Source organism: Dendrobates tinctorius, unplaced genomic scaffold, assembly GCF_039654945.1.
Source record: "Dendrobates tinctorius isolate UK_male_01 unplaced genomic scaffold, ASM3965494v1 ptg000019l, whole genome shotgun sequence".
In the NCBI taxonomy this organism is placed as follows: domain Eukaryota; kingdom Metazoa; phylum Chordata; class Amphibia; order Anura; family Dendrobatidae; genus Dendrobates; species Dendrobates tinctorius.
Genome location: NW_027361687.1, coordinates 84424300 through 84712657, shown reverse-complemented (window position 1 = coordinate 84712657; position 288358 = coordinate 84424300). Strand labels below are relative to the sequence as shown.

Sequence of the window (288358 nt, the reverse complement as noted above, 5' to 3'; positions counted from 1 at the left end):
AAAATAACTGAAGCGAGGGAGGTGGAGGATAAAAAAACAAGTAGCGAGGTAAATAAAGCGATTTTACAAACAAGTTAAATAATTGCATGCTGAGCTTTAAACCTTTGAGACTCGAATAGTTCATGTCTTCAATGTATAGAGAAGGGGTGAATATATTGACTCTGGACATAGGATCAGCGGAACTAGATAATGGAGTAGTCCTCACACTGGGCGCTGGGTAGGCTCGTGACCCTTTAATCTAGGTTCAAATTTTCAAACCAGGGTTATCAATTTTTCAGAAAATGAGGATGTGTATGCAAAGTTGAAAGCTTATTGAGAGTGATCCATTGATTCCTATCCTCACTGAAAGTTGAGAGTAAAGCGTTAAAATTGGACCGATTAAGCAAATTTAGTTAGTTAATTTCTATAAAAAGCCAGCTAATTATATCAAACGCCTTTTTTTGCATAGGTCGATAGAATGGTTAAGGGGGACTTTATTTTATGGCATGTTGTATAAAGGGAAGAATTCTTGTAGCATTATCTTTCCCTTCTCTGCCTTTAACAAAGCTCGTTTGGTCTAAGGGCCCCGTCATACATAGCGATCTCGCTAGCGAGATCACTGCTGAGTCACAAGTTTTGTGACGTAACAGCGATCTCACCAGCGAGATCGCTGTGTGTGACAGAGATCAGCGACCGGCCCCCCTGCTTGTATCGCTGATTGCGATTGGAAAGCCCTGGACATTTTATTGGTCGCTGGTCTCCCGCTGGCCAGCACGCATCACTGCATGTGACAGGCGGGAGACCAGCGATCAGCTGGTAACTAAGGTAAACGCAGGGTTTCTAAGCATGGCGCTGTGCTTTTAAACCCTCTGTGTACCTTAGTTCCCAGCGCGCTGATGCAGGGAGCTGGTAACTAAGGTACACATCGGGTTTCTAAGAGACGCACGTCCCTTACAAACCCGATGTGTACCCTAGTTACCAGCTCCCTGCATCAGCGCGCTGGGAACTAAAGTGCACAGTGGCGCCGCGCACGGCGGCGGCGCTGGTCCTGATCGCTGATGAAGCTGTCTGTCTGCCAGCTCACCAGTGATCATGTAGCGACTCACCAGCTATCCCGACAACGATATCGTGTCAGGATCGCTGATGAGTCGCTATGTGTGACGGGGCCCTAAGTGTATTAGTTTTGGCAGCATTTTGCTCATCCTTCTAGCCAGAATTTTCACCCAAAGCTTTGTGTCTGCATTCAGTAATAAAATAGGATGGTAGCTGCATATTAGTCTTTGCCTTCTTTTGGAATAACTGAAATGAATGCTTCCAAGAATTGTTTAGGAGGAGGATGAGATTTCTTGAGAGGAAACTGTTAGGCTGAGTTCACACGTGGCGTTTTTTTCGCGTTTCCGTGGCAGCTTTAACCGCGCGAAAATGCAAAAAATAAGCATCCCATGCATTCCTATGGGCTTCCGCAATACTGTGCTAATGCTGCGGAATCGCTTCATGGTAAAAAACGCCACATGCTCATTAATTTTGCGGAATCGCGGCGATCCCGCACCCATAGAAATGTATTGTTCCGCTTACTTCCCGCATGTGGCTGTGCACAACATGCGGAAAGTAAGCAGAACAATTGCGGATGGTACCCACGGTCCGGAGGAGAGGAGACTGTCCTCCGGGTTTTGGGTACCATATCCCTGTAAAAAATAGAATTTAAAATAAAAAATATTGTTATTCTCACCTTCCGACGTCCCGCGCAGCCTTCCCGCCTCTCTCCACCCTCTCGTTCCCAGTAATCCTTTGCGAAAATGCCCGCGATGGCGTCCGTTCTCGCGGGATTGCGAAGTCTCGCGGTCATTCGCGCGACGTCATCGCGAATTACCGCGAGACGTCGCGATCCCGCGAGAACGGACGCCATCGTGGGCATTTTCGCAAAGGATTACTGGGAACGGCTGCGCGGGACGTCGGAAGGTAAGAATGATTTTTTTTTTTTTTTTTACATTCTATCTTTTACTACTGATGCTGCATAGGCGGCCTCAGTAGTAAAAAGTTGGTCACACTTGTCAAACACTATGTTTGACGAGTGTGACCAACCTGTCAATCAGTTCTCCAAGCGATGCTCCAGATCGCTTGGAAAACGCTAGCATTCTGCAAGCTAAAAACACTTGGAAAATGCTAGTTTTTCCGCGGGAAAATCGTGGGAATTTAAAATGCGATTTTCCCACGGAATGGAATTCCGGAACTCTCGCGGTAATTTCCGCGAGAGTTCCATTACGTGTGCACATAGCCTTAAAGAGATTTACTAAGTGATGGAATAACTGTTGAATTTGTAATAATGTAATATCGGGAAGTCATCTGGACCAGATATTTTCCCATTGGGAATGGTATTCAGATTGTCTATTATTCCTTGAGGGGTGATTTCAGCTAATAATTTATCACGATCGCTTGGCATAAGTGTAGGCAATGGAAATGAGTTTAGGAAGTCATTTATTTTATTAGCTGCTTCCTGAGGATCTTTCATTAAATTTGGTGTTTCTAGATTGTAGAGGTTTTCTTAAAACCGTTGAAAAGAATTTGGAATTTAATCTGTTTTATTAATTAGTGTATTACTTTTAGGCTTTGTGCACATGTTGCGGATTCTGCTGCGTTTCCACAGCGTTTTTGGCCCTGCGGAAACGCAGCAGTTCCGCAGACATGGTACAGTACCATGTTAGCCTATGGCAAATCAAATCCGCTGTGCTCACGCTGCGTTTTTTTCCGCGCGGTTTTGCTGAGGTTTACAAACTGCAGCATGTCAATTCTTTGTGCGGATTCCACTGCGGTTTCACACCTTTAACATTGTAGAGGTGTGAAACCGCAGGGCATAACCGCAGGCTAATCCGCAGGAAAACCGCAGGTCACTTTACCTGCGGTTTTACCTGCGGATCCGCGCGGTAAAAAACCCGCAGGTGAATCCGCAGCATGTGTACATAGCCTTAGATCGAATCTGTTTAATAAAGGAACATTCTTAAGTTTTCACTTAAAACTGTTTTATGGGCTTCCCAAATTATAGATGAAGGGGGGCCTGGCTTTATGTACTCTGTAAAAATAAATTCTATGGTTTGGTTGATTTTAATAAATTTTTCTCATTATATATTGAGGCTTTGTTTAGTCTCCAAGTTTGGATAGAACAAGGTAGTGCAGCAATAATTAGTTCTAAGATTATCGGTGATTGATCTGAGAGCACTATCGAATATATTGATGTAGTTTTGACCAAGGGGAGACCTTTATTTTGGATGAATAGATAATCATACCCATGACATGAGTTGTGAGGTTGGGAGTAAAAGGTAAATTCTTTAACTGTAGGGTTGTGGATTCTCCAGGGATCTACTAAATGTAGTGAATTCAGAGAATAATGCCCATAGATGTGTTCAGGAAAGAGTTTAATGGCATATTAAGGTCTCCTACTACAATGAGAAGACCTTCTCTGAAGAAGGCTAAAGTTTCTAGTGTTTTAAGGATCCAGTTCAGTTAGCCTTGCTTAGTAGCATAAATCTTGCATAGTGTTACAAGAGTATTTGCAATATTGCTATCATAGAAAATATTAAAATCTCTGAGCATTGTCCCCCCTCCCTCCTTCCCTTGCATACAGATTTCCAGTAAGGAAACAAATAGCTGACAGTCTGAGTCTCTTAGGCATGGACTGGTACAATGTATGTAAATAAATAGGAAATTGGATATAGTTGTGAATTGAGAATCCTAATTAAAATGCAGGCAGTACTTTTGTGAAGAGATCCATTCAGAACAAACCAGGATGTCGATTGTGCCTAGACAAAGGTATATAGATTATATAGGTAGTTAAGATGGAAAAGGTCTTTTCAGAGGTTTGGAAACAAAGGTAAATGTGTTTACACATAGATAACAAAGTGGAAGAGGCTTTCAAGTGACACTGTTGTTTCCTGCAAGGGAAATGCTATACATTAACCCCAGACTTAGGCCTCTGAAAGAACGCTAGAAATATTGCGAGGTCATCAAGGGGGAAGTGGGGGTTTGTGGGTGGGTGTAACTCAGATACTAATAAAATATCAAGACAAATTATTATCTGTGTTCATGTAAAGAGATACCTATCAGTGAATTCATGATTCCTGCTAAAAAATTTTCAGTCAAAGCACTCTCCTTTGCTGGGATGAATCATATATCTGTGATCAGAGTAGTAAGTTTCTTGTGTTTTATCCCCTTTATTAATGTAACTGTAACAAAGTAACATAGTAACATAGTTATTAAGGTTGAAGGAAGACTTTAAGTCCATCTAGTTCAACCCATATCCTATCCTAACTTGCCCTAACATGTTTATCCAGAGGAAGGCAAAAAAACCCCATGTGGCAAACAGTAAGCTTCACATTGGGGAAAAAAATTCCTTCCCGACTCCACATACGGCAATCAGACTAGCTCCCTGGATCAACGCAATATTAAGGAATATGTGCTGCATTTTGTTCCGTTTGTAAAAAAAATATACAAAATATTTTATAAACACTGCCTATAGTTTGGATTAAATATAAAATGCAATAGTTCTGTTCCTTTTGTTCTGTAACCCTCAGCCCGAAGCCATACGCTATCAGAACCAGGCCTCCAGTCAGCCTGTATAAAACACGACTGGTGGTGGCAGCGAGTAGTCTGGGGTTTTCGTGGAGTTCGCAGTTACTGTATTGGTGGTATGCGCATTTGTTCCATGCATTGGAATCAGAAGTGTATATAACATATGTTCACTGTTACCTTCCCGATAACTGTCCTATTAGTGGAAACGGCCTGCGGCCTCCTCCATTGCCCATTGGTCAATCGGGTAATTATCCAGTTGATATGGTACAGTAGAGAGCTGTTTGTCAAAGAATCGCACCGGGGGTCGTGCAGACCCACCTGCTGTTTTCTTTGGAGCAAAGTGGTGCCACCGGAGGGATTCTGAGTATCCCCTCTTTGACAACCACCTTTCACAAAAAGATATCTACCTTCTGAGTCCAAAAGGTACTCTCTCTGACTCTCTATGTGAAGGGCAAACCCTTATGTAGCGTGATACTAACTCCTATAGAGGAGAAGGAGCAGGTACTATTAAATCAAAAATATAATAGATATCATCCAAGTGAAAGACATTATATGATAGTATATTAATTTATCACGGCTAATTATCTGTAAGTAGCAAAAAAAGGAATAATAGTGGACACTCCTCTTAGATATATAACCTATAAGAGACTAGGAGTCCATGTCCAAAGATGTTTTTAAAATATAACAATAAGTATATTACAAAAATTACTAAACACTAGCAAGAAATATATAAATAAAAAAATAGTGATGGTACAAGGTATTAGCATGCTACAGATCCACATGTAAATGTAAATTCAACATGACATATGGTATCTTCAATGAAGAGCCATGAAAGTCAGGATGAAAATGGTCAATGACTGGCAAAGGTCTTAGTCTCTGTACTGTTTTCCTTATAGCGTTTAGTCATGATTATATCCCACAGATATTATATATGCACAAATGGAACAGGTTAGCAATGCCTATAGGTAGAGGGTACCATGTAGCAGGAAGCCAAAGGGGAAAAGCGATATGTAATTTAGGTTATTTGCTCTCAGGACATCTAGGATCTTCCTTCTTTTGGCCATGGAGGATGGTTCAATGTCCTGAAAGATCTGGATGGGAGTATTTTCATAAGAAACAGAAGATAGTTCTCTTTCTTTAGAAAGGATGTCTGAGGTGTTCATGAAGCTGAGTAAACTACAAATTAAGCCTCTTGGAGGGTCTGCAGGTTTTGGTTTAGGCTTTAAGACCCTATGGACAATTTCTATTAGTATTTGCTCCCCTCTTTCAAGCTCAACAATAGAAGAAAACATTTCTATGGTGGATTTTTCAAGGGATTCTGGAGCAAATGATTCATGGACTCCTTTGATTGCTATATTTTTACATCTGCTTCTAATTTTCTTAGTCTTCTATGGCCATAACGGTCATATTCAGTTATTGCTGGTGGTATGTAACTTGTTCCGTTAAGGTATTCGAATATTTTTATGAGATCTGATTGTGAAGACCCCAGTCAACAATGTGGCCTACATGTTATAGGTCTGTTCTGAGGCCTGAGAGATCTTGTAATAAAGGTTTCATAGCTTGTGCCATGGAATTTTTGAGAAATGACCTGGAGATCTGAGCAGAATCTGCCAATAGCGATTTACTTTCAGAGTCATCACCACTGAAATCTGAGTCCTCAATTGGTCTGGTCTGGAGTCAATGGACTGTGGGGATGTTTTTTAAAAGCAGTTTGAGGGGCGTCAATTTTTTTCTTTAGGAATTTATTCAGTTCTCTTTGTTTACAGGAAGTATTTAAGACACATTTTTCACATGCTCTTTACTAGATTTGACCAATTTTAATTATGAGCACAAGTCAAAAATAATCACCACTTGATCATCCAAGGTGTTTAGTCTGTTTCTGTATCATTTACACATAGTGGTAAATAATATGAGAAATCTGACACAATGGTTAAGTAAATGTTGCTAGAAATAAAACAAATTCTCTTGCGAGTTGTATTATTCCAGGTGGCCAGTAGGTGTCAGCAGAGTTCTTGCGCAGTTTGTGCTGTACAGGGTATTATGTGATGCTGGATAGAAAAACAATAGAGGAAGTTAACTGTAACAAGGGATAGTGAAGAATAAAAATAAAACTTTACTATTAAGAGAAAAATGTTCTTGTCAGTTAAGAGAAAGGGTTCTTTGCCACTGTTCAAAGGTACCAAGGGAATAAGGGAGGAAAATGCTCCTGTAGGAAACTTTTTCTTTGGAGTCTAAGTGGTCACAGAATGGACATTTTGGTGGCAAAAGTAGTGCAATGGTGACTAAGAAGAATGATCTCTAGAGAGACAGAAGGGGACGAAATCACTAGTGGCACCAGGTATATACTTTGTATTAATGCCCCTTAACACTGGGAGCACTCAACTGGCACAATATGTATATACTGTAGTGTGCTAAGTTTAAGAATTCAATCTCTACTCCACTTTGCTCTCTTAGCGTTGCTCTGCTGAGATGCTGGGAGGAATCGCCTTCTCACCTCTTCAGCTGTCCTGTGTTTGACGAGCCATCTGCAGTCTGTCTCAGACTCTCAGTCTGGAGTCCATGTGGGGATGAGGTAAGTGCTCAGGTGCTTCTCACCAGAGAGGACCTCTCGGCGGGGGAGGGGGTCTCATTATCTGGACCCAAAATGGTGTCTCAAAGTCTGATGTCAGGACCCTTCCTCATCTTTTTTCCGAGCAGCTGAGCTGGGGAGATCTGAGCTGCATGGGGACATCTGCTGCTGATGGAGCTTGACGATTATGAGTAGAGATGAGCAAACTTGTTCAGAAAACATTTGCCAATCTGAAATTCGGCACAAATGTAGCACATTCGGATTCACATTAGGTTACCTGAGCAATGTTACTCAAAGTATGCAAAATTCTTTCTCAGATCAGTAAATGATCACGTTTCCACTAATGCTTTTGTTTTGACTTTGTCTAGGATAGTGGTGCTGTATGATGAGCGGCGAGGACGTGTTTTATGAGGGGAGTGAGTGTCTCCAGGTCAGAGGAGCAGCGGAGTGTAATTTTTGGGACTGTAGTAACTTAATGTGTTTACATTCCAGCAGCCAATCAGGGCACAGAGACCATCCACAATGTCATGACACAAGGTCTTCTGTGATTGGCTGCCAAAGTCACATGTCTCTGTCCAAATTAAATGCAGACATCTTGTTTTGCTGGCGCCATTTTATCAGTAAAACAGCGCAGAGAGGTCACTTCTGCTTGTGAAAATGTACTTGTCATTTAGCTAGATAGGCTTCTGTCCTGTGTAAAATCGATCTTCCAGCATCTAACTACATTGTGCTGAAACTGTGTTGCAGTCTCAGGAGGCCCCATTTGCCCATCCAAATAATTTGGGCAAAAACTGTGCTACAGTGAATAATCAGGAGGCCACAATTACTCTTAAAAATCATTAGGCCTAATATTGGGGTTCAGCAAGGAGGCCTTATTTTCTAATCCAAATCGTTTGAGATAAAACTGCTGCATTGAGGAATTAGGAGACCACAATTCCTCTTGAAAATCATTAGGCCTAGTATTGGGGTTCAGCCAGAAGGTCTTATTTGCTAATCCAAATCATTTGAGATGAAATGTGGCCACCTGTTTCCTATCTGCAACACAGTTTTCTCTTTAAAATTGTTAGGGCTAATATTGAGGTTCAGCCAGAAGGCCATATTTGCTAATCCAAATCATTTGAGATAAAACTGTTGCAGTGAGAAATCAGGAGGCCACATTTTCTCTTAAAAATCATTAGGCCTAGTATTGGGGTTCAGCCAGGAAGCCCCATTTACCAATCAAAATTCTTTGAGATAAAAATGTGTTGCATAGAGGAATCAGGAGTAGTGTTGAGCGATACCATCCGATACCCAAAAATATCGGATCGGATGGTATCAGCCCGATACGAAAAAAGTATCAGGTATCGCCGATTCCGATACCGGAAGTCCCATTCAAGTCTATGGGACTTCCGGTATCGGAATAAGAAAAACCCTTTTCTCTCCTTGTAAAGCCTCTCGGGGGGTGTACGGACCTTCCAGTGGTCTGTACCGACTGCCCGGGTGTCTGTGCAGGCTGCGGGGGGCTTTGCCGGCCTGCCGGTGGTCTGTACCGACTACCCGGGGGTCTGTGCGGACTGCCGGTGGTCTGTGCCGGCCTGCCGGTGGTCTGTACCGACTGCCCAGGTGTCTGAGCAGGCTGCGGGGGGCTGTGCCGGCCTGCCGGTGGTCTGTACCGACTGCCCGGGGGTCTGTGCGGACTGCCGGGGGGCTGTGCCGGCCTGCCGGTGGTCTGTACCGACTGCCCGGGTGTCTGTGCAGGCTACGGGGGGCTGTGCCGGCCTGCCGGGGGTCTGAGCAGACTGCGGGGGTCTGTGCAGGATCGTCCGATGGGACTACAAGTCCCATCGGGCGATGCCTGCTACCATGACGGTGATTGACACATTAGCCAATGATGGGACAGTAGTAGTCCCATCATCCGGCTAATGTGTTGAATGTACAAAAAAAAAAAAAAAACTACATACATGCTACATACATGCTACATACATGCAACATATATACTACATGCATGCAACATACATACATACTGCATATATACCGCATGCATGCAACATACATATATACCACATATACCGGGGGTCTGTGCCGACTGTCCGGGGGTCTGTGCCGACTGCCCGGGGGTCTGTGCCGACTGCCCAGGGGTCTGTACCGGCCTGCCGGGGGGCTGTGCCGGCCTGCCGGTGGTCTGTACCGACTGTCCGGGGGTCTGAGCGGACTGCCGGGGGTCTGTACCAGCCTGCCGGGGGGCTGTGCCGGCCTGCCGGTGGTCTGTACCGACTGTCCGGGGGTCTGAGCGGACTGCCAGGGGGCTGTGCCGGCCTGCCGGTGGTCTGAGCGGACTGCCGGGGGTCTGTACTGGCCTGCCGGGGGGCTGTGCCGGCCTCCCGGTGGTCTGTACCGACTGTCCGGGGGGTCTGAGCGGACTGCCGGGGGTCTGTGCCGACTGTCCGGGGGGCTGTGCCGACTGTCCGGGGGGCTGTGCCGACTGCCCGGGGGTCTGTGCGGACAGCCGGGGGGCTGTGCCGACTGTCCGGGGGTCTGTGCAGGCTGCGGGGGTCTGTGCAGGCATCGTCCGATGGGACTACAAGTCCCATCGGGCGATGCCTGCTACCATGACGGTGATTGACACATTAGCCAATGATGGGACAGTAGTAGTCCCATCATCCGGCTAATGTGTTGAATGTACAAAAAAAAAAAAACATACTACATACATACTACATACTACATACATACTACATGCTACATACATACTACATACATGCTACATACATGCAACATATATACTACATGCATGCAACATGCATATATACTACTGTAAAATAATGCTTATCCTGTAAAATACTCAGGACTAGTTACCAGATAAAAATATAGTGGTTTATTTGGATTCTTCCATCAAAGAAAGGATTATTACAGAAAAACATAAAAATAGGTGAAAGAGAAATTGTTCATTAGTTATTGCAAAAGCTTGTCATCTTCTTTCTCTGAGATCCCACATGGCAAATGGCCTCTGTCTCTCTTAGGCTTCTTTGTAGTAAAGTAACATACCAGTTGTTCAGTTATGTCATCTTGCGTCTGTGTCTCATGATGGTGAGGAAAGGATCCAGCGACCTCTAGAGTTAGCCATGAATTATATACGTCTCTTGAAGCACGTGATCCTGGTATATATGGAGTTTGACATTTACCATGAGCCAAGCTTAAAAATAGCCTATGTCGTGTAAGCTAAAGCAATGTAGAGAACTGAGTCTTATAAGAAATTAACGGATTATTAATATTTAACAACTACATATATACCACATATACCGGGGGTCTGTGCCGACTGCCCGGGGGTCTGTGCCGACTGCCCGGGGGTCTGTACCGGCCTGCCGGGGGCCTGTGCCGGCCTGCCGGTGGTCTGTACCGACTGTCTGGGGGTCTCAGCGGATTGCCAGGGGTCTGTACCAGCCTGCCGGGGGGCTGTGCCGGCCTGCCGGTGGTCTGTACCGACTGTCCGGGGGTCTGAGCGGACTGCTGGGGGTCTGTACCGGCCTGCCGGGGGGCTGTGCCGGCCTGCTGGTGGTCTGTACCGACTGTCCGGGGGTCTGTACCGGCCTGCCGGGGGGTTGTGCCGGCCTGCCGGGGGGCTGTGTCGGCCTGCCGGTGGTCTGTACTGACTTTGCGGGGGTCTGTGCAGGCTGCAGGGGTCTATACGGGCCTGCCGGGGGTCTGTGCCGACTGTCTGGGGGTCTGTGCCGACTGCCCGGGGGTCTGTGCAGACTGCCGGGGGTCTGTACCGGCCTGCCGGGGGGCTGTGCTGGCCTGCCGGGGGGCTGTGCCGACTGTCCGGGGGTCTGTGCAGGCTACAGGGGTCTGTGCAGGCATCGTCCGATGGGACTACTAGTCCCATCGGGCGATGCCTGCTACCATGACGGTGATTGGCACATTAGCCAATGATGGGACAGTAGTAGTCCCATCATCCGGCTAATGTGTTGAATGTACAAAAAAAAAAATACATACTACATACATACTATATACATGCTACATACATGCAACATATATACTACATGCATGCAACATACATACATACTGCATATATACCACATGCATGCAACATGCATACTACATATATACCACATATATACTACATGCATGCAACATACATATATACCACATATACCGGGGGGCTGTGCCGACTGTCCGGGGGTCTGTGCCGACTGTCCGGGGGTCTGTGCCGACTGCCCAGGGGTCTGTACCGGCCTGCCGGGGGCCTTTGCCGGTCTGCCAATGGTCTGTACCGACTGTCCGGGGGTCTGATCGGATAGCCGGGGGTTTGTGTCAGCCTGCCAGGGGGCTGTGACGGCCTGCCGGGGGTCTGTGCGTACTGCCGGGGGTCTTTACCGGCCTGCCGGGGGGCTGTGCCGGCCTGCCGGTGGTCTGTACCGACTGTCCGGGGGTCTGTGCGGACTGCCGGGGGTCTGTACCGGCCTGCCGGGGGTTGTGCCGGCCTGCCAGGGGGCTGTGCTGGCCTGCCGGGGAGCTGTACCGACTGTCCGGGGGTCTGTGCAGGCTGCGGGGGGCTGTACGCTCCGAAACGCGCGTCGGGGTCCGGCCGCTGTATGGTTTTTCCCCCCCACTCTGTCCAGGTAATATTGCAGACCCCTTGTAGGTCTAGTTATTACGAACATTTGTTCCAGATTAGATACTTATCACTACCAGTAAGTTCTTTGAGTCTCGGTTTACTATGTAGATGTACATCATATTCACTTAATTATGTATGACTCTTATATGAACTCTTTTGCGGTATGACCACATGGGGTTATTTGCCTGGGAGATGTGGGTGACATACTAGGCCCTCGTTTTAGCCATTTGTGAGTCCCCTCCCCCCCTCTTCCATGTACCTATGTCTCATTATAGATTATTAATAAAATTCTACATTTTATGTGACATTTTGACTGCTGGCCTTTCTTTCCTTTGCATTTTTGATGCATGCAACATACATACTACATATATACCACATGCATGCAACATGCATACTACATATATACCACATATATACTACATGCATGCAACATACAAATATACTACATGCAACATAAATACTACATATATACGACATGCATGCAACATACATATATACTACATGCAAAATGCATACTACATGCATGCAACATACATATATACTACATATATACCACATATACTACATGCATGCAACATATATATATAATACATATATACTACATGCAACATACATACTACATACATACTACATATATACCACATGCATGCAACATGCATACTACATATATACCACATATATACTACATGCATGCAACATACATATATACTACATATATACCACATATATACTACATGCATGCAACATATATATAATACATATATACTACATGCAACATACATACTACATACATACTACATATATACCACATGCATGCAACATGCATACTACATATATACTACATATATACTACATACATGCAACATACATATATACTACATACAATACATTCATACAATACATACATATAGACATACAGTACATATAACATAGAGTACATACTCACCATCACTTGTCACTTTGATCCCCATAGCCATTGTCATTTTTGGAATAAATATTAAAAAAACAAACAATATACTCCCTGATCCGCAGAAATCCACGAGAGTCCCACGACGATCTTGCGTGGAGAACTGCAGCATCAGCTGATGCTACCGTTCTCTACGGGGCCCAGGAAACCAGTGTCGGGAGGTAGGTATCCTTCTGCCCTGTATTCCTCCGCCAGTGTAAAAAAAAAAAAAAAGTCCCTAGTCTCACTTTATGGCAAAAGCTGCATGGGAAATTTCTCACACAGCAATGCCATAAAATGAGACTAGGGACTTTTTTTTTTTCTTTACAGTGGCGGAGGAAAACAGGGCGGAAGGATACCTACCTTCCGACACTGGTTTCCTGGAGCCTGTAGAGAACGGTAGCATCAGCTGATGCTGCTGTTCTCCACGCAAGATCATTGTGGGACACCCGTGGACTTCTGCGGATCAGGGGTGAGTATATTCGTGCTTTGTTATTTTAATATTTGTTCCATAGATGACAATGGCTTCGGGGATCAAAGCGACAAGTGATGGTGAGTATGTACTCTGTTATATGTACTGTATGTCTATATGTATGTATTGTATGAATGTATTGTATGTAGTATATATGTATGTTGCATGCATGTAGTATATATGTAGTATATATGTAGTATGCATGTTGCATGCATGTGGTATATATGTAGTATGTATGTATGTTGCATGCATGTGGTATATATGTAGTATGTATGTATGTTGCATGCATGTAGTATATATGTAGTATGTATGTAGTATGTATGTTGCATGTAGTATATATGTATTATATATATGTTACATGCATGGAGTATATATGGAGTATATATGTATGTTGCATGCATGTAGTATATATGTGGTATATATGTAGTATGCATGTTGCATGCATGTGGTATATATGTAGTATGTATGTTGCATGCATGTAGTATGCATGTTGCATGTATTATATATGTATGTTGCATGCATGTAGTATATATGTAGTATGCATGTTGCATGCATGTAGTATGCATGTTGCATGTAGTATATATGTATGTTGCATGCATGTAGTATATATGAAGTATTTATGTTGCATGTAGTATATATGTAGTATATTTGTATGTTGCATGCATGTAGTATATATGTAGTATGCATGTTACATGTAGTATATATGTAGTATATATGCATGTTGCATGCATGTGGTATATATGTAGTATGTATGTTGCATGTAGTATATATGTATTATATATATGTTGCATGCATGGAGTATATATGGAGTATATATGTATGTTGCATGCATGTAGTATATATGTGGTATATATGTAGTATGCATGTTGCATGCATGTGGTATATATGTAGTATGTATGTTGCATGCATGTAGTATGCATGTTGCATGTATTATATATGTATGTTGCATGCATGTAGTATATATGTAGTATGCATGTGGTATATATGTAGTATGTATGTTGCATGCATGTAGTATGCATGTTGCATGTAGTATATATGTATGTTGCATGCATGTAGTATATATGAAGTATTATGTTGCATGTAGTATATATGTAGTATATTTGTATGTTGCATGCATGTAGTATATATGTAGTATATATGTAGTATGCATGTTGCATGCATGTGGTATATATGTAGTATGTATGTTGCATGTATTATATATGTATTATATATGTTGCATGCATGTAGTATATATGTATTATATATGTATGTTGCATGCATGTAGTATATATTTGGTATATATGTAGTATGCATGTTGCATGCATGTGGTATATATGTAGTATGTATGTATGTTGCATGCATGTTGCAAGTATTATATATGTATGTTGCATGCATGTAGTATATATGTAGTATGCAAGTGGTATATATGTAGTATGTATGTTGCATGCATGTAGTATGCATGTTGCATGTAGTATATATGTATGTTGCATGCATGTAGTATATATGTAGTATTTATGTTGCATGTAGTATATATGTAGTATATTTGTATGTTGCATGCATGTGGTATATATGTAGTATGCATGTTGCATGCATGTGGTATATATGTAGTATGTATGTAGTATGTATGTTGCATGTAGTATATATGTATTATATATATGTTGCATGCATGTAGTATATATGTGGTATATATGTAGTATATATGTATGTTGCATGCATGTAGTATATATGTGGTATAGATATAGTATGCATGTTGCATGCATGCATGACAGTCGGTACAGACCACCGGCAGGCCGGTACTGCCCCCCGGCAGGCCGGTACAGACCCACGACAGTCCGCACAGACCCCCGGGCAGTCGGCACAAACCCCCGGGCAGTCGGCACAGACCCCCGGCAGGCTGCTCAGACCCCCAGACAGTCGGTACAGACCACCGGCAGGCCAGTACAGACCCCCGGGCAGTCGGCACAGACCCCCGGACAGTCGGCACAGACCCCCGGACAGTCGGCACATCCCCCCGGTATATGTGGTATATATGTAGTATGCATGTTGCATGCATGTAGTATATATGTGGTATATATGTAGTATGCATGTTGCATGCATGTGGTATATATGTAGTATGTATGTATGTTGCATGCATGTAGTATATATGTTGCATGTATGTAGCATGTATGTAGTATGTATGTAGCATGTAGTATGTTGTTTTTTTTTTCTTACATTCAACACATAGGCCGGATGATGGGACTACTACTGTCCCATCATTGGCTAATGTGTCAATTACCATAATGGTAGCAGGCATCGCCCGATGGGACTTGTAGTCCTATCGGACGATGCCTGCACAGACCCCCGCAGTCCGCTCAGACCCCCGGACAGTCGGTACAGACCACCGGCAGGCCGGCACAGCCCCCCGGCAGGCCGGTACAGACCCCCGGCAGTCCGCTCAGACCCCCGGACAGTCGGTACAGACCACCGGCAGGCCGGCACAGCCCCCTGGCAGGCTGGTACAGACCCCCGGCAGTCCGCTCAGACCCCCGGACAGCCGGTACAGACCACCGGCAGGCCGGTACAGACCCCCGGGCAGTCGGCACAGCCCCCCGGTATATGTGGTATATATGTAGTATGCATGTTGCATGCATGTAGTATGCATGTTGCATGCATGTAGTATATATGTGGTATATATGCAGTATGTATGTTGCATATATGCAGTATGTATGTTGCATGCATGTAGTATATATGTAGCATGTATGTAGTATGTATGTAGCATGTAGTATGTATTTTTTTTTTTCTTACATTCAACACATAGGCCGGATGATGGGACTACTACTGTCCCATCATTGGCTAATGTGTCAATCACCGTCATGGTAGCAGGCATCGCCCGATGGGACTTGTAGTCCCATCGGACGATGCCTGCACAGACCCCCGCAGCCTGCACAGCCCCCGGGCAGTCGGCACAGACCACCGGCAGGCCGGCACAGCCCCCCGGCAGGCCGGTACAGACCGCGCATCATGATGACGTCATTTCGGCAGCCAATCAGAGCCACAGCAGTGGCTCTTTGCATTATGGGAACTTCCGATTCCGATATCCGATATTGAAAAAATATCGGTACTCGGTATCGGAATTCCGATACAGCGAATATCGGCCGATACCCGATATTTGCAGTATCGGAATGCTCAACACTAATCAGGAGGCCTCTTTTCCTCCTAAAAATCATTAGGCATAATATTTTGGTTCTGCCAGGAGGCCAAATTTGCTAATCCAAATAATTTGTGATAAAACTGTGTTGCAGCGAGAAATCAGAAGTTCACATTTCAACTTAAAAATCGTTCGGCCTAATATTGAGGTTTAGCTAGGAGGCCCAATTAGCTAATCCAAACATTTATGATATAGCTATGTTGCAGTGAGAAATCAGATGGTCACATTTCCACTTAAAAATCATTAGGCCTATGTGGAGGAAAGAGACCCATTCCTCCCACGTCACCAATGTGACGTAACTACACAGGCACAGCTCTTCCGTGCCCCTTTTGTCTCTCAGGTCAGTAAGGGAACTGCACCTAGAGCAAATGGCCACCGGGGAGGATGTCCTGTTACCCACTGGGTATTCTAAGATTCATAATCAGAGTAAAAAGCATCAGTCCAAGATTAATTTTATGGTTTAATTGCATTAAGGGCACACTAGATAATTACAGAAATATACAGTAAGCTATACAATGGAATTACAGTGGATTTGCAGTCAGAGTAAATATAACAATAAGGGTACAAGACATAGAGATATTAAGCTGGAGGTCAATTTACCAGATTGTAGCTTGCACGTGGGTGCCTGGAGCTCTGCAGTCCACAGGTACAAGAATGTTAGCTGCTGGACAGACCCCAAAGCATGGGCCGCTGCTCCCCTTGGCAGATCTGTCCCCAGTTCCTTCTTAGATCATCATCGTCTGGTTCTTCTGTGAGAGTGACTCTCTGCCATGGGCTGCTAGTTCTTAAGCATGCTAGGTCCCTCCCCCTGTGTCAGAGGGTGGGCTAATAATCTCCACCCTTTAGCTCCCTGCCGAACTTATTCCCAATATCTAAGAAAGGGGGTAACTTTAAACACCATGATCGGATCAGGACATGAGGTACCAGTGAATGCGGTTTGTTTTGCCTGTCATGTGGAGAGCAAACATGGCCCCATTGGGTCACTGTGGAGGGCCAATCTATGTATCTCAGGTCCCAGAAGCCTCACCAACTCAGGAGTCACACTGCCAGATGCGCAATTTCCTCAGGGTCACTCGGATATTTTTCATGAGTCCATAACTCGAAAGATGTGCTCATAATCCATGATCCTAGGACGGAGCCAAAGCGTCAGGGAGAGACAATGGATGTGTATTCCTGTGTCTAGATGACAGGTATATTCTAATTCAGGCCCACAGGCGCCTTCCTGCCCCATGCTGACGTGGCTCCTATTCAAGCTTTGAAGTTCTGTTTTGGGTCTTATTTCATTATCATACTAAAAGGCCTTGCTATTCAACATTGGAGCACTAAATCCTGTTTTGTTCATCACACCTCCCTGCTTTAGAGGGTGCTAGGGGGTATCACATTCCTGTGTTCCCCCATGCGCCCTTCCGCACCCTCTCCTTGCCGGGACAACCCATCAGTGTTACCATGATCCCTGCCTCTTTTGTGGTGAATGGTGAAGTGATACTGCTGGAGAGCGAGGATCCAGTGTAGCAACCTCCCATTCGTCCCAGAGACCGTGTGTAACCAGCTGAGGGGGTGGTGGTCTGTTTCCATGGTGAATTGGTGTCCATACAAGTATGGCTGCTGATGCTGCAGGGCTCACACAATTGCCAGACATTCCTTCTCCATCGTGGAATAGGCCACGTCCCTCAGCAGGAGCTTCCGACTCAGGTACAGAACGGGGTGTTCATGGCCCGTAGTGTCGACCTGGCTGAGCACAGCACCGAGGCCGAAGTCGCTGGCGTCAGTCTGCACTACGAACCGCCGCGTGAAGGCGGCTGCCTGTAGTACAGGAAAGCTAGAAAGGGCGGTCTTGAGCGCCTGGAAAGCTGTCTCGCAGGCGACTGTCCAGTCGACTGCGATGGGCAGCTTCTTCTTGGTGAGGTCAGTCAGGGGCTTGGCCAGGGCACTATAGTGTGGAACAAACCTCCTATAATACCCGGCAGTCCCCAAGAAGGACATCACCTGCTTCTTGGTCCTGGGGGTGGGCCAGGATGTGATGGCATCCACCTTCCCATGCTCTGGCTTCAGAGCTCCCCCACCTACCCGGTGTCCCAGGTAGTGGACCTCACTCATACCCAGCTGGCATTTTTCCGGCTTAATGGTCAAGCCTGCTCGCTGGATCCGCCCGAGCACTTGCGCCAGGTGCTCTAGGCTATGCTCCCAGGTGGGACTGAAGATGGTGATGTCATCTAGGTACGCGGTCGCATACCCTTCCAGTCCCTCGAGCAGCGTGTTGCCCATCCTCTGAAAAGTGTCAGGGGCATTCTACATGCCGGATGGCATCACAGTGGACTCATACAGTCCGAATGGGGTGATAAAGGCAGAGCATTCCCGTGCCCCAGAGGTCAGGGGAATCTGCCAATACCCCCTGCTCAGATCCATGATGGTCAGGTACTTGGCCCCGGACAGCTGATCGAGCAGGTCATCGATGCGCGGCATTGGGTACGCATCGGTGACCGTCACAGCATTGAGCCCCCGGTAGTCCATGCAGAACTGTGTAGTTCGGTCCTTTTTAGGGACGAGGACTATAGGCGAAGCCCACGCTCTGTTGGACACTTTGATCACCCCCAGCTTCAGCATCTCGTCTATCTCTTGGCGCATGTGCTGCTGCACCTCAAGAGAGACCAGATGTGCTGAACGCCGGATCGGGGGGTGATTGCCGGTGTCCACGTCATGGACGGCTGTCTCAGTCCTTCCGGGTAGGCTGCTGAACAGCTCCCGAAAGGTGTGTAGGGTTACCCCCAGCTGGGAACGTTGGTCCTCCGAGAGCTGGTGGCCAATCCCCACATCCTCGATGGATCCACCCGCCTTGGCTTAGGTGAGCAGATCCAGGAGGGTTTCTACCTCTCCTTCCTCGGGAAGGTTGCACACTGGGTGGGCACAAGCCTCCCGTTCATGATGGGCCTTGATCATGTTCACGTGGAAGGCCTTCCTCCTTCCACGGGCGTGGTCCAGAGTGACCAGATAGGTGACAGCATTGAGCCGCTGGTGCATGAGGTACGGACACTTCCAAGCCGCCTGAAGCTTGTTTTGAGGTACGGGGACCAGTACCGACACCTTTTGACCCACCTGGTAGGTCTGCTCACAAGCATTCTGGTCATACCACCGCTTCTGGTCAGCCTGGGCTTGGGCCATATTGTCATGCACCAGCCATGTCAAGGCCATCATTCTGTCCCGGAAGCGCATGACATACTCAATGACTGACACTCCAGGGGTGGCCAAATCCCCTTCCCATGCTTCCTTCACTAGAGCAAGGGGCCCCCGTACACGTCGCCCATGCAAGAGCTCAAAGGGGGAGAACCCCATTGAGGCCTGTGGGACCTCCCGGTAGGCAAACATCAGATGTGGGAGATACCGCTCCCAGTCTCTCCCGTGGAAGTCGACCAACATCTTCAGCATCTGCTTTAAGGTGCCATTGAACCGTTCACACAGGCCATTGGTCTGTGGGTGGTACGGGCTGGCTACCAGATGTTGCACCTGTATCTGCTTACAGAGAGACTCCATCAGCTGCGACATGAACTGGGTCCCTCATTCGGTGAGCATTTCCTGGGGAAACCCCACTCTGGAGAAAATCTCCAGTAAGGCAGTGGCCACTTTGTCAGCCTGAATGGACGACAAAGCTACCGCCTCCGGGTACCGGGTGGCATAGTCCACTACCGTTAGTATGAAGCATTTCCCGGAGCGGCTGGGAGTGGACAGAGGTCCAATGAGATCCACAGCCACCCTCGAGAAAGGCTCTTCGATGATAGGCAGAGTTACCAGTGGGGCTTTGGGGCACCGCCCCACCTTCCCCACTCTCTGACAGGTGTCACACGAACGGCAGTAGGCAATCACCTTGGTCCTCATTCCCGGCCAGTAGAAATGCTGAGCTAGTATGGCCTTGGTTTTAGTGATCCCTAGGTGTCCGGCCATGGGAATATTGTGTGCGATCCGCAACAATTCCGCTCTAAACGGATAGGGTACCACTAACTGTCGGTCCCTGGTCCACGCCTCCGGTGAACCCTGCTGGACCGTTACCCGGTACAGCCGTACCTGGTCCCAGACCACTCGCTCGTGGTCGGACTCCAGGGGAGGCTGTGCCGCCTGCTCCTTGAGAGCTTTCAGGCTAGCATCAGCTTCCACCGCTGCCTGAAATCCCTGACTCAATGTGGCAAGAATTGACGAAACTGCCACATCCTCTGTCAGCTCCCCGGGATCTGTCTCCTGGCCGCTGTCTGACTCGGCAGCCACTTGGTCGGAGAGGGGGAAACCGTCGGACCTCCGCGAGGCTCCTTGGGCTCCGGCGCTCCTACTCGTGGTAACAGCGGCCACGACCGCTGAGACCACAGGTAGCGCCTGCTTCCCCTCGGCCCCCGACCAAGTCGCCAGGTCAGGCAGACTTCCCTGGCCTCCTGACATCCCGGATGCGGGGAACTCCTGCCCTGGGGTCTTACCTGGTGGCTCCTCTCCTGGGACGCCCCCTCCCCCCATGGCCTGTTCCTCTTTCTGCAGAGGCCCTAGACTCAGGAGGCTGGATTCACTTAGGGGCCCTACACTGCCCATAGCAGCCCCTCCCTCCACCTCTGAGCTCTCCCCTGCAGTCTTCTCACCTCTCCTCACTGAGAGCCCTGTGTGTGTAGTGGAGCGCCTTCACACGCCAGGGCAGTGGGGCACTCGGTACCGGGCCGGTTGATCTTCTCAATGGGAGTTGTCACGGCAGCTGTGACCCGGTCCGTGGCCCTGGGGATCCATTGTAAAAGGGGAATAAAGTTTATTAGGTAAATGATTCGTGACGCCACCTGTGGTGTTTGGCAATGAAAATGTTAAGCCGACGCTGCAGACAGATCCTCTGGGACTGATTGTGTGGTGCAGCAAGGATGTTATAGCCCTCCACAGGCAGGGCTGTAGTCCCAGTGTAGGTGAAGTGACACGTAGATGGTGTAGTGTCAGGCGCAGGGGATGTAGCAGTGCTGAGTAGGTTGACACAGGAATAAGTGGAGGGACACCGGGGCATGTAGTTCCAAAGCTTTACTCACAGTCTGTTGTGGTACAGGTGCCCGCATCCGTGCCGTGTCCTCCGAGTCAGGGACTCGGTCAACCTCCAGGCAAGATGAAGTACTCCCTTCCAACACTCCGCCAACATGTGCCTTTTCTGAACGTCTCCCTATTGTGCCTTTAGTGAACTAATCCAGTATTGAGTTACACTGGAGTTCCTCCTGTCAGATGTTCTTATGAATAGAGTTGAGCGACTTTTGGTTTTTTAGGGTCGCGTTTCGTTTCGTGAAACCTGACTTTTCCAAAAGTCGGGTCGAGCAAGATCGTCCGATTATAGGGAAAAGTCGGGGTCGTCCCGAAACACGAAACCCAATGTAAGTCAATGGGGAATAAAAGTCGGCAGTGAGAGGAGGACAGGAAACACACCAACAGTGCCCATTTGAATGCCAAAAGCATCAATTCTTCTTACTTAAGCTTGTCAACCTTAATTAACTTCATAATACAAGTAACGCACTGAAAAATGGGGGTTATTTAGCTACAGTTGTGGGGGGGAGGGCTGGCTCCAGGTTTTCATGTGCCCTGGGCGAAAGAGCGCCCCTTTAACACATACCACAACTCATCATGCTCCGATACGGCAGAGAAATAGCGGTATAGTACAATGAAAAATACTTCACTTTTTACAGCTCATGACAAGGCCCATCTATTTCTCCATACAGAATCATTGGTCCCATATAATGTTTGAAACAGTATATGATGAGCTCCACATAATGCTACAGTATATGTTGGTCCCCATGGATGAAGCTCCACTGTCTTATGGGCCCAAATAATGCTCCAAACATAATGGGCCCCATTTCTAATGCTCTAGTGTATAATGGGCCCTGTAAATGCTGCTCCAGTGTCTGATGTTCACCTTTGGAATGTTCCAGTGTATGGTGGGCCCCATCTATCATTCTCCAGAGTATAGTGCTCCCCAAAAATTGCTGTCCCAACATTGAAAACAATCAAATAAGTCTCCTCGCTAGGGAATCCCTGTACTAGTCTGGACTCCTCGTCATTCCCATCTTCCATCTCACTGCACAGTATTTCAACCTTGCAAGTGCTGTGATCCTGAGCAAGCAGGGGGGGCCCACTCGTTGGCGACGGCACTGGCACAGGGCCCCTGATAGTACGGTGGTGTGTCTGATGGCGGGTGGGCCGAACCTGCACTTTCATCTGCAGCTTCCTCTTTGTCACCGTGTAAGATGGAACTGTATATGGGAAGGGTAACCTGAGTTTCATCAGGGTCAGATTCAGGCCGTGTAGCGTGCGAGGGGAATGTAGTGGTCTGGGTCAATGTACCAGCAGATTCATCGAGCAGTGGCTGGGCATCAGTGCACTTGTGTCGCCCCCAGGAGTACGGTCGCCACAGTGGCATTACCTTCCTCCTAGGGAGTGTGATGTAATGCTTGGGAGCAACGAAGGATCTCTCTAGCAGGTTAACTGATTGGGCGGCATTATTCCCATGAGTCATGACTAGTGTTGAGCATTCCGATACCGCAAGTATCGGGTATCGGCCGATACTTGCTGTATCGGAATTCCGATACCGACTTCCGATATTTTTTCAATATCGGAAGTCGGCATCGGAATCGGAAGTTCAAAATGATTGACAGCCTGACGTCATCATGATGCGCGGTGTGTGCGCATCATGATGCGCCGTCATTTCGGGCCTTCCGGGGGTCTCTGCCGGCCTGCTGGGGGGCTGTGTGAACTGCCCGGGGTCTGTACCGGCCTGCCGGGGGGCTGTGCCGGCCTGCCGGTGGTCTGTGCACACTGTGGGGGTCTGTACTGGCCTGCCGGGGGGCTGTGCCGGCCTGCCGGGGGGCTGTGCTGATGTCCGGGGGTCTGTGCAAGCATCGTCCGATGGGACTACAAGTCCCATCTGGCGATGCCTGCTACCATGACAGTGATTGACACATTAGCCAATGATGGGACAGTAGTAGTCCCATCATCCGGCTAATGTGTTAAATGTTAAAAAAAAAAAAAAAATACTACATACATACTACATACATACTACATGCATGCTACATACATACTACATACATACCACATATATACTATATACATACTACATACATACTACATACTACATACATACTACATGCATGCTACATACATACTACATGCTACATACATACTACATATATACTACATGCATGCTACATACATACTACATGCTACATACATACTACATATATACTACATACATACTACATACATACTACATGCATGCTACATACATACTACATGCATGCTACATACATACTACATATATACTACATACATACTACATACATACTACATGCATGCTACATACATACTACATGCATGCTACATACATACTACATGCTACATACATACTACATGCTACATACATACTACATATATACTACATGCATGCTACATACATACTACATGCTACATACATACTACATATATACTACATACATACTACATACATACTACATGCATGCTACATACATACTACATGCTACATACATACTACATATATACTACATGCATGCTACATACATACTACATGCTACATACATACTACATATATACTACATACATACCACATACATACTACATGCATGCTACATACATACTACATGCATGCTACATACATACTACATGCTACATACATACTACATATATACTACATACATACTACATACATACTACATGCATGCTACATACATACTACATGCATGCTACATACATACTACATGCTACATACATACTACATATATACTACATGCATGCTACATACATACTACATGCTACATATATACTACATACTACATACATACTACATACATACTACATACATACTACATGCATGCTACATACATACTACATACATACCACATATATACTACATACATACTACATACATACTACATACATAACACATACATAACACATACATACTACATACATACTACATACATACTACATACATACTACATGCATGCTACATACATACTACATGCTACATACATACTACATATATACTACATGCATGCTACATACATACTACATGCTACATACATACTACATATATACTACATACATACTACATACATACTACATGCATGCTACATACATACTACATGCATGCTACATACATACTACATGCTACATACATACTACATATATACTACATGCATGCTACATACATACTACATGCTACATACATACTACATATATACTACATACATACTACATGCATGCTACATACATACTACATGCATGCTACATACATACTACAGGCTACATACATACTACATGCTACATACATACTACATTTATACTACATGCATGCTACATACATACGACATGCTACATACATACTACATATATACTACATACATACTACATACATACTACATGCATGCTACATACATACTACATGCATGCTACATACATACTACATGCTACATGCATACTACATATATACTACATACATACATACTACATGCATGCTACATACATACTACATGCATGCTACATACATACTACATGCATGCTACATACATACTACATATATACTACATGCATGCTACATACATACTACATGCTACATATATACTACATACTACATACATACTACATACATACTACATGCATGCTACATACATACTACATGCTACATACATACCACATACATACTACATACATACTACATGCTACATACATACTACATATATACTACATGCATGCTACATACATACTGCATGCTACATGCATGCTACATACATACTACATACATACTACATGCTACATACATACCACATATATACTACATACATACTACATACAATACATTCATACAATACATACATAGACATACAGTACATATAACATAGAGTAACATACTTACCAATACTTGTCACATTGTTCCCCGAAGCCATTGTCTTTTACGGAATAAATATTAACATAACAAACCACAAAAATACTCACCCACGATCCGAAGCAGTCCACGAGTGTGTCCCACACAGCAATGGCATAAAGTGAGACTAGGGACTTTTTTTTTTTTAAGTGGCGGAGGAATACAGTGCGGAAGGATACCTACCTTCCGTCATTGGATTCCTGCAGCCCATAGAGAACGGCAGCAACAGCTGATGCTGCAGTTCTCTACCCAAGATCATCGTGGGACACACTCGTGGACTGCTTCGGATCGTGGGTGAGTATTTTTGTGGTTTGTTATGTTAATATTTATTCCGTAAAAGACAATGGCTTCGGGGAACAATGTGACAAGTATTGGTAAGTATGTTACTCTATGTTATATGTACTGTATGTCTATGTATGTATTGTATGAATGTATTGTATGTAGTATGTATGTAGTATATATGTGGTATGTATGTAGCATGTAGTATGTATGTAGTATGTATGTAGCATGCATGTAGCATGCAGTATGTATGTAGCATGCATGTAGTATATATGTAGTATGTATGTAGCATGTAGTATGTATGTAGTATATGTGTGGTATGTATGTAGCATGTAGTATGTATGTAGCATGCATGTAGTATGTATGTAGCATGCATGTAGTATATATGTAGTATGTATTTAGTATATATGTGGTATGTATGTAGCATGTAGTATGTATGTAGCATGCAGTATGTATGTAGCATGCATGTAGTATATATGTAGTATGTATGTATCATATATGTAGTATGTATGTAGCATATATGTAGTATGTATGTAGCATATATGTAGTATGTATGTAGCATATATGTAGTATGTATGTAGCATGTAGTATGTATGTAGCATGCAGTATGTATGTAGCATGCAGTATGTATGTAGCATGCAGTATGTATGTAGTATGTATGTAGCATATATGTAGTATGTATGTAGCATGTAGTATGTATGTAGCATGCATGTAGTATGTATGTAGCATGCATATAGTATATATGTAGTATGTATGTAGCATATATGTAGTATGTATGTAGCATGTAGTATATATGTAGTATGCATGTTGCATGCATGTAGTATATATGTAGTATGTATGTTGCATGTAGTATATATGTAGTATGAATGTAGCATGTATGTAGTATGCATGTTGTATGTATGTAGCATGTATGTAGCATGTAATTTTTTTTTTTTTTTTTACATTCAACACATTAGCCGGATGATGGGACTACTACTGTCCCATCATTGGCTAATGTGTCAATCACTGTCATGGTAGCAGGCATCGCCCGATGGGACTTGTAGTCCCATCGGACGATGCCTGCACAGACCCCCGAAGCCTGCACAGCCCCCGGCAGGCCGGCACAGCCCCCCGGAGCCGGCACAGCCCCCCGGCAGGCCGGCACAGCCCCCCGGAGCCTGCACAGCCCCCCGGCAGGCCGGCACAGCCCCCCGGCAGGCCGGCACAGACCACCGGAGCCTGCACAGACCCCCTGGCAGGCCGGCACAGCCCCCCGAAAGGCCCGTACAGACCCCAGAGAGGCTGTACAAGGGAAAAACAGGATTTTTCTTATTCTGATACCGGAAGTCCCATAGACTTGAATGGGACTTCCGGTATCGGAATCGGCGATACCGATACTTTTTTTTTAAGATCGGCCGATCCATTCCGATCCGATACTTTGAAGTATCGGACGGTATCGCTCAACTCTAGTCATGACCCTCCAAACAGCGTTCATGAAGGCAAAGTGTTTGTTTTACGTGGGCAGTATGGTTGCAAAGCTGAACCTTAAAGGAATGTCCAGAAGGGCACCACCAGGAGTGGAGCCTACGGTTTAATTCGACTCCACCTGGGAAACCTCAACCATGCAAGCTACAGAACAGATGCACACATTGCAAGCTTAATTCCGTTAACGAACGAGACTCCGTCATGCCCCGCGGTCCGAGTCTGGCTTACTAGAGGGACACGTGAGGCTCTGGCACATGAGATTGGCCAATAACTGGTGTGTCATGCCCTTACATGTCCGTGGCTGCATGTGCGCTACACTGAAAAGTCCAGCGTTTGTCACTTACAGGTGCAGATAACCCGCTGAACAACGTTAGTGATGGGGATCTGTGATTACAATTATTACCCGCGAATGATGATTTCCCAGTAAGTGCAGGTCAACCGCAGTTCCGGAATTAGGCCTAACCGTCATTCCTGAAAAAATGAAAAACTTACGTGTGCAAACCACAGGTGCTGTAGCTTGCTTAACAGCTCACCAGCCGTTCTCAGGCCCAGTATGGATTACACGTGATTGCACAAAGGTAAGAAAGGGTACCGTATCCCCAGATAACATGTATGGATAGCGTACACATTCAAAATATATGTCTATACATCAGGAGGCAGGCTCAGACGGTGTCAGGCCCAGTATGGATTGCACGTGATTGCACAAAGGTGAGAAAGGGTACCGTATCCCCAGATAACATGTATGGATAGCGTACACATTCAAAATATATGTCTATACATCAGGAGGCAGGCTCAGACGGTGTCAGGCCCAGTATGGATTGCACGTGATTGCACAAAGGTGAGAAAGGGTACCGTATCCCCAGATAACATGTATGGATAGCGTACACATTCAAAATATATGTCTATACATCAGGAGGCAGGCTCAGACGGTGTCAGGCCCAGTATGGATTGCACGTGATTGCACAAAGGTGAGAAAGGGTTCCGTATCCCCAGATAACATGTATGGATAGCGTACACATTCAAAATATATGTCTATACATCAGGAGGCAGGCTCAGATGGTGTTAGGCCCAGTATGGATTTGACGGCCCAGACTACACAGCGGAGGAGCAGGGAGAGGTAAAGATTGCAAATGCTGGGGCCCTGCCCAAGCAAGGGGGGCCCACTTGTGGGCGTCGGTACTGGCACTGGGCCCCTCATAGTACGGCGGTGTGTCTGACGGCGGGTGTGCACCACCACCGTCAGAGACACTTGATTGCACTATGAGGGACCCTGTGCCAGTGCCCGCGCCCAAGAGTCGGCCTACCCACCTGTCCAGGGCAACGGCACTCGCACGGTGTCGTGCGCTAGGTGGTGACCCCGGCCATGGGGGGGGGGAGGCAGCACAGTTAGGGAGTTTTAGAAAGTGGCATATGTTGATGTTGGACATTCAGCTGATGCAAAAGGTGAAATAGGTCAAGTCCCAGGAAGAGGTGGACCAAAGCAAGCCATTTTTCTGTCACCCTATGTGTCATCAGGGGAAGGTGGGACAAAATCCTTGGAAACCCATGCGTGGTTCTTTTTAATGAAGGTTAGATCATCCACATTTTGGGTTGACAGACCGGTCCTTTTTTCTGTCAGGATTGATCCAGCTGCACTGAAGACTCTTTCCGATAGCACACTTGCAGCTGGGCAAGCGAGCTCCTGTAAGGCATATTGTGCCAATTCAGGCCAGGTGTCCAGTTTAGCGGCCCAATAGTCAAAGGGGAATGACCTGTGTGGGAGAACATCGATATGGGAGGAAAAGTAGTTTGTAACCATAGTTGACAACTGCTGTCTCCTGTCACTTTCCATCGATGCAGTATTACCAGTTGTGTGAGCGGTACTTGAAAAATCAGTCCACAACATTGTCATGAAACCCCTGTCTCCAACGCCACTTCTGCTGTGTGCACCACGAACACCTCTGCCAAGCTGCCCCCGGCCCGTACGGCTCGTGTGAGAACCATCACCGCTGCTGTGTGCTGGGAATGCCTCAAGCAACCGATTTACCAGAGTTGCTTGTTTATTAGCCAATATTAGGTCAAGGTTCTCCTGTGGCATGATGTTTTGTAATTTGCCTTTATAGCGTGGATCCAGGATGCTGGCCAACCAGTAGTCGTCATCGTTCATCATTTTGGCAATGCGGGGGTCCCTTTTTAGGATCTGCAAGGCATAATCTGACATGTGGGCCAATGTTCCCGGTGTCAATGATGCACTGCGAGTGCTGGTTGGAGGAGTACTTTCTGGCAAATCCACATCCCTCCAGTCACGCACAAACCCTGTACCAGACCTTGCCACGCCAACATTTTCACTTGCCCCACGAGATGCATCCTCCTCCCCTAAGTAATCATCCCCATCATCCTCCTCCTCTTCTTCCTCCACCTCGTCCAGGAGAGGTCCCTGAGCAGACAATGGCTGAATGTCATCAAGGATTCCCTCCTCCTCTTCCTCCTCATCAACATTGGCTGCAGAAGCTTGCTCCTTAAGGTGCGTCAAAGTTTGCATGAGCAGACGCATAAGTGGGATGCTCATGCTTAGGATGGCGTCGTCTGCACTTACCAGCCGTGTGCATTCCTAAAAACACTGAAGGACTTTACAGAGGTCTTTCAGCTTCGACCACTGCACACCGGTCAACTCCATGTCTGCTCTCAAAGTGCCTGGCCGTGTATCCTCCCACAAATGCATTATGGCCTGCCTCTGCTCGCACAGCCGCTCCACCATGTGCAGGGTGGAGTTCCACCTTGTTGCAATGTCGATAATGAGGCGGTGGTTGGGAAGGTGGAGCAATCGCTGCAGCTTCTGCATACGAACGGAGTGCACAGGCGACCGGCGGATGTGCGCGCACAGTCTTCGCACCTTCTGGAGCAGGGCTGTTAACTCCGGATAATTTTTGAGGAAGCACTGCACCACCAGGTTCAAGGTGTGAGCCAAGCAAGGTATGTGGCTGAGTTTTGAAAGGGCTATGGCTGTCACAAAATTACGCCCGTTATCACTAACTACCTTGCCTGCCTCAAGATGTACACTGCCCAGCCATGACTCAGTTTGTCGCTGAAAGTACTCGGCCAGCACCTCGGTGGTGTGTCTGTCGCCCAAACACATCATCTGCAACACAGCCTGCTGACGCTTTCCACTAGCTGCTCGATAGGGGGACACCTCGTGTGCAACAGTGGCAGCTGCAGATGGAGTGCTCGTACGACTGCGCTCTGTGGACGAGCTTTCGCTTCTGGAGGAGGAGGAGGAGGAGGGTCGAACGCCTACAGCCAACTGTTTCCTATACCGTGGGCTAGGCAGCACTGTCCCACCACCGCTGTCCCCTGTGGACCCTGCATCCACCACATTAACCCAGTGCACAGTGATGGACACGTAACGGCCCTGGCCATGCCGACTGGACCATGCATCAGTTGTGAGGTGCACCTTTCCGCTCACTGACTGCTTGAGTGCATGGACAATGCGGTCTTTCACATGATGGTGGAGGGCTGGGATGGCTTTGCGAGAGAAGAAGTGGCGACTGGGTAGGTCATAGCGTGGTACTGCATAGGCCATGAGTTCGCGGAAAGCTGCGCTTTCCACCAACCGAAAGGGCATCATCTCAAACGAGATTAGTTTGGCAATGTGGGCGTTCAAACCCAGTGTACGCGGATGAGAGACTGAGTACTTTCTTGACCTACTCATAGTGTCTGGGAGGGTGAGCTGGACTTGAGAGCTGCATATGGTGGAAGTAGCGGTGGACAGGGCGGACAGAGAGGGTTGATGATGGTGATGGAGTTGGTGTTCTTTCTGATGGCCTAGAATCAGTCTTTCGTTGATATAACAGTGGGATTCCCTGATTGCTGTGGCCTTGCAACGACACCTCAACATTTGCTGCTGTGCTAACCGGTGGGCTTACAGTGGGGGAAACAATGTAGCGTTGCTGACTACCTTCGTTGTGATCAGTTGCACATGAGGTTTGGTGTTGTGTCCACGCTTGCAAGTGCATGGTGGTTAAATGTCTAAGCATGCAACTGGTATTCAAATTTTTCAGATTTTTCCCTCGGCTAAAGGTCTTTGCGCACTTCTTACAGATAACCTTTGCCTGATCATTAGGATTTTGTTCAAAAAAGTGCCACACTGCACTCTTTCTACTATGGAAGACATTTTGCGTCCTTGCACGCTGTGCTACTTTGACCGTCTGGCCAAGCAGTCCAGCAACTTTTCGGCTTTTTGTAACCCGTTTTTGGACTGCTCCGTGCCTGCCAGATAACAGCTGTTGCGATGTCGATGCCTGCGGCGGATGCTCCTCCTCCTCTTCTGAGCTATTGGCAGCGGCACCCTCCTCCCCCAATGGATGCCAATCTGGGTCAACACCTGGGTCATCCATCACCTCCTCTTCTATGTCATGTGCACCTTCCTCTGTGTCACCGTGTATGGTGGTATAGTGTGCGGGAAGGGGCACCTGAGTCTCATCAGGGTCAGAACCTGGCTCTGTACACTGCGAGGACAATGTAGTGCTCTGAGTGAATGTACCAGCAGAATCATCCATCAGCGGCTGTGCATCAGTGCACTCCATGTCAGATTCATCTTGGCCTAGGTAATTCACCATTTCATTTGATAATCCAGGCATGGTATGTGAAAACAGCTCCATGGAGTAATCAGTAGTATGGCCTGCGTCATCCTTCAATCTTGGTTGGGGTGAAGGACACAAGGAAAGGTGTGGTTCATGAACATGAGCCTCCAATGACGACTCAGTGCTTTTTCTTTTTACAACTGAAGAAGAGGAGGCGATAGAGCTGGAGGAGCAATGTAAGACAAAACTTTTTCCTGATGCTCTGGCTTTAAAAGCGGTTTGCCAACTCCTAGAAAACTAAGCCTTCGAAGCCAGACGATGACGCAGGCTCAACACCTCCTGCATTCGGTCCTATTTTGCTCTTGCCACTACCATCAGATCCACCACCAACACCATCATTACCAGCTGCCAACCCCCGCCCAATTCCACGGCCTCTTCAACCAGCCTTCCTCATTTTTGGTAGAAATGTAGACAAAATCCAACAAACTATATAGTAATGTAAAACAAGGTACAAGGTGTCTATAGGACAGGGGAGATTTAGAATTTCTGCACACACTTGTGGACAGTGGACACTTTTGGATTGTGTGAGTCCCAATGAATATCTGAGCGCTATGTGACAGGCTCGATGGCACAGCTGTGACCAAAGTGACTAGAGGATAAGTGAGATTTTGAATTTCAGCAGACACTTGTGGACACTGGACACTTTTGGATTGTGTGAGGCCCAATGAATATCTGAGCGCTATATGACAGGCTCGATGGCACAGCTGTGACCAAAGTGACTAGAGGATAAGTGAGATTTTGAATTTCAGCAGACACTTGCGGACACTGGACACTTTTGGATTGTGTGAGGCCCAATGAATATCTGAGCGCTATGTGACAGGCTCGATGGCACAGCTGTGACCAAAGTGACTAGAGGATAAGTGAGATTTTGAATTTCAGCAGACACTTGTGGACACTGGACACTTTTGGATTGTGTGAGGCCCACTGATATCTGAGCGCTATGTCACAGGCTCGATGGCACAGCTGTGACAAAAGTGACGAGAGGATAAGGGAGATTTTGAATTTCTGCAGAGACTTGTGGACACTGGACACTTTTGGATTGTGTGAGGCCCACTGATATCTGAGCGCTATGTCACAGGCTCGATGGCACAGCTGTGACAAAAGTGACTAGAGGATAAGGGAGATTTTGAATTTCTGCAGACACTTGTGGACACTGGACACTTTTGGATTGTGTGAGGCCCACTGATATCTGAGCGCTATGTCACAGGCTCGATGGCACAGCTGTGACAAAAGTGACGAGAGGATAAGGGAGATTTTGAATTTCTGCAGAGACTTGTGGACACTGGACACTTTTTGATTGTGTGAGGCCCACTGATATCTGAGCGCTATGTCACAGGCTCGATGGCAAAGCTGTGACAAAAGTGACTAGAGGATAAGGGAGATTTTGAATTTCAGCAGACACTTGTGGACACTGGACACTTGTGGATTGTGTGAGGCCCACTGATATCTGAGCGCTATGTCACAGGCTCGATGGCACAGCTGTGACAAAAGTGACGAGAGGATAAGGGAGATTTTGAATTTCTGCAGACACTTGTGGACACTGGACACTTTTGGATTGTGTGAGGCCCAATGAATATCTGAGCGCTATGTGACAGGCTCGATGGCACAGCTGTGACCAAAGTGACTAGAGGATAAGTGAGATTTTGAATTTCAGCAGACACTTGTGGACACTGGACACTTTTGGATTGTGTGAGGCCCAATGAATATCTGAGCGCTATATGACAGGCTCGATGGCATAGCTGTGACAAAAGTGACTAGAGGATAAGTGAGATTTTGAATTTCAGCAGACACTTGTGGACACTGGACACTTTTGGATTGTGTGAGGCCCAATGAATATCTGAGCGCTATGTGACAGGCTCGATGGCACAGCTGTGACCAAAGTGACTAGAGGATAAGTGAGATTTTGAATTTCAGCAGACACTTGTGGACACTGGACACTTTTGGATTGTGTGAGGCCCACTGATATCTGAGCGCTATGTCACAGGCTCGATGGCACAGCTGTGACAAAAGTGACGAGAGGATAAGGGAGATTTTGAATTTCTGCAGAGACTTGTGGACACTGGACACTTTTGGATTGTGTGAGGCCCACTGATATCTGAGCGCTATGTCACAGGCTCGATGGCACAGCTGTGACAAAAGTGACTAGAGGATAAGGGAGATTTTGAATTTCTGCAGACACTTGTGGACACTGGACACTTTTGGATTGTGTGAGGCCCACTGATATCTGAGCGCTATGTGACAGGCTCGATGGCACAGCTGTGACAAAAGTGACGAGAGGATAAGGGAGATTTTGAATTTCTGCAGACACTTGTGGACACTGGACACTTTTGGATTGTGTGAGGCCCACTGATATCTGAGTGCTATGTCACAGGCTCGATGGCACAGCTGTGACAAAAGTGACGAGAGGATAAGGGAGATTTTGAATTTCTGCAGACACTTGTGGACACTGGACACTTTTGGATTGTGTGAGGCCCAATGAATATCTGAGCGCTATGTGACAGGCTCGATGGCACAGCTGTGACCAAAGTGACTAGAGGATAAGTGAGATTTTGAATTTCAGCAGACACTTGTGGACACTGGACACTTTTGGATTGTGTGAGGCCCAATGAATATCTGAGCGCTATGTGACAGGCTCGATGGCACAGCTGTGACCAAAGTGACTAGAGGATAAGTGAGATTTTGAATTTCAGCAGACACTTGTGGACACTGGACACTTTTGGATTGTGTGAGGCCCAATGAATATCTGAGCGCTATATGACAGGATCGATGGCACAGCTGTGACCAAAGTGACTAGAGGATAAGTGAGATTTTGAATTTCAGCAGACACTTGTGGACACTGGACACTTTTGGATTGTGTGAGGCCCAATGAATATCTGAGCGCTATGTGACAGGCTCGATGGCACAGCTGTGACCAAAGTGACTAGAGGATAAGTGAGATTTTGAATTTCAGCAGACACTTGTGGACACTGGACACTTTTGGATTGTGTGAGGCCCACTGATATCTGAGCGCTATGTCACAGGCTCGATGGCACAGCTGTGACAAAAGTGACGAGAGGATAAGGGAGATTTTGAATTTCTGCAGAGACTTGTGGACACTGGACACTTTTGGATTGTGTGAGGCCCACTGATATCTGAGCGCTATGTCACAGGCTCGATGGCACAGCTGTGACAAAAGTGACTAGAGGATAAGGGAGATTTTGAATTTCTGCAGACACTTGTGGACACTGGACACTTTTGGATTGTGTGAGGCCCACTGATATCTGAGCGCTATGTGACAGGCTCGATGGCACAGCTGTGACAAAAGTGACGAGAGGATAAGGGAGATTTTGAATTTCTGCAGACACTTGTGGACACTGGACACTTTTGGATTGTGTGAGGCCCAATGAATATCTGAGCACTATGTGACAGGCTCGATGGCACAGCTGTGACCAAAGTGACTAGAGGATAAGTGAGATTTTGAATTTCAGCAGACCCTTGTGGACACTGGACATTTTTGGATTGTGTGAGGCCCAATGAATATCTGAGCGCTATGTGACAGGCTCGATGGCACAGCTGTGACCAAAGTGACTAGAGGATAAGTGAGATTTTGAATTTCAGCAGACACTTGTGGACACTGGACACTTTTGGATTGTGTGAGGCCCAATGAATATCTGAGCGCTATGTGACAGGCTCGATGGCACAGCTGTGACCAAAGTGACTAGAGGATAAGTGAGATTTTGAATTTCAGCAGACACTTGTGGACACTGGACACTTTTGGATTGTGTGAGGCCCAATGAATATCTGAGCGCTATGTGACAGGCTCGATGGCACAGCTGTGACCAAAGTGACTAGAGGATAAGTGAGATTTTGAATTTCAGCAGACACTTGTGGACACTGGACACTTTTGGATTGTGTGAGGCCCAATGAATATCTGAGCGCTATGTGACAGGCTCGATGGCACAGCTGTGACCAAAGTGACTAGAGGATAAGTGAGATTTTGAATTTCAGCAGACACTTGTGGACACTGGACACTTTTGGATTGTGTGAGGCCCAATGAATATCTGAGCGCTATGTGACAGGCTCGATGGCACAGCTGTGACCAAAGTGACTAGAGGATAAGTGAGATTTTGAATTTCAGCAGACACTTGTGGACACTGGACACTTTTGGATTGTGTGAGGCCCACTGATATCTGAGCGCTATGTCACAGGCTCGATGGCACAGCTGTGACAAAAGTGACGAGAGGATAAGGGAGATTTTGAATTTCTGCAGACACTTGTGGACACTGGACACTTTTGGATTGTGTGAGGCCCAGTGATATCTGAGCGCTATGTCACAGGCTCGATGGCACAGCTGTGACAAAAGTGACTAGAGGATAAGGGAGATTTTGAATTTCTGCAGACACTTGTGGACACTGGACACTTTTGGATTGTGTGAGGCCCACTGATATCTGAGCGCTATGTCACAGGCTCGATGGCACAGCTGTGACAAAAGTGACGAGAGGATAAGGGAGATTTTGAATTTCTGCAGACACTTGTGGACACTGGACACTTTTGGATTGTGTGAGGCCCACTGAATATCTGAGCGCTATGTCACAGGCTCGATGGCACAGCTGTGACAAAAGTGACTAGAGGATAAGGGAGATTTTGAATTTCTGCAGACACTTGTGGACACTGGACACTTTTGGATTGTGTGAGGCTCACTGATATCTGAGCGCTATGTCACAGGCTCGATGGCACAGCTGTGACAAAAGTGACTAGAGGATAAGGGAGATTTTGAATTTCAGCAGACACTTGTGGACACTGGACACTTTTGGATTGTGTGAGGCCCACTGATATCTGAGCGCTATGTCACAGGCTCGATGGCACAGCTGTGACAAAAGTGACTAGTGGATAAGGGAGATTGGATTGCTTTTAAAAAAGCAGTTTGCAGAGCAGTGGGTAAACAGCAATGCCAGCCTGTCAGGAAGCCTTAAAAGGCAGCCCAACAACCAACACCACTGATACACCACAATATAGCCTCCCCTTGCACTGCACACACAGTGACTGGTGTGTTGTGCAGGTCAAATCGCTAGCAGCAGAAGCAGTTTTTTTGTCTTCTTCCCTGCCTAACGCTCTCCCTACAGAATCAGCAGCAACCTCTCCCTATACTGAGATCGGCAGAAGTAAGATGGCGGTCGGCGTGCACGCCCTTTTATACCCCCTGTGACGCCCACCAAAGCAAGCCAATCACTTGCATGCCCTTCTGAAAGATGGTGGTGACCCGTGCCTATGTCATCACGTTGCCCACAGTGTCCGTGGATCCTGATTGGCTGAAAAAGAGCGCAAAACAAACTTTTGAAACGCGACTTTGGCGCGTAAGTCGCCGACCTCGTGGCCGACCTCATCCTAGGGTCGGGTTTCATTTCATGAAACCCGACTTTGCCAAAAGTCGGCGACTTTTGAAATTTTTTGACCCGTTTCGCTCATCCCTACTTATGAACGCTACTTGTTCGGCAGACAACTGTAGCCTGCTTCGGGGACTCCTTGCTACTAAGTCCCGGCTCACTATCGTTGCTGTTGTGCCCCCAAGTCTTGTGTGGGAATAAAGTGGTGACAACTTCTATTCCTCCAGTGTCTGCTGCAGGACCATTAGTATCCATACAACCTCGGGGACCGGACCCCGGCCTTGCGCTGTGAACTTGTGAAGGGTTCTCCTCTAACCCTAATCCTTAGTCCTCCCTTTTCTCCTCACATTCCGTACAATCCTTTCTTTCATATGGAGAATCAGGCTTTCGTTCTAATGTCTTTCCTGTGCCAGCAGACCCAGATCACTGAGGTTGGCTGCAGCACTTCCTTCATCCATCCCTCTCAGGGGATCTTTTCTCTTCCTCTCTCTGTCAGACTGCCTACTGACTAAATCCTAAACTCTTCCCGCTCTTTTGATGCAAAACTAAACTCCACCCGCCTCCCAGCACGCTTCGTGTTCCAAGCAGGGAGCCACCAAAGGGTGCTTTTCTACACTACTGTGTTGTGTGGGATGCAGGTGTTGGAGCGTGGTCAGGCGTCTCCACCTTACTTGGATGGTGGGGCACCACACCTCAGGAGGAGGTGCAGTACCTCTGTGATGACTGAACCCTCAGGGACGCCACATGTAGTGTCAGTGCATGGCTTACCATCAGGTTTCACTCCCTCCTCCACTGTTGGAGGCACATTCAACACATTAACATTAGCATTCACAGTAGAGTCATGACATTCTAGGGAAGCCGGACTTGGGGGTTCAGTGGCCACATACTGAGACACTAGCCGCCCCAAATCGGTCCCAAGCAACACATTGGCAGGAATATTAGGCGTTACTCCCACCTCCACTGTTGGAGGCACATTTAAGACATTAACATTAGCAGCCACAGTAGAGTCATGACCTTCTTGGGGAGCCGGACTTGGGGGTTCAGTGGCCACATACTGAGACACTAGCCGCCCCAAATTGGTCCCAAGCAACACATTGGCAGGAATATTTGGCGTTACTCCCACCTCCCACATTCCCCTCCCGGCGCCCCAGTCCAGAAACACCTTGGTGACAGGCAGCGCCAGTTCAACACCTCCAATTCCGGAGAAGGAAAGGGTTTTCCCAGGCACCAAGTCTTGAGGGGACACCACCTAGGACGTACCAGGGTTCGTTCAGTGCCTGTGTCCCGCAGTCCCATGACCGCTGAGCGGCCGATGGTGACGGGTTGGTAATTGTCCAGGGACCTCCCACCACCCCCTCCCACACACAAAACAGTGTACGGTTTCTGGGACAGAGATGGGGCCTTATGGCACTGGGGACACGCAGCCTTAAAGTGTCCCGGCTGGTTGCAATGATGACAACGTCTGGGTTCTGCTCCTGGCCTGGAGAGGGCAGCAGGGGGGTACACCCCTTGCACTCTGGGGGCTGGGGGGACAGGGGCAGTATTGGGCTTACCGCCTCTCCAGGTGCTGCTGGCAGGCTTCTTTGGCTCGGACGCCCTGTTGGCATACTCGTCTGCCAGGGTGGCTGTAGCAGAAGCCCCCTTTGGTTTCCGGTCATGGAGGAACTGCTGGAGGTCCTCTGGGCAGTTCCACAAGAACTACTCCATGACGAACAGTTCCTGGACCTCCGGGTCGGTGGTGAGCTCTAGACCCATGGTCCAGTGCTCCGCAGCTCTCAGCAGTGCCCGCATGTGGTCGGTCCAGGTGTCCTTTGAACCCCACTGCAGACTCCGGAATTTCCTGCGGTACGACTCCGGGGTGAGGTTGTAGTGCTGGATCAGGGCCAGCTTGATGTTGTTGTAGTCCTGCTCCTCCCCAGCAGTTAAGTCCCCCAAAACTTCCAGTGACTTACCCCTCAAACGGGGGGTCAGGTACCTTGCCCACTGATCCGGGGCCAGATGGTTTTGGAGGCAGGTTCTCTCAAAGGCCAGCAGAAAGGAATCCAGGACTCCATCCTTTTCAAGCAGGGGGAAGTCCTCCGCCCGGACCCTGGAAGCCTTGGTCCCCGGTGGGGCTGGAGCATCCAGCAGGAGCCCGTGCTGAGCCATCTCCAGTCGGTGCCAGCGCTCTGCAGCTTCACGGCGTTCTGCAGCCTGCAGCACACGTTCGGCATGTTCACGCTCTGCTGCTTTCTCTGTCGCCACTTGCTCACGCTCCGCTGCTTTCTCTGCTGCCACCATGAGTCTGTCATGGGCGGTGGCATTACCAGCCTCGAGCTGTGCCATAGCTGCTTGGAAAAGGGCCTCCAATCTGGACAGGCTAGGGCAGGCAGGTGGTGGACAGTCCACTGCAGGACTGAGCACGGGGATCTGGCTCCTTGGGGAGCCCTGGCCGAGCTCCCCCTCGCCTTCATTGGTATTGTCATCCACCACCTCCTCATAGACCATAGCATTGGCCTCCCCCTTTGCCTTACTCCTGGTGCCTTTCGCCATCTAGGGAACCTCTGGTTACTGACACAGCTGCAACACTGACCTCGCACACATCTTATTATATTTGCACTCTGACCATCTAGTGCTGGGCTGACCTTAAGACCCCAGCAGTGGAAGTTACCATTGGTAGTCTTTAGTAGTAGTCTAGAAACAATCGCAAACTGCCACCAAGTAGGCCTCGGCCTACTACCTTATTTTCCCTGGGCTCCGACACCGCCAGTTGGTGCTCAGAAGTGCTGTCCGCACAGACAAAACACTCGCTCATGTGTAAGTGGGGTTCGGTAACATCAGCTCATCCCCTGCTGTGTGTATGGCAAAGTGTCCTGCTCCCTCCACAGTCAAACAACCTCAGATTTACACCTGGCTCCAAGTAAGCCTACTACCTTATTTTCCCTGGGCTCCGACACTGCCAGTTGGTGCTCAGAAGTGCTGTCCGCACAGACAAAACACTCGCTCATGTGTAAGTGGGGTTCGGTAACATCAGCTGATCCCCTGCTGTGTGTATGGCAAAGTGTCCTGCTCCCTCCACAGTCAAACAACCTCAGATTTAAACCTGGCTCCAAGTAGGCCTCGGCCTGCACCCTGACTGTCCCTGGCTTCCAACAATGCTAGTTGGTGCTCGGAAGTGCTGTCCACACAGAAAAACACACTTGTTCATGTGAAAGAGGGGGTCAGTAACGTCAGCTGATCCCCTGCTGTGTGGAGGGCAAAGTGTCCTGCTGCCTCCAAAGTCAAAATACCTCAGCCTTACACCTGGCTCCTAGTAGGCCCCGGCCTGCACCATGATTGTCCCTGGGCTCCAAAAACGCCAGTTGGTGCTCGGAAGTGCTGTCCACACTGAAAAACACACTTGTTCATGTGAAAGTGGGGTTCGGTAATGTCGGCTGATCCCCTGCTGTGTGTACGGCAAACTCTCCTGCTGCCTCCAAAGTCAAAATAACTCCGATTTACACCTGGCTCCTAGTAGGCCTCAGCCTACACCATGATTGTCCCTGGGCTCCAACAATGCCAGTTGGTGCTTGGAAGTGCTGTCCACACAGAAAAACACACTTGTTCATGTGAAAGTGGGGTTCAGTAACGTCAGCTGATCCCCTGCTGTGTGGAGGGCAAAGTGTCCTGCTCCCTCCAAAGTCAAAATACCTCAGCTTTACACCTGGCTCCTAGTAGGCCCCGGCCTGCACCATGATTGTCCCTGGGCTCCAATAACGCCAGTTGGTGCTCGGAAGTGCTGTCCACACAGAAAAACACACTTGTTCATGTGAAAGTGGGGTTCGGTAACGTCGGCTGATCCCCTGCTGTGTGTACGGCAAACTCTCCTGCTGCCTCCAAAGTCAAAATAACTCCGATTTACACCTGGCTCCTAGTAGGCCTCAGCCTACACCATGATTGTACCTGGGCTCCAACAACGCCAGTTGGTGATCGGAAGTGCTGTCCACACAGAAAAACACACTTGTTCATGTGAAAGTGGGGTTCAGTAACGTCAGCTGATCCCCTGCTGTGTGGAGGGCAAACTGCTGCTGCCTCCAAATTGTAACTACTTCAGATTTAAACATTCTCTGATTTGGCCTCTGTCTCCACTCTGTCTCTAGTATTTCCCCTGACCTCCAACACCGCCTGGCGTTGTTGGAGCCCAGGGACAACCATGGTGCAGGCCGAGGCCTACTTGGTGGCAGTTTTTGATTGTTTGTAGGCTACAACAGACTGTCAACGTGCTCCAATTAGGCATCTGTCTCCACTCTGTTTACAGGATTTCACGTGACCACCAACACCGCCAGTTTATGCGTACAGCAGCCGTCTACTCAATCCACACGTGTTCCTGGGTTACTGGGGTTCTGTAACGTCAGCAGATCCCCCAATATGTATCCGCCATTGTCTCCTGCGCTGTCCACCTTCCCACTGCAAGCGGTGGGAATGTGGACAGAGCAGGAGACAGTGGCAGACACTCATCAGGGGATCTGCTGACATTACAGAACCCCAGTAACCCAGGAACACGTGTGGATTGAGTAGACGGCTGCTGTACGCATAAACTGGCGGTGTTGGTGGTCACGTGAAATCCTGTAAACAGAGTGGAGACAGATGCCTAATTGGAGCACGTTGACAGTCTGTTGTAGCCTACAAACAATCAAAAACTGCCACCAAGTAGGCCTCGGCCTGCACCATGGTTGTCCCTGGGCTCCAACAACGCCAGTTGGTGCTCGGAAGTGCTGTCCACACAGAAAAAAACACTCGTTCATGTGAAAGTGGGGTTCGGTAACGTCAGCTGATCCCCTGCTGTGTGGAGGGCAAACTGCTGCTGTCTCCAAATTCAAACAACGTCTTATCTTAAACTGCCTCCAAGTAGGCCTCAGCCTACAAAATGACTATCCCTGGGCTCCAACATCGTCAGTTGTTGCTCGGAAGTGCTGTCCACACAGAAATAAACACTCGTTCATGTGAAAGTGGGGGTCAGTAACGTCAGCTGATCCCCTGCTGTGTGGAGGGCAAACTGCTGCTGCCTCCAAATTCAAACGTCTTCTCTTAAACTGCCTCCAAGTAGGCCTCAGCCTACAAAATGACTATCCCTGGGTTCCAACATCGTCAGTTGTTGCTCGGAAGTGCTGTCCACACAGAAATAAACACTCGTTCATGTGAAAGTGGGGGTCAGTAACGTCAGCTGATCCCCTGCTGTGTCGAGGGCAAACAGCGGTTCCCTCAAATTGTAACTACTTCAGATTTAAACATTCTCTGATTTGGCCTCTGTCTCCACTCTGTCTCTAGTATTTCCCCTGACCTCCAACACCGCCAGTTCCTGCTCACAGTTGCCGTCCACGCATTCCACACTTGTTCCTGTGTTCCTGGTGTTCTGTTACGTGAGCAGATCCCCCAATGTGTGTCCGGCACTGTCTCCTGCGCTGTCCACCTTTACACTACAAGTGGTGGGAATGTGGACAGAGCAGGAGACAGTGGCAGACACACATCAGGGGATCTGCTGACATTACAGAACCCCAGTAACACAGGAACACGTGTGGATTGGGCAGACGGCTACTGTACGCATAAACTGGCGGTGTTGGTGGTCACGTGAAATCCTGGAAACAGAGTGGAGACAGATGCCTAATTGGAGCACATTGACAGTCTGTTGTAGCCTACAAACAATCTAAAACTACCACCAAGTAGGCCTCGGCCTACACCATGATTGTCCCTGGGCTCCAACAACGCCAGTTGGTGCTCGGAAGTGCTGTCCACACAGAAAAAAACACTCGTTCATGTGAAAGTGGGGTTCGGTAACGTCAGCTGATCCCCTGCTGTGTGGAGGGCAAACTGCTGCTGCCTCCAAATTCAAACAACGTCTTATCTTAAACTGCCTCCAAGTAGGCCTCAGCCTACAAAATGACTATCCCTGGGCTCCAACATCGTCAGATGTTGCTCGGAAGTGCTGTCCACACAGAAATAAACACTCGTTCATGTGAAAGTGGGGGTCAGTAACGTCAGCTGATCCCCTGCTGTGTGGAGGGCAAACTACTGCTGCCTCCAAATTGTAACTACTTCAGATTTAAACATTCTCTGATTTGGCCTGTGTCTCCACTCTGTCTCTAGTATTTCCCCTGACCTCCAACACCGCCAGTTCCTGCTCACAGTTGCCGTCCACGCATTCCACACTTGTTCCTGTGTTCCTGGTGTTCTGTTACGTGAGCAGATCCCCCAATGTGTGTCCGGCACTGTCTCCTGCGCTGTCCACCTTTACACTACAAGTGGTGAGAATGTGGACAGAGCAGGAGACAGTGGCAGACACACATCAGGGGATCTGCTGACATTACAGAACCCCAGTAACACAGGAACACGTGTGGATTGGGTAGACGGCTGCTGTACGCATAAACTGGCGGTGTTGGTTGTCACGTGAAATCCTGGAAACAGAGTGGAGACAGATGCCTAATTAGCGCACGTTGACTGTCTGTTGTAGCCTACAAACAATCTATAACTACCACCAAGTAGGCCTCGGCCTACACCATGATTGTCCCTGGGCTCCAACAACGCCAGTTGGTTCTCGGCAGTGTCTTTGGCACGGGTACTCTCTGTTGCCCAGCCTGTTTTCAGCACGCCTGCTGTTTCCTTGTAGTGTCAAGGTCACTATGCCACCAATTCGTTGTCCTGTCGTCTTGCGGCCGGGTTAGCCGACTCTACGGTGCCTGCAGTTTAGGTGACTTCTATGTGGGCTGCGGGAACTGGCACTGAAGGTTGGATCCATAGTGCCAATGGGACATGGACCCCCTGTAGGACTGTGGGTTTCGGTAACTGCAGCCGGCTTGCGGCCTGGCTACTTTGCTTTGAATGGGTACCTTCTGCTACCCACCCGGGTTCCAGCACTGTCTGCTGGTTCTCGCCAGAGCCTTTGGCCTAGGTGCCTCCATCTCGGTATCCGAAGTCCAGCACCGTCAGCTGGTCCTTGGTAGTGCTTTTTAGCACAGGTACCTTCTGCTTAGTAACCGTGGTCCAGCACCGTCAGTTGGTCCTCGGTAGTGCCATTGGCTCTTGTTCGTTCTGCTACCCATCTGGGTGCCAGCACTGTCTGCTGGTTCTCGCCACAGCCTTTGGCCTAGGTGCCTCCATCTCGGTATCCGAGGTCCAGCACCGTCAGCTGGTCCTTGGTAGTGCTTTTTAGCACAGGTACCTTCTACTTAGTAACCGTGGTCCAGCACCGTCAGTTGGTCCTCGGTAGTGCCATTGGCTCTTGTTCCTTCTGCTACCCATCCGGGTGCCAGCACTGTCTGCTGGTTCTCGCCACAGCCTTTGGCCTAGGTGCCTCCATCTCGGTATCCGAGGTCCAGCACCGTCAGCTGGTCCTTGGTAGTGCTTTTTAGCACAGGTACCTTCTACTTAGTAACCGTGGTCCAGCACCGTCAGTTGGTCCTCGGTAGTGCCATTGGCTCTTGTTCCTTCTGCTGCCACTACGGGTTCCAGTACTGTCAGCTGGTTCTCGCCAGTTTCTCAGCCTTCTTGTACCTTCTGCTACATTTCCAAGATCAAGCTTTTTGAAATTGTCTTTGGTAATCCTTATTGATCTCCATGACGACGACCCTGATGACGACGACCCTGAAGACCACACCAAAGAAGACCAGAAATATGACCCTAAATAATATGACCAAGAGGACTAAGAACATGAAGACAACCACCAAGATACAGAACAAAAGACAGAAGAACAAGAAGCAGAAGAAGCAAAAGCAGAAGAACATTAAGCATAAGACTAAAAATCAGCATAGAAGATATCAAAATTATAAGCAGATGAAGACTTAGCAGTAAATGGGGGTGAGTCCGTTCCTCCTCGTGGTGCCCCTGGAAAATGCCTGCTGCTGCAGGCCAAACTGAACGCGGACAAATCCTGTTGTAAATCTTTTGTGACGGGCAGAACGTAAGGTGTAATCTTATAACTTTTATAGATAAGTACTACAGGAATGCCTGTCACCATAAGAAAATGAAGAAAAAGAAGAATAGGAAGAAGATGAAGAAATAGCATATGAAAATTAATAATAGCTGAATAAGAAGAATATGAAGAATGGAAAAAAAAAATAATGGGAAGAAGGTGAAGAAGAAGATGAATAAGGTGAAGAAAAAGTTGATAAAAAAAAATGCTACTGCTGCGGATCATGAAGGAGAAAGTGTGGGAGAAGTACAAAAGAAGGTGAAGAGCATGGAAGTTGTGAAACATACATATCTGACAAAATATAAAAAAGTTAACATAGTCAATATCTTTTTAACTCCGAACGTCTTGAAAAAAAAAATTGGAATTAATGCTATGTCATGTGATTTGAATAAAACACTATGCCTTTAATGTCTCCTCCACCTCCCACAGTACATTCTACATGATTCTTATTTGTTTTCAATTATGTAGAATTAGCCAACAAGGAAATAAAGGACTTTTTTTTAATTCCGATACCGGAAGTCCCATTGACTTGAATGGGACTTCCGGTATCGGAATCGGCGATACCCGATATTTTTTTCGTATCGGGCGATACCATCCGATACAATATTTTTGGGTATCGAACGGTATCGCTTAACACTAGCCGTGACAAAAGCCAGGTAAAGAGAACCTGCTCAGTTGTATTGAATCGCAGACCCTCTGCCATGCTGCACAAAGAACACTAACACACCTTGTGAAAGAAAGGTGACAAATGTACAGAATGTAGGCATCCACCTGTTTCTGAGTGTCTAAAGAGGGTGCAGGCTAATGATTTAAATTGTTTGCAGGCCTCAAAACCGTTAAATGTCCATTTTGCAAGGCTGCGAGAAAATCTCGCCATACGGATTGCATACGGATGCCACACGGATTACATACGGATTTACACATGCGCAAAATACGCGACCTCACCTTGCTTACGGATGACCAACGGAGCACTATTTAGTGGTCATTCATCCGTATTACGCAAGTAAACTACGGACCGTATTTTGCGCAGGTTAGTATGACTCCAGCCTTAGACTGAAGATCTAAAGGTCCCTGGTTTGATCCCGGGTTTCGGCAACATAAGAAACTGCCTGCAGCGTCACCCCAGACAGCATTGTGCATAGAGACTCTCTGTATATTATACAACATCGCTGCAGATTGTCGGACTGCAAAACCCCACAATTCTCCAAAAACACCTTGGGAATCTTATCAGGACGTCTTAACTAAGCTGCACTGCGACTTCCAGCCTCCAATTCAAAAGTTCAGTTTCTTAAAGAGACAGTGCACCTTAAATCAAAATGGCTGAAAAAGAACCTGCACAGTCTCCCACTGCTGAAACAGAGCAAATACAACCTGATACCATCCAGAAACAGAGCCAGCTTCAGAAACAGACCAAGATTCACGACCAGTACGCTCCCTTAAGCCAACTTTAAAGGTCCTCGAGAACTACTGTTCCACAAAGGACGAGTTCAATGACAACATGGATGACCTATGGGAACGAGTCACCTCCCTCATGTCAAGCATCCAATGCCACAAAAATGATGCAGCGAGTCTACAGGAAACTATAAAACGGCTAGACATGGCCCACGGAAGATACAAGAGACTGACAGCAAGGTACGTGGCCTTCCTAAAAGACTCTAATATTGACGAAGCCTCATCAGAGTTCAGCAAAGCAGATTCCACAAACAGAGAAGGGACGCCGCTGTGCAAGACACCAAAGATAAAGCGGGCTCCATATCACTTATCTGCAAGAAGCTAGATCTCACAGGTCAGGTTCATCCAAGCACTCTTCTTGGTCATACAAAACATCCTGCTCAAGAGCTTCAATCCTCAGCGACAGAATCCTAGAAGCCCATTTAAACGCAGAGCAATCCAAGCTAAGACATTCCTACACAGAAAAGAAAGCAGAGGCAGAAGCCAAGAAAGTAGAAGCAGAGGCAAAAACTAGGAAAGCAGAAGCCAAGAAAGCAGAGGCAGAAGCCAGGAAGGCAGAAGCAGAGGCCCAAGTGAAGATTCTCAAACAGAAATGGAGGAAAAGATCGCATTAGCTGAAGTAAAAATACTTGAACAAGCATTGAATCAAAACCTTGACCCGATTTGCCTACCACCACTGGAAGAAGATGACCCAGCTGTCCATACCAGTGACTACGTGCAGAAACAGATATCTGCAGCACACACCATCTCCAGCGATGTTCAACCCAACAACGCCCAAGTCAGCCCAACTTACGGTGCCAGTGTTACCCACAGCATCTGCAGAAACCCAAGACCAACGCCATAATGTGTCCCCTCAGGAGCAGCAATCATCACAAGACGACCACAAGGCACACTCCAGTCCATCTCCACAGTTCAAGCCGCAGTCATCGAAATCTCCAGAGGTTAAACCACAGTTCAACCCTGCAGCAACATCATTCTACCTGGGAACAATTCACCTCTCTACGCCACACAGCTTATATGCCCGAGGGGCACCACAAGCTAACACGGTAACAAGGAGTGAAGGATCAGACATGTCCGAGTTTGCCAGGTTTATGGTGAGCAAAGAGCACCAGCCTCTCAAAGTTTGACGACTGTGCAGAGAACTACAGAGCCTGGAAAGCAACCTTCAAGGCCGCCAATGCTGACCTCAATCTATCCTCGGAACAGGAGCTCAACCTCATGATTATATGGTTGGGTCCTGACTTCACAAACCGTATCAAGAGTCTTCGGACCGTCTACATGGGGCAAGCTGAAGCAGGTCTCGCTGCTACCTGGCTGAGACTCGAAAGAACCTATGGCAGCGCTGAAGCCATAGAAAAGTCCCTATTCAAGAGACTGCAGAACGTTCCAAGGATCAATCTTAAGGAAGCCCACAAGGTTCTGGACTTAAGTGATCTGCTATGGAGCTGGAACTTGCAAAAAGAGACCCTCGTCTGTCTGGATTGTGCTACCTGGACACCGCCCATGGGGTGAACCCAATCGTCTCAAAGCTGCCACATAGTCAGCAAGAGAAGTGGGCGTATGTTTTTCCAGGTACAAAAGGTCACATGATGCCACCTTTCCTCTGTTCAATCAGTTGTGCAAGTTTGTCGACGAACAGGCCCAAATGAGGAATGACCCTAGCCTAGACTTCCTGGAGTCTAACACTGCAGCTCCAGCAACACCGTCATCAAGGTATGAAAGCGTCACACATAGACGCAAGGACTTGAGAAATAGTGTAAGCATCAGAAAGACTAACCTGCCAACACCTGCAGTAACTGCCGATAAACAGTACACTACTCCGTCGAGGGATAAGTCTTTCAATCATGAGTGTCCCATTCACAAAAAAACAGGCTCGTTGAACAAATGTAGAGGCTTCAGGTCCAAAACCATTTAGGAGCGCAAGAAAATCCTCAGTGAACTTGGGGTGTGTTTCAAGTGCTGCGCCTCATTAGAACACATGGCCAAGGATTGCAAATCTGCCATTAAGTGTGAAGAGTATCATAGTGACAAAGACCCATCAGCTTTGCATCCAACCTCAGCCACCAGCGATCCAGCAGTCGCAGTTACCTCTAGTCCGGCTCCAAGCCATGGCGGGGAGCCACAGAATAACGCCAATTCTACCACAGCTGTCTCCTGCTCATGCTCGAAGGTATGTGGGGAGAGCCAAAGTGATAAATGCTGTGCCAGGATATGCCTAATCAGAGATTATCCAAAAAGGCAACCAGAGAAGACAGTAAAAATGTATGCCATCATTGACAATCAGGGCAATCGATCCCTAGCTGGACCTAAGTTCTTTGAAGCCTTTGGAATCAAGGGACCAGCAACGCCCTATACTCTGAATACTTGCTCAGGCCTCATAGAGACTAGCGGCAGGAGGGCACAAGGTTTCATTGCTTCTCCTGTCAACGGAGAAGTAGAAATACCCCTACCTACGCTAATCGAATGCGATCAAATACCCAGCCAAAGGGATGAGATTCCTACCCCAGAAGCTGCATTTCACCAGCCACACCTAAGGCACCTAGTCAGCGTTATCCCACCTATGGACACAGATGCTGAAATCCTACTTCTGCTCGGCAGAGACAATTTAAGGATACATAAGGTCCGCCAACAGTGCAATGGCCCCGACTACGCCCCCTATGCACAGAGACCCGACTTGGGGTGGGTAATCATAGGAAATGTGTGCTTGGACCGAACAAGAGTCGATTCCTTTAAGACCTACGTATGCCGGGATGGACAAACTATTTTCTGCAAACCATGCCCTCATCACTATGAGGTGAAAGAGAAGCCTCCAGATCCCGTACAGCTGCCTGATGCCATTCCTTCTCCCTATGCACATGACTTGGGAAGATTGGTGTTTCATACAACTAAGGATGACAACAAAGTAGCTCCGTCAATGGAAGACAAGGAATTTGTCAGGATAATGGATGATGAGTTCCTTAAGGATGAGACTAATCACTGGGTTTTTCCCCTACCTTTCCGAGCTACCAGGGTAAGACTCCTGAACAATCGTGAACAAGCCTTATCCAGATTCAACTCTCTCCAGCGCACACTTATAATATAATAATAATAAATTTTATTTCTATAGCGCCGACATATTCCGAAGCACTTTACATTTCAGAGGGGATTTGCACTTAGCATTGTCACCTTTATGAGCAAGATATTCCATAATAACCATGTGGAGCCAGCGCCTCCCTTAAAGGAAAACGAGGAGTGCTGGTACCTTTCCTCATTCGGAGTATATCACCCACGGAAACCTAAGCAAACTAGAGTTGTTTTCAATTCAAGCGCCAAGCATCAAGGCGTATCTCTCAACGATGTCCTTCTCACGGGTCTTAACATTACAAACAACCTAATAAGAGTGTTCATGAGGTTCCAGAAAGAGCCCATCGCCATCACCGCCGACATTGAACAGATGTTCCACTGTTTCATAGTCAGAGAGGACCATAGGAATTTCCTCAGGTTCTTGTGGTACAAGGACATTGACCCCAGCAAAGAGATGGTGGAGTATCGCATGAGGGTGCACGTATTCGGGAACAGCCCTTCCCCCACAGTGGCAACCTATGGCCTGCGGAGAACCTCAGAAGAAGGAGAGTCTGAATATGGAACAGACACCAGAGACTTTGTAGGGAAAAACTTCTACGTAGATGATGACTAAAATCTCTACCCACAGAAGAAGCGGCGATCGACCTACTCAAGAGGACCCAAGGTATGCTGTACCACGCTAAGCTTAGATTGCACAAAATTGCTTCAAACAGCCTGGCTGTCATGAGAGCATTTGATTCAAGTGACCATGCACCAGGATTCAAGGACATAGACCTGGGACCAGACTGTCCGCCTATGTAGAGAAGCTTAGGCTTGAGGTGGAACCTGTCAGTCAACACCTTCAGTTTCCAAATCAACTGTGCAGACAAACCATTCACTAAACGTGGTGTCCTGTCAGTGGTGAATAGCTTATACGACCCACTGGGATTCGTAGCACCAATAACCATACAAGGTAAATCCCTTCTGAGACAGCTTTCCGAAACCGTCAAGGACTGGAATGCCCTATTCCCTCCTGTTAAGGAACCAAAATGGGAAACATGGAAGGAGTCTTTGTGTGCTTTGGATGAAATTCACATACCAAGATGCTACGCCAGAAACTCACTTGCTGCTAGCACTAGGAAGAAACTCCATGTGTTTTCGGATGCATCCATGGAGGCCATTGCAGCCGTTGTCTATCTGAAGGTGATGGAACCCGACAATCAAGATCACGTTGGGTTCATTTTTGGCAAGGCTAAGTTGGCTCCCAAGCCTGATCACACTATTCCCAGGCTCGAACTCTATGGGACCATGTGTTAGGGCTGGCGGAACGCACCAAATTATAAAATAACTGTAGGTGTGTTTGCAGCCCTGGGTCCACCGTGCAGAGGTGGTACACTGCTGCTAAGTAATGGCGGAAGAATTAAGCGGTGTGAAACCAGTCACACGTGGGTTACATCACCCAATGTGAACAGGGCGAACTCTGTTACTGCACAGAGCCGCACCACCGCTGAAAGTAGATGCCGGAGCCTGTTAACTCACAGAACTCAGCCAAAAGGGCGCATAGTGTATGGCCACAGAACTCTACCCCAAGGACACAGGGTTAGAGTCCTTCTAGGCCCACTGAAAGTGCCGCGTCGCTGCCGCGAGTGCCGCTATAGACGCTGGCTATGGAGCACGTGCACTGAGGCGTGCCGAGTCCCTGGTGAGGCCAGCTGCCTGACTCAACCTCAGACCTCAGACCTCAACCTACACCTAAGCCTGGGCGCTAGCAGGCTAGGCTGCACAACACATGCGTACCAAGGTTGGGGTTTCTTAATGAGTCATTCACCAGAGACATTCATACGTGCATACATCACTCACTCCACATAGTCTGTAAATACAGTCTATACTAGCACATGGGCGAGCGGCCATGCGGACCTTTTATAGCCACAGGCATCCGGGACCTTCCTGGCTTCTCGGATGGGCCAATTAGAACACGAGCAGGACCTGAGCATGTGACCCTCGATCTCTAATGGGAGATCACTCCACGGGCATGCTCAGTGGCCCGACATGAGGACTTAGTCCCTGAATAATCTCGCTGCTGAGCAGCATGCATTGTCATAGCTGTGCCAGAGGTGGCAGCAGCAGCAAGCAAACCCATGGAGTTGGCCTGGGCAGAGCGCCAGGACTAACAAATCTGCTGAGCAGGCTCCACTGCGGCCGAAGAAGAATGGGAGACCGCTGGGTGCAAGGCTCTGGATTCCTGCTGTGCAGTGGCTGGAACCCGACACCTAACATTGCCCCTTCTCCTCTGAGCCTCACTATGCTCAAATGCCGCAATGAGGAGCAGAGCGTGGATGTTCTCCACTGGCTCCCAGGTCCGAGCCTCTGGACCATGACCCTTCCAATCCACCAAATAAAACTTTTTGCCCCACATCACCTTGCATCCCACGATGGCATTGACCTCAAACTCATCCGAAGAGAAGTTTGATGTCCCAGCATATGACTCGGAGAACCGGGACAAGTGAACAGGCTTAAGGAGGGACACGTGGAATGTATCAGAGATAGCCAAGTGTGGTGGAAGGGCCAGACGGTAGACCACAGAGCTGGTCTGCTTGAGGACCTTGAAGGGGCCAATGTAGCGCAGTGCGAACTTAGCGGACTCTACCGGCAGCCTGATATTTCGGGCGGAGAGCCACGCCAAGTCACCAGGGGCAAAAGTAAGAGCAGGGTGCCGGTGTGTATCAGCGGAGGTCCTCATTCTCTCCTTGGAAGCCCGATTAGCATCCTGGGTGTGATCCCAAATGTCACGTGCCTCCACCGCCCAGTCTGCCACCCTGGAGTCGGTGGATGACACGGGCATGGGCACAGGGACACGCGGATGCTGGCCGTAATTTAGGAGGAATAGGGTCTGACCGGTGGAGTCGGCCACAGCATTGTTCAAAGCGAACTCTGCCCACGGCAGCAAGGATGCCCAGTCGTCCTGCCTGGCCGAGACAAAATGTCGAAGATAAGTGATCAGGGTCTGGTTGACTCTCTCTACCAACCCATTCGTCTCGGGATGATAGGCCGAGGAGAGATTCAGCTCAATGCTGAGCAGGGAACAAAGCTCTCTCCAAAACCGGGACGCAAACTGAGGACCCCGGTCACTGACGATCTTGTCCGGCATGACATGCAGGCGGAAAACATCCTTAATGAACAACACTGCCAGGCCCCGCGCAGAAGGTAACCGGGAGAGAGGTACCAGGTGCACCATCTCAGAGAAATGGTCGGTGATAACCCAAATGACCGTGCTGCAACTGGACTTGGGTAGCCCCACCACAAAATCCACACCGACCATCTCTCAGGGCCTGTCCGCTACTGGCAGAGGAAAAAGAAGCCCAGCGGGCCGCTGCCGAGAGGACCTATTCTGGGCGCAAGAGACGCACGCCTGAATATAGACCCTGATGTCTCGGGCCATATGCGGCCACCAGTACGTCCTTGCCAGAAGCTCAGAGGTCCGTTTTATCCCGAAATGTCCACCCACCCTGGACGAATGAGCCCAAGAGAGGGCCTCCGGTCGCAGACGGGCAGGGACAAATGTCTTGCCCGGAGGTACTGACTCAAAGGCAACTGGAGCCACAGTCCTCAGGCTCTCGGATGGGACGATCAGCCGAGGCTCCTCCTCCTCTTCCTCCGATAACACCACGGAGCGGGAGAGAGCATCGGCCCGGACGTTCTACTCCCCGGAGAGAAAATGGAGGGTGAAGTGGAAGCGGGAAAAGAGCAAAAACCATCTGGCCTGGCGAGAACTTAGCTGCTGGGCTGTTTGTAAATACATCAAGTTTTTGTGGTCGGTGAACACCTGGAAAGGGTGGCGAGCCCCCTCCAGGAGGTGTCTCCACTCTGAGAAGGCCAACTTCATCGCTAGCAACTCCCTGTCCCCGATGGCATAATTCCTCTCCGCCGGTGTGAAGGTCTTGGAGAAAAAGAAGCATGGGTGCTTCCAACCTTGCATGTCCTTCTGAAACAGGACCACTCCAGCACTGACGGAAGAGGCATCCACTTCCAGAATGAAGGGCTTATCTACATCGGGGCGATGTAGAATGGGAGAGCTAGCGAAATGGGACATAATGGAGGAGATGGCCTTGGAGACGGTTCCGACCACAACTTGGGGTTTGCACCCTTCTTGGTGAGGGCTACCAAGGGTGCTACCTAAGTCGAGAAGTGGGGGATGAATTGGCGATAGTAATTAATGAACCCCATAAAACCCTGCACCTCTTTGAGAGAATGAGGTTCCTGCCAATCCATCACCGCCTGTAGCTTGGCAGGATCCATGGTCAACTCCTAGGCGGAGATAATATAGCCCAGGAAAGGCAAGGACTCCTGCTCAAACACACACTTCTCCAACTTGGCATGGAGGGAGTTTGCCCGCAGGCGATCGAAAACTTTGCAAACATCTCTCCGGTGGGAGTCAATATCTGTTGAGTAGATGAGAATATCATCCAGATAGACTACAACCGAGGTGGTAAGCATATCCCGGAAGATATCGTTCACAAAGTCTTGAAAGACGGCCGGGGCATTGCAGAGGCCGAAGGGCATCACCAGGTATTCATAGTGCCCATCCCTGGTGTTAAATGCCGTCTTCCATTCGTCCCCATCACGGATGCGAATCAGGTTGTAAGCCCCCCGCAGATCAAGTTTGGTAAACACTCTCGCTCCCCGTAGCCTATCAAACAGCTCTGATATCAGGGGCAGAGGATACTCATTCTTAATGGTGATGGCGTTAAGACCCCTGTAATCAATGCAAGGACGTAGTTCCCCACTCTTCTGGACAAAGAAGAATCCCGCCGCCACTGGTGACACTGACTTCCTAATGAATCCTCTTGCCAGATTCTCCCTGATGTATTGAGACATGGCCTCTGTCTCCGGGAGAGATAGGGGATAGACTCGACCCCGGGGAGGCTCAGCACCAGGCAAGAGGTCAATAGGACAGTCATAGGGGCGATGCGGTGGAAGGGTCTCTGCCGCCTTTTTGGAGAACACGTCTGCATACTGTCAATAGTGTTTGGGGAGTGAGGAGAGATCTGCGGGAACCTCGGTGGAGGCAACCTGAACGCACTCCCTCAGACATCTACCCTCACATGATTTACTCCACCCAATAATCCTCCCTGAGGACCACTCTATATGGGGGGAGTGGTACTGCAATTAGGGGACCCCTAGAAGTACCTGGTCAATACCCTCGGGCATGACGAGGAGGGATATTGTCTCCTGATGAGATGGAGCCACTGAGAGTAACAAGCGGGCGGTCTGGTGGGTTATCTGTGAGGGTAGAGTGGCGCCGTTCACCACTCTGACAGTGACTGGTGTAGACATCATAACCAGAGGTATAGCGTGCCGTTGAACGAAGGCTGATGACATAAAATTGCCCTCTGCCCCGGAATCCACGCAAACCTCCGTAGCCAGAGTGGAAGAATCAACCTGAAGTGTCCCCTTAATGGACAGCTTGGAGGAAAACGCCGCTGATTCTAGTGCGCCGCCTCCTACGGCCACTAGGCATGAGCGTTCTCCCAGCTGCTGTGGGCACCGGTTGGCAACGTGACCGGACTGCCGGCAAACATGACAGCTCACAGGAGCTCAAGTGGACCGGGGCCTGGATCCCTCACGGGAAGCCCCCTGACGCTCGGACGCCCGATCGGAAGATTCCAGAGGTTTAGCAAAGCTAGGTGCCAACCTAAACCTCTGCCTACACTGGGCCTGCTCCAACCTTCGCTCGGCGAAGCGAAGATCAATACAGGTAGAGACAGTGATAAGCTCCTCCAGTGTAGCGGGAATCTCCCTGGTGGCCAGAGCGTTCTTCACATGTCCAGCCAAACCTCTCCAGAATGCCGGAATGAGGACCTTATCTGGCCACTTTAACTCTGAGGCCAGCATCCGGAACTGGATGGCAAAGTGGCTGACCATGTACGAGGCCTGTGATAATCCCAGCAGCCGGAGCGCGGTGTCAGGGGTGACTCGCTGTCCCAGGAAGACATGCTTCAGAGTGTCCAAGAACCGAGAGGCACTCTACACCACATGATCACCATGCTCCCACAGCGGTGTGGCCCACTCCAAAGCCCTGCCTGACAAGAGGGAAATAATCCCACTTTGGCCCGCTCGGAGGGGAATCGTGCTGCCAGCAGCTCCAGCTGTATCGAGCACTGGCTCACGAAACCCCTACAAGAGGCAAAATCACCCGAGAACTTCTCAGGCAGTGGGAGGCGGGACAAAGTCGGGGCAGGGATGGCAGTGGTCACACGGGAGACAGCCTCTGTGGCTGCCTGAACAGTGACCACAGTAATATCCGCAGCTGAGGCTGGATGCTCGAGAGCCGCCAACCTGCCCTGCAGCTGCCGGATGTGCTGCAGCAGTCGCTGTTCGTCCGCCATTACTAGCCAGACCCTGGTGCTAGTATAATGTTAGGGCTGGCGGAACGCACCAAATTATAAAATAATTGTAGGTGTGTTTGCAGCCCTGGGTCCACCGTGCAGAGGTGGTACACTGCTGCTAAGTAATGGCGGAAGAATTAAGCGGTGTGAAACCAGTCACACGTGGGTTACGTCACCCAATGTGAACAGGGCAAACTCTGTTACTGCACAGAGCCGCACCACCGCTGAAAGTAGATGCCGGAGCCTGTTAAATCACAGAGCTCGGCCAAAAGGGCGCACAGTGTACGGCCACAGAACTCTACCCCAAGGACACAGGTTTAGAGTCCTTCTAGGCCCACTGAACGCGCGGTGTCTCTGCCGCTATAGACGCTGACTATGGAGCACGTGCACTGAGGCGTGCCGAGTCCCTGGTGAGGCCAGATGCCTGACTCAACCTCAGACCTACCTATGCCTAAGCCTGGGCGCTAGCAGGCTAGGCTGCACAACACATGCGTACCAAGGTTGGGGTTTCTTAATGAGTCATTCACCAGAGACATTCATACGTGCAAACATCACTCACTCCACATAGTCTGTAAATACAGTCTATACTAGCGCATGGGCGAGTGGCCATGCGGAGCTTTTATAGCCAAGGGAGTTCTGGACCTTCCTGGCTTCTCGGATGGGCCAATCCGAACATGAGCAGGACCTGAGCACGTGACCCTCAATCTCCAATGGGAGATCACTCCACAGGCATGCTCAGTAGCCCCACATGAGGACTTAGTCCCTGAAAAATCTTGCTGCTGAGCAGCATGCATTGTCATAGCTGTGCCAGAGGTGGCAGCAGAAAGCAAACCCATGGAGTTGGCCTGGGCAGAGCGCCGGGACCGACGTATCTGCTGAGCAGGCTCCACTGCGGCCGAAGAAGAATGGGAGACCGCTGGGTGCAAGGCTCTGGATTCCCGCTGTGCAGTGGCAGGAACCTGACACCGTGCTTGCAGTAGAAGTCGCAGACTTTATACAGCATGAGCTGGACACCAACATAGATGACATACAAAACTATAGTGACAGGTCATCTTGGGTTACATCTACAACCAAACAAGGCGCTTCTACATGTATGTCAGTAACCGCATCGAGAGAATAAGGAAGTCCTCGAAGCCTGAACAGTGGCACTATATCCCATCTGAGCTCAATCCAACTGACCATGCCACTAGACCTATGTCTATAAGTTCTTTTGCTAACTCTTCTTGGCTTTCAGGTCCTAAACTTCTGTTGGAACAGAAGGGAAGTGAACGTGTCCAGGAAATCTTCAGCATCCAGGATTCGGATGGCGATCCAGTAGTCCGCTCCGAGGTCAGTGCTCTGGCGGCAAACACTAAACCAACCTCCATCCTCGGTTGCCAGCAGTTTGAACGCTTCTCCAATTGGATGAAACTTGTCAAGACTATAACAAGGTTAGTCCACATTGTGAGATCTTATCACAACTCGCGTGGAGACAAAGACTGTCACGGTTGGCACGTCTGCAATAAATCACTCTCTGCTGAGGACATTCCAGTAGGATAAACGATTAACATAACACCACACTAGCACTTCGTCCATTGGATTACCGTTGGGTCGAAGATAGTTTGGCCTAGTGCGGCTCCTCCGATCCGAAGATGGGTTTCCTTTGAATTATCTCAGGAACTGACTTAAAGACAGTCGTCTATCTTGTTTGATGTTGTTATTGTATTCCATGCATATTTGTGTTTATTTTCTAGGTTATTGAACTTTATTTAAAAAAGAAAAAGACATTAATATATTGAAATCCCTTACGGAATTTCAGACGGGGAGTGTGCTGTTCCATGTAAGTTATGCTTCTATGGTTTCTATATAATGTATTATTTTCCATGCTGTGTATATAATTGTCTTGCATTTTCTCTGCTGCCACCTGCTGGTCTTTTTTCTGTATGGCAGCCTGCAGCTAATTAATCCTCATGCATGTCTTCCACTTCCGGCTCAAAGTTCGGCTCTTCTCTTCCTCCTTCCAGCCATTGCTAGTTTCACTTTCTCCTGGGAGAGACATGTTTGTAACGAGCTGTGAAAGGTATCAGTTTTTCGACTACTTTGTTAACACTCTGCATGTCTGGAGAACTTATTGTATTACCAATCATACGCTGTATGTGCAGATTTCCAATTAAACAAGTCTGAACTGTACATCCCTGGTGTGCATCATCTCTCCGGATGCTGAGCAACATGGTCCTGTCTGCCCTGCATTAAGGAAACGAAGGTAGGACCTCTCTCAGCCCCTATTCACCAGCCACATCTTTATTCGCCTCATGCGGGGACAGAACACACGTGTGTTTATGATTTACCGCCATATATTGTCCGTCATTACTCAGCAACAGGTTCCATCTTTGCACGGTAGACCCCAGGCTGCAAACGCACCTCATACCTCACTTTCTATTATTTGGTGTGTTCTGCCAGCCCTAACACCGTGTGATTACAATTTGTGGATTTTAGGCCGGTATTTCAGTGTTTTCTTGTCTGTAACTCCAGTTATATACAGCACAATGTTGCATTTTTTAAAAAAAAACAGGCCACATTTTACAGTGGGGTATATCTCTAACATGCCTCATACATCCGTGTGCCAAAAATTGTGGCATTTTAGGGCTAAATTACCTTTCTTTTCCAGTCTGTCACTCGCACTCTTTTGCATAAAAAAAAAACCAAACAAACATATTTTACAGTGAGGTATGTCGGTAAAAAAAATTCTGTTTCAAGTTGATATGGTAGCTTCATTACTGTGTTAAATGCCCCAACTACTACCACCATCATCATCTTCAGCCTAGAGGCAGTCACTGTGCAGATAGAAAGTCTGAGTAGCAGAGGGTGAATGCTTAGGCAGTGTTGTACTCTGTCTTGTACTCTGTCTCTGTATTATGAAGGCTAAATCTTCTTGATGAAATCATCCCTGGAAGAGCCAGAGCAAGATAACGTGGAAGATCACGGGGACAGGACTCGCAACTACTGAAGCCTGGTGTTCCTGGGCAGGATTCTGACAAGCCCTCACCTACTAATACTGAACTGGTTGGCCACTGACATTTAAAAAGAGCCCATGCATTGTCTAAAACTGAAGATATAGATTTTGATGTTTTGGCTGCATTTCTAGAGATGTCAATTGGAGAGCATGGTGGTCGGAGATGTGACTTCTACACCACCACATGAGTTGCCGCCTCTTCACCACCCGAATAACAGCGCCCCCCACCTTCTGTCTCTTTCCCATTCTCCCGCAGAATGAAAGTCCGCAAGGACAAGGTCCTCTCCCCTCTGTAACAGTCTGTCATTGTAATTGTTTTTTTGTAAACGATATCTATTACTTTGTATGTAACCCCTTGTCATGTACAGCACCATGGAATTAATGGGGCTATATAAATAAATAATAATTAAAATACTATATGGGTGTTTCCACGAGACAATCCATCAAACATGTTATTGAAGGAATTTTTTTTTCTGACAACTCTGTTCAGCTGTGCACAAGCTATGTCAACTTAGTAGCTATACCCCAGTGGGTGTTGGCATGGTGTCATGTTGACTACAGTCCCCAGATGTTATGTAGGTCCCTAATTTCACCTCTACTTCAGCAGCATGATGAATTAATAGGAAAGGCACGTGATATTGGTGGAGCTGTTGTTTTCTTGCCAAAGAAACTCAATAACATCAATGAGGTGGTTAGCCGCACACGGACCAGAGAAATAGTAAAGATGACAATTGACAAGCAGTTTCACATTTGAGGTAAAAACACACTTCAACAAGTTGCTTTAACTATTACAACATTATATTCAAAAGCCTTGAAGAAAAAGATATATATATATATACACTCACTGGCCACTTTATTAGGTACACCATGCTAGTAACGGGTTGGACCCCCTTTTGCCTTCAGAACTGCCTCAATTCTTCGTGGCAGAGATTCAACAAGGTGCTGGAAGCATTCCTCAGAGATTTTGGACCATATTGACATGATGGCATCACACAGTTGGCGCAGATTTGTCGGCTGCACATCCCTGATGCGAATCTCCCGTTCCACCACATCCCAAAGATGCTCTATTGGATTGAGATCTGGTGACTGAGGAGGCCATTTGAGTACACTGAACTCATTGTCATGTTCAAGAAACCAATCTGAGATGATTCGAGCTTTATGACATGGCGCATTATCCTGCTGAAAGTAGCCATCAGATGTTGGGTACATTGTGGTCATAAAGGGATGGACATGGTCAGCAACAATACTCAGGTAGGCTGTGGCGTTGCAACGATGCTCAATTGGTACCAAGGGGCCCAAAGAGTGCCAAGAAAAAATTCCCCACACCATGACACCACCACCACCAGCCTGAACCGTTGATACAAGGCAGGATGGATCCATGCTTTCATGTTGTTTACGCCAAATTCTGACCCTACCATCCGAATGTCGCAGCAGAAATCGAGACTCATCAGACCAGGCAACGTTTTTCCAATCTTCTACTGTCCAATTTCGATGAGCTTGTGCAAATTGTAGCCTCAGTTTCCTGTTCTTAGCTGAGAGGAGTGGTACCCGGTGTGGTCTTCTGCTGCTGTAGCCCATCTGCCTCAAAGTTCGACGCACTGTGCGTTCAGAGATGCTCTTCTGCCTACCTTGGTTGTAACGGGTGGCAATTTGAGTCACTGTTGCCTTTCTATCAGCTCGAACCAGTCTGCCCATTCTCCTCTGACCTCTGGCATCAACAAGGCATTTCCGGCCACAGAACTGCCGCTCACTGGATTTTTTTTCTTTTTCGGACCATTCTCTGTAAACCCTAGAGATGGTTGTGCGTGAAAATCCCAGTAGATCAGCAGTTTCTGAAATACTCAGACCAGCCCTTCTGGCACCAACAATCATGCCACGTTCAAAGGCACTCAAATCACCTTTCTTCCCCATACTGATGCTCGGTTTGAACTGCAGGAGATTGTCTTGACCATGTCTACATGCCTAAATGCACTGAGTTGCCGCCATGTGATTGGCAGATTAGAAATTAAGTCTTAACACACAGTTGGACAGGTGTACCTAATAAAGTGGCCAGTGAGTGTATATATATTTATAAATCAAAAAAAAATATATTGTGAAGCAAATAGGTATGAATAATTAATCATACAAGTGATGTTATATAATTCAGAATATACACAACCTATCAGTGGTGAAATTATTTTCCACTGAAGATTTTAAGTATGAGACTAGTGTCATCTTGTGGACCGATACGAGCCACAAAGTCCTTCATATTGAAACTGTTCTGGATGTACTGTCCAATTTTCTCTAGAAAATTGGAAGTACATGCCTTCTATGCTGCTTGCATTAAAGAACTGATTTTCCAAATATGTACAGAGTTAGGATGAGCGGGCTGCGGGTACCTGTGCTGCAACGTGTCTGGAACAGTCAAGGCTGCGTCCCCTGTTTCCTGGCGGAATGAATAGGGGAACAGACAGGCCCCATTACACAGAAAGAGTGGTCATGTTTAGACAGTGAACCTGACCGGAAGCTGAGGGAGATAAAAAGCAAAGCAGGAGTGAGTCCACAGCTGTGACCATGTGAGCAGCAAGGGGAGCAGTGCGCTATGCACCTAAAGCACCAACGCTGCCTTGAAATGCAGCAGACAGACCCGGTGACTTAGAGGCAGGGGTCCTGCTTAAGAGAAAGCTGGCAAGACAGCAAAGATTTTTGGTGTGGGCAAGCAGCGCATAGGGGGCTGAGTAGCCTGCTCCATCCTTAGAGAAGTGGCACTGCAAAGGACTGTTCCCATTGTCTCATGCCACTAAAAGCGGTACTGCCATTCAGGAAGGCGCCATTTGCCCAGTAACGGCCAGAGAGAGAGGCGCCGTGTGCTCCTTGCCCGTGAGTGCAGTGCATGTGCGCAGTAGAGAGAGCCACTTCATGCCACGTGTTCAGCGTGAATAGCCAATGATTTTAAGGCACAGAGGAATGACAGAGGAAATTGGTACGGTCAGCAAGGTACTCCCTCAGCATTTGCCCAAGCTTTGCACTCCTTGTGAGAGTCTCTCTCGCCTCAGGGACAGGGCGATGGGAGGGTCTGAGAAAACGCTCCCCAAACTTTGCCAGGGTTCCACTGCCTTTGCTGGCTTGGAGTTGTGTCTCTCTCACTTGTACTCCTGGCTTAGCCAACAAACTGTGATCTCTGCTGCCAGCATTTTCAGATGTGAAGATTTTTAATAATTATGCTAGAAGGGTCCTCTGTTCCTCCAACATTTTAGTACACCTGTCTGCCTCTGTAATAAGAGATCTAAAGTTCTCCTTGCAGCATGGGTCTAGAAGTGTCACCAATCAGTATTGCCCGTCACCCAAAATTTTGAGAACATGAGGGTGACGGGAAAGGCAGTGTAACATAAACTCAGCCATGCGTGCAAGACTGCTAACAGTCAATTCTTCCGTGTCCTCACCAAGAAGATGACTGACCATGCTCTCCTCCTCATTGTCCTCAGGCCTCCAACACTTAGAACTAACCTAAGTATTATCATTGTACAAGCATCATTGTAAATGCCTTCTTGTAAATACACCCCTGTATTTTTTTTCTCCCACACCTCTTTGAACATTGTAAGTTGTCACGAGCAGGATTGATTTGCTTGGGTTTAAGTATTACACACCAGTCGGTGAGCCAGAAGCTGCAAGTGCTGCTGAATCATGGCAAGAACGGATGAAGCTGTAGCTGATTTTATAAAATGGGTATTCCGAGCATTGTACTTTTCCGAGCAGATCTACCAGCTGCGTGTCGCTTTTCACAAAACGCTGACCAATTCGGTTTAGCGCATGAGCCAGGCATGGCACGTGTGTGAGCTCGCCTCGCCACAGAGCAGCCAACAGGTTCCAGCCATTGTCACACACAACCATGCCTGTCTGTGGGTTCAGCAGGCTCAGCCACCGATCTGCCTGCTCTTTCAGAGCTGTCCACAACTGTACAGCATTGCGAGGTTTGTCACAGAAGCATATTAGCATCAGCACAGCCTGTTCCCACCTTGATTAGGCAGTGCTGCAGTGCTTCCAGCTTGTAACTGATGTGCCACCTTTTGTAGATGGAAGCTGAAGAGGAGGTGAAGGAGGAGGAGGTGCAGGAGCTGTACACTGTGGGGGAAACCCAGATTGATGTAGGGTACGCAATACTCGTTTGGGAGGATGGGCACCATAGCAAGGTCAGAGTGGGTCCCGGCTTTCGCTATGCTAACCCAGTGTACCCTCAGTGAGAAGTACCGTCCCTGACACAAGCACTTGCCCACGTGTTTGTGGTTAGGTCTTAGGTGGACTTTACAACTACCAGCATTGTGGAGGGCACGGGTAATGTTGTGGGACACGTGCCTGTGTTGATCCTCTACTCTGCCCTCTCTTTCAAGCTACATATCTAAGCCCTTGCCTCCTCATGTCCATTACAACTCAAAAACATTTCCTGGATCCGTACATTACAAGAAACGTAACAAATGTTTTTGCGCGCCCTCATGATCTCCTGCCTTGAGTATTGCAACCTTATTCTCTGTAGCCTCCCCTCTAGCACTGTTGCACCACTCAAATCTATTAAAAACTCTGCTGCTAGAGTAATCCAACTATCCCCCCATTATTCCCCAGCCTCTCCTCTCTGTCATGCCCTTCACTGCCTTCCTATTGCCCATAGGCTACAGTTCAAATCCCTAAATATGACATACAAAGCCTTCCCCAACCTGTCTCCTCCAGACATCTATGACATGTTCTCACAATGTCTGACTGGGTCATGACTTTTTCACCGCAAACGCAGTGTGCCATCAGCAAGATGTACCTTCCGTGCCCACAAGCACTTGTCCACGTGTCCATGGTTAGGTGCACTTTCCCTGTGCCAGCATTGTTGATGGCCCGGGTAATGTTGTGGGACACGTGCTTGGTTGTCAAAGGTCGTGACGGCAGACAGGGATAAATAGTGCCGGGTGGGGACTGAGTACCTTGTTACCGTCAACACCATCAGGTTGCGGAACGCGTCCATTTCCCACAAAACGAAAATGCAAAATTTCGAGCGCAAGTAGATGAGCAATTTGTGAATTTAGTACTGTGGCCTGTGGGGCGCTGACTGCGTCTTTCTGCTTTACGGTTCAATGACTAGGGTATGGACAACTGAAGGCTGCACTAGGCCAAGAATGTGGATGTGCTTGATGGTGGTGCAATTTGACTGTAGTCATCGTCAGGTGCAGGGCAGTAGGCATCTTCGCATGCACCGTGGACAGGGGATTAGCTTGCATGCACAACAGCGGAAGAAACAGTGGTATCACCCACAGACACTGTTCATGGAGCCTGGTGTCCAACCAACAAAGTCTGTTGGTTTGCCGCCATGTGCCTGATCATGCTGGTGGTGGTAAGGCTGGTAGTTTTACTACCCCTGGAGAGGCGGCCATGGCCGGTGGTGCAACTGGCCTTTTGGGGTTATCGGTAGAGTCTTTAAAAAACAAGAAGATTGGTAGAGGGACATTCATTGTCTCCCTCTACCACACCATCTCCTCACCTCAACACCTGTCTTTTGTTGTTCCCCAAGGCTCTGTTCTCAGACCCCTACTCTTCTCCATCTACACGTTCGGCCTTGGACAGCTGATGTAATGGCATGGTTTGCAATATCATCACTACGCCGATGACACGCAGATCTACCTATCTGTACCTGACATCACCTCCTTCCTGACCAAAATCACACGTCTTCCCACATAATCATCCTTTGTTTCTGCTTGCTTTCAAAAACTGGACATGGACAAATCAGAATACATCATCTTTCAAGCATCTCATGCTGAGTACACCAGAGAGCTGTGTATGCCTAATTCGGTACCACTTTAATAAGAGGTAAACTTTGACTTTGAGAAAATGATTTTCCAGACATTCACTGCCTTTTTGGAACATTTTTTTGCTGTGATCTTCATCTTCTTGTTGTGGATGTGAAAAATATCAGTCGTCATCAATACCATCATCGCCCACACGTTGTAAAGAGGAAATCAGGTTTTTCAAAGGGTCATGGTTATTTACGTTTTCTGGCATTACTTTAACAGTGTTGGTTACACTCGGACAATAAATTTTAGACTGTGACCTTTGTATATTATTGGTAATATGTATGGGTGAAGATGAAGAAGCTTGTTGCATGGGTGTGTTTATAGTTACAGACTGTGCACTCCTCTTTAAACTTAACTTTTCACGAGCATCCATCAGTTTGTTTGGTTTTCTTCCTACACTAGTCTGCTTTCTATAATTCTGCTTCTCACAAACATGTTGCACTTTGCCCTATATACAGACACGTGCATGTTTGGCAACATATTTTGGATGAGCATTTCTTTGGGTGAGTCTCACACGCGCATCTGGTACACCGATCTTATGACGGGCATGAGACCGATTCTGGCAATTGATGGTGGATAAATGTCGAATCATTGTTGGCTGTATCCAGGATCTCATATCTCCCACATCCACTGCTGTTATTAATCATGTACATTCCCATTCCTGTCATCACCATGGCCCTTTTCCAGATCACTTCATTCAATGATTCGTCCGCCATATTTTGACTAAAAACCTGCACCTTCCCAGCAGCAACTTTGTATCAAACCACGCTACAGATTTGCAAGGTGTTTATGATACCCCACTCAAGAAAAGGCCACACTATGTTGATATCTACCCCCAGGGCCAAATGTTTGCCAGCCCATACACTTAGTGTATGGGCATTCCAAGTCTAGGAGACCCACTCCTTTAAATTGGGCATAGTTTTTAATCAGATAAAACAGGGATCCAAACAGAGAGCCATATTGCACATTTGCCCATGAATAGCATACTGATTATATAGTTCAAAATAGCACAAACCTGTATACACTTGTAAAGATTAATCAGTATGCCACTAATAAGTACAAACACCACCCTTATAAGCTATATCTATGTTTGCTAGGTGAGCACATTTAAATTAACCCCTTAGCGACAGAGCCGGTTTGCAGCTTAATGACCAGGCCAATTTTTACAATTCTGACCACTGTCCCTTTATGAGGTTATAACTCTGGAACTCTTTAATGGATCCCGCTGATTCTAACATTGTTTTTTCGTGACATATTGTACTTCATGTTAGTGGTAAAATTTCTTCGATAAGTCTTGTGTTTATTTATGAAAAAAACGGAAATATGGCGAAAATTTTGAAAATTTTGCAATTTTAAAACTTTAAATTTTTATGCCCTCAAATCAGAGAGATGTGTCACACAAATTTCTTAATAAATAACATTTCCCACATGTCTACTTTACATCAGCACAATTTTGGAAGCAAAATTTTTTTTTATTAGGAAGTTATAAGGGTTAAAAGTTGACCAGCGATTTCTCATTTTTACAACCATTTTTTTTTAGGGACCACATCATATTTAAAGTCATTTTGAGGGGTGTACATGACAGAAAATACCCAAAAGTGGCACCATTCTAAACACTAGACCCCTCAAGGTGCTCAAAACCACATTCAAGAAGTTTATTAACCCTTTAAGTGCTTCACAGGAACTAAAGCAATGTGGAAGGAAAAAATTAACATTTAACATTAAAATTTAACTTTTTTTTGCAAAAAATTTACTTCAGAACCAATTTTTTTTATTTTCACAAGTGTTAAAAGAGAAAATCAACCACAAAACTTATTGTACAATTTCTCCTGAATACGCTGATACCCTATATGTGGGGGTAAACCACTTTTTCAGCACACAGCAGAGCTCGCAAGGGATGGAGCGCCGTTTGACTTTTTCAAGGCAGAATTGGCTGGAATTGAGATCGGATGCCATGTTGCGTTCGGAGAGCCCTTAATGTGCCTAAACAGTTGAAACCTCCAACAAGTGACCCCATTTTGGAAACTAGACCCATTAAGGAACTTATCTAGATGTGTGGTGAGCACTTTGAACCCCCAAGGGCTTCACAGAAGTTTATAACGTAGAGCCGTGAAAATAAGAAATCTATTTTTTTCCACAAAAATGATCTTTTCACCCCCAAATTTTTATTTTTTACAAGGGTAACAGGAGAAATCATACCCGCACAGTTGTTATGCGATTTGTCCTGAGTACGCCGATACCCCATATGTGGGGGGGAACCACTGTTTGGACGCATGGGAGAGCTCGGAAGGGAAGGAGTGCCATTTTGGAATGCAGACTTTGATGGAATGGTCTGCGGGCATCATGTTGCGCTTGCAGAGCCCCTGATGGGCCTAAACAGTGGAAACCACCCACAAGTGACCCCATTTTGGAAACTAGACCCATTAAGGAACTTATCTAGATGTGTGGTGAGCACTTTGAACCTTCAAGTGCTTCACAGAAGTTTATAACGTAGAGCCGTGAAAATAAAAAATCCATTTTTTTTCCACAAAAATGATCTTTTCGCCCCCAAATTTTTATTTTTTCAAGGGTAACAGGAGAAATCATACCCACACAGTTGTTATGCGATTTGTCCTGAGTACGCCGATACCTCATATGTGGGGGGAAACCACTGTTTGGGCGCATGGGAGAGCTCGGTAGGGAAGGAGTGCCATTTTGGAATGCAGACTTTGATGGAATGGTCTGCGGGCATCATGTTGCGCTTGCAGAGCCCCTGATGGGCCTAAACAGTGGAAACCCCCCACAAGTGACCCCATTTTGGAAATTAGACCCCCTAAGGAACTTATCTAGATGTGTGGTGAGCACTTTGAACCCCCAAGCGCTTCACAAAAGTTTATAAACGCAGAGCCGTGAAAATAAAAAGTCTTTTTTTATTTCCACAAAAGTGATTTTTTAGACCCCAATTTTTAGACCCCCAAAGTTGGCAAATAGTGGAAACCCCTCAATTCTTGCTCCAACCCTAACCCCAACACACCCCTAACCCTAATCCCAACCCTAACTCTAATCCTAATTCTAACCCTAATTCTAGTTCGCCCTAACCCTAATTCTAACCCTAGTCGTGACCCGAGCCCTAACCCTAGCCCAGCCCTAGCCCTAGCACAACCCTAACCCTAACCCTAGCCCAACCCTAACCCTAGCCCAACCCTAGCCCAACCCTAACCCTAGCCCAACCCTAACACCAAGCCCAACCCTAACCCTAGCCCAACCCTAACCCTAACCCTAACCCTAGCCCTAACCCTACCCTAACCCAACCCTAACCCTAACCCTAATGGAAAACTGAAAAAAAAAATATTTTCTTTATTTCATTATATTGGCCTATATAAGGGAGTGATAAACGGGGGGTTATGTACTATTTTTTTTATTTTGATCACTATGATCGTTTATCATAGTGATCAAAATAATGAATGGAATCTGCCAGCCGGAGCCGGCAGATTCCCGGCGGGCGCACTGCGCATGCGCCCGCCATTTTCAAAATGGCAGCGCCCATCGGAGGATGCCGGCGGGACGTGGGACCACCGGGAGGGGACGGAGGGCCACGGAGAGGTACCGGGGACCCTATTTATCTCTCCTCTGATGTGCGATCACATCAGAGGAGAGAGAAATTAAATGTAAAATCGTGGCTTTTTTTTGCGGTCGCCGTTATAGGGTTAATAACGGCGATCGCAAAAGCGGAGGTCGGTAAAAACCAACCGATTCATGTTCTCTGGGGTCTCGGCTACCCCTGGCAGCCGAGACCCTGGAGAAAATCCGACACTGGGGGGAGCTATTCACTTAAATCACAGCGCCGTGAATTAACGGCGCTGTGGTTTTAGTACCCTTAATTACCGCCGTTAAAAGGCGTATCGGCGGTCGTTAAGGGGTTAAAGGAAAATTTCCATAGTTAAAGCAGGCATAGCCTAATTTGAAAGGACTCTATTCTCAAATTTGTGCCACCTACCTATTTGTGTCTACCTAAGTGGTGATATACTAGAGCGCAATCAATTTACATGTGTAAAATAACGGGAAACTCCCAGAGAGGGCATTTACATGGTTTAAAGTATATGGCGCTGGCTTCCCCGTCGCCCCAATGCGCGTTTCGCTTCTTCATCAGGAGGCGTGTCTAAGGGCAGGGTAAGCAAGTATTTTATATGATGGATGGCCAATCGGAATCAAGGAACCACGCACATCATGTAATTATCATGGAGCGCATCTGTGATACGTGCCGCCACTTCCTGTCATTACGGCGCATGTCTCACTAACGTCATTCTCCCAGAAGCTGACCACGGGCTCGCGGCCGTGGAGTGAAAGCCACGTCGCACCGTCATGGAGACCGCACATGCGCACTCCCCTCCTGATGTCCGCTTACCCGATGGTCAGAGCTGACGAAGCTAGATTTGCGCACCCAGCATAAGCGGTCCTGCTAGAATGTGTCTCCTAATAAATGAAACTAAGATAAAGCTACCCAATGGAATTTACTTAAATTTATGATTTTATAAAGTGTATATAAGTGTAACACAATGTTATATAATAAATGTCATAGTGCATTATAGTGCATATGCATACCAACTAAAAAATGGCATGAAATGCTAAAACTATATTCTACAAGAAAGTGCAAAAATGTGTTATGACTACTATATGGCACTACATTATACATACAAAATTATTATACAAAGACATAAAGTGCTAGTGTATACATATACATTAAACAGTGCTATGATCATTATGCAGCACCAAATTATACATATATAATTATTATACAAGGACATAAAGTGCTAGTATCCAAATATACAATACACCGTGCTATAATCATTATATGGCATCAATTGGTCTATTATTATAATGTGCAGATAGTGCATAAAGTATAACAACCATACATTACTAAGTAAACAACCATGTAGGTAATTCTTCACACATTTCTTCATATATTTCATGAAATCCCTTATAGCAAAGTCCATGCTATATGTATCTTGTTCCCGTCAATGATAATTCAATAAAAAACTACCAGAAAATACATCTGAACATCCATCCATCAAGAACCGAACCTGAATTATAAAGAATATATCTTAGCAAATTAAATTAAAATAAACATAAAATCACTCCCACCCACAGAAGAACCCTAAAATATTATAAAAATGAACTGAACCCAAAATTCTCATTTAACCCAAAGGGGGTGATGGAATGTAGCCTATAGATCCACCGACTTTCAACCTGAGATAGACTTTTAAAAAGATCCCCACCCCTTGAACCAAGGGACACCTGGTCAATAGCTCGAACAACCAGCTTACTTGAATCAGACTTATGATGGTCTTTAAAATGCTTCGCAAGTGTCTTCAACGGATCCATGGAGTCAGAATTCTTTGCCTTTTCAATAGCTCGTACGTGCTCTCGTACACAAATTTTTAATTCTCTAGTGGTCATTCGCACATAAATCAATCCACAAGGACACTGAGTGTGATAGATGACTCCTGTGGATGAACAGGTGAGGCGATGCAAGATTTTAAAAATGCGAGACCCATCAAAATTAGAGAAATCTTTACATTTAACTAGATTTTTGCAAGCTTTACAAAGCCCACATGGGAAAAAACTTTTAATCGACTGGCTAACCGAATTAGTTTTGGAGCTCTCATAGTGGCTCCTCACGAGAAGGTCCCATAGATTTTTAGATCTTTTGGCAGTAACTAAAGGGGATGGTGGAATATTCTTTTTAATGATGGAATCCATCTTTAGAACATCCCAATGTTTCTGAAGAATCCCTTTCAGTGCCTCCCATTAATTATTGAATGGGGTGATCAATCTTATCGGTTGAATACTACTATTATCCTGGTTAGAAGATTTATATAATAGTTCATTCCTTGTTGCTCCGCATGCTCTATGATAGCCCCGCCGAACAGTTCTATGGCTATATCACCGTTCACGAAATCTAGAATATAGATCCCTCGTCTGATTATCAAAAGCCTGTTTAGTAGAACAGATTCTTTTAATCCTAAGATGCTGGCCGATTGGGATACAGTTGATGGTCGACCGCGGATGTGTAGAGTCCGCATGCAAAAGAGTATTTGTAGATGTGGGCTTTCGATATACATCGGTGGACAGATGACCATCTCCCTTGCATTGAATATCCACATCAAGAAAATTTACTCTACGACCATGAGAATACGTCAACTTAATATTTAATTCATTGTTATTAAGCTCAGTCATCAAAGCATCCAACTGTTCCACCGAGCCCTCCCAGATGAACGAGATGTCGTCAATATAACAAATCCATTTATGGATTTTGTCCATCTGGCTCACCGGGTAAATCTAAAAAATTCCCCAGTTTTAACACGTGTCCACTGTCCAGCAGTTGACATTTTTGTAAAATTAGTATCTACGGATATCGAGAAATTAAGAACTATTCCATTTAAAAATAGGAACAGGCAGTTAATGGAGGCAGCTATTAAAGAGATGAAATCCTGGTCAGATGTTACATTCAAGCCCGCCGATAAAGGCAGGAATTTGGTCATTTGCCCAAATACGCTTTATGTAAAACAGGCCATAATAATAATAATAATACATTTTATTTCTATAGCGCTGACATAATCTGCAGCACTTTACATTTCAGAGGGGACTTGTACAGACAATATACATTACAGCATAACAATAATCACATAGATCATAACAGATACCAAGAGGAATGAGGGTCCTGCTCGCAAGCTTACAATCTATGAGGAAAAAAGGGGAGACACGAAAGATGGGTGGTAACAGTTGCCCTGATTGTATGGACCAGCCATAATGTTAAGTGTGTAACAGTACGGATGCAGAGGGCTAATGGATGCATAAAGCATGTGGGAACATGATGCGGAGAACCTGGTTATGGTAAAAAAACTTTTGGCTGTGCCACATAGGGATAGATTAGGTTAATGTGTTGAGGCGGTAGGCCAGTCTGAATAAATGCGTTTTCAGGGCACTCTTAAAATTGTGGGGATTGGGGACTAATCGTATTGACCTGGGAAGTGCATTCCAAAGAATTGGCGCAGCACGTGTATAGTCTTGAAGACGGGAGTGGGAGGTTCTGATTATTGAGGATGCTAACCTCAGGTCATCAGCAGAACGGAGGGCGCGAGTAGGATGGTATGCTGAAACAAAGGAGATGTAGGGTGGTGCTGAGCAATGATGAGCTTTGTGGGTGAGGGTAATAAGTTTGTACTGGATTCTGAAGTGGATGGGTAGCCAGTGTAATGACTGGCACAAGGTAGAGGCATCGGTGTAACGATTGGTGAGGAATATGATCCTGGCAGCTGCATTCAAGACAGATTGGAGGGGGGAAAGTTTGGTAAGAGGGAGACCGATTAGAAGGGAGTTACAATAGTCGAGACAAGAATGAATAAGAGAAACAGTCAGAGTTTTTGCAGAATCAAAAGTAAGAAAAGGTCGAATTCTAGAAATGTTTTTGAGGTGCAGATAACAAGAGCGAGCCAGTGATCGGATGTGGGGGACAAAGGAAAGCTCAGAGTCAAGTATGACCCCAAGACAGCGGGCATGTTGCTGGGGGGTAATAGTAGAACCACACATGGAAATGGCAATGTCGGTTATAGGTACATTAGTAGCGGGAGGAAACACAAGGAGTTCAGTCTTTGACAGGTTCAGTTTCAGATATAGTGAGGACATGATGTTGGACACAGCGTTTAGACAATTGCCGGTGTTTTCTAGAAAGGCTGGTGTGATGTCAGGAGAAGAAGCGTATAATTGGGTGTCGTCAGCATAAAGATAGTACTGGAAACCAAATCTACTGATTGTTTGACCAATAGGGGCAGTATACAAAGAGAAGAGGAGGGGGCCTAGGACTGATCCTTGAGGAACCCCAACAGTAAGGGGAAGATGAGAGGAGGAGGAGCCAGCAAAAGATACAGTAAAGCAGTGGTCAGAGAGATAGGAGGAGAACCAGGAGAGAAGGGTGTCCTTGAGGCCAATGGAACGGAGCATAGTGAGGAGGAGCTGATGATCCACAGTGTCGAATGCTGCAGAGAGATCCAAGAGAATTAGCATGGAGTAATGACCATTTGATTTAGCTGTTAGTAGATCATTAGAGACTTTAGTGAGGGCAGTTTCAGTAGAATGTAAAGAGCGGAAACCGGATTGGAGAGGGTCGAGAAGAGAGTTTTCTGAGAGATAGCGGATAAGACGGGAGTGGACCAGGCATTCCAGGAGTTTAGAGATGAAGGGAAGATTAGAAACAGGTCTATAGTTAGCGGCACAGTTTTGGTTGAGGGATGGTTTTTTAAGTAGTGGATGTATGATGGCTAGTGTTGAGCGATACCGTTCGATACCCAAAAATATCGTATCGGATGGTATCGCCCGATACGAAAAAAATATCGGGTATCGTCGATTCTGATACCGGAAGTCCCATTCAAGTCAATGGGACTTCCGGTATCGGAATTTGAAAAAGCCCTTTATTTCCTTGTTGGCTAATTCTACATAATTGAAAACAAATAAGAATCATGTAGAATGTATTGTGGGAGGTGGAGGAGACATTAAAGGCATAGTGGTTTATTCAAATCATATGGCATAGCATTAATTCCAATTTTTTTTTTTAGACATTCGGAGTTAAAAAGATATTGACTATGTTAACCTTTTTTATATTTTGTCAGATATGTATGTTTCACAACTTCCATGCTCTTCACCTTCTTTTGTACTTCTCCCACACTTTCTCCTTCATGATCCGCAGCAGTAGCATTTTTTTCATCAACTTTTTCTTCACCTTATTCATCTTCTTCTTCTTCATCTTCTTCCCATTAATTTTTTTTTCCATTCTTCATATTCTTCTTATTCAGCTATTATTAATTTTAATATGCTATTTCTTCATCTTCTTCCTATTCTTCTTTGTCTTCATTTTCTTATGGTGACAGGCATTCCTGTAGTACTTATCTATAAAAGTTATAAGATTACACCTTACGTCCTGCCTGTCACTAAAGATTTACAACAGGATTTGTCCGCGTTCAGTTTGGCCTGCAGCAGCAGGCGTTTTCCAGGGGCACCACGAGGAGGAACGGACTCACCCCCATTTACTGCTTAGTCTTCTTCTGCTTATAATTTTGATTTCTTCTATGCTGATTTTTAGTCTTATGCTTAATGTTTTTCTGCTTTCTGTTCTTCTGCTTTTGCTTCTTCTGATTCTTGTTTTTCTGTCTTTTGTTCTGTATCTTGGTGGTTGTCTTCATGTTCTTTGTCCTCTTGGTCTTATTATTTAGGGTCATATTTCTGGTCTTCTTTGGTGTGGTCTTCAGGGTCGTCGTCATCAGGGTCGTCGTCATGGAGATCAATAAGGATTACCAAAGACAATTTCAAAAAACTTGATCTTGGAAATGTAGCAGAAGGTACAAGAAGGCTGAGAAACTGGCGAGAACTAGCAGACAGTGCTGTCACCCGGATGGGTAGCAGAAGGAACAAGAGCCAATGGCATTACCGAGGACCAACTGACGGTGCTGGACCACGGTTACTAAGCAGAAGGTACCTGTGCTAAAAAGCACTACCAAGGACCAGCTGACGGTGCTGGACCTCAGATACCGAGATGGAGGCACCTAGGCCAAAGGCTGTGGCGAGAACCAGCAGACAGTGCTGGCACCCAGATGGGTAGCAGAAGGAACAAGAGCCAATGGTACTACCGAGGACCAACTGACGGTGCTGGACCACGGTTATTAAGCAGAAGGTACCTGTGCTAAAAAGCACTAACAAGGACTAGCTGACGGTGCTGGACCTCAGATACTGAGATGGAGGTACCTAGGCCAAAGGCTGTGGCGAGAAACATCAGACAGTGCTGGCACCCGGATGGGTAGCAGAAGCAACAAGAGCCAATGGCACTACCGAGGACCAACTGACTGTGCTGGACCACGGTTACTAAGCAGAAGGTACCTGTGCTAAAAAGCACTACCAAGGACCAGCTGACGGTGCTGGACCTCAGATACCGAGATGGAGGCACGTAGGCCAAAGGCTCTGGCGAGAACCAGCAGACAGTGCTGGAACCCGGGTGGGTAGCAGATGGTACCCATTCAAAGCAAAGTAGCCAGGCCGCAAGCCGGCCGCAGTTACTGAAACCCACAGTCCTACAGGGGGTCCATGTCCCATTGGCACTACGGATCCAGCCTTCAGTGCCAGTTCCCGCAGCCCAAATAGGAGTCACCTAAACTGCAGGCACCGTAGAGTCGGCTAACCCGGCCGCAAGACGACAGGACAACGGATTGGTGGCATAGTGACCTTGACACTACCCGGAAACAGCAGGCGTGCTGAAAACAGGCTGGGCAACAGGGAGTACCCGTGCCAAAGACACTGCCGAGAACCAGCTGACGGTGCTGGAACCCAGATGAGTAGCAAAAGCTACAAGAGCCAATGGCACTACCGAGGAACAGCTGACGGTGCTGGAGCACGGTTACTAGGCAGGAGGTACCTGTGCTAGAAAGCACTACCAAGGACCAGCTGACGGTGCTGGACTTCGGATACCGAGATGGAGGCACCTAGGCCAAAGGCTCTGACGAGAACCAGCAGTCAGTGCTGGAACCCGGGTGGGTAGCAGAAGGTACCTATTCAAAGCAAAGTAGCCAGGCCGCAAGCCGGCCGCAGTTACCGAAACCCATAGTCCTACAGGGGGTCCATGGCCCATTGGCACTACGGATCCAGCCTTCGGTGCCAGTTCCCGCAGCCCACATAGGAGTCACCTAAACTGCAGGCACCGTAGAGTCGGCTTACCCGGCCGCAAGACGACAGGACAACGGATTGGTGGCATATTGACCTTGACACTACCCGGAAACAGCTGGCGTGCTGGAACCAGGCTGGGCAAAAGGGAGTACCCATGCCAAAGACACTGCTGAGCACCAACTGGCATTGTTGGAGCCCAGGGACAATCATGGTGCAGGCCGAGGCCTACTTGGTGGCAGTTTTAGATTGTTTGTAGGCTACAACAGACTGTCAACGTGCTCCTATTAGGCATCTGTCTCCACTCTGTTTCCAGGATTTCACGTGACCACCAACACCGCCAGTTTAGGTGTACAGCAGCCGTCTGCCCAATCCACACATGTTCCTGTGTTACTGGGGTTCTGTAATGTCAGCAGATCCCGTGATGTGTGTCTGCCACTGTCTCCTGCTCTGTCCACCTTCCCACCGCTTGCAGTGGGAAGGTGGACAGCGCAGGAGACAGTGGCGGACACACATTGGGGGAGCTGCTGACGTTACAGAACCCCAGTAACACAGGAACACGTGTGGAATGCGCGGACGGCAACTGTGAGCAGGAACTGGCGATGTTGGAGGTCAGGGGAAATACTAGAGACAGAGTGGAGACAGAGGCCAAATCAGAGAATGTTTAAATCTGAAATAGTTACAATTTGTAGGCAGCAGTTTGCCCTCCACACATCAGGGGATCAGCTGACGTTACTGACCCCCACTTTCACATGAACGAGTGTGTTTTTCTGTGTGGACAGCACTTCTGAGCACCAACTGGCGTTGTTGGAGCCCAGGGACAATCATGGTGTAGGCTGAGGTCTACTAGGAGCCAGGTGTAAATCGGAGGTATTTTGACTTTGGAGGGAGTAGGATGCTTTGCCATACACACAGCAGGGGATCAGCTGACGTTACTGAACCCCACTTACACATGAGCGAGTGTTTTGTCTGTGCGGACAACACTTCTGAGCAACAACTGGCGGTGTCGGAGCCCAGGGAAAATCAGGAAGTAGGCCGAGGCCTACATGGTGGCAGTTTGCAATTGTTTCTAGACTACTACTAACTGTCAATGTACTCCAATTAGGCCTCTGTCTTCACTCTGTTTCGAGTATTTCCTCTGGCTTCCAACCACGCCAGTTGCTGCTCTGAAATGCCGTCTGCACAACCCACACTTGTTCCTATGTTACTGGGGTTCTGTAACAGCAGCTTCTCCCTAGAGGTGAGTCAGGCAATGTCTCCTGCTCTGTCCACATTTCCACTACAAGTAGTGGGAATGTAGACAAAGCAGGAGACATTGCAGTACTCACCTCTGGAGATAAGCAAATGTTACAGGACCCAGGTAACACAGGAACAAGTGTGGATTGTGCAGACGGCACTTGAGAGCAGAAACAGGCGATGTTGTAGGCCGGAGGAAATACTCAAAACAGAGTGGAGACAGAGGGCAAATCAGAGAACATGTTAAATCAGAGGTAGTCAGAAGTTGTAGGCAGCAGGAGAGTTTGCCGTACACACAGCAGGGGATCAGCTGATGTTACTGAACCCCACTTACACATGAGCGAGTGTTTTGTATGTGTGGACAGCACTTCTGAGCAACAACGGGCGTTGCTGTAGCCCAGGAAATAAAGTTCAGGTCATAGAACCATGAACACAACAGGAGACCTGGATCCTGTTGCCAGCCAATTATTTATTCTGGAAGAGGACTGGCAAATTCAGGTGAGATCCAGGCCTTGTTCATTTTCAGAAAAGTAAGCCGGTCAACATTATCGGCGGATAGTCGCGTGCGACGGTCTGTTACCACACCACCTGCAGCAATAAAGACACGTTCCGATAATACACTGGCAGCAGGGCAAGCCAGCACCTCCAATGCATACTGGCTAAGCTCTGGCCATGTATCCAGCTTAGAGACCCAATACTTGAATGGGGAAGAGCCATCTGGGAGTACACTAACAGGGCAAGACAAGTAGTCTGTCACCATCTGACGGAAACGTTGCCTCCTGCTGACTGGAGCCGTCTGTGATGGTGTAGCCGTTTGTGGCGGTCCCACAAAACTTTCCACATTTTGGCCATGCTGGCCTTGCCCTGTCGTGCGGCACTGCCTCTGCTACCTCTTTGTGCAGAACTTCCTCCACTGCCTCTACCCACATGGCTGCTTTGAAAAGCACTACCAGCAACACTTGCGGGGGGAATGGAGAACATGATGGCCTGCACAAATGTTTCTTGGTACTCCCGCATTTTTCGCTCCCGGTTCAACTGTGGTATGAGGCTTTGTAAGTTGTCCCGGTAGCGAGGATCTAGGAGGGTGTACACCCAATAATCAGCCGTGTGGAGAATATTGGCGATGCGGCGGTCATTTAACAAGCACTGCAGCATGAAATCAACAATGTGCTGCAGACTGCCAACTGGACCGGAAACGCTGTCCCCAGCTTGAGACAGCATCTCTGCCTGCTCAGCATCACCCCACCCTCGCTGTACACACTGACTACTAGAGCTTTGTGTACCTCCCTCCTCTGGAGAGATGTGTTCCTCCTCCATTGACTCCTCATCATCCTCCTCACTAAGTGTCCCCTGCCTGGGCCTTTGTGTGGAAGCACGTTGTGCAGACTTGCCAGAAGCAGATGGCATTTCTGACTCCTCATCCTCGACCTCTTCAAAAACCTCCTCACTTAGTGCTTGTAAGGTTTTTTGAAGCAGACAGATGAGGGGGACAGTCATGCTGATTAGTGCATCAACTGCACTGGCCATCCGCGTGGAGTCATCGAAGGCACGCAAAAATTGGCAGATGTCCCTCATAGTGGCCCACTCAGTGGTGGTGAAGTGTGTCCGGCGCACAGTGCGACTTGTTTGCGCCTGATGCAGCTGGTACTCCATTACTGCTGCCTGCTGCTCACACAACCGCTCCAACATATGTAACACTGAATTCCACCGGGTGGGGAGGTCACATATGATGCGATGTTCGGGCAGGCGGAATCGGCGTTGCAGAGATGCAATGCGTGATCTTGCCATGCTGGAACGCCGCAAGTGAGCACACTCTAGGCGAACCTTGTGCAGCAGTGCATCAAGATCCGGATAGTCCCTCAGAAAGCTCTGCACGACCAAATTGAGCACGTGTGCCAGACATGGTATGTGAGTGAGGTTGCCTAGGCCCAGAGCTGCCACTAGATTTAGGCCATTGTCACTCACTACCAAACCTGGCTGGAGATTCGCTGGCACAAACCACACATCGCTCTCCTGCTTGATGGCATTCCAGAGCTCCTGTGCTGTGTGGCTCCGATTCCCCAAAGAAATTAATTTAAGGACGGCCTGTTGACGTTTGGCCACACCTGTGCTCATATCTGGCCTAACAGGCTCACACAGTGCTGATTCCGAGGAACTAGAATAGGAGGAGGACTCAATATGTACAGACTGCATTCCTGCAATCCTTGGAGTTGGCAGAATACGTACAGAGCCACTCTCCAGATCTGTACCCGGCTCCACAACATTGACCCAATGGGCAGTGAGGGAAAGGTATCGTCCCTGTCCATGGCTACTGGTCCACGCATCGGTGGTCAGGTGGACCTTGCTACTGACGGCGTTTAGTAGCGCATTTTTAATTTTTCCCTCCACATGCTTTTGCAGGGCAGGGACGGCTTGCCTGCTGAAATAAAAGCGGCTGGGCACATTGTATTGTGGAACTGCCAATGACATAAAGTTCCGGAAGGTGTCAGTCTCCACCAGCCTGAATGACAGCATCTCAAGGGCCAGTAGTTTGGCAATGCCGGCATTCAGAGCCAGTGCTCGGGGATGGTTTGCCGAGTATGGCCGCTTTTTCTCCCATGCCTGTGCTACCGATTGCTGGTGAGTGGCCTGGGAGTGTGCTGATGACTGCGAACGTGGTTCAGTGGGTGGAATTTCACTGGGTCTCTGGACAACAGTGGCAGTGGTTCTTCCATGGCGTTCCAGTGAGGAAGCCGAACCAGCTGTGTGTGAGCTGGAGGAAGAGGCCCCAACACGAGCTGAAGAGGTAGTAGGTGCTGCTGAAGGTTGGCCTACATCTTCAGTGTGTCTGTGTAACTCCACCTCGTGCTTGGTACGCACATGTTTCCATATATTTGTGGTATTGAGGTTGCTCACATATTTCCCTCGTTTCACTTTCTGATGACACAGCTTGCATTTGACAAAGCAAATGTCATCTGCAACTGTGTTAAAAAAAGACCATGCACTGCAAGTCCTGGGAGCGCCCGTTTTGTGTTTTGGAAGAGGATTGCTCCTAACGGGTGCCAAAGTGGAGGCTACAGGCAACCGAGTCTGCCCCCGCCCTCTCCCTCCTCTTTTGGCCGTTCGGGGAATCTCTTCCTCAGAGCTGCTCCCACCACCTTCCTGTGGTTGACGCCATGATGGGTCAAGGACCTCATCATCTCTACTCCCCTCTTCAAGCACCGGCTGGTCCTGGGTTGTCTCGCCAGCACCGTACGCACCAGAAATTGGCAACTGAGTCTCATCATCATCAGATGAGCACTGAGGTGTGCTGACAATAGGCACTGGCCCACCCGCCTCTTCAGATTCAGAGGGACAAAGCAGTTGCGCATCACTGCATACTCCCTCTTCTTCACGCTCTAGAATGCTGCTTGGCTGGCCACCTCTTTCCAAGCCAACAGATTCTGAGAACAGAAGTAAAGATTGAGATGGCTCCTGTCCAGGGCTCTCAGACTGCCTGGCCAATTTGGCAGGTGGTGAAGAGACAGATGGTTGCTCTTCAGTGCTCTGGCCTTGGGAGGATGCGGAAGTTATTGAAGTGGATGCGTTTAGCTGCCATCCATCCGACAACGGGTTCAATTTGTTCGTCACGCAGCAATGGGGTACGGCGAGGTCCTACAAAGCTGCGCATGAAGGACTGTTGCCTGGTAAAAGTGGGGGATGCCGGGTCACTGGTGGCCGCAGCAGACACCAAATCCCCACGTCCTCTCCCTGCTGAATCCCCCCATCATCTCCCTGATGAAACTCCACGGCCACGACCACGTGCCTTACTCCCTGCCTTCTTCATCTTGGTAGACTGATAAAGATAGGCAGAAAAGTAAAAAAGGGGTGGCTTAGTGTTGTTATTCCTGAACACCTGCTAACCAGTATAAGAAACACTAATTTGGCTAAGAGTGTGTGTACTACACTTTAATATGATCTAATGTGGCCTACACAACTGTAAAGTGGAGTGTTTGGTGAACTTTATTTCCTTTTTTTTGGGGGGGGGGAAAGAAAAGGATGTGACCAAAGTTTGAAAGCTATAGTATCACAAACTTTTTGGAGCGATTACAATGCAGGAAGCTAACCTACAATGCAATTGATGAGGCTCCAAAAAATAGGGTGATACTAGTCTGGCTGGCCCTGAAGGGCACAAGCCAGCAAAAAGGCTCCTCTATCTAATCCTATATAGTGTTTGCAACCAACCAATGACAATGGATGCGGATGGAAGCACAGCGCTGCTGGGCTACAAAAATGCTACAGTGGTGGATTATGTAGCCTGGGTAGAGCAATAGATATTTTAGATGATCGCTATTTCTAACTGTCCCTCACAGTCTTCAACAGCAGCCTGTCCCTAACTAAATTCACAGCAGAGTGAACCAGAAATGGCGGCTGCAGCGGTTTTTATAGTGCATCATGACATCATTTCAGCAGCCAATCACAGCCATGCCAGTAGTTAACATGCCTACATGCCTAACAGGATGTGCCCACACTTCTGAGGATCCCCATTGGCTGAATCAAATCGAGCGGGCTCCTAGCATTATGGGAACTTCCGATTCCGGTATTTGATATGAAAAAAGTATCGGAACTAAGTATCGGAATTACGATCCAGCGAATATCGGCCGATACCCGATACTTGCGGTATCGGAATGCTCAACACTAATCATTAGTCATTTAGGACAACATTGGATCATTCAGTGATCCACAATGAACTTCTGGACTGAGTTTGCTGCACTGAAAGTAAAGGGGCCGAATAATATTGCACGCCCCACTTTTCAGTTTTTGAATTTCCACAAAAATTTAAAATAACCAATAAATTCCGTTCAACTTCACAACTGTGTCCCACTTGTTGTTGATTCTTCACCATAAATTTATATTTGGTATCTTTATGTTTGAAGCATGATATATGGGAAAAGGTTTAAAATTCTGAGGGGGCCCAAATACTTTCGCAAGGTACTGTATGTAGTCTGCACAAAGCCAGAATATGAGTCCATGTCAGCATGTGTGACCATTGGGGTCATCAGCTTTATTAAGGGTGATGGCCTAGGAGTGGTACTTAGCGGTTACCTGCAGCTCAAGTATAACTCCACCATCAGGAGCTCTAGCGAACACCAGGTAGCCGCTTAGTTAGGTCCATCCTAGGTATGTCCGGCCCTGTAGCACAGTGGTGCCACGTGCATGCATAACAAGTTGGAAGCAAAATAAACACTCCTTCAGGCTAATATAACCCCACAGAGAGATTTTGGAATGTATATCGGACACTTTTTTGGAATTACCTTCACTCCCCATTTTTATTATTATTATTATTATTATACATTTATATAGCACCTTTTATTCCATGGTGCTTTACATGTGAAAAGGGGAAATATAGACAAGTACAATAAACATGTGCAAGACAAGGGACACACAAGTACAGAAGGAGAGAGGACCCTGCCTGCGAGGGCTCACAGTCTACAGGGATGGGTGAGGATACACTAGGAGAGGGTAGAGCTGGTTGAGCGGTGGTTCAGTAGACTGAGGATCATTGCAGGCTGTAGGCTTGTCAGAACAGGTGGGTCTTTAGGTTCTTCTTGAAGGTTTCTGTTGTTGGTGAGAGTCTGATGTGTTGCAGCAGAGAGTTCCAGATTATGGGGGAGGCACGGGAGAAGTCTTGTATGCGGTTGTGGGAAGAAGAGATGTGGGGGAACTTGAGACGGAGATATTGAGAGGATCGAAAGTTGCGTGCGGGTAGGTACCGGGAGACCATGTCACAGATGTATGGAGGAGACAGGTTGTGGATGGCTTTGTATGTCATGGTTAGAGTTTTGAACTGGAGCGGCTGGGCAATAGGAAGAAAGTGAAGGGCCTGGCATAGGGAGGAGGCTGGGGAGTAGCGGGGAGACAGGTGGATTAGTCGGGCAGCAGAGTGTAGGCTGGACTTGAGTGGTGCCAGAGTGCTGGAGGGGAGGCCAGAGAGTAGGAGGTTGCAGTAGTCGAGGCGGGAGATGATCAGGGCGTGCACTAGTGTTTTTGTGGTTTCATGGTTGAGGAATGCATGGATCCGGGAAATATTTTTGAGTTTGAGGCGGCAGGAGGAGGCAAGGACTTTGAGAAATGGTTGAAACCACATATGGTTTCAAACCACATATCCAACTGAGAGTCTTTTTTTTTCATATCAGTTCATCAGTCTTCTGGTATGTTTAAAGTGTCTAAAAATATTTAATTCGAGCTAAAGAAAACACCAGCTAGAAAAGAAAAATTTACAGGACCCAACTACTGAAATGGTTTGTAGTCTGTGACTATGGAGAAACAGTAGGACATAGGACATGAAGTAAACCGAATACGCAAAGAGTAGGATATCTCAGCAATCAATTTTTTATTGAATTTATAGTGATAAAACAAAACTTAGTTTAACAAAAAACTACACATGCCCTTTACATTTTAAACATTTTGACTATAATCTTTGATTTTTTATTGTTTTCTGGCTGTAGCAATATAATGTAGCATTTTGGGAAAAAAATAAAGCAAAGTAATGCCCCACTAGAAGCTAAAATAGCAAATATCTCCACAGCCACCATATATTTTCCATTAGTGCTTAGATATGTTGGAATAAAAGATATCCAGACACTACAAAAAACCAGCATGCTGAAGGTGATATATTGGGCTTCATTGAAAGTGTCTGGAAGCTTCCTAGATATAAATGCAATAACAAAGCTAAAAACTGCTAAGACACCAATGTATGAGACTGCAGCATAAAAAGCAATAATGGAGCCTTCATTACATTGTACTAAGGTAATACCAGGAATAGATTTAGTATCAAGGTGAACAAATGGAGGAGAGTAGATCAGCCATGTCATACTTATTAGAAATTCCCCTAAAGAGCAAAGAATGACCAGTCCGGTGGATATCCTGGATCCTACACGTTTTTTAAATTTGCTTCCAGGTTTAGTAGCATTGAATGCAATGAGAACTGTGGTCGTTTTGCCCAAAACAGAAGAAATGGCCACAGCGAAAATTATTCCAAAAGTGGTTTGTCTCATGAGGCAGGTAGCTTCTTTGGGTTGTCCAATAAATAAGAATGAAAGAAGAAAACAAATTATCAGAGACACCAGGAGAACGTAGCTCAGGTTGCAGTTATTGGCTCTAACCAGTGGCGTGTTCCTGAATTTAATAAAAACCCAGAGTACGGATGAAGCCATTCCAAATAAGATGGTGGCAGTGATCGCTAAGGACAGTCCTAAATCCTCTTCATAGGATAGGAATTGTAGAGGACGCTTAATACATTTATCTCTAGTAGGATTGGACCACTGATCATCTGGACAGCCCATGCAGGATTCCAAAGCTAAAAAGATGGAATAAACATATATTTATATTTATGTTTTTAATCACAAAGGCCTTGATTTATCCAAGCAATTTCTCCAGAATTCTGGTGTAAATGGCTGTCAAAAGTGGCAAGAATATTGTGCAAATATTTTGCCACTTTTGTCACTTTCAAGCTAGTTTTGCACCACCCACCAATATGGAATGAGCTGAGACTAGATAGGGACTTGACACCACAGCTCATTTAATTCATGGTGAACTATTTTGTTCCCTGTTAGGGCTCACGGAACGTACCAAATTATAAAATAATAGTAGGTGCGTTCGCCGCCCGGGGTCCACCGTGTTACGCTGCTGCTAATTAATGGCGGACGCTCAATATGGCAGTATAGCACATGAGGGTTGAACGTCACCCGGTGTGCGCTGGGCGAGCTCTGCTACATCGCAGAGTCGCCGAAGCACTAAACACAAATGCTGAGCCTGTTCAAGCTCACAGAGCTCAGCGAGATGCATGCCCGGTATACGGTCACAGGACTCTGGCCCAGGACACTGGGTCAGCGTCCCTCTAGACCTACCGTGCATGTGGCGTCGCAACCGCGAACGCCAATAACTGCTCCAGACTACAGCGAGGCGACAGACACTGCCGCGGTACGATAATGCCCTGTAATGGGCCACACTATCGGACGCTAGTACAATGGAATGATGTGCACCGCGGCCTGTAGCTAGCCACTAACTGGCGCTGACTCTATCTCTAGTTCCCTATCCACACACGTAATATCCAAGGGAGGGGAATCTTAATGAGTCATTTACCAGTTCCATGCATCCGTCATCATTCACACATATAGCAACTAGAACACAAACAGAGAGCACAGAATGACAATTGTGCAGAAATATCCTGCAGTAAAACAAATAACAGTAGTCAGCAAGTGCTGATGAAAAGATGATAACAAATACAGGGCATTTAGTCGATATGTTTTTTTTGCAAAAAAATGTATATCAAGCTGCTTCACCGCGTCAAGGTAACCCTATTGAAGCAGTCCCTATGTAATGTATTTAAAACCTGAACATGTGAACAGTGTCTAAATGAACAGGATGAAGATAGGCCGCTTCCTAGTATGGGCACGTGGTGTAAGCCAGCTCTTTATGTGCATGTCACACAAGAGAGGGGTGGGGTCTCTCAAATCATGCATAGGCACAGAAAAAACTGGATTAAAAACACATGTGACATGCACACATATGAACAAGTCGGTAGGACACTGTTCATACCACCCACTGACTCAAACACAAACAGAGAGCACAGAATGACAATTGTGCAGAAATATCCTGCAGTAAAACATATAACAGTAGTCAGCAAGTGCTGATGAAAAGATGATAACAAATACAGGGTATTTAGTCGATATGTTTTTTTTGCAAAAAAATGTATATCAAGTTGCTTCACCACGTCAAGGTAATCCTATTGAAGCAGTCTATACTAGCACATGACCGAGTGGTCATGCAAACCTTTTATAGCCGAGACCTTCCGGAAGCTTCCAGATCCCTGTGATGGACCAATCAGATCTGGAGAAGGATCTGTGCATGTGACTCCCGATCTCCAATGGGTGATTGTCCCGTGAGCATGCTCAGTGGAGCGACGGAAGGACTTAGCCTCAGGAGTGGCTTGCTGCTGAGCAGCCTGCGTTGCTATTGCTGGCCCAGAGGTGGCAGCAACAGCAAGACCCACAGAGCTAGTCTGAGCAGAGCATTGGGCACGACAAGACTGCTGAGCAGGCTCCTCTGTGGTCAAAGAAGAATGGGAGACCGCTGAATGCAAGGCTCTGGATTCCTGCTGTGTAGTGGCAGGAACCCAACTCCTAACAGTTTGGATCACACGCTGCTAGTCACAGTGCAACTCTGATTACCATATCGCCTATCAGACATAGGATTTCCACCGCACCAGAGCTACAGGTACTGTTCCTTACCATTAAACCTCTGCTATGGTGTTTTGAGACTCTGCTGCATGACTATTGGATTACAACGCTGTGAAATAGAGTCCTTTGGATTTATTTATATATATTTTTTATATCCTTACTATCATCAGTTAACGTTAACCCCTTCACTCCAAAGCCTGTTTTCACCTTCATGACTAGGCCAATTTTTTCAATTCTAATCAGTGACATTTCATGACATAATAATTCTGGAATGCGTCAACAGATCCCACCAATTCTGAGACTGTTTTCTTAAGAAGCATTGTACTTCATGATAGAAGTAAATTTGCATTTATTCGAAAAATATTGGAAATTTGGTGAAAATTTAGCAATTTTCAAAATTTTTATTTAAATGCTCTGAAATAGAATTATGTCACATAAAATAGTTCATAAATAACATTTTCCACAAGTCTACTTTATATCAGCACTATTTTTGAAACACTTATAAGTAACTTCTTAACAAAAAAGTGTCAAAAGTTGACCTGGGATTTCTCATTTTTACAACAAAAATTTGCAAACCATGTCACATTGATAGAGTATCTGAGGTGCCAGAACAGCAGAACCCCCCATAAGAGACCACATTACAATTACACCTCTCAACAAATTCATCTAGGGGTGCAGTGATCATATTGACATCACTGGTGTGTCACAGAATTTAACACCATTGGGTAGTGAATAGTGTTGAGCATTCCGATACCGCAAGTATCGGGTATCGGCCGATATTCGCTGTATCGGAATTCCGATACTTAGTTCCGATACATTTTTCATATCGAATACCGGAATCGGAAGTTCCTATAATGCTAGGAGCCCGCTCGATTTGATTCAGCCAATGGGGATCCTCAGAAGTGTGGGCACATCCTGTTAGGCATGTAGGCATGTTAACTACTGGCATGGCTGTGATTGTCTGCTGAAATGATGTCATGATGCACTATAAAAACCGCTGCAGCTGCCATTTCTGGTCACTCTGCTGTAAATTCAGTTAGGGACAGGCTGCTGTTGAAGACTGTGAGGGACAGTTAGAAATAGCGATCATCAAACATATCTATTGCTCTACCCAGGCTACATAATCCACCACTGTAGCATTTTGTAGCCCAGCAGCGCTGTTTTAATAGCTGTCTGCAAGGGCTGTGTGAGTGCAGACCCACGCTGTGTAGTGTGTCCTGCAGGCATGTCTGCTTGTAGGCCGCCCAGTGTGTGTCTCTGCCTCATACGCATTTTTCTTTTATTGCTGCTTTTTTTTCTCCTCTATAGTGTGCTTCCATACGTATCCATATACGTTGGTTGCAAACACTAAAGGAGTGGACAGCAGAGCCTTTCAGCAGCCTTTCAGTGCTATAGCCCATTTCTCTGCACTGTTTTTGGCTGTCTGATAGGGCTTTCTGTGTGTGAGTGCAGCTCACGTTGCAGTGTGTTCTACAGCCACCGCTAGCTGTAGTCCGCTCAGCGTGCGTCACTGCCTCATACATAGTCCTTTTTTTGCAGCTAATTTAGCCAGATTTTTTGCTCCTATATTAGTGTGCTTCCATCTGCATCCATTGTCATTGGTTGGTTGCAAACACTATATAGGATTAGATAGAGGAGCCTTTTTGCTGGCTTGTGCCCTTCAGGGCCAGCCAGACTAGTATCACCCCATTTTTTGGAGCCTCATCAATTGCATTGTAGGTTAGCTTCCTGCATTGTAATCGCTCCAAAAAGTTTGTGATACTATAGCTTTCAAACTTTGGTCACATCCTTTTCTTTCCCCCCCCCAAAAAAAAGGGAAATAAAGTTCACCAAACACTCCACTTTACAGTTGTGTAGGCCACATTAGATCATATTAAAGTGTAGTACACACACTCTTAGCCAAATTAGTGTTTCTTATACTGGTTAGCAGGTGTTCAGGAATAAGAACACTAAGCCACCCCTTTTTTACTTTTCTGCCTATCTTTATCAGTCTACCAAGATGAAGAAGGCAGGGAGTAAGGCACGTGGTCGTGGCCATGGAGTTTCAGCAGGGAGAGGACGGGGGGATTCAGCAGGGAGAGGACGTGGGGATTCGGTGTCTGCTGCGGCCACCAGTGACCCGGCATCCCCCACTTTTACCAGGCAACAGTCCTTCATGCGCAGCTTTGTAGGACCTCGCCGTACCCCACTGCTGCGTGACGAACAAATTGAACCCGTTGTCGGATGGATGGCAGCTAACGCATCCACTTCAATGACTTCCGCATCCTCCCAAGGCCAGAGCACTGAAGAGCAACCATCTGTCTCTTCACCACCTGCCAAATTGGCCAGGCAGTCTGAGAGCCCTGGACAGGAGCCATCTCAATCTTTACTTCTGTTCTCAGAATCTGTTGGCTTGGAAAGAGGTGGCCAGCCAAGCAGCATTCTAGAGCGTGAAGAAGAGGGAGTATGCAGTGATGCGCAACTGCTTTGTCCCTCTGAATCTGAAGAGGCGGGTGGGCCAGTGCCTATTGTCAGCACACCTCAGTGCTCATCTGATGATGATGAGACTCAGTTGCCAATTTCTGGTGCGTACGGTGATGGCGAAACAACCCAGGACCAGCCGGTGCTTGAAGAGGGGAGTGGAGATGATGAGGTCCTTGACCCATCATGGCGTCAGCCACAGGAAAGTGGTGGGAGCAGCTCTGAGGAAGAGATTCCCCGAACGGCCAAAAGAGGAGGGAGAGGGCGGGGGCAGACTTGGTTGCCTGTAGCCTCCACTTTGGCACCCGTGAGGCGCAATCCTCTTCCAAAACACAAAACGGGCGCTCCCAGGACTTGCAGTGCGTGGTCTTTTTTTGACACAGTTGCAGATGACATTTGCTTTGTCAAATGCAAGCTGTGTCATCAGAAAGTGAAACGAGGGAAAAATGTGAGCAACCTCAATACCACAAATACGTGGAAACATGTGCGTACCAAGCACGAGGTGGAGTTACACAGACACACTGAAGATGTAGGCCAACCTTCAGCAGCACCTACCACCTCTTCAGCTCGTGTTGGGGCCTCTTCCTCCAGCTCACACACAGCTGGTTCGGCTTCCTCACTGGAACACCATGGAAGAACCACTGCCACTGTTGAACCACGTTCGCAGTCATCAGCACACTCCCAGGCCACTCACCAGCAATCGGTAGCACAGGCATGGGAGAAAAAGCGGCCATACTCGGCAAACCATCCCCGAGCACTGGCTCTGAATGCCGGCATTGCCAAACTACTGGCCCTTGAGATGCTGTCATTCAGGCTGGTGGAGACTGACACCTTCCGGAACTTTATGTCATTGGCAGTTCCACAATACAATGTGCCCAGCCGCTTTTATTTCAGCAGGCAAGCCGTCCCTGCCCTGCAAAAGCATGTGGAGGGAAAAATTAAAAATGCGCTACTAAACGCCGTCAGTAGCAAGGTCCACCTGACCACCGATGCGTGGACCAGTAGCCATGGACAGGGACGATACCTTTCCCTCACTGCCCATTGGGTCAATGTTGTGGAGCCGGGTACAGATCTGGAGAGTGGCTCTGTACGTATTCTGCCAACTCCAAGGATTGCAGGAATGCAGTCTGTACATATTGAGTCCTCCTCCTACTCTAGTTCCTCGGAATCAGCACTGCGTGAGCCTGTTAGGCCAGATATGAGCACAGGTGTGGCCAAACGTCAACAGGCCGTCCTTAAATTAATTTCTTTGGGGAATCGGAGCCACACAGCACAGGAGCTCTGGAATGCCATCAAGCAGGAGAGCGATGTGTGGTTTGTGCCAGCGAATCTCCAGCCAGGTTTGGTAGTGAGTGACAATGGCCGAAATCTAGTGGCAGCTCTGGGCCTAGGCAACTTCACTCACATACCATGTCTGGCACACGTGCTCAATTTGGTCGTGCAGAGCTTTCTGAGGAACTAACCGGATCTTGATGCACTGCTGCACAAGGTTCGCCTACAGTGTGCTCACTTGCGGCGTTCCAGCATGGCAAGATCGCGCATTGCATCTCTGCAACGCCGTTTCCGCCTGCCAGAACATCGCATCATATGTGACCTCCCCACCAGGTGGAATTCAACGTTACATATGTTGGAGCGGTTGTGTGAGCAGCAGGCAGCAGTAATGGAGTACCAGCTGCATCAGGCGCAAACAAGTCGCACTGTGCGCCGGACACACTTCACCACCACTGAGTGGGCCACTATGAGGGACATCTGCCAAGTTTTGCGTGCCTTCGATGACTCCACGCGGATGGCCAGTGCAGATGATGCACTAATCAGCATGACTGTCCCCCTCATCTGTCTGCTTCAAAAAACCTTACAAGCACTAAGTGAGGAGGTTTTTGAAGAGGTCGAGGATGAGGAGTCAGAAATGCCATCTGCTTCTGGCAAGTCTGTGCAACGTGCTTCCACACAAAGGCCCAGGCAGGGGACACTTAGTGAGGAGGATGACGAGGAGTTAATGGAGGAGGAGGAATACAACTCTCCAGAGGAGGGAGGTACACAAGGCTCTAGTAGTCAGTGTGTACAACGAGGGTGGGGTGATGCTGAGCAGGCAGAGATGCTGCCTCAAGCTGGGGACAGCGTTTCCGGTCCAGTTGGCAGTCTGCAGCACATGGTTGATTTCATGCTGCAGTGCTTGTTAAATGACCGCCGCATCGCCAACATTCTCCACATGGCTGATTATTGGGTGTACACCCTCCTAGATCCTCGCTACCGGGACAACTTACAAAGCCTCATACCACAGTAGAACCGGTAGCGAAAAATGCAGGAGTACCAAGAAACACTTGTGCAGGCCATAATGTTCTCCATTCCCCCGCAAGTGTTGCTGGTAGTGCTTTTCAAAGCAGCCATGTGGGTAGAGGCAGTGGAGGAAGCTCTGCACAAAGAGGTAGCAGAGGCAGTGCCGCAGGACAAGGCAAGGCCAGTATGGCCAAAATGTGGAAAAGTTTTGTGGGACCGCCACAAACGGCTACACCATCACAGACGGCTCCAGTCAGCAGGAGGCAACGTTTCCGTCAGATGGTGACAGACTACTTGTCTTGCCCTGTTAGTGTACTTCCAGAAGGCTCTTCCCCGTTCAAGTATTGGGTCTCTAAGCTGGATACATGGCCAGAGCTTAGCCAGTATGCATTGGAGGTGCTGGCTTGCCCTGCTGCCAGTGTATTATCGGAACGTGTCTTTAGTGCTGCAGGTGGTGTTGTAACGGACCGTCGCACGCGACTATCCGCCGATAATGTTGACCGGCTTACTTTTCTGAAAATGAACAAGGCCTGGATCTCACCTGAATTTGCCAGTCCTCTTCCAGAATAAATAATTGGCTGGCAACAGGATCCAGGTCTCCTGTTGTGTTCATGTTTCTATGACCTGAACTTTATTTCCTGGGCTACAGCAACGCCCGTTGTTGCTCAAAAGTGCTGTCCGCACAGACAAAACACTCGCTCATGTTTAAGTGGGGTTCGGTAACGTCAGCTAATCCCCTGCTGTGTGTACGGCAAACTCTCCTGCTGCCTACAACTTCTGACTACCTCTGATTTAATATGTTCTCTGATTTGCCCTCTGTCTCCACTCTGTTTTGAGTATTTCCTCCAGCCTACAACACCGCCTGTTTCTGCTCTCAAGTGCCGTCTGCACAATCCACACTTGTTCCTGTGTTACCTGGGTCCTGTAATATCTGCTCATCTCCAGAGGTGAGCACGGCAATGTCTCCTGCTTTGTCTACATTCCCACTACTTGTAGTGGAAATGTGGACAGAGCAGGAGACATTGCCGTGCTCACCTCTAGGGAGAAGCTTCTGTTACAGAACCCCAGTAACACAGGAACAAGTGTGGGTTGTGCAGACGGCATTTCAGAGCAGCAACTGGCATGGTTGGAAGCCAGAGGAAATACTCGAAACAGAGTGAAGACAGAGGCCTAATTGGAGTATGTTGACAGTTAGTAGTAGTCTATAAACAATTGCAAACTGCCACCAAGTAGGCCTCGGCCTACTACCTGATTTTCCCTGGGCACCGACACCGCCAGTTGTTGCTCAGAAGTGCTGTCCGCACAGACAAAACACTCGCTCATGTGTAAGTGGGGTTCGGTAACGTCAGCTGATCCCCTGCTGTGTGTATGGCAAAGTGTCCTGCTCCCTCCACAGTCAAACAACCTCAGATTTACACCTGGCTTCAAGTAGGCTTCGGCCTACTACCTGATTTTCCCTGGGCTCCGACACCGCCAGTTGTTGCTCAGAAGTGCTGTCCGCACAGACAAAACACTCGCTCATGTGTAAGTGGGGTTCGGTAACGTCAGCTGATCCCCTGCTGTGTGTACGGCAAACTCTCCTGCTGCCTACAACTTCTGACTACCTCTGATTTAATATGTTCTCTGATTTGCCCTCTGTCTCCACTCTGTTTTGAGTATTTCCTCCGGCCTACAACACCGCCTGTTTCTGCTCTCAAGTGCCGTCTGCACAATCCACACTTGTTCCTGTGTTACCTGGGTCCTGTAATATCTGCTCATCTCCAGAGGTGAGCACGGCAATGTCTCCTGCTTTGTCTACATTCCCACTACTTGTAGTTGAAATGTGGACAGAGCAGGAGACATTGCCGTGCTCACCTCTAGGGAGAAGCTGCTGTTACAGAACCCCAGTAACACAGGAACAAGTGTGGGTTGTGCAGACGGCATTTCAGAGCAGCAGCTGGCATGGTTGGAAGCCAGAGGAAATACTCGAAACAGAGTGAAGACAGAGGCCTAATTGGCATACGGTGACAGTTAGTAGTAGTCTAGAAACAATTGCAAACTGCCACCAAGTAGGCCTCGGCCTACTACCTGATTTTCCCTGGGCTCCGACACCGCCAGTTGTTGCTCAGAAGTGCTGTCCGCACAGACAAAACACTCGCTCATGTGTAAGTGGGGTTCGGTAACGTCAGCTGATCCCCTGCTGTGTGTATGGCAAAGTGTCCTGATCCCTCCACAGTCAAACAACCTCAGATTTACACCTGGCTTCAAGTAGGCCTCAGCCTACTACCTGATTTTCCCTGGGCTCCGACACCGCCAGTTGTTGCTCAGAAGTGCTGTCCGCACAGACAAAACACTCGCTCATGTGTAAGTGGGGTTCGGTAACGTCAGCTGATCCCCTGCTGTGTGTACGGCAAACTCTCCTGCTGCCTACAACTTCTGACTACCTCTGATTTAATATGTTCTCTGATTTGCCCTCTGTCTCCACTCTGTTTTGAGTATTTCCTCCGGCCTACAACACCGCCTGTTTCTGCTCTCAAGTGCCGTCTGCACAATCCACACTTTTTCCTGTGTTACCTGGGTCCTGTAATATCTGCTCATCTCCAGAGGTGAGCACGGCAATGTCTCCTGCTTTGTCTACATTCCCACTACTTGTAGTGGAAATGTGGACAGAGCAGGAGACATTGCCGTGCTCACCTCTAGGGAGAAGCTGCTGTTACAGAACCCCAGTAACACAGGAACAAGTGTGGATGGTGCAGACGGTATTTGAGAGCAGCAACTGGCGTGGTTGGAAGCCAGAGGAAATACTCGAAACAGAGTGAAGACAGAGGCCTAATTGGAGTACGCTGACAGTTAGTAGTAGTCTAGAAACAATTGCAAACTGCCACCACGTAGGCCTTGGCCTACTACCTGATTTTCCCTGGGCTCCGACACCGCCAGTTGTTGCTCAGAAGTGCTGTCCGCACAGACAAAACACTCGCTCACGTGTAAGTGGGGTTCGGTAACGTCAGCTGATCCCCTGCTGTGTGTATGGCAAAGTGTCCTGCTCCCTCCACAGTCATACAACCTCAGATTTACACCTGGCTTCAAGTAGGGCTCGGCCTACTACCTGATTTTCCCTGGGCTCCGACACCGCCAGTTGTTGCTCAGAAGTGCTGTCCGCACAGACAAAACACTCACTCATGTGTAAGTGGGGTTCGGTAACGTCAGCTGATCCCCTGCTGTGTGTACGGCAAACTCTCCTGCTGCCTACAACTTCTGACTACCTCTGATTTAATATGTTCTCTGATTTGCCCTCTGTCTCCACTCTGTTTTGAGTATTTCCTCCGGCCTACAACATCGCCTGTTTCTGCTCTCAAGTGCCGTCTGCACAATCCACACTTGTTCCTGTGTTACCTGGGTCCTGTAATATCTGCTCATCTCCAGAGGTGAGCACGGCAATGTCTCCTGCTTTGTCTACATTCCCACTACTTGTAGTGGAAATGTGGACAGAGCAGGAGACATTGCCGTGCTCACCTCTAGGGAGAAGCTGCTGTTACAGAACCCCAGTAACACAGGAACAAGTGTGGGTTGTGCAGACGGCATTTCAGAGCAGCAACTGGCGTGGTTGGAAGCCAGAGGAAATACTCGAAACAGAGTGAAGACAGAGGCCTAATTGGCGTACGGTGACAGTTAGTAGTAGTCTAGAAACAATTGCAAACTGCCACCAAGTAGGCCTCGGCCTACTACCTGATTTTCCCTGGGCTCCGACACCGCCAGTTGTTGCTCAGAAGTGCTGTCCGCACAGACAAAACACTTGCTCATGTGTAAGTGGGGTTCGGTAACGTCAGCTGATCCCCTACTGTGTGTATGGCAAAGTGTCCTGCTCCCTCCACAGTCAAACAACCTCAGATTTACACCTGGCTTCAAGTAGGCCTCGGCCTACTACCTGATTTTCCCTGGGCTCCGACACCGCCAGTTGTTGCTCAGAAGTGCTGTCCGCACAGACAAAACACTCGCTCATGTGTAAGTGGGGTTCGGTAACGTCAGCTGATCCCCTGCTGTGTGTACGGCAAACTCTCCTGCTGCCTACAACTTCTGACTACCTCTGATTTAATATGTTCTCTGATTTGCCCTCTGTCTCCACTCTGTTTTGAGTATTTCCTCCGGCCTACAACACCGCCTGTTTCTGCTCTCAAGTGCCGTCTGCACAATCCACACTTGTTCCTGTGTTACCTGTGTCCTGTAATATCTGCTCATCTCCAGAGGTGAGCACGGCAATGTCTCCTGCTTTGTCTACATTCCCACTACTTGTAGTGGAAATGTGGACAGAGCAGGAGACATTGCCGTGCTCACCTCTAGGGAGAAGCTGCTGTTACAGAACCCCAGTAACACAGGAACAAGTGTGGATTGTGCAGATGGTATTTCAGAGCAGCAACTGGCGTGGTTGGAAGCCAGAGGAAATACTCGAAACAGAGTGAAGACAGAGGCCTAATTGGAGTACGCTGACAGTTAGTAGTAGTCTATAAACAATTGCAAACTGCCACCAAGTAGGCCTCGGCCTACTACCTGATTTTCCCTGGGCTCCGACACCACCAGTTGGTGCTTAGAAGTGCTGTCTGCACAGACAAAACACTCGCTCATGTGTAAGTGGGGTTTGGTAACGTCAGCTGATCCCCAGCTGTGTGAAGGGCAAAGTGCTGCTGCCTCCAAATTGTAACTACTTCAGATTTAAACATTCTCTGATTTGGCCTCTGTCTCCACTCTGTCTCTAGTATTTCCCCTGACCTCCAACACCGCCAGTTCCTGCTCACAGTTGCCATCCACGCATTCCACACGTGTTCCTGTGTTACTGGGGTTCTGTAACGTCAGCAGATCCCCCGATATGTGTCCGCCATTGTCTCCTGCGCTGTCCACCTTCCCACTGCAAGCGGTGGGAATGTGGACAGAGCAGGAGACAGTGGCAGACACTCATCAGGGGATCTGCTGACATTACAGAACCCCAGTAACCCAGGAACACGTGTGGATTGGGTAGACGGCTGCTGTACGCATAAACTGGCGGTGTTGGTGGTCACGTGAAATCCTGGAAACAGAGTGGAGACAGATGCCTAATTGGAGCACGTTGACAGTCTGTTGTAGCCTACAAACAATCTAAAACTGCCACCAAGTAGGCCTCGGCCTGCACCCTGATTGTCCCTGGGCTCCAACAATGCTAGTTGGTGCTCGGAAGTGCTGTCCACACAGAAAAACACACTTGTTCATGTGAAAGTGGGGGTCAGTAACGTCAGCTGATCCCCTGCTGTGTGGAGGGCAAACTGCTGCTTCCTCCAAATTCAAACAACGTCTTATCTTAAACTGCCTCCAAGTAGGCCTCAGCCTACAAAATGACTATCCCTGGGCTCCAACCTCGTCAGTTGTTGCTCGGAAGTGCTGTCCACACAGAAAAATACACTTGTTCATGTGAAAGTGGGGGTCAGTAACGTCAGCTATTCCCCTGCTGTGTGGAGGGCAAACTGCTGCTGCCTCCAAATTCAAAATACATCAGCTTTACACCTGGCTCCTAGTAGGCCTCGGCCTGCACCCTGATTGTCCCTGGGCTCCAACAACTCTAGTTGGTGCTCGGAAGTGCTGTCCACACAGAAAAACACACTCGTTCATGTGAAAGTGGGGTTCGGTAACGTCAGCTGATCCCCTGCTGTGTGGAGGGCAAACTGCTGCTGCCTCCAAATTCAAAATACCTCAGCTTTACACCTGGCTCCTAGTAGTCCTCGGCCTGCACCCTGATTGTCCCTGGGCTCCAACAACGCTAGTTGGTGCTCGGAAGTGCTGTTCACACAGAAAAACACACTTGTTCATGTGAAAGTGGGGGTCAGTATCGTCAGCTGATCCCCTGCTGTGTGGAGGGCAAACTGCTGCTTCCTCCAAATTCAAACAACGTCTTATCTTAAACTGCCTCCAAGTAGGCCTCAGCCTACAAAATGACTATCCCTGGGCTCCAACATCGTCAGTTGTTGCTCGGAAGTGTTGTCCACACAGAAAAAAAACACTCGTTCATGTGAAAGTGGGGGTCAGTAACGTCAGCTGATCCCCTGCTGTGTGGAGGGCAAACTGCTGCTGCCTCCAAATTGTAACTAGTTCAGATTTAAACATTCTCTGATTTGGCCTCTGTCTCCACTCTGTCTCTAGTATTTCCCCTGACCTCCAACACCGCCAGTTCCTGCTCACAGTTGCCGTCCACGCATTCCACATGTGTTCCTGTGTTACTGGGGTTCTGTAACGTCAGCAGATCCCCCAATGTGTGTCCGCCACTGTCTCCTGCGCTGTCCACCTTCCCACTGCAAGCGGTGGGAAGGTGGACAGAGCAGGAGACAGTGGCAGACACACATCAGGGGATCTGCTGACATTACAGAACCCCAGTAACACAGGAACACGTGTGGATTGGGCAGACGGCTGCTGTACGCCTAAACTGGCGGTGTTGGTGGTCACATGAAATCCTGGAAACAGAGTGGAGACAGATGCCTAATAGGAGCACGTTGACAGTCTGTTGTAGCCTACAAACAATCTAAAACTGCCACCAAGTAGGCCTTGGCCTGCACCCTGATTGTCCCTGGGCTCCAACAATGCCAGTTGGTGCTCAGCAGTGTCTTTGGCATGGGTACTCCCTGTTGCCCAGCCTGGTTCCAGCACGCCAGCTGTTTGCGGGTAGTGTCAAGGTCACTATGCCACCAATCCGTTGTCCTGTCGTCTTGCGGCCGGGTTAGCCGACTCTACGGTGCCTGCAGTTTAGGTGACTCCTATGTGGGCTGCGGGAACTGGCACTGAAGGCTGGATCCGTAGTGCCAATGGGACATGGACCCCCTGTAGGACTGTGGGTTTCGGTAACTGTGGCCGGCTTGCGGCCTGGCTACTTTGCTTTGAATGGGTACCTTCTGCTACCCACCCGGGTTCCAGCACTGTCTGCTGGTTCTCGCCAGAGCTTTTGGCCTAGGTGCCTCCATCTCGGTATCCGAAGTCCAGCACCGTCAGCTGGTCCTTGGTAGTTCTTTCTAGCACAGGTACCTCCTGCCTAGTAACCGTGGTCCAGCACCGTCAGCTGTTCCTCGGTAGTGCCATTGGCTCTTGTAGCTTTTGCTACCCATCTGGGTTCCAGCACCGTCAGCTGGTTCTCGGCAGTGTCTTTGGCACGGGTACTCCCTGTTGCCCAGCCTGTTTTCAGCACGCCTACTGTTTCCGGGTAGTGTCAAGGTCACTATGCCACCAATCCATTGTCCTGTCGTCTTGCGGCCGGGTTAGCCGACTCTACGGTGCCTGCAGTTTAAGTGACTCCTATGTGGGCTGCGGGAACTGGCACTGAAGGCTGGATCCGTAGTGCCAATGGGACATGGACCCCCTGTAGAACTGTGGGTTTCGGTAACTGCGGCCGGCTTGCGGCCTGGCTACTTTGCTTTGAATGGGTACCTTCTGCTACCCACCCGGGTTCCAGCACTGTCTGCTGGTTCTCGCCAGAGCCTTTGGCCTAGGTGCCTACATCTCGGTATCCGAGGTCCAGCACCGTCAGCTGGTCCTTGGTAGTGCTTTTTAGCACAGGTACCTTCTGCTTAGTAACCGTGGTCTAGCACCGTCAGTTGGTCCTCGGTAGTGCCATTGGCTCTTGTTCCTTCTGCTACCCATCCGGGTGCCAGCACTGTCTGCTGGTTCTCGCCACAGCCTTTGGCCTAGGTGCCTCCATCTCGGTATCTGAGGTCCAGCACCGTCAGCTGGTCCTTGGTAGTGCTTTTTAGCACAGGTACCTTCTGCTTAGTAACCGTGGTCCAGCACCGTCAGTTGGTCCTCGGTAGTGCCATTGGCTCTTGTACCTTCTGCTACCCATCCGGGTGCCAGCACTGTCTGCTGGTTCTCGCCACAGCCTTTGGCCTAGGTGCCTCCATCTCGGTATCTGAGGTCCAGCACCGTCAGCTGGTCCTTGGTAGTGCTTTTTAGCACAGGTACCTTCTGCTTAGTAACCGTGGTCCAGCACCGTCAGTTTGTCCTCGGTAGTGCCATTGGCTCTTGTTCCTTCTGCTACCCATCCGGGTGCCAGCACTGTCTGCTGGTTCTCGCCAGTTTCTCAGCCTTTTTGTACCTTCTGCTACATTTCCAAGATCAAGCTTTTTGAAATTGTCTTTGGTAATCCTTATTGATCTCCATGATGACGACCCTGATGACGACGACCCTGAAGACCACACCAAAGAAGACCAGAAATATGACCCTAAATATTAAGACCAAGAGGACAAAGAACATGAAGACAACCACCAAGATACAGAACAAAAGACAGAAGAACAAGAAGCAGAAGAAGCAAAAGCAGAAGAACAGAAAGCAGAAGAACATTAAGCATAATACTAAAAATCAGCATAGAAGAAATCAAAATTATAAGCAGAAGAAGACTTAGCAGTAAATGGGGGTGAGTCCGTTCCTCCTCGTGGTGCCCCTGGAAAATGCCTGCTGCTGCAGGCCAAACTGAACGCGGACAAATCCTGTTGTAAATCTTTTTTGACAGGCAGGACGTAAGGTGTAATCTTATAACTTTTATAGATAAGTACTACAGGAATGCCTGTAACCATAAGAAAATGAAGACAAAGAAGAATAGGAAGAAGATGAAGAAATAGCATATTAAAATTAATAATAGCTGAATAAGAAGAATATGAAGAATGGAAAAAAAAATTAATGGGAAGAAGATGAAGAAGAAGATGAATAAGGTGAAGAAAAAGTTGATGAAAAAAATGCTACTGCTGCGGATCATGAAGGAGAAAGTGGGAGAAGTACAAAAGAAGGTGAAGAGCATGGAAGTTGTGAAACATACATATCTGACAAAATATAAAAAAGGTTAACATAGTCAATATCTTTTTAACTCCGAACGTCTTGAAAAAAAAAATTTGAATTAATGCTATGCCATGTGATTTGAATAAACCACTATGCCTTTAATGTCTCCTCCACCTCCCACAATACATTCTGCATGATTCTTATTTGTTTTCAATTATGTAGAATTAGCCAACAAGGAAATAAAGGGCTTTTTTAAATTCCGATACCGGAAGTCCCATTGACTTGAATGGGACTTCCGGTATCGGAATCGGCGATACCCGATATTTTTTTCGTATCGGGCGATACCATCCGATACGATATTTTTGGGTACCGAACGGTATCGCTCAACACTAGTAGTGAAGAAAAATAATTACATTTTTATCACAAATTTTACATTTTCACACTAAGAAATGGGTAAAAATGGCACCAAAATTTATTCCACAATTTATGCTGAATGTGGAAGTACTCCACATGTGGCTGTACAGTACTGCTTAGCCATTCGGCGAGACTCTGGGGGGACAAAGAGTTATTTTCCTCCTTTAGTGCAGATTTTGGTAAAATAGCTTGCCTCCTGGACTCCACATACTGAGCCACTAAATGCTAGAAGAGCAGAATCCCTCTTCAAGTGACCACATTTTGGAAATTATGCCCCTTTGGGAATTTATTAATAAGTGTAGTGACAATGTTGAATCCATGGGTGTTTTCCAGCAGCAGTGGATGTTGCTGAGTGAAAATTGCAAATTGCCACTGTATTGCTCAGTAAGTTGTAGTCACCAGTACATTGTAGTCACCAGTACGTTGTAGTGCCCAGTATGTTGTGGTGCCCACTCATGCTTCAGTACACACACCTGTAAATTAGGCGGGCTGTCATTGCTACAGAAATGCCAAACCTGTAGATGCTTAATGTGCTTTAGGTACACTGTGGGGCTCAGAAGGGTGATGTCATGGTTAGGACATGGTTAATGTCCTGTTCTCACAGGGTTAACTTTTGCCGACCTCTCTGGATCTGGGAGGGGTATTTTTACTCACTCCAGACTAGCATTCTCTGTCAGCTATACTGTTATTCTGGCTGTGTGTCTGACCGACCCCCCCTGTTGTGCGTGTACTGCATTGCTTGTTTGATTCCCATGTATGACCCGGCCTGTCCCCTCACTCTGAACTCCATCTCACGTTTTGGTACTATTGTCTTCTCTGGTTCTGACCTACTGACTTGGCTATTGTTACTCTGCTACCGTTTGCCCCTATTGTACCGTCTATTGCCCATTCTGGTTTTCTGATCTATTTCTACGTCTTGACTATCTGCTCTGTCTAACCCTTTGGTACTGTCCTGCTATCTCGTGCATTGACCCCGGCTTGTTCTGGTTTCCGCCCCTGTCTATGCCACTTGTCCCGTAGTTACCTTTCTAGGTGTTTCCCTGCAGCTCCTAGTTCTGTGAGCTTAGGCCACGCCCCCAGCAGTCACGTGCTTAAGGTCCTGATAGTTTGAAGCATGCATTGTCACCGCTGCTGCCCTGCTCCACAGGTATCATTGAGCACGGTTTTTTGTACTCAGGACATGCGCACTGGCTCAATGAGCGAGTGTAGTGCGGTGTTCCTGACAGGTGAGGAGCATTTGGAATTGGGAGAGTAGAATTTCTTTTGGGGCGAGGGGAGCTATAGCTCTTTTGCAGAGCTTTTGTACTACCAGTAACATGGAAGACCCCTAACAGATGATGGACTTGAGTGGAGGCCATTTTGTGGATTGAGTTGAAGTTTTTGTTGCACACATTTTACAATACATTTGGGATCACATTTATCTGGTGCTCTACGCTTACATCGAGGTTTATATCTAAATCTCCGAGTGACGTGATTCAGATGAAATCCCAAGGGATCCATTCACTATAATGAGGCAGCAAAATTACTTTTGACTCCATCTGGCTTCTGTTCAGCTTTGTCCTTCGTTTCAGAGGTGCACAAAACTGTGGTGTACCACACTTTTATGCAAGTCTAAAAAGACAGGCACCGCTGGCGGTCAGACAGTATCCACAGTGCCTCCATCTGCCTCATTAGGCCGGGGTCACACTAGAGAGAAATACGGACGAGTGAGAGGCATAAAAACCACGCATTGCACACGGACCAATGATTTTCTATGGGGTAGCTCCCATCAGCCATATATTTCTCGTGCGTATTTTACGGTCTGTGCCAATCGCAGCATGCTGCGATTGTCAGCGTATTCCGCCTGCAAAACACCAATGCAAGTCTATGGGTGCACAAATAAAACGCATTACATATGGACCACACGTGTGACTTGCGAGAAATACGCACGACTTTGGCAGGTGACAGGAAATGGTCCAAGTAATTATCAGGAAGCTTAGACATGCTAATTAGCTAAAAAATCACTTCAGACATCCATGAAGTACACCTCCACGGAGTACAGCATCATGACACCCTACCTGAACCTTAATGTGGAGATGCTAATTGCGCTTGTGCAGGATCGTCCGGAATTATGGGACCAACGGGATGCACATTATGCAGACTGGGCCAGAAAGGAGGCTGCATGGAGGCACATATGTCGGCAAATGTTCCCTGATTTTGGTGATCGGCCACGTGAGGAGCAGCAGCACATGAGTAAGTGCCCATAAATTATGTATGTCAAATTACCTGCCATCAAAAAATGATTTTACTAGTAGGCCCCCCCATCCTGTGCTTGGGATATTGGCATCTTGTGGCCTGTAGATTATTTTTGGACCCACTGTTTGACCCTGAGATAATTTTACCCTGTCCCAAAGCTCCTCATAATTCCTAGACAAACCAGTTTAAGAGTTGCTACTTGCCCCCTGAGCTACTGTGACCCTGTGCATCTGGCCTGGTTGCACCAATGCAATATGCCACCCTGGGTAGAACTCACACCCTAGTAGGCCACATGACTTTGATACTACTTCCAAAACTTGTTTTTACATAAATTGAATTTTTCATTATTTTATGTCACATTGTAGTCGAAGATGTGATGAGACGCTGGTGCAGCATTTGCGACCAGTATCGCCGTGAGCGCCAGCAGCGGGCAAGAAGTGGTTTTGCAGTCCCCACAAAGCGGAAATATGTTTATTTCAACCGCCTCTCTTTCCTCGCTCCAATTATGGATCTCAGACCGTAAGTATACAAAAAACAACACATGACACATATGCTTTAGAGGGCCCGATCCAAATTGTCCTTTTTTTCCTTTTTATATTTTATAACAGAACTCAGTCTAACCTCACTGAATGGGAGACAGGGTCTGATTCAGAGGTCATCCTTGATCCTGTGGGTGGAGAGGTTGAGGTGTCTGGCCCATCTTGTGACCCTCCAAGGAGCCTGGCTCAATGAGTTCTCCTGCTCGACCTGACCCTGCCCTAAAACTTGGTCCAACACCAGAAACACCACCACCAGGAACAGCCAATCCAAGGACCGTCAGCTGCACCACCACCCGACATCCAGGATGAACAGAGCAACAGCAGCAGCCCAACTGTTTGCCTAGAGGGCTCCTCCCAGCCTGCTGTGCCATTCCGGCGAAGTAGACGAAGGCTCCATATCCCTGCCACTGATACCAGGACCAATGTGGACACATGTCCTAAATTATCTTTCCAGAGTTGCAATGATGATAGGGAGGAGGCGTACTCACGAAGCCTTGCCCATTATCTTCGTTCCCTTCCCCGTGAGGTGCGGCTACGTGTGCGACGTTCCATTCAGATCCTAATTGACACAAGCACACCACCCAATACTCCTTATGAGGTTTTTGAGTTTCTGGATAGGTGGCAGCTGTCACCCAGGAATCTCATGCGTCTTAACCCCCACCCCCAAGTGCTTACTCAATCAGGGTCTGAGGATCCTCCTACACGTGGGACTACACCTCACCCCCTTCCCCCCTACTCAATGTTGGCAACATAATCCCCAACTGTCAGGGTATAACCCAGCACACCAATAATAAGGGGTTGTAATATATATATATTTTCACAAAGGCAAAAAAGGAAAAAATTACAACATAGAAACAGCAAGCTCTTACCATTTAGTTTCCCCTGAGGTGACATAAAATAATTTGTGTAAATATCATGCACTTTGAGACCAGAGAGTGGACATTGGTTAGGGTTGACATGTGGCCTCACCCTGCGCACATTGTCCGTCACAAGCACCACACCATCAGAGGCAGAGCAATCATGAATCCTGGTGAAATTATGTAGGACCACACATGCTTTGACTACCTCATTGACATTTTATTCACTCAGCTGAATGGCTGACTGGAGAACACGTCATTTGACTCAAAGAATGCCAAAGGCACACTCCACCAGTTGCTGGGCACGTGATAGATGCAAGTTAAATATCCTGCGCCGGTGGTCCAGGTTGCGCAGGGATATGGCCTCATTACATGGTGCGTTAATTGAAAGGCTTCATCGGCCACAAGGACATAAGAGACAGATTGTTGATTTGAGCCTGGTAGCTACCATGGTGGAGGTAGATCCAACTGGTTGGTACGTAGCCGCCGACCCATAATGGAAGTAATGAATACTCTAGGGTCTCCTGTCCTTCTATAGGCCCTAATGTCTACAATAATAAACTTGTATTCAGTGTCGGTCAGAGCCAACAAAACAACAGAAAAGTATTGCTTATAAATGAAGAATTGTGAGCCTGAGTTGGGCGGCTTACGCACCCGGATATGTTTCCCATCCAGGACCCCAATACAATTTGGAAACTGGCATTGCTCCTCAAAGGCCCTTGAGATCCTCATCCAGTCTGCCATCCTGGGCTCGGGCATGACGACTTGATGGAGTCTTGACCATATTTCAATACATGTAGACCTCACTATGCCCAAAATGGTTGACCTTCCAATGAGAAACTCATGATGGAGTGTGGCATACAACAGGCCAGTGGACAGGAAGCTGAATAAACACAAAAGGTGAAGAAAATGTATGAAAAAAATTGATAAATAAGAGCTATATCACTCGAGCACAGTATCGCTTTAAATCTGTTAAAACACACACCTTTTTCTAATAATAATGCCTATATGCTATACAATACTACACATAATAATCGGGTATGAAATGTCCAAGATATCTGGCCAAAGATGAGGGCACCAAATGTAAAACAAAGAAGACAAGAAACATACTTTGAGCGAAACATCATGAACATAGAGAATGTGGTTGAGTAATACATACCGTAATGTAAGTAGAAGTCACTCCTCAGCAGATAAAGCTTTGCATATCCTGGTGTCCTGAAAGGTGATCCCAGGGCGCACTGTCTCCAGCAGTAGATCAAAGGTGTCCAGGCTCATGTGACAATATTGGAAGAATTTTTCCGGATGAGTACGCAGAGAAGAATAGAGCCAGTGGAAATTACCTTTTGTGAGGCGTTGCCTCAAAAGCTGATGGACTCACAATTGTCTCCTCCTCCTCGGATTGACAATCACAGGGTATGGATGCCCAAAGCAGCATCACAAAAGCCAGTTGAAGAGAACCTGCTCAGTAGGGTTGAAACTAAGTGTGTCTGTCATGCTGGCTAAACAACCACAACACACCAAGACAAGGCAAGGTAAAAAATGGACAGATTGGAGACAGGCACTGTTAATGAGCGAATAAATATGGTGTAGGCTGATGATTTAAATAATTTGCAGGCCTTAAAACCTTTAAATGTCCATTTTGCAAGGTGGCGAGAAAATCTCACCAAATGGATTACATACGGATTACATTCGGATTACATACAGATGCTTACAAGCGCAAAATACGCGACCACACCTTGATTACGGATGACATGCCCATCACTATTTAGGGGACATTTCTCAATATTACGCATGTAAAATACGGACCGCATTTCTCGTCGGTTAGTGTGACACCAGCCTTATTCGCAATCGTCCACCGGGAGTTCTGTCTGAATCACGTGTTTCAGAGATTTACATGGAAATCCCAAGGTAAGCGCTCAGTGCAGAGTGCAGGACAAATGTGAGCTGAGCCGTACTTCGATCTTTGCCAGGCGGCATGAACAAATCAACAGAAGGTTAATAATTGGTTTTATTTAATATTTGTGCCGTTCCTTGTGCTTTGCAAGTGATTAGATGACTTTATTCTTCGGGTCGGTGTGATTACAGCGATACTAGATTTATACAGTTGTTTATGTTTAGCTGCTGTCACACACTAAAAAACGCTTTTTTTTTCAAAAACAAATTTTGGCATCACCATGTTTTGAGAGCTATAATATTTCCAAGTTTCGTCTGAATCAGTTATGTGACAGCTTGTTTTTTGCAGGACGAGTTGATGTTTTTATTGGCACCATTTTCTGGCAAATGACATTTTTTGATTGCTTTCTATTCAGATACAGTATTTGCAAGGCAGAATGAACAAAACCAGCAATTCAAAAATTTTTTTTTTTTGAGGGAGGCTTATGCCGTTTCACTTGTGGTAAAATTGATAAGACAGCTTTATTCTTTGGGTCAGTATGATTAGAGTTATACTACATTTATATATTTTTTTATACTTTGGCTCTTTCACACAATAAAAACAATTTTATAGAAAAAAATATTATTTTTGCATCGCTTTATACTCAGAGCTATAATTTTTTATTTTTCTGCTGACGGAGCTGTATGGCAGCTTGTTTTTTGCAGGGCAAGATGTTATTTTCATAGATTTTAGTATTATTTACATTCGTCTTTTTGATCGCATTTTATTCCACTTTTTTAGCGGTATGATGATAAAGCATCATTTTTGCCTTTTTATTTATTTATTTATTTTTTACCTGTGCTCACTAAAGGTGTTAACTAGTGGGAAACTTTTACAGGTTAGGACATTCCAGATGTGACAATACCAAATAAATATACGGTACTTTTTTAAATTTATTTGTTTTTTACATAAATAAATGGCGGATTAATATTTTTTCTTTTTTTATTATACTTATTAACTTTCTTACATTGCTCCAGGATGGGATATCATTGTAAAATGACAGATTGCAGATCTGATACTCTGCTATGCTTCTGCACTGTGGAGCATTAGAGCAGCGTCTGACATGCAGGGAGGAGCTATAGGGGTTCCCATGTTACTGGTAGTACAAAAATTCTGGAAAAGAGACATGGCTCCTGCCCCCTATACTAAAATTCAGTGAATTTTGCACTCCCAAATCCAAATGCCCCCCTCCTGAGCTCCACTGTTCCTTAACCATAATAAGAAGCAACATGTTTGGCTTTATTGTAATGGAGAAAAGGCACTTAATTTACTGGTGCATATCGCCAGAAGCACAAGCTGGGCACAATGTGGCGCTACTCTGTTTGTGGGCACAATGTATGGGTACTAGATGGCAAATTTGCAATTCTCCAGAATAGAGCATGGTGTGAATGTTACAAAATGGTCATTGCAGCCATAGATTTATTCATTGAGAGATGCAGTTTCTACAGTGGGGTAACTTTTGGGGGTTTTCTGCTGTTTTGGCACCTTCGTGGCTCTGCAAATGTCACCTGCAAACTATTCTAGCAAAATCTTTGCTCCTAAAGCCAAATAGCACTCCTTCCTTCTCAGCCATGACTTGTGGCCTAACAGTAATTTCTGGCAACATATGGGCAGCAATGCGTGAGGGAGAAATGGCACAAGAAATTGTGGGGTCTATTTTCACCTATTAACCCTTGTGTACAAATTTTACAGAAAATACAAAATTTACATGTTTACCACTAAAATCTAATATTTCCATGTCTCAACATCATAAAATTTTGTTAGGCACTTATAGGTAAAACATTCTCACTAAATGCCTATATGAATTCCTTGAGGGGTATAGTTTCTAAAATTTCACTTGTGGGTTTTTTTTTTTTTTTGCAGTTTCCATGTGTCAGGGGCTCTTCAAATGAGACACAACATTCACAATCTATCCCAGGCAAATAGCACTCTTTCCTTTCCTATCCCAGCCATGTGTCTAAGCAGAAGTTTTTGACCATATATGGGGTATAGTCACGTTCAGGACAAATTTTGCAACAAATTTATTGGATCTGTTTTCTTCAATTATACACTGTGAAAATAACAATTTTGGGGCTAAAACAACATTTTCATTAAAAAAATGAAAATGTTCAATATGACTACTTAATGTCCTCAAATTCTGTGTAGTACTTGTGGGTTCCAAATGCTCACTGTTCCACTGGATAAAATCCTTGAGAGGTGTAGTTTTCAAAATGGGGTCACTTGTGGATTTTTTGATGTTTAGGCTCATCAGGCGCTCTCCATATGCAACATGACACCCACAGACCATTCCATCAAAGTCTTAGTTCCAAAACATCACTCATTCCTACAGAGCCCTGTCAAGCATCCAAACAGTGGTTTTCTGCTCTTCCTGGGTATTGTCGTACTCAGGAGAAACAAATTTATTAGTCCATTTTCTCCTGTTACCTTTGTGAAAATGTAAAAAAATTATGTCAAACGGTGCTACTTACATTACGAGCCCTGCAATGAGCCCAAATAGTAGTATTCCCCACATGTGGGGTAGTAGCCTACTCAGCAGAAAATATTCAACAAATTTTGGGGTCCATTTTCTCCTGTTACCCTTGTGAAAATAAAAAAATGTGGTTTATAAGTTCATATTTGTTGGTAAAATGTGATTTTTTTTTTAAATTTCACTGCTCTTTGTTATAATCCTCTGTGAAGCAACTGGAGTTTCCAGGTGCTCAAGACACATCTAGATAAGTTCCGAAAGGGGTCACTTGTAGGGGGTTTCCACTGTTTAGGCACATCAGGGGCTCTCCCAATGAGACATGGCATCTGCTCTCGAATAGAAATAAGCGAATATTTCAATGTTCGGTTCGGCTCACGATTGCCAAATTTGCAATATTCACCAATTTAATTGTCAATTAATTCGCCGAATCTAGCCGAACATGCACAGTACAAAAGCTGGTGTTTCTCAAGCTGTGTAACAGCGTGGCAAACACTGACATAGCGCTTCTGATCAGCGATGAAATCATCCCCGCCAGTCAAAGAGTCGCGGTTCCCATGCTGTCAGAAGACATCATGAGCGCTCAGCTGTGATCGGAGATTTAACGTTTACCTCAGGTCACTGGTATCAGCTGATGGACTACTGCTCCCATCATCTGACATCTGCAGCCGCTAATAACAGTGAGAGCAGGAGCGGCGGATGTAAGTATGTGCTGTAAATAAATAATAAAAAAAGGTATTGGTCCCCCTGTAAAGTATATTATATAAGCAGCCAGGCAAAACTCACAGCTGGGGGCTGCAACCCTCAGCTGTCAGCTTCAGCAAGGTTAGCTATCAAGAATTGAGAGGTCCCCAACCAGCCTTGCTAAAGCAAACAGCTGGGGGCTGGTATTCACAGGCTGGTAAGGGGCCATGGATATTGCCCTCCCAGCCTAAAAACAGCAGCCCACAGTTGCCCAGGAAGGCAAATTGATTAGATGCACCAATTCTGGCAATATCCCCGGCTCTTCCCACTTGCTCTGTAGCGGTGTCAAGTGGGGTTCATATTTATGGGGTTGATGTCACCTTTGCATTATCAGGGGACATCAAACTCACAAATTACTAATGGAGAGGTATCCATAAGACCTATCTATTACTAATCCTATAGTTGTATGGTAAATAAAGACACAGCCAGAATAAAGTCTTTTATTAGAAATAAGACTAAATAAAGTTTTCTATTTTATTTAAAAATAACAAACACAGTTATACTCGCCTAACACTTAATTCCACCAAAGCCCTCATTCTGCTGTAATAAAACTAAAATAAAAAGACAACAATATACCATACCTGTCACTCTGTCCCAGACGATAATCCATGTCTGGGGGATTAATAGTTTGCAACCTGGATGGTGCCTAGATGCGACCCCCAGCTGTAAGTTTTGCCTGGCTGGTTATCAAAAATACAGAGAACCCATGCACGTTTTTTTTTAATTATTTATTTACAGCGCAGGAGTGGATGATGAAGGCCCGCTTCACACGACCATAAAATACGGGCAAGCGCTATGCGAGAAAACATCGTATTGCACTCAGCCCAGTGTTAGAGTAAGTTTACACTGGGCATTTTTGCTGCATTTTTTGCTGCATTTCTTATGCTAATTTTCAGCTGCTTTTTACAGTATCAGCAAAGCCTATAAGTAATATAATCTTATGCTCACACATTAGTTTTTTTGTCATCAGGATTTTGTGCAATGCAGCGTTTTTTGACATAGAGCATGTCACTTCTTTCAACTTTTTTTAGAGCTTTAGCAGCATTTTTCACCCATTGACTTAAACGGATGGTGAAAAAACATTTCAAATATGCAGGTTGACTTTTCTTGCAGCTTATGTGCTGCAGAAAAGTCAAGGACAGCAGGATGTGACCTCACAGTAAGCTTCGCTACATCTAGATGGCAGGCTGCATGATGCGTCCATAAGCCTGTCATCCAGCAGAGTGGACCCAATCTCCATTCATTTGAATGGAGAGCCCGACAATACAGTATGTGACACACTGTCATATGTATGATAAAGCGGCAAACATCACTTCTGATCAGTGGTGAAACCATCCCCCTGGTCAGAGAGCTGCGCCGCAGCTCCTACGCTGTCAAAAGATAACGTGAGTGTTCAGCTGTGATCGGAGGTATAAAGTTCACATCAGGTCACTGATGTCAGCTGGTGGAACAATCGCTTCCATCATCCAACACCTTCTGCCGCTAATAACAGTGAGAGCAGGAGCAGATGATGAGAGTATTCATTAGCCTCTCCTGCCCTGTAAATAAATAATTTAAAAAATAACCTGTCTGGGTTCCCCCTTTTTTTGAAACCACCCAGGCAAAACTCACATCTGGGGGCTGCAAACCCCAGCTGTCAGCATAAGCAAGGTTGGCTATCAAGAATAGAGGGGTCTCCAAGCTGGTTTTTTAATTATTTAAATAAATAATTTAAAAAAACCACCATGGGCTCCCCCCATTTTTAACAACCAGCCTTGCTGACAGTCCACAGCTGTCTGCATAGCCTTGGCTGGTTGCTAATTATAGGGGGACTCTACATTATTTTTTTAGAGACCCCATTTTAATAGCCAGTAAAGACTAAGTATATAGCTGTGAGCTGATATTAATAGCCTGGGAAGCTTCATGGGTATTACCCCCTTCCCAGGCAATAAACATCGGCCCCCAGCCATCGGCTTTCCCTCTGGTTACGAAAATTACACGGGAGCCCACGCCATTTTTTTCAGAAAAATAGTCTTTTATTAATTGAATGCATGAACAGTAATCTGTACCTGCTGCACTAATTATATTTGGCACTGACATCTATTTATCTACCTATTCTATTTGTATTTACTGTATGTAATCCATCTCTTCTATCCTGTCGGCTCCTGCTGTGATTTTACACTACCACGGCTGCAGAATTGCCGGCTTTTCTTCTATCTATGTAATATCTATGTAATATATATATACATATATATGTGTGTGTGTGTGTCACTGACATCTACAGCTCTGACAAAAATTACCACTGCACAGTTTTATAAAAATCAGCTTCTCTACATGTCTGACAGCCATTCCAGCGTCACTTGAATTCCAACCAGAGGACACCTCATTCTACTTAATGTGCTTCTGATTAGGTGATCACCTGAACCAAATCTTATTTAACGAACGAAAGTATAAAAAGCCCTGCTGTAATGTTCACAATCCTTTTGCAATAGGACAAGCTGGATGGCAAAACAAATGCTAGTAATATCCCAAATATAATATGAATGAAAAAATAACTATTAACCACGCCAAAGGAGTTGAAAACAAAAATCTTGAGTGAGGAAAAGGGCTCATTTCTGGCTTTACTAGCAGAGGGATACAGTGAGCATCATGTTGACTCCATCCTTAAAATTTCTAAGAAGTCCATTACAATGAGGTCAAGCAGCAGACATTGGGCTACAGACTGGCAGAGGATGAAAATGACTCTTCACTGACCGGTATGACCTTGATATTATTTGAATGTCAATCAACACCTGCAGGATGACATCAAGTGACCTACAAAAGGAATGGCAAATAGCAGCTGGGGTGAAAAGCATGGCAAGAACAGTTCATAACAGGCTCCTAGAGACAGGGCTCAAGTCATGTAAAGCTAGAAAAAAGTCTTTCATCTGTCAAGCTGCTGCAAAGAAGGTGTAGGCAAGCTCCACTAGATGGCGATAGAGTGGAAAGGGATCATACACACAGACAAAACAGACCGGCCATGCAGCAGCAAGGCTACGACAAGGTGGCAGTAGAGAAGTCAAAAGAGGTGGGTCAAATCCTAGACTGTAGCACAGTACCAAAGGAATAAGCAAACTCACAGTCAGAGACAAGTCAGGGGCTCAGTAATGGTCAGGAGCGGGTATGCCAAAGACAAGAGACAAAAACAGGTCAGGTTTCAAGCCAAATTCAAGTACCAAGAAGTCCAAAACACAAGGGGACACACGGAGTCGGGACAGGGAGAGGGGAATAACACAGACAAGGGTCAAGTCAGGAATAACAGCAGGACAAATCAGGATGTAACAGAGTCAGCTACTCACACCGTAGGTAGAACTATAACTGACATCACCTGCAGGAAGCAGCAGCGATAAATAGCTAACCTGAACCCAGACTGAGGCTGAGAAAGGTTAATCCCTGATATTACCAGACCGGAAACATGGAAAGACAGGATTCAAAACCCGGTCTGGATCATGACAGTACTCTCCTCTCAAGGTGTGCCACCGGACCCCAGGTTTCTCAGGATAACGTGTATGAAATGCCCGAACCGATCGATACGCATGAACAGATCGCGCTGGGACTCAAGATTGATCCTCAGGACCATAACTCCTCCAGTCAACCAAATACTGAAGTGAACTGCGGACCACGTGAGAATCCACAATCCATTCCACTTCATACTCAATCTGACCATCCACAGAGACAGGAGGTGGAGGGATTTAGACCCAGCAGAGGAAGGTACAAATAAATTCAGGAGGGACAAATGGAACGCAGTGGGGATCTGAAGCGACGGAGGAAGGTATAAACGAAAGGCAAGTGGATTGACAACCTCAATGATCTCATAAGGACCAATAAACCTGGGACCTACCTTAGTAGAAGGAACTTTCAGTCGTATGTTTCTGGTAGACAACCACACTTTATCTCCTACCAGCAATATAGGTCCAGCAGACGGTCGCTTATCAGCAAAATGTTTATGTTTGCCCTGAGAATCCCCAATGTTCCTCTGGACCTCCCTCCATACCTCCCCGAACCGCTGAATGGCCGAATCAGCCCCTGGACACCCTGAATTCATCCTGGAAAATTCACTGAAATGGGGGTGAAAGATGTACCTACTAAGGAACTGAGAGGTACCAGTGGACTGATTAATCCCATTATTAAAAGCAAATTCAGCCACTGGCAATGAAGAGCACCAATCATCCTGCTGGGACGTGGCAAGACACCGCAAAATTTGTTCAAGAGACTGATTGGTCCTCTCTGACCATTGGTTTTGGTATGGTAGGCCAAGGAGAAGGCCAAACTAATACCCAATCTTTTACAAAAATCCTTCCAGAATTGTATCCCTCTATCAGAAACCAGACTCAAAGGCACACCATGCAATCGCACCACGAGTTCAACAAATAATCTTGATAGTGTCTCAGCATTAGACAGTTCTGCCAAAAGTACGAAATGTGCCTGTTTACTGAATCTGTCCGCCACCACCCAGACCACAATTTTGCCATTGGAAGGAGGGAGATCAGTGATAAAGTCCATGGACAAATGCGTCCAAGGTCTATTCGGAATTGACAATGGCACCAATTCCCCGGCCAGCCGGTTATGGAAAGCTTTAGCATGGGCACACGTATCACAAGACGGCACAAACACGGCGACATCAGAGGCCATAGAGAACCACCAAAACAGCGTAGCAATAGCTCTTTGAGTGGCCAAGATCCAAGGATGCCCACTAAGAGCAGAATCATGGAACTCCTGGACACCCTCAATTGGTACTGAACAGGGATGAAGAATTTATCAGGCAATGATGGAGGAGCAAGAGTCTGAGCCTCACTAATCTCCCACTCCAATTCTGAGGACACTGCTGCCACAACCACCCCATGCTGAAGAATGGAGGAAGAAGGTTTGGGAGGTGATATCGGATCCAAGCTGCGAGATAAGGCATCAGCCTTAACATTCTTGGAACCAGGTCGAAAGGTGATGGAAAAATTAAAGTGTGAAAACAAAAGCGACCACCTCACCTATCTAGGAGTCAAACGTTTGGCAGACTTAATATAGGACAAGTTATTGTAGTCCGTAATCACTGTGATCCGATGAACAGCCCCTCCAAAGAGTGCCTCCATTCTTCAAAAGCCAACTTAATGGCTAAATGCTCTCGATTCCCGACATCATAATTTCTCTCAGCAGGAGAGAAATTCTTCAAGAAGGCGGCACAGGGCCTCAAATTAGTAAATGTGGCAGGTCCTTGGGACAACACCGCCCCCTCCCCCATTTCCGATGCATCCACCTCAACGATGTACGGTTCCAACGTATCAGGCTGGACCAAAACAGGGGCAGACATAAAGCATTCCTTTAATGAAGAAAATGCCACCACTGCCGGAGCTGATCAGTTTTTGAGATTAGCCCCCTTACAGGTTAGATCAGTAAGGGGATTGGCGACCTGTGAAAACCCCTTAATGAGTTTCCTATAATAATTGTCAAAAAACAAAAAATGCTGAAGAACCTTCAAGTCTTTTGGTTGCACCTAATCCACAATGGTCCATACCATCCTAGGGTCCATACAAAACCTCCTTAGCAGACAGGATGAACCCCAGAAAGGACAGCTCTTGAACGAAAAATTAGCATTTTTCAGGTTTCGCAAAAAGCAAGCTCTCCCGTGACCTCTGGATAACTGCCCGTAGATGACCCATGTGAGCTTGTTTGTCAGAAGAAAACACAACGATATCATCTAAATACACCACCATAAAGTGCCCAATGAAATAAAAAAATGCATGGCTAATAAACTTCTGAAAAATGTCTGGCGTATTAGTGAGACCAAGGGGCATAACCAAATTCCCAAATAACCCTTCAGCTGTGAGAAATGCGGTTTTCCACTCATCCCCCTCCCAAATACAGATTAGATTATATGCTCTCCTGAGGTCCAATTTAGAAAACCACTTGGCCCCAGATAATTGGTTGTACAGATCAGGGTTGAGCGGGAGGGGATAATTATTTCTCACTGTGATCTCATGTAATTCCCAAAAATCGAGGCACGGGCGCAAACCTCCATATTTTTTTTTTTACAAAAAAGAATCCAGCCGCCACTGGAGAGACAGATGGACGGATGTGGCCTTTACATAGTCTTTCAGAGATATACTCCTTCATAACGGTTTGCTCTGGGCCGGAGAGGTTGTACAGACAGGCCATGGGCAATTTAGCACCCGGAACCAGATCGTTAGTACAGTCAAAAGGGCGGTGGGGAGGTAAAACCTCGGCCTCCATTTTGGAAAACATCCTCAAAATTCTTCAGGCACTCTGGAATACCTTCCAGATTAACAGATGACACAAGTAGAGTAGCAAGACAACCTTTAAAACAATTAGGACCCCATTTAACAATGTCCCGAGATTCCCAGGTTATCACAGGATTGCGTAATTGTAGCCAAGGAAATCCCAACACCAGTCCCGCAGGAAGATTGTCCAGAATAAAACATGAAATATGTTCCTGATGCAAGGAACCCACCTTAAGGAGAAACTCCTCCGAGACAAATTTAATGACATTCTTAGCTAGCGGTGTATTGTCAATGGCGACAATATGAATTGGAGTCTCCAACCTAACTGTCCCTAACTTACAATTGGTCAACAAGTTAGAGTCAATAAAGTTCATGGATGACCTGCAATCCGCAAAAGCAGATGTGGGTGTGAAGCAACTCCCACAACAAAGTTCCACTTCCAACAATATTTTAGAAAATGAGGAAAAAGGTACCTGAGAGTCTGGGTGACCTCCTTGACAATCACCCAGACTCAGCCACTTGTTAGTCAGTGGGCAGAAGGGGCAGTCCTTTTTCCAATGCTTGGGATTTCCAAAGTAGAAACACAATTTTCCCTCACGTCGCAGTCTCCTTTCCTTCTTATTGATGTTGGTGACCCACTCCTCCATAGATTCGGATGATGGCATAACAACAGGATTAGCAGGAAGCAAAGGAACCTCTGTGTAACACCTCTCTCTCGCAGCCTCCAATCCATATGGATAGCCTGAGTCATAGCCTCCTTCAAGGAGCTGGATGAAGGATGGAGAGCTAGAGCATCTTTAAGGTGATCCGATAGTCCTCTCCTGAACTGACACCTAAACGCAGAGTCGCTCCTGGACAATTCAATGAACCATCATTGGAACTCAGAGCAATACCATTTTGCCGAGAGCATACCCTGAAAGAGACCCATGATTGTGTCCTCTGCCACTATGACCTGGTCAGGTTCGTCACAAATAAGTCCTAAGGCCTCAAAGAACCTATTCACAGACACACATTCAGGGGCAGTAGCAGGAAAAGAGAAAGCCCATGATTGAGGTCCCTCCCGAAGAAAGGAAATTATTATTCCCACCGCTGACTCTCACCTCCAGAGGATTGGGGTCTAAGAGACAACAACAACTTGCAACTCTACCTGAACGTACGGAACTTCTCCTTTTCTCCGGAGAAGGTATCTGGGAGCCTGACCGTCGGTTCAGGAGAGTGCAGTGAAACATCAGCAGTGTCAGAGTATTTACAGACAGATTTGGAAGTAGAACCCTGAAAAGAGTTTACCATTTCAGAAAACTTCCTTTGCAGTTGAGTATGAGACGTGGCCAGAGTCTTATGTTCCACAGACAAATCCTGCATCATTTGTGTCAGACTAGACATCTGATCCACCAAGGTATGGAGTGGATCCGTGGAAAGAGGAGCAGAGAAAAGAAAACTGTCTGTTTTGGGTCAGTTGTAAAGTTGCGCTGCTGAAAGGCAGATGTAGGCAAGCTCCACTAGATGGCAATAGAGTGGAAAGGAATCATGCACACAGACAAAACAAACCTGCAGTGCAGCAGCAAGGCTACCACAAGGTGGCAGTAGAGAAGTCAAACAAGCTGGATCAAATCCTAGACTGTAGCGCAGTACCAAAGGAATAAGCAAACTCACAGTCAGAGACAAGTCAGGGGCTCAGTAATGGTCAGGAGTGGATATGCCAAAGACAAGAGACAAAAGCAGGTCAGGTTCCAAGCTGAGTTCAAGTACCAAGAAGTCCAAAACACAAGGGGAAACACGGAGTTGGGACAGGGAGAGGGGAATAACACAAACACAGGTCGAGTCAGGAATAACAGCAGGACAAATCAGGATGTAACAGAATCAGTTACTCATGCTGTAGGTAGAACTATAACTGACATCACCTGCAGGAAGCAGCAGCGATAAATAGCAAACCTGAACCCAGACTGAGGCTGAGAAAGGTTAACCCCTGACATGACCAGACCTGAAACATGGAAAGACAGGACTCAAAACCCAGTTTGGATCATGACATCATCAATGAGATGCAAAGGAGAGCCAGGATGAAGTTTGCCAAAGGCCATAAGGATTGGACCATAGAGGACTGGAGTAAGGTAATCTTCTTTGATGAGTCTAATTTTCAGCTTTGCCCAACACCTGGTCATCTAATGGTTAGACGGAAACCTGGAGACGTACAAGCCACAGTGTCTGGCACCCACTGTGAAATTTGATGGAGGATCGGTGACGATCTGGGGATGCTTTAGTAAGGCTGGAATTGTGCAGCTTAATCTTTGCAAAGGATGTATCAATCAAGCCGCATACAAAGTTATCCTGGAAAAACAGTTGATTCTTTCTGCTCAGGCAATGTTCCCCAACTCTGAGGACTGGTTTTTCCAGCAGGACAATGCACTATGCCACACAGCTAGGTCAATCACTGAGTGGATGAAGGACCTCCACATCAAATCCATGTCATGGCCAGCCCAATCTCCAGACCTGAAGCCCAATGAAAACCTCTGGCATGTAATAAAGAGGAAGATGGATAGTCACAAGCCATCAAACAAAGAATAACTGCTTAAATTTTTGTACCAGGAGTGTCATAAAGTCACCCAAAAGCAGTGTGAAAGACTGGTGGAAAGCATGCCAAGACGCATGAAAGCTGTGATTAAAAATCACTGTTATTCCACATAATATTGATTTCTGAACTCTTCCTGAGTTAAAACATAAATATTGTTGTTCCTAAATGAATCTTAACTTGTTTTCTTAGCATTATTTGAGGTCTGCAAGGACTGCATTTTTTTGTTATTTTGACCATTTCTCATTTTCTGAAAATAAATACAAAACTTAGTGCTTGGAAATTCGAAGACATGTTTTCAGTAGTTTATAGAATAAAAGAGCAATTTACATTTTACTCAAAAACATAACTAAAAAGAGAAAAATCAGACAAACTGAAAATTAAGGAGGATGTAATTAAACCCACAGACAAAGAGGGGAACGTAGTCATTTGTCTAGTCAAAATGTATGAAAAGGAAGCCTTTAGACATTTGAGAATTCCAATCTGTTACAAAAAATTAACTTACAATCCCACTTCTAAATTTCAGGGGGAGTTGTAAAACATTCTAGATGAAGCCTTTAATAATGGCATATTTACAAAGGATTCAAAAGATCACCTAATACCCAAAAATGGCTTGTATCTATTTAATTCCTAAATACACAAGGACCCTAAACCCCGCTCCCTCTGGCCGCCCCATTGTCTCGGGTTATGGCAATCATTGCGAAACTATTGGCAAATTTTGGGATTTTCACCTCAAGCCCTTGTTCTGCAACCTCCCTTCTTATGGAAAAGATACTGGAGATGTATTGAGGAAAATTGATGGAATACCCATTGATGATGGCATGTGGCTTGTCACCATGGACGTTGAATCTCTGTATACATCCATACACCACCATGATGGTGTCGCGCCACTGAGGGTCCAGTCGCCACAGAAGTACTGCACCTCACCCAGAGGTGTGGTATCCCACAACCAGGTAAGGTGGATGCACCCGACCAGAATCCAACACCCACACCCCACACACACCAGTAGTGTAGCAGAGCACCCTTTATGGCTCCCTGCTTGGAACAAGAAGAGTGCTGGGAGGTGGGCGGAGCGTAGTTTAGGAGGGAGAATCTGGGCTGAAGTGAGGTTGAGTCCCCTGAGAGGGAGGGAAGCAGAAGGACGTGTTCTGAGCTGCTCCTGACTTGCACCAGGAGTTGCCAGACGGCTTGGGACTAAAGAGAAGATTCTTCATAGGAAAGATTGGTTCTTCCAGAGACACGGTTGGAAAGTGTATATCATGGGTTTCGTTCCCCACTGACCACCGTCGGGTGGCGGAAGGAACCGGACTGGTTGCAAAGGGAACGGCCCCTAGCCTAGATTGCATTCCTTGGGGTGCCACTAGCAAGCTGATAGCTTCTGTACTTTATGAACCATCGCCCCTACCACAGTTAGTCCAACTGGAAAGGCGGCTATATAGAGTCACAGAAACGGTGAGGAGTTGTGTGAACAGAATTCGCAGCTGCTGGCCCAGAACAATAACTGTGAAGTGCTGGAGAGGAAGGAAGGCGGGAAAAGCAGCATATTGTTTGGAGACGGCCAGGAAAGACACACGCTGACAGGAAAAACTGGAAAGGTGCATTTCATCTTATCTGGAAGATGGCTGGACCCCTCACCTGGAGGACACAGCATTGAAGCAGGCCTCTGTGTGCACCAGACTGTGAGTAAAGCCTTTGGAACTGCATTCAACTGAGTCAATTGTTTGTTTTCCTGTGCCTCTCACCTGGCTCTGCTACATCTTCCTCTCTACACTACCTCACCATCTAACAAATCATCGCTACTGCCCTGGGACTACAGCTCTACCTGTGGAGAGCTTAAACATCTTTGCTGCACTGCAACATCTGTCCCAGAGAAGCAACACTGCAGCGCTGGTCATTCTGGCCAGAAACCACAGGTGGCGTCACAAATCACTACATAAACTTTATTCCCATTCAATTCTACCCCTTTTACATGACCGCCTGAGGCCACGGTCCGGGTCACAGCCACTGTGACATTTCCCATTGAAGTTAACGGGCCCGGTGCTGAGTATCCCACGGCCTCTGGGGCGCGTCAATGGTATACAAGCAGTCAAAACCTTCTTACAAATGTCTAATCAAAATGTGGATTCATCCAGTTTCTCCTCAACCTCCTAAAATTTGCATTAGAACATAATTTTTTGTATTTAAGGAAGGTATTTACTTACAGCAGCAAGGTACTGCGATGGGGGCGGCGTTTACATCATCATATGCAAATTTATTTTTTAGCATGTGGGAGAGAGCCTTATTTTTCACCAAACTAGTAGCATTTACCGAGAGAGTCCTGTTCTGGGTCCACTATATAGATGATATACTACTTCTTTGGCAAGGCCCAGAACAGGATCTTCTCCAATTTGTGGATATCCTGAATGAGAACAATATGAACATAAAATTGACTTGTAAACGTAGCCAAACTGAAATTGATTTCTTGGACATTTTGATCGCCAGAAGTGATGATGGTTTTCTAGAAACCAATATCTTTCAAAAGGAAACTGCAGTTAACTCACTTCTTCACGCCAAATCCTCACACCCACAGCCACTCATTAACAGCATACCAACTGGGCAGTTTCTGAGGGCCAGAAGGGTCTGCTCAAATGATAAAACTTTCTTGAATAAGCCCCAGATTTAGGGAACGTGGCTACTCTAGAAGTATCAAAAGAGGTTTTAAAAGAGCATTGAGAACCAACAGAATGGACCTATTACAGCCGCGTGAAAAATTTAACAATCAATCTATGGGAAGATTCATCTCCACATGCAGCCATAAATGGCAAGAAGTGAGAAATGCTGTAGAGAAATATTGTTCGATACTACAAATGGATCAAACTATTTGTAAGTACATATCTACAGTAAACAATCATCGATTACCTACAGGCGATCTTCAAACCTAAAAGACCAAATGGTTCGTAACTATTATCCTGGATCACAATTGGCAAAGGCTTTTGGATCTAAGGGACAAAAATGAGTATTGTACCCATGTGGAACCTGTATGGCCTGCCTTAACATACTTTATGCCACTAACTTTGAGTCCAGTAATGGTAAGAAAATTTTTGAAATCACTCAACACATAACGTGATACTTTAGGGGTAATGTACTATGCCACATGCCCCTGCCCTAAGATTTATATAGGGTTAACGTCCAGACCACTAAAAGTGAAAGTCAGAGTGCTTTTCCAGGATATCCTCAATGCTCGTAACTTAAATAACTTGACAATATTAAAGCCGATTTCGAAGCACTTTTAAATTTTTCACAGTTGTGATGCTGGATCTTTGAGGAAGGTATTGATAGGGTACATATTGACTAAAGAGGAGGAAATTGGAGGAAAAAATCTCGATCAATTAGAGGCCCGATGGATCTCCAGAATTGGATCCATCCAACCTTTGTTTTTCAATGAGGTTTTAAGTTTTGTTCCTTTTCTGTAGTTGTGCTATCTTTTAATTGTTATTTTATTATGATTTTAATTTTTTCTCTTTACTTTTAGAAATCATGCATGTACTTACCTTCGCGAATCTGAAATGTGGCGGCTTTCCACTGATTGATTTCTTTTGTTTTTGGATGGTGTTCATAATACTCTAAAAGACTAGAGAATTTGAAGATTAAGAGGGACCTTAACATTTAAAGGACATTTATTATCTCTTATTTTTTCTTTTTTTATTTATTTTCCCTTTCTAATTTTTTTATGTATATATACTTTTACATGTTTTCCACTTTTATTTTTGCCTTTTTTGCACTAATGTACTTTATCATCCTATTTATTTTTGGAGCAATTTTTGTGTAATTTTAATCTAATTTTTGTATAATATAATTCCTTTGCAATAATACAATTTATTATGTAATGTTAATACAACTTTCTTCCAACTGCACCTTCAACCCAATCCCACCTCTTCCCTCCCTAATACTCCCCTCTTTTGAAATTCACTCTGTCTGCATCTACTCCAACCTCCAAGTAGCCGTCATATACTGACCTCCAGGCCCGACCACTGCCTTCATTGACCAATTCTCTACCTGGCTTCTTCATTTTCTTTCAACTGACACCCCCACTATCATCATGGGTGACTTCAACATCCCCACTGATACCCTTCAGTCAGCAGCCTCCAAACTCCTGTCCCTTACTTCATCCTTTGGACTTACTCAGTGCTCCTCCTCAGCCACCCACACAGATGGACACACATTAGACCTGGTCTTCACCCATCTCTGCTCTCTTTCTAACTTCACCAACTCCCCTCTCCCTCTATCTGACCATCATCTACTCACTTTCTCATCCCTGTCCTCCTCACCTGGCACCCTTGTCCAGCACCACTTTTAGCGGTCTGGACGTTAACCCTATATAAATCTTAGGGCAGGGACATGTGGCATAGTAAATTACCACTAGTCCAGCAACACGCACACCCCCCGCAGAAACTTTGCACACCTAGACACCCACGCGCTCTCTGACTCTATTCTGCCACTGGCATCCATATCCTCACTCCATGACACAGACGGTGCCACTGCTTTCTACAATGCCACTCTCGCATCAGCTATTGACACGGTTGCCCCTCTCGTTCATGGCAGAATGCGACGTATCAGACAACCCTGGCACAGTAATACCACTAAAAAGCTCCGGCAAGTGTCCAGGATTGCAGAGTGGCGCTGGAAGAAAACAAATTCACAAGATGACTTCACCACATTCAAACAGGCAACACTCGATTTCAAATCTGCCCTCACCTCTGCTATACAGGCCTACTTCACAACCCTCGTATCTTCCCTATCTTACTACCAAAAACAGTTATTCAAAACTAACTCCCTCCTCCACCCACCACTGCCTCCTCAAACCTCCCTCATCTCTGCCGAGGACTTTGCCACACACTTCAAAAACAAGATTGACCAAACAAGGCAAGTCTTCATCACTCAACCACCACAACCCCTTTGTATACCAGACCAATGCCCAGACCCCATAACCTCAATCTCCAGCATCACTGAAGGGGAGCTTAGTCATCTCTTCTCCAAATCGCACCTCACAACCTGTGCACTTGACCCCATCCCATCCCACCTCCTCCCCAACCTCACCACCACACTTATCCCATCCCTAACCCACCTCTTCAACCTATCACTAACGTCCGGTACCTTCCCTTCTCCTTTCAAGCATGCCACAATCACGCCTATCCTTAAAAAGCCAACCCTCGACCCAACCGCTATGTCCAGCTATTGTCCAATATCATTGCTTCCATTCGCTTCCAAACTCCTGGAACAGCACGTCCACGCTGAACTTTCCTCCCACCTATCATCTAACTTGCTCTTTGACAATCTACAGTCTGGTTTCCGCCCCCATCACTCCACTGAGACAGCCCTGACCAAAATTACTAACGACCTACTTACAGCCAAATCAAATGGACAATACTCTATACTCCTGCTTCTAGACCTATCCTCTGCATTTGACACAGGATCGTTATTTCTATGTTACTATTTGACAGTATATTTTGTTTCTCCCATTGCTATGGTTCCGCCCACAATTGGTGACATATTTTCGGGGCGGATACCAGTGCAGCAACGAGCTGGCATACAATTGCGCAAGCACTGACCATGTTAAGATCTGCGCTTAGGGGATGATTATACTGCGCAGGCGCCTACTCTGTGGAGGTCGGCGAGCCAGGCACTTTGAAAGCACGCACTCTATTACTTCCGGGTTTTCCAGGTATCATTTCCTGTCCACGTGTGCGCTGTGTACGTACTATCCTGGGTTTTCCAATGGATTTGCTGCCGCCTCCAGGACATGTGACTGATGAGGTAATAGTGCAGCTGCACAATATTTGTTGCCCCTGACGAAGCCACCTAGTTATGGCGAACACGCGTCGAGCATCTCCACAAGCTCCCCCAGCCACTGATATCCCCATGTGACGGCATTAGCTTTCTTTTTTTGGGGGATGGGTACTTTTTCAGCCTAATCGGCTTCTTGCATCTACAACTCTGGTGATACTTTATTGACCTTTTGGTAGTGTCTCTCTGTCCCCTTCTGATGGTGTACTCTGCTTTATTTATGGCGATCTGAGGTATTGGGACCATTTATCAATGCTATATTATAATGATCCATATTTACATATAGGGGACAGATGAATTATTGTTATAATAATCTTGAGGTTGAATTATGCCAAGTGCCCATTGCATGTGTGTACATCTGTTATACTCAAGGCTTTATTGATTTATAAGATATTGAATACTATATACAGCTTTTGTGCAATATTGAGTCTTGGGGGAGCTATTTAGCTTTATTGTGTGCTAAATAGGGTATGGTTATTGTCATTTTTTGTGACTCTTAAATGTTTTTAATTTTGGTTTTGTCTTTTTGTATCTAATAAACTTATATTTAATCTATTTGGGTGATCCTGGTTTAAGTCTGTAGCTTTTTCTCCTAAATTTACATTTGACACAGTTGACCACTGCCTCCTACTACAGATCCTCTCCTCCTTCGGCATCATAGGCCTTGCCCTATCCTGGATCTATTCATACCTTTCCAACCACACATTCAGCGTCTCCCACTCCCACACCACCTCCTCATCCCACCCTCTCTCTGTTGGAGTCCCCCAAGGCTCTGTTTTAGGACCCCTACTCTTCTCAATCTATACACTTGTTCTGGGGCAACTCAAAGTCCCACAGATTCCACTACCACCTTTATGCTGTCGACACTCAGATCTACCTCTCTGGCCCAGACGTCACCTCTCTGCTGTCCAGAATCCCAGAGTGTCTATCAGCCATATCCTCCTTCTTCTCCTCTCGCTTCCTCAAACTCAATGTAGACAAATCTGAACTCATCTCACAGATCTTCCTTACCCGACCTAGCTATAACAATTAATGACATCACACTTTCCCCAGTACCAGAAGTCTGCTGCCTTGGAGTAACCTTTGACTCTGCCCTGTCCTTCAAACCGCACATCCAAGCTCTTTCTACCTCCTGTCGCCTCCAGCTCAAAAATATTTCCAGAATCCGTCCTTTCCTCAACCCTCAATCTTCTAAAATGCTTGTGCATGCCCTCATCATCTCCCACCTCGACTACTGCAACATCCTTTTCTGTCCATCCTTAACTCTGCCGCCTGACTAATTCATCTCTCTCCTCGCTACTCCTCTCTGCAAATCTCTTCACTGGCTCCCATTCCCTCAGCATATCCAGTTCAAATTACTAATACTGACCTACAAGGCCATCTATTACCTGTCTCCCCCATATGTCTCTGAACTAATCTCCCGATACCTTCCCTCACGTAATCTCCGGTCCTCCCAAGACCTCCTTCTCTCCTCCACACTTATTCGCTCCTCACCCAACCGCCTCCAAGACTTTGCCCGTATAGCCCCTATTCTCTGGAATTCTTTGCCCCAACAAGTCCGACTATGAACCACATTTGGATCCTTCAGATGGAACCTGAAAACCCACCTCTTCAAGAAAGCCTACAGCCTGCAATGACCCCGCTACCTCCTTCTCTCTCACCACTACCGGTGATATCACCTCAACCAACACCGGAACTGCTGCAACCCATCAACCTACTGTCTCCTTCCCCACCATCCTGTAGCATGTAAGCCCAAAAGGGCAGGGTCCTCTCTCCCCTCTGTATCAGTCTGTCATTGTTAGTTTGTTTACTGTAAGTGATATCTGTAATTTGTATGTAACCCCTTCTCATGTACTGCACGATGGAATCAATAGTGCTATATAAATAAATAATAATAATAATAATTTCACTTTTCAGCAAAAATGCCCTAATTTTCACTATACAACACCACCTTTCCAATTAGTGCTATGCAATTCCATTGCATTTATGTAATCTGGCCGTTTAATATAACCCTTAACTTATTTTCATACCTTGTAGTTTTTCTATTAAGCATTCAATGTAATGTCAAACTCACACAATGCACATTTCACTTTAATTTTTATTCCCCTCTTCCTTCCAACAAACCACTCCTTTTTTTCCTTATATCTCCCTCACTCCCCCGACACTCCATCCATCAGCATGCTGCCAAACTCTAAAAGGTTGGTGGTGTGCGCTTCGGTTCACTTACTGCTACATCGTCACCCAAGCAAAGCATCTATAGTTAGTTGCTACCTGCTCCTCCTCTTGCTCTGACACAGTGATGTCAGTGAGGCTACACGGAGTCCCCTGGCTGACCTAAGGTGAGCTAATGAGCATGGGAAAAAATGCAGAAACTTTCCCACGCTCATTAGTTCATCTCCGGGCAGCCAGGGAGGCTGTGCAGAGATTAAATAATTTATTCTGTCAGTGGTTTACAGAGGGGTTGGCCGCATTAGCATCGGTCCCCTTTGTAAACCAGTTAACCCCTTCTGATGGATTGCAGCGGGGGATGTGACTGAGCAGCGGAGAGGTAAGGATATTTTTGCTTTATTGTTTTATTTTTGTTACAGGTCGATGGTTTAGTTTTGGATTAGCAGAGGAATAAATCTTGTCAAAAACTAAGTGTCTTTATTTCATTAAAATAATTTTTCATTAATGTCTGTGTGTGCTTTTTAACCATTTAATAGTCTAGGGTTAGTAATGGATAAGTGTCTAATTGACACCTCACCATTATTAATTGGCTTAACGTCACCTTCTAATAGCAAGGTGACATTAACCCCTTCTTATTAACCCATTAGCCTCCGCTACTGGGCAATAGGAATAGAGAGGATAAGTGCCAGAAGAGGCGCATCTTATAGATGCGCCTTTTCTGGGGCGTCTGGGGCCAGATTTTTGTAGCCGGGGGGGCAAAAACAATGGTCCCTCTCAAGGCTATTAAAATCTGCCCTCACTCACCTGCTTTACCTCTCTGGTTGCGATTTACCGCGGGAGCCCATGCATTTTTTTACAATGAATTAACCCCTTAATTTAACATCTAGATATACCAAATTTTACACAGAAACCCTAATCTAATTATTAGTCAGGGACGTATATAAAAACTAAATGAAATGAAAGGGTTTACTGTATGTAAACCATGTGTCATTTCATGTCGGGTTTTGTATTGATTTTACAGAAGCCGGCAATTGGTTTAGCGGCTATTCTGCTATGCAGAACTCTATGAAATATAAATTTATATATATATATATATGTCTCAATGACATGTATATATATATATATATATATACACATGTATTCTATTCTATGTATATCTATTCTTTTGTTTCTTTATTAAACATGTCAGTGTGGTTTTACTGTCTCGCAAAATGAATTGCCGCTTTTGTTAAAGGACACCAGGTGCGTATTTCTCGCAAGTCACACGTCTGGTCCGTGTGTAAACCGTATTTTTTGTGCCCCCATTAGACTTACATTGACGTATTTCGGCCGGAATACGCTGACAATCACAGCATGCTGCGATTGTCTCGGCCCGTAAAATACTGCCGAGAAATATACGGCTGTTGGGAGCTGCCCCATAGAGAATCATTGGTCCGTGTTTAGTGCAATGTTTTTATGCCTCTCACTCATCTGTATTTCTCTCTAGTGTGACGCTGGCCTCACCTGAATCTTCGGATTATAGTTAGCCCACTGTGATGGTTAAAAGTGTGCAAATCGGGGGAGTCACATGGACGGCCCGGGTCGTAGCACACAGTATAACTTTTACTTAAGAACAGAAACTGTCGCCCAATGTTTTTCACTATACCCAAATGAAAAATGCAAAGCATTAGGGATTCATTTGAGTTTTAATTATGCAGAGTTATGTAAAATATTTCCATAATATAAAAAATTGTGTGTAATCAGCCCATTGCACTTACCTGTTCCATTTGTAAATTCTCCATCATTACACTGTACACATTCAAAGCAGCAGGATAGTTTTCCAGCCCCCGGTGACTGTCTGTAGCCCGGAGAACACGGATCTGTGCATAAAGATCGAGGAGTCTGCAAATTCATATATAAAAAAGATTTATAAAACTTATAAAACATAAACAGAGAAAATGTCCTGTATTATGTTGTGAATGTATGAAGAAAATATTCAAACATTTATTTTATCGCTTTGTAATTTTGTTACTTGACTTTTCCTTTTCTGTCACTCTCACACACCTTAGTGCACCGCCATAAAGTTATTTTGTTTTTATATTGATTTACCTATAATGTTTATAGAAAAAAAGACATTGGCCCGGATTCACCTAAGCTTTTACATAAAAAAGAAGCGCAAAAGCTGTGGAAAACTCACAAAATGTTGTCCAATTCGGAGTTGCACCAAAATTTTGCATCTTTTGGCGTTTTCATTCCAGTTTCTCTCAGCTCTGCCCAATTGGGAATAAATCTTGTTTAATTACCTCATTTTGACAGCTTTTTTTAATTTGACAATGGAAAAAAACTCAGACCCTGATACATCAAAGCAATTTTCCCAGAATTCTGTTTTCAATTGCTTTAAAAAGTCACAAATAGTGATGAGCAAGGAATAAAATGCTCGGGTGCTCATTGCTCGGATTGATCAAATTGGAATAGTCGGGTACTCGACACGAGCAATGAGCCAAATGTAAGTCTATGGAAAATTGAGTATTTTTACCAGGGTCCTATTAAAGTCTAAAAAACATCTAAAAATTATGGAAACAGTGCTCAAATTACATGGAGACATCATGGGGAAGACCCCTGGAAGCAGTTCTGACTCCCAGGTCACAGCTGTGAACAGTGTTGTCAGTCTTGCGCCATTTTTACAGGCGCACAAGAAAACATAGAAAAATGAAACTAAAACGGATCGCCGTGAATAATGATTTCCCAGTAAGTGCAGGTCAACAGCAATTCCTGATTTCAGCCTAACCGCCATTCCAGAAAAAATGCAAAACATTATGTGTCCAAACCACAGGTGCTGTAGCTTGCTTAACAGCTCTGCAGCCATTCTCAGACCCAGTATGGATTCAACAAGATTCGAGTTGATAAAGGGTACAGTTTCACCGGATAACACGTATATATGTTGCATAGTTTACACATTAAAAACCTATGTGTATCGATCAGGAGGCAGGCTCAGACGGTCTCAGGCGCAGTATGGATTAGACCAGATTGTACAAAGTTGAGATAGGGTACATTATCACTGGATAGCAGGTATATAGAGCATAGTTTAAACATTTAAAACTGCATGTTCTCTGCATGGATTACACAACAATCTAAAAACTAGAAAAAAGGAAATGTATTTCAAGCATACACCATGATACACTTTTGGTGGTATTTTTAAATCTTCATTTATATTTCTGTCTCAGTAAGACAGCCCAGACTCTCTGCAATAGGAAATTAGATGCATACAATTATTTACCTAAAGTCTAGTGATTGCAGAAATCTACGAATTACTATTCACGGGAACAACTTCAGTCACAATTCTCAGAGGCGATGCTGACCCTCAATTAATTAGTGTGTGGACACAGCAAAAACCTTTCTTTGTGAAGAAAGTGTTGCTGTGTCGCAGTACCGTTGATCCCATTGCCTTTACTCATATCCATCCAATTTTGATCACAGGGAGAGATGTAAACATGGTGCTCACTGCCTATCAAGATCTGTCACGTAACTTTGGAGTGCAAAACACAGAAGCCACAGGCCATAGGCGATTCAATTGGATTGGCATTAGAGGGAGGGCACATTTAAAAATGTGCGCTGGAATGTCACACGTCTGTGGGTAGGAAAACTGTTAAAGCTGATGAGAAACCACCACTGCATCTCATTGTGAGTCGATGTCCATAAGAAATGGAAACCATTGATCATCTGAAGCTGGATCCCGGCCAGCGGGACAGGGCATAGCTACGTCTTAACCATCATCTTCTATCAGTTCACCAAATTTGAAGTGCCAGTCCCAGTGATGGATTTGACAGTCCAGACTACACAGCAAAGGAGAAGGGAGAGGTAAACATTGCAAATGCTGGGGCCCTGCCCAAGCAAGGGGGGCCCACTCATGGGCGTCGGCACTGGCACTGGGCCACTCATAGTATGGCGGTGTGTCTGACGGCGGGTGTGCACCACCACCGTCAGAGACATTTGATTGCACTATGAGGGACCCTGTGCCAGTGCCCGCGCCCACGAGTCGGCCCACCCACCTGTCCAGGGCAATGGCACTCGCACGGTTGCGTGCACTCAGTAGTGACCCCGGCCATTGGGGGGAGGAGGCTGCCCAGTTAGGGAGGTTTACAAAATGGCATATGTTGATGTGGTACATTCACCTGCTGCTAAAGGCGAAATTGGTCAAGTCCCAGGAACAGGCGGACCAAAGAAAACAATTTTTCTGGCAACCTATGTGTCATCAGGGTAAGGTGGGACAAAATCCTTGGAACTCCATGCATGGTTCATTTTAATGAAGGTTAGATCATCCACATTTTGGATTGACAGATGGGTCCTTTTTTCTGTCAGTATTGATCCAGCAGCACTGAAGACTCTTTCCAATAGCACACTTGCAGCTGGGCATGCGAGCTCCTGTAAGGCATATTGTGCCAATTCAGGCCAGGTGTCCAGTTTAGCTGCCCAATAGTTAAATGGGAATGACCTGTGAGGGAGAACATCGATATGGGAGGAAAAGTAGTTTGTAACCTTACTTGACAAGTGCTGTCTCCTGTCACTTTCAATCGATGCAGTATTACCAGTCGTGTGAGCGGGACTTGAAAAATCAGTACACAACATGGTCATGAAACCCCTGTCTCCAACGCCACTTCTGATGTGTCCACCACCAACACCGCTTCCAAGTTGCCCCCGGCCCCTACGGCTCGTGTGAGAACCATCACCGCTGCTGTGTGCTGGGAATGCCTCAACCAACCGGTTTACCAGAGCAGCTTGTTTGTTAGCCAATATTAGGTCAAGGTTCTCCTGTGGCATGATGTTTTGGAATTTGCCTTTATAGCGTGGATCCAGGATGCTGGCCAACCAGTAGTCATCATTGTTCATCATTTTGGCAATGCGGGGGTCCCTTTTTAGGATCTGCAAGGCATAATCTGACATGTGGGCCAATGTTCTCGGTGTCAATGATGCACTGCGAGTGCTGGGTGGAGGAGCACTTTCTGGCAAATCCACATCCCCCTGTCACGCACAAACTCTGTACCAGACCTTGCAAAGCCAACATTTTCTCTTGCCCCACGAGAAGCATTCCCCTCCCCTAAATAATCATCCCCATCATCATCCTCCTCCTCTTCCTCTTCTTCCTCCACCTTGTCCACGACAGTTCCCTGACCAGACAATGGCTGACTGTCATCAAGGCTTCCCTCCTCCTTTTTCTCCTCATCAACCTCGGCTGCAGACACCTGCTCCTTAATGTGCGTCAAAGTTTGCATGAGCAGACGCATAAGTGGGATGCTCATGCTTATGATGGCGTCGTCTGTGCTTACCAGCCGTGTGCATTCCTCAAAACACTGAAGGACTTTACAAAGGTCTTTCAGCTTCGACCACTGCTCAAATGTCAACTCCATGTCTGCCCTCAAAGTGCATGCCCGTGTATCCTCCCACAAATGCATTACGGCCTGCCTTTGTTCGCACAGCCGCTCAAGCATGTGCAGGGTGGAGTTCCACCTTGTTGCAACATCGATAATTAGGCAGTGCTTGGGAAGGTGGAGCAATCGCTGCAGCTTCTGCATACGACTGGAGTGTACCGGCGACCGGCGGATGTACGAGCACAGTCTTCGAACCTTAAGGAGCAGGCCTGTTAAATCCGGATAATTATTGAGGAAGCACTGCACCACCAGGTTCAAGGTGTGAGCCAAGCAAGGTATGTGTCTGAGTTTTGAAAGGGCTATGGCTGCCACAAAATTACGGCCGTTATCACTAACTACCTTGCCTGCCTCCAGATGTAGACTGCCCAGCCATGACTTAGATTGTCGCTGAAAGTAGTCGGCCAGTACCTCTGCGGTGTGTCTGTCGCCCAAACACATCATCTGCAACACAGACTGCTGATGCTTTCCACTAGCTGATCGATAGGGGGACACCTCGCTTGCAACACTGTCAACTGCGGATGCAGTGCTCGTGCGACTGCGGTCTGTGGAACAGCTTTCGCTTCTGGAGGAGGAAGAGGAGGGTCGAACACCTACAGCCAACTGTTTCCTATACCGTGGGCTAGGCAGCACTGCGCCACCACCGCTTTCCCCTGTGGACCCTGCATCCTCCACATTAACCCAGTGCGCAGTGATGGACACGTAACGGCCCTGGCCATGCCTACTGGACCATGCATCAGTTGTGAGGTGCACCTTTCCAATCACTGACAGCTTGAGTGCATGGACAATGTGGTCTTTCACATGAAGGTGGAGGGCTGGGATGGCTTTGCGAGAAAAGAAGTGGCAACTGGGTAGTGGGTAGTTCATAGCGTGGAACTGCGTAGGCCATTAGTTCGCGGAAAGCTGCGCTTTCAACCATCCGATAGGGCATCATCTCTAACGAGATTAGTTTGGCAATGTGGCTGTTCAAAGCCAGTGTACGTGGATGAGAGGATGAGTACTTTTTTGTCCTACTCATAGTCTCTGGTAGGGTGAGCTGGACTTGAGAGCTGGATATGGTGGAAGTAGCGGGACACATGGCGGACTGAGAGAGGGTTGATGATGGTGATGGAGTTGGTGTTCTTTCTGATTGCCTAGATTCAGTCTTTCGTTGCAATAACAGAGTGATTCCCTGACTGATTTGCCCTTGTGACAATAACTCAACATTTGCTGCTGGTGGTGTGCTAACCGGTGGACTTACAGTGGGGGAAACAATGTTGCGTTGCTGACTACCTTCTTTGGGAGCAGTAGCACATGTGGTATGTGAGTTTTGGTAGTCCATCCACGCTTGCAAGTGCATGGTGGTTAAATTTCTTAGCATGCAACTGGTATTCAAATTCCTCAGATTTTTCCCTCGGCTAAAGGTCTTTGCACACTTCTTACAGATTACCTTTGCCTGATCATTAGGATTTTGTTCAAAAAAGTGCCACACTGCACTCTTCCTACTAGGGAAGACAGTTTGAGGCCTTGCACGCTGTGCTTTTTTGACCGTCTGGCCAAGCTGTCCTGCAATTTTTGGGGTTTTTGTAACCCCTTTTTGGACTGCTCCGGGACTGCCAGATAACAACTGTTGCGATGTCGATGCCCGCTGCGGATGCTCCTCCTCCTCTTCTGAGCTATTGGCAGCGGCACACTCTACCCCCAATGGATGCCAATCTGGGTCAACAACTGGGTCATCCATCACCTCCTCTTAAATGTCATGTGCACCTTCCTCTGTGTCACCGTGTATGGTGATATAGTATGCGGGAGGGGGCAACTCAGTTTCATCAGGGTCAGATTCTGGCTCAGTATTCTGCGAGGACAATGTAGTGCTCTGAGTGAATGTACCAGCAGATAAATCTAGCAGTGGCTGTGCATCAGTGCACTCCATGTCAGATTCATCTTGGCCTGGGTAATTCACGATTTGACCCAGGCATGGTATGTGAAAACAGCTCCATGGAGTAATCTGTAGTGTGGCCTACCGCATCCTTCAATTTTGGTAGGGGTGAAGGACACAAGGAAAGGTGTGGTTCATGACCATGAGCCTCCAATGATGACTCAGTGCTTTTATTTTTTAAAACTTCAGAAGAGGAGGCGATAGAGCTGGAGGCTGAGTCAGCAATGTAAGACAAAGCTTGTTCTTGAAGCTCCGGCTTTAGAAGCGGTTTACCTACTCCCAGAAAAGGGAGCCTTCGAGGCCTTGTGGAGCCAGACGATGACGCAGCCTCAACACCTCCAGTATTAGGTGCTATTTTGCTTTTGCCACTACCAGCAGATCCACCACCAACACCATCATTACCAGCTGCCAACCCCCGCCCACTTCCACGGACTATTCCACCACACTTCCTCATTTTTTGGGAAAATGTATCCAAATTTACACCAACTCTCTGGTATTGTAAAACAAGGTACAAGGTGTATATAGTACTGTGTAGAATTGGAATGTCTCTACACTTCAGGACACTGTGGGATTCAGTCAGGCCCTGTTTATTTAACACCGCAATATGACAGGCAGATTCTCTATGCTGTTAGAAGGGTGTATAGAGGACTGTGGAGAATTGGAATGTCTCTACACTTCAGGACACTGTAGGATTCAGTCAGGCCCTGTTTATTTAACACCGCAATATGACAGGCAGATTCTCTATGCTGTTAGAAGGGTGTATAGAGGACTGTGTAGAATTGGAATGTCTCTACACTTCAGGACACTGTGGGATTCAGTCAGGCCCTGTTTATTTAACACCGCAATGTGACCGGCGGAAATTGCCTAGTGTATGACAAACTACAAGGTGTATATAGAACTGGGCAGAACTGGAATCTCCCTACAGTGTAGGTCTGTAAGAAGAGAACAACTCCTTGACTTATCCTTACAGAGTCACACACAGATAGCTTCACTGTGGCCGAGATAACAGCCGTTACACGGTACTGAGAGAGGAGCGTGCACGTACACCGCTGTCCAGTGTATGTAAAATTGTCAAGCTCTGTGTTTTAGTATACGGACTGAAACACACTGTCTCTCTGTAGTTTTGAATGTAATCAAACAGCAAATATACTAAACTGTTTGAAAACCAGACAAACCTATAAGGTGGACGTCTGTAAGAACGGAACAACTCCTCGACTTATACTTACAGAGTCACACAAAGATAGCTTCACTGTGGCAGTGATAACAGCCATTACATGGTACTGAGAGAGGAGCGTGCACTGTTATGAATGAGTCACCGAAGGAGGAAAAAACAAAAATACAAGCTAAGTCCAGAAAACCGGAGAGGTTGGTAGCTATCGGATTGCAGACCCCTGATCCTATCCACAACAACTAACAGTAGCCGTGGGGGGTTCCTACGATGCCCTAGACCCCTCGATCACAGCGGAGAACTAAATAGGCCTAAAGACAGAAAGGGAAATCTAAACTGCCCCAGAGCAGACCCCAAAGCAATAGGCAGCCCCCCACATATAATGACGGTGAAGCAAGATGAAAACACTAGCACAGAGAGAAAGATAGGTTGAACAAACGATGGGGCCCAAGCTAACTAAAAAGGACAGGATAGAAAAGCTGCTGTCTGCAATCCGTTGGCACGAACCAATCTTTCGGCATGAATATCGGATGCAGGGACCCAAGAATTATCCTCCTGGCCATAACCCTTCCATATTACCAAATACTGGAGTCTCCGTCTAGCCAGGCGAGAATCCAGTATCTTCTCAACCTCATATTCCACATTACCTTCTACCAATACCGGGTCAGGAGGTGCCACCACAGGAACTACTGGCTCAACAAACCTCTTTAACAGAGACTTATGAAACACGATATGGATCTTAAATGTAACAGGAAGAGCCAATCGAAAAGAGACTGGATTAAGAATCTCCAAAATCTTGTAAGGTCCAATAAATCTAGGTTTAAACTTTGGAGAAGCCACCTTCATAGCGATATTCTTTAATGACAACCAAACCATATCACCCACCTTAAACTGGGGACCAATGGTCCTATGCCGGTTTTAAAACCGCTGGGCCTTTTCCTGGGAGAGAGATAACTTATCCACCACTTGGTCCCAGATCTGGTGCATTCTCTCCACCACAGTGTCAACACCTGGGCAGGCAGAAGGCTCCACCTGCCCTGAAGAGAATCGAGGCTGAAACCCAAAGTTACAAAAAAAAGGTGACATCAAAGTGGCAGAACTAGCTCTATTATTTAAAGCAAATTCGGCCAAGGGCAAAAATGAAACCCAATCATCCTGATCAGCAGAAATAAAACATCTCAAATATGACTCCAAAGTCTGGTTTGTTCTCTCCGTCTGCCCATTGGTCTGAGGGTGAAACGTAGAGGAGAAGGACAACTGAATTCCCAGCTTGGAACAGAAAGTCCTCCAAAATCTAGACACAAACTGAACTCCTCTGTCAGATACAATGTTCTCAGAATTCCCGTGCAAGCGAACCACCTGTTGCAAAAACAAGGGCACCAACTCTGAGGAAGATGGAAACTTAGGGAGTGGTACAAGATGTACCATCTTAGAGAATCTATCACAAATCACCCAAATAACAGTCATTCTCTGAGAGACAGGCATATCAGAGATAAAATCCATTGAAATATGGGTCCATGGCCTCCTGGGCACCGGCAAAGGCATCAACAACCCACTAGAGCGAGAACAAGGTTTAGACCGGGAGCAAGTCCCACAGGACTGCACAAAATTCCTGACATCATGAGACAAGGCGGGCCACCAAAAAGACCGACTCACCAAATCTCTAGTGCCAAAAATACCTGGATGACCAGCCAATGCAGAGCAATGAACTTCAGACATCACTCTCTTCCTCCACTGGTCAGGAACATACAATTTTCCAATGGGACAACACTCAGGTTTGTCCTCCTGAAACTCTTCCAGAGCACGTCTCAAATCAGGCGAGATGGCAGAAAGAACTACCCCCTCACCTAAGATGGTAGCAGGCTTGGTCACAACAGGAGAATCCGCAAAGAAACTCCTAGAGAGGGCATCTGCCTTGACCTTCTTAGTGCCCGGAAGAAAAGAGAACACAAAATCAAAACGTGTGAAAAACAAGGCCCACCTAGGCTGTCTATGATTTAAGCGTTTGGCCGACTCCAGGTAAATCAAATTCTTGTGGTCAGTAAGGACCACGACTTGATGTTTAGCTCCCTCCAACCAATGTCTCCACTCCTCAAATGCCCATTTCATGGCTAACAGTTCCAGATTCCCCACATCATAGTTACGTTTGGATGAGGAGAACTTTCGGGAAAAGAAAGCACAGGGATTCATTTTAGATGTTACAGGATCTTTTTGGAACAAAACAGGTCCTGCACCAATCTCAGAAGCGTCCACCTCTACCTGAAACGGGAGTGAGACATCAGGTTGCCGCAAAACCGGAGCAGAAGTGAACCTTCGCTTCAGCTCCTGAAAAGAAGAAACAGCCTCCGGAGACCAATTCAGCACATCAGCACCCTTCTTAGTCAAATCATAGAATCATAGAATCATAGAATCATAGAATCGTAGAGTTGGAAGGGACCTCCTGGGCCATCTGGTCCAACCCCCTGCTCAAAGCAGGATTCGCTAAATCATCCCAGTCAGATGTCTGTCCAGCCTCTGTTTGAAGACTTCCATTGAAGGAGAACTCACCACTTCTCGTGGCAGCCTGTTCCACTCATTGATCACTCTAACTGTCAAAAAGTTTTTTCTAATATCTAATCTGTGTCTCCTCCCATTCAGTTTCATCCCATTGCTTCTAGTCTTTCCTTGTGCAAATGAGAATAAAGTTGATCCTTCTACAATGTGACAGCCCTTTAGATATTTGTAGACAGCTATTAAGTCTCCTCTCAGTCTTCTCTTTTGCAAACTAAACATTCCCAAATCCTGCAACCTTTCCTCATAAGACAGGGTTTGCAGACCGGTCACCATTCTGGTCGCTCTTTTCTGAACTTGCTCCAGTTTGTTGATGTCTTTTTTAAAATGTGGTGCCCAAAACTGGACACAATATTCCAGATGAGGTCTGGCCAAATCAGTCAATGGTTTGGCAATACCAGAAAAATTAGCTTTAAATTTACGATAAAAATTAGCAAAACCCAAAAATTTCTGGAGGGCCTTCAAAGAAGTGGGCTGAACTCAATCATAAATGGCCTGTACCTTGGCCGGGTCCATTTCAGTAGTTGACGGAGACAAAATAAATCCCAAAAATTAAATCCTCTGTACACCAAAAAGGCATTTTGATCCCTTGACATACAGGGAATTCTCCCTCAAAATCCGGAACACAGTCCGAACATGTTTCACATGAGAGTCCCAATCCTTGGAAAAGATCAAAATATCATCCAGATAGATGATCAAAAATTTATCCACAAAGTCTCGGAAAATATCATTCATGAAGCACTGGAAGACAGAAGGGGCATTAGTGAGCCCAAAAGGCATCACCAGGTACTCCAAATGTCCCTCCGGAGTATTAAACGCCATCTTCCATTCATCCTCATGCTTAATGCGAATAAGATTATACGCCCCCCTGAGGTCAAGCTTTGTAAACCAGCAAGCACCTTTAACTCTGGAGAATAGATCAGAAATCAGGGGTAACGGATACTGATAATTAACAGTAATTTTGTTGAGGGAACGATAGTCAATACAAGGCCTTAATGACCCATCTTTCTTAGCCACGAAAAAAACCCAGCACCTAAGGGTGAAGAGGATGGTCTAATATGACCCTTCTCCAACGACTCCTTAATATAGGATCACATAGCCTCGTGTTCGGGTACAGATAAATTGAAAAGTCGACCCTTGGGAAATTTACAACCATGGCTCAGCTCAATTGCACAGTCATAACTCCTATGAGAAGGCAAAGACGCAGACTCATTCTCACTAAATACATCATAATAATCAGCCAAATAGTCAGGAACATTATGCGACTGGGGAGAGGTGGAGAAAACAGGAGCATCACTAAGGGCACACCGACAACCCCAACTCACCACAGACACAGATTTCCAATCCAAAACTGGATTATGGATATGCAACCAGGGAAACCCCAGAATGATGGTATCATGCAAATTATGCAACACCAAAAATCTGCAATTTTCTTGATGGTCTGTGGCGACCTGCATTACCACCTGGGTCCAAAACTGAGGATTATTCTTCGCCAAAGGAGTAGCATCAATACCCCTCAAAGGGATAGACGTCCGCAGAGGTGTCATAGGAAACCCACAACGTTTAGCAAAATCCAAGTCCATCAGGTTCAGAGCTGCTCCCGAATCCACAAAAGCCTTAGCGGAAAATGTGGACAGGGAGCAGATCAGAGTAATTGCCAGAAGAAACTTAGGTTGAACACCACCCACAGCAAATGTGTGTGCAAAACGTTTCTCTTGATTAGGGCAGACAGAAATAATATGCGAGGCATCACCACAGAAGAAACACAGCTTATTATGCCTTCTGAACTCCTGACGTTGCACCCTAGACAAAACTCTATCACATTGCATAGGTTCAGACATTTGTTCAACAGGTGGCAACACCTCTCGTACGGTTTTGCGTTCGCGCAAACACCGATCAACCTGAATGGCTAATGACATAGAATCGTCCAGACCAGAGGGAACAGGAAATCCCACCATAGTATCTTTTACGGTTTCTGACAAACCCTTCCGAAAGAGAGCTGCCAAGGCACCATCATTCCAGGTAGTAAGGACCGCCCACTTTTGGAATTTTTGACAGTACAACTCTGCAGAATCCCGACCCTGGCTCAATGCCAACAGGGCCTTTTCAGCCTGATCAATAGCATTAGGTTCATCATGCAACAACCCCAAGGCCTGAAAAAATGCATTCACATCAGTCAGAATAGGATCATCAGGTTTCAAAGAAAACGCCCAATCCTGGGGATCGCCACGCAGCAAAGAGATGACAATTTTAACCTGCTGCGCGGAGCTCCCCGATGATTTAGGCTTCAAGGCAAAAAATAATTTACAATTATTCTTAAAATTCAGAAATTTAGACCGATCCCCAAAAAACACATCAGGAGTAGGGATCTTTGGTTCAGCAGCATGTGAATGAGCAAGATAGGCGGAAATTCCCCGCACTTCAGCAGTGAGCTGCTCCACATGATCAGACAATTGCTTAATCTCCATTGAGAAAAAATTCCTCCTACGGCCCCAGAGAAATAGAGGAAAAAATATACACACAGAAAAAAAAAAATTCTGACACTTTTCTTTTTTTTTCTTTTTACAATTCTTTCCTGCTATTGAGTACCCTAGAATCTGCTGTATGGCTGGTGATTCTGTTATGAATGAGAAAACAGCTGCACTCTTGGAAATTTTGATTTTCAATGCAAAAAATTTTTTATTATTGAAGGCACCACAGGGGGAATAGTGCGTTGAGGTAACGTTTTGACCCTATGTCGGGTCTTTTTCAAACCTCACTAGAAGAGACACATACAAAGATAGACATTAGGATATATACAGTGATAATCACAAAAATGTACAAACTCTGTAGAGGTTTAAACAGATATACATATTTACACAATTACATATTTACAATATGTACAAAATCATCATATACAGGATCATTGTGTGCAAAATCATTGTAGAACAAAATTGTACAAATCAATCAGTTAGCCCATTGGATGTTGGAGTTAGATCCAGTAATTATTGATTGAAGCAGCTGTGGAGCTGGGTTACGGCGAGGCCGGCATAATGGAGCAAATCACATAAATGCAACATAATCAGGCAGTGCAAGCATGGAGACTGACCTTAAAGCACAAGGGAAAAAGAAGCAATCACGGCAGTATGAATGTGCAGGAGGGGCTGAAAAAAGATGAAAAAAAAACAAAAAAACAAGAGATTTGGACCAGTATAGGACACTGCAGTAGGGAAAAGAAAGGGGGTAGGAGGACAGAGGAGAGGCATACCTAAAGTGCCATATGTAGAAGCCCGGTGTGGCAGGGACCAGGCAGAGGTCCTAAGATGAGCTGAGTGGACAGGTAATGCAAGAGTTAACAGCTTGAAAGCATTCTAAAGTAGCTCACAGTGCAGCAATGCTGCAGGGCATACCTGGAAGCGTGGGGCAGCAAGCACCATCTGTGGTGTAGTGTGCAGGCATTGGTGGTCAGTGGGTTAAAGTAGTCTGGAGACCTGAAGTCAGTGGGAGTGTCTGAGGGGTGCTACCGTGTGGGAAACATCAGTGGTGTGTACTGAAGCGAGGCTTGTAGAGCTGTTGGTGGGGGCGCCTGCGCTGTGTGCTGAAGGTAGAAACTACAAGGAGAAGACAAGACATAAACAAAAGTGTGCCTGGTGTCTGCATAGTGGCACTGGGGGAAGGGAGGGGGGAGAGAAAGAGGAAGGAGTGTCAGGCTGAGCCATGGAGAAAGAGGGAGGAGGAGAGAGTAAAGAAGGAGGGCACAACACAAGGAGGGAGAAGAGGTAGGGAGATGGAACAGAAGTAATAGAGGAGTGGGAGGAGAACATAAAAAGAAGGAATTAATGAATGAGGTGAAAAAAATGGATCAAAGGGATTGACAAGGAAATAAAATAGAATGTAATAAATCGAAAAAATGATAAATGAAAAACGGGAAATAAAAATGAAAAATTGCTGAAGAAATTGAAAGAAACAAAGAAAAAAATGAAGAAAAAAATAAAAAATAATAAAGAAATAGAAAAAATTATAAAATAAATAAATAATAATAACCATAAATTGAAATGGTAATAGGACAAATGGGAAAAAAAAAGGGATTAGAAAAATATCAGTACTTACCCCGATGGGTGTAAAATGTAAGGGTCAAGGCACCTGAAAAATTAGGGAGAGTCAGTGTACAGAGGAAGCGAAGGTCAGCATGCTATACACAGACCTGCGAATATAAAGTTCACATTTTACATATGCAAAAGAAGCAGACAACAAGCAGGCAAGCAAGAAACCAGTGCTATTACTTATTTAAGAACCATATCTAGTTCCCTGTTAAGGCCCATGGGAGATAAGGTCTGTAAGGTATAAATCCAAAAGGATTCCCTTTCTCTTAGGCGTTTAATGTGGTCACCACCCCGTCGTGATTTTTCGACCTGTTCCAATATTTGGAAGCGTAATTGAGGAACCGAGTGGTTAGTGGCTGTGAAGTGATGGGGAAGAGGAAGCCATGTCTTTTTGCATCTAATGGTCGATTTGTGGCTTGCTATACGGTCACCGATGTGTTGTGTCGTTTCACCGACATAAAGTAAACCACATGGGCATTTTACCACATATACAACGTTGTTGGACTCACAGGTGAAGAAACCTTTTATGGTATACTGTTTGCCAGAATGTGGGTGGGTGATAGTGCTAGATTTAATAACATTCGAGCAGCATGCACATCCCAAACAGGGAAATGTGCCATTTCTCTCAGTGTTGAGGAAAGTTTGTCTGGGGACCCGGGTAAAACTGCCCAAGTCGACTTTAACGATCCTGTCTCGAATATTGTGAGCTCTTCTTTTGCACATTAATGGTGGAGTCTTAAATGCCTCGACCTGCGGATATGACCGTGCAAGCATTGGGCAGTGTTTTTGATGATGTTATAGACTTTAGGCATGATGGGGTGGTGGGTGTGGACGAAGGGAATACGTTCAGGTTTGGATTGAACAGATTGTTCAGGTACCGGGTTGAGAGCCAAAGTTTTTTCTTTATTGAGGAGATTTTGAGGGTAATGGCGAGCCGAAAATGTTTTTGACATTTCATCGAGACGTTCCGGCAGAAGCTGTGGGTTTGATACTATGTGTGTCACACGTTTAAACTGTGAGCGGGGCAAGCTATGTTTGATGGAAGTAGAATGGCAACTGTCGTAGTGTAGTAAACTGTTGGAGTCAGTGGGCTTTGAAAAGATGTCAGTGGAGAGGTGACCACTGGCTTCTCTTATGACAAAGGTGTCAAGAAATGAAATTTGTGATGAGCTACAGTGAACTGGAGTTCAGGGTGAATAGAGTTGAGGTATTCAGTGAAGGCGACCAGGGTGTCATGAGGACCTGTCCATAGACAAAAAAATATCGTCTATGAAGCAAAGTCAACAGATGTTATGCTGTCTAAATAGGGCGTCTTCGTAGATGAAAGCACGTTCGAAGGCGTCCATATATATGTTAGCGTACGCAGGCGCTACATTTGCGCCCATTGCGTTGCCTTGAATCTGTAGGAAGAATTGGTCACCGAAAAGGAAAAAATTCTCGTGCAAAATCAGAGCTAGAAAATCAAGACACATTTGTTGAGAATTTCTAGTGAGGTCAGACTGCTCAAGGAGGTCACCAACTGCTTTTATACCTAGATCATGCTGGATAGAGGTATAGAGGCTTTTATCGTCAAAGGTGACGAGGAGACACTCAGAAGGGATAGGAGGTAGCTGTTTCAGAGTTTGAAGAAAGTGACCCGTGTCGAGAACAAATGACCTCATGGTTTTAGTGAATGGCGTAAGTACATTTTCAAGAAAAATAGAGACGGGGGCCAAGATAGAATCGGTGGAAGCGACAATTGGTCTGCCAGGGGGATTGGTGAGGGATTTGTGTATTTTGGGAAGAGTATAGATGACAGGGGGTCACAGGATGCTGATTAGAAAAAAATGTGACTGTCTTAGAGTCAATGGTGTTAAGTAATAAGTATTTCCTCAAGAGTATGTCAATTTTATTCCTAATACCTATGGTAAGGTCAGAGGGAATTTTCTTGTAGGTGGATGTATCAGATAGTTGCCTGAGAATTTCGGCGATATAATCTGTGGTGTTCTGTATAACAATAGCCCCACCCTTGTCCGCTGGTTTTATAACGATTTTCTTGTTATTTTTAAGGGACAGAAGGGCCTGCTTCTCAAGGGGGGAGAAATTGCTATAGGTCGGTAAATGCCCAGAATGATGTTGGTCGAGGAGCATCTTGATCTCCTTATGAACAAGATCAACATAGGCCTCAGTGGCATGGTAGTTTTGAGGGGGGTTGAAGTTACTCTTATTCCGTAGACCAAAGTTAATGATACTTAATTCAGGAATGGGGTTCTCCACTGGTGCAAAAACCCTATTCCTGGTTGAGTCTTGAGGAGATCCAAAGTGGGTCTTGAGCCGCAGGTTGCGGTAAAAGAATTGTAGGTCTTGGGACAACCTGAATTTGTCCCATGGGGGTGTTGGACAGAAGGACAAGCCTCGCTGGAGGACAGCCAATTCAGCGGGGTCGAGCATGTAGGAAGAAATGTTCACCACCGAGTTGGGGGCCTTACCTGAGACCTCGTAGTCATGCGGTCTGCGTTGTTTCCGGGCGGCCCTCCGAATCGGTCTCCTCTGGGTCGGGTATTGGTTCCCGTATTTTGGCGCTTTGCTAAAAAACGATTTTGTGAGTAGCTGTTGGTGGAACTGTCGCTGTCGGTGCTGAGTGATCCCTGGCGATGATATCCAGGTGTTCGTCTGTTGCTGGAGGTAGCAGAGTCGTTCCATCGATATACCCGACCTAGAGAGTAATCCTTGGAGTCTCTATGAAACTTAGAACGTTTCTTGTCTTGTAGGTATTTACGATGCTCTTCTATTGCCTTGTCGGTTTTGGCCTTCAGGGCACTCCAATCTGCTGCGGAAAGAGATGTGGACAATTGTTCCTCAAAAGCTGTCAGCTTCTGTTCAGACTCCTCGATAGCTGTTTGAAGGAATTCAACGGTGAGCAAAATAATGTCCAAGGAACATTTATTTAAGATTTTTTTTAACTTTTCGCAGTATTCAGGTTTCTTGGAAAAAAGCGTGGGTCTCAAGTGGCACCTCAGGCCACGTGGAATCCTGCTTAGCCTATGGTACTCAGCTAGTGTAACTGCATGTAGACCAAATGATGTCATTCTCCTCCCTTCCCGCTCGTAATCCTTTGAGCGGAGTTCATGAGCTGGAGTCTTGAGGAAGTCTCCTGGTTTAGTCACTTTCGAGAGGATTCTCGAGGCTGCTCCTTCATCAAAAGCGAATGTTTCGGAAGACATCTAAGGCACAGGTGTGTTATGCCCTCCTTCACTCCTCTCTCCTCATCCACCTTTCTCCATGGCTCAGCCTGACACTCCTTCCTCTTTCACTCCCCCCTCCCTTCCTCCAGTGCTACTATGCAGACGCCAGGCACACTTTTGTTTATGTCTTGTCTTCTCCTTGTAGTTTCTACCTTCAGCACACAGCGCAGGCGCCCCCACCAACAGCTCTACAAGCCTCACTTCAGTGCACACCACTGATGTTTCCCACACAGTAGCACACCTCAGACACTCCCACTGACTTCCGGTCTCCAGACTACTTTAACCCACTGACCACCAATGCCTGCACACTACACCACAGACGGCGCTTGGTGCCCCACGCCTCCAGGTATGTCCTGCAGCAGTGATGCACTGTGAGCTACTTTAGAATGCTTTCATGCTGTTAACTCTTGCATTACCTGTCCCCTCAGCTCATCTTAGGACCTCTGCCTGGTCCCTGCCAAACCGGACTTCTACATATGGCACTTTAGGTATGCCTCTCCTCTGTCCTCCTACCCCCTTTCTTTTCCCTACTGCAGTGTCCTATACTGGTCCAAACCTCTTGTTTGTTTCCTCCTTTTTCAGCCCCTCCTGCACATTCATACTGCCGTGATTGCTTCTTTTTCTCTTGTGCTTTAAGGTCAGTCTCCATGCTTGCACTGCCTGATTATGTTGCATTTATGTGATTTGCTCCATTATGCCGGCCTGGCCATAACCCAGCTCCACAACTGCTTCAATGAATATTTACTGGATCTAACTCAAACATCCTATGGGCTAACTGATTGATTTGTACAATTTTGTTCTATAATGATTTTGCACACAACAATCCTGTTTATGATGATTTTGTATATAGTGTAAATATATAATTGTGTAAATATGTATATCTGTTTAAACCTCTACAGAGTTTGTACATTTTTGTGATTATCACTGTATATATCCTAATGTCTATCTTTGTATGTGTCTCTTCTAGTGAGGTTTGAAAAAGACCCGACATAGGGTCAAAACGTTACCTCAACGCACTATTCCCCTGTGGTGTCTTCAATAATAAAAATTTTTTTGCATTGAAAATCAAAATTTCCCAGAGTGCAGCTGTTTTCTCTTCACTGGATTACTGTCTGGACTAAGTTCCAGGTTCAGCTTGCACCTACCTCATATCCACAGAGTGCACGCCTTGTCTGTATCATTACTCTGTTATGAATGAGTCACTGAAGGAGGAAAAAACAAAAATACAAGCTAAGTCCATAAAACCGGAGAGGTTGGTTTCTATCGGATTGCAGATCCCTGGTCCTATACACAACAACTAACAGTAGCCGTGGAGGGTTCCTACGATGCCCTAAACCCCTCAATCACAGCCGGAGAACTAAATAGGCCTAAAGAAAGAAAGGGGAAATCTAAACTGCCCCAGAGCAGACCCCAAAGCAATAGGCAGCCCCCCACATATAGTGACGGTGAAGCAAGATGAAAACACTAACACAGAGAGAAAGATAGGTTGAGCAAACGATGGGGCCCAAGCTAACTAAAAAGGACAGGATAGAAAAGCTGCTGTCTGCAATCCGTATAAAACCCTACCAAAAAATGTCCCAACCGTCTGATAGGAAAAAAAGGCCCTGAAGTCGCTAGGACTTCAAAAAGACTATATCAGCACTCAGGTAAATTCTGAAGACAGAGCAAAGAGACAAACTGATCAGAGACAAAAATGGAACTCAGCACCCCCCCGACCGGGGATGGCTGAACTCCAAAAAACAAGGTAAACAAAACAAAACTAATAAGTTCAAATAGCAGAGCAAAAACTTATCTTTGGGAGGCAGAAATCAGACTGGTCTCCAATAGAGTTGAGCGAAAAGGGTCGAAAAATTTCAAAAGTCGCTGACTTTTGGCAAAGTCGGGTTTCATGAAACGAAAGCCGACCCTAGGATGAGGTCAGCAACGAGGTCAGCGACTTAAGCGCCAAAGTCGCGTTTCAAAAGTTTGTTTTGCGCTCTTTTTCAGCCAATCAGGATCCACGGACACTGTGGGCAACGTGATGACATAGGCAGGGGTCACCACCATCTTTCAGAAGGGCATGCAAGTGATTGACTTGCTTTGGTGGGCGTCACAGGGGGTATAAAAGGGTGTGCACGCCGACCGCCATGTTACTCATGCTGATCTCAGAATAGGGAGAGCTGCTGCTGCTGATTTTGTAGGGAGAGCGTTAGGCAGGGAAGAAGACACCAAAAACTGCTTCTGCTGCTAGCAATTTTGCCTGTACAACACACCAGTCACTGTGTGTGCAGTGCAAGTGGAGGCTATATTTTGCTGGATCAGCGGTGTTGGTTGTTAGGCTGCCTTCTAAGGCTTCCTGACGGCTGCATTGCTGTTTACCCACTGCTCTGCAAACTGCTTTTTTAAAAGCAATCCCAATTTTTTTTGTCCTGGTGAGGTACTGAGCGTGCATTTTTTCACACCATACAGCGGTGCACACTCCTCACACAGTACCGTGTAACGGCTGTTATCACAGCCACAGTGAAGCTATCTGTGTGTCACTCTGTAAGGATAAGTCGAGGACATGTTCCGTTCTTACAGACCTGCACCTTCTAGTTTTGTCTAGCTTTCAAACAGTTAAATATATTTGCTGTTTGATCACATTCAAAACTATAGAGAGACAGCGTGTGTCAGTCCGTATACTTAAAAAACACAGGCTTGACAATTTTACATACACCGGACAGCCGTGTACGTGCACGCTCCTCTCTCGGTACCGTGTAACGGCTGTTATCACGGCCACAGTGAAGCTATCTGTGTGTTGCTCTGTAAGGATAAGTCGAGGACATGTTCCGTTCTTACAGACCTGCACCTTCTAGTTTTGTCTAGTTTTCAAACAGTTAAATATATTTGCTGTTTGATCACATTCAAAACTATAGAGAGACAGCGTGTGTCAGTCCGTATACTTAAAAAACATGGAGCTTGACAATTTTACGTACACCGGACAGCCGTGTACGTGCACGCTCCTCTCTCAGTACCGTGTAACGGCTGTTATCACGGCCACAGTGAAGCTATCTGTGTGTTGCTCTGTAAGGATAAGTCGAGGACATGTTCTGTTCTTACAGACCTGCACCTTCTAGTTTTGTCTAGTTTTCAAACAGTTAAATATATTTGCTGTTTGATCACATTCAAAACTATAGAGAGACAGCTTTGTCAGTCCGTATACTTAAAAAACACGGAGCTTGACAATTTTACGTACACCGGACAGCCGAGTACGTGCACGCTCCTCTCTCAGTACCGTGTAATGGCTGTTATCACGGCCACAGTGAAGCTATCTGTGTGTCGCTCTGTAAGGATAAGTCGAGGACTTGTTCCGTTCTTACAGACCTACACTCTAGGGAGATTTCTATTCTGCCCAATTCTTTATACACCTTGTAGTTTGTCATACACTAGCCAATTTCTGCCTGTGACATAGCGCTGTGATATTCACTGGGCCTCACACAATCCAAAAGTGTCCAGTGTCCACAAGTGTGTGCAGAAATTCAAAATCTCCGTTATCCTCTAGTGACATTTTTCACACCTGCGACATCGAGCCTGTGACATAGCGCTGTGATATTCAGTGGGCCTCACACAACCCAAAAGTGTCCAGTGTCCATAAGTCTGTGCAGAAATTCAAAATCTCCATTATCCTAGTAGTGATATTTTTCACACCTGCGACATCGAGCCTGTGACATAGCGCTGTGATATTCAGTGGGCCTCACACAATCCAAAAGTGTCCAGTGTCCACAAGTGTGTGCAGAAATTCAAAATCTCCGTTATCCTAGTAGTGATATTTTTCACACCTGCGACATCGAGCCTGTGACATAGCGCTGTGATATTCAGTGGGCCTCACACAATCCAAAAGTGTCCAGTGTCCACAAGTGTGTGCAGAAATTCAAAATCTCCGTTATCCTCTAGTGACATTTTTCACACCTGCGACATCGAGCCTGTGACATAGTGCTGTGATATTCAGTGGGCCTCACACAATCCAAAAGTGTCCAGTGTCCACAAGTGTCTGCAGAAATTCAAAATCTCGGTTATCCTCTAGTGACATTTTTCACACCTGCGACATCGAACCTGTGACATAGTGCTGTGATATTCACTGGGCCTCACACAATCCAAAAGAGTCCAGTGTCCACAAGTGTGTGCAGAAATTCAAAATCTCCGTTATCCTCTAGTGACATTTTTCACACCTGCGACATCGAGCCTGTGACATAGTGCTGTGATATTCAGTGGGCCTCACACAATCCAAAAGTGTCCAGTGTCCACAAGTGTGTGCAGAAATTCAAAATCTCCCCTGTCCTATAGACACCTTGTACCTTGTTTTACACTACTATATAGTTTGTTGGATTTTTTCTACATTTCTACCAAAAATGAGGAAGGCTGGTGGAAGAGGCCATGGAATTGGGCGGGGGTTGGCAGCTGGTAATGATGGTGTTGGTGGTGGATCTGATGTTAGTGGCAAAAGCAAAATAGGACCGAATGCAGGTGTTGAGCCTGCGTCATCGTCTGGCTCCACAAGGCCTCGAAGGCTTAGTTTTCTAGGAGCTGGCAAACCGCTTTTAAAGCCAGAGCTTCAGGAAAAAGTTTTGTCTTACATTGCTGACTCAGCCTCCAGCTCTATCGCCTCCTCTTCTGAAGTTGTAAAAAATAAAAGCACTGAGTCATCATTGGAGGCTCATGTTCATGAACCACACCTTTCCTTGTGTCCTTCACCCCAACCAAGATTGAAGGATGACGCAGGCCATACTACTGATTACTCCATGGAGCTGTTTTCACATACCATGCCTGGATTATCAAGTGAAATGGTGAATTACCCAGGCCAAGATGAATCTGACATGGAGTGCACTGATGCACAGCCACTGATAGATGATTCTGCTGGTACATTCACTCAGAGCACTACATTGTCCTCACAGTGTACAGAGCCAGATTCTGACCCTGATGAGACTCAGGTGCCCTTCCCGAACACTATACCACCATACACAGTGACACAGAGGAAGGTGCACATGACATTTAAGAGGAGGTGATGGATGACCCAGTTGTTGACCCAGATTGGCATCCATTGGGGTTAGAGGGTGCTGCTTCCAATAGCTCAGATGAGGAGGAGGAGCATCCACAGCAGCCATCGACATCGACATCGCAACAGCTGTTATCTGGCAGGCCCGGAGCACTCCAAAGACAGGTTCCAAAAATCAAAAGAGTTGCTGGACAGCTTGTCCAGAGGGTCAAAAGATCACAGCGTGCTAGGCAGCAACATGTCTGCCAAAGTAGGAAGAGTGCAGTGTGGCACTTTTTTGAACAAAATCCTCATGATCAGGCCAAGGTTATCTGTAAGAAGTGCGCAAAGACCTTTAGCCGAGGGAAAAATCTGAAAAATTTGAATACCAGTTGCATGCTTAGACATTTAATCAGCATGCACTTGCAAGCGTGGACACAACACCAAACCTCAAGTACCACATGTGCAACTGATCACAAAGAAGGTAGTCAGCAACGCTACGTTGTTTCCCCCACTGTAAGACCACCGGTTAGCACAGCAGCAAATGTTGAGGTGTCATTGCAAGGCCACAGCAGTCAGGGAATCCCACTGTTATATCAATGAAAGACTGAATCTAGGCCATCAGAAAGAACACCAACTCATTCACCATCATCAACCCTCTCTCAGTCCGCCCTGTCCACTGCTACTTCCACCATATGTAGCTCTCAAGTCCAGCTCACCCTCCCAGACACTATGAGTAGGTCAAGAAAGTACTCAGTCTCTCATCCGCGTACACTGGGTTTGAACGCCCACATTGCCAAACTAATCTCGTTAGAGATGATGCCCTATCGGTTGGTGGAAAGCGCAGCTTTCCGCGAACTCATGGCCTATGCAGTACCACGCTATGACCTACCCAGTCGCCACTTCTTCTCTCGCAAAGCCATCCCAGCCCTCCACCATCATGTGAAAGACTGCATTGTCCATGCACTCAAGCAGTCAGTAACTGGAAAGATGCACCTCACAACTGATGCATGGTCCAGTCGGCATGGCCAGGGCCGTTACGTGTCCATCACTGCGCACTGGGTTAGTGTGGTGGATGCAGGCTCCACAGGGGAAAGCGGTGGTGGGACAGTGCTGCCTAGCCCACGGCATAGGAAACAGTTGGCTGTAGGCATTCGACCCTCCTCCTCCTCCTCCAGAAGCGAAAGCTCATCCACAGAGCGCAGTCGTACGAGCACTCCATCTGCAGCTGCCACTGTTGCACACGAGGTGTCCTCCTATCGAGCAGCTAGTGGAAAGTGTCAGTAGGCTGTGTTGAAGATGATGTGTTTGGGCGACAGACACACCGCCGAGATGCTGGCCGAGTACTTTCAGTGACAAACTGAGTCATGGCTGGGCAGTGTACATCTTGATGCAGGCAAGGTAGTTAGTGATAACGGCCGTAATTTTGTGGCAGCCATAGCCCTTTCAAAATTCAGCCACATACGTTGCTTGGATCACACCTTGAACCTGGTGGTGCAGTGCTTCCTCAATTATTATCCGAAGTTAACAGCCCTGCTCCAGAAGGTGCGAAGACTGTGCGCGCACATCCGCCGGTCGCCTGTACACTCCATTCGTATGCAGAAGCTGCAGCGATTGCTCCACCTTCCCAACCACCTCCTCATTATCGACATTGCAACAAGGTGGGACTCCACCCTGCACATGGTTGAGCGGCTGTGCGAGCAGAGGCAGGCCATAATGCACTTGTGGGAGGATACACGGCCAGGCACTTTGAGAGCAGACATGGAGTTGACAGGTGTGCAGTGGTCGAAGCTGAAAGACCTCTGTAAAGTCCTTCAGTGTTTTGAGGAATGCACATGGCTGGTAAGCGCAGACGATGCCATCCTAAGCATGAGCATCCCACTTATGCGTCTGCTCATGCAAACTTTGCCGCACAGGCGTCCGCAGCCAATGTTGACGAGGAGGAAGAGGTGGAGGGAATCCTTGATGACATTCAGCCATTGTCTGCTCAGGGACCTCTCCTGGATGAGGTGGAGGAAGAAGAGGAGGAGGAGGATGATGATGGGGATGATTACTTAGGGGAGGAGGATGCATCTCGTGGAGCAAGTGAAAATGTTGGCGTGGCAAGGTCTGGTACAGGGTTTGTGCGTGACTGGAGGGATGTGGATTTGCCAGAAAGTGCTCCTCCACCCAGCACTCGCAGTGCATCATTGACAGCGGGAACATTGGCCCACATGTCAGATTATGCCTTGCAGATCCTAAAAAGGGACCCACGCAATGCCAAAATGATGAATGATGACGACTACTGGTTGGCCAGCATCCTGGATCCACGCTATAAAGGCAAATTACAAAACATCATGCCACAGGAGAACCTTGACCTAATATTGGCTACTAAACTAGCAACTCTGGTTAACCGGTTGGTTGAGGCATTCCCAGCACACAGCAGCGGTGATGGTTCTCACACGAGCCGTACGGGCACAATGGCAGAGGTGTTCGTGGTGCACACAGCAGAAGTGGCGTTGGAGACAGGGGTTTCATGACAATGTTGTGGACTGATTTTTCACGGACCGCTCACACAACTGGTAATACTGCATTGATGGAAAGTGACAGGAGACAGCAGTTGTCAACTATGGTTAACAACTACTTTTCCTCCCATATCGATGTTCTCCTGCACAGGTCATTCCCCTTTGACTATTGGGCAGCTAAACTGGACACCTGGCCTGAATTGGCACAATATGCCTTACAGGAGCTCGATTGCCCAGCTGCAAGTGTGCTATCGAAAAGAGTCTTCAGTGCAACTGGATCAATCCTGACAGAAAAAAGGACCCGTCTGTCAACCCAAAATGTGGATGATCTAACCTCCATTAAAATGAACCATGCATGGGTTTCCAAGGATTTTGTCCCACCTTCCCTTGATGACACATAGGTTGCCAGAAAAATGGCTTGCTTTGGTCCTCCTCCTATTCCGCGAACTTGACCTATTTCACCTTTTGCAGCAGCTGAATGACCCACATCTACACATGCCACTTTGTAACCTCCCTAAGTGGGCGCCCCCCCATGGCTGGGGTCACCACCTAGCGCACAAAACCGTGCGAGTGCCGTTGCCCTGGACAGGTGGGTAGGCCGACTCTTGGGCGCGGGCACTGGTCCCTCATAGTGCAATCAAGTGTCTCTGACAGTGGTGGTGCACACCCGCCGTCAGACACACCGCCATACTATGAGGGGCCCAGTGCCAGTACCGACGCCCACGAGTGTGCCCCCCTTGCTTGGGCAGGGCCCCAGCATTTGCAATGTTTACCTCTCCCTGCTCCTCCACTGTGTAGTCTGGGCTGTCAAATCCTTCACTGGGACTGCCACTACAAATTGATTGAACTGAAAGATGATGGTTAAGATGTAGCTATGCCCTGTCCTGCTGGCTGGGCTCTAGCTCCAGAAGATCAGTGGCTTCCATTTCTTATGGACGTCGACTCACAATTACATGCAGTGGTGGTTTATCATCAGCTTTCACAGTTTTCCTACTCACAAACGTGTGACATTCCGGCGCACATTTCAAAATGTGCCCTCTCATGCCAATCAAGTAGAATCGTGTTATGATTGAGTCACCGTAGGAGGCAAAAATAGAAATGCTAGCTAAGTCCAGAAAACCAGAGAAGTTGGCAGCTATCGGATTGCAGACCCCTGAACCTATCAACACAACTAGCAGTAGCCGTGGGGGGCTCCTACGATGCCCTAGGCCCCTCGATCACAGCCGGAGGACTACATAGCCTAAAGACAGAAAGGGAAATCTAAACTGCCCCAGAGCAGACCCCAAAGTAAAAGGCAGCCCCCCACATATAATGACGGTGAAGCAAGAAGAAAGAACAAAACACAGACAGAAAGATAGACTGAACAAAGATGGGGCCCACGCTAGCTTAGATAGGAACAGACAGGAAGGCTGCTGTCTGCAATCCGTGAAAAACCCTATGAAAATAAGAGCCAACAAACTGACAGTAAAAAAGGCCCTGAAGACGCTAGGCTTCAAAAAAGCTATGTCAGTACTCAGGAATATTCTGAAGACAGAGCAACAGGCAAAAGGAGATTCAGCTAACCCCAGCAGGGAATGGCAGAATCCAGAAAAGCAAGGAAAACAAAACACTAATGCAAAAAGGCAAAGCAGAAATCTTAGCTTTAGATGAGCAGGAATCAGACTGGTTTCCTAGAAGTCCACAGAGAAATCACCTGCAGGCCAGAAGGGCGTCGGCAGCCTTATATCCAGTCATCAACTCCACTCAGCCAGTCATCATCATCAGCCCCAGGTGTTTGACAATCAGGCTCACTACCTTTCTTCACCAGAAGAGGGAGTTCCTTGGGCCTCAGCAGTGAAGGGGAAAATTAACTCACAACAGTACCTCCCCCTTGAGGAGGGGTCACCGAACCCTCAACCACGCCACCAGGGCGATCAGAGTGAGACCGATGAAAGGCACGCATCAATCTTTTGGCATGAATATCAGAGGCAGAGACCCAGGAATTATCCTCCTGACCATAACCCTTCCACTTAACCAAATACTGGAGTCTCCGTCTAGCCAGACGGGAATCCAGTACTTTCTCTACCTCATATTCCATGTTACCTTCAACCAATACAGGGTCTGGAGGTGCAACCCCCGGAACAACAGGTTCAACAAACCTCTTCAACAAAGATTTATGGAACACATTATGGATTTTAAATATGACAGGAAGAGCCAAACGAAAAGAGACCGGATTAATAATCTCCAAAATCTTGTAAGGTCCAATAAATCTAGGCTTAAACTTAGGAGAAGCCACCTTCATAGCAATATTTTTTGATGATAACCACACCATATCACCAACCTTAAATTGGGGACCAATGGTCCTATGTCGGTTGGAAAACCGCTGGGCCTTTTCCTGGGAGAGAGACAACTTATCCACCACTTGGTCCCAGATCTGGTGCATTCTCTCCACCACAGTGTCAACCCCTGGGCAGGCAGAGGGCTCCACCTGCCCTAAAGAAAATCGAGGATGAAACCCAAAGTTACAAAAAAAAGGAGACATCAAAGTGGCAGAACTAGCTCTATTATTTAAAGCAAATTCGGCCAAGGGCAAAAATGAAACCCAATCATCCTGATCAGCAGAAATAAAACATCTCAAATATGACTCCAAGGTCTGGTTTGTTCTCTCTGTCTGCCCATTGGTCTGAGGGTGAAAAGCAGAGGAGAAGGACAACTGAATTCCCAGCTTGGAACAGAAAGTTCTCCAAAATCTAGACACAAACTGGACTCCTCTGTCAGATACAATGTTCTCAGGAATCCCGTGCAAGCGAACCACCTGTTGTAAAAACAGGGGCACCAATTCAGAGGATGACGGCAACTTAGGGAGTGGTACAAGATGAACCATCTTAGAGAACCTATCACAAATCACCCAAATAACAGTCATCCTTTGAGAGACAGGCATATCAGAGATGAAATCCATTGAAATATGGGTCCATGGCCTCTTGGGGACAGGCAAAGGCATCAACAACCCACTAGAGCGAGAACACGATTTAGACCTGGAGCACGTCCCACAGGACTGCACAAAATTCCTGACATCACGAGACAAGGAGGGCCACCAAAAAGACTGACTCACCAGATCTCTAGTACCAAAAATACCTGGATGACCAGCCAAAGCAGAGCAATGAACTTCAGACATCACTCTCTTCTTCCACTGGTCAGGAACATACAACTTTCCACTGGGACAACGCTCAGGTTTGTCCTCCTGGAACTCTTCCAGAGCATGTCTCAAATCGGGCGAGATGGCAGAAAGAACTACCCCTTCGCCTAAGATGGTAGCAGGCTTGGTCACCACAGGAGAATCAGCAAAGAAGCTCCTAGAGAGGGCGTCAGCCTTGACATTCTTAGTTCCAGGAAGAAAAGAAACCATAAAATCAAAACGTGTAAAAAACAAGGCCCACCTAGCCTGTCTAGGGTTCAAGCGCTTAGCCGACTCTAGGTAAATCAAATTCTTGTGGTCAGTGAGGACCACGACTTGATGCTTAGCTCCCTCCAACCAATGTCTCCACTCCTCAAATGCCCATTTCATGGCTAACAGTTCCCGATTCCCCACATCATAGTTACGTTCAGATGGAGAGAACTTTCAGGAAAAGAAAGCACAGGGATTCATTTTAGATGTTACAGGATCCTTTTGGGACAAAACAGCTCCTGCACCAATCTCAGAAGCATCCACCTCTACCTGGAACGGAAGTGAGACATCAGGTTGCTGCAAAACCGGGGCGGAGGTGAATCTTCGTTTCAGCTCCTGAAAGGAAGAAACAGCCTCCGGAGACCAATTTAACACATCATCACCCTTCTTAGTCAAATCAGTCAATGGCTTGGCAATACTAGAAAATTTTGCTATAAATTTCCGATAAAAATTAGCAAAACCCAAAAACTTCTGGAGGGCCTTCAAAGAAGTGGGCTGAACCCAATCGTAAATGGCCTGTACCTTGGCCGGGTCCATTTCAATAGTTGACGGGGACAAAATAAATCCCAAAAAAGAAATCCTCTGTACTCCAAAAAGGCATTTAGATTCCTTGACATACAGGGAATTCTCCCTCAAGATCCGGAACACAGTCCGAATATGTTCCACATGAGAATCCCAATCCTTGGAGAAGATCAAAATATCATCCAGATAGATAATCAAAAATTTATCCACAAAATCTCGGAAAATATCGTTCATGAAGCACTGGAAGACAGAAGGGGCATTAGTGAGCCCAAAAGGCATCACCAGGTACTCAAAAAGTGCCTCCGGAGTATTAAACGCCGTCTTCCATTCATCCCCATGCTTAATGCGAATAAGATTATACGCCCCCCTGAGGTCAAGCTTGGTAAACCAGCAAGCACCTTTAACTCTGGAGAATATATCAGAAATCAGGGGTAACGGATACTGATATTTAACAGTAATTTTGTTGAGAGCATGATAATCAATACAAGGTCTTAATGATCCATCCTTTTTGGCTACAAAAAAAAAACCGGCACCTAAGGGTGACGAGGATGGTCTAATATGATCCTTCTCCAACGCCTCCTTAATATAGGATCGCATAGCCTCGTGCTCGGGTACAGATAAATTGAAGAGCCGACCCTTGGGAAATTTACACCCCGGGCTCAGTTCAATAGCACAGTCATAACTCCTATGAGGCAGAGACGCAGACTCATTCTCACTAAATACATCATAAAAGTCCGCCAAATAATCAGGAACATCATGCGACTGAGGAGAGGTGGAAAACCCCGGAGCCTCACTAAAGGCACACCGACAACCCCAACTCACCACAGACACAGATTTCCAATCCAAAACTGGATTATGAATTTGTAACCAGGGAAACCCCAGAACAATAGTATCATGCAGATTATGTAACACCAAAAACTTGCAATTTTCTTGATGGTCTGGGGCGACCCGCATTACCACCTGGGTCCAAAACTGAGGTTTATTTTTAGCCAAAGGAGTAGCATCAATCCCCCTCAAAGGGATAGGCGTCTGCAGAGGTGTCATCGGAAATCCACAACGTTTAGCAAAATCCAAGTCCATTAGATTTAGAGCTGCTCCCGAATCCACAAAAGCCTTGGCGGAAAATGTGGACAGGGAGCAGATCAGAGTAATAGCCAGAAGAAACTTAGGTTGAACACCACCAACAGAAAACGTGTGTGCAAAGCGTTTCTCGTGTTTAGGACAGACAGAAATAATATGCGAGGCATCTCCACAGAAAAAACACAACTTATTACGCCTTCTGAACTCCTGACGCTGCTCTCTGGAAAAAACTCTATCACATTGCATAGGTTCAGACATCTGTTCAACAGGTGGCAACACTTCTCGTGCAGCTCTGCGTTCGCGTAAACGCCGATCAACCTGAATGGCTAAAGACATAGAATCGTCAAGACCAGAGGGAACAGGAAATCCCACCATAGTATCTTTTACGGCTTCTGACAACCCCTTCCGAAAGAGAGCAGCCAAGGCATTATCATTCCAGGTAGTAAGTACTGCCCACTTTCGGAATTTTTGACAGTACAATTCTGCAGAATCACGACCCTGGTTCAATGCCAGCAGGGTCTTTTCAGCCTGATCAATGGCATTAGGTTCGTCATACAACAACCCCAAGGCCTGAAAAAAATGCGTTCACATTAGTCAGAATAGGATCATCTGGTTTCAAAGAAAACGCCCAATCCTGGGGATCGCCACGCAGCAAAGAGATGACAATTTTAACCTGCTGCGCGGAGCTCCCTGACGAGTTAGGCTTCAAGGCAAAAAATAATTTACAATTATTTTTGAAATTCAAAAATTTAGACCGATCCCCAAAAAATACATCAGGTGTAGGAATCTTTGGTTCAGCAGCATGTGAATGAGCAAGGTAGGCGGAAATTCCCTGCACTTCCGCAGCGAGCTGCTCCACACGATCAGACAATTGCTTTATCTCCATTGAGAGAAAAAAAACTTCCCCCTACGGCCTCAGAGATATAGAGGAAAAAATATACACACTTTTTTTTTTTTTTTTCTTTTACAATTCTTTCCTGCTATTGAGTACCCTAGAATCTGCGGTATGGCGGGTGATTCTGTTATGATTGAGTCACCGTAGGAGGCAAAAATAGAAATGCTAGCTAAGTCCAGAAAACCAGAGAAGTTGGCAGCTATCGGATTGCAGACCCCTGAACCTATCAACACAACTAGCAGTAGACGTGGGGGGCTCCTACGATGCCCTAGGCCCCTCGATCACAGCCGGAGGACTACATAGCCTAAAGACAGAAAGGGAAATCTAAACTGCCCCAGAGCAGACCCCAAAGTAAAAGGCAGCCCCCCACATATAATGACGGTGAAGCAAGAAGAAAGAACAAAACACAGACAGAAAGATAGACTGAACAAAGATGGGGCCCACGCTAGCTTAGATAAGAAAGGACAGGAAGGCTGCTGTCTGCAATCCGTGAAAAACCCTATGAAAATAAGAGCCAACAAACTGACAGTAAAAAAGGCCCTGAAGACGCTAGGCTTCAAAAAAGCTATGTCAGTACTCAGGAATATTCTGAAGACAAAGCAACAGGCAAAAGGAGATTCAGCTAACCCCAGCAGGGAATGGCAGAATCCAGAAAAGCAAGGAAAACAAAACACTAATGCAAAAAGGCAAAGCAGAAATCTTAGCTTTAGATGAGCAGGAATCAGACTGGTTTCCTAGAAGTCCACAGAGAAATCACCCGCAGGCCAGAAGGGCGTCGGCAGCCTTATATCCAGTCATCAACTCCACTCAGCCAGTCATCATCATCAGCCCCAGGTGTTTGACAATCAGGCTCACTACCTTTCTTCACCAGAAGAGGGAGTTCCTCGGGCCTCAGCAGTGAAGGGGAAAATGAACACACAACAGAATCGCCTACGGCCTGTGGCTTCTGTCTTTTGCGCTCCAAAGTTACGTGACAGATCATGATAGCCAGTGAGCACCATGTTTACATCGCTCCATGTGATAAAAATTGGATTGAGATGAGTAACAGTGATGGAATCAACGGAAGTGCGATACAGCAAGACTTTATTCACAAAAAAATGTTTTCACTGTCTCAACACACAAATTAAATGAGAGTGAGCATCGCCTATGAGAATTGTGACGGAAGTTTTTCCCGTAAATAATAATTCCTAGATTTCTGCAATCAATAGCCTTTATGTCACTAATTGTATGCATCTCATTTCCTATTGCGGAGAGGCTGGACTGTATTACTGAGACAGAAATATATATGAAGATTTAAAAATAACACCAAAAGTATATAGTTGTGTACTCCTCAAATGCATTTCCTTTTTTCCACTTTTTAGATTGCTGTGTAATCCATACTGAGAACATGGAGATTTTACATGTTTAAACTATGCTATATATACCTGCTTTCCAGTGATAAAGTACCCTTTCTCAACTTTGTACAATCTGGTCAAATCCATACTGGGCCTGAGAACATCTGAGTCTGCCTCCTGATCTATAGACATATATTTTTAATGTGTAAACTAGGCTACATATATACGTGTTACCCGGTGAAACTGTACCCTTTATCAACTTTCTACAATGTTGTTGAATCCATACTGGGCCTGAGAACGGCTGCCGAGCTGTTAAGCAAGCTACAGCACCTGTGGTTTGGACACGTAATTTTTTCAGGAATGACGGTTAGGCCTAACTCCGGAATTGCGGTTGACCTTAACTTACTGGGAAATCATCGTTCGCGGGGAATAATCTGAATCCCAGATCCCCATCACTAACGGAGTTCAGCAGGTTATCTGCATCTGTAAGCGACAAAAGCTGGTCCTTTCAGTGTAGCGTGCATGCAGCCCTGGACATGTACGGGAATGCTAGACCTGTTATTGCTCGATCTCACATGCCAGAGCCTCGCTTATCCCTCTAGTAAGCTTGACGCGTACCACGGGGCCATGCCGGAGTCTCGGTGGTTAACGGAATAAGCTGAGAAATCGCTAGCACAACTACAAACGGACATACCACACCACACACAGAATCGACAAAGCTTGCAATCTGTCCATCTTTTCTGTAGCTTGTATGGTAGTGGTTTCCCGGGTGCAGTCCAGTTAAGCCACAGGCTCCACTCCTGGTGGTGCCCTTTTGGACATTCCTTTAAGGTTCAGCTTTGCAATCATACTGCCCCAGGAAACCAAAAACTTTGCCTTCAGAGACGCTGTTTGGAGGTTCGTGGGAATAACGCCGCCCGATCATCAGTCGGCATATGGGTCGCCCTCCCAGGGATGTGTCACAGCAGCGGTGACCCGGACGGTGGCCCTGGGCGCCCATGTAAGTGGCGTGGTATAATGGTAAAGAGTTTATATAGATAGTTTGACGCCACATGTGGTGTTCGGCAACATAGATGTTAGGCCGACGCTGCATGCAGATCCTCTGAGACTGATGGTGTTGTGCAGCAAAGATGGTGAAGCTCCCCACAGGTGGAGCTGGAGTCCCAGGGAAGTGTAGATGTAGTGATGGGGGAAAGTCACAGGCAGTGTAGGTGCTGGTACCCAGATGTAGCGGTGCTGGAATAACTGTAGGACACCAGAGTGTGCAGTTCCAAAGCTTTACTCACAGTCTGCAGGTTACACAGATGCCTGCCTCCGTGCTGTGTCCTCCGGGTCAGGACCTCTGCCAACCTCCGGGACCAGAATGGAAAGCTCCCTTCCAACACTCCGCCAACATGTACCTTCCTGAACGTCTCCTTTCTAGCGCTTGTGGGGGAAGCACTCACAGGACCGTGGTTCACTGAAACGCCTCCTGTCTAACAGATGTTCCTCAGACTTTACTTGTATGGCAGACAGCTGTAGCCTTTTCCTTCTGCCTCGCACACGTCGATGCTGGGGCCTCCTAGCCTTAGTTGGGTACAGAGCATTTATAGCTGCTACTTCCCCCAGTTTCTGCTGCAGGAACGTCAGTGTCCCTACAAACTCGGACACCGGAATCCGGACCATGCGCTCCAGCTAGGAGTGAGCCTTAACTCTGCTCATCCTCCAGCTCCCCTTATCACGTCCACACACTTCCCCTTCCCTGCACAGAGTGCCCTAACTTACCTCCTCCCGACCACAGAGAGCAGCTCCTCAGCAGTCAGGTTCAGAGGTCTCCCTGCTGGCCTGGAGTGGGAAATGTGTTGTGTGTTGGTTCACTGCTAGAGAGATCCTTCGTTGCTGCTCCCAAGCTTGACAACACACTCCCTAGGAGGAAGGCAATGCCACAGTGGCGACCGTACTCTTGGGGACGCCACAAGTGCACTGAGGCCCAGCCACTGCTGGATGCTGCTGCTGGTACATTGACCCAGACCACTACATTCCCCTCGCACTCTACACAGCCAGAATATGACCCAGAGGAAACTCAGGTTCCCCTTCCCGCATACTATACCACCTTACACGATGACAAAGAGGAAAGTGCAGATGAAAGTGCAGGTTCCTTGAGCAGGTGGGGGGGCATACTCATGGGCGATGGCACTGGCACAGGGCACCGCATAGTACGCAAAAGTGTCTCTGCCGGTAGGAGGGCCTAAACAGCCAAGTGCAGTGAGATGGAAGATGGGGATGACAAGGAGTTCAGAGTAGTGCAGGGATTCCCTAGCAAGGAGACTTGTGTAATTGTTTTCAATGTTGGGACAGCAATTTTTGGGGAGCACTATACTCTGGTGAATGATATATGGGGCCCACCATACACTGGAGCATTCCAAAGGTGGACATCAGACACTGGAGCAGCATTTACAGGGCCCATTATACACTAGAGTAGTAGAAATGGGGCCCATTATATATGGAGCATTATTTGGGCCCATAAGACAGTGGAGCTTCATCCATTGGGACCAACACATACTGTAGCATTATGTGGAGCTCATCATATACGGTTTGAAACGTTATATGGGAATAATGATTCCGTATGGAGAAACATATGGGCCTCATTACTCTGTATAGCGCACTAAGCGCTGGCCATAATACTGTATGGAGTTATATACTGTCCGTTTTTGGAGGTATTGGAGAATTTAAAATGGATATCAGTCATGAGATGTAAGAAGTGAAATATTTTTCATTGTACTATACTGCTATTTCTCTGCCGTATCGGTGCATCATGAGTTGTGGTATGTGTTAAAGGGGCGCTCTTTGGCCCTGGGCCCACGAAAACCTAGAGCCAGCCCTCCCCCCCACAACTGTAGCCAAATAATCCCCATTTTGTCAGTGCGTAACTAGTATTATGAAGTTAATTAAGTTTGACAAGCTTCAGTAACAAGAATTTATGCTTTTGGCATTCAAATGGGCACTGTTGGTGTGTTTCCTGTCCTCCTCTCACTGCCAACTTTAATTCTCCATTGACTTACATTGGGTTTCGTGTTTCGGGACAACCCCGACTTTTCCCTATAGTCGGCCGATTTTGCTCGACCCGACTTTTGGAAAAGTCGGGTTTCATGAAACGAAACTCGACCCTAAAAAAACAAAAGTCGCTCAACACTAGTCTCCAAGAATCCAGCAGAGAAATCACCAGCGACTCAGAAGGGCGTCGGCTGCCTTATATGCAGTCAGAATTTCCTGTTACCCAGTCATCATCTACCAGATCAGGTGTTTGGTAATCAGCCTCACTACCTTCCTTCACCAGAAGAGGGAGTTCATAAGACATCGACGGTGAAGGGGAAAATGAACTCACTACAGTGCACGTACACCGCTGTCAAGTGTATGTAAAATTGTCAAGCTCCGTGTTTTAGTATACGGACTGACACACGCTGTCTCTCTATAGTTTTGAATGTAATCAAACAGCAAATATACTAAACTGTTTGAAAACCAGACAAAACTATAAGGTGGAGGTCTGTAAGAACGGAACAACTCCTCGACTTATCCTTACAGAGTCACACACAGATAGCTTCACTGTGGCCGTGATAACAGCCGTTACATGGTACTGAGAGAGGAGCGTGCACGTACACCGCTGTCCAGTGTATATAAAATTGTCAAGCTCCGTGTTTTAGTATGCGGACTGACACACGCTGTCTCTCTATAGTTTTGAATGTAATCAAACAGCAAATATACTAAACTGTTTGAAAACCAGACAAAACTATAAGGTGGAGGTCTGTAAGAACAGAACAACTCCTCGACTTATCCTTACAGAGTCACACACAGACAGCTTCACTGTGGCAGTGATAACAGCCGTTACACGGTACTGAGAGAGGAGCGTGCACATACACCGCTGTCCAGTGTAAGTAAAATTGTCAAGCTCCTTTTTTTAGTATACGGACTGACACACGCTGTCTCTCTATAGTTTTGAATGTAATCAAACAGCAAATATACTAAACTGTTTGAAAACCAGACAAAACTATAAGGTGGAGGTCTGTAAAAATGGAACAACTCCTCGACTTATCCTTACAGAGTCACACACAAATAGCTTCTCTGTGGCCGTGATAACAGCCGTTACACGGTACTGAGAGAGGAGCGTGCACGTACACCGCTGTCCAGTGTATGTAAAATTGTCAAGCTCCGTGTTTTAGTATGCGGACTGACACACGCTGTCTCTCTATAGTTTTGAATGTAATCAAACAGCAAATATACTAAACTGTTTGAAAACCAGACAAAACTATAAGGTGGAGGTCTGTAAGAACAGAACAACTCCTCGACTTATCCTTACAGAGTCACACACAGATAGCTTCACTGTGGCAGTGATAACAGCCGTTACACGGTACTGAGAGAGGAGCGTGCACATACACCGCTGTCCAGTGTAAGTAAAATTGTCAAGCTCCTTTTTTTAGTATATGGACTGACACACGCTGTCTCTCTATAGTTTTGAATGTAATCAAACAGCAAATATACTAAACTGTTTGAAAACCAGACAAAACTATAAGGTGGAGGTCTGTAAAAATGGAACAACTCCTCGACTTATCCTTACAGAGTCACACACAAATAGCTTCTCTGTGGCCGTGATAACAGCCGTTACATGGTACTGAGAGAGGAGCGTGCACGCACACCACTGTCCAGTGTATGTAAAATTGTCAAGCTCCATGTTTTAGTATACGGACTGACACTCACTGTCTCTCTATAGTTTTGAATGTAATCAAACAGCAAATATACTAAATTGTTTGAAAACCAGACAAAACTATAAGGTGGAGGTCTGTAAGAATGGAACAACTCCTCGACTTATCCTTACAAAGTCACACACAGATAGCTTCACTGTGGCCGTGATAACAGCCGTTACACGGTACTGAGAGAGGAGCGTGCACATACACTGCTGTCCGGTGTCCGCAAAATTGTCAAGCTCCGTGTTTTTTAAGTATACAGACTGACACATGCTGTCTCTCTATAGTTTTGAATGTGATCAAACAGCAAATCTACTTAACTGTTTGAAAACCAGACAAACCTATAAGGTGGAGTTCTGTAAGAACGGAACCACTCCTCGACTTATCCTTACAGAGTCACACACAGATAGCTTCACTGTGGCCGTGATAACAGCCGTTACACGGTACTGAGAAAGGAGCGTACACCGCTGTACGGTGTGTGAAAAATGTACGCTCAGTAGCTCACAAGGACAAAACAATAAAATCTGGTTTGCTTTGAAAAAAGCAGTTTGCTCAGCAGTGGGTACACAGCAATGCAGCTACCAGGTAGCCTTAAAAGGCAGCCTAATAACCAACAGAGCTGATGCACCAAAATATAGCCTCCCCTTGCACTGCACAGTGACTGGTGTGTTGTACAGGCAAAATCGCTAGCAGCAGAATCAGTTTTTGTTATCTTCTTCCCTGCCTAACACTCTCCCTACAGAATCAGCAGCAGCTCTCCCTATTCTGAGATCAGCATGAGTAACATGGCGGTCGGAGTCCCCGCCCTTTTCTACCCCCTGTGACGCCCCACAAAGCAAGCCAATCACTTGCATGCCCTTTTCCAAGATGGTGGTGACCGCTGCCTATGTCACGTTGCCCACAGTGTCCGTTCTTCCTGATTGGCTGCAAAAAGGGCGCTCAAGCATCTTTTGAAACGCGACTTTGGCGCTAAAGTCGCCGACCTCATGGTCGTCCTCACGCTAAGGTCGGGTTTCGTTTCATGAAACCCGACTTTGGCGAAAGTTGGCGACTTTTCAATTTTTTCGACCCATTTCGCTCAACTCTAGTCCAAACTATACAGAGACAGCATGTGTCACTACATATAAACATAGCCTGAGAGTGACAATTTTCCATACAGACGCCGTCTAGCGGTGTACGCTCGTCACACACTATCGTGTACCGGCTGGTATCACGGACTAATACAAGCTGTGTGTTACACTGGAAAAAAAAGTTGAGGAGTTTTTCTGTTTTTCCAGACCGACTCCTTAGAGTGCTGTCCACTTTTCAAACAGTTTAGTATATCTGCTGTTTCATTACGGTCCAAACTATACAGAGACAGCGTGTGTCACTTCGTATAAACATAACCTGAGAGTGACAATTTTCCATAGAGACACTGTCTAGCAGTGTACGCTCGTCACACACTACTGTATCCTGGCTGGTATCACGGACAAATACAAGCTATCTGTGTGTTACTCTGGAAAAAAAAGCCAAGGAGTTTTTCCGTTTTTCCAGACCAACACATTAGAGTGCTGTCAGCTTTTCTAACAGTTTAGTATATCTGCTGTTTCATCACGGTCCAAACTATACAGAGACAACGTGTGTCACTACATATAAACATAGCCTGAGAGTGACAATTTTCCATATAGACACCATCTAACGGTGTACGCTCATCACACACTAGCGTGTACCGGCTGGTATCATGGATAAATACAAGCTATCTGTGTGCTTTTCTGGAAAAACAAACCGAGGAGATTTTCCATTTTTCCAGAACTACAATGTACAGTGGGGAAAAAAAGTATTTAGTCAGTCAGCAATAGTGCAAGTTCCACCACTTAAAAAGATGAGAGGCGTCTGTAATTTACATCATAGGTAGACCTCAACTATGGGAGACAAACTGAGAAAAAAAAATCCAGAAAATCACATTGTCTGTTTTTTTTTCATTTTATTTGCATATTATGGTGGAAAATAAGTATTTGGTCAGAAACAAGCAATCAAGATTTCTGGCTCTCACAGACCTGTAACTTCTTCTTTAAGAGTCTCCTCTTTCCTCCACTCATTACCTGTAGTAATGGCACCTGTTTAAACTTGTTATCAGTATAAAAAGACACCTGTGCACACCCTCAAACAGTCTGACTCCAAACTCCACTATGGTGAAGACCAAAGAGCTGTCAAAGGACACCAGAAACAAAATTGTAGCCCTGCACCAGGCTGGGAAGACTGAATCTGCAATAGCCAACCAGCTTGGAGTGAAGAAATCAACTGTGGGAGCAATAATTAGAAAATGGAAGACATACAAGACCATTGATAATCTCCCTCGATCTGGTGCTCCACGCAAAATCCCACCCCGTGGGGTCAGAATGATCACAAGAACGGTGAGCAAAAATCCCAGAATCACACGGGGGGACCTAGTGAATGAACTGCAGAGAGCTGGGACCAATGTAACAAGGCCTACCATAAGTAACACACTACGCCACCATGGACTCAGATCCTGCAGTGCCAGACGTGTCCCACTGCTTAAGCCTGTACATGTCCGGGCCCGTCTGAAGTTTGCTAGAGAGCATTTGGATGATCCAGAGGAGTTTTGGGAGAATGTCTTATGGTCTGATGAAACCAATCTGGAACCGTTTGGTAGAAACACAACTTGTCGTGTTTGGAGGAAAAAGAATACTGAGTTGCATCCATCAAACACCATACCTACTGTAAAGCATGGTGGTGGAAACATCATGCTTTGGGGCTGTTTCTCTGCAAAGGGGCCAGGACGACTGATCCGGGTACATGAAAGAATGAATGGGGCCATGTATCGTGAGATTTTGAGTGCAAACCTCCTTCCATCAGCAAGGGCATTGAAGATGAAACGTGGCTGGGTCTTTCAACATGACAATGATCCAAAGCACACCGCCAGGGCAACGAAGGAGTGGCTTCGTAAGAAGCATTTCAAGGTCCTGGAGTGGCCTAGCCAGTCTCCAGATCTCAACCCTATAGAAAACCTTTGGAGGGAGTTGAAAGTCCGTGTTGCCAAGCGAAAAGCCAAAAACATCACTGCTCTAGAGGAGATCTGCATGGAGGAATGGGCCAACATACCAACAACAGTGTGTGGCAACCTTGTGAAGACTTACAGAAAACGTTTGACCTCTGTCATTGCCAACAAAGGATATATCACAAAGTATTGAGATGAAATTTTGTTTCTGACCAAATACTTATTTTCCACCATAATATGCAAATAAAATGAAACAAAAACAGACAATGTGATTTTCTGTATTTTTTTATTCTCAGTTTGTCTCCCATAGTTGAGGTCTACCTATGATGTAAATTACAGACGCCTCTCATCTTTTTAAGTGGTGGAACTTGCACTATTGCTGACTGACTAAATACTTTTTTTCCCCACTGTATAGAGCTGTCAGCTTTTCAAACAGTTTAGTATATCCGCTGTTTCATTACAGTCCAAACTATACAGAGACAGCGTGTGTCACTCAGTATAAACATAGCCTGAGATTGACAATTTTCCATACAGACACCGTCTAGCGGTGTACGCTCCTCACACACTACCGTGTACTGTCTGGTATCACGGACAAATACAAGCTATCTGTGTGTGACTCGGGGGAAAACAAACAGAGGAGATTTTCCATTTTTCCGGACCTACACCGTATTGAGCTGTCCGATTCTCAAACAGTATTGTATATCTGCTGTTCGCATTAAAGTCACAAAAGCACAATAGCAGCTAAGGCAGGAGGTGTTGAGCCTGCGTCATCGTCCGGCCCAAGAAGGCCTGTAAGGTTCCCTTTTCTTGGAGTAGGAAAATCGCTTTTAAAGCCGGAGCTTCAGGAACAGATTTTGGTGTACATTGCCGAAACAGCGACCAGCTCTATTGCCTCCTCTTCTGAACATTCCAAACCTGCAAGCACGGAGTCGTCAGTGCAGGGATCTGGTCAGGAAAAACACCTTTCCTTGTGTCCTTCACCCCCACCAAAAGTGAAGGATGCGGCAGCCGACACTTCAGATTACTCTATGGAGCTCTTTTCACATACCATGCCTGGGTTAGCCAGTCAAATCATGAATTCCCCAGTCCAAGATGAATCTGACATGGAGTGCACTGATGCACAGCCACTGCTAGATGATTCTGCTGGTACATTGACCCAGACCACTACATTGCCCTCACAGTCTACTGCGCCAGAATCTGACACTGATGAAACTCAGGTGCCCCTTACCGCATACTATACCACCTTAGACGCTGACACAGAGGAAGGTAAAGAGGAAGGTGCAGATGACTTTGAAGAGGAGGTGATGGATGACCCAGTTCTTGACCCGGATTGGCATCCATTGAAGGAGGAGGGTGGCGCTGGCAATAGTTCAGATAAGGAGAAGGATCCGCAGCAGGCATTGACATCGCAGCAGCGGTTATCTGGCAGGCCCGTAGTTGAGCAAAAACGTGGAGCAAAAAAAAAAAAGAGTTGCAGGACAGCTTGGCCAGACGGTCAACTTAGCACAGAGTGCAAGGCCAGAAAATGTATTCCATAGTAGGAAGAGTGCAGTGTGGCATTTCTTTGTCCAAAATCCTACTGATGAGGCAAAGGTAACCTGTAAGAAGTGCGGAAGGACCTTTAGCCGAGGTAAACAACTCAGAAATTTGAATACCAGTTGCATGCTTAGACATTTAAACAACATGCATTTGCAAGCGTGGACGGACTACAAAACCTCAGGTAGCACATGTGCACCTGCTCCGACTGAACGTAGCCAGCAATGCTCCATCGCTTGCCCCACTGTAAGACCACCGCCACCGTTAAGCACACCACCAGCACTAAATGTTGAGGTGTCATCGCAAGGCCAAAGCACTCAGGGAATCAATGGTTTTGCAACACAACAGTGAATCTAGGCCATCACCACCAATACCATCACCAACCCCCTCTCACTCCGTCTGGTCCACCGCTAGTTCCCTCATATGCAGCTCTCCAGTCCAGCTCACCCTACCAGACACTCTGAGTAGGACAAGAAAGTTCTCATACTCTCATCCGCGTACACTGTATTTGAACACCCACATTGCCAAACTAATCTCGTTAGAGATGATGACCTACCGGTTGGTTGAAGGCGAAGCTTTCCGCGAGCTCATGGCCTACCCAGTCATCACTTCTTTTCTCGAAAAGCCATCCCAGCCCTCCACCTGCATGTGAAAGACCGCATTGTCCATGCACTCAAGCAATCAGTGAGTGGAAAGGTGCACCTCACAACAGATGCATGGTCCAGTAGGCATGGCCAGGGCCGTTACGTGTCCATCACTGCGCACTGGGTTAATGTGGTGGATGCAGGGTCCACAGGGGACAGCGGCAGTGGAACAGTGCTGCCTAGCCCACGGTATAGGAAACAGTTGGCTGTAGGCTGTTGACCCTCCTCCTCCATAAGCGAAAGCTCATCCACAGAGTGCAGTCACACGAGGACTCCATCCGCAGCTGGCAGTGTTGCACACGAGGTGTCCCACTATCGAACAGCTAGTGGTAAGCGTCAGCAGGTGGTGTTAAAGATGATGTCTTTGGGTGACAACAGACACACCGCGGAGGTACTGGCCGACTACTTGCAGCGACAAACTGAGTCATGGCTGAGCAGTCTACATCTTGAGCCAGGCAAGGTAGTCAGTGATAACGGCCGTAATTTTGTGGCAGCCATAGGCCTTGCAAAACTCACACACATACCTTGCCTGGCTCACACTTTGAACCTGGTGGTGCAGTGCTCCTTTAATAATTATCCGGAGTTAACATCCCTGCTCCATAAGATGCAAAGACTGTGCTCGAACATCCGTCACTCGGCCGTACACTCCAGTCATATGCAGAAGCTGCAGCGATTGCTCCACCTCCCCAAGCACCTCCTAATTATAGACATTGCAACAAGGTGGAACTCCACCCTGCACATGGTTGAGAGGCTATGCGAACAAAGGCAGGCTGTAATGCATTTGTGGGATGATACACGGCCAGGCAGTTTGAGGGAACACATGGAATTGTCGGGTGTGCAGTGGTCAAAGCTAAAAGACCTCTGTAAAGTCCTTCAGTGTTTTGAGGAATGCACATGGCTGGTAAGCGCAGATGACGCCATCATTAGCATGAGCATCCCACTTATGCGTCTGCTCATGCAAAGTTTGACGCACATTAAGGAACAGGCGTCTGCAGCGGAGGAGGAACAGGAGGAGGAGGAGGAGGGAAGCCTTGCTGACAGTCAGCCATTGTCTGGTCAGGGAACTGTCCTGGACGAGGTGGAGGAAGAGAGGAAGAGGAGGAGGATGAGGGGGATCATTATTTTGGGCAAGTGGATGCTTCTCAGGGGGCAAGAGAAAACGTTGGCATTCCAAGGTCAGGAACAGGGTTTGTGGTGACTATAGGGATGTGGATTTTCCAGAAAGTGCTCCTCCACCCAGCAGTGGCAGTGCATTATTGACACCTGGAACATTGGCCCACTTGTGCGATTATGCCTTGCGGATCATAAAAAGAGACCCCCGCATTGCCAAAATGATGAAGGATGACAACTACTGGCTGGCCAGCATCCTCGATCCACGCTACAAAGGCAAATTACACATAATGCACAGGAGAACCTCAAGATAATATTGGCTAACAAACAAGCAACTCTGGTAAACTGTTTGTTTGATGCTTTCCCAGCATACAGCAGCGGTGCTGTTTCTCCCACAAGCCGTAGTGGGCACAATGGAAGAGGTGTTTGTGGTGCACACAGCCGAAGTGGTGTTGGAGACAGGGGTTTCATGACCGTGTTGTGGCCTGATTTCTCAAGTACCGCTCACACGACTCCTAATCCTGCATCGACTAAAAGTGACAGGAGACAGCAGTTGTCAACTATGGTGACAAACTACTTATCCTCCCATATCGATGCTCTCCCTCACAGATCATTCCCCTTTGACTATTGGGCCTCTAAACTGGACACCTGGCCTGAATTGGCACAATATGCCTTACAGGAGCTCGGGTGCCCTGCTGCTAGTGTGTTATCTGAAAGAGTCTTCGGTGCTGCTGGATCAATACTGACAGAAAAAAGGACCCGTCTGTCGACCCAAAATGTTGATGATCTATCCTTCATTAAAATGAACCATGCATGGGTTTCAAAGGATTTTGTACCACCTTCCCCTGATGACACATAGGTTGCTAGAAAACTGCCTCGCTTTTGTTCTCTTCTTCCTCTGACTTGCCCAATTCTGCTATTTACAGCTGCTGAATGTCCAGCCTACACATCAACATATGCCATTTTTTAAACCTCCCTAACTGGGCTGCCCAACACCCCCCCAAGGGCTGGGGTCAACACCTGGCGCACCCGGGCAAGTGCTGTTGCTCTGAACAGGTGGATGGGCCCACTGATGGCCGACTGCACTGGCACAGGGCCCCTCATAGTGCAACACAGTGTCTCTGACGGTGCACACTCGCTGTCAGACACAACAGCGCACTATGAGTGGCCCTGTGCCAGTACCGTCGCCCAAGTGTGTGCTCCCCCTGCTTGGTCATGGCCACAGCACTTGCAAGTTGCAGTACTTACCTCTCCCTGCTCCACCGCTGTGTAGTCTGGGCAGTAGTTTTGAGCATTCGGATACCGCAAGTATCGGGTATCGGCCGATATTCGCTGTATCGGAATTCTGATACTTAGTTCCGATACTTTTTTCATATCGAATACCGGAATCGGAAGTTCCCATAATGCTAGGAGCCCGCTCGATTTGATTCAGCCAATGGGGATCCTCAGAAGTGTGGGCACATCCTGTTAGGCATGTAGGCATGTTAACTACTGGCATGGCTGTGATTGGCTGCTGAAATGATGTCATGATGCACTATAAAAAGCGCTGCAGCCGCCATTTCGGGTTCACTCTACTGTGAATTCAGTTAGGGACAGGCTGCTGTGGAAGACTGTGAGGGACAGTTAGAAATAGCGATCATCAAACATAACTATTGCTCTACGCAGGCTACATAATCCACCACTGTAGCATTTTTGTAGTCCAGCAGCGCTGTTTTAATAGCTGTCTGCAAGGGCTGTGTGAGTGCAGACCCACGCTGTGTAGTGTGTCCTGCAGGCACGTCTGCTTGTAGGCCGCCCAGCGTGTGTCTCTGCCTCATACACATTTTTCTTTTATTGCTGCTTTTTTTTTCTCCTGTATAGCGTGCTTCCATACGTATCCATATACGTTGGTTGCAAACACTAAAGGAGTGGACAGCGGAGCCTTTCAGCAGCCTTTCAGTGCTATAGCCCATTTCTCTGCACTGTTTTTGGCTGTCTGATAGGTCTCTCTGTGTGTGAGTGCAGCTCACGTTGCAGTGTGTTCTACAGCCACCGCTGGTTGTAGTCCGCTCAGCGTGCGTCACTGCCTCATACATAGTCCTTTTTTTGCAGCTAATTTATCCAGATTTTTGCTCCTATATTAGCGTGCTTCCATCCGCATCCATTGTCATAGGTTGGTTGCAAACACTATATAGGATTAGATAGAGGAGCCTTTTTGCTGGCTTGTGCCCTTCTGGGCCAGCCAGACTAGTATCACCCTATTTTTTGGAGCCACATCAATTGCATTGTAGGTTAGCTTCCTGCATTGTAATCGCTCCAAAAAGTTTGTGATACTATAGCTTTCAAACTTTGGTCACATCCTTTTATTTCCCCCCCCCCCCAAAAAAAAAGGAAATAAAGTTCACCAAACACTCCACTTTAGAGTTGTGTAGGCCACATTAGATCATATTAAAGTGTAGTACACACACTCTTAGCCAAATTAGTGTTTCTTATACTGGTTAGCAGGTGTTCAGGAATAAGAACACTAAGCCACCCTAAGCCACCCCTTTTTTACTTTACTGCCTATTTTTATCAGTCTACCAAGATGAAGAAGGCAGGGAGTAAGGTACGTGGTCGTGGCCGTGGAGTTTCAGCAGGGAGAGGACGGGGGGATTCAGCAGGGAGAGGACGTGGGGATTCGGTGTCTGCTGCGGTCACCAGTGACCAGGCATCCCCCACTTTTACCAGGCAACAGTCCTTCATGCGCAGCTTTGTAGGACCTCGTTGTACCCCACTGCTGCGTGACGAACAAATTGAAGCCGTTGTCGGATGGATGGCAGCTAACGCATCCACTTCAATGACTTCCGCATCCTCCCAGGGCCAGAGCACTGAAGAGCAACCATCTGTCTCTTCACCACCTGCCAAATTGCCCAAGCAGTCTGAGAGCCCTGGACAGGAGCCATCTCAATCTTTACTTCTGTTCTCAGAATCTGTTGGCTTGGAAAGAGGTGGCCAGCCAAGCAGCATTCTAGAGCGTGAAGAAGAGGGAGTATGCAGTGATACGCAACTGCTTTGTCCCTCTGAATCTGAAGAGGCGGGTGGGCCAGTGCCTATTGTCAGCACACCTCAGTGCTCATCTGATGATGATGAGACTCAGTTGCCAATTTCTGGTGCGCACGGTGCTGGCGAGACAACCCAGGACCAGCCGGTGCTTGAAGAGCGGAGTGGAGATGATGAGGTCCTTGACCCATCATGGCGTCAGCCACAGGAAGGTGGTGAGAGCAGCTCTGAGGAAGAGATTCCCTGAATGGCCAAAAGAGGAGGGAGAGGGCGGGGGCAGACTTAGTTGCCTGTAGCCTCCACTTTGGCACCCGTGAGGAGCAATCCTCTTCCAAAACAGAAAACGGGTGCTCCCAGGACTTGCAGTGCGTGGTCTTTTTTTGACACAGTTGCAGATGACATTTGCTTTGTCAAATGCAAGCTGTGTCATCAGAAAGTTAAACGAGGGAAAAATGTGAGCAACCTCAATACCAAAAATATTGGAAACATGTGCGTACCAAGCACGAGGTGGAGTTACACAGACACACTGATGATGTAGGCCAACCTTCAGCAGCACCTACCACCTCTTCAGCTCGTGTTGGGGCCTCTTCCTCCAACTCACACACAGCTGGTTCGGCTTCCTCACTGGAACGCCATGGAAGAACCTCTGCCACTGTTGTCCAGAGACCCAGTGAAATTCCACCCACTGAACCACGTTCGCAGTCATCAGCACACTCCCAGGCCACTCACCAGCAATCGGTAGCACAGGCATGGGAGAAAAGCGGCCATACTCGGCAAACCATCCCCGAGCACTGGCTCTGAATGCCGGCATTGCCAAACTACTGGCCCTTGAGATGTTGTCATTCAGGCAGGTGGAGACTGACACCTTCCGGAACTTGATGTCATTGGCAGTTCCACAATACAATGTGCCCAGCTGCTTTTATTTCAGCAGGCAAGCCGTCCCTGCCCTGCAAAAGCATGTGGAGGGAAAAATTAAAAATGCGCTACTAAACGCCGTCAGTAGCAAGGTCCACCTGACCACCGATGCGTGGACCAGTAGCCATGGACAGGGACGATACCTTTCCCTCACTGCCCATTGGGTCAATGTTGTGGAGCCGGGTGCAGATCTGGAGAGTGGCTCTGTACGTATTCTGCCAACTCCAAGGATTGCAGGAATGCAGTCTGTACATATTGAGTCCTCCTCCTACTCTAGTTCCTCGGAATCAGCACTGCATGAGCCTGTTTGGCCAGATATGAGCACAGGTGTGGCCAAACATCAACAGGCCGTCCTTAAATGAATTTCTTTGGGGAATCGGAGCCACACAGCACAGGAGCTCTGGAATGCCATCAAGCAGGAGAGCGATGTGTGGTTTGTGCCAGCGAATCTCCAGCCAGGTTTGGTAGTGAGTGACAATGGCCGAAATCTAGTGGCAGCTCTGGGCCTAGTCAACCTCACTCACATACCATGTCTGGCACACGTGCTCAATTTGGTCATGCAGAGCTTTCTGAGGGACTATCCGGATCTTGATGCACTGCTGCACAAGGTTCGCCTAGAGTGTGCTCACTTGCGGCGTTCCAGCATGGCAAGATCGCGCATTGCATCTCTGCAACGCCGATTCCGCCTGCCAGAACATCGCATCATATGTGACCTCCCCACCATGTGGAATTCAACGTTACATATGTTGGAGCGGTTGTGTGAGCAGCAGGCAGCAGTAATGGAGTACCAGCTGCATCATGCGCTAACAAGTCGCACTGTGCGCCGGACACACTTCACCACCACTGAGTGGGCCACTATGAGGGACATCTGCCAAGTTTTGCGTGCCTTCGATGACTCCACGCGGATGGCCAGTGCAGATGATGCACTAGTCAGCATGACTGTCCCCCTTATCTGTCTGCTTCAAAAAACCTTACAAGCACTAAGTGAGGAGGTTTTTGAAGAGGTCGAGGATGAGGAGTCAGAAATACCATCTGCTTCTGGCAAGTCTGCGCAACGTGCTTCCACACAAAGGCCCAGGCAGGGGACACTTAGTGAGGAGGATGACGAGGAGTCAATGGAGGAGGAGGAACACATCTCTCCAGAGGAGGGAGGTACACAAGGCTCTAGTAGTCAGTGTGTACAGCGAGTGTGGGGTGATGCTGAGCAGGCTGAGATGCTGCCTCAAGCTGGGGACAGCGTTTCCGGTCCAGTTGGCAGTCTGCAGTACATGGTTGATTTCATGTTGCAGTGCTTGTTAAATGACCGCTGCATCGCCATCATTCTCCACACGGCTGATTATTGGGTGTACACCCTCTTAGATCCTCGCTACTGGGACAACTTACAAAGCCTCATACCACAGTTGAACAGGGAGCGTAAAATGCGGGAGTACCAAGAAACACTTGTGCAGGCCATCGTGTTCTCCATTCCCCCTGCAAGTGTTGCTGGTAGTGCTTTTCAAAGCAGCCATGTGGGTAGAGGCAGTGGAGGAAGCTCTGCACAAAGAGGTAGCAGAGGCAGTGCCGCAGGACAAGGCAAGGCCAGTATGGCCCAAATGTGGAAACGTTTTGTGGGACCGCCACAAACGGCTACACCATCACAGACGGCTCCAATCAGCAGGAGCCAACGTTTCCGTCAGATGGTGACAGACTACTTGTCTTGCCCTGTTAGTGTACTCCCAGACGGCTCTTCCTCATTCAAGTATTGGGTCTCTAAGCTGGATACATGGCCAGAGCTTAGCCAGTATGCATTGGAGGTGCTGACTTGCCCTGCTGCCAGTGTATTATCGGAACGTGTCTTTAGTGCTGCAGGTGGTGTGGTACCAGACCGTCGCACGCGACTATCCGCCGATAATGTTGACCGGCTTACTTTTGTGAAAATGAACAAGGCCTGGATCTCACCTGAATTTGCCAGTCCTCTTCCAGAATAAATAATTGGCTGGCAACAGGATCCAGGTCTCCTGTTGTGTTCATGTTTCTATGACTGGAACTTTATTTCCTGGGCTACAGCAACGCCCATTGTTGCTCAGAAGTGCTGTCCACACAGACAAAACACTCGCTCATGTGTAAGTGGGGTTCGGTAACGTCAGCTGATCCCCTGCTGTGTGGAGGGCAAAGTGTCCTGCTCCCTCCAAACTCAAAGTACCTCAGATTTACACCTGGCTTCAAGTAGGCCTCGGCCTACTATCTGATTTTCCCTGGGCTCCGACACCGCCAGTTGGTGCTCAGAAGTGCTGTACGCACAGACAAAACACTCGCTCATGTGTAAGTGGGGTTCGGTAACGTCAGCTGATCCCCTGCTGTGTGTATGGCAAACTCTCCTGTTGCCTACAACTTCTGACTACCTCTGATTTAATATGTTCTCTGATTTGCCCTCTGTCTCCACTCTGTTTTGAGTATTTCCTCCGGCCTACAACACCGCCTGTTTCTGCTCTCAAGTGCCGTCTGCACAATCAACACTTGTTCCTGTGTTACCTGGGTCCTGTAACATCTACTCATCTCTAGAGGTGAGTCCAGCAATGTCTCCTGCTTTGTCTACATTCCCACTACTTGTAGTGGAAAAGTGGACAGAGCAGGAGACATTGCCTGACTCAACTCTAGGGAGAAGCTGGTGTTACAGAACCCCAGTAACACAGGAACAAGTGTTGGTTGTGCAGACGGCATTTCAGAGCAGCAACTGGCGTGGTTGGAAGCCAGAGGAAATACTCGAAACAGAGTGAAGCCAGAGGCCTAATTGGAGTACGTTGACAGTTAGTAGTAGTGTAGAAACAATCGAAAACTGCCACCAAGTAGGCCTCAGCCTACTACCTGATTTTCCCTGGGCTCCGACACCGCCAGTTGGTGCTCAGAAGTGCTGTCCACACAGACAAAACACTCGCTCATGTGTAAGTGGGATTCGGTAACGTCAGATGATCCCCTGCTGTGTGTATGGCAAAGTGTCCTGCTCCCTCCAAACTCAAAGTACCTCAGATTTACACCTGGCTCCAAGTAGGCCTCGGCCTACTACCTGATTTTCCCTGGGCTCCGACACCGCTAGTTGGTGCTCAGAAGTGCTGTCCGCACAGAAAAAAACACTCGTTCATGTGAAAGTGGGGGTCAGTAACGTCAGCTGATCCCCTGCTGTGTGGAGGGCAAACTGCTGCTGCCTCCAAATTGCAACTACTTCTGATTTAAACATTCTCTGATTTGGCCTCTGTCTCCACTCTGTCTCTAGTATTTCCCCTGACCTCCAACACCGCCAGTTCCTGCTCACAGTTGCCATCCACGCATTCCACACTTGTTCCTGTGTTCCTGGTGTTCTGTTACGTGAGCAGATCCCCCAATGTGTGTCCGGCACTGTCTCCTGCGCAGTCCACCTTCCCACTGCAAGTGGTGGGAACGTGGACAGAGCAGGAGACAGTGGCAGACACACATCAGGGGATCTGCTGACATTACAGAACCCCAGTAACACAGGAACACGTGTGGATTGGGCAGACGGCTACTGTACGCATAAACTGGCGGTGTTGGTGGTCACGTGAAATCCTGGAAACAGAGTGGAGACAGATGCCTAATTGGAGCACGTTGACAGTCTTTTGTAGCCTACAAACAATCTAAAACTACCACCAAGTAGGCCTCGGTCTACACCATGATTGTTCCTGGGCTCCAGCAAAGCCAGTTGGTGCTCGGAAGTGCTGTCCACACAGAAAAAAACACTTGTTCATGTGAAAGTGGGGTTCGGTAACGTCAGCTGATCCCCTGCTGTGTGGAGGGCAAAGTGTCCTGCTCCCTCCAAAGTCAAAATACCTCCGATTTACACCTGGCTCCTAGTAGGCCTTGGCCTACACCATGATTGTCCCTGGGCTCCAACAACGCCAGTGGGTGCTCGGAAGTGCTGTCCACACAGAAAAAACACTTGTTCATGTGAAAGTGGGGTTCGGTAACATCAGCTGATCCCCTGCTGTGTGGAGGGCAAAGTGTCCTGCTCCCTCCAAAGTCAAAATACCTCCGATTTACACCTGGCTCCTAGTAGGCCTCGGCCTGCACAATGATTGTCCCTGGGCTCCAACAACGCCAGTTGGTGCTCGGAAGTGCTGTCCACACAGAACAAAACACTCATTCATGTGAAAGTGGGGTTCGGTAACGTCAGCTGATCCCCTGCTGTGTGGAGGGCAAAGTGTCCTGCTCCCTCCAAAGTCAAAATAACTCCGATTTACACCTGGCTCCTAGTATGCCTCGGCCTACACCATGATTGTCCCTGGGCTCCAACAACGCCAGTGGGTGCTCGGAAGTGCTGTCCACACAGAAAAAACACTTGTTCATGTGAAAGTGGGGTTCGGTAACATCAGCTGATCCCCTGCTGTGTGGAGGGCAAAGTGTCCTGCTCCCTCCAAAGTCAAAATACCTCCGATTTACACCTGGCTCCTAGTAGGCCTCGGCCTGCACCATGATTGTCCCTGGGCTCCAACAACGCCAGTTGGTGCTCGGAAGTGCTGTCCACACAGAACAAAACACTCATTCATGTGAAAGTGGGGTTCGGTAACGTCAGCTGATCCCCTGCTGTGAGGAGGGCAAAGTGTCCTGCTCCCTCCAAAGTCAAAATACCTCAGATTTACACCTGGCTCCTAGTAGGCCTCAGCCTACACCATGATTGTCCCTGGGCTCCAACAACGCCAGCTGGTGCTCGGAAGTGCTGTCCACACAGAAAAAAACACTCGTTCATGTGAAAGTGGGGTTCAGTAACGTCAGCTGATCCCCTGCTGTGTGCAGGGCAAACTGCTGCTGCCTCCAAATTGTAACTACTTCAGATTTAAACATTCTCTGATTTGGCCTCTGTCTCCACTCTGTCTCTAGTATTTCCCCTGACCTCCAACACCGCCAGTTCCTGCTCACAGTTGCCGTCCACGCATTCCACACTTGTTCCTGTGTTCCTGGTGTTCTGTTATGTGAGCAGATCCCCCAATGTGTGTCCGGCACTGTCTCCTGCGCAGTCCACCTTCCCACTGCAAGTGGTGGGAACGTGGACAGAGCAGGAGACATTGGCAGACACACATCAGGGGATCTGCTGACATTACAGAACCCCAGTGACATAGGAACACGTGTGGATTGGGCAGATGGCTACTGTACACATAAAGTGGCGGTGTTGGTGGTCACGTGAAATCCTGGAAACAGAGTGGAGACAGTTGCCTAATTGGAGCACATTGACAGTCTGTTGTAGCCTACAAATAATCTAAAACTACCACCAAGTAGGCCTCGGCCTTCACCATGATTGTCCCTGGGTTCCAACAACGCCGGGTAGTGTCAAGGTCACTATGCCAACAATCCGTTGTCCTGTCGTCTTGCGACCGGGTTAGCCGACTCTACGGTGCCTGCAGTTTAGGTGACTCCTATGTGGGCTGCGGGAACTGGCACTGAAGGCTGGATCCGTAGTGCCAATGGGACATGGACCCCCTGTAGGACTGTGGGTTTTGGTAACTGCGGCCGGCTTGCGGCCTGGCTACTTTGCTTTGGATGGGTACCTTCTGATACCCACCCGGGTTCCAGCACTGTCAGCTGGTTCTCGCCAGAGCCTTTGGCCTAGGTGCCTCCATCTCGGTATCTGAGGTCCAGCACCGTCAGCTGGTCCTTGGTAGTGCTTTTTAGCACAGGTACCTTCTGCTTAGTAACCGTGGTCCAGCACCGTCAGTTGGTCCTCGGTAGTGCCATTGGCTCTTGTTCCTTCTGCTACCCATCTGGGTGCCAGCACTGTCAGCTGGTTCTCGCCAGAGCCTTTGGCCTAGGTGCCTCCATCTCGGTATCCGAAGTCCAGCACCGTCAGCTGGTCCTTGGTAGTGCTTTTTAGCACAGGTACCTTCTGCTTAGTAACCGTAGTCCAGCACCGTCAGTTGGTCCTCGGTAGTGCCATTGGCTCTTGTTCCTTCTGCTACCCATCCGGGTTCCAGCACTGTCAGCTGGTTCTCGCCAGAGCCTTTGGCCTAGGTGCCTCCATCTCGGTATCCGAGGTCCAGCAAGGTCAGCTGGTCCTTGGTAGTGGTTTCTAGCACAGGTACCTCCAGCATAGTAACCGGGGTCCAGCACCGTCAGCTGTTCCTCAGTAGTGCCATTGGCTATTGTTCCTTCTGCTGCCACTAGGGGTTCCAGTACTGTCAGCTGGTTCTTGCCAGTTTCTCAGCCTTCTTGTACCTTCTGCTACATTTCCAAGCTCAAGCTTTTTGAAATTGTCTTTGGTAATCCTTATTGATCTCCATGACGACAACCCTGATGACGACGACCCTGAAGACCACACCAAACAAGACCAGAAATATGACCCTAAATAATATGACCAAGAGGACAAAGAACATGAAGACAACCACCAAGATACAGAACAAAAAACAGAAGAACAAGAAGCAGAAGAATCAAAAGCAGAAGAACAGAAAGCAGAAGAACATTAAGCATAAGACTAAAAATCATCATAGAAGAAATCAAAATTATAAGCAGAAGAAGACTAAGCAGTAAATGGGGGTGAGTCCATTCCTCCTCGTGGTGCCCCTGGAAAATGCCTGCTGCTGCAGGCCAAACTGAACGCGGACAAATCCTGTTGTAAATCTTTAGTGACAGGCAGAACGTAAGGTGTAGTCTTATAACTTTTATAGATAAGTACTATAGGAATGCCTGTCACCATAAGAAAATGAAGAAAAAGAAGAATAGGAAGAAGATGAAGAAATAGCATATGAAAATTAATAATAGCTGAATAAGAAGAATATGAAGAATGGAAAAAAAAATTAATGGGAAGAAGATGAAGAAGAAGAAGATGAATAAGGTGAAGAAAAAGTTGAAGAAAAAAATGCTACTGCTGCGGATCATGAAGGAGAAAGTGTGGGAGAAGTACAAAAGAAGGTGAAGAGCATGGAAGTTGTGAAACATACATATCTGACAAAATATAAAAAAGGTTAACATAGTCAATATCTTTTTAACTCCGAACGTCTTGAAAAAAAAATTGGAATTAATGCTATGCCATGTGATTTGAATAAACCACTATGCCTTTAATGTCTCCTCCACCACCCACAATACATTCTACATGATTCTTATTTGTTTTCAATTATGTAGAATTAGCCAACAAGGAAATAAAGGGCTTTTTTAAATTCCGATACCGGAAGTCCCAATGACTTGAATGGGACTTCCGGTATCGAAATCGGCGATACCCGATATTTTTTTCGTACCGGCGATACCATTCGATACAATATTTTTGGGTATCGAACGGTATCGCTCAACACTACTGGGCAGTTAATTCCTTCACAGGGACAGCCACTAGAAATTTGGTGTATTGATCGAAGATGGTTAAGATGTAGCTATGGCCTGTCCTGCTGGCCTCTACCTTCAGATGATCAATGGCTACTATTTGAAATGGACGTCAACTTACAAGCGGATGCAGTGGTGCTTTATGATTACCTTTCACAGTTGTGATAGTCACAGACGTGTGACATTCCTGCCACCATTTTTCAATGTCTCCTCTCATGTCAATCCAATAGAATCGCCTACGGCCTGTGGCTTCTATCTTTTTCCCTCCAAAATGCCCAGACACATCATGATAGGCACTGAGGACCATGTGTACATCTCTCGTTGTGATCACAATTTGATGGAGATGAGTAACGGTGATGTGATCCACGCTACTGCGATAATGCAATCCTTTCTTCACAAAGAACCGTTTTCGTTGTCTCGACAGAAACAGTAAGTGAGGGTCTGCATCTCCTCTGCAACATCTACCGTCATGTTTTTGCCGCGATGAGTAATTCCCACATTTCTGCAAACACTCGACTTTCCGTCTGTACTTTTAGCCATGTAGTTTGCAGTAGTGGAGAGTCTGGAGTGGCTTACTCAGATTGAAATATATAAAAAGATTTAAAAGTACCACAACACTGTATACTGGTGTACGCCTCGAATACCTTTCCTTTTTTCTACTTTTTAAATTCTGGTGTAATACATACTGAGTCGGTGAGTGTCTGTGTCTGACTCCGGAAGTGTGGACGGAAATTTACAATTACCCCTAGACTGTATACACCAGGTATGTGCTGATACAGTACCTTTGTTCAAAATTTTTTGTTAAGGTATCATCCATAATGAGTGAGCGTGGTTTCCGCCTTCTAAAGTATATAGACGTTGAATCGGAGATACCAATTTTTACCCTATACTCGATCCAGCTTGTATCTTGTTATACAGTACCTTTGGTACACATTTAGTGTTACGGTCACATCCATACTGGTTAAGCGTCTGAGAGTGACTACGGGACTATGTAAATGGAGATTTTAATTGTACACTATAATAGACATACTTGCTATCTTGTTATCCAGTACCTTTTTAACAACATTTTTTATTATGGTCAAAACCAGACTGAGTCTGTGGGTGACTCCGGAAATATATACCGAGATTTCATATTTGACCAACACTGTTTAGAGCAGTACGCTTCTGATACAGTAACCTTTTTTGCTATTTAGATTCAGGTGTAATCGATATAGAGCCTGTGAACATCTGTCTGTTAATCCGGAAATATATTTGGAGATTTAAGATTACCCCAACACTGTATACAGCTGTATGCTTATGTTACATTAACCATTTACAGCTTTTCATATTCTTGTGTAATCCATACTGGTGCCTGAGAGCATTTGTGTCTGCCTCCTGAAATATAAACGGAGATTCAGAATGTTTACACTATACTATATATACCTTGTATCTGGTGATACTGTACCCTTTTTCAACTTTTTATTTTATTATGTAATCCATACTGAGCCTGTGAGTGTCTGTGTATGACTCATGAAATATATACGGAGATGTACTATTATTCCTAGACTGTCTAGAGCTGTACACTTCTGATACAGTACCATATATCTGCTGGTATTTTTGGTCCATTTTCCAAAACATGAGGAAGTATGGTGGAAGAGGCTGCGGGGTGGGGGGCCACCTGGTACTGATGGTGGAGGTGGTGCATCTGCTAGTAGTGCCAAAAGCACAAGAGCAGCTAAGGCAGGAGGTGTTGAGCCTGCGTCATGGTCTAGCTCCGGTAGGCCTGTAAGGCTCCCTTTTCTGGGAGTAGGTAGACTGCTTTTAAAGCCGGAGTATCAGTAACTTTTTTTGGCTTACATTGCTGAAAGAGCCTCCAGCTCTATCGCCTACTCTTCTGAAGTTTAAAAAATCCAAGCACTGAGTTGTCAGTGCAGACTTCTGGTCAGGAGCATCCCCTTTCCTTGTGTCCTTCACCCACATCAAAAGTGAAGGATGCGGCAGCACACACTTCAAATAACTCCATGGAGCTCTTTCACATACCATACCTGGTTCATTGAAAATGGGGTCCATCATATACTGGAGCCTTCCAAATGGGAGACATCAGACACTGGAGGAGCATTTATGGTGCCCATTATACTCTGGAGCATTAGAAATGGTGCACATTATATATGGAGCATTATTTGGGCCCATAAGACACTGGAGCATCATCCATGGGGCTCATCATATACTGGAGCATTCTAAATGGGGCAGATCAGACACTGGAGCATCATCCATGAGGCCATCATATACTGGAGCATTCCAAATGGGGGACATCTGACACTGGAGCATCATCCATGAGGCCCATCATATACTAGAGCATTCCAAATGGGGCAGATCAGACACTGGAGCAGCATCTATGGGGTCCATCATAAACTGGAGCATTCCAAATGGGGGACATCTGACACTAGAGCATCATCCATGAGGCCCATCATATACTGGAGCATTCCAAATGGGGGACATCTGACACTGGAGCATTATCCATGAGGCCCATCATATATTGGACCATTCCAAATGGGGCAGATCAAACACTGGAGCAGCATCTATGGGGCACGTGATACACTGGAGCATTAGAAATGGGGCCCATTATATATGGAGCATTATTAGGGCCCATAAGACATTGGAGCATCATCCATGAGGCCCATCATATACTGGAGCATTCCAAAAGGGAGACATCAGACACTGGAGCAGCATTTACGGGGCCCATTATACACTGGAGCATTAGAAATGGTGCACATTACATATGGAGCATTATTTGGGCCCATAAGACACTGGAGCATCATACATGAGGTCCATCATATACTGGAGAATTCAAGATTGGGGACATCAGACACTGGAGCAGCATTTACAGGGCACATTATACACTGGAGCATTAGAAATGGAGCCCATTATGTGGAGCATTATTTGGGCCCGTAACACACTGGAGCATCGTCCATGGGGACCATCATATACTGTAGCATTATGAGGAGCTCATCATATACTGTATGGAACATTATATGTGGCCAGTTATTCTGTACGGAGAAATATATGGGGCTCATTATTCTGTATGGCGCACAATGTGGTGGCCATAATACTGTATGGAGTAATATACTGTCCTTTTTTTGAGCTATTGTAGAATTTAAAATAGATATCAGTCATGTCACGTAAGCAGTGAAGTATTTTTCATTGTACTATACCTATATTTCTGTGCCGTATCGGAGCATCATGAGTTGTGGTATGTGTTAAAGGGGCACTATTTGGCCCAGGGCACATGAAAACCTGGAGCCAGCCCTACCCCCCACAACTTTAGCCAAATAACCCCCAGTTTTCAGTGCGTAACTATTATTATAAAGTTAATTAAGGTTGACAAGCTTCAGTAATAAGAATTGATGTTTTTGGCATTGAAATGGGCACTGTAGGTGTGTTTACTGTCCTCCACTCCCTGCTGACTTTGCTTCCCCATTGACTTATATTGGGTTTCGTGTTTCAGTCGGCCTCCGACTTTTCCCTATAGTCGGCCGATTTCGTTCGACCCGACTTTTGTGAAAGTCGGGTTTCATGAAACTCGACTTGACCCTAAAAAGGAAAAGTCGCTCATCTCTATATAAAAGCAAATAGTATCTGACAGCACTTAGAGCAAGGTAGGTTTTGAAAAAGCGGTACACATCATCTCAGAAAAAAGGGGGGGGTCAAAATGAACCCTCTTGGATACCAATTAAAACCAATCATCCTGCTGAGTGTCATGTCGGACGCTGTTCACACCACAGCATCCGGCAGGCAGAGGTAGTTCCACCTCCAGCCACTATAGCCTCAGTGGCGCCGGTTTGATCTTCAGGCTCTCGGGGGGTTAATCCTGCTGGAGACCAGGTTGGAAGGTTAGTCACGCCCACGGTCTTTAAATAGTCATACTGGCATATGGGCGTCGCCGATTATAGCTTGTGTTTCATACCAAGTGGTTCCGGTCTGGAGTGGAGGTGTTCAAGAGAGAGAGATTCATATCTGGTGTCGTATGATCCGTCGTTATCCTTTCTCCTTCCCATATTTGTGTTTAGTTGTGCCCTGTTCACATTACTGTTTATTCCTGTGTGTGTGCGGCGCAGTGCAGTTTAAGTTCTCCCTGTCTGTCATTATTTGTGTGGGAGCTTTGGTGGTGTGACTCCTCACTGGGTGGAGGGTGGAGGGTTAAGTGCAGGGCTGAGCAGGAGATAAGGAAAGGTCGGAGGCTCAGGCATTTGCACCTTCAGCAAAAACCCTGGGTTGAGGGTCAGACAGGGTTTCCCCTAGTAAAAGGGACACCACAGGGGCCCCGGGTATTTCAGCCTTAGTTGAACTAAGCCCCCGTGACATTATAATCGGCCCACATTTTTTCAGGAGTCAATGGATCCATTAGATTCCATAACCCGCCAGTTGGCGGCGCTGTCCTTACAGGTCTCCGAGTTGAAAAGCGCAGTTCAGCAGCAGGGCCTGGTAGTAGCAAAGGTGCAAACGGCATCTGCAGGTATCGGTGCAGAGCCGAAGTTTCCGCTGCCAGAACGATTTTCAGGCGATCGCAGCAAATTTGTCGTATTTCGGGAGGCCTGCAAATTATACTTCCGCATGCGGCCAATATCCTCAGGTAATGAGGCCCAGCGAGTAGGGCTGGTGTTGTCATTACTGAGTGGTGACCCCCAAGCATGGGCATTTTCCTTACCAGCTGACTCTGCTACATTTCATTCGGTCGATAATGTTTTTTCTGCCCTCGGGCTCATTTACGATGACCCTGACCGACTGGCTCTAGCGGAATCTAAAATCCGCGCCCTCCGCCAGGGGGAGCGCTTGGCAGAAGACTATTGTTCGGAATTTCGCCGCTGGGCTGTAGACACACAGTGGAATGACCCAGCACTGCGGAGCCAGTTTATTCATGGGGTATCAGGGAGGGTGAAACAAGCCCTCCTGATGTATGAGACTCCGGCATCATTGGAGTCTGCCATGAGTTTGGTGATATGTATTGATCGCCGTTTTCGTCAGGGGGCACAGGAGACGCTACCTCTGGGGGAAAACAGAGGTGCAGGTGTGGTTGAAGTAGATGAGTCCCCTGAACCTATGCAGATTGCTGGCGTGGCACAGGTTCAGCCTCGCGCTCCGGGATTCTGGAAGCCCGGAGCATGTTTCTACTGTGGTAAAGGAGGTCATTATGTTAACGTTTGCCCGGTACTACCTAAGAGGGTCACACCGGCGGAAAACTGTTAAGCTCAGAGGGTATGGAGGAGACCCAACTGAGCGTATGCATATCCTCCATGATGGTATCTCAATGTATGCTCCCTGCCAAGGTTATTATCGCCGGCAGAGAGCTACCTATATCAGTGTTTGTGGATAGCGGTTCCGCCACCAATCTCATAGATGAGGAGTTTGCACACACTGCCGGGTTTAAGATCGAAAAACTTCCTCACCCCATACAGGTGGTGACCATTAATGCTGTTCCCCTCCCTCAAGGGGAGATTACTGAGTTTGTGGCAGAGGTGAAACTCCACATTGGGGTCCTACATTCTGAGTCGGTTACATGTAGGGTCCTCCGTAATCTCCCAGCTCAAATGGTCCTGGGTTTTCCATGGCTGTCCAGGCACAACCCGGTAATTGATTGGAAAACTCAGGACATAGTACAATGGAGTGGTTTCTGCCAAGACAATTGCTTGGCCACATGTGTGTCCGCCGTGACGCCCAGCCTGCCGGAGGCTTTGCAGGATTTCGCGGATGTTTTCTCTGAGAAGGGTTGCTCAGAACTGCCTCCACATAGAGCCTATGACTGTGCTATTAGGTTAAAACCCGGGGCCAAATTACCTAAGGCCAGGATGTTTAATATTTCTGGTCCTGAGAGACAAGCTCTGAAAGACTACATCGCGGAGAGTCTGAGCAAAGGTCACATCCGGCCTTCGTCCTCGCCTGTAGCCGCGGGGTTTTTCTTCATTAAGAAGAAAGATGGGGGGTTACGCCCGTGTCTGGATTTCCGAGAGTTAAACCAGATTACTATCCGTGATCCCTACCCAATGCCGTTGATCCCGGATTTGTTCAACCAGGTAGCTGGGGCGAAATGGTTTTCCAAGCTGGACCTCAGGGGGGCGTATAACCTCATAAGGGTCCGTCAGGGGGATGAGTGGAAGACGGCGTTTAACACTCCTGAGGGTCATTTTGAGAGTCTGGTTATGCCGTTTGGGTTGACCACCGCGCCTGCCGTATTCCAACATTTTATTAATGATGTATTTGCTCATGTCCTGGGGAGATTTGTGATTGTATACCTGGATAATATCCTCATTTATTCTAGCGATCGGGACACTCATTTGGAGCATGTTAGGCAGGTGTGACAGTTGCTCCGGGAGAACCAGCTCTATGCTAAGCTGGAAAAATGTTTATTTTTTGTCCAGGAGTTGCCCTTTTTGGGATATATTGTGTCCGCAGCCGGTTTTAAAATGGACACCGCTAAGGTGCAAGCGGTGTTGCAATGGGAGAGGCCGGAGAGTCTGAAAGCACTCCAGCGGTTCCTTGGTTTTGCGAATTATTATAGGAAATTTATAAAACACTTTTCGACTGTCGCCAAACCGCTCACGGACATGACAAAGAAGGGTGCCGATCTGGCGAACTGGCCTGAGGTGGCTATACGTGCATTTGAGCGTCTGAAGAATAGTTTTGCTTCAGCCCCCATTCTGGTGCAACCAGACGTGTCTAAACCTTTTGTGGTAGAGGTTGATGCGTCGGAGGTGGGAGTGGGGGCAGTACTGTCTCAAGGCTCGTCCTTGAGCGAGATGCATCCATGTGCCTACTTCTCCAAGAAGCTGTCGCCGGCCGAACGGAATTATGATATCGGCAACAGGGAGTTGTTGGCCATCAAACTGGCTTTTGAGGAATGGCGACACTTCTTGGAGGGGGCGGCTCACCAGGTCACAGTTATCACCGACCATAAGAATCTGCTCTACCTGGAGTCGGCCAAGCGTCTGTCTCCTAGGCAGGCTCGCTGGGCATTGTTTTTTACTCGTTTCAATTTTCTTGTGACGTACCGTCCCGGGGCTAAAAACACCAAGGCGGATGCTTTGTCTAGGTGTTTTCCGGGGGGAGAACCTCGGGAAGAGCCGGTACCCATCGTCCAGAAAGGGGTAGTGGTCTCGGCTCTCACGACTGAGGTAGAGGCGGAGATTGCCGAGGCCCAAGAGGAGGTACCACCAGGACTTCCCGCCAACAAATCATTTGTACCCCTGCATCTTCGGCCTAAGGTGTTGAAGGAACACCACGATTCGGTACTGGCTGGTCACCCAGGGGTGAAGGGCACCTTAGAGCTGGTATCGCGTCATTTCTGGTGGCCCAAAATCCGGCAGGATGTGGTCTCGTACGTGGCAGCTTGCATCACGTGCGCTAGGGCTAAGTCACCCCGAACCCGTCCTGCTGGCACGCTACAGCCTCTGGGGGTACCCAATAGGCCATGGACAGAAATCTCCATGGATTTTATCACTGACTTGCCAGCCTCGGCAGGGAACACGGTCATCCTGGTGGTGGTTGACCGTTTTTCAAAGATGGCGCATTTTGTGGCGTTGTCCTCTTTGCCCAATGCTAAGACGTTGGCTCAGGTATTTGTGAAGGAGGTGGTCAGACTCCACGGAGTACCGTCTGACATAGTATCTGATAGGGGTACGCAATTTGTGGCGAGGTTTTGGAAAGCTTTTTGCTCTAGGTTGGGGATCAAGTTGTCACATTCATCGGCGTTTCATCCACAGTCTAATGGACAAACTGAGCGCATGAACCAAAATCTAGAACAGTATTTACGATGCTTTGTGTCCGACAACCAGGAGGAGTGGTCTACTTTCCTTCCTCTGGCCGAATTCGCATTAAATAATCACCGCCAAGAGTCATCAGGAGAGTCTCCATTCTTTTGTGTGTACGGTCAACATCCTCAGTTTTGTACCTTACGTCAGGGTGACTCCGGGGGTGTCCCGGAGGAGGATCAGCTAGGAGCCCAATTGTCATCAGTCTGGAGGCGGGTGAAACAGCATTTGTTGAGCATGAGTGCCAGGTACAAATGGGTGGCTGACAGTAGAAGCGTGCCAGGTCCGGACCTGTGTGTGGGTGAATGGGTGTGGTTAGCTACGAAGAACATAAAACTCAAAATCCCATCTTTAAAACTGGGTCCAAGGTTTATTGGGCCTTTTAGGATTTCTGCCATCATTAACCCAGTGGCTTATCGGTTGGAACTTCCTGCGGTGTACAGAATACATAACGTTTTTCACAGGGCTTTATTGAAAAAGGTGGTAGGCTTGGTGGACACGACGCCGATGCCACCTCCAGTCATGGTGGATGGCGAGTTAGAGTTCGAGGTCGCCAAGGTGGTGGACTCTCGAGTAGTACGCCGTACTCTTCAGTATTTGGTGCACTGGCGGGGGTATGGTCCAGAGGAGAGGTCTTGGGTTCCAGCCTCAGACATACATGCGGATCGGCTGGTCAGTTCTTTTCACCGTCGTCATCCGGACAAGCCGGGTCCTATGAGTCTTGAGGGCCCTGGGGTCCCTCGTAGAAGACGGGGTACTGTCATGTCGGACGCTGTTCACACCACAGCATCCGGCAGGCAGAGGTAGTTCCACCTCCAGCCACTATAGCCTCAGTGGCGCCGGTTTGATCTTCAGGCTCTCGGGGGTTAATCCTGCTGGAGACCAGGTTGGAAGGTTAGTCACGCCCACGGTCTTTAAATAGTCATACTGGCATATGGGCGTCGCCGATTATAGCTTGTGTTTCATACCAAGTGGTTCCGGTCTGGAGTGGAGGTGTTCAAGAGAGAGAGATTCATATCTGGTGTCGTATGATCCGTCGTTATCCTTTCTCCTTCCCATATTTGTGTTTAGTTGTGCCCTGTTCACATTACTGTTTATTCCTGTGTGTGTGCGGCGCAGTGCAGTTTAAGTTCTCCCTGTCTGTCATTATTTGTGTGGGAGCTTTGGTGGTGTGACTCCTCACTGGGTGGAGGGTGGAGGGTTAAGTGCAGGGCTGAGCAGGAGATAAGGAAAGGTCGGAGGCTCAGGCATTTGCACCTTCAGCAAAAACCCTGGGTTGAGGGTCAGACAGGGTTTCCCCTAGTAAAAGGGACACCACAGGGGCCCCGGGTATTTCAGCCTTAGTTGAACTAAGCCCCCGTGACACTGAGATGTAGCAAGACACCACAAAAACTATTCAAGTGACTGATTGGTCCTCTCCGTCTGACCGTTGGTCTTGGGATGGTAGGCAGAGAAGGTCAAGCAAATACCGAATCTTTTGCAAAATGCCCTACAGAATTTGGACACAAATTGTACCCTCTATCAGAAACCACACTCAAAGGCACACCATTCAGCCATACAACGTGCTCAACAAACAATTTAGATAGTGTTTCTGCATTAGGCAACCCTGTCAAAGGTACAAAATGTGCCTGTTTACTGAATCTGTCAACCACTACCCAAACCACAGTTTTGCCATTGGAAGGAGGGAGATCAGTGACAAAGTCCATGGACACATGAGTTCAAGGTCTAACTGGAATTGGCAATGGCACCAATTTCACGGCTGGCCGGTTATGGGAGCTCTTAGCACGGGCACACGTATCACAAGCACACACAAGCCTAGCGACATCAGAGGTCATGGAGGTCCAACAAAACAGCCTAGCAATGGCTTTCTGGGTGGCCAAGATCCCTGGGTGCCCACTGAGAGCAGAATCGTGGGGCTACCGGGGAACCCTCAACAGGTACTGAACCGGGACATAGAGCTTATTATCAGGCAAAGATGGAGGAGCAAGAGACTGAGCCTCTGAATTTCACACTCTAATTCAGAGGATACCCCAGTAACAACCATACCGTGCTGAAGAATGGAGGAAGGAAGTTTGGGGGGTGATATCAAATCAAAACTGCGAGATAAGGCCATGACAATCTTGGAACCAGGCCTAAAATGTGATGTTTCAGGCTAAATACGTTCAAGAGTGGACCCTCTCGGCCGTGGATCTGGAGCCCCTGGGCCGAGCACACCAGGTGGAGACCGACCCCTATACAGGGATCGTTAGGGGCAGGACCGCAGGGGGCAGAACCGCGACAGCCGGTACCAAGAGGGACGGCTCGAAGGACAAGGCAGGACGGGAACCAGAGTACCAGGAGGGAATAACGGAGGGCACTAGGCAGAAGACCACAGGAGGGAGAATCGGAGCAGAAGGGACAAGGCAGAGACAGGCAGAAGGGAGCGGAGCAGGGCACAAGGCTGGCCGAGGGAAACAGGGCAGGACAGAAGGCAGGCAGAGGAAGGTAGCACTAGACAAAAGGGCAGGCTGGGTTACTATAGAGAAGATATGCGGCCGGAGTGTGCAGGGTAGCCACACAATCACCAGGCGCCCTCCATATAGGGAGGACGCCCTCAGCGACGCCCCCCACTAGCGGAAGAGAGCGGGGGAACGCGCGCCCGCGACCTAAGGCCGGCGCGGGTACCCGCAGCAGGGCGGATGGCAGAGCGGGAGTGCGCGAGGACCGGAGCGCGCAGGTGAGGAAACGCTGCGGCGGGCACCGCCGCTGAAGGGGCATCGGCGGGCACGGCCGCCGATGTCACAGAAAAGTAATAGAAAAATGAAACAAGAAAAAAAAGTGACCACCTATCCCGTCTAGGAGTTAACCGCTTGGCAGATTCAATGTAAGACAAGTTCTGGTGGTCCGTAATCACTGTGATCTGATGAACTGCCCCCTCCAAAAAATGCCTCCATTCTTCAAAAGCCAATTTTATGGACAATAACTCCTGGTTACCAACATCATTTTTCCTCTCTGCAGAAGAAAACTTCCTGGAGAAAAGGCACATGGTCTTAAATTGGTCAAAGTAATGGGTCCCTGGGACAACACCGCCACCACTCCCACCTCCGATGAGTCCACCTCTACAATGAGTTGTTCTGATGGATCAAGCTGAACCAATACAGGAGCAGATATAAAACACTTCTTTAAAGTAGTAAATGCTTCAACCGCCAAGGGTGATCAGCCCCCTGTGAGTGAGGCTTGACCACCTGAGAAAACCCCTTGATCAATTTTCGAGAATAATTGGCAAAACCCAGAAAACACTGCAGACCCTTAAGGTCTCTGGGTTGCACCGAATCAACAATGGACTGTACCTTTCCGGGATCTATCCGAAACTCATTGGCAGAAAGGATGATCCCCAGAAAAGAAAGCTCCTGGACACAAAACAAACATTTCTCGGGTTTAGCTTACAGAGAATATCCTCATAACCTGTGAAGAACAGCACGTATCTGACCAATGTGGGATTCCTTGTCAGATGAGAAAACAAGGATATCATCCAGGTATACTACCAAAAAAGCACCAGATAAAATCAGAAAAAACATCACTTGTGAAGTTCTGAAATTTTCCAACTGACCCTCGGAAGTAAGAAATGCTGTTTTCCACATATCCCCTTCCCAAATGAAGATAGGGTTATATGCTAAGCTGAGATCAAGTTTGGAAAACCACTTAGCCCCAGACAATTGGTTATAGAGATCAGGAATGAGTGGGAGTGGGTAGGCATTTCTAACGGTAATTTTATTTAGTTCCTGGAAATTGAGGCATGGGCTTAAACCAGCATCTTTTTTCTTGACAAAAAAGAATGCCAGAAAGATTGTACAAACGGGCTTTAGGCAATTTAAAACCCGGCAAAAGATTGGTGGTACAATCATAAGAACGATGTGTTGGCAAGACCTCAGCCACTTTTTCGAAGAACACGTCCCCAAATTCCTTCAGGTACTCCTAAATACCCTCCAGACTGATGGCAGACACAAAAACAGCAGAAAGACAACCATTGGAACAATTAGGACCCATTTAACAATATCACGAGATCCCCAGTCTATAACAGGATTATGCCTCTGTAACCAGGAGAACCCTAACACCAGTCCAACAGGAAGATTATTCATAACATAACATGAAATTTGTTACTGGTGCAAGGAACCCACCTTGAGGAGGAATTCCTCAGAGACAAACTTAATAACATTTTGAGCCAATGGTGTCTTATCAATGGCAATGATATGGATGGGAGCCTTTAACCTAACTGTCCCTAACTTTAACTTGGACACCAGACTAGAGTCAATGAAGTTCATGGAAGATCCACTGCCCACAAAAGCCGAACTGGATGCGAAGCCACCTCCATAACACAGTTCCACCTCTAACAAAACTTTTTGAAATTATGAAAATGATACCTGAGAATCTGGGTGACCTCCTCGACAATCACCCAGACTCGGCAGCATGTTACTCGGCGGACAAGAGGGGCATTCCTTCTTCCAATGTCCTGGATCTCCATGATAAAAACATAATTTCCCATCACATCGACGCCTCCTCTCATTCTCCTTGAAGTTGGTGGCACCAACCTCGATAGTCTCCGTGAATGGCATCACCTCAGACTTGGTAGGCAATGCAAGAATCTCACGCTGGATAATTCCTCTCTCTCATAACCTCTGGTACACATGAATGGCCTGGGTCATGGCCTCCTCCAGGGAACTGTGTGTCGGATGGAGGACCAGCGTGACCTTGAGATGATCATAAAGTCTTCTCCTGAACTGGCATCTCAAAGCAGAGTCATCCCAAGACAATTCAGTAGACCACAGTCTAAACTCAGAACAATACCATTCAGCAGTGAGTTTACTCTGGGAAGAATCCAGGATATCTATAAACAGAAAGATAGTGAGGAAACACTTAGCTAACCTAAATGAATTCAAGTCTCCAGGTCCAGATGAATTACACCCCAGAGTACTGAAGGAGATAGCAGAAGAAATTTTTGAACCCCTCTCCATAATCTTTGAAAATTCTTGGAGAACAGGAGAAGTGCCAGAAGACTGGAGAAGAGCAAATGTTGTTCCTATCTTCAAAAAGGGGAAGAAGGTGGACCCAGGCAACTATAGGCCGGTGAGTCTGACTTCTATACCAGGAAAGATCTTTGAACAAATTATTAAACAACATGTATGTCAATACCTGGATAAGAATGAATTGATTAAGCAGAGTCAGCATGGGTTTGTAACTAATAAGTCATGTCAGACTAATTTAATTTCCTTCTATGATGGTATTACTGATTGGGTGGATCAAGGAAATGCTGTAGATATAGTATATCTTGACTTCAGCAAAGCATTTGACAAAGTCTCTCATACAATCCTTATTGAAAAAATGGCTAAGTATGGAATGGACAAGGCAGCTGTTAGGTGGATTCATAACTGGCTTAGTGATCGGACCCAAAGAGTGGTCGTAAATGGCTGCACATCCAGTTGGAAGAATGTCTCAAGTGGGGTACCACAGGGCTCTGTCCTGGGCCCTGTATTGTTCAACATCTTTATCAACGATTTAGATGAAGGAATTGAGGGTAAACTGATTAAATTTGCTGATGACACAAAGCTAGGAGGAATAGCTAATACTAGAGAAGAGAGAGAGAGGATTCAAAAAGATTTAAATAAACTGGAGAAGTGGGCAGCAACTAACAGAATGGTTTTTAACAGGGAGAAATGCAAAGTACTACATCTGGGCAATAAAAATGAAAAAAGCATATATAGAATGGGAGGAATAGGGCTAAGTGACAGCACATGTGAAAAAGACTTGGGTATACTAATAGATCACAGACTGAATATGAGTCAACAGTGTGATGCAGCAGCAAAAAAGGCAAATGCAATTCTAGGATGTATTAACAGAAGCATACAGTCTAGATCACGTGAAGTCATTATTTCCCTCTACTCCTCTTTGGTCAGACCTCATCTGGAATATTGTGTCCAGTTTTGGGCACCACATTTTAAAAAAGACATCAACAAACTAGAGCAAGTTCAGAAAAGAGCGACCAGAATGGTGACCGGTCTGCAAACCCTGTCTTATGAGGAAAGGTTGCAGGATTTGGGAATGTTTAGTTTGCAAGAGAGAAGACTGAGAGGAGACTTAATGGCTGTCTACAAATATCTAAAGGGCTGTCACATTGTAGAAGGATCAACTTTGTTCTCATTTGCACAAGGAAAGACTAGAAGCAATGGGGTGAAACTGAATGGGAGGAGCCACAGATTAGATATTAGAAAAAACTTTTTGACAGTTAGAGTGATCAATGAGTGGAACAGGCTGCCACGAGAAGTGGTGAGTTCTCCTTCAATGGAAGTCTTCAAACAGAGGCTGGACAGACATCTGACTGGGATGATTTAGCGAATCCTGCTTTGAGCAGGGGGTTGGACCAGATGGCCCAGGAGGTCCCTTCCAACTCTACGATTCTATGATTCTATGACCCATGATCATGTCCTCTGCTACCTTGACCCGGTCTGGTTCACTATAAAACAGTCCTATAGCCTCAAAGAACCTTTCCACAGACGTACATTCAGGGGCAGAAGCAGGTAAAGAAAAAACCCAGGTTAGAGCCCCCCCCCCCCCCCCCGGAGTACTGAAATAATTATCCTCACCCGTTGACTCTCATCTCCAGAGGATCTGGGTCTAAGGGGAGAAAAAAGCTTACAACTTCCTCTGAATGAAAGAATCCTATCCTTCTCTCCAGAGAAAGTATCAGGGTACCTGACCATAGGTTCAGGAGAGTGTAAGATCACATCAGTAGGGTTAGATTGCCTAACAGCTGAATTAGTCATGGAACCCTGATAAGATTTAACAGTCTGAGTAAGCTCCCGCTGGAGTTGGTGGTAAGAGGAGGCAAGAGTCCTATGTTCCACTGAGAAATCTTGCATCATTTGAGACAGATTGGACATCTGATCGGCCAGGTTACAAAGCTGATCCATGATCAGAGAAAAAAAATGCAAAATCCCCTTTAAATGTATAGGTCAGCTATAATGTCATGCTACTGCAGTGCAGTATAGAAGAATCTCCAGCAGGGCGCGCTGATGAGGGAAGAGAGGTTGATCACACAGTGTAGCAACACTGAGCAGCAGCACAAGTGCCACCAGGTGGCAAAAGAGTGGTCAGACAACCCAAGTCAGAAACAGCCAGGAGCAGAAGTACCAGAGGTCACAGCGATACAAGTGGTCTGAAACATGCCAGGGGATCAGTAAATGTCAGAAGCCGAAAGACAGAAGCCTGTCCAAATGCAAGCCAAGTCAAAACCAGGGTCCGGACAGACAGCGGGATTAAACAGATACGGGGCAAGTCAGGGATCACAGCAGGACAAATCAGGATATACCAGAGTCAGATACACATGCCGAAGTCAGAACTATAGCTGACACCGCCTGCTGGATGCAGCGGAGCTAAATAGCAAAACTGAGACCAGACTGAGGCTGAGAAAAGCTAACTCCTAAAATGACAAGACCAGGAACATGGAAAGACAGGACTCAAAACCTAGATCATGACAACAGAAAAAAAAGGTGAATGAAGGCCTGATATGCAACAATTTGTACCCCACAGATAGACCAAGCACCTGATGGAGATACCACTCTGTTCAATATGTGGCCTGTAGTTTTGCTTTTTCTAAAGAAAAATAGTGTATAGAATTAGGGTAAGACACAGCAAAAACAGTTGAACTGAGTCCTCAAATGCCAATTTTCAATATGTGGCCTATATATATATATTTTTTTTTTTACAGGAACATAGTTTCAAGAACTAGGGTAACAGACAGCCAAAACAGTTGAATGGAGGTCTTAAATGCCACTATTTTTATCCCACATATAGAGGAGGAGTCAGACGGAGATATCACACTGTTCAATATGTGGCCTGTATTTTTTTATATTTTACCCCAAAATAGTCTATAGAACTAGGGCAACAGACAACAAATACAGTGGAATGGAGGCCTGAAATGCCACAATTTGTAGCGCACAGATAGATGAGGCATCTGACTTTGGGTTTCCATGGCAATGATCAGGCACCTGCAATAATGTTGTGGGGGGGCACCAATCTGAAGACAGAGAGAGCTCCCGTCCCACTGCCTGCCTCCTGTATGTTGAGATTACACTCAATCATAACATTTAGGAGATTAACTGCCACGGGCAGGACTGACACCGCAGATAGCTGTTTAGTGCAGGAGTTTAGCCATTGACAGCGCTGAGCTCCTGCACTGATTGGGCAGGTGGTGCTGATATTTCAGCATCTCTTGCACGATTATGCGGCGATCGGTCAGATTTGGGTGTGGCAACCGACAATATGGGACTCTGCACCTGTTCCTGCTCCTCTCAGCTGTCAGTGACAGCTGTCAGCACTGAAATCTGTGTGCTTACATGCAGTTACAGTTCAATGTCACGATGGGCATGGTGCGGGAACTGACACCCACTTATGACCAGCTATGTCCATCATTGGTTGTAAAAGGGGTTAAACAGAGTGCTTGCAGAGTTGTCATAGCAGCTTGGGGGGCTGGTTTTGGCCAATAAACAATGGTGGGATTGCATTATTTTCATTATTTTATCTCACTTGGATTTTTCCTGGCTTTTGGCAGATTGTATTGTAAAAAGTATGGTGTCAACTGATCCCTCAAAAATCAATTCCTGATACCGCTATGTCAGCGCACAAATAAAGTTATGGCTCTTGGAAGAAGGAAAGGGAAAAATGCAAATGCAAATATAAAGGCAAACATTGTCTGCAGAGGCTAGGTGTGGAGAATAAAGATCTACACTAGAACATATCTGGATGTGATACAATTTGATACTCCCTACCTCTTTGAAATGTGGATTCCACACAATTGCACTTTCATTTATCTGAAGCTGTTTATGAGCAGATGAGAACCAAGAACCAACCAAAACATTTTTTATTCTCTTATTTGAACTTGCAATGAAGTTTAAAATGTCAAAGTTTCCTTTAACATATCCTCGGTCGAAAATATCTGTGCCAGATGGACCTTTTACACTTAAAGTTCTTAAATAATAGTTTAGCTAAAAATGAAAGATAGAATATGAGTGAGTAGAGGCAATGAATAATACTATTAATCTCATTACTCTAAATTGGGTGTGGTTAGGTGTATTTTATGACAAAAAAGCAGCAGTGTGCCAAATCAGGCATTGATTTTATCCATTTATTAAAAGTCAGGAGGTATGGCATCCCGTATGTGTCCTACTGTATGTGTGAGTGGCGTGAGTACCATGTTTGGAATATATTCTAGGTACAGTATGCATGGCAATATTTGTTCTGTATGAAAGTGATTTAACATGATTTTCAACAGTAGGTGTTACCGCCGGCTCTCCGCAAGTCTCACTCAGGTCCTCACCTGTCATCATTTCATGTCAGTACTCAGTGAAGGTAATGTGAGCCGATCTTCACTGCACGTTTTGATTAAATGAAAGTTGTGCATTCATGAGACTGTTAGGGAGCTGTCGGTGATGCCAGCCCTTGCAAATCAAGTTATCATGCCCGCAGGGGTGAGTCAGCACTTCAGTAACAAATATAGACAGGACAGATTAATCAGAAAAACCAATGTGTTTTGACCAGAAGATCTCAACCATGATTAAGACCTTTTGGTTGCAAAGTGTTGGCTTTTCTGACTGACCTCAGCTATCTATGCTTATGTTCCTGAAATAAATATGAAGATTTTAGTTCCAGATATCTTTTCACTGTTACCATCTGAGAAGCTCATGTGCCTGTGCACCTATATTAGGATTCTACTGCAAGACTGATGAGCTGGAATCCCAATCAAAAAATGACTGAAATGACTAGACTGAGGAAACCAATGCCCCCTTGACTAGTCTGAAAGTAATTAGGAGATTGTAAAAAGATTTTTAACATTCTTTTTTGCCATTTACTGAAACCAGATCTACAGTACAAAAAGCAAAAAGTATGTTAGGCAGGTTGTTACCTTAAGAACAAGCACATGCTGGTGGTCTGGGGGCAATGGGGACCTCTTTAAACCCATAATTGAAAATCAATTAAAGGTTTGCCTCCATTTCACCTGTATAGGATCCCTTAAATGGCATGTAAGTTCCTATTTTTTTCTTTTCATATAAATGTCACAAATTTGTGACCTCCCTACCCCCCTCTACCCAAAAAAAAATATTAAAAAAATGGTATTAAGGTTTATTTTATATATAAATAAATAAATATATTTATTTAGATATGTCAAGAAGTATTACTAACTCTGTATTTTACTTTATCCTTTAAATGTAAGGATGACTGCTCGAAAAGTAGTTTAGCTTGGTGCATGTGATGTAACGCCTCTGAAAGTAAATAAATAGCGTTGTAAATCGTGTATGACTGTCGATAAAATTGTGTATCATTTGAAATGAGCTCTTTCCACATTGTATTATTTACACAAATTTGCTCAGGTCTCAATTTTCCAGAAAAATCATAACATCCAAGGCTGAACTGCCAAAATTGATTTATAAAAATATTATCTGGCATATTATAAATTGTAGCCTGAAACAAAAATTTCCAAAATCCTGGAATTTTCCCTTTGTGTATTGTAATTGCTAAGGAACCATTAAGATTCTGATTATATTTCAGAAATACATTTTCAATAGTGCCTTCCATTTCTGTTGCTGTTATCCACACTTTTCCTGTAATATTTATGGCACAACTTTCCAGAAAGCCAATAAATGGGATTTCTGTTCCGTAAAAAAGGATGACGTTAACTGAAGATTTTGCAATTTTTTTAACTGCTTTTAAAGACTTGTCTCTATTACATTTACTATCCATGGAAATAATGGCTATGAAGTCAACACAAATTCCATGATTCTCCATTTGCTTTCTAAGTTCCATGATGGCTTGTTGGCTGCTCTCATCCTCGGTCATAATAATTCCAACCCAAGTCCAACCAAAGTAGAGCAGAAGTTGAATAACCGCATGGACCTGAGATAATTCACTTGGAACAGTCTGGTACAGTAATGGAAAGGTCTTACTAAGTATAGAATTAAGGGCACCATAAGTTATCTGCAAGAGACCATTTTCATCAGGTTTTGTGCCAGCTTAGTGGCCACCAGGAAATAATGTATTATAGTAGAACATAGGCAGGAGGATTCATTATGTCTATTCTAGTTTCTGGCATACAAAAGTTGCATATTTTGCACAATAGTTGGTTGCACAAAGTTTTCTGACTTTTGAAGTTTTTACTCCATCTTTGCCACTTGCTGTATCTAAGGCTGTGTGCACACGCTGCGGATTAGGTGCGGATTCATCCGCGCGGATTTTGTAAAATCCGCAGGTGAAACCGCAGGTCAAAATACCTGCGGTTTTACCTGCGGATTGCTCTGCGGTTTTGCCCTGCGGTTTTTCATCTCCTCAATGGAGGAGATGGCAAACCGCAGGAGAATCCGCAGAAAGAATTGACATGTCAATTCTTTCTGCGGATTGAAAACCGCAGATAATCCGCGCGGAAAATTCCGCACCGTCTGCACTGCGGTTTTTGATTCCCATAGGGAATCATGGTACTGTACACCGCAGCAAAAACTGCTGCGGGTCCGCAGCGGCCAAAACCGCTGCGGAACCGCAGCAAAATCCGCAGCGTGTGCACACAGCCTAAGAAACGGTGGTGTTTGGTAAGATGAAACATACCGAGCACTTCCAGACATATTCAGTTTGGTTAATTGCCACAGAATTACTTAAATTATAGCAGAAGTCTACTCTACCTCATAGCTGGAGTAGATTTCTGATTCTAGCAGACAGCAGCCCAAATTTATTTAGAGCAATGCATCTTTTAAAGCAGGGTTCCCCAACTCCAGTCCTCAAGGCCCACCAACAGATCATGTTTTCAGGATTTCCTTTGTATTGCACAGGTGAAGCAATTATCACCTGAGCAATAGTAAGGAAATCCTGAAAACATGATCTGTTGGTGGGCCTTGAGGACTGGAGTTGGGGAACCCTGTTTTAAAGGATTTGGTGCATCATAATCTAGAGGATTTTTCTTAAAAAATGGCATATAAAACACAAGTCTTGGTTAGTCAGCCTCATTGTTTTACTATTTTTTTTTGTCTATCTCTTATCATCCTGTCAGGTTTTAGGCTACATGCACTGTAGTTAACCTGTATATAATCGTGAAGTTGTTGGAAGTAGAGATGAGTGATTATTTAAAAGTTCAGTTCGGATTATGAATGCCGAATTTGCAACGTTCACCGATTAATTCATTGAATATTCGCATATTCGCTGAACATAACCATTCATGTCAATGGGAGACAAAAACAAATGCATGCACAACACCTTATAACAGCCCCAAATGCTGCCAAAATACATCAAATGAGGGACAGACACCAGGATAGTGGCCTAAATTCACCCACAGTACAAATTGCAGCATGGGACTGCAGCAATCAGCCAGGCATGAGGTATCGGGGTCTGGGCCAGCATTTACAGCTTTCAATTGAACATCACAGTAAGTCAAGGTGGGTGAGGGATTGGTGTAGACCTACTGTCCTGGGTGTCCTGATACCACATGCAACAGCGCAACCTGCTTTCATGCTCAGCCACACTCAGGAGGCACAAATATCATATAAATTTCGTAGACTACTATTGTCAGAAAAATCTAAGGATAGTAACACGGGTAGTAACACGGGTAGTTGACTCCAAGGAAATGGAGGCCTGTCATCTCGGAGGCCTATTGCTACAGGCAACAAGCATGGAGGAAACCCAACCAGGAGTCTACACATTTACAAAAATTAGTGGCAGACACCAACAGAGTGCCATCAATTGCAATAGAGGAGAACTAGTATAGCGGTTACTGACCCTCTTCCACTACAGCCAACCCTGCAGATGGAGACTGTAATAGGGAAGGTAGTGAAACCACTGTGCCCTATCTCTCTGAAAACCTGGAGGGACATAACTAGATGGCCTACCAAATCCCAACTGGGACAAGTGGCAGCAGGTGAAAACTGTGACCCAAGGAGTGACAAAGAGGTAGTACCAGGTGCTACTCCATAGTTGGTCTACAGAAGGAAGCAGCTGACCCCTACAGCGGATAAGCTGCTACGGCCTGAAGGAGGGATGAAGAATGCAGGCAGGCACTGTAGGGACTCTGGAACCACAGGTGCAGATGGGACAGCTGAGGAACAGAAAAGCATTGGCAAGTGCGGGCTGGAATGGGTGTTAGACAGACAGGCACTGGCAGGTGCGATCTGGACCAGCTGATGGACAGAAGAGGTAAGAGGTAAGAGCAGATGGGTACAGGGTAGACAAGCAGACGGCAGAACTGGAGAACCTGACAACTAGCAACCATGCAATGCAAGCTAACAATGTAGATCAGGCATCTCCATATATGCTGATGCTGGCAGTCACTTAAAGAGGGAGCATGTGTGCTTCTCCCAAGCAGAGTGCACGGTCCTACAATTGAAGCTTGGTGTGCATGGACACATAGGGGACGAGATGAGAAGGTTGTGTTTAAGTGGGAGACACTCAATGTCCTGTCTGTTATGTATGAGGAAATCGACCAAAGGGCCAAGTCTGTAATGTCAACAGATCAGAAAGTCTGAAGTAAGAGGGAATGGTCCACTGTGTCAAAGGCAGACGCCAGGTCCAGGAGAAGGAGGAGAACAAACTCGTGTTGCTTTCTTTTGGCAGTCAGTAGGTTGTTGGTGACTTTATGAGAAACTAGGTCTGAGCTGAAAAAGTTAATTAATGTGTATGCAAAATGTAAATGCATATAAACACATGACCTTTACACACAGAAAACAAAAAACAGAAAACAAATTTCCTAAAATTAAAAAATAAATTGCAAAAATTGCATTAAGATAGTAATAATAATAAGGGTATTTAGTAAACATAATTCTGATCAAAAGAATGTACAAGCCATCCCGCAATGTATAGGCAACCCTTGTGGGACAGTCCTAATTCTTTTATTTGAAACCTTTCCAGTTGTCAAGTGACGTAAATGTGAACAATGATCGAGGGACTGAACCACCAGTAAAAGTATAGGCCAGGGTTGCCTTGACGTGGTGGGATGGTTTGTACATTCTTTTGATCAAAATTATGTTTACTAAATACTAGAGATGAGCGAATTTGCCTTTTTTCAGGTCGAGTCGGGTTTCACGAAACCCGACTTTCGCAAAAGTCGGGTCGAACAAAAACGGCCGATTATAGTGAAAAGTCGAAGGCCGACTGAAACACGAAACCCAATGCAAGTCAATGGGAAAGCAAAGTCGGCAGGGAGTGGAGGACAGTAAACACACCTACATATATATTTCTGTCTCAGTAAGCCAGTCCAGCCTCTCCGCAATAGGAAATGAGATGCATACAATTACTGACATAAAGTATAGTGATTGCAGAAATCTAGGAATTAATAATCACGGGAAAAACTTCCATCACAATTATCAGAGGCGATGCTGACCCTCAATTAATTTGTGTGTGGAGACAGTGAATACATTTCTTTGTGAAGAAAGTGTTGCTGTATCGCAGTACCGTTGATCCCATCAGCGTTACTCATCTCCATCAAATTTTTATCACAGGGAAAGATGTAAACATGGTGTTCAGTGCCTATGATGATCTGTCAGGTAACTTTGGAGAGTAAAAGACTGAAGCCACAGGCCATAGGCGATTCTATGGGATTGGCATGAGAGGGCACATTTAAAAATGTGCGCCAGAATGTCACACGTCTGTGAGTAGGAAAACTGTGAAAGCTGATGTTAAACCACCACTGCATGTCACTGTGAGTCGACGTCCATAAGAAATGGAAGCCATTGATCATCTGAAGCTAGAGCCCTGCCAGCGGGACAGGGTATAGCTACGTCTTAACCATCATCTATCAGTTCAACAAATTTGTAGTGGCAGTCCCAGTGAAGGATTTGACAGCCCAGACTACTGTCATGATCACGTGTGTCAGGACGCAGATGTTACCGCAAGGCGGACCCATAACACACGTGACCCTGGATACTCCGCCTCCAGTGGGGCGCATTTAAATAATAAAGCATGCAGGTGGATACGCCGCCTCCACCTGGCGAATTTTGGTATTACGCGTTATACAATAAATCTGGAAACCCCGCCTCCAGTAAGGCGCATTTAAATAATAAAGGGGGAACCTGGGAAACTTTAACAATGGTGGGCCCTGCAATAGGGAAAAGGGAATTGGAGACCTCCTGAGCTCCCCTGAGCCAGTGTCCCTGCACTCCTAACGTTCCCTATGCCGGATTCGCACCGGGCGCCGCACGCGTACCTCAACGACCTTGCTCACCCTGACCCTAAACCCTCACTAGGGAATGGGTCGGTGCGGAGACTAATCCCACCACTGCACTAATAACACACATGAGGAAAGAGACAATACAGGGGAAACACCACTTAGCTTTGCTCTGTTGCGTGCGCTCCTAGCAACAGAGCCCTCCACCTGAGTGCATCTTCTCCTCCACCTGGATCCATCACCATAACAGGATCCTTCACCTTAGTGCAGCCTTGGAGCAGAGTCCAAAACCAGTTGCAGCTGCTTAGAACCAGAGTCCCAAGGATGAGTTCAGCTGCTGACACGAAGTCGAGCATGCTTGAGTCCAGCTCAGCGGCCAAGTCCCACATGGTGAGTGCCACTCTCCATAGTCGCCACTCCACCAGCCCATGCAGACACTTCCCGCTGACACCATCACTGCGACTCCACCACGCCATGCCAGCCCTTCGTCCAGACACCATAGCTGAAACACATCCCCCCTGGCTAAGCTGCGCAGGACTCCTCACCAGCTCCATCCTTCATCCAGGCTCTCCAAAAACAAAGTGAACACAAACTCACAATATCACAGGCAGTGATTGCACACCTCTAGCACACCTTTATAGGGTGTAACACCTGATACATGATTAAGTGCACAAAACCTAAAGTGCAATATCAAAACCACCACCGGGGACAGTCAAGACACCTTGGAACTTTCCAAAGTAAAAAAAGTTCACCCAGTGATTTAAAACTGTCAGATCACTTCAGATCATGACAACTACACAGCGGAGGAGCAGGGAGAAGTAAACATTGCAAATGCTGTGGCCCTGCCCAAGCAAGGGGGCACACTCGTGGGCGTCGGTACTGGCACTGTGCCCCTCATAGTACAGCGGTGTGTCTGACGGCGGGTGTGCACCCCCACCATCAGAGACACTTGATTGCACTATGAGGGACCCTGTGCCAGTGCCTGCGCCCAAGAGTCAGCCTACCCACCTGTCCAGGGCAACGGCACTCGCACGGTTGCGTGCGCTAGGTAGTGACCCCGGCTATGGGGGGGAAGAAGCCCAGTTAGGGAGGTTTACAAAATGGCATATGTTGATGTGGGACATTCAGCTGCTGCAAAATGTGAAATAGGTCAAGTCAGAGGAAGAGGAGGATCAAAGCAAGCCATTTTTCTGGCAACCTATGTGTCATCAGGGTAAGGTGGGACAAAATCCTTGGAAACCCATGCATGGTTCATTTTAATGAAGGTTAGATCATCCACATTTTCGGTCGACAGACGGGTCCTTTTTTCTGTCAGGATTGATCCAGCTGCACTGAAGACTCTTTCCGATAGCACACTTGCAGCTGGACAAGCGAGCTCCTGTAAGGCATATTGTGCCAATTCAGGCCAGGTGTCCAGTTTAGCGGCCCAATAGTCAAATGCGAATGACCTGTGAGGGAGAACATCGATATGGGATGAGAAGTAGTTTGTAACCATAGTTGACAAGTGCTGTCTCCTGTCACTTTCAATCGATGCAGTATTACCAGTCGTGTGAGCGGGACTTGAAAAATCAGTCCACAACATGGTCATGAAACCCCTGTCTCCAACGCCACTTCTGGTGTGTGCACCACTAACACCTCTTTCAAGCTGCCCCCGGCCCCTACGGCTCATATGAGAACCATCACAGCTGCTGTGTGCTGGGAATGCCTCAACCAACCGGTTTACCAGAGTTGCTTGTTTGTTAGCCAATATTAGGTCAAGGTTCTCCTGTGGCATTATGTTTTGGAATTTGCCTTTATAGCGTGGATCCAGGATGCTGGCCAACCAGTAGTCATCATCGTTCATCATTTTGTCAATGCGGGGGTCCCTTTTTAGGATCTGCAAGGCATAATCTGACATGTGGGCCAATATTCCCGGTGTCAATGATGCACTGCGAGTGCTGGGTGGAGGAGCACTTTCTGGCAAATCCACATCCCTCCAGTCACGCACAAACCCTGTACCAGACCTTGCCACGCCAACATTTTCTCTTGCCCCACGAGAAGCATCCTCCCCCCTAAATAATCAACCCATCACCATCCTCCTCCTCCTCTTCCTCTTCTTCCTCCACCTTGTCCACGAAACTTCCCTGACCAGACAATGGCTGACTGTCATCAAGGCTTCCCTCCTCCTCCTCCTCCTCTGCTGCAGACGTCTGCTCCTTAATGTGCATCAAACTTTGCATGAGCAGACGCATAAGTGGGATGCTCATGCTTATGATGGCATCTTCTGCGCTTACCAGCCGTGTGCATTCCTCAAAACACTGAAGGACTTTACAGAGGTCTTTCAGCTTCGACCACTGCACACCTGTCAACTCCATGTCTGCTCTCAAAGTGCCTGCCCATTTATCCTCCCATAAATGCATAACGGCCTGCCTCTGTTCGCACAGCCGCTCAACGATGTGCAGGGTGGAGTTCCACCTTGATGCAATGTCGATAATTAGGCGGTGCTTGGGAAGGTGGAGCAATCGCTGCAGCTTCTGCATACGACTGATGTGTACCGGCGACTGGCGGATGTGCGAGCAAAGTCTTTGAACCTTATGGAGCAGGCCTGTTAACTCCGGATAATTATTGAGGAAGCACTGCACCACCAGGTTCAAGGTGTGAGCCAACCAAGGTATGTGTCTGAGTTTTGAAAGGGCTATGGCTGCCACAAAATTCCGGCCGTTATAACTAACTACCTTGCCTGCCTCAAGATGTACACTGCCCAGCAATGACTCAGTTTGTCGCAGAAAGTAGTCGGCCAGTACCTCCGCGGTGTGTCTGTCGCCCAAGCACATCATCTTCAACACAGCCTGCTGATGCTTTCCACTAGCTGATCGATAGGGGGACACCTCGTGTGCAACACTGGCAGCTGCGGATGGAGCGCTCGTGCGACTGCGCTCTGTGGACGAGCTTTCTCTTCTGGAGGAGGAGGAGGGTCGAAAGCCTACAGCCAACTGTTTCCTATACCGTGGGCTAGGCAGCACTGTCCCACCACCGCTGTCCCCTGTGGACCCTGCATCCACCACATTAACCCAGTGCGCAGTGATGGACACGTAACAGCACTGTCCATGCCTACTGGACCATGCATCAGTTGTGAGGTGCACCTTTCCACTCACTGATTGCTTGAGTGCATGGACAATGCGGTCTTTCACATGAAGGTGGAGGGCTGGGATGGCTTGGCGAGGAAAGAAATGGCGACTGGGTAGGTCATAACGTGGTACTGCGTAGGCTATGAGTTCGTGGAAAGCTGCGCTTTCAACCAAGCGATAGGGCATCATCTCTAACGAAATTAGTTTTGCAATGTGGGCGTTCAAACCCAGTGTACGCGGATGAGAGGATGAGTACTTTCTTGTCCTGCTCATAGTCTCTGGTAGGGTGAGCTGGACTTGAGAGCTACATATGGTGGAACTAGCGGTGGACATGGTGGACTGAGAGAGGGTTGATGATGGTGATGGAGTTGGTGTTCTTTCTGATGGCCTAGATTCAGTCTTTCGTTGATATAACATTGTGATTCCCTGACTGCTTTGGCCTTGCGACGACACCTCAACATTTGCTGCTGGTGGTGTGCTAACCGGTGGGCTTACAGTGGGGGAAACAATGTAGCGTTGCTGACTACCTTCTTTGGTAGCAGTTGCACATGTGGTGCGTGAGGTTTGGTAGTCCATCCATGCTTGCAAGTGCATGGTGGTTAAATGTCTAAGCATGCAACTGGTATCCAAATTTCTCAGATTTTTCCCTCGGCTAAAGGTCTTTGCGCACTTCTTACAGATAACGTTTGCCTGATCATTAGGATTTTGTTCACAAAAGTGCCACACTGCACTCTTCCTACTATGGAAGACATTTTGAGGCCTTGCACGCTGTGCTATTTTGACCATCTGGCCAAGCTGTCCTGCAACTCTTTTGGTTTTTGTAACCCGTTTTTGGATTGCTCCGTGCCTGCCAGATAACAGCTGTTGCGATGTCGATGCCTGCTGCGGATGCTCCTCCTCCTCTTCTGAGCTATTGTCAGCGGCACCCTCTTCCCCCAATGGATGCCAATCTGGGTCAACAACTAGGTCATCCAACACCTCCTCTTCAATGTCATGTGCACCTTCCTCTGTGTCACCGTGTATGGTGGTATAGTATGCGGGAGGGGGCACCTGAGTTTCATCAGGGTCAGATTCTGGCTCAGTATACTGCGAGGACAATGTAGTGCTCTGAGTGAATGTACCAACAGATAAATCTAGCAGTGGCTGCACATCAGTGCACTCCATGTCAGATTCATCTTGGCCTGGGTAATTCACGATTTGACTTGATAACCCAGGCATGGTATGAGAAAAGAGCTCCATGGAGTAATCTGTAGTGTGGCCTGCCACATCCTTCACTTTTGGTAGGGGTGAAGGACACAAGGAAAGGTGTTGTTCCTGACCAGGAGCCTCCACTGATGATGCAGTGCTTTTATTTTTTGAAAGTTCAGAAGAGGAGGCGATAGAGTCTGGAGGCTGTGTCAGCAATGTAAGACAAAACTTGTTCCTGAAGGTCCGGCTTTAAAAGTGGTTTACCTACCCCCAGAAAAGGGAGCCTATGAGGCCTTGTGGAGCCAGACAATGACGCAGGCTCACCACCTTCTGCCTTAGGTGCTATTGTGCTTTTGCCACTACCAGCAGAAGCACCACCACCAACACCACCAAGACCAGCTGGCAACCCCCGCCCACTTCCACAGCCTCTTCCACCATACTTCTTCATTTTTTTGTAAAAGGTACCCAAAATAACAACAGCTATATGGTACTGCAAAACAAGGTAGAGGGTGTATATAGTATTGGTGAGAATTTGAAGCTCACTGTAGATTGGAGGACGCTGAACTATTGTCTCAAACCCAGTAGAGATTACACCGCAATGTGACAGGCAGAAATTGGCTGGTGTATGAGAAGGCAGAAGCTGTATATAGTATTGGTGAGAATTTTAAGCTCACTGTAGATTGGAGGACACTGAACTATTATCTCAGGCCCAGGACAGATTACACCGCAATGTGACAGGCAGAAATTGGCTGATGTATGAGAAGGCAGAAGCTGTATATAGTATTGGTGAGAATTTGAAGCTCACTGTAGATTGGAGGACGCTCAACTATTGTCTCAGGCCCAGGACAGATTACAGCGCAATGTGACAGTAAGAAATTGACTGCTTTATGAGAAGGCAGAAGCTGTATATAGCATTGGTGAGAATTTGAAGCTCACTGTAGATTGGAGGATGCTGAACTATTGTCTCAGGCCCAGTAAAGATTACACTGCAATGTGACAGTCAGAAATTGGCTGGTGTATGAGAAGGCAGAAGCTGTAAATAGTATTGGTGAGAATTTGAAGCTCACTGTAGATTGGAGGAAGCTGAACTATTGTCTCAGGCCCAGGACAGATTACACCACAATGTGACAGGCAGAAATTGGCTAGTGTATGACAAACTACAAGGTGTATATAGAATTGGGCAGAATTGGAATCTCCCTAGAGTGTAGGGCTGTAAGAACGGACAAACTCCTCGGCTTTTCCTTACAGAGTCACACACAGATAGCTTCAATTTGGCCACTGAACTATTGTCTCTGGCCCAGGACAGATTACACCGCAATGTGACAGGCAGAAATTGGCTAGTGTATGACAAACTACAAGGTGTATATAGAATTGGGCAGAATTGGAATCTCCCTAGAGTGTAGGGCTGTAAGAACGGACAAACTCCTCGGCTTTTCCTTACAGAGTCACATACAGATTGTCAAGCTCCGTGTTTTTGTATACGGACTGACACACGCTGTCTCTCTCTAGTTTTGAATGTAATCAAACAGCAGATATACGAAACTGTTTGAAAAACGGACAAAACTCTAAGGTGTAGGTCTGTAAGAACGGACAAACTCCTTGGCTTTTCCTTACAGAGTCACACACAGATAGCTTCAATTTGGCCGTGATACTGGCTGGTACAAGGTACTGTGTGAGGAGCGTACACGTACACCGCTGTACGGAGTGTGTATGTAAAATTGTCAAGCTTCGTGTTTTTGTATACGGACTGACACACGCTCTCTCTAGTTTGAATGTAATCAAACAGCAAATATACGAAACTGTTTGAACAACAGACAAAACTCTAAGGTGTAGGTCTGTAAGAACGGACAAACTCCTCGGCTTTTACTTACAGAGTCACACACAGATAGCTTCAATTTGGCCGTGATAACAGCCGGTACATGGTACTGTGTTATGACTGAGTCACCGTAGGAGGCAAAAACAGAAATACTAGCTAAGTCCTGAAAACCAGAGAAGTTGGCAGCTATCGGATTACAGACCCCTGAACCTATCAACAACAACTAGCAGTAGCCGTGGGGGGTTCCTACGGAGCCCTAGACCCCTCGATCACAGCCGGAGAACTACATAGCCTAAAGACAGAAAGGGAAATCTAAACTGCCCCAGAGCAGACCCCAAAGCAATAGGCAGCCCCCAATATATAATGACGGTGAAGCAAGATGAAAAAACACTCACACAGATAGAAAGATAGGCTGAGCAAAAAATGGGGCCCAAGCTAACTACAAAGGACAGGATAGAAAAGCTGCTGTCTGTAATCCGCCAAAACTCTATCAAATCAAGAGCCAACAGGACAGTTCAAAATGTTGATCTAGTAGTTTGGAGGCATAGGAGAGAAATCATATCGGGTGATAGCTAGACGCAGAGGATGGGTCAAAGGTGGTCTTCTTGAGGATGGGTGTGATCGAGCCATGTTTCAATCAGGAGGGAAGACACCAGTTGTTAGTGAAGGGTTGAATAGGTGGGATAGACTTGTGATGAAGACTGTGGTAAAGTTTGGAATGAGGTGGGACATTATAGTGTCAAGTTCAAAGGTGGTGAGACAAAGTCTTCAGCTGAGGTGAGAGGAGAGGGAGGGGCAGGGTGGAAGCAGGACAGAATTGAAAGTACTGAATTTAGGGTTTAGGGTTGTGGGACAGGTATGATATGAGGGATGAGAAGTTGGGTTGTTTTGCTGCAGTGAGCAATTGCACAGCATTATTACAACTTCTGTTACTGGATGAGCTCCTCCACTCCCTTTCTTTGTGAGCCGTACAGTGGTACACTTTGTAGATGAGGGCCAGAAAGAACATGTGCTCTAGTAGATGGCAAGCTCTGCATCAAGTGGCCTCTTCTCCTTTTCCTTCACCTTAACTTCACACACAATACAGTAATCAGTGGTAGCACCCCAATTACCCTTGTTTTCCCCCACATCACAACTCTCCAACTACCCAACTGACTGTTGGGAACCACAGATGGCTGAATCTGCAGATCGCTTCACACTTTGTATGCCATGAGCATATCAAGTGTACTCTAAAGATTCACAGAGTTAAGAGTAAGAAATCATCTGCATTGATGACCAAATATTTTCTTAGTTTGATCTATGGTTGGATGAAGTTGTGTCCGAGCATAAGCCAACCCCTTGCTAACAGACGTTAACCCATTGGGTGAAGGTGAAATATTCTTGATGAGACTCAGATACTTGAGGCGCCCGGGAACTGTACTGTGCTGTCAAGGCAGGAAAAGTAGAAAAACAAGTCTCAGGGCCAGGAGTGGGAGAACAGAGAGGATGACGATGAAGTAGTAGATCACACTATGTGTAAATTCAGAGGCATGCAGCTGAGAAGCTCAGCAGAGGAGGAGGAAGACAAGGAGGTTGTGTAGACACAGAGTTATGAAACCATGACAACCAATGCATCCTGAGCCCCAACTCTGGCAGTGAACCGCATCATTTGCAGTTCTGCAGTTGCGTACCTTTGGTCTTTTTTTAAGACCGGGAAAAATCAAAAAAATTACGTTAGCTGTCAACTTTTTAAAAAAAGACCTAGTAGAGTAAAAAAATGAAATAATTTCAGTACTACATGCATAAACTGGCGCATGCGTGATCAACATGTGTTAATCTGGGAATGTCGCTGTGCGAAAACGCAGACTAGTGGGCCTCCCCAACCACAGTCCACCTGATCAACCACATCTTCTGATTCTTCTTCCTTCCTCACCATGGCAAGTCTTGTCACACAGGTCTCCAGCCGAAGAACCTCCACTTGTCTGCCCCCTACAGTTGGGGTGACTGAGAGTCTATCAGCTGATACAGAATTGGATATGCCTACTGTTTTTGACTGATCTTACATACCAAGCACAGCCCATCTTTCTCAATCCACCGTAACATCTCTGCCTGCACCTCTCTCACAGTATAGCAGCTTGTCGTGCTCACTAGTGATGGGCGAGCACTAATATGCTCAGGTGCTCGTTTCTCAGGTCTAGTAAATTGGAATGCTCGGGTGCTCGACCCGAGCAAAGAGCACAATGTAATTCTATGGGAAACCCGAGCATTTTTGCTGTGACCCCTCGGGGGTCTTTTTAGGGTCTGAAAAGGTCTGAAATTGATGGGAACAGTGCTGAAATGACATGGAAACATCATGGGGAAGACCACTAGAAGCATTTCTGACTCCCAAGTCACTGCTGTGAACAATGTTGTCAGAGTCTTACACCACTTTTTCGAGGGCACAATAAAACATACAAAAATGAAACCAAGATTGATTTTCCTCGGAAACATGTTAAGGAACATCCATTTCAGGGTAATAATTTGTATATAAGGCCAAATAAATAACCCAAAACAAAAATGTTCCTCCGCCACTTGGGTTATGTTCACACATAGCGTATTTGATGCGTTTTTCAACTTTAGCATTGCTTTCAACCAAGACAAATGGATTCACTGGGAAATGTCATTTTTCACATTTTACAACCTTAGCTGGTCATGTGGTGTGTGACACATCATGAGACACATTCTGTTTCATTTATGAAGGAGGGACTGTTAAAGGAGGAGGGTTATCAGGCAGAATTTAATCTACTAAAAGGGACAGCAGTTTGTCCTCACTATTCTTAGAGAGCCATCAGCCGGCTATGCCTTGTTCTTCCCATTATAAAACATTGGGTCTCTTATACTGTTATTGCCTATGCACTGAATGCAAGGCCTGTTCCAAATTTGGATACACCCCAGTAACCCATTGAACAGACGTCCTGGGTTGCCACATGAAACCAAAGTTCCCATTCTTATTTATTTAGCACTGCCATACTTAGAGCCTATGCTTTGAATGCAAGGCTTGCCCTGCCCCAAAGTTACACGCACCCCAATAACCCTTTGAACTAACGTACTGGATGGCCACATGAAACCAAAGTTCTCATTTTTCTAAATTTGCTACTCCCATACTGTTAGCCTATGCACTGAATGCAAGGCCTGACCTGCCCAAAAGTTACATGCACCCCAATAACCCTTTGAAACATTGTTTAATTACTCCAATTACTCCAGTTGTGAATCTTTCAAGCTATATATTAAGTGAGAGCCAGAGAAAGTTGCTTTCCAAAGGTTTATCATTTAGTCCAACTAACAAATTCAATGTTTATAAAACCTTGTTGGATGTGAATAGATTTGCAAGAAACCTTACACTGTGATGTCATTTTTATAAAGATGAGGATATGTTGTAGGATTTATTCCAAGATGATACATCTAGTAGTGCCGCTATCTCCAATATTAATGATTTTCTGGAACAATGCTCTATCTTGACATTGCAACATTTAGCTGCTGATTCCTTGGAGAACAATGTTAACATTAACTCTTTTTAAAGGGTGAAAAATCCATATTTTTAACCTATACAACTATGCCCTTCAGTCCTTGATGATTTCCAAAAGATTGTAGATAAAGAACTTCATGTATTAAATGAAAAAACAAAGAAAAAATTGTTATTTCTAATTTGACACAGGAGGAGAAAAAAGCTTTGGAAAAACTGTTGTCTAATAAAGACCTTATGATCAGAAAAGCGGATAAGGGTGGTATTACTTGATGCAAATTTATATGAAAAATTAAATTTGGAGATGTTGGCGGACAATACTATGCAACTTGAATTGGACATGTACCCTACAAAAAAATACTCTGACATTTTGAAAAAATTACTTCAGGAAGGGGTTAATATGGGTGCTATTACAGAGAATCTTGCTGAGGATCTGCTAGTTTCTATACCCATTCTCCATTCTCTTCGAAAGATTCCTAAACCCAAGTTTCCTCCTCCCTTGTGCCCCATTGTGGCAGGAATAGGAAACTTGGGTGAGAATCTAAGTTCTTGGCTGGATTTGTACTTGCAGCCATTGGTTTGGATTGCTCCAGGCTTTTTGAGAGATACTCAGCATGTGATTTCATCACTGGATGGTTCTAAATGGCCTAAACAATGTTGGTGGCTTTCCTGTGATGCGGTTGGTCTACATCCAAGTATCCCTCATTCATTGGCGATTGTGGCGATATCATCTTTTTAAAAAATTCATAGTAATTATACATTAGCCATTAATGAATTTATTTTGATGGCAACGGAATTTTTGTTAACTCATAATAATTTTTCTTTTAATCAGATGTGTTTTTTGCAAAAACAGGGAGCCCCCATGGGTGCTGGATTTTCACCTGCCATTGCTAAAGGGGGTTTTACACTAAGCGATATCGCTAGCAATATCGCTAAAACGTCACTGGTTTTGTGACGTTATAGCGATATTGCTAGCGATATCGCTATGTGTGATACTTACCGACCGCTCCCCCGCTGTCCATCGCTGATCGCGCGAGAACGTCCGGCTCCATTTCTCGTCGTGGGCTTCCTGCTGAGACTTCCTGCTGTGACGACGAGCGACGCTGGACGCAGGCGGGAGGACGCCAGGATCGCTGTGTGTGAAAGGTGAGTATCGTGCGCTGCGTCGCTGCTGCATCGCTGTGAGATCTGCCTGTGTGGCAGCTCACTAGCGATCATTTAGCGATGCACCAGCGATCCTGACCGGGTCGTATCGCTGGTCGGATCGCTGGTGCATCGCTAAATGTAAAAGGGCCTTAATATACTCATGGCCATTTAGGAAGAACACTTTATTTTTAACGCTGCCTCCTATTTCTCATCCCATGTCAGGTGGTATGGTCGTTATTTTGACGACCTCCTCCTAATATGGGATGGGACTGAGGAGGCTGCTAATGTTTTTTTTTATTTTCATAATAATAATAATAATAATAATAATAATAATAATATGAATCTCAAATTTACATGGAGTATTCATAAGAAATTGATTGATTTATTTGATATTTCTCTGGGTTTTTCTGATGAAGGTATTGTGATCAGCCCGTTTAGAAAAAAATCTGAAACTAATTTTACTCTGTTTGAAACCTCTTGCCAACCTAATAAAATAATTTTAAATATTCCATTAGGGGAACGTATCCAAATAAAAAGGAATTCTTCTAATGATTTAATTTACCAAAAGGAAGCTAAAAAAAAAACAATGATCGTTTAAAAGCAAGAGGATATCCACAATGGATTATTACCCCCTTTCTGACATCTGACGTACTATCCCGTCCACAGTACCCGGGCCCCTATGACCGGGGATGGGATAGTACGTCATCATGATCAGCGGCGCTGCCGGGGGGGTGCCACTGATCGCGGTCAGGTGTCAGCTGATTATCACAGCTGACACCCGGCACTATGTGTCAGGGGCAGTCACGGACCACCCCCGACATGTTAACCCCTAGCACACTGCGATCAAACATGCTTCCCTGAGACCCCTGGAGCAGCGCGATGTGCTGCGCTGCTCTGGTGGCCTCCTTCCCTGCAGGTCCTCAGATCCAATATGGCCGCGGGGGACTTCGGGGGCTTGCAGGGAGGCGGCTTCCTCAGTGCCTGCAGAGAGCAGGCACTAGGAAGCCTGCTGCATCGCCTCTCAGATCGCTGATCTGACACAGCGCTGTGTGACGTGTCAGATCAGCGATCTGACACATGACAGTGATGTCCTCCCCTGGGACAATGTAATAAAGTAAAACAAAAAAAAGTGTAAAAGTAATTTATAAAAAAATCGCTAAATAAATAAAAACTATATATATATTCCCTAATAAATAAACTTTTTGGAAATAAAAAAAAACAAAACAATAAAAGTACACATATTTAATATCGCTGCGTCCGTAACAACCCGCCCTATAAAACTGTCCCACTAGTTAAACCATTGTTTTTGCTTTGTTTTTTATTTTTATTTTTTAAGGGTCTTGCTAAAGGGGTTATTATCATACTGCCGAAAAAACGAGCCACAATACAGCGTCATCAGTGAAAAAATAAAAAAGTTATCGCTCACAAAATAAAACGATGCAAAAATAATTATTTTTTATATAAAATTGTTTTCATTGCATAAAACCGACAAAACATAAAAAAAACCTAAATGAGGTATCGCTGTAACCGTACTGACCCGAAGAATAAAAGCGCTTTATCAATTTTACCACACGCGGAACGGTGTAAACGCACCCCCCCAAAAGAAATTCATGAAACGCTGGTTTTTGTTCATTTTGCATCCCAAAAATCAGAATAAAAAGTGATCAAAAAATGTCACGTGCCCGAAAATGGTACCGATAAAAATGACCTAACATGACTCGGTGGGTCAAAATATGGAAAAATTATAGCTCTCAAAATGTGGTGATGCAAAAACTATATTTACAATAAAAAGCGTCTTTTAGGGTGTGTGTGCACGCTGCGGATTCTGCTGCGGATCCACAGCGTTTTTGGCCCTGCTGATCCGCAGCAGTTTCTGCTGCATTGTAAAGCACCTTTATTTTCTATGGAAAATGAAATCCGCAGTGCACATGCTGCGGATTTTTCCATGCGGTTTTGCTGCGGTTTCAAATCCGCAGCATGTCGATTCTTTGTGTGGAATCCGCAGCGGTTTTACACCTGCTCCTTTGTTCAGGTGTCAAACGGCAGGGGAAAACCGCAGGTCTTTGTACCTGCGGATTTTGCCAAATCAGCGGGAAAAATCCGCAGCACAATCCGCATCGTGTGCACTTACCCTTAGAGTGTGACAGCTGTCAAACATAAAAACCCGCCATAAATAGTAAATCAAACCCCCCTTTATCACCCCCTTAGTTAGGGAAAAATCATAAAGTTTAAAAAAAATTATTTATTTCCATTTTCCCATTAGGGTTAGGGATGTGTTGGGTTTAGGGGTGGAGTTAGAATTGGGGGGTTCCCACTGTTTAGACACATAAGGTTCTCTCCAAAAGCAACATGGCGTCTGATCTCAATTCCAGCCAATTCTGAATTGAAAAAGTCAAACGGTGCTCCTTCCCTTCCAAGCTCTGCCATGCGCCCAAACAGTGTTTTACCCCCACATATGGGGTATCAGCCTACTCAGGACAAATTGCAAAACAACTTTTGGGGTCCAATTTCTCCTGTTACCCTTAGGAAAATAAAAAGTTGGGGGCAAAAATATCATTTTTGTGGAAAAAAAATACGATTTTTTTATTTTCACGCCTGGGCGTTATAAACTTCTATGAAGCATATGGGGGTTCAAAGTGCTCACCACACATCTAGATAAGTTCCTTGGGGGGTTTGGTTTCCAAAATGGGGTCACTTGTGGGGAGTTTCAACAGTTTAGGCACATCAGAGGCTCTCCAAACGCAACATGACACCCGCAGACTATTCCATCAAAGTCTGCATTCCAAAACGTCACTACTTCCCTTCCAAGCCCTGACATGTGCCCATACAGTAGTTTTCTCCCACATATGGGGTATCAGCGTACTCAAGACAAATTGGACAACAACTTTTGGGGTCCAATTTCTTCTGTTACCCTTAGGAAAATAAATCAAAATTACACACACAGGGGCACCACTGACATAAATGGGGATCCAACCAGACCTATACAAAATTGATGCTGATTAAAGAATGAGAGGAAAGGAATAGGCCACACATTGGGGATCACCCAACATAGGATTTAGCAAAAATTATAACAATCTTTATTTAGACACAAAAACCAAACACCCAATCGTTAAAAACATTAAAATTAGTCACACATGTGACATAAAAATCTAGGCTCAAAATGGAACCAAACCCTCATAGCTCCACACTCCACATGAAATGCCTCAATGAAAAACCAAATGTGTATATAGATAGCATACCACAATATAAAGGCTTTGCATACAAACTGACTCATAAGCATAAATAAGTGCACATACCATGAATACAAATGTTGGCAAATGGTAGCAAATGAGTTAAACAGCACTAAAACAGCATGTATTATACACACAGGTAGAGATGGTTTAGACCATATATCAAAAAATATAATATAATTTACCTGTGAAGAAACATGCAAAAAAGCCCACAAACAATATCTGGCTTATATAGCACACTAATACAATGATATTAGTAAAATCCCAAAGAGGTATACATACTTCCCTAAAAATAACTCAGGTTGTCACGATTGACCAGGCATGTTGAGATAGAATGGTACTGGCTAAAAATAGCCGCATAAAGGGAAGACAGAGCTCAACCTCAAATTAGTTGTGCACTAGTTGCAAATCAGAGGTGGAGTGGAGCCCGAGCGTCCTGAAACCCGACGCGTGTCGCCACCAATTGTGGCTTCATCAGGGGTACTGAATGCTAGTTAATTGTGTCTTTTATATATTAGTTAATTCAGTAATGAAGCGCAGCTGCGCTAACACTTACCACAAAAAAAAACTTTTGTCGATATATCTATGTTAAAATAGTTAAACGGCAATATATAAAGCCGAGGTCTCATAGAAAGAGTAAACACTGTATGGCCCATGTCTATGAAATTATTCCGATATTTCCTGTGGTCACGTGATTTGTAGCTGGGTTTTAGGCGCAGGCGCTGGAGATAGACCTCTCCAAGTTTCTGGAAAGAGCTATGAATAGTGGGTATCCTGCGCAAGCGCAATGAGTCTGATGACCTTAGATCTTATACCGGGCCGGTCACTTCCGGGTTGTATACGCCGGCATCTGCGCTCTGGGTGGAATTCAGCCCTGGCAGGGGCCATACAATGCAGTCATTGGCCGCACGTCGCCCATGTCCTGCCGCCTCTTTGGTAAGTGTTAGCGTTTGTGTTTGTGGGCTTTTTTGCATGTTTCTTCACAGGTAAATTATATTATATTTTTTGATATATGGTCTAAACTATCTCTACCTGTGCGTATAATACATGCTGTTTGAGTGCTGTTTAACTCATTTGCTTCCATTTGCCAACATTTGTATTCATCGTATGTGCACTTATTTATGCTTATGAGTCAGTTTGTATGCAAAACCTTTATATTGTGGTATGCTATCTATATACACATTTGGTTTTTCATTGAGGCATTTCATGTGGAGTGTGGAGCTATGAGGGTTTGGTTCCATTTTGAGCCTAGATTTTTATGTCACATGTGTGACTAATTTTAATGTTTTTAATGATTGGGTGTTTGTTTTTTGTGTCTAAATAAAGATTGTTATAATTTTTGCTAAATCCTATGTTAGGTGATCCCCAATGTGTGGCCTATTCCTTTCCTCTCTTTCTTTAATCCTTAGGAAAATAAAAAAATTGGGGACCAAAGTTCATATTTGTGGAAAAAATATGATTTTTTTTATTTTCACGCCCGGCGTTAATAACTTCTGTGAAGTTCTGGGGGGTTCAAAGTGCTCACCACACATCTATATAAGTTCCTTGTGGGGTCTAGTTTCCAAAATGGTTAGTGGGGGGGGTTTTCACTGTTTTGGCACATCAGGGTCTTTCCAAACGTGACATGGCATCCAATCTCAATTCCAGCCAAAAAAAGTCAAATGGCGCTGCTTCCCTTCTGAGCTCTGCCTTGCGCCCAAATAGTCTTTTACACCCACATATGGGGTATCAGCGTACTCAGAACAAATTGCACAATAACTTTTGAGTCCTGCTACCCTTGGGAAAATAAAAATTTGGGGTGAAAGGATCATTTTTGTGGAAAAAATATGATTTTTTAATTGTACGGCTGTACATTATAAACTTCTGTGAAGCCCTTGGGGGGTTCAAAGTTCTCTCCACATATCTAGATAAGATCCTTGGGGGGTCTAGTTTCCAAAATTGGGTCACTTGTGGGGGGTTTCCACTGTTTAGGCACATCAGGTGCTCTCCAAACATGGCATCCGATCTGAATTCCAGCCAATTTTGCATTGAAAAAGTCAAATGGCGCTCCTTCCCTTCTGAGCTCTGCCATGCGCCAAAACAGTGGTTCCCCCCACTTATCAGGTATTATCATACTCAGGACAAATTACACAATAACTTTTGCAGTCCAATTTCTCCTATTAGTAACATAGTAACATAGTTATTAAGGTTGAAGGGAGACTTTAAGTCCATCTAGTTCAACCCATATCCTTTCCTAACCTGCCCTAACATGTTGATCCAGAGGAAGGCAAAAAACCCCATGCGGCAAACAGTAAACTTCACATTGGGGAAAAAATTCCTTCCCGACTCCACATACGGCAATCAGACTAGCTTCCTGGATCAACGCAATATTAAGGAAACTAGCGTATATACCCTGTAATATTACACTTTTCAAGAATGGCATCCAGTCCCTTCTTAAATTTTAGTAGGGAATCACTCATTACAACATCATATGGCAGAGAGTTCCATAGTCTCACTGCTCTTACAGTAAAGAATCCGCGTCTGTGAGTATGCTTAAACCTTCTTTCCTCCAGACGTAGAGGATGCCCCCTTGCCCCCGTCACAGGTCTAAGAGTAAAAAGATCATTAGAAAGGTCTTTGCACTGTCCCCGCATATATTTATACATTGTAATAAGATCACCCCAAAGCCTTCGATTCTCCAAACTAAATAACCCGAAGTGTAATAACCTGTCTTGGTATTGCAGACCCCCTAATTCCCTAATAACCTTGGTCGCTCTTCTCTGCACCCGCTCCAGTTCAGCTATGTCTTTCTTATACACCGGAGACCAGAACTGTACACAGTATTCTAAGAGTGGTCGCACTAGTCACTTTTATAGAGGTAAAATTATGTTCTCCTCATGAGCATCTATGCCTCATTTAATGCATCCCATTATTTTATTTGCCTTTGCAGCAGCTGCCTGACTCTGGCCACTAAATGTGAGTTTGTCATCCACCCATACACCCAGGTCTTTTTCAGTGACAGTTTTGCCCAGTATTTTACAATTAAGCACATAACTATACATCTTATTCGTTCTACCCAAGTGCATGACCTTACATTTATCCCCATTAAAGCTCATTTGCCATTTATCAGCCCAAGCTTCTAGTTTACATAAATCCTCCTCTAATATAAAACTGTCCTCCTCTGTATTGATTACCCTGCAGAGTTTAGTGTCATCTGCAAATATAGAAATTCTCCTCTCTATGCCCCCTACAAGGTCATTAATAAATATGTTAAAAAGAAGAGGGCCCAAAACTGACCCCTGTGGTACCCCACTGCTAACCGTGACCCAGTCCGAGTGTGCTCCATTAATAACCACCCTTTGTTTCCTATCCTTGAGCCAGCTCTTAACCCACCTACACATATTTTCCACTATCCCCATTGTTCTCATTTTATGTATCAACCTTTTGTGTGGTACCGTATCAAAAGCTTTTGAAAAGTCCATGTACACCACGTCCACTGCATTCCCTTGGTCCAGTCCGGAACTTACCTCTTTATAAAAGCTTATAAGATTTGTCTGACAGGGATGGTCCCTTGTAAACCCATGCTGATATTGGGTCATGAGGTTATTCTTCCCCAGACATTCCAGTATAGTATCTCTTAGAAAACCCTCCAGGATTTTACCCACAGTTGATTTTAAACTTACTGACCTATAATTTCCGAGTTCAGTTTTTGTCCCCTTTTTGAATATTGGCACCACATTTGCTATATGCCAGTCCTGTAGTACAGACCCTGTTATTATGTTATCTTTAAAGATTAAAAATAATGGTCTATCTATGACTGTGCTTAATTCCTGCAGTACTCGGGTGGTGTATCCCATCCGAGCCCGGGGATTTGTCAATTTTAGTGATTTTTAGACGCCGCCGTACTTCCTTTTGGGTTAAGCAGGTGACATTTAATGGAGAATTTTCATCCCTGATCATGTTATCCGTCTTGGGATTTTCTTGTGTAAATACTGTTGAAAAAAAGTCATTTAGCATATTGGCTTTTTCCTCATCTTCATCCACCATTTCACCCAGACTATTTTTAAGGGAACCAACACTATCATTTTTTAGTTTCTTACTATTTATGTAGTTAAAGAATATTTTGGGATTATTTTTACTTTCTCTGGCAATGAGTCTCTCTGTCTCAATCTTTGCTGTCTTGATTTGCTTTTTACAGAATTTATTTAATCTTCTGTATTTAGTTAATGCCTCATCACTACCTACTTGCTTTAATTCTCTAAATGCTTTATTTTTATCTCTTATTGCGCCCCTTCCAGCTCTATTTAGCCATAGTGGTTTCCTCCTATTTCTCGCATGTTTATTCCCATACGGCATATATTGTGCACAGGTCCAATTCAGGATGCTAATAAACGTCTCCCATTTTCTTTGTGTATTTTTATGTCTCAGGATATCGTCCCAGTTAATTGCACCAAGATCTTCTCTCATCCGTTGGAAATTTGCTTTCCTGAAGTTTAGTGTCCCTGTAACCCCTCTACTACACATCTTATTAAAGGATACATGAAAACGTATTAATTTGTGATCACTATTACCCAAGTGACCCTCAACTCTTACATTTGATATGCGGTCTGGCCTGTTGGTTAATATTAGGTCTAGCAGTGCCCCCCCCTCTTGTTGGGTCCTGAACCAGTTGTGAAAGGTAATTGTCTCTCATAGTTGTCATAACCTATTACCTTTGCTGGAACTGCAGGTTTCGGTTCCCCAATGTATTTCAGGGTAGTTGAAATCCCCCATAATAATGACTTCTCCTTGAGTCGCTGCTTCATCTATTTGCTTTATGAGGATATTCTCTGTTGCTTCCATTATTTTTGGAGACTTATAACAAACCCCTATCAGTAATTTATTATTTTTCCCCCCTCCCCTTATCTCTACCCACAGGGACTCTACATTTTCATTAGATTCATATATATTATCATGAAGGATGGGTTTTAAGGATGATTTTACATATAAACACACACCTCCCCCTCGCTTATTTGTACGGTCATTTCTGAACAGACTATAGCCCTGTAAATTAACCGCCCAGTCATGGCTCTCATCCAGCCATGTCTCAGATATCCCCACCATGTCATAATTATGTTCCAACAACATTAACTCCAATTCCTCCATTTTGTTGGCGAGGCTTCTGGCATTAGTATACATGCACTTTATGTATCTCTCTGTACCTCTATTCTTTCTTAAATTATTAACTGTTCTAACCCCACCCCCAATTTCATTATTTGCGCCCAGATCTCTATCTGCACTGTCTTCCCCTCCTATAAAAGGAATACCCTCCCCCCGTCCCTAGTTTAAACACTCCTCCAACCTTCTAGCCATTTTCTCCCCCAGCATAGCTGCACCCTCCCCATTGAGGTGCAGCCCGTCCCTAGCGTAGAACCTGTAGCCAACTGAGAAGTTGGCCTAGTCCTGCAGGAACCCCTCCTTCCTACACCAATTCCTGAGCCACTTATTAACCTCCCTAATCTCCCGTTGCCTCTCTGGTGTGGCACGTGGTACAGGAAGTTTTTCCGAAAATACCACCTTGTAGGTCCTTGCTTTAAGCTTACACCCTAATTCCCTGAAATCATCTTTAAGGACCTTCCACCTACCTCTAACTTTGTCATTTGTGCCAATGTGCACCATGACCGCTGGATCCTCACCAGCCCCTCCCAGTAATCTGTCAACCCGATCAGCGATGTGTCGGACTCGAGCGCCAGGTAGGCAGCACACCGTTCGACGATCCTTGTCTTTGTGACAGATTGCCCTATCTATTCCTCTAATAATTGAGTCCCCCACTACCAGAACCTGTCTGGCCTGCCCTGCTCTCCTATTTCCCCCCTTACTGGAGCAGACACTCCTCCGGCTTTCAGAGGACATGCCTTGCTGCAGCAGTGCTACCCCTGCACTAACACTCCCCTCATCTGCCAACTTAGGGGTGTGCCAGATCAGGACTAGCCTCCCTGGGGCTCTTCCCTCTACCCCGTCTTCTAACTGTCACCCATCTAGCTGCTTCATTGTCCTGCAGCTCCAACCTAGCATCCCCCCCTCATCTATCCTATTGAGCGTCTGCTCAGTGAGCAGAAGACTCCTTTCCATATTGTCTATGGATCTCAGTGTTGCCAGCTGCACATTTAGATCCAGTATCTGGGCTTCCAAATGCACAACATGCTCACATCTCGCACAGCAGTATGCACCCTCGACCGGCTGTTCAAGGATTTCATACATGCGACAAGACGTGCACTGGATGGCATTGGCAATAGTGGAGCACATCCAGGGCCGCCATCAGGGCATGACAGGCCTTACATGTGTATGGGGCCCGGTGATTAGGGGGGCCCGACCATGCTGGCAGTCCGATCCGCGCTGGGGCCCCCCTACATTTTATACAGGCTTCTGCAGCTTTATTTTAAATTCAGACTCAGCGCCTGCCGGGCCCCCCTGGCCCCTCGGGCAGGCCCCCCCCCCGCACCATGGTCCAGCCAGCACCGAAATCCCCCCCTGCACAATGGTCCAGCCACAGCTCCGCCCTCACCTGACGTCACACACTGCTCTGCTCCTCCACTTCCTCATTCAGTCAGTGTGCCACGTGGGACTGGGAGAGGGAGGGAGCCTCGCCGCTGGAGCACAGCCAGATAACAAGGTAAGAATAATTTTTTTTTTTCTGAGAGCGGCTATCCAGGGGGCCCGGGGCAGAATGCTGGACGCTGGGGCAGAATGCTGGGGGCAGAATGCTGGACGCTGGGGGCAGAATGCTGGATGCTGGGGCAGAATGCTGGGGCAGAATGCTGGACGCTGGGGGCAGAATGCTGGATGCTGGGGGCAGAATGCTGGAGGCAGAATGCTGGACGCTGGGGGCAGAATGCTGGACGCTGGGGGCAGAATGCTAGGGGCAGAATGCTGGACATGGGGCAGGAATGCTGGGGGCAGAATGGACATGGGGCAGAATGCTGGACGCTGGGGCAGAATGCTGGGGGCAGAATGCTGGACGCTGGGGGCAGAATGCTGGATGCTGGGGGCAGAATGCTGGATGCTGGGGGCAGAATGCTGGGGGCAGAATGCTGGACGCTGGGGGCAGAATGCTGGACGCTGGGGGCAGAATGCTGGAGGCAGAATGCTGGATGCTGGGGGCAGAATGCTGGGGGCAGAATGCTGGACATGGGGCAGGAATGCTGGGGGCAGAATGGACATGGGGCAGAATGCTGGACGCTGGGGCAGAATGCTGGGGGCAGAATGCTGGACGCTGGGGGCAGAATGCTGGGGGCAGAATGCTGGATGCTGGGGGCAGAATGCTGGACGCTGGGGGCAGAATGCTGGGGGCAGAATGCTGGACGCTGGGGGCAGAATGCTGGGGGCAGAATGCTGGACGCTGGGGGCAGAATGCTGGACGCTGGGGGCAGAATGCTGGGGGCAGAATGCTGGACACTGGGGGCAGAATGCTGGACGCTGGGGGCAGAATGCTGGACACTGGGGGCAAGAATGCTGGACGCTGGGGGCAGAATGCTGGATGCTGGGGGCAGAATGCTGGGGGCAGAATGCTGGACGCTGGGGGCAGAATGCTGGGGGCAGAATGTTGGACGCTGGGGGCAGAATGCTGGGGGCAGAATTCTGGACGCTGGGGGCAGAATGCTGGGGGCAGAATGCTGGACGCTGGGGGCAGAATGCTGGACGCTGGGGGCAGAATGCTGGGAGCAGAATGCTGGATGCTGGGGGCAGAATGCTGGACATGGGGCAGAATGCTGGGGGCAGAATGGACATGGGGCAGAATGCTGGACGCTGGGGCAGAATGCTGGACATGGGGCATAATGCTGGACACTGGGGGCAGAATGGACATGGGGCAGAATGCTGGATGCTGGGGGCAGAATGCTGGACATGGGGCATAATGCTGGACACTGGGGGCAGAATGGACATGGGGCAGAATGCTGGACGCTGGGGACAGAATGCTGGACGCTGGTGGCAGAATGCTGGATATGAGGGCAGACTGTGAGACGGGGCAGAATGCTGGACATGGGGCAGAAGAATGCTGGACACTGGGGCAGAATTCTGGACATGGGGCAGAATGCTCGAAGCTGGGGCAGAATGCTGGAGACTGAGGCAGAATGCTGGACGCTGGGGGCAGAATGCTGGACATGGGGGCAGGCTGTGAGCTGGGGCAGAATGTTGGACGCTGCGGGCAGAATGGTGGACGCTGGGGGTAGAATGCAAGACACTGGGGCAGAATGTGACAGTGAGACACAGGAGGGGGCAGAATGTGACAGTGAGACACAGAAGGGGGCAGAATGTGACAGTGAGACACAGGAGGGGGCAGAATGTGACAGTGAGACACAGGAGGGGGCAGAATGTGACAGTGAGACACAGGAGGGGGCAGAATGTGACAGTGAGACACAGGAGGGGGCAGAATGTGACAGTGAGACACAGGAGGGGCAGAATGTGACAGTGAGACACAGGAGGGGGCAAAATGTGAGACACCGGGCATGATTGGAGATAGATGGAGCAGGGTCATGGGGCAGGATGGATACGATTTAGACAGATTGGTCAGGAGGGGAGATCATATGGGGCAGAATGGATACTGATGAGGGTGGGATGGGAGAACATATGGCTGAAGCCAGGAATGAGACACACGGGGGTCAGGATGGGGGATATTATTACCATAGGGGCTAATTAAGGGATATTATTACTGCAGTGATGTATTTATTTTATTTTCTTGAAAATACTGTTGTAAATGGGGGGGCGGTCCTGTTACTGTGAAGCGTGATACTATGTCGCCTTTTTTTCTTCATGTGGTGTAATGTAGAAGTTGGGAAAAAATAAGTAATGTGTTCTGCAAGCGGAGCTCTAGATAACTGTGTTATTTCCTGCAGAGACAAGTCCTGGCTGGAAGACGTGATGGCGATCTGTGCTGGATGAAAGATGAAAACCAAAGATGAAGGACTTCACCTAGAGACATCACTGGTGAGTTAGTGTGTTACCTGTACACTGACACTATGTACAGAGGTCCTGTGTATAATGTCACCGGTGATCACTGTGTTACCTGTACATTATATACAGAGCTCCTGTGTATAATGTCATTGATCACTATATTACCTGTACACAGACACTGCATACTAAGTACAGATCTTGTGTGTATAATGTCTCTTATGGTCATAGTATTATGTTTTTTTAATTAATGTCAGTATTGTAGTATTCAGTCTCCATGTAGTGGTAATATGTGGTCTGGGCGTGGTGCAGTGGTATTTGTCCCTTGTATATTCTATTATTTGGTCACTTTGTGGTGGTAATTTGCGGTCTGTTCATGGTGCGGTGGTATTTGTTCGTTGTATGTGATATTATTCGGTCACTATGGTAGTAATATGTGGTCTGGTCATGGTATGGCGGTATTTGTTCCTTGTATGTCTTATTATAGGTCACTATGTGGTGGTAATATGTGGTCTGGACATGGTGTAGCGGTATTTGTTCCTTGTATGTGGTGGTAAGTTGTGGTCTGGACATGGTGCGGTGGTATTTGTTCCTTGTATGTGATATTATTGGTCATTTTAAAAAATTGAAAAATAAATAAAAATATACCTAAATTGTATTGCATATTTTAACAAATATTTAATAGGTTACAGTAGAGTAGGGCCTGGCCAAAAGTGTCTACCCTGTTATGGTGGCAACTTAAAACAATCTTTTGGCCAAAGCAAAAGCTGCTGGCTATATGTGTGACCTGGTGATGGGAACTGTTAATGTGTGATAGGTGAGAAGTGGAGTTTATCCAAGAGAGAGCGGTGGGACTGTGGACAGTTCGAGTGGTGGAGGCGGGGCTGGATGGAGCCTGGGCGGAGTCTAAAAGGGGGCCCCGAAAATGTTGCCAGTATGGGGCCCCGAAATTCCTAGTGGCAGCCCTGAGCACATCCTAATGGGGATTGCACCAGACAATAAGATAAGCAAATATAAATAAAAAGTATTAATAAAATATAACAGCAATTCAGTAATACCTCCCTTGGAAACTCCCTGAATCCAAAGTCATTGACTCTCAAGTCACACACTTACCACAGTTCGCACTTACGCTCAGGTCACACTCAGCTCGTTCACACTTGCTTAGTAAAATGAAAAATTTGTACCTGAAGTAATTTTTTTGTGAAAAAAAGTTAAGTGTTCATTTTTTTTTTAAGCATTCCAAAAATTCCTGTGAAGCACCTGAAGGGTTAATAAACTTCTTGAATGTGGTTTTGAGCAGCTTGAGGGGTGCAGTTTTTATAATGGTGTCACTTTTTGGTATTTTCTATCATATAGACCCCTCAAAGTGACTTCAAATGTGATGTGGTCAGTAAAAATAAAATGGTGTTGCAAAAATGAGAAATCGCTGGTCAACTTTTAACCCTTATAACTTCCTAACAAAAAAAATTTTGGTTCCAAAATTGTGCTGTTTTAAAGTTAACATGTGGGAAATTATATTTATTAATTTTTTTGTGCCATATCTATGTGATTTAAGGGTATAAAAATTCAAAGTTGGAAAATTGTGAAATTTTCAAAATTTTCGCCAAATTTCCATTTTTTTCACAAATAAACGCAAGTTATATCAATGAAATTTTACCACTAACATGAAGTACAATATGTCACGAGAAAACATTGTCAGAATCATTGGGATCCATGGAAGCTTTCCAGAGTTATTACCTCATAAAGGGACAGTGGTCAGAATTGTAAAAATTGGCCCGGTCATGAACGTGCAAACCACCCTTGGGAGTAAAGGGGTTAATAGAGCAACAACATCAGTTGCAAAAAAGGACAGGAAAGTAATGTTGAAAGAAAAAACGGTAGCGACTAAGTTGGTTTCTAACCCTATTACATTTGTAATGCAATTTAGCCCTCAATTTGGTGATATAAAAATCTTATACTAAAATATATTCCCATATTGTATCAGGATGAGACAATAAAAAGAATATTTTGCAAGGTTCTTTGAGATTTGCTGCTAGAAAAGCCCCAGCTTTGGGCGACACCTTGTCACCAAGACTTTTTATTAATAAAAATGATACGATTAAATCTGGACATAATACATGTTTATGTTGCAACCATATGTCTAATACTTAAGACTTTTGTTCTAGTGTTACTAGAAAAAACTATAAGATGAATTATTTTATTAATTGCAACACTTCATTTGTAGTATATTTATTACTTTGTATGGTATGCGATATACAATACTTTGGATGCACCACTAATTCTTTGAAGATTAGAGTGAGACATTATCTTTCTGATGCAGTTAATAAAAAAATGTCTAAATGTTCAGCTGCCTCAAGGCATTTTTCAGCTAACCATAATCGTAATGTCTCTATGTGCAATGTTATAGAATCATAGAATCATAGAATCGTAGAGTTGGAAGGGACCTCCTGGGCCATCTGGTCCAACCCCCTGCTCAAAGCAGGATTCGCTAAATCATCCCAGTCAGATGTCTGTCCAGCCTCTGTTTGAAGACTTCCATTGAAGGAGAACTCACCACTTCTCGTGGCAGCCTGTTCCACTCATTGATCACTCTAACTGTCAAAAAGTTTTTTCTAATATCTAATCTGTGTCTCTTCCCATTCAGTTTCATCCCATTGCTTCTAGTCTTTCCTTGTGCAAATGAGAATAAAGTTGATCCTTCTACAATGTGACAGCCCTTTAGATATTTGTAGACAGCTATTAAGTCTCCTCTCAGTCTTCTCTTTTGCAAACTAAACATTCCCAAATCCTGCAACCTTTCCTCATAAGACAGGGTTTGCAGACCGGTCACCATTCTGGTCGCTCTTTTCTGAACTTGCTCCAGTTTGTTGATGTCTTTTTTAAAATGTGGTGCCCAAAACTGGACACAATATTCCAGATGAGGTCTGACCAAAGAGGAGTAGAGGGAAATAATGACTTCACGTGATCTAGACTGTATGCTTCTGTTAATACATCCTAGAATTGCATTTGCCTTTTTTGCTGCTGCATCACACTGTTGACTCATATTCAGTCTGTGATCTATTAGTATACCCAAGTCTTTTTCACATGTGCTGTCACTTAGCCCTATTCCTCCCATTCTATATATGCTTTTTTCATTTTTATTGCCCAGATGTAGTACTTTGCATTTCTCCCTGTTAAAAACCATTCTGTTAGTTGCTGCCCACTTCTCCAGTTTATTTAAATCTTTTTGAATCCTCTCTCTCTCTTCTCTAGTATTAGCTATCCCTCCTAGCTTTGTGTCATCAGCAAATTTAATCAGTTTACCCTCAATTCCTTCATCTAAATCGTTGATAAAGATGTTGAACAATACAGGGCCCAGGACAGAGCCCTGTGGTACCCCACTTGAGACATTCTTCCAACTGGATGTGCAGCCATTTACGACCACTCTTTGGGTCCGATCACTAAGCCAGTTATGAATCCACCTAACAGTTGCCTTGTCCATTCCATACTTAGTCATTTTTTCAATAAGGATTGTATGAGAGACTTTGTCAAATGCTTTGCTGAAGTCAAGATATACTATATCTACAGCATTTCCTTGATCCACCCAATCAGTGATACCGTCATAGAAGGAAATTAAGTTAGTCTGACATGACTTATTAGTTAGAAACCCATGCTGACTCTGTTTAATCACTTCATTCTTATCCAGGTATTGACATACATGTTGTTTAATAATTTGTTCAAAGATCTTTCCTGGTATAGAAGTCAGACTCACCGGCCTATAGTTGCCTGGGTCCACCTTCTTCCCCTTTTTGAAGATAGGAACAACATTTGCTCTTCTCCAGTCTTCTGGCACTTCTCCTGTTCTCCAAGAATTTTCAAAGATTATGGAGAGGGGTTCAAAAATTTCTTCTGCTATCTCCTTCAGTACTCTGGGGTGTAATTCATCTGGACCTGGAGACTTGAATTCATTTAGGTTAGCTAAGTGTTTCCTCACTATCTTTCTGTTTATAGATATCCTGGATTCTTCTATTCCCTTAATAGGACAGTGAATAACAGTTGATGTTGCATTTCCTTTCTGAGAGAAAACAGATGCAAAATAGGAATTTAAAAGTTCAGCCTTCTCAACATCCTGTCTTACCATTTCATCATTTTCATCCTGTAAAAATCCTATAGCATCTTTGACTTTTCTTTTACTTTTGACATATCCCCAAAATCCTTTATTATTGCTTTTGACATCTCTTGCAAGCCTCAGTTCATTTTCAGCTTTAGATAATCTGATTTGTGCCCTGCAGGTTCTGCAGACAGCATTATATTCTTCTTTAGATATGCCTCCCTCTTTCCATTTTATAAACATTTTTTTCTTCCTTTTTAGCATGTGCTTAAGTTCTGTGTTCACCCATCCTGGTTTCCTTAAATGCTTCCTATTCTTCCCTCTTTTCGGAATTGTTAACAACTGTGCTTTGAGAATTTCATTTTTCAAGATTTCCCATCCTTCCTGGACATTTTTGTCTTTAAGGATATCCAGCCATTGGATCCCTCCAATTCTCTTTCTGAATCCCTTAAAATCTGCCTTTCTGAAATCTAACCTTGACGTCTGAGTCTTCACAGGTCTTCCGCCTCTAGTTATCCAAAATTCTAAAATAGCATGGTCGCTACCTCCTAGGGTCCCAGCCACTTTTACCTCCTCAACCATTTCCTCCCTGTTTATAAGGATTAGATCCAAGGTAGCAGTTCCCCTTGTTTTCTCCCTTACCTTTTGGAAGATAAAGTTGTCAGCAAGAGAGGATAAGAATTTCCTTGACCTGTTAGTTTTGCCTGAGAGAGATTCCCAACAAATGTCTGGATAGTTGAAATCTCCCATGACAACTATGTCATATTTTTTGGAGAACTTGGCCATTTGATGCATAAAGAGTTCATCCATAGCTTCAGCTTGCACAGGCGGCCTGTAGTAAATGCCTACAATGGTGTCCTTTCCATTGTTCTGTCCTTGTATTCTTACCCAAACAGTTTCCACAGAACTCCCAGTCTCTGAAGCTTCAATCTCTGTGCAGATATACGCGTTTCTAACATACAATGCGACACCCCCTCCTCGTTTATCAAGTCTGTTTCTTGCAAATAAGTTGTATCCTTCTAGTCTTGTATTCCAATCATGTGTATTGTCCCACCAAGTTTCAGTGATTCCAATGACATCATATTTCTTTTCCTGTGTTAGTAGTTCCAATTCTCCTTGTTTGTTGCCCATGCTTTGTGCATTAGTATAGAAACATTTTAGTTTGTGATTGGTTTCTCTTTCTCCAATATTTTTATTAATTAGATTCTTTCGTCTTTGTTCTTCCTTTCCACTTCTAATAGCAGAGTTCTCAATAGCATTTGTCAGGTGTATGGCTTTTTCTGGTCTTTTGCTTCCCTTCCCATGTTGTTCTAGTTTAAAGCTCTCCTTACAAGTGTAGCAAGGCGACTTCCAAATACATGCTTACCAGTCTTCGTAAGGTGCACCCCATCTCTAGCAAGTAGTCCATCGTATAAGTAGTTCACTCCATGATCCAGAAATCCAAATCGTTGCTGACGGCACCATCGACGTAGCCAGTTGTTCACCTGCAGAATCTTATTCCACCTCCTTGTTCCATGGCCATCCACTGGGAGGATGGAAGAGAAGACCACCTGCGCTCCCAGTTCTTTCACTTTCTTGCCTAAGTCTTCAAAGTCTCTGCAGATGGTTTCCAGGTCGTTTCTTGCAGTGTCATTTGTCCCCACATGTAGTAGCAGGAATGGGTAGTCATCTGTAGGTCTGAAGAGTCCTGATATCCTGTCAGACACATCTTTAATTTTTGCACCTGGAAGACAACACATTTCTCTTGAAGTTATATCCGGTCTGCAGATAGCGGCCTCAGTTCCTCTCAACAGGGAATCCCCCATGACCACCACTCTCCGTTTCTTCTTCACAACATTTTTCTTTCTCCATCCAGGAGGACTCTGAAGGCGTACAAGGTTGCTGCTTGTTGGCAAAGTCTTATCCTGATGTATTTCTTCATTGTTTTCCTGCGTGAGAGCCTGGTACTGGTTTCTGAGCAGTATGGGTGCTGACTGCCTCCTGATCCTCCTGCTTCTCTGGGTCACATGTCTCCATTCCTCTGTTTCTTCAGGTGCACTTCGAATTTCTTCTCTTTCTGTAACATGAAGAGATAATTCTGCTCTGTCCAAGAACTCTTCACCTTCCTTAATGATCTTCAACGTAGCTAACCTCTCTTCGAGATTTTGCAACTTTTCCTCCAACAGGGACACAAGCTTGCATTTGTGGCATGTGAAGTTTGGCTTTTCCACTGGTAAGTCTGTGAACATGTAGCAAGAAATGCAGCTCACCAAATGGCTCCTGGCCTCTTCCATCTTGAGATTTCTTAAAAACGATGAAAGATGAGCCCAAATTCGCGCGCCGATAGGCGCGCGGTTTTTCCGATTTCCTCTTTTCAGCTGCAACGGCCAAAACCCAGTGATCGTTGAGCTCGCGGAGACTCTTCACTTATCCCAGAAGGCACTGGGAATATGCAAATGATCTCCTCAAGACTCTTCCCCTGGTTTTCCGATTTCCTCTTTTCAGCTGCAACGGCCAAAACCCAGTGATCGTTGAGCTCGCGGAGACTCTTCACTTATCCCAGAAGGCACTGGGAATATGCAAATGATCTCCTCAAGACTCTTCCCCTGGTTTTCCGATTTCCTCTTTTCAGCTGCAACGGCCAAAACCCAGTGATCGTTGAGCTCGCGGAGACTCTTCACTTATCCCAGAAGGCACTGGGAATATGCAAATGATCTCCTCAAGACTCTTCCCCTGGTTTTCCGATTTCCTCTTTTCAGCTGCAACGGCCAAAACCCAGTGATCGTTGAGCTCGCGGAGACTCTTCACTTATCCCAGAAGGCACTGGGAATATGCAAATGATCTCCTCAAGACTCTTCCCCTGGTTTTCCGATTTCCTCTTTTCAGCTGCAACGGCCAAAACCCAGTGATCGTTGAGCTCGCGGAGACTCTTCACTTATCCCAGAAGGCACTGGGAATATGCAAATGATCTCCTCAAGACTCTTCCCCTGGTTTTCCGATTTCCTCTTTTCAGCTGCAACGGCCAAAACCCAGTGATCGTTGAGCTCGCGGAGACTCTTCACTTAACCCAGAAGGCACTGGGAATATGCAAATGATCTCCTCAAGACTCTTCCCCTGGTTTTCCGATTTCCTCTTTTCAGCTGCAACGGCCAAAACCCAGTGATCGTTGAGCTCGCGGAGACTCTTCACTTATCCCAGAAGGCACTGGGAATATGCAAATGATCTCCTCAAGACTCTTCCCCTGGTTTTCCGATTTCCTCTTTTCAGCTGCAACGGCCAAAACCCAGTGATCGTTGAGCTCGCGGAGACTCTTCACTTATCCCAGAAGGCACTGGGAATATGCAAATGATCTCCTCAAGACTCTTCCCCTGGTTTTCCGATTTCCTCTTTTCAGCTGCAACGGCCAAAACCCAGTGATCGTTGAGCTCGCGGAGACTCTTCACTTATCCCAGAAGGCACTGGGAATATGCAAATGATCTCCTCAAGACTCTTCCCCTGGTTTTCCGATTTCCTCTTTTCAGCTGCAACGGCCAAAACCCAGTGATCGTTGAGCTCGCGGAGACTCTTCACTTATCCCAGAAGGCACTGGGAATATGCAAATGATCTCCTCAAGACTCTTCCCCTGGTTTGGAAAAATGTTTCAAAATGGGAAGCATGCGCTTAAAAAACGCAAACGCATGTAAAAACGCATACTAACGCATAAAAGCGCCGCGTTTTTTATAGGGATAGAAAAGGTTGCAAAAGCATTAAGGGGAGGTGATCGAACGTAGGAAACTACTAAATAGAGAGTCTTGGTGGATATACACCCTGAAGATTAGAACCCCTATGGGTATGAACATCAAACAGGATTTGACCTATCATTATGTTTGATTATTATGCTGCTTTTTTGGTTCTCTGCAAGATTTAATAAGTTTTTAATTTGTAATATATTTTTTTGTTGTTTTTTACACTTGGTGTTTCAGGGATTCTATTCATAGTCTATGTTTAAGTCTGTTACTATGTCTATTCATTATTGTGGAACAGGTGTTTTTAATGATTGTTAGGTAAAGTTCACATTTGTGGTTGAGTCCGCTGCATATTGTCCGCATTCATGAACGCATACAAAAATGCATGCAAACTCATAATAACACAGCATTTTTTTCCGCATCGTCTTAAGCAAGACGTCAAAAAAACGCGGCGCTTTTATGCGTTAGTATGCGTTTTTACATGCGTTTGCGTTTTTTAAGCGCATGCTTCCCATTTTGAAACATTTTTCCAGGACATATTCTGGGAAGCCAGCCACGCCCAATGGGCATAGCTCATGGCATTTCGTTATATAAACCCTTGTGGAGATGACAAAAGCAGAATGAGAAGAAGACGACGTCAGCGCTTTTGGCAACACCCCATTCTTGAAGTCCGGGAGAGCCTTGGAGCCTGCCACTCCTTATTCACTGAGCTCCCTGAAAACCCGGACAAATATTTTGACCACACGAGGATGTCTCAACAGAGCTTCCAGGAATTGTAGAGGGAGCCATCAGCAGACAGGACACCCAGCTCCGTAGAGCTATTCCAGCTGAGGAACGTCTGCTGGTGACATATATGTCATATTGTATGCAATGTCCCTTTTTTTTCCAAAAACCCTTGTAGTTATTATTATTATTGATTAAAAATTTTTCTTTCTCTGTTTGGCAGATTCCTGGCTACCGGAGAGAGCCCATCATCGCTCCATTTCCAGTTCCGGATAGGCCTTTCCACCCTTTCTGGGATTGTTGCTGACACTTGCCGGGCTTTGTGGGACGTGCTTTGTCAGGAATTTATCCCCCATTGCCAACACAGACATCTGGCTGGAAAATGCAGAAAAATTCTGGGAAGTTTGTAATTTCCCCAACTGTGTGGGAGCAGTGGATGGGAAACATATCAAGATAACCAAACCGGCTCGAAGTGGATCCGACTACTTTAACTATAAAAAATACTTCTCCATAGTGCTGATGGCTATTGCAGCTGCAGACTGTAGTTTCATTGCCATCGACATTGGTTCTTTTGGCCGTGGAAATGACTCCCAAACCTTTAAAAACTTGGACATGGGCCAATGGTTGTATACCAATACTTTAAATTTCCCCCTCCCACGACCTCTTCACAACACTGACAGCCCGCCAATGCCATTTGTTGTGGTTGGTGATGAGGCTTTTCAGATGTGTGGAAACCTACTCAAGCCATACTCCAGTCGGAACTTGAACCACAAAAAAAGGATTTTTAATTACCGACTGACCAGGGCCTGCAGAACTGTTGAGTGTGCTTTTGGTATTCTTGTGCCAAAATAGTGCATTCTAGGGACAGCAATTAATCTGAAAATTAAAACAGTGGATGATGTCATCAAGGCTTGTCTGGTTCTCCACAATTACATAATGGCTAAAGAGTGACCATCATTTGAACTAGACAAACCAGTTGCTAACCCATTTCCAGATTACCAGCATCACAACAAGGGAAGTTGCCGAAATGAGGGATACATTCGTGAACTACTTTGTTTCTGATGTTGGACGTGTGGCATGGCAAGATGCAATGGTTTAATGTATAAATTGTATGTAATGTTATGGTTTTTTCAAAGTTTACCTGTCTTTTAAAGTTTTGATGTTACATAAAAAAAAATTTTAAAACACCTGTTTGCTTTGTTTTTCTTCCCATGCTTTAAACTTAACTTGCTATCTGTGTCAGCTTTGTTCTCATCATCCCCATCATCTCTTCAGTCTGCTTTATATTTCCATATATAATAGCACACTGAATAGATGATTGAGGAAATGTACCAATTTTACTCACCAGCCCATGTGTAGAACTACTGCAATTAGGATGCCAAAAAATACAGCATCCTGACTGCAATAGCATTTAAACCTGGGCAGGTGAGTATTGCAAACCCCTGACCATTTCTGTTGTTTACCTTTTTTTTTATTGGTGTGAATATTATAAGCTCTCTGTTTTTTTACACGTCATAGCTTTTACATGACAGAAAAATAAAAAAAATAAAAAAATTGTGTTTCATTGAACTATATGAGGTGGAAATAAAACACAGTGTGTATATGGCGATTTGCGTGTTGATGGCGCATGGTGTATGTTGTCAGCGAGAAAGAGACAAAAAACAAATAGAGGTGGGTCGCCCTCCCAGGGCTGAGGGGTAGTACTCGGTACCGGGCCGGTGTCAGGGGGACGTGCTGCGGTGACCCGGTTCGTGGCCCTGGGTGCCCAATAAAGTGGGGGGTTTATGTTACAGTTTATATGGATAGTTCGTGATGCCACCTGTGGTGTTTGGCAAGTAAGATGTTAAGCCAACGCTGCATGCAGATCCGCTGGGACTGATGGTGTGTGCAGCATAGGTGGTAAAGCTCCCCACAGGTGGAACTGGAGTCCCAGGGCAGTGTAGGCGCTGGTGCCCAGATGTAGCAGGGCTGAGTGTGTCGGCGCAGAATGAATGGAGGACACCAGAGGCTGTAGTTCCAAGGCTTTACTCTCAGTCCGTAGTGCACCCCTGCACCTGCCTCTGTGCTGTGTCCTCCGGGTTAGAGACTCGGCCAACCTCCAGGCAAGATAGGATCCTTTCCGCCAACACTCCGCCAGCATGTACCTTTCTGAACGACTCCTCCAATGCGCCTTTGAGTGCGAAGCACTCCAGTACTTAGTTACCCTGGAATGCCTCTCTCTAGATGTTCCTAGTCTCTACTCTGCTGCAGAACCATAAGTGTCCATACAACCTCGGGGACCGGGCACCGGCCTTGCGCTGAGAACCTATAGGCAGGTTACTCTCTCAACCCATGTCTCCTCTCTGTTCTCTCTCCTTCGTTCCGTGCTTATCCTTCTTTCTTATGGAAGCTGCAGTTTCAGGTCTATGTCTCTTATCCTTCCTTTCCTTCCTCCATTCCTTTTTCCAGGGATCCTCACTCTTCACCGAGTGACTGTCCTTTCCTACTCCGCCTGCCCTCTTAACAGACTGACCTCAGACTGATCTCTCAATCCTACACTTTCCCCTTCTTTTATACTATCTCCACCCACCTCCCAGCACATCTCGTGTTACGAAGCAGTGTTCCACGAAAGGTGCTCTGCTACACCCTGAGCCTGAAGCTGCAATGTGGTCCTGCTGAACTATCCTGTGTGTGGGATGCGGGTGTTGGAGTGTGGCAAAGAGTTCCCACCTTACCTGGATGGTGGGGCGCTACACCTTAGGAAAAGGTGCAGTACCTCTGTGGCGACCGAGCCTTAGGGGCACCACAGAGGTATGGGGAAAAGAAAAAAGGTTTATTTACAAAAAATAAAATATATTTTTTTACACAGTGAGGGGGAAATGTAATGGACCACGGGGGTGTGCAGAAAGGAGGATTGGCTGGGGGTGGACGCTGCACGGGTGCCAGGGGAAGGAGCTACAAGATGTATGGGGTCTGGGTGATCAAGAATGGAGGTGGACACATTAGGAGTGGAAACATGGGATGGAAGAGACACATTCGAAGGGGGGGACAAATTGGACATAACAGACACATTGGGAGGTGAGGGTGGTGGAGGGAGCACCACTGTCCTTTTCTGCCTTGGTTCCTTTCTCTTTTTCTTCTGTCTCACATGTGTTGGGTGACTGCTTGTCCTTCTCCTTTGACTCGTGTGGCGAGAAGGCATGGTGGTGGTGGAGGAAGCAGGACCCGGTATTTGGGAGCTGGTGGTCAGGATAGCTGGTGCTGGAACCTGAGTGCTTGTGGTGGTGGACGGTTGGGCAGGATCAGGACTCCGGGTGATGGTGGCAGTGGGAATCCGCGCAGGAGCAGGAGTAGGCGTGGTGGTGGAGTGACTCTCCACTGCCCTCGGCATGGTGGAGGTGCTGTAGTGGATGGCGGCAGGACTGAGCATGGTGGTGGCCATACAGGGGTATGCAGCAGAACTCGGTAGAGCTGTGAACCGGGTAACTGGTGGCACAGTGGGAAAAAACGGTGCCAGCGGGTACATCAGAGTCTGCTGCATAGCCTGAACATATGCAGCATTGCAGGCCTGCATCACATTCAGCTGAAGTTCAGGAGTAAGGTTTTCCACCATGCCCTGTTCATTCCCCATAAAAAAATGATGTGATGGCCTCTGTATATCGGTTTCCAGACGGTCAAGACGCTGTTGGACAGACTGGAAGAGTGTGTCAACATGGCTCCTAACACTTTCCAGTCTATCTACCATCGACTTCATGCCATCCTGGAAAACCGAGCTCAAATGTAGAAACTTGGGCATGACGGTCCTGTCCGAGACCTTCTGCTGCTGTTGAGAAGACCCAACATTAAAATAAGAGGTGGAGGAGGCCTGGGACAGGGGAAGACCTGATGGACCAGCTGCCTGTTCTTCAGCTTGTGATGCAGGCCTACTTGTTGTATTGCTGGTGGATGGCTGGGACTGCTCTGAGGCTGTTCATTGAAGGACCGTCCCGAAGACAAAGCAGGCTCTAGGGTGCTGCTCCAGGTGCTGTGAAAAGAAAAAACAAACATTAGTACCACAAAACAATACATTTTACAAGCTCCAGCTCCTGTGGAATAGAAAAAATCATATTAGGTAACACAACACAATTGAATCCAATACAAAAATGTTCTCTGAGCAAGAATGGACCTTAGGAAAGCCAGCATATGGTGATACTTGTACTTTCTGAGCCTTGATGCACCATCACCACTGCCACTGCGAGCCTGGTTCTCGTGTCCTTATTGAAGTGATCCTTCATTAAACGCCAACGTGTTTTGACTTGGTCACTGTGAAGGGGGATAAAAAAATAATGGGATAAACAATGCACTTTATGCCTTGAGCACACAACCGTGTGTGATGCAAGAAACTTGCAGGAGTTTATCGCATTACACATGGTTGTGTGCTCACGGCCTTTACAGGTTACTGCCACATCAGACCACATTGCAATACTTCCGAAAGTCCTTTTGGGCTCTTGGCGTAGAGTTGTCCCAGTCATCCATCAGCTCTTTGGTCACCTCATTCCACTCCTGCCGATGCACCACCATGTCCGAGTGGTCACGATGACGGGTGTCCCACAGGGCGACTCTCTCCTCAACGAGGGAGATGAGGAGGTCATGATTTATGTAGTCCTCCTCCCATTGTAGAACCTAGAAATGTAAAAAACATTACTGTTGTCAAGATAAAGCAAGGAAAATCACCAAAAAAATGTAAAAAAAATAGCAACACTCCAAGAAAAGAAAACACCAAAAAGCCACGGCAGAAAAATTATCAACACTACCAGAAAAAAAAAAACAACGAAAAAATACCAAAAATCCAAGAAAAAAAAAACACAAAAAAACCACGGCAGAAAATGTTGCAACACTCCCAGAAAACCAAAAAAAAACAAACAAATACCAAAAATCAAAGAAAAAAAACACAAAAAAACCACGGCAGAAAAATTAGCCAGACTCCCATTAAAAAAAAAAAAAAAAACAGCAAAAATTCAAGAAAAAAAACACAAAAAACAACCACAGCAGAAAAAGTTGCAAGTGTTCTGTCAAAGAAAAAAGATGATTTTGGCACATATGTTCAGTGATATTTACCAACCATAGTTGCAAAGGTACTTGCTTTAGAATCCTGTCCTGTGTGCTCAGAGCTTGAAGAGGGCATGTTGAAGAATGCTGCAAGAAAGAGACAGAACATTACAGACTGCAGAGAGTAAAGGGACTTTTACACATAGCAATATTGCTAGCGATATCGCTAAAGCGTCACCGATTTTGTGACGCAGCAGCGATATCGCTACATGTGACACTCACCTCCGACCGGCCTCCCGCTGGCTATCGCTGATCGCGCGAGATTGTCCTGGTCCATTCCTCATTGTCAGCTTCCTGTTGGTGCCGATGAGCAAGCTATGGACGTGGGCGGAAGACGGTCATCATCGCTGCGTCTGACAGGTGAGTAACGACCGCCGAGCATCGCTGCGTTGCTGGTGAAATCTGCCTGTTTGGCAGCTCACTAGCGACCATTTAGCGATGCACCAGCGATCCTGACAGGGTCATATCGTGGTCCGGATCGCTGGTGCATCGCTAAATGTAATGGGGCCTTAAAACTCCAAAAGACACACAGACATTAGGTTGTCTACTCACATTTGGCTTCAATTCAGTGTCTTCACAGATGTCTTCTCTTGTCTTGCAGTCTACAGTGTTATGAATGAGTCACCGGAGGAGAAAACAAAAATACAAGCTAAGTCCAGAAAACCAGAGAGGTTGGCAGCTATCGGATTGCAGACCCCTGATCCTATACACCACAACTAACAGTAGCCGTGGGGGGTTCCTACGGTGCCCTAAACCCCTCAACACAGCCGGAGAACTACATAAGCCTAAAGAAGGAAAAGGGAAATCTAAACTGCCCCAGAGCAGACCCCAAAGCAATAGACAGCCCCCAACATGTATTGTCGGTGAAAAACAGATGAAAACACAAACACAGACAGAAAGACAGGCTGAGCAAATGATGGGGCCCAACTAACTAGATAGGACAGGACAGAAAAGATGCTGGCTGCAATCCGCAAAAAACCCTACCAAAAATGTCCCAACCGTCTGATAGGGAAAAAGGCCCTGAAGTCGCTAGACTTCAAAATCACTATATCAGCACTCAGGTATATTCTGAAAACAGAGCAAAGAGATCAACTGATCAGAGACAAAAATGGAATTCAGCCAGTCCGAACCAGGACTGGCTGAATACAAACACTAAGGAAACCAGACAAAATCTCATGGAATAATAGCAGGGCAAAACTTAGCTTTTAGTAGACAGGAATTAAGCTGGATTCAAGAGCTCAGAGCAGAAAGGATCACCAGCAGCCTTGCAGGGCGTCGGCTGCCTTACATCCACTCAGGAACTCCAGATGTCCAATCACACTCCGCCAGTTCAGATGACAGGTTCTTCCCATCCCAATCAATTTCACTACCTCTCTTCACCAGCAGAGGGAGTTCATCAGACATCAAAGGTGAAGGGGAGAATGAACTCACAACAGTACCTCCCCCTTGAGGAGGGGTCACCGAACCCTCATCCACGCCACCAGGGCAATCAGGATGGGCCCGATGAAAAGCACAAACCAATCTTTCAGCATGAATATCGGATGCAGGGACCCAAGAATTATCCTCCTGGCCATAACCCTTCCATTTAACCAAATACTGGAGTCTCCATCTAGCCAGATGAGAATCCAGTATCTTCTCAACCTCATATTCCACACTACCTTCAACCAATACAGGGTCAGGAGGTGCCACCACAGGAACTACTGGCTCAACAAACCTCTTTAACAGAGACTTATGAAACACGTTATGGATCTTGAATGTAACAGGAAGAGCCAATCGAAAAGAGACCGGATTAAGAATCTCCAAAATCTTGTAAGGTCCAATAAATCTAGGTTTAAACTTTGGAGAAGCCACCTTCATAGAGATATTCTTTGATGACAACCAAACCATATCACCCACCTTAAACTGGGGACCAATGGTCCTATGCCGGTTGTAAAACCGCTGGGCCTTTTCCTGGGAGAGAGACAACTTATCCACCACTTGGTCCCAAATCTGGTGCATTCTCTCCACCACAGTGTCAACACGTGGGCAGGCTGAAGACTCCACCTGCCCTGAAGAGAATCGAGGATGAAACCCAAAGTTACAAAAAAAAGGTGACATCAAAGTGGCAGAACTAGCTCTATTATTTAAAGCAAATTCGGCCAAGGGCAAAAAATGAAACCCAATCATCCTGATCAGCAGAAATAAAACATCTCAAATACGACTCCAAAGTCTGGTTTGTTCTCTCCGTCTGCCCATTGGTCTGAGGGCGAAACGCAGAGGAGAAGGACAACTAAATTCCCAGCTTGGATCAGAAAGTCCTCCAAAATCTAGAAACAAACTGAACTCCTCTGTCAGATACAATGTTCTCAGGAATCCCCGTGCAAGCGAACAACCTGTTGCAAAAACAAGGGCACCAACTCTGAGGAAGATGGCAACTTAGGGAGTGGTACAAGATGGACCATCTTAGAGAATCTATTACAAATCACCCAAATAACAGTCATTCTCTGAGAGACAGGCATATCAGAGATAAAATCCATTGAAATATGGGTCCATGGCCTCCTGGGCACCGGCAAAGGCATCAACAACCCACTAGAGCGAGAACAAGGTTTAGACCGGGAGCAAGTCCCACTGGATTGCAAAAATTCCTGACATTACGAGACAAGGCGGGCTACCAAAAAGACCGACTCACCAAATCTCTAGTACCAAAAATACCTGGATGACCAGCCAATGAACCTCAGACATCACTCTCTTCCTCCACTGGTCAGGAACATACAATTTTCCAATGGGACAACGCTCAGGTTTGTCCTCCTGAAACTCTTCCAGAACACGTCTCAAATCGGGCGAGATGGCAGAGAGAACTACCCCCTCACCTAAGATGGTAGCAGGCTTGGTCACAATAGGAGAATCAGCAAAGAAACTCCTAGAGAGGGCGTCTGCCTTGACATTCTTAATGCCCGGAAGAAAAGAGACCACAAAATCAAAACGTGTGAAAAACAAGGCCCACCTAGCCTGTCTAGGATTCAAGCGTTTGGCCAACTCCAGGTAAATCAAATTCTTGTGGTCAGTAAGGACCATGACTTGATGTTTAGCTCTCTCCAACCAATGTCTCAACTCCTCAAATGCCAATTTCATGGCTAATAGTTCCCGATTCCCCACATCATAGTTACGTTCGGATGGGGAGAGCTTTCGGGAAAAGAAAGCACAGGGATTAATTTTAGATGTTACAGGATCTTTTTGGGACAAAACAGCTCCTGCACCAATTTCAGAAGCGTCCACCTCTACCTGAAACGGGAGTGAGACATCAGGTTGCCGCAAAACCGGAGCAGAAGTGAACCTTCGCTTCAGCTCCTGAAAAGAAGAAACAGCCTCCGGAGACCAATTCAGCACATCAGCCCCCTTCTTAGTCAAATCAGTCAATGGTTTGGCAATACCAGAAAAATTAGCTATAAATTTACGATAAAAATTAGCAAAACCCAAAAACTTCTGGAGGGCCTTCAAAGAAGTGGGCTGAACCCAATCATAAATGGCCTGTACCTTGGCCGGGTCCATTTCAATAGTTGACAGAGACAAAATAAATCCCAAAAATGAAATCCTCTGTACACCAAAAAGGCATTTCGATCCCTTGACATACAGGGAATTCTCCCTCAAAATCCGGAACACAGTCCGAACATGTTCCACATGAGAGTCCCAATCCTTGGAAAAGATCAAAATATCATCCAGATAGATGATCAAAAATGTATCCACAAAGTCTCGGAAAATATCATTAATGAAGCACTGGAAGACAGAAGGGGCATTAGTGAGCCCAAAAGGCATCACCAGGTACTCAAAATGTCCCTCCAGAGTATTAAACACCGTCTTCCATTCATCCCCCTGCTTAATGCGAATAAGATTATACGCCCCCTGAGGTCAAGCTTGGTAAACCAGCAAGCACCTTTAACTCTGGAGAATAGATCAGAAATCAGGGGTAACGGATACTGATATTTAACAGTAATTTTGTTGAGGGAACGATAGTCAATACAAGGCCTTAATGAACCATCTTTCTTGGCCACAAAAAAAAAACAGCACCTAAGGGTGAAGAGGATGGTCTAATATGACCCTTCTCCAGCGACTACTTAAAATAGGATTGCATAGCCTCGTGCTCGGGTACAGATAAATTGAAAAGTCGACCCTTGGGAAATTTACACCCAGGGCTCAGCTCAATTGCACAGTTATAACTCCTATGAGGAGGCAAAGACGCAGACTCATTCTCACTAAATACATCATAAAAATCAGCCAAATAGTCAGGAACATCATGCGATTGGGGAGAGGTGGAGAAAATAGGAGCGTCACTAAGGGCACACCGACAACCCCAACTCACCACAGACACAGATTTCCAATCCAAAACTGGATTATGGATTTGCAACCAGGGAAACACCGGAACGATGGTATCATGCAAATTATGCAACACCAAAAATCTGCAATTTTCTTGATGGTCTGGGGAGACCCGCATTACCACCTGGGTCCAAAACTGAGGTTTATTCTTCACCAAAGGAGTAGCATCAATACCCCTCAAAGGGATAGGCATCCGCAGAGGTGTCATAGGAAACCCACAACATTTAGCAAAATTCAAGTCCATCAGGTTCAGAGCTGCTCCCGAATCCACAAAAGCCTTAGCAGAAAATGTGGACAGGGAGCAGATCAGAGTAATTGCCAGAAGAAACTTAGGTTGAACACCACCCACAGCAAATGTGTGTGCAAAACGTTTCTCTCATTTAGGGCAGACAGAAATAATATGAGAGGCATCTCCACAGAAAAAACACAGCTTATTACGCTTTCTGAACTCCTGACGTTGCGCCCTAGACAAAACTCTATCACATTGCATAGGTTCAGACATTTGTTCAACAGGTGGCAACACCTCTCGTGCAGTTTTGCGTTCACGCAAACGCCGATCAACCTGAATGGCTAATGACATAGAATCGTCAAGACCAGAGGGAACAGGAAATCCCACCATAGTATCTTTTACGGTTTCTGACAAACCCATCCGAAAGAGAGCTGCCAAGGCACCATCATTCCAGGTAGTAAGGACCGCCCACTTTCGGAATTTTTGACAGTACAACTCTGCAGAATCCCGACCCTGGCTCAATGCCAACAGGGCCTTTTCAGCCTGATCAATAGCATTTGGTTCATCATACAACAACCCCAAGGCCTGAAAAAATGCGTTCACATCAGTCAGAATAGGATCATCAGGTTTCAAAGAAAACGCCCAATCCTGGGGATCGCCACGCAGCAAAGAGATGACAATTTTAACCTGCTGCGCAGAGCTCCCCGATGAGTTAGGCTTCAAGGCAAAAAATAATTTACAATTATTCTTAAAATTCAGAAATTTAGACCGATCCCCAAAAAAAACATCAGGAGTAGGGATCTTTGGTTCAGCAGCATGTGAATGAGCAAGATAGGTGGAAATTCCCTGCACTTCAGCAGTAAGCTGCTCCACACGATCAGACAATTGCTTAATCTCCATTGCGAAAAAATTCCCCCTACGGCCTCAGAGAAATAGAGGAAAAAATATACACAAAAAAAAAAAATTCTAACACTTTTTTTTTTTTTACAATTCTTTCCTGCTATTGAGCACCCTAGAATCTGCGGTATGGCTGGTGATTCTGTTATGAATGAGTCACCGGAGGAGGAGAAAGCAAAAATACAAGCTAAGTCCAGAAAACCGGAGAGGTTGGCAGCTATCGGATTGCAGACCCCTGATCCTATACACCACAACTAACAGTAGCTGTGGGGGGTTCCTACGGTGCCCTAGACCCATCGTCACAGCCGGAGAACTACATAAGCATAAAGAAGGAAAGGGGAAATCTAAACTGCCCCAGAGCAGACCCCAAAGCAATAGACAGCCCCCAACATTAGAGTTGAGCGAAACGGGTCAAAAAATTTCAAAAGTCGCCGACTTTTGGTAAAGTCGGGTTTCATGAAACAAAACCCGACCCTAGGGTGAGGTCGGCCATGAGCTTGGCGACTTTAGCGCCAAAGTCGCGTTTCAAAAGTTTGTTTTCCGCCCTTTTTCAGCCAATCAGGATCCACGGACACTGTGGGCAACATGATGACATAGGCAGGGGTCACCACCATCTTTGAGTAGGGCATGCAAGTGATTGGCTTGCTTTGGCGGGCGTCACAGGGGGTATAAAAGGGCGTGCACGCTGACCGCCATGTTACTCATGCTGATCTCAGAATAGGGAGAGCTGCTGCTGCTGCTGATTCTGTAGAGAGAGCATTAGGCAGGGAAGAAGACACCAAAAACTGCTTCTGCTGCTAGCGATTTTGCCTCTACAACACACCAGTCACTGTGTGTGCAGTGCAAGTGGAGGCTATATTTTGCTTGATCAGCTGTGTTGGTTGTTAGGCTGCCTTATAAGGCTTCCTGATAGCTGCATTGCTGTTTTCCCACTGCTCTGCAAACTGTTTTTTTAAAAGCAATCCAAATTTTTTTTTTTGTCCTGGTGAGGTACTGAGCGTGCACTTTTTCACACCATACAGCGGTGTACGCTCCTCACACAGTACCGTGTAACGGCTGTTATCACGGCCACAGTGAAGCTATCTGTGTGTGACTCTGTAAGGATAAGTCGAGAACATGTTCCGTTCTTACAGACCTCCACCTTCTAGTTTTGTCTGGTTTTCAAACAGTTAAGTATATTTGCTGCTTGATCACATTCAAAACTATAGAGAGACAGCGTGTGTCAGTCCGTATACTTAAAAAAAACAGAGCTTGACAATTTTACGGACACCGGACAGCGGTGTACGCGCACGCTTCTCTCTCAGTACCGTGTAACGGCTGTTATCACGGCCACAGTGAAGCTATCTGTGTGTGACTCTGTAAGGATAAGTCGAGGACCTGTTCTGTTCTTCCAGACCTCCACCTTCTAGTTTTGTCTGGTTTTCAAACAGTTAAGTATATTTGCTGTTTGATCACATTCAAAACTATAGAGAGACAGCGTGTGTCAGTCCGTATACTTAAAAAACACAGAGCTTGACAATTTTACGGACACCGGACAGTGGTGTACGTGCACGCTCCTCTCTCAGTACCGTGTAACGGCTGTTATCATGGCCACAGTGAAGCTATCTGTGTGTGACTCTGTAAGGATAAGTTGAGGACTTGTTCCGTTCTTACAGACCTACACTCTAGGGAGATTCCTATTCTGCCCAATCCTATATACACCTTGTAGTTTGTCATACACTAGCCAATTTCTGCCTGTGACATAGCGGTGTGATATTCACTGGGCCTCACACAATCCAACAGTGTCCACAAGTGTGTTCAGAAATTCTAAATCTCCCCTGTCCTATATACACCTTGTACCTTGTTTTACTTTACTATATAGTTTGTGGAATTTTGTGTACATTTTTACCAAAAATGAGGAAGGCTGGTGGAAGAGGCCGTGGAATTGGGCGGGGGTTGCCAGCTGGTAATGATGGTGTTGGTGGTGGATCTGATGGTAGTGACAAAAGCAAAATAGGACCGAATGCAGGAGGTGTTGAGCCTGCCTCATCGTCTGGCTCCACAAGGCCTCGAAGGCTTAGTTTTCTAGAAGCTGGCAAACCGCTTTTAAAGCCAGAGCTTCAGGAAAAAGTTTTGGCTTACATTGCAGACTCAGCCTCCAGCTCTATTGCCTCCTCTTCTGAAGTTGTAAAAAATAAAAGCACTGCGTCATCATTGGAGGCTCATGTTCATGAACCACACCTTTCCTTGTGTCCTTCACCCCAACCAAGATTGAAGGATGACGCAGGCCATACAACTGATTACTCCATGGAGCTGTTTTCACATACCATGCCTGGGTTATCAAGTGAAATGGTGAATTACCCAGGCCAAGATGAATCTGACATGGAGTGCACTGATGCACAGCCACTGATAGATGATTCTGCTGGTACATTCACTCAGAGCACTACATTGTCCTCGCAGTGTAATGAGCCAGATTCTGACCCTGATGAGACTCAGATGCCCCTTCCCGCATACTATACCACCATACATGGTGACACAGAGGAAGGTGCACATGACATTGAAGAGGAGGTGATGGATGACCCAGTTGTTGACCCAGATTGGCATCCATTGGGGGAAGAGGGTGCTGCTTCGAATAGCTCAGATGAGGAAGAGGAGCATCCACAGCAGACATCGACATCGCAACAGCTGTTGTCTGGCAGGCCCGGAGCACTCCAAGACAGGTTCCAAAAATCAAAAGAGTTGCTGGACAGCTTGTCCAGACTGTCAAAATAGCACAGCGTGCTAGGCCGCAAAATGTCTTCCAAAGTAGGAAGAGTTCAGAACACATGACACATGCACAAAAAATGAACAGGTCAATAAGACCCTGTTCACACCACCCAAGAACTAAGACACAGAAACAAAACAGTATAGCAAACGTGCATAATTACTCTGTTGTAAGATATATGTAACAGTAATCAGCAAGTGCTAGTAAAAGATGTTAACAAAACCAGGGTATTTTGTTGATACGTTTTTTTGCGTTTATTTTGCAAAAAAGTGTACGCTAAGCCACTCCGCCACGTCAAGGCATACCCTTCTCAGAGCAGTCCTATCTAATATATTTAAAACCTGAACATGTGAATAATACCTTCATGAGCCTCTCTCCTTTGGGACATGCACTTAAAAAGCCATTTTGCCCAGCAAGCCCATACCGGGCAGCACCTTTCTGAACCCTGCTCATGAAGGTATTATTCACATGTTCAGGTTTTAAATATATTAGATAGGACTTGCTGATTACTGTTACATATATCTTACAACAGAGTATTTATGCACGTTTGCTATACTGTTTTGTTTCTGTGTCAAAGTAGGAAGAGTGCATTGTGGCACTTTTTTGAACAAAATCCTCATGATCAGGCCAAGGTTATCTGTAAGAAGTGCGCAAAGACCTTTAGCCGAGGGAAAAATCTGAAAAATTTGAATACCAGTTGCATGCTTAGACATTTAACCAGCATGCACTTGCAAGCGTGGACACAACACCAAACCTCAAGTACCACATGTGCAACTGATCACAAAGAAGGTAGTCAGCAACGCTACATTGTTTCCCCCACTGTAAGCCCACCGGGTAGCACAGCAGCAAATGTTGAGGTGTCATTGCAAGGCCAAAGCAGTCAGGGAATCCCACTGTTATATCAACGAAAGACTGAATCTAGGCCATCAGAAAGAACACCAACTCCATCACCATCATCAACCCTCTCTCAGTCCGTCCTGTCCACTGCTAGTTCCACCATATGCAGCTCTCAAGTCCATCTCACCCTCCCAGAGACTATGAGTAGGTCAAGAAAGTACACAGTCTCTCATCCGCGTACACTGGGTTTGAACACCCACATTGCCCAACTATTCTCGTTAGAGATGATGCCCTATCGGTTGGTGGAAAGCGCAGCTTTCCGCGAACTCATGGCCTATGCAGTACCACGCTATGACCTACCCAGTCACCACTTCTTCTCTCGCAAAGCCATCCCAGCCCTCCACCATCATGTGAAAGACCGCATTGTCCATGAACTCAAGCAGTCAGTGAGTGGAAAGGTGCACTTCACAACAGATGCATAGTCCAGTAGGCATGGGCAGGGCCGTTACGTGTCCATCACTGCGCACTGGGTTAATGTGGTGGATGCAGGGTCCACAGGGGACAGCGTTGGTGGGACAGTGCTGCCTAGCCCACGGTATAGGAAACAGTTGGCTGTAGGCGTTCGACCCTCCTCCTCCAGAAGCGAAAGCTCGTCCACAGAGCGCAGTCGTACGAGCACTCCATCTGCAGCTGCCACTGTTGCACACGAGGTGTCCAACTATCGAGCAGCTAATGGAAAGCGTCAGGAGGCTGTGTTGCAGATGATGTGTTTGGGCGACAGACACACCGCGGAGGTGCTGGCCGAGTACTTTCAGCGACAAACTGAGTCATGGCTGGGCAGTATTCATCTTGAGGCAGGCAAGGTAGTTAGTGATAACGGCCGTAATTTTGTGGCAGCCATAGCCCTTTCAAAACTCAGCCACATACCTTGCTTGGCTCACACCTTGAACCTGGTGGTGCAGTGCTTCCTCAACAATTATCCGGAGTTAACAGCCTTGCTCCAGAAGGTGCGAAGACTGTGCGTGCACATCCGCCGGTCGCCTGTACACTCCATTCGTATGCAGAAGCTGCAGCGATTGCTCCACCTTCCCAACCACCGCCTCATTATCGACATTACAACAAGGTGGAACTCCACCCTGCACATGGTTGAGCGGCTGTGCGAACAGAGGCAGGCCATAATGCATTTGTGGGAAGATACACGGCCAGGCACTTTGAGAGCAGACATGGAGTTGACAGGTGTGCAGTGGTCGAAGCTGAAAGACCTCTGTAAAGTCCTTCAGTGTTTTGAGGAATGTACACGGCTGGTAAGCGCAGACGACGTCATCCTAAGCATGAGCATCCCACTTATGCGTCTGCTCATGCAAACTTTGACGCACCTTAAGGAGCAGGCATCTGCAGCCAATGTTGATGAGGAGGAAGAGGATGAGGGAATCCTTGATGACATTCAGCCATTGTCTGCTCAGGGACCTCTCCTGGACGAGGTGGAGGAAGAAGAGGAGGAGGAGGATGATGATGGGGTTGATTACTTAGGGGAGGAGGATGCATCTCGTGGGGCAAGTGAAAATGTTGGCGTGGCAAGGTCTGGTACAGGGTTTGTGCGTGACTGGAGGGATGTGGATTTGCCAGAAAGTGCTCCTCCAACCAGCACTCGCAGTGCATCATTGACACCGAGAACATTGGCCCACATGTCAGATTATGCCTTGCAGATCCTTAAAAGGGACCCACGCATTGCCAAAATGATGAACGATGACGACTACTGGTTGGCCAGCATCCTGGATCCACGCTATAAAGGCAAATTACAAAACATCATGCCACAGGAGAACCTTGACCTAATATTGGCTAATAAACAAGCAACTCTGGTAAACCAGTTGGTTGAGGCATTCCCAGCACACAGCAGCGGTGATGGTTCTCACATGAGCCGTACGGGCCGGGGGCAGCTTGGCAGAGGTGTTCGTGGTGCACACAGCAGAAGAGGCGTTGGAGACAGGGGTTTCACGACAATGTTGTGGACTGATTTTTCAAGTACCGCTCACACAACTGGTAATGCTGCATCGATGGAAAGTGACAGGAGACAGCAGTTGTGGTTACAAACTGCTTTTCCTCCCATATCGATGTTCTCCCGCACAGGTCATTCCCCTTTGACTATTGGGCCACTAAACTGGACACCTGGCCTGAATTGGCACAATATGCCTTACAGGAGCTCGCTTGCCCAGCTGCAAGTGTGCTATCGGAAAGAGTCTTCAGTGCAGCTGGATCAATCCTGACAGAAAAAAGGACCCGTCTGTCAACCCAAAATGTGGATGATCTAACCTTCATTAAAATGAACCATGCATGAGTTTCCAAGGATTTTGTCCCACCTTCCCTTGATGACACATAGGTTGCCAGAAAAATGGCTTGCTTTGGTCCTCCTCCTATTCTGCGAACTTGACCTATTTCGCCTTTTGCAGCAGCTGAATGTCCCACATCAACATATGCCACTTTGTAAACCACCCTAACTGGGTTGCCCCCCCCCATGGCCGGGCTCACCACCTAGCGCACGAAACCGTGCGAGTGCCATTGCCCTGGACAGGTGGGTAGGCCAACTCTTGGGCGTGGGCACTGGCACAGGGTCCCTCATAGTGCAATCAATTGTCTCTGACGGTGGTGGTGCACTCCCGCCGTCAGACACACCGCCATACTATGAGGGTCCCAGTGCCAGAACCGATGCCCACGAGTGTGCCCCCCTTGCTTGGGTAGGGGCCCAGCATTTGCAATGTTTACCTCTCCCTGCTCCTCCGCTGTGTAGTCTGGGCTGTCAAATCCTTCACTGGGAGTGCCACTTCAAATTGATTGAACTGAAAGATGATGGTTAAGATGTAGCTATGCCCTGTCCTGCTGGCCGGGCTCTAGCTCCAGATGATCAATAGCTTCCATTTCTTATGTACGTCGACTCACAATGACATGCAGTGGTGGTTTATCATCAGCTTTCACAGTTTTCCTACTCACAAACGTGTGACATTCCAGGGCACAATTTAAAATGTGCCCTCTCATGCCAATCAAATAGAATCGCCTACGGCCTGTGGCTTCTGTCTTTTGCACTCCAAAGTTACGTGACAGATCATGATAGCCAGTGAGCACCATGTCTACATCGCTCCCTGTGATAAAAATTTGATTGAGATGAGTAACAGTGATGGAATCAATGGAAGGGCGATACAGCAAGACTTTATTCACAAAAAAATGTTTTCACTGTCTCAACACACAAATTAATTGAGGGTCAGCATCGCCTATGAGAATTGTGACGGAAGTTTTTCCCGTGAATAGTAATTCCTAGATTTCTGCAATCACTAGCCTTTATGTCAGTAATTGTATGCATCTCATTTCCTATTGCGGAGAGGCTGGACTCTATTACTGAGACAGAAATATATATGAAGATTTAAAAATAACACCAAAAGTATATAGTTGTGTATACCTCAAATGCATTTCCTTTTTTCCACTTTTTAGATTGCTGTGTAATCCATACTGAGAACACGGAGATTTTACATGTTTAAACTATGCTATATATATACACTCACTGGCCACTTTATTAGGTACACCTGTCCAACTGTGTGTTAAAACTTAATTTCTAATCAGCCAATCACATGGCGGCAACTCAGTGCATTTAGGCATGTAGACTTGGTCAAGACAATCTCCTGCAGTTCAAACCGAGCATCAGTATGGGGAAGAAAGGTGATTTGAGTGCCTTTGAACGTGGCATGATTGTTGGTGCCAGAAGGGCTGGTCTGAGAATTTCAGAAACTGCTGATCTACTGGGATTTTCACGCACAACCATCTCTAGGGTTTACAGAGAATGGTCCGAAAAAGAAAAAAAATCCAGTGAGCGGCAGTTCTGTGGCCGGAAATGCCATGTTGATGCCAGAGGTCAGAGGAGAATGGGCAGACTGGTTCGAGCTGATAGAAAGGCAACAGTGACTCAAATTGCCACCCGTTACAACCAAGGTAGGCAGAAGAGCATCTCTGAACGCACAGTGCGTCGAACTTTGAGGCAGATGGACTACAGCAGCAGAAGACCACACTGGGTACCACTCCTCTCAGCTAAGAACAGGAAACTGAGGCTACAATTTGCACAAGCTCATCGAAATTGGACAGTAGAAGATTGGAAAAACGTTGCCTGGTCTGATGAGTCTCGATTTCTGCTGCGACATTCGGATGGTAGGGTCAGAATTTGGCGTAAACAACATGAAAGCATGGATCCATCCTGCCTTGTATCAACGGTTCAGGCTGGTGGTGGTGGTGTCATGGTGTGGGGAATTTTTTCTGGGCACTCTTTGGGCCCCTTGGTACCAATTGAGCATCGTTGCAACGCCACAGCCTACCTGAGTATTGTTGCTGACCATGTCCATCCCTTTATGACCACAATGTACCCAACATCTGATGGCTACTTTCAGCAGGATAATGCGCCATGTCATAAAGCTCGAATCATCTCAGATTGGTTTCTTGAACATGACAATGAGTTTACTGTACTCAAATGGCCTCCTCAGTCACCAGATCTCAATCCAATAGAGCATCTTTGGGATGTGGTGGAATGGGAGATTCGCATCAGGGATGTGCAGCCGACAAATCTGCGCCAACTGTGTGATGCCATCATGTCAATATGGTCCAAAATCTCTGAGGAATGCTTCCAGCACCTTGTTGAATCTCTGCCACGAAGAATTGAGGCAGTTCTGAAGGCAAAAGGGGGTCCAACCCCTTACTAGCATGGTGTACCTAATAAAGTGGCCAGTGAGTGTATATACCTGCTATCCAGTGATAAAGTACCCTTTATCAACTTTGTACAATCTGGTCAAATCCATACTGGGCCTGAGAACATCTGAGTCTGCCTGCTGATCTATAGACATATATTTTTAATGTGTAAACTAGGCTACATATATACGTGTTATCTGGTGAAACTGTACCCTTTATCAACTTTCTACAATGTTGTTGAATCCATACTGGGCCTGAGAACGGCTGCCGAACTGTTAAGCAAGCTACAGCACCTGTGGTTTGGACACGTAATTTTTTCAGGAATGACGGTTAGGCCTAACTCCGGAATTGCGGTTGACCTGAACTTACTGGGAAATCATCGTTCGCGGGGAATAATCTGAATCCCAGATCCCCATCACTAACGGAGTTCAGTAGGTTATCTGCACCTGTAAGCGACAAAAGCTGGTCCTTTCAGTGTAGCGTGCATGCAGCCCTGGACATGTACGGAATGCTAGACCTGTTATTGCTCGATCTCACATGCCAGAGCCTCGCTTATCACTCTAGTAAGCTTCACGCGTACTGCGGGGGGCATGCCAGAGTCTCGGTTGTTAATGGAATAAAGCTGAGAAATCGCTAGCACAACTACAAACACACATACCACACCACACACAGAATCGACAAAGCTTTCAAAGTGTGCATCTTTTCTTTAGGTGGCATGGTTGTGGTTTCCCGGGTAGAGTCCAATTAAGCCACAGGCTCCACTCCTGGTGGTGCCCTTTTGGACATTCCTTTAAGGTTCAGCTTTGCAATCATACTGCCCCTGGAAACCAAAAACTTTTCCTTCATGGACGCTGTTTGGAGGTTCGTGGGAATAACGCCACCCGATCAGCAGTCGGCATATGGGTCGCCCTCCCAGGGCTGTGGGGTACTCGGTACCGGGCCGGTGTCAGTGGGATGTGTCACAGCAGCGGTGACCCGGACGGTGGCCCTGGGCGCCCATGTAAATGGCGTGGTATAATGGTAAACAGTTTATATAGATAGTTTGACGCCACCTGTGGTGTTCGGCAACATAGATGTTAGGCCGACGCTGCATGCAGATCCTCTGGGACTGATGGTGTTGTGCAGCAAAGATGGTGAAGCTCCCGACAGGTGGAGCTGGAGTTCCAGGGAAGTGTAGATGTAGTGATGGGGGAAAGGCACAGGCAGTGTAGGTGCTGGTACCCAGATGTAGCGGTGCTGGAATAACTGTAGGGCACCAGAGCGTGCAGTTCCAAAGCTTTACTCACAGTCTGCAGGTTACACATATGCCTGCCTCCATGCTGTGTCCTCCGGGTCAGGACCTCAGCCAACCTCCGGGACCAAAATGGAAAGCTCCCTTCCAACACTCCGCCAACATGTACCTTCCTGAACATCTCCTTTCTAGCGCTTGTGGGGGAAGCACTCACAGGACCGTGGTTCACTGAAGCGCCTCCGGTCTAACAGATGTTCCTCAGACTTTACTTGTATGGCAGACAGCTGTCGCCTTTTCCTTCTGGCTCCCACACGTCGATGCTGGGGCCTCCGAGCCTTAGTTGGGTACAGAGCATTTATAGCTGCTACTTCCCCCGGTTTCTGCTGCAGGAACGTCAGTGTCCCTACAAACTCGGAGATCAGAATCAGGACCATGCGCTCCAGCTAGGAGTGAGCCTTAACTCTGCTCATCCTCCAGCTCCCCTTCTCACGTCCATATACTTCCCCTTCCCTGCACAGAGTGCCCTAACTTACCTCCTCCCGACCACAGAGAGCAGCTCCTCAGCAGTCAGGTTCAGAGGTCTCCCTGCTAGCCTGGAGTGGGAAATGTGTTGTGTGTTGGTTTCACTGCTAGAGAGATCCTTCGTTGCTCCCAAGCTTGACAACACACTCCCTAGGAGGAAGGTAATGCCACAGTGGCGACCCTACTCTTGGGGACGCCACAAGTGCACTGAGGCCCAGCCACTGCTGGATGATGCTGCTGGTACATTGACCCAGACCACTACATTCCCCTCGCACTCTACACTGCCAGAATCTGACCCAGAGGAAACTCAGGTTCCCCTTCCCACATACTATACCACCTTACACGGTGACAAAGAGGAAGGTGCAGATGAAAGTGCAGGTTCCTTGAGCAGGTGGGGGGGCATACTCATGGGCGATGGCACTGGCACAGGGCACCGCATAGTACGCAAAAGTGTCTCTGCCGGTGGGAGGGCCTAAACAGCCAAGTGCAGTGAGATGGAAGATGGGGACGACAAGGAGTTCAGAGTAGTGCAGGGATTCCCTAGCAAGGAGACTTATGTAATTGTTTTCAATTTTGGGACAGCAGTTTTTGGGAGCACTATACTCTGGTGAATGATATATGGGGCCCACCATACACTGGAGCATTCCAAAGGTGGATATCAGACACTGGAGCAGCATTTACAGGGCCCATTATACACTAGAGCAGTAGAAATGGGGCCCATTATATATGGAGCATTATTTGGGCCTATAAGACAGTGGAGCTTCATCCATTGGGACCAGCATATACTATAGCATTATGTGGAGCTCATCATATATGGTTTAAAACATTATATGGGATCAATGAATCCATATGGAGAAATATATGGGCCTCATTACTCTGTATAGCGCACTAAGCGCTGGCCATAATACTGTATGGAGATATATACTGTCCGTTTTTGGAGGTATTGGAGAATTTAAAATGGATATCAGTCATGAGATGTAAGAAGTGAAGTATTTTTCAATGTACTATACTGCTATTTCTCTGCCGTATCGGAGTATCATGAGTTTTGGTATGTGTTAAAGGGGCGCTCTTTGGCCCTGGGCCCACGAAAACCTGGAGCCAGTCCTACCCCCCCACAACTGTAGCCAAATAACCCCCATTTTTCAGTGCGTAACTAGTATTATGAAGTAAATTAAGGTTGACAAGCTTAAGTAATAATAATTGATGCTTTTGGCATTCAAATGGGCACTGTAGGTGTGTTTCCTGTCCTCCTCTCACTGCCGACTTTAATTCCCCATTGGCTTACATTGGGTTTCGTGTTTCGGTCGGACCCCCGACTTTTCCCTATAGTTGGCCAATTTTGCTGGACCCGACTTTTGGAAAAGTCGGGTTTCATGAAACGAAACTCGACCCTAAAAAAACCAAAAGTCGCTCAACTCTACCCAACATGTATTGTCGGTGAAAAACAGATGAAAACACAAACACAGACAGAAAGACAGGCTGAGCAAATGATGGGGCCCAACTAACTAGATAGGACAGGACAGAAAATATGCTGGCTGCAATCCGCAAAAAACCCTACCAAAAATGTCCCAACCGTCTGATAGGGAAAAATGCCCTGAAGTCGCTAGTCTTCAAAATCACTATATCAGCACTCAGGTATATTCTGAAAACAGAACAAAGAGATCAACTGATCAGCGACAAAAATGGAATTCAGCCAGTCCCAACCAGGACTGGCTGAATACAAACACTAAGGAAACCAGACAAAATCTCATGGAATAATAGCAGGGCAAAACTTAGCTTTTAGTAGACAGGAACTAAGCTGGATGCAAGAGCTCAGAGCAGAAAGGATCACCAGCAGCCCTGCAGGGCGTTGGCTGCCTTATATCCACTCAGAAACTCCAGATGTCCAATCACACTCCGCCAGTTCAGATGACAGGTTCTTCCCATCCCAATCAATTTCAATACCTCTCTTCACCAGCAGAGGGAGTTCATCAGACATTAAAGGTGAAGGGGAGAATGAACTCACAACACTACAGTGTCTGTAGAGTATTGGACAATGAGTGCCCACACCCTCTTTTATCTATCATTGTGTGGGGAGTGGTAACCAGTGTCTAGACAGGTTTACTCTGGAAAAACACATGCGTACGGAAATACTTGCGCACGCATGCGCTCTCATAGACTGTAATGCATTGTTTCAACGCATTCCTTCCGCAAGTGGCTGCATGCGTCTGGAAGTGGCTAACTGCCGCCTCCAAAATTGCAACATGTTGCGTTAGCTGCGCCCAGTCGCAAAACCCAAAACGACGCATGCATAGTGAAAAGCGGCCGAAATAATATGAACGCATATACCTGCATCCACAACGTTAGAGATTGGAAAACACGACACATGCGAATGAATGCGGCATAAACGCTGCGGACTAAATCGCAAATGTGAATCCAGCCGTAGACGTTTCTTCTGTGGAAGCAGGCTCTAGCATATATAGCTGACAAAGGAAATTTTTCATGTCAAGCAATGAATAAGAGCTTATGAGCTCGAAGTGCATCTGCTTATCATCCCTGGGGATGTATGTGATTATGCTTTTGTTATGAAGTTGGAGTTTTAAAAGTTTTTCTAATAAATAAAGAATTTCCAAGGAACCAAGAGCTGGATCTTTTTTTCTCTTTCCAATAACCCTTTGAGCCAACGTACTGGATGGTCACATGAAACCAAAGTTCCCATTTTTCTTAATTTGCTATGCCCATAATGTTAGTTTATGCATTGAATTTAAGGCCTGCCCTGCCCCAAAATTACACGCACGACAATAACCCTTTGGACCAATGTACTGGATGTTCACATGAAACCAAAGTTCCCATTATTCATTTGGTACTCCCATAATACTTGCCCATGAAGTGAATGCAAGGTCTGCTGCAAATTTGGATGCACCCCAATAACCCTTTGAAAAGACTTCCTGGATGGCCACATGAAACCAAAGTTCCCATTATTCATTTGGTACTCCCATAATGTTTGCCTATGAAGTGAGTGCAAGTTTTGAGGCTAAAGAACCTGCATTGGAGAGTTGCAGTGTTGAGGCTGAAGAAACTTCAGTGGAGCATTTCAGTGTAGAGCCTGAAGAACCTGCATTGGAGAAATGCAGTGTTGAGGCTGAAGAACCTACATTGGTGAAATGCAGTGCTGAGCCTGAAGAGGCAGCAGTGAACAATTGCAGTGTCGGTTCTGAAGACCAGACAGTGGAGCATTTCAGTGTTGAGCCTAAAGAACCAGCAGTGGAGCATTGCAGTGTTGAGGTTGAAGAAACTGCAGTAGAGAATTGCAGTGTTGAGGCTGGAGACACTGTAGTGGAGAACTGCAGAGTTGAGGCTGAAGAAACTGCAGTGGAGAATTGCAGTCTTAAGGCTAAAGAAATTGCAGTGGAGATTTGCAGTGTTGAGGCTGAAAAAACTGCAGTGGAGAATTGCAGTGTTGAGCCTAAAGAACCAGCAGTGGATCATCGCAGTGTTGAGGCTGAACACCTGCACCACAGCATTGGAGCATTGCATAGTTGAGGCTGAAGACTCGTCACTGGAGGATTGCATAGTTGAGGCTAAAGGCACGGCAGTGGAGCATTGCAGTGTTGAGCCAGAAGAACCAGCAGTGGAGAATTGCAGTGTTGAGGCTGTAACAACTGAAGTGGAGAATTGAAGTGTTGAGGCTGAAGAAACTGCAGTAGAGAATTGCAGTGTTGAGGCTGAAGAAACAGCAGTGGAGCATTGCAGTGTTGAGCCTAAAGAACCAGGAATGGAGCATTACAGTGTTAAGCATAAAGAACCAGCAGTGGAGCATTGCAGTGTTGAGGCTGAACACCCGGCAGTGGAGCATTGCAGTTTTGAGGCTGAAGATCCAGCATGGGCTGACAAACATTTCCCCCTGTGGGGGTACACATCAACATACTGTGTAAACCTTTTTTTTTTACGGGCATCATAAACACGCTTGAAAAATAAAAAAAAAACCCTGGCTGTTGCATCACGGACCTCGATTACCCTGGTGATCTAGTGGTGGTGTCGGAAGAGATGTGGAGGATGGCCTACTAAAAATCTTTTCCCAATTTAAAGGAGCGGGTCTCCTATGGTTGTAATGCCCATACACTAAGCATATGAGCTTACAAACATTTCCCCCTGGGGGGTACACATCAACATACTGTGTAAACTTTTTCTTTACGAGCTTCATAAACAACCTTTAACACAGTAACGTAACGTGGCTGTTGCATTACGGACCACGATCACCATGGTGATCAAGTGGTGGTGGCTGATAAGGATGAGAAGGAGGAGGATAACAGCAAATATCCAAAATTAGGAAGCATATACCCATGTGTGGGTGTGAAGAAGCGCATGGGAATATGTTAGGAGTCGGATTCCTGCAGCTGCACAGCAGGAATCCAGAGCCATACATCCAGCGGTCTCCCATTCCTTTCCAACCACTCAGTGACCTGAACAGCAATCTCGGCGATCCAGACGCCCTGCTCAGACCAGCTCTCTGGGTCTGGATGTTGCTGCCACCTCTGGACCAGTAATGGTAGCGCAACCTACTTTGCAGGAAACCACTCCAGAGGCTAAGTCCTCTCGCCGCACTACTGGGCATGCCCACGAGATGATCTCCCAGTGGAGATCGGGGGTCACGTGCTCAGGTCCTTGTCCTAATCTGATTGGCCCATCTTAGAGGTCTGGAAGGTCCCGGAAGCGCATGGCTATTAAAGGCCCGAATGGCCGCTCGCCCATGCGCTAGTATAGACTATACTGGCTATGTGTGAAATGTGATGGATGATGATTCTGGTGATTGACTCATTATGATACCCCTTCCCTCTGATATTACACATGTGGGGAATTAGAGTTATAGTCAGTGCCAGTCAGTGGCAAGCCATACGCCACAGTGCATACCGCACCGCTACACTAGCGTCCGATAGTGTGATGCCTCATGGCACTGTCGTACAGTGGCAGTAGTTACCGCCGCGCTGCAGTTAGTAGCACTTACTGGCGTCCGCGGTAGCGATGCCGCACGTACGGTAGGTCAAGACGGACACCGACCTCTACTTTGGGCCTTGTCCTGTGACCATATACTGTGTGTGCACGCCAGCTGAGACCTGTGAAGCTAACAGGCTCGGCATTTATGCTTTATTTGTACTAAAGCGCCTCTGTGAGTTTAACAGGGTCCGCTCTGAGCACCTCGGGTGACGTTTAACCCGAGCACAGTATACCGCCATATAGCGAGTCTGCCATTACTCAGCAGCGGTGGTTACCTGGGAGGCAGAGGTTACCGTGGATTCCGGGGCTGAGGGGAACTTTATGTCCTCGACCTTCGCCCAGAAGCACGCTATTCCACTGGTGTTACTGCCCCAACCTCTGACCATCAGGGTGGTTAATGGTGCACCTTTACCATCTCATGTGACCCACCAGACGGCCCCACTCGGGCTCTCAATCTCACCCTCTCATCGTAAGATTCTGTCCTTGTTCATTTTTCCAGATGGCATCGACCAGGTGCTTCTCGGAGTTCCCTGGCTCCGTTGTCACTCCCCTCATATTGATTGGGCTTCGGGGAATATACTGGGTTGGAGCAAAGACTGTGAGGGAAGGTGCCTGAGGGGCAGTGTTCAGGTAGCTTCCACTGAAGTGCCCGCGGATCTCTCCGCGCTTCCTAAACCTTACCACCAGTACGCGGACTTCTTCTCTAAAAAAATCTGCGGAGACGCTCCCGCCGCACCGTCCTTACGATTGCCCAATAGATCTTCTGCCAGGCACGGAACCTCCTAGAGGCTGTGTGTATCCGCTGTCACTCCCTGAGACAGAGGCTATGTCTCAATATATCCGGGAGAACCTGGCTAGAGGTTTTATCAGAAAGTCGGTGTCGCCGGCTGGTGCAGGGTTCCTCTTCGTGCAGAAGAAGAGCAGAGAGTTACGTCCCTGCATTGACTACAGAGGTCTCAACGCCATAACAGTTAAAACAAATACCCTCTCCCGTTGATCTCTGAGCTATTTGACAGGTTGTGAGGGGCCTGGATCTTTACGAAATTAGATCTACGGGGGCTTACAACTTGATCCGCATTCGCGAAGGAGACGAGTGGAAGACAGCCTTTAATACCAGGGATGACCACTACGAATATCTGGTCATGCCCTTTGGCCTTTGTAATGCGCCTGCTTTCTTCCAGGATTTCGTCAACGACGTCTTCCGCGATATGCTCTCCGTGGTCTATCTGGATGACATCCTCATCTTCTCACCAGATTTGACCTCCCACTGGAGAGACATCTGCAGGGTCTTCGACTGTCTGTGGGCGAACTCTCTTTTCGCCAAGCTGGAGAAGTGCCAGTTTGAGCAGGAGTCCTTGTCATTCCTCGGCTACATCATCTCGGCCCAGGGGTTGGCTATGGATCTGGCCAAACTGCAAGCGGTAATGGACTGGCAGGAACCACACTCACTCAAAGCGGTGCAGTGCTTCCTAGGGTTCGTTAACTATTACCGCCAGTTCATACCTCACTTCTCCACACTGGTAGCTCCTTTGGTTGCTCTCACAAAGAAAGGAGCTAATCCTAATGCTTGTTCTGAACAGGTCTCCAAGGCCTTCTCATCTCTAAAATCCCATTTTGCTGGCGCTTCCATCTTACACCGTCCCGATGTGGATAAACCGTTTATCCTGGAGGTGGATCCCTCTTCCGTCGGTGCAGGAGCAGTCCTTTTCCAGAAGGATGCTCAAGGTCGGAAGCATCCCTGCTTCTTCTCTAAGACCTTCTCACCAGCGGAGAAGAATTATTCCACCGGGGACAGGGAGCTGCTAGCAATAAAGTTGGCCTTTTCCGAGTGGAGATATCTCCTGGAGGGAGCCCGGTTTCCCCTCCAGGTGTATACAGACCATAAAAATCTGGTCTATTTACAAACAGCCCAGCACTTGATCTCTCGTCAAGCTAGGTGCTTGCTCTTCTTCTCCCGCTTCCGCTTCACCTTGCACTATCTCTCTGGAGAGAAGAACGTCCGTGCGGATGCTCTCTTGCGCTCGGTGGTCTCAGCGGAGGAAGTGGAGGCTGAGCCATGGCTAATTCTCCCTTCGGAGAGCTTTACGACCGTGGCTCCAATTGCTCTTGAGTCAGTATCACTGGGCAAGACCTTTGTGCCTCCTCAGCTACGGCCGGAGGTTCTCGCCTGGGCACACGCATCCAGGGTGGGTGGTCACTTTGGCAATAAGCGGACCACCGCTTTGGCAAGGTCGTATTGGTGGCCACACATGGCTCAAGACACTAAGGAATACATACAAGCATGCGTCTCGTGTGCACGGAACAGGTCCTCTAGACAGAGGCCGGCTGGGTTATTGTACCCTCTGCCAGTGGCGGATAGACCTTGGGAGATGGTTGGCATGGATTTCGTGGTTGGCCTGCCCAAGTCTGGTGGCAGTACGGTCATCTGGGTGGTCACCGACCATTTTTCTAAAATGGTGCATCTGGTGCCACTCGCACGGTTGACTTCCGCTCGTGGTCTTGCCACACTGTTCATGAAACATGTATTCCGTCTGCATGGCATGCCAGACAAAATTGTTAGTGATCGAGGTCCCCAGCTCACATCCCGGTTTTGGAGGGAGCTCTGCAGCCTACTCAGCATTGAGCTAAACCTGTCCTCCGCTTACCATCCCGAGACGAACGGCTTGGTTGAGAGAGCCAACGAAACCTTGGTCTCGTAGCTGTGGCATTTCGTCTCTGCCAGGCAGGATGACTGGGCATCACTGCTACCATGGGTTGAATTTGCCCTGAATAATGCAGTGGCTGATTCCACTGGTCAGACGCCGTTCCTTCTAAATTACGGCCAACATCCGCGAGTCCCTGTCCCGATGCCAGTGTCCTCCTCTGACTCCAGGGTGGCAGACTGGGCAGTGAAGGCTCGCAACATTTGGGATCGCATTCAGGATGCTATTCGTGCCTCTAAAGAAAGAATGAGGGCATCTGCCAACACACATCGGCGACCCGCTCCAACCTTTTCCCCCGGCGACTTGGTGTGGCTCTCTGCTCGAAACATCAAGCTGCGGGCTGAGTCCACCAAGTTCGCGCCGCGATACATCGGACCTTTTAAGGTTTTCGAGCGAACCAGCTCTGTGGTCTACCGCCTGGCTCTTCCTCCACATTTAGCCATTTCTGACGTTTTCCATGTGTCCCTTCTCAAACCTGTTTACATGGCCCGGTTCTCTGAGTCATCTGCCGGGTCATCAGACTTGTCTTCAGACGAGTTTGAGGTTAACGCCATTGTGGGATGCAGGATTGTGCGTGGCAAAAAAAAACTTTTATATAAAGTTTTATCATGTTCCAGAGGCCCGGACCTGGGAGCCAGTGGAGAACATCCATGCTCCGCTCCTGATTGCAGCCTTTGAGCATAGCAAGGCTCAGAGGGGGGGCCCTAGGAGGGGGGGTAATGTTAGGCGTCAGATTCCTGCAGCAGCACAGCGGGAATCCAGAGCCATACATCCAGCGATCTCCCATTCCCACTCCGCCCAGGGGTAGAATCTACCCGCTGTCTCCCACTGAAATCTCGGCCATGTCTGAATATATCCGGGAGAATCTTGCCAAGGGGTTTATACAGAAGTCCTCCTCTCCTGCAGGAGCCAGATTTTTTTTTGTCAAGAAGGACAGCTCTCTTCGGCCTTGTATAGATTTCCGGTGTCTAAATGACATCACGATCAAAAGCAAGTATCCACTCATCCCTCAGCTTTTTTACCGCCTGAGAGAAGTCTGGATCTTCTCTAAACTATATCTCCGTGGACCCTACAATCTTGTCCGTATTCGCTCAGGGGACGAGTGGAAGACCACCTTTAATACATGGGACAGATATTACGAATATTTGGTCATGCCCTTTGTTCTCTGCAGTGCCCCTACAGTGTTTCAGGAATTTGTTAACAGCATCTTTCGGGATCTGCTATATTCATGTGTCGTGGTGTACCTGTACTACATCCTCATCTTTTCATCAGACCTTTCTTTCCATAGGAGAAGTGTACATCTGGTGCTGCAGCAACTGAGGGAAAATTGCCTCTATGTCAAGATTGAGAAGTGCGTTTTTGAGCAGACTTCCTTACCCTTCTTGGGGTATATTATCTCTGACTCTGGATTGAGGATGGATCCCAAGAAACCCGCTCCTCCGCTGCAAGTGCTGTGCCTGCCCGGCTCCCCGTTGCTACTGCAGGGTCTGTTCGGTCCACCGCACCTCAGCTCCTCGCTACTGCGTCCCGACATGCAGTTGCTTGGGGTTCCTGGCGCGCTCCTCCTGCACTGTCAGCCTTGCGCACGGCAGTCTCGTGCATGTGCCTTAGGTCCCTGCTGCGCGAACTCTTGGAATCTTAAGCAACTGCAGTGACCAGACCCGGAAGCACCCCTTGTCCAATGGAGAGCATGCAACAGGTATATCAGGCCACCCTCCCTTAGTGGAGGTGCCTGATTATTGTGTATTTTTCTTCTACCTGTACTTAGGCCCTCTCTTGCTAGTTTCCTCTTGTACTTCAGCTTTCCCTTTGGTCTCTAGTGTTAACCCATCTTTGTCTCCTTCAATTCCAGTCTTCTCTGTCTGCTCCTGTTAGTCTCCTGTTCCTGCTCCCTTTCCAAGTACCTCCCATCCCCAGATCCTGATCTGACAGCTCCTGACCCTCTTCTGTCCTCCTCCCGTATCCTGCTCTTGTCCTATCCTTCCACCTTCCAGTTCCTGCAGTTTGGTGTAATTTGTTTGCTGTTCCATCTAGCCGCCCTCTTGCTCCGGCTGTCGTGGTATTGGAAGCCCCTGGGCCTGTCCCTAGTGATCCCTGTATAGGGGTTGGTCCACAATGGTTAACTTACCCAAGGGAGGTTCTGTACCACAACGCAGAGGGTCCACTCTTGGAAGCTCGCCTCTCAAGGCGTGACATATTCGCTACAAAGATCACAGTGCTTGTTTCTGTATGATGCATGGACTGTGATCTCTGTGATTATTGCATGGCCACTCCAATCTGTTGGCTATGGAAATGCTACCTTTCCTCCTTGTGGATACAGACGGTTTCCGAAAGCTGTTAGCCACCGCAGTCCCCCTGTACCAGTTGCCCAGTCCCATTACTTCTCTAGGAAAGATGTGCCTGCGCTACAGCAACAAGTCACAGACAACATCACCCATTCACTGAAAAATTATACATCTGCCAGGGTGCATTTCAACAATGACACCTGGACGATCAAGGGAGTTACATCTCGATGACTGTGCACTGAGTGACTCTCGTGGCTGTGGGGGCAGTTGAGGAAGGGGCTGCTCCACAGGTCTTGCAATCCTCAAAGCTTGCAGGGTTCTTATGGAAGGAGAAATAAACCCCTACACAAAATAACATGGATAACTAAACTACTAGACAACAGGGGTTGGAGAACTAAACTAGTAAACAGCTAGGGTTATAGAAGTAAACCACTACACATCATACGATGGATAACTAAACTAATAGACGACAGGGTTTGGAGTAGGGATGGGCGAATCTACTCGTTAGGACTCGTTACTCTGCGAGTAGTAGGGGACTCGCAGGAGTCGGTACTCTGCGAGTTTCCAAGCGATTACTCGCACAGTAACGAGTCCAATGCAAATGAATGGCAATCCTAGTTTTTGCAGAGTTTCTTAGCGATTTTGTGTCAGCAGCTGGACACAAAATCGCTAAGAAACTAGGATTGCTTGTATTAAACTGTGAAGAAACTAGCTAGGAGTTCTCTCTCTCTGTTTTGCAGCGATTCCTGTGCTGGGGGATTCCTGTGCTGGGGAGGAGGAGAATGGGGATGCGAGTTTTGCAGCGATTCCTGTGCTGGAGGGGAGAGAGAGAACTCCTAGCTAGTTTTGTGTGTCCTAGCTGGACACAAAATCGCTAAGAAACTAGGATTGCTTGTATTAAACTGTGAAAAAACTAGCTAGGAGTTCGTTCTCTCTCTCTCTCTCTCCAGCTGCTGACACAAAATCGCTAAGAAACTCTGCAAAAAAAAAAATCTGCATCCCCATTCTCCTCCTCCCCAGCACAGGAATCGCTGCAAAACTCGCATCCCCATTCATTAACATTGGACTCGCTAGACTTGCAACGAATAGCGAGTTTCCAAGTCGGAATCGTTACAGCCTAGCGATTCCGAATATTTCAGGATTCGCCCATCCCTAGTTTGGAGAATTAAACTACTAAACAGCTATGATTGCAGAACAAAACAAATTAACACCAGAACAAGGAGAACTAAAGTAATAGGCAACAGGGTTTGGAGAACTTAACAACTAAACAGCTATGATTACAAAAGGAAATAAATACACACCAACACATGAAGAAATGAATTAATAGACAACTGCTGGAGAACTAACCTACAAAACACCTTACGTTGGAGAACTAAACTAGAACACACCAGAAGATGGAGAACCAAAGCAGTAGACACCAAGGTTTCACTAGGCACAAAGCCTTGGAATCCCCAGCACTTGCAGTCAAACCTCTGTATTTAACAGTTTCTTGAAGCACTTTTGACTCCTCCACCTCCTCTAGGGTCTCCACCTGTACCCTCAACCCCTGCCTTAATTAAACACACGTTTCAACACTGTAGAGAGAATATGCCACCTCCTTACTGCGCAGCCAGGGCTCACCATGATCGGGAAGTGTTTGCATTATTATGCATTGGAGATCACAGTCTTACAGATCAACAGTTGTGGACAGCTATCCATGCCGAGTTTGAACAATACTGCACACTAAAAACTACAACATCCAGTAATAGAAGTTGTCAGTTGTTTTTTGATAGGACATCACATTAGTGGTTCCCTAGTGCGTTCATAAACATTAACACCTACCCCTTCCACCACAAACTTGTTTTTTTCCAGTCATGTTGCTCAGATAGTGTGCTACAAGCACACTATTAGCAACTTTAAAATTAGATTTATTTATTCTTGACAACCTCTGCACACAGCTGAATTTCAGTGGCACAAAATTAGAAGGTGTAATATGGCGTGATGAATGTCGTTACTCACAGAAGAAAGAATTGTTTTAGTGTGGTGAGGCCTGTATGATGAAGATCTGCCCCCAAAAACTTCAAAGTGAGATGTCTCCTATTGTATGACATCAGCAACAGATTTTATTTTTTATTTGTTTTGTGTGGATGAGGCCTGTATAACATTGGCTACATGTTCCAAACAATTACTACGTGAGATGTCCTCTGCTATATTACGTTAGTAACAGAAATATTTGGGGGGCCTGTCGTCGAGGCATGTATAACATAGACTAGATGATCAAAATAATTTCAAACTGAGATCTCTCCTTCTGTATCATGTTAGTAACTAGTGTTGAGCGATACCACCCGATATTGAAAAATATCGTATCGGAATGGATCGGCCGATCTAAAAAAAGTATCGGGTATCGCCGATTCCGATCCCAGAAGTCCCATTCAAGTCAATGGAACAGAAATATCGGAATTAAAAAAAACCCTTTCTTTCCCTGTTGGTTAATTCTACATGGAGAAAAACAACTAATAATAATGTAGAATGTATTGTGGGAGGTGTAGGAGACATTAAAGCCATAGAGCTTTAGCCCAATCAAATGGAATCGCATTATTTATTTTTTTTAAAGACGTTCGTAGTTACAAAGATATTGACTATGTTAAAGTCTTCAATTTTTTGTCGGATATGTATGTTTCACTACTTCCATGCTCTTCACCTTCTTTTTTACTTCTCCCACACTTTCTCCTTCATCATCTTCAGCATCAGCAGTATCTTCTTCTTCTTCTTCTTTTATTCTTCTTCTTATTATTCTTCTTCTTTTATTCTTCTTCATATTCTACTTCTTCATCTTCTTCCTATTCTTCTTCATCATATTCTTATTTGTGTCAGGCATTCCTGTAGTTGTTATCTATAAAAGTTTGAAGATTACACCTTCCGTTCAGCCTGTCACAAAAGATTTACAACAGGATTTGTCCGCGTTCAGTTTGGCCTGCAGCAGCAGGCCTTTTCCTGGGGCACCACAAGGAGGAACGGACTCACCCCATACACTGCTTAGTCTTCTTCTGCTTATAAATTAGATAATATCATTTGCTCTGATTTTTAGTATTATGCTTCATGTTCTTCTGCTTTTGGTTTTTATGCTTCTTGGTCTTCTGTCTTTTGTTGTTCTGCATCTTGGTGGTTGTCTTCCTGTTCTTTATCCTCTTGGTCATCTTCTTCAGAGTCATCTTTTAGGTATTCTTCTGTGTGGTCTTCAGGGTCGTCGTCTTCAGGGTCATTGTCAGGGAGATCCAGAGTGAGAATCAAAAACCATTTCCACAAGCTTGAACTTGGAAAAGTAGCAGAAGGTACAAGAAGGCTGAGGAACTGCTGAGAACCAGCTGACGGTACTGGAACCCGGAGGGGCAGCAGAATGAACAAGAGCCAATGGCACAACCGTGGACCAGCTGACGTTGCTGGAACACGGTTACTAAGCAGGAGGTACCTGTGCTCCAAAGCACTACCAAGGACCAGCAGACGTTGCTGGAACTCGGATACCAAGAAGGAGGCACCTAGGCCAAAGGCACTGCCGAGAACCAGCTGACGGTGCTGGAACCCGGATGGGTAGGAGAAGCTTCAAGAGCAAATGACACTATCGAGGACCAGCTGACGGTGCAGGAACACAGTGGGGCAGCAGAAGGAACAAGAGCCAATGGGAGAACCATGGAGCAGCTGACGGTGCTGTAATACGGTTTCTAAGCAGGAGGTACCTGTGCTACAAAGCACTACCAAGGACCAGCAGACGTTGCTGGAACTCGGATACCAAGAAGGAGGCACCTAGGCCAAAGGCTCTGCCGAGAACCAGCTGACGGTGCTGGAACCCGGATAGGTAGCAGAAGGTACCCAGGAAAAAAACAAAGTTGCAAGGCCGTGAGCCGGCCGCAGTTACCGAAACCCACAGTCCTACAGGGGGTGCTCGTCCTATTGGCACTACCGAACCAGCCTTTATTACCAGAACCCGCAGCCCACATAGGAAGCACCGAAACTGCAGGCACCATAGACTCGGCTAACCCGACCGCAACACGACAGGACAACGTATCGGTGGCAAAGTGACGTTGACACTACCCAGAAACAGCAGGTGTGCTGGAACCAGGCTGGGCAGGAGGGAGTGCCCGTGCCAAAGACACTTCCAAGAACCAGCTGACGGTGCTGGAACCCGGAGGGGCAGCAAAATGAACAGGAGCCAATGGCACAACCGTGGACCAGCTGACGGTGCTGGAACACGGTTTCTAAGCAGGAGGTACCTGTGCTAAAAAGCACTACCAAGGACCAGCAGACGTTGCTGGAACTCGGATACCATGGAGGAGGCACCTAGGCCAAAGGCTCTGCCGAGAAACAGCTGACGTTGCTGGAACCCGGCTGAGCAGGAGTGAGTACCCGTAGCAAACACACTTCTGAGCAGCAACATGCGATGTTGAAGCCCAGGGGTCAATCAGGCAGCAGGCTGAGGCCAACTTGGAGCGAGTTTTATATTGGTTGTACACAACTACTGATTGTAATCGTGATCCACTTTGGCCTCTGGCTCTACTGTCTCTAGTATTTCCCCTGGCCTCCAACCACGGCAGTTGCTGCTCTGCAGAGTTGTCTGCACAATGCACACTTGTTCCTGAGTTACTGGGGCTCAGTCACGTCAGTTGATCCCCTGATGTGTGTCCGGCAAGGTGTCCTGCTCTGTCCACATTCCCACAACTATTAATGGGAATGGGGACAGAGCAGGAGACATTACCGGACACACCACAGGGGATCAACTGATGTGACTGAGCCCCAGTAACACAGGGACAAGTGTGGATTGTGCAGACGGCACATCAGAGCAGCGACTGGCGGGGTTGGAGGCCAGGGGAAATACTAGAGACAGTACAGCCAGAGGCCTAAGTGGACCACAGTTAAAAGTCAGTAGTAGTGTGATGTTGGAGGCAGCAGGAGACTTTGCCATCCGCACAGCAGGGGAACAGCTGGCGATACTGAACCCCACAGACACAGGAGCGAGTGTTTCTATCTGTGCGGACGGCACTTCCAAGCTACAACTGGCTGTGTTGAAGCCCAGGATCAATGCTCCGAGCAGGCTGAGGCCACCTTGGAGCAAGTGGAAAATAACATGTAGCGTGATGTTGGAGGCAGCAGGAGACTTTGCCATCCGCACAGCAGGGGAACAGCTGGAGTTACTGAACCCCACAGACACAGGAGCGAATGTTTCTATCTGTGCGGACGGCACTTCCAAGCTACAACTGGCTGTGTTGAAGCCCAGGATCAATGCTCCGAGCAGGCTGAGGCCTACTTGGAGCAAGTGGAAAATAACATGTAGCGTGATGTTGGAGGCAGCAGGAGACTTTGCCATACGCACAGCAGGGGAACAGCTGGCATTACTGAACCCCACTAACACAGGAGCTTGTGTGTGTTTCTCTGTTAAGACGGCACTTCTAAACACCAACTGGCATTGTTGGAGCCCAGGATGAGGCATGGAGTTGGCTGAGGCCAACTTCCAGCATGTTTTATAGAGGTTGTAGACTACAACTGATTGTAACCGTGCTCCACTTAGGCCTCTGGCTCCACTGTCTCTAGTATTTCCCCTGGCCTCCAACCCCACCAGTGACAGCTCTGAAGTGGCGTCAGCACAATCCACACTTGTTCCTGTGTTATTTGGCCTCAGTCCCGTCAGTGGATCCCCCGATGTGTGTCCGGCAAGGTCTCCTGCTCTGTCCTCATTCACACTACTAGTAATGGGAATGTGGACAGAGCAGGAGACCTTTACGGACACACATCAGGGGATCAACTGACGTGACTGAGGCCAAGTAACACAGGAACAAGTGTGGATTGTGCTGACGCCACTTCAGAGCTGTCACTCGCGGGGTTGGAGGCCAGGGGAAATACTAGAGACAGTGGAGCCAGAGGCCTAAGTGGAGCAGGGTTAAAAATCAGTTTGAATGTGGATGAAGCAGGAGATTTTGCCGTCCACACAGCAGGGGAACAGCTGGCGTTACTGAACCCCACTAACACAGGAGCGAGTGTTTCTATCTGTGCGGACGGCACTTCCAGGCTACAACTGGCTTTGTTGTAGCCCAGGATCAATGCTCCGAGCAGGCTGAGGCCTACTTGGAGCGAGGAGAAAAAGTGTTGTAGTGTGAGTTTGGAGGCAGCTGGAGACTTTGCCGTCCACACAGCAGGGGAACAGCTGGCGTTACTGAACCTCACTAACACAGGAGCGAGTGTTTCTATCTGTGCGGACGGCACTTCCAGGCTACAACTGGCTGTGTTGTAGCCCAGGATCAATGCTCCGAGCAGGCTGAGGCCTACTTGGAGCGAGGAGAAAAAGCATTGTAGTGTGAGTTTGGAGGCAGCTGGAGACTTTGCCGTCCACACAGCAGAGGAACAGCTGGCATTACTGAACCCCACTAACACAGGAGCTAGAGTGTTTTTCTCTGCGGAGACGGCACTTCTGAACACCAACTGGCGTTGTTGGAGCCCAGGATGAGGCATGGAGCAGGCTGAGGCTTGATGGTGTTGGCATGTGGAGGCAGCAGGAGACATTGCCGTCTAAACAGCAGGGGAACAGCTGGCATTACTGAACCCCACTGGCACAGGAGCTAGAGTGTTTTTCTCTGTGGAGACGGCACTTCTGAACACCAACTGGCGTTGTTGGAGCCCAGGATGAGGCATGGAGCAGGCTGAGCCCTGATGGTGTTGGCATGTGGAGGCAGCAGGAGACATTGCCGTCTACACAGCAGGGGAACAGCTGGCATTACTGAACCCCACTGAAACAGGAGCTAGAGTGGTTTTCTCTGCGGAGACGGCACTTCTGAACACCAACTGGCGTTGTTGGCGCCCAGGATGAGGCATGGAGCAGGCTGAGGCCTGATGGTGTTGGCATGTGGAGGCAGCAGGAGACATTGCCGTCTACACAGCAGGGGACCAGCTGGCATTACTGAACCCCACTAACACAGGAGCGAGTGTTTCTATCTGTGTGGTCGGTACTTCCAGGCTTCAACTGGCTGTGTTGTAGTCCAGGATGAAGCATGCAGCAGGCGGAGGACAACTTGCAGCTGGTTTTATAGAGGTTGTAGACTACTACTGATTGTCATCGTGCTCCACTATGGCCTCCGGCTCCACTGTCTCTAGTATTTCCCCAGGCCAACAACCCTGCCAGTTACAGCTGTGAAGTGGCGTCTGCACAATCCACACTTGTTCCTGTGTAACTGTGGCTCAGTCCCGTCTGTTGATCTCCTGATGTGTGTCTGGCAAGCTCTCCTGCTCAGTCCTCATTCACACTACTAGTAATGTGAACAGAGCAAGAGACCTTGCCGGACACACATCAGGGGATCAACTGACGGGACTGAGCCACAGTAACTCAGGAACAAGTGTGGATTGTGCAGACGCAACTTCACAGCTGTAACTGGCGTGGTTGTTGGCCAGGGGAAATACTAGAGACAGTGGAGCCAGAGGCCTAAGTTGACCAAAGTTACAAATCTGTAGTAGTTTGCATGTGGAGGCAGCAGGAGACTTTGCCGTCTACACAGCAGGGGAACAGCTGGCATTACTGAACCCCACTAACACATGAGCTTGTGTGTTTTTCTCTGTGAAGACGGCACTTCTGAACACCAACTGGCGTTGTTGGAGCCCAGGATGAGGCATGGAGCAGGCTGAGGCCTGCTGTTTTTTGAATGTGGAGGCAGCAGGAGACATTGCCGTCCACACAGCACGGGAACAGCTGACGTTACTGAACCCCACTAACACAGGAGCTAGTGTGTTTTTCTCTGTGAAGACGGCACTTCTGAACACCTACTGGTGTTGTTGGAGCCCAGGATGAGGCATGGAGCAGGCTAAGGCCTGATGGTCTTGGCATGTGGAGGCAGCAGGAGACTTTGCCGTCTACACAGCAGGGGAACAGCTGGCTTTACTGAACCCCACTAACAGAGGAGCTAGTGTGTTTTTCTCTGTGAAGACGGCACTTCTGAACACCAACTGACGTTGTTGGAGCCCAGGATGAGGCATGGAGCTGGCTGAGGCCAACTTGCAGCACGTTTTATAGAGGTAGTAGACTACAACTGATTGTAACCGTGCTCCACTATGGCCTCCGGCTCCACTGTCTCTAGTATTTCCCCTTGCCTCCAACCCCGCCAGTGACAGCTCTGATGTGGCGTCAGCACAATCCACACTTGTTCCTGTGTTACTTGGGCTCAGTCTCATCAGTTGATCCCCTGATGTGTGTCCGGCAAGGTCTCCTGCTCTGTCCTCATTCACACTACTAGTAATGGGAATGTGGACAGAGCAGAAGACCTTGCCGGACACACATCAGGAGATCAACTGACGTGACTGAGGCCAAGTAACACTGGAACAAGTGTGGATTATGCAGACGCCACTTAAGAGCTGTCACTGGCGGGGTTGGAGGCCAGGGGAAATACTAGAGACAGTGGAGCCAGAGGCCTAAGTGGAGCAGGGTTAAAAATCAGTAGTAGTTTGAATGTGGATGGAGCAGGAGACTTTGCCGTCCACACAGCAGGGGAGCAGCTGGCGTTACTGAACCCCAGTAACACAGGAGCTAGTGTTTTTCTCTGTGCAGACGACACATCTGAGCAACAACTGGCTGTGTTGAAGCCCAGGGATTATAGTTCAGGTGGTAGAAACATGAACACAACAGGAGACCTGGATACAGTTGCCAACCAATTATTTACTCGGTAAGAGGACTGGCAAATTCTGGGGAGATCCAGTCCTTGTTCATTTTCTGAAAAGTAAGCCGGTCGACGTTATCGGAAGAAAGTCGCGTGCGACGGTCTGTTAGTACACCACCTGCGGCACTAAAGACGCGTTCCGATAATACACTGGCAGCAGGGCAAGCCAGCACCTCCAATGCATACTGGCTAAACTCTGGCCAAGTATCCAGCTTAGAGACCCAAAACTTGAAGGGGGAAGAGCCATCTGGGAGTACACTCACAGGGAAAGACATGTAGTCTGTCACCATCTGACGGAAACGTTGCCTCCTGCTGACTGGAGCCGTCAGTGATGGTGTAGACAATTGTGGCGGACACACAAAACTTTGCCACATTTGGGCCATAGTGGTCTTGCCTTGTGCTGAGGCGTTGCCTCTGCTCCCTCTTTGTGCCGAGTTTCCTCCACTGGGTCGACGCACAGAGGTGTTTTGTAAAGCACTAGCACCACTGCTGTCGGGTGGAATGGAAAACATGATGGACTGCACCAGTGTGTCTTGGTACTCCCGCAGTTTACGCTCCCAGTTCAACGTTGGTATGAGGGTTTGCAAGTTGTCCCGGTAGCGAGGATCTAGGAGGGTGTACACTCAATAATCAGCCGTGTAGAGAATGTGGGCGATGCGGCGGTCGTTTCTCAGGCACTGCAGCAGGAAGTCAACCATGTGCTGCAGACTCCCAACTGCCAAAGAACCGCTGTCCCCTGCTTGAGGTGTGATCTCTGCCTGCTCTGCATCACCCCACCCTCGCTGTACATACTGACAACAGCTGTGTGTACCTCCCTCCTGTTGAGAGATGTCTTCCTCCTCCATCGACTCCTCCTCATCCTCCTCACAAAGTGTCCCCTGCCTAGGCCTTTGTGAGGAAGCACGTAGCGCAGACTGTCCAGAAGCAGATGGCATTTGGGACTCCTCATCCTCCACCTCTTCCAAAACCTCATCCCTTAGTGCTTGCAGTGTTTTTTGAAGCATGCAGATAAGGGGGACAGTCATGCTGACTAGTGCATCATCTGCACTCGCCATCTGTGTGGAATCATCGAAGGCACGCAAAACGAAGCAGATGTCCTTCATAGAGGCCCACTCAGTGGTGCTGAAGTGTGACCGGCGCACATTGCGACTTGTTTGCACCTGATGCAGCTGGTACTTCATGACTGTTGCCTGCTGCTCACACAACCGCTCCAACATATGTAACGTTGAATTCCACCTGGTGGGTAGGTCACATATGATGCGATGTTCCGGAAGGCGTAATCGGCGCTGCAGAGCAGCAAGGCGCAATCTTGCCGTGCTGGAACGCCGCAAGTGAGCGCACTCTCTGCGGACCTTGTGCAGCAGTACATCAAGATCCGAATAGTCCCTCAGAAAGCTCTGCACGACCAAGTTGAGCACATGTGCCAGACATGGGATGTGAGTGAGGTTGCCAAGGCCAAGAGCTGCCACCAGATTTCGGCCATTGTCACAAACTACCAAGCCCGGCTGGAGATTCGCTGGCAGAAACCACACGTCGCTCTCCTGTTTGATGGCATTCCAGAGCTCCTGCGCTGTGTGGCTTCGATTCCCCAATGAAATTAATTTCAGTACGGCCTGTTGACGTTTGGCCACGGCTGTGCTCATATCGGTCGTAACAGGCTCCTGCTGCGCTGTTTCAGAGGAACTGGAGTAGGAGGAGGAGTCAATGTGTACAGACTGGATTCCTGCAATCCGTGGAGTTGGCAGAACATGTACAGCGCCACTCTCAAGATCTGTACCCAGCTCCACAACATTGACCCAATGACGCATCGGTGGTCAGGTGGACCTTGTTACTGATGGCGTTTAGTAGCGCATGTTTTATTTTTCCCTCCACATATTTTTGCAGGGCAGGGACGGCTTGCCTGCTGAAATAAAAGCGGCTGGGCACGGTGTATTGTGGGACTGCCAATGCCATGAAGTTCCGGAAGGTGTCATTCTCCACCAGCCTGAATGAGAGCATTTCAAGGGCCAGTAGTTTGGCAATGCCAGCATTCCGAGCCTGTGCTTGGGGATGGTTTGCCGAGTATGGCCGCCTTTTCTCCCATGCCTGTGCTACCGATGGCTGTAGAGTGGCCTGGGAGTGTGAGGATGACTGGGAAAGTGGTGCTGTGGGTGGAATGTCACTGGGTCTCCGGACAACAGTGCCAGAGGTTCTTCTATAGCAATAGATATGTTTGATGATCGCTATTTCTAACTGTTCCTCATAGTCTTCAACAGCAGTCTGTCCCTAACTGAATTCACAGCAGAGTGACCAGAAATGGCGGCGGCAGTGGCTTTTATAGTGCATCATGACATCATTTCAGCAGCCAATCACAGCCATGCCAATAGTTAACATGCCTACATGCCTAACAGGATGTGCCCACACTTCAGAGGATTCCCATTGGCTGAATCAAAGCGAGCGGGCTGATAGCATTATGGGAACTTCCGATTCCAGTATCCGATATGAAAAAAGTATCGGAAGTTAGTATCGGAATTCCGATACAGCTAATATCGGCCGATACCCGATACTTGCGATATCGGAAAGCTCAACACTATTAGTAACATAAAAAATTAGTGTGGATGAGGCCTGTATAATCTAGAAGATTGTGGCATTGGAACATCTTCTTTCCTACAGTTGCTGCTGGTAAGTTGCAGGTTTGCTGGAAAAATACAGCCAACATTTCACTGCATGAACTGATGAGCAAAAGGGCCATGATGATGGCGGGAATTGGAACAGACAACAGGATCAATAACAGGGCGGCTATGGGAGGTACGAGATCCAAGATCCAGCCTACAATGATTATTCATTTACCCAACACAATTATAAGAGAGTGTTTGGTGCTCATCAGAAGATAGGGGTAACAGATGCGCATCTCAAGCTAGGTATAAACGATGGCGATGAGAAATTGGATGCCAGAGATGCACATAATCAAGAAGATAGGCTCAATAATAATAATAATTAATCATTTCAAACTGAGATCTCCTCTTTTGTATCACGTTAGTAACATAAAAAAAATATATTTAGTGTGAATGAGGCCTGTAAAATCTAGAAGATTGCTCGTGGCATTGGAACGTGCTCTTTCCTACAGTTGCTGCTGGTAAGGTGCAGGTTTGCGGCACAAATATGGCCGACGTGTCGTTACATGAATTGGTCAGGGAAAGGGCCATGATAACAGCGGGAATAGGATCGGACAACAGGATTAATAACAGGGCATCTATAGGAGGTACGAGATCCAGGATCCAGCCTACAATGATTGCTCATTTGCCCAACACCAATTACCAGAATGTGTTTGGTGCTCGCCAGAAGACAGGCGTAAGAGATGTGCATCTCAAGCTAGGCATAAAAGATGGCCGTGAGAAAGGATGCACATATTCTAGAACATACACTCAAAACAATTTCAATCACAGATCTCGGCTGCTGTATCACATTTGTAAAAAAAATAAAATTAATTAATTTTAAGGTGCAACAGCTCTGCACACAGAATAATTTCAATGACAGTACATGAAAACGTCAGATATAGCAGGCTGTAATACATTTAGCAAAAGAAAAAAATGATAATTTTTTTAATGTGCATTAGGCTAGTTTCAGACTAGCGTTTTTGGCCAGCAGTGCACGTCGCCGCTAAGCCCCGCCCCCTGCCCGCCCCCTCCAGTCATCTCCGCCTAGTATCGCACACGGCTGCATGCGATCTGCACACCCTATATTTAGCATAGGGTGCGCAGACCGTGCGCTGACCATGTGCTAGTAGAATTTTGCGTGCGCTGCGCCCTTTTGACGGTGGTCCGAGTGCACCAAAATGCAACATGGTGCATTCGGTGCACAGCCGTGCACCATCAAAAGGGCGCAGCGCATGCAAAATTCTACTAGCGCACGGTCAGCGCATGGTCTGCGCACCCTATGATAAAGATAGGGTGTGCAGATCAGATCGCATGCAGCCGTGTGCGATACTAGGCGGAGATGACCGGAGGGGGCGGGCAGGGAGCGGGGCTTAGCGGCGGCGTGCGCTGCTGGCAAAAAACGCTAGTCTGAAACTAGCCTTAGGTCTGCAAACAGTTTCATATCACCACCATAAAATGACAATAGTGGATATGGCGGGTTGTATGACATTTAGCAACAAATATATTTTTTAATGTGCATGAGCTATGCACACTGTTGAATTTAAGGCTATGTTCACATGTAGCGGAACTCTCGCGGAAATTACTGCGAGAATTCTGAATTCCATTCCGCGGGAAAATCGCATTTTAAATTCCCAAAATTTTCCCGCGGAAAAACTAGCATTTTGCAAGCGTTATTAGCTTGCAGAATTGCTAGCGTTTTCCAAGCGATCTGTAGTGTTTGACGAGTGTGACTAACTTTTTACTATTGAGGCTGCCTATGCGGCATCAATAGTAAAAGATAGGATGTAAAAAATAATTTAAAAAAAATATATTGTTATTCTTACCTTCCGGCGTCCCGCGCAGCCTTCCCGCCTCTCTCCACGCTCCTGGTCCCAGTAATCCTTTGTGAGAATTACCGCGATGACGTTCTCGCGGGATCGCGACATCTCGCGGTCATTCGCGATGACGTTGCGCAAATTACCGCGAGACTCCGCGATCCCATGAGAACGGACGTCATTGCTCGCAAAGGATTACTGGGACCGGGAGCGTGGAGAGAGGCAGGAAGGCTGAGCGGGACGTCGGAAGGTGAAAATAACAATATTTTTTATTTTAAATTCTATTTTTTACAGGGATATGGTAGCCACAGCCCGGAGGACAGTCTCCTCTCCTCCGGACCGTGGGTACCATACGCAAATGTTCTGCTTACTTTTCACATGGCGTGCACAGCCACATGCGGAAAGTAAGCAGAACAATGCATTCCTATGGGTACGGGATTGCCGCGATTCCCCTAAATTAATGTGCATGCTGCGTTTTTTACCTCGAAGCGATTCCGCCATGGTAAAAACCGCAGCATTAGCACAGCATTGCGGAATCCCATAGGAATGCATGGGATGCTTATTTTCGCGTTTTCGCGGCAAAATTGCGCGGTTAAAAAAGCCGCAAAAATGTGAAAAAAAAGCCATGTGTGAACATAGCCTTACTGCCACTAAATAACAAGGTTAGATATTGCATTCTGAATAATGCTAGAAAATGCACCAAAACATATTTCTTCATATACAACAGCTCAAATAACAGAACAATGTCACCACAGCACTAAATGACAATGATACAGTAGGCTGTTTCTCAATTAACCAGTGAAGAAATAAGGTTTAGAATGCTATACTTGTGCATGAAGCACTATAGAAGTAGCTCACAACACACTTGTAGGACATGTGCCCTGCTGGCTTTGTCTGTTGATCTCAGTAATGGCAAAAAAAATTTGCTGGAAGGTCAATTTCACAGCCAAACTGGACACTGGAAAGCTTAACATTCTGATTGATATACAACCACCTAGCTAACTAGATAAAATCTTGCTGTTAAGACTGCCAGCGTCAGAAGCAGCCTTTCTTCACTGTTACAGTGTCAAAATGGCGCTAAAACAAGATGTCTGCGCTTTATATGGAGAGGGATATGTGATTTCAGCAGCCAATGACACAAGCAATTGTGTCCTGACATTGTGGATGCTTCCTGCGTCCTGATTGACTAACCTCAAAGTGCACATGTGACACCCCAGAGTCCGGTTATCACAGTGACATTACCTCTCTCTAATGGGTAAAGTCATGCTTGGAGGCAGAAAGGGACCCCATGCCTGGCAGCATAGATTAAATCACAATTTCCTGCTGCAGGTCAGAAAAGGAAGATGCCTTATAAATTCTGGCCAGCAGAGGGGGTTGGTGAGTCATCTAGAAATCAGCTGAGGGGGTTGTCATGGAAACGAAGCAGCTGTGAGCTGTGAAGAGAAATAATGACAGTTACAACGTGAGGAGGTGAGGAAAAGAGATCTTTCTGGAAGATCCTGTCAGATGAAGACAGGGAGCTAATCTAAGAGGAGCTCGATAGGCAGAGCTGATCTGTGAAGAGGGAAAGTACAAGAGCAGAGACTAAGAGACTCTAGGGAAGCTAAAATACTGCATATAGCAGACCCCTGAGTGAAGCGCTAACAAAGAGAAAAGGGACATCAGAGTCCTAGGCTCACAGGAGCTGTAAGTCCTGATAGCCGAATCTGAAAGTACAGGGGATTGTAAATTCCTGTGCACATTGATTACCTGAGGACACGGCAGCGGAGAAGGAGCCCGGGGCCGACAGTGAAGAGAACGGCATGGTTGCTCAGTGGATAGCACTGCAGCCTTGCAGCGCTGGAGTCCTGGGTTCGAATCCCACCAAGGACAACATCTGCAAGGAGTTTGTATGTTCTCCCTGTGTATGTGTGGGTTTCCTCTGGGTACTCCGGTTTCCTCCCACATTCCAAAGACATACTGATAGGGAATTTAGATTGTGAGCCCCATCGGGGACAGTGATGACAATGTGTGCAATCTGTAAAGCGCTGCGGAATATGTTAGTGCTATATAAAGATTATTATTATTACCCGTGGAATAGGCTCACGCTGACAGCTGTACAGGTTAGTTAAACCATCACGAATAGAGGGTCGCAGCATAGTTATATACAGCGGAGACCCACACGCAAAGCGCACAAAGGAAGGTCCTAAATCCCCACCTGGCAAGGTGGATCCCCTGAATGCCTCCAGGCGAGCCGGACTCATTCCATCACCTGTATGTGGTTCTCCGGACTGCAACCTATTACCAGTAAAAGGTAAAGAAACTGCACCTCTCTGTGTCTTTCTCTCATTTATCTGCACCCCAACGTTTACAGCCACTTTTACTATTTATTTAACATCTTTGCCCTGGGCTACAGCCCTACCTGTGGAGGGCTACAACATCAAAGCTGCACCCAACATCCATCCCAGAGAGGAACAACACCGCAGCACTGGTCACCTCTGACTAGAATACCACAGGTGGCATCACGTATTTCACCATCTATAAACATTATCTTTATTTTTACCACAAAAATACCACACAACTTTCCCCTATTTTATTACTGGACGCCTCTGGGCCACGGACCGGGTTGCCACCGCCGTGACACCGTCCCCCATGGAAGTCGATGGGCCCGGTACCGAGTACCCCCAGGACCCGCTGGGAGCTCCACACACATAAAGTTAGGAAAAGAAAAAAGTTTACAAGAACCCCTCTCCTAATCAAGCACATGCAAAATACTCATACACCACCATAATGGTTGCAAAAGTTCTGAAAATACTTTTATGGCAACGCAGATATTTTCCCACACTTTATACCGAATGTCACAAATTTTACCGATTTCATAAAACTATGTGTGTGTTTCGGATCACGAATCCGAATGTGCCATATTTGTGCTGAATTTATGTTTGGCGATTGTTTTCTCAACAAATTCGCTCATTACTTGTTGGGAACGTAAAATACCATTTATAGTAACCTAGAAGGGTCCCTCAATATCTTTGTATTTGTCATAAGGAGATTTTTGAGCTTCTTTGGGGACATTTCTCTCGAAGCACACAAGGTTGATCTGTATTGAGCAGAATGTTGCTGAATGCTTTTTTTAGGAGCATGTAACTGTGGTGCATCAATTCTTGGAAGCATCAGGCATTACACTTTTAGGAGCACATGGCCGTGACAAAGAGTGTAATCCATACACCATTTGGCTGCTAAAGGACCCAAGAATTGTGAGACTCTGTAAAAATTGCAATAGCCACAGGAAACAACAAATAATTCCAGCGGATTCTTCCTACTTAGCAACAAAAAATCCATTTTATTATTCCATCTTTAAAAAATATTCCATTTAGCAGAAATCCTTGTTATACACAGGGGGATGAGGAAAAAAGGGCACACTGCTGCTTTATGTGTGCAGACACATGTTTGTCTGGACCAAGCAAACAGCAGAGCCTTTCTTTGCCCTTCGCGTTTTGTCTAGATGGACATGTAACTGCTGGAAAACTTGCTAGCCACATTGTGGACACATTGGTTAGTGTTGTTGTCAGAGATTGAATACAGCAGTCTGCATCAAACAAGAAGACCGGCAGGTGCCTCCGGCGGTATTGGAATACGTACAGTGGAAGATCAGCAATGTATTAATTCAAAGCATTCTTAGATCTCTCTTATATTTTTAGTGGCTTAAAATGCATTTTAATAAATTTAAAGGAAATACATAATGAGATCCAAGAACCACAGGCAGCATGAATCAGACACTAGCTGTGTTATTACAACCTTGTATGTGTAATTACGAAATGCTGTAGCATTTTAGAGAAAACCTGGTTGGGGTCTATGTGCCTCAGATGACTACTTCTTGGTACATCCCTAGTAGCTTCTCACAACTACAATTACTAGATAAACATGTCACTGCCCATGTATAAATATGGATTGACCTCTATTGGGGTAAGGAGACTAGTCATCCAAGATGTAGTCACTGCCGGTCTTTTCAAAGTATGTTTTCACACATGGAGCTATTTTCTAAGTCATTCTGCCTGTTTTTGAGCAGCAAGAGTCTCCTGCCCTTTTAGTAATGATAAAATCACAATGGCATCCTACCTGAGGATATCCATAGAGCTGAATCAATCGTGCTATAGTGTAGGTGCTCGATGACAGCAAGTGTCCAACCACAGCGATTGTCTTTTGACTTTTCTCACAGATAAAGTTTGGCATAGGTTCTTCAGTTCCTGAAATTATGTTCAAGACACTTTTCACAGCCAGACTTTCACTCGTACAAGAGTCATAGATATGAAAGCCCAAAGTTATATTGGAAAGAATATCAGTGCGGTTGTTGATCTCTTCAATGGCATAAATGAAAGCCAAGAAATGCTTCAAGTATTTATATGATGTTCTGTGGAGATTAGAATCATGACCTATTAGACACATCATGCAGCTTTATAACTAGGTCATCATGCCCAGTCCACCCAATAATTTGCCTAAATGGTTCAGCAGATTTGGGACCTTAAAACCAGGAGCGAACATTTGGTAGGAGGTATTGAGTATTTAAAAAAAAAAAATAGAAGGGCTTTCTTGTGTGAGACTTGGGATGTGGTTTTTTTTATTAGACCCATCATTTTGGAATCATACTTACTGTTTGTGTTTTTTTTTTCCTTTTTGAAAGATTGCAAAAATCACATGTGATGACTTCAGCTCGGGTTCCGATTTGAGGTTCCACTTGCTCACCTAAGATATGAATAGATCAAAAAGAAATTGACCTGATTCAGATCTGTCCCTCACAAGAACTATACCAAACTTTGTGGATTAGTTTTATAAAAATTTAATTTTTTATTCGTAAACTACAATGCAAACCATAATGCATTTCTAACTTGGCATGGAGTCTTCACCAGATAATTAGCTCATAATTAGAGTTGAGCGACTTTGATCGTATCGGGTTTCATGAAACAAAATTTGTTTCAGATGAAACTGGTCCGACTTTAAATTCTCAAAGCACAATTGTTAACAATTCCGAAAAGAGGGAAGAATAGGAAGCAATTAAGGAAACCAGGATGGATGAACACAGAACTTAAGCACATGCTAAAAAGGAAGAAAAAAATGTTTATAAAATGGAAAGAGGGAGGCATATCTAAAGAAGAATATAATGCTGTCTGCAGAACCTGCAGGGCACAAATCATATTAACTAAAGCTGAAAATGAATTGAGGCTTGCAAGAGATGTCAAAAGCAATAATAAAGGATTTTGGGGATATGTCAAAAGTAAATGAAAAGTCAAAGATGCTATAGGATTTTTACAGGATGAAAATGATGAAATGGTAAGACAGGATGTTGAGAAGGCTGAACTTTTAAATTCCTATTTTGCATCTGTTTTCTCTCAGAAAGGAAATGTAGCATCAACTGTTCTTCACTGTCCTATTAAGGGAATAGAATAATCCATGATATCTATAGACGGAAAGATAGTGAGGAAACACTTAGCTAACCTAAATGAATTCAAGTCTCCAGGTCCAGATGAATTACACCCCAGAGTACTGAAGGAGATAGCAGAAGAAATTTTTGAACCCCTCTCCATAATCTTTGAAAATTCTTGGAGAACAGGAGAAGTGCCAGAAGACTGGAGAAGAGCAAATGTTGTTCCTATCTTCAAAAAGGGGAAGAAAGTGGACCCAGGCAACTATAGGCCGGTGAGTCTGACTTCTATACCAGGAAAGATCTTTGAACAAATTATTAAACAACATGTATGTCAGTACCTGGATAAGAATGAAGTGATTAAACAGAGTCAGCATGGATTTGTAACTAATAAGTCTTGTCAGACTAACTTAATTTCCTTCTATGACAGAATCACTGATTGGGTGGATCAAGGAAATGCTGTAGATATAGTATATCTTGACTTCAGCAAAGCATTTGACAAAGTCTCTCATACAATCCTTATTGAAAGAATGACTAAGTATGGAATGGACAAGGCAACTGTTAGGTGGATTCTTAACTGGCTTAGTGATCGGACCCAAAGAGTGGTCGTAAATGGCTGCACAACCAGGTGGAAGAATGTCTCAAGTGGGGTACCACAGGGCTCTGTCCTGGGCCCTGTATTGTTCAACATCTTTATCAACGATTTAGATGAAGGAATTGAGGGTAAACTGATTATATTTGCTGATGACACAAAGCTAGGAGGGATAGCTAATACTAGAGAAGAGAGAGAGGATTCAAAAAGATATAAATAAACTGGAGAAGTGGGCAGCAACTAACAGAATGGTTTTTAACAGGGAGAAATGCAAAGTACTACATCTGGGCAATAAAAATGAAAAAAGCATATACAGAATGGGAGGAATAGGGCTAAGTGACAGCACATGTGAAAAAGACTTGGGTATACTAATAGATCACAGACTGAATATGAGTCAACAGTGTGATGCAGCAGCAAAAAAGGCAAATGCAATTCTAGGATGTATTAACAGAAGCATACAGTCTAGATCACGTGAAGTCATTATTTCCCTCTACTCCTCTTTGGTCAGACCTCATCTGGAATATTGTGTCCAGTTTTGGGCACCACATTTTAAAAAAGACATCAACAAACTGGAGCAAGTTCAGAAAAGAGCGACCAGAATGGTGACCGGTCTGCAAACCCTGTCTTATGAGGAAAGGTTGCAGGATTTGGGAATGTTTAATTTGCAAAAGAGAAGACTGAGAGGAGACTTAATAGCTGTCTACAAATATCTAAAGGGCTGTCACATTGTAGAAGGATCAACTTTATTCTCATTTGCACAAGGAAAGACTAGAAGCAATGGGATGAAACTGAATGGGAGGAGACACAGATTAGATATTAGAAAAAACTTTTTGACAGAGTGATCAATGAGTGGAACAGGCTGCCACGAGAAGTGGTGAGTTCTCCTTCAATGGAAGTCTTCAAACAGAGGCTGGACAGACATCTGACTGGGATGATTTAGCGAATCCTGCTTTGAGCAGGGGGTTGGACCAGATGGCCCAGGAGGTCCCTTCCAACTCTATGATTCTATGATTCTATGATTCTATGAAAAAAAGTCGGAGTTTCATCTGAAACCCGACCCCAATGCAAGTCAATGGGGAATAAAAGATGGCATTGAGCAGATGACATTCATGCACTCAATGCCGACTTTTATTCCCCATTGACTTGCATTGGGGTCGGGTTTCGGACGAAACTCCGACTTTTTTTTGCCCTAGTCGGACCAGTTTTGTCTGAAACAAATTTTGTTTCATGAAACCCGATCCGACCAAAGTCACTCAACTCTACTCGTAATCTATCTAATGGAGGATTCGTGCTCAAGGTTTATATTGCAATTTACGAATAATGCCTAACATTTATCCAACTAATCCTCAGAGTTTGGAACAGTCCTTGTGAGGCTCTGTGCCCACGTAAGCATTTTTTTCACGTTTTTTAAGCACTTTTACCAGCAAAAACGCTTAAAATCGCTCAAAAGAAGCATACCATTCATTTTAATGCATTTTGCACTTTTTGTGCATATTGATGCATTTTTTTTTTTTGCGAAAAAACTCTTTGTGGTAAAAAACGCAGCCTGTTCATTAATTTTACGGAAAAGTCCGCGTTTTTAGCTATTTTTTATGTGTCTGGGGACAGGCGGAAAAAAAATGTGCGTTTTCTGGGAAGGAGTCCGGTTTTCATGCAGAAATGTTCTGCATACGTGGGCACATAGCCTGAGTGATAGCCCCAAATTGAGTCAATTTCTGCCTTATCTACTAATTCTACACTCCGACAAAGACAATGAGATGAGCAGAGCGATTAGTGAGACTCCAGTCCAGCGTCCAGGTCTGTGATACTTGGCAGCTAGACAGGAGGTTTGCAAATCTCTTTCTTCCATCATCCCTGGTCTGGTATTCTATCTGTCAGAGCTGTTGCAACATGATCTGTGCGACATCAAAAATGGTGGCATAGATGGAAAACAAGAAGATGGTGAGGTGCACCGACCTGCAAGGCCATGCCAAGGCTGCAGCGAGAGCCAGTGCTTGGTTTCAACAGTCATTGTCAATTTGTGAGTAAAAGCTGCACTATTTTTCTCTTGCACAGAAAATCTGCCTCTTTCAACAGTTAAAGCAGAAAATTAATTCCCACTGGGCGTTTATAGGCGCTGATAAGCTGTGCATTTGTTGTGCAATTTTTCCTCATATGCTTCTATGGGGAGCCTAAAAAATCTATATAACAACATTTTTTAGGGTAGAATCCCATTAAAAACCACATAAAAAGAAACCCTAATTTAAATATGCACCAGAAACACACAAAAAAGAGTAAATTAATAAAATAGTAGAACATAAACAAAACAGTGCAATCAGCGCAGATTACTAGTGCATGTTTTGTTGCATCACCTGAAAAAAATAAAATTAGCAGGAAAAAAAAGCTGCAATTTTGTACAGGCAAAAGTAACATTTGACTGAGGCGTTTTTGCAAAAAATAAAGGCTGTGAAAAATACACTAAGAAAAACAGTAGGTGCGAAGCAATAGGTTCACTTTCCATGCAAGTTGTGAATAGAATGCAAACTTTTTATATACGGTTTATATGGCTTTTTATCAAGATTCTCACAAAACTGAGAAAACCTGCATCTTAACGAAACCTGGAAATAACATTTCAAACTGGTATTTGCCTATATTTCAATATTTCTCATTTAATCTGCATATGATTTGCAAGAATGTGAAATAAATTTTGCATTTCTTACAATAGACAGCTGTCACTACTTGGTCTCTCTGTCAAGTCCGCCATAATCCGATCATGCATCAGAAGGATTTGTAGAATACCAGCTATGACAACATCCCCATCCCTTGAAAAGCTCATCGGAGACTCGCTGTTACTATCAGAGAGCTCGCATCTCAAGTCTTTAGAACATAAAGACATTGAAAGGAAGAAGAGAAGAATTACAGCCAGAGGCTTTGGAAGGTTTAGGATGACTAATGAATGAACCTCTTCAAAATTAGTGGTTTCCATCTCATATTTCTTTCTGTTTGCCTTGTATCCATCTATTGATTGCTTCACATACAATGTGATGTGCAAGACAAGAAGTCTTCCCTGGGATATCTGTATGCAGGCTTCTACCCCTTATACATCCGTGATATTCCCTTGCTGTGCTTATGTTTAGAGTAAATTACTATTTCTACATTATATCCAAAAATGAAATGATGATAAAATAAGATGGAAAATAACACACGAGCTTGCAATATAAAAAAAAATAAAAAAAGTGGCTTAAAGGGAACTAGTAGCTAGAGATAAGGGAACTTTTCAAGGTTTGGTTAAGTTCGGATTCACCAAACAGACCTCCATTCATTGAAAGTAGAAGAACCTCATTAGATTCAATGGAAGGCAAAACCAAAGCATAAAAAAGTTGACGAAACAGCTAAAATTACGGGCAGACACAAGGAAAAGTGGCATCAATTGACCGACAGTAAAAATTTGCAATTGGCAGAGGAGCAGTCAGCCATGGACCATGCATGAGGTATCAGGACCAGCATTTACAGCTTGGAATTAAAGTTTTAATGAGGATTTGGTGGTTAAGGGAGCAGTATAAGTCTATGTGCACACGTTGCAGATTTTGATGCATATCCGCAGCATTTTTTAACAAATCCGCAGTGTCGTGCACTAACAATGTAAGTCAATGTGGAATTGAGAATTGTTGTGCACATGCTGAGGAAAAATACACGAGGATATGCAGCGTTTTATTTACCGCAGCATGTCAATTATTTTTGCGGATCTGCAGCATTTGTGCATCCATTGACTACCATTGAGTCAGGCAAATCCGCAGCAAAAGATCTGCCGTTTTGCTGCAGAGTTGCGTGCGAGAAGTGCTGCAGATTGGGAGGAGAAAGAGTGTGTGGGTGGAGACTATGTGTGTGTGCAGTGAATATGTGCATGTCTGTGTGCA

At 46.4% G+C, this 288358-nt stretch overlaps 1 protein-coding gene across 1 annotated transcript; it reads right to left on the bottom strand.

The window, feature by feature from the left end:
- Window positions 1–82872: 82872 nt before the first annotated feature.
- Window positions 82873–280276, bottom strand: LOC141082670 (vomeronasal type-2 receptor 26-like). Its single transcript, XM_073566619.1, has 10 exons — window positions 280222–280276; window positions 239881–239954; window positions 239245–239441; window positions 238978–239081; window positions 238846–238864; window positions 238707–238803; window positions 238522–238602; window positions 197047–197262; window positions 126903–127026; window positions 82873–83780 (listed from the first exon to the last, which is right to left on the bottom strand). Exons 1-10 carry the CDS (start codon window positions 280274–280276, stop codon window positions 82873–82875), a joined length of 1875 nt encoding a protein of 624 aa, XP_073422720.1.
- Window positions 280277–288358: the final 8082 nt, after the last annotated feature.

Excerpts from the sequence above, each read along its gene's own strand:
- LOC141082670 (XM_073566619.1), bottom strand. The coding sequence starts at position 280,276 with ATGCCGTTCTCTTCACTGTCGGCCCCGGGCTCCTTCTCCGCTGCCGTG. Across the intron at positions 239,955-280,221 it reads CTCCGCTGCCGTGTCCTCAG|CATTCTTCAACATGCCCTCT; the intron begins GTAATCAATGTG and ends TCTTTCTTGCAG. Across the intron at positions 238,603-238,706 it reads ATCCACCAGCAATACAACAA|CAGCAGAAGGTCTCGGACAG; the intron begins GTAGGCCTGCAT and ends TCTTCTCAACAG.